The following is a 252285-nucleotide window of genomic DNA, read 5'->3' as shown; positions in this document are numbered from 1 at the left end:
ATGACCTGAGCCGAAATCAAGACTCAGACGCTCAACTGACGAAGCCACCCAGGCGCCTGAAAACTACTACTTTTTTAGATCTCTTACTCCCATCATAGCACATTACCTCACAGTGAGCGAGAACGAGGAACAAAAAGCAGCAACTTTTTGTTGCCCACTAAATTCACTGCACACTCAGTTCAGGCTTAGCCACAGCTTGAGCAAAATGACAAACTGTTACTACATGCCATAGACTAATGAATGGGGTGGGGAGAGGGATAGCTTATGAATGCCATCTGTCTATTGTAATTAAAACCTGATAGGTGAGGTAGGTAATAAGATGGAGAAGAGCTATTAAAAGGTTGCAGAATAAGGTGCCAGTGAGCTAAAGCAGTATAGTCAGAATCTTTTCCTTAGGCCGCTCTGAAGCTTTTAAAACCAGAGATAGTAAGAGCTTTAATCTTGTCTGAATCAACTTTGGAATAAAAAAAATTTCTTTATTAGCGTTTTTATTTATTTTTTGAGAGAGAGCATGAGCAGGGGAGGGGCAGAAGAGAGGGAAACACAGACTCCAAAGCAGGCTCCAGGCTCTGAGCTGTCATCACAGAGCCCAACTCGGGACTTGAAGTCATGGAAGCCACAAGATCATGACCTGAGCCGAAATCAGACGCCTAACCAGCTGAGCCACCCAGACACCCCTCAACTTTGGAATTTAATCTTAAAATTTTAAGTGTGAAACTCTTACTTCTGTCAAATTAGTTACATGGAAATTGGGATTCTAAATTAGAATAAAAGGAACTCCTAAAGCATAAAAGTGGTAGGGATGATTTTTGTTTCATCCTAGTGACAGGTGTTGATGGTTAGTAAACCATATATAAACCATGCTGTACTTAGTAAATCATGTTCCTGTCTGCTGCTTATTGTTCTTAAGACTGGGAATTTTTAGGGTTCCAAATACAAAAGATTTTTGTGTTTTTCTAAAAATAAAGACTTCTTTGCATATAATTTTAGAATTGTTGTATACTTTTTTCAGAAAACCTTGCAATACCTCCATCCTTTATTCACACTATACTTTATCATACATGTAGCAGTTTTTGCTTACTAGTTGGTTGGGGGATATAATTTATTGCAGTGTACTTTTTAAAATTTCTATCGTTTCATCATCTAGACACCAAAGCAATAAAAGATTGCATTCAACACCACTTCTAATAAAAATTTCTAGGTTTTATTACCCTTTCTGGCACAGAACGCTGTGGAAATTTTCTGCCTCTCCAAAACTGTTCCTTCTGAATTCTTGAAAAAAAAATGAGAGCCAAGTTTTTAAGATTTAAAATTTTTGTTTTAATATGATTTGGTTGTGGAAAATACCAGGCGTATTGAAGAAAATAGGACAATTTACACATACATACTAATTATGTAGTTTCAATAATTATGAACTCAAAGCTGAATATATGTATTTCCACTCGTACCTCTATTTTAAAGTAAATCTCAGCATGTCAGTTTACCCGTACATATTTCATTATGTGCTTTTTAAAAATAAGGATTATTTTCATGTAACCAATAACATCATTAATGATATCCCTTATTTAAATACAGTTCAAATTTTCTAATGTTTCATAAATGATTTTTATTTTATTATACTGTGTTTGAATCAAGGTCCAAATAAAGTCCATACCTTGTGACTGTTTTGATAGGTCTTTTTTCTTTAATGTATGTTTATTTTTGAGAGCGAGTGAGCCCAAGCGGGGGAGGAGCACAGAGATAGGGAGGGAGGGAGGGAGACAGGGAGACACACAGATTCCAAAGCAGGCTCCAGGCTCCTAGCTGTCAGCTTAGAGCCTGAAGCAGGGCTTGAACTCAGAAACTGTGAGATCATGAGCTGAAGTCAGATACTCAACCAACAGACCTACCCAGGCACCTCTAATAATTTTAAAATGGGGTTTGTACATTTCTGCATTTCTTAATTTATTAATTTGGTATTATAAAGAATAATAATCTGATGGATCGGAAATGGGGGGTGGGGGGAGGAAAGAAAAATAAAGCTGATCCCTCACATAATTTGAGAAACACTGCTGAAGTGTTCCTCACAGTTTAGATTTTGTTGATTGCAGCCTTGTAGTGCAATTTTAGTGTATTCCTCTATCCTATGATGTCCTTTGAATCTGTGGTTGAATATGGAAACATCAGAATTTCGTTCTTTTTCTTTTTGTCAAGACTGCTTCTGGTGGTGATGTGGTCTTCCTGATCAGGAGGCACAAAGTATCTGATTGTTTTCTTTGGGATTTTAGTAGCAGTTGATGCTTAAAGTTTAGATGTATATTTTATTCATTGAGGGTTGCAAAATGGTGATATTTTAATGTATATTCCTTGTATAAGCTGGAATACTCTTCTGAAAAGAGAAACTTGTCTCATCTGCTTTTTAGTTACTTAGTGGTGTAGTTTGTTTAAGAAAGGCATGATGCAGGGGGTGCCTAGGTGGCTCATTCTGGTAAGCCTCCACCTCTTGATTTCGGCTCAGGTCATAATCTCATGGTTCATAGGTTCGAGCCCTGTGTCGGCTCGGTATTCTTTCCCTCTCTGTGCCCCTCCTCTTCTATCTCTCTCTCTCTCAAAATAAGGAAAGGCATGACAGGGGTGGGTGGCTCAGTTGGTTAAGTGTCCAACTCTTGATCTCAGCTCAGGTCATGATTTCAAGCATGGTAAATACTGATGCTTTTCCTTACTCATTTTTTTAAATTGAGTTGCTGGCACCCACCAGCTATGGTAAGTTCTTTTATTTAAGTATTGAACTCCTGAATTTTAACATACTTGATGTTGCATACCTTTGCAGTAGTAGTCTTATTGATGGTCAAATGGTTGTAGTTTGGGCCTTTTTGATAGGACTCCTCATTCCTTTTAACAGGACACTACTAATTTTCAAAGATTCCTTGTTCTCCGTGTATAGATACATTGCAGGCTCACCTTGTACACTTTCTGCCCCAGACCTGAAGTTAACCATTTCTTTAAGGAATAGTGGCTCCTTAGGATGCTCATTGCTTCTGTTGTGGTTGTTGCTTTTCAGTGGACAGAGCTTGGAAATACGTGTTTTGTTTTTATGATAAAATTCATCATTATACCCTTCTGGCTCAAATACAGGACTTTCAGGTTTCTATTTATCTTTTTTTTTTTTTTTCTTTTTTGAGAGAGCACACACATAAGCAGGGGAGGGTCAGAGGGAGAGAGAATCTTAACGCAGGCTCCATGCCCAGCACAGAGCCTGATGCAGGCCTGAATGGATGTATAGCGATGGTTGGATGGATGGATGGATGGATGGATGGATGGATAATGGGAAAACTCAAAGACATCTAACACCCTGACTAACTGCAGTGATTTCTTCCCCCTATGGGAATGATAGAATGCCTTTTCTTTCTTTTTTTTTTTTTAAGTGTTAGTGAGAGAGCGAGGGAGAGGAGCATAAGGGTGGAGGGAAGGGAGAGAATCTTAAGCAGGCTCCACGCTCAGTGCAGAGCCTGATGCAGGGCTCAATCCCATAGCCTTGAGATGACCTGAACCAAAATCAAGAGTCAGATGCTCAACTGACTGAACCACCCAGGTGCCCCATCTCTTCCATCTTAAATCTAGATTTATTTGTCTTAATGTCAGGTATTGTAATTCGCAAGGACCTCCAATTGATGGAATTAAACTATCAAAATTGCTTATCTGTATCATACATCAGAAAAACAATACTGAGACCACAACCAACAATGTGATTATTAAAAATACTTTTTCAGTTTTGTTTTTGTCCTTAGGGTATATCCTAAGAAGAATATATATTTAAATTGCGGAGCTTTCTAGTCACCTGGATAGTTCTTTAGTAGCTCTGCTACCTTGTAGATTACCATTGAGGTTCATTTCTTTATTTTATTTTTTATATTTAGGGGTTACATTTTAAAATTTAATTTTATGTTACATGAAGCATTTCATGGTTCTGAAGTCACAATTTTTTTTAATGGAGAATGAGCAAGAGAGGGAAGAACCCCAGAACAGAGCCTGCTGCAGGGCTTGATCCCACAAACCTTGAGATCATGACCTGAACTGAAGAGTTGGGCACTCAACCAGTTAAACCACCCAAGTGCCCCTAAAACCAAACTTCTAAAACAAGGTATAGTCAAAGAATTGTAGCTTCTCTCATTCTTATTGCCTTCCTCCCTAATATAAATAACTTCCTTGCTGTTCATTTTGCAATATGTTTTTTATATATGTAAGCAGATTCATATCTATGGGATAATCAGTTTTTAATAGCTATGTCTTTATATTGATTGTTAATCTATAAGGGGAACCAATGAAAACAACAACAATAGAGGTTGAAGGGAGAGGAGAGCTAGGAAATATCTGAATCCTCTATAAACCTAGGAGAAGGAAATTTGCCAGATCCTGAACTATAGGTCACAAAACGAGATAAATTACAGTAAGTTCCATGAGCTAAGGGAAATTCACCTTCTGATAAAACTTTAGGATTTTTTTTTTATAAGGGGTAGTTTTTATAAGAAGACCTAAAAATTTAAAAAGAAAGGTGGGGAAAAGGGTAACTTCTTCTTTGCCACAGAGTTCATAAAAAAAGAGGATTAAGGTGCTATGATGGACTCCCTACTACTTTATTCTACTCTGACATCTATAAACCATCAGCAAAACATTACAGGCTTATGAGGTAGGTGGTGAACTTAAGTGTATATGTAGTGCATGTATGTATATAAACCATGTTCTTGTTCAAGGCTTACATGAGAACATGAACATAGAAAGTAACTTGACAACATTACCTGTGCTAAATACTCACTGAGTGGTATAGATCTCAAGAGTTAACATATGGAGAAGTAAAAGAAATGGTAACAATTAAAAGAGGGGATTAGAGACTGAGATGGAATTATACTGTTACAAGTTGACATTATTTCTAAAGTGGTATAATAAGATAGACTGTAATTAGTCAAGGATCTCTACCATTTAAAAATGCAAATTGAGGGGTGCCTGACTGGCTTAGTCGGTGGAACATGCAACTCTCGATCTCAGGGTGGTGAGTTCAGGCCCCACACTGGGTGTGGAGCCTACTTAAAATTAAAAAAAAATTTCAATGCAAATTGACATGGTTAAAAAGTCAAGAGAGGAGCTGAAATGGATTACTAAGAAATAGTCTAACCCAAAAAAGACAGGAAAGGGAGAATAAAGGATTGAAGAGACAAATAGGAAACTTACAGAAAAATGGTAGACTTATGCCCAACCATATCAGTAAATTTATTAAATGTCAGTAGACTATACATTCCAATTAAATTGAAGTGTTAGGCATGAACTGGAATTAATTGGTTAGCACATCCTCTCTCTGCCAGCATCTTTGCATTCACTTGGGCCCTAAACCTTGGAGATGAAGGATTTGCTTTTGTTAAACTGAAGTTTCTTACCTAATCTGTGAGGAAACAACTCCAGTTACTGTAGATATGTAAAAAATTTGTGTGAAGTAAAGAATTTTCACTTATGTAAGGTGAGCTCATTTCTCAAACTAGACATTGGAACTGGAGTCAGGGTTGAAAAAAAGTACACAGTACAGTGTGTGCTGGTAGCTTTTTCTCATAACCTAGGAGTAGGTGAAAATATGAATCCTATTCATGTGCTGGACAGTGTCCTTCATGATTTTGTAGCATTCTCACTTAATCCTCAAAATAATTCTAGGAAATAGATGCTGTGGTAATTTGCATTTTATTTATGAGGAAGCAAGCTCAAAGAGATGGTCACTTGGTCAGGACCACACAGCTAGTAAGTGATAGAACTGGGACTGGAAACCAGTGAATCTTACTCCAGACCCATGTTCATTCTACCTCCCCCACCACCCAATCCCCACCCCCAGCATTCTGGTCATCATGTCAGGCCTCTTGGGGTCGCAGGGAAGAGAAGTTCATAAAGAAACAGCAATGTAGCTGAATTGGCAGGACTTGGGGATCAGAGAGGGAGGAAAGATGGTTTTCCTTGAATGAGTGTGGAATACTTCGTTTCAGTTATCTGCAAAAGCATTAATGGATAAGGTAAGAAAACCCTGGTAGCTCACTGGTAGAAGTGGTCTCCAGTCTCCAGTAGGGTGGGATATTTTATCACTAATACTGTTTAGAATTGCCGGTAGCAAATGGCAATGATAAAAAGATGTAGTCAGTTCTGCTATTTTTAAGTTCTCTACAGACTGTATCCTTTATTTGCTTTTATGGAATAGACTGTATCCATTGATCTGCCTTTAGTACAGCACTATAGAGCAGCTGGAACCTTCTGAGCCTATCCTGACTTACCAGGGAAGGCTTCTGGGTGGCCAGGAAGGGCACTTGGGGTTTGCTTGTGCCTTTTTGTAAATACTGGCCAGAGGCTTGGGTGGAAATGTGACTAAGGCACTACCTCTCATAAGGCAGCGAACATGGTCCCATGGCCCTGTGGCCCCAGGTTTGTGTAAGCTCCTAAGTTGATCTTAGTCTATATTAAGGATCAGAGAAATGATGCCTAGTCTCATACAGTTATCCACAGGGACTAGCTGGAAGCTGCACTCAAGTGTTCCCTGCACTGTGATGGCCCTGGAGTCTGGGACTTCTTCATTTTCCGTCCTCCCAACTCTTTAGACCTGTTGGCTACCACCTCCTTGAGGCAACCCTTCATGTTGAGCTGCCCCGGCCAAGGAAGGATAGGATCAAGGGACTTCAGGGAGGTTGCAAAGGTGAGATTCTAACTTTGGCACTGAGGTACAGTTACAGAAATGGCCCCATATTTTGCTCTGAGCTGTTGAGTCTTGTTAAGTGATACCTAGCCAGGTTTTCCTCTCAAGAATAAGCCTAGCTACCTTGCCAGGGTGATTTTCTAGTTTGAGCCAGGAGAAATTTGCCCAGCACTCTTGAAAAAGGAGAGTCCTCCTTTGTAGAAACACAGAAGAAGCCCTATTTCTAATTTTTGGTAGCCCTAAGCACTGGCTGCCATCCTGCCACCATATGGGTCTCCAGGCTTTAGGAGAAATATATGCCATGGCCAGTGAAGCAGAGAAACAGGACATACCTGGGCCCAGGATGGCATCCTTATGTTACTAGATCAATGAACACAGAAGCCACTCCACCTTGAGATTTCCTGTCCTTAAGAGCTAATCTCTTTAGTGTTTTTAAGTCTATTTTGTCAGGGTTTGTTTCTCTTGAATTTATATGGCTTTTGGTGTTGAGTTAGGGAATTTAAACTTTAATCCATGGTCAGAAAATTTGCAGAGGTTTTTGAGATGAAATCCCCTGTTTAAGTGAAGTCCCATTTATACATGCCATCTACTTCAGTGCTGATGGAACAGAACCGTTCAATTTCCATTTTTTGTATAATGTGATACTGCTGCTTTTCTTACTCATTTGTGGCCAGTGGCCAGTAGGCTCGTGCCCTTGTTCATCTTTCCACCGTGCCCCAAACATCCTCACACAGTGCCTCTGTCGTGCCCCAGGGACAGCCCTAATCTGTTTCCTCTGCACTCCCATCTGATTTCTTAGGACTTCCACACTAACTAGGGTTTTTAGTCTACTTTGTTGTGGCTTTCTCAGCAGCAGAAGCTTGATGCTGAGGGGAACTTCAGAGGTTCCCAAGGCCAGTCCTTAAATGTTTGTAGTTTCTTCATGACATTCCCACCACTGGCTATCCACTGAAGGAGTATTTCCAGGTTCTGGGTGCTTCCACTATGGCCAGTTCCATTTTTAGATGATTTTAGTTACTATAGTTCTCTCCCTAAAATTTAGATCTTAAAAACCTAGAGGTGTAATCCAAGAGAAAAGTTAATCAGCTCAGAGTCCTTTAGGTTAGAAACTGTTAGATATTTTGTTTGCCAAACCAGATTCACTCTCCACTCTTTTCCATCCTGCTCTCTGCCCCAAGAGGCTAACCCGTGTGGACCCCATGCTCCTCACTTCTAACTGGATTTGAACAAGTGAGCAGAGCAGGAGATTCAACAGAGGAAGTGAGGTCAAGGTATTTCTCCTGGTTCCCTGAAGGATCACCTCATTCTGGCTTTGTTCTTCAACCGAAGATTAATGTTTACATCCAGGTCACATTCTTTATAGGACTCTCCGTCTGGCTCTAGTAACTAATAACTGGTGTTTCTAGTCCTTGTGTGCTGAAGTACCAGTTGTGGTTCTCCTGCAGCTTGTCCATACCTTTATAAATAGTCCTTTATTAAATGTCCCTCAGGTTACCTATCAGTGTGCCATCTGTTTCTTATTGGGACCATGTTAGAATAATTGATACCTTTAAAACTGAGCTAACATTAATTTAAAAAAAAAAAAAAGGACTGACTATATTAATATCAGGTAAATTAGACTTCAAAGCAAAATGTATTACTAGAGACAATAAGGAACAATACATGATGATAAAAGGATCAATCCACCAAGAAGATACAGCAATTTTAAATGTATATGCATCAAACCACAAAGATTCAAAATACATGAAGCAAAAACTGATAGAGCTAAAAGGAGAAATAGACAAATTCAGTTATAATTGGGAGCTTCTAACTCCCAGTTGTCTAACAGACAACTTCTGTCACCAACTGATAGAGCTGCCAGAGGAAAACAGCAAGGATATAGAAGAACAAAACACTATTGAATCAACAGGATCAAGCTGACATTTATAGAATATCGAGCAATAGTAGAATGCACATTCTTTTCAAGTACACACTGGAACATACATGAACATAGGCTATAATCTGAGCTATAAAATATTGACATTTAAAAGAATTTCAATCATACAGAATACATTCTATGACGATAATGGAATCGAGCTGGAAATCAATAATAGAATAACGAGAAAATCACAAAACACTTGGAAAGTAAACACATTTATAAATAATCCACGAGTAAAAGAAGTCTCAAAAAATGTGCAGAAATGAATGAAAATGAAAACATTAAAATTTTTAGAATACAGTTAATAAATTCCTGGGGAAATTTATAGCAGTGAGTGCTTACATTCTAAAGAAAGATCAAAATAAGTTCATAGCTCAAGAAACAGAGCAAAATAAACCCAAAGCAATCAATGAAATAACAGAAATCAATGAAGTTGAAAAGAGGAAAATGAGGGGAAAATTATACATAATTAGTTTCTCAAAAACAAAATATTGATAAAACTCTAACAAGATTAACAAAAATAAGACAAACTACTAATACCAGGAATGAATATCACCACAGATCCTGCAACCATTAAAAGAATACTATGAACAACAGTGCTCAAATTCAACAGCTTTGATAAATGGACAAATTTCTTGAAAATCACAAACCATTTAAACTAAGCCAAGATGAAGTGGAGTATCTGAATAATTCTAAAATTGAATTTGTAACAAAAACACAATCTCTTCCAGAAAATTGAAGAGTGAATATTTCCCAACTCATTTTCTGAATGATTATTCCAGATATGCAAGGCTGGTTCAGTATTGGAAAATTAATCAGTGTCATCCACCATATCAACAGGCTAAAGAAGGAAAAAACTATGATATCAATTGATTCAACACCTAATCATGGTAAATGTGTGTACATTAAAATAGAGGGCAACTTCCTCAGTCTCATAACAAGGATTTACAAAAAACAAAACAAAAAACTATAGCTAGCATCATGCTTAATGTTGAAAGGCCAAATGCTTTCCCCTCTGAGGATGTCCATTCTCACCACTGCTGTTCAACACAGTACTGCAAATTCTTTCCAGCCTCCGAGAGAAAAAGAAGGCACACAGATTGGAAAGGAGAAATAAAACTGTTCTGTGGAGTTGACATGATTGTCTACTTAGAAAACTCTAAGAAATCTATAACAAAAAGGCTCCTAGAACTAACAAATGAGTTTAAGATCTAAGATCAACATAAGAGTTAATTATATTTTGGGGCACCTGGGTGGCTCAGCCGATTAAGCATCTGACTTCGGCTCAGGTTATGATCTCGCTGTTCCCAAGTTTGAGCCCCTTGTGGGGGCTCTGTACTGACAGCTCAGAGCCTGGAGCCTGCTTCAGATTCTGTGTCTTCCTCTCTCTCTGTCCCTCCCCTACTCGCATTCTGTCTCTCTCTCAAAAATAAATAAACATTAAAAACAAATTTTAAGTTAGTTATGTTTTCTATATACTGACAACGAATAATCAAAAGCCAAACAATTTTTAAATGCAATACCGTTTACAATTGCTGCAAAGAATATTACTTAGGTATTAATGTGCCAAAACATGTATAGGATTTGGGTAATGAAAATTATAAAATGATGAAAGAAATTAAGGGAGACCTAAATAAGTGGATTTATTATGTTCATAGATTGAAAAATTCAACATAGTAAAGATATTAATTCTCTGGGTTGCCTAGGTGGCTCAGTCGGTTAACGTCCAACTCTTGATTTCCAACACACCAGTCATGAGATCCAGCCCTGCATAGGGCTCTGGGCTCTGCACTGGGCATGGAGCCTGCTTAAGATTTCTCTCTTCCTCTCCCTCTGCCCCTCCCCCACTCACACTCACTCTTTCTCTCAAAAAATTTAATTAAAAAAAGATACTAATTCTCCACTAATTTGTTCTATAGATTTTATGCAGTCCTGTCAAAATTTCAGCAATGTTTTTGTAGACCTAGACAAGCTTTTCCTAAAGTTTACATTGGATAGGAAAAGCCCTAGAATAGCCAAAACAACTTTGTAAAAGAAGAATGAAGTGAGAAGAATCAGTTTCCAATGTTAGGACTGAGTTAATAACATGTAGTGATCAAGAAAGTATGGTACTAGCAGGGAGGAAGACACAGAGATGAATGGAACAAACCTGGAAATAGATCCACACAAATACACCCAATTAATTGTTTACAAAGAAGCAAAGGCAATTCAATGCAGGAGGAGTAGCCTTTTCAGAGCACCATCAACACATTCATAAGCAGAAAAAATGACCCTCAATGTAAACTTCACACCTTATATTAAAAATTCGAAAGGGATTGTGGATTTAAATGTAAAACTTACATAAAATGTAAAATAAAAGTTTTAGAAAGGAGCATAAGGAAGGAACAATCTAAAATCTAGCACTTGGCAGAAGTTCTTGGGCTTGACACAAAGTGGAATCCACAAGAGGAAAAAAATGGATAAAATGCATTTTATCAAAGTGAAAACTTGTTCTGCCAAAGTTTAAAAGGATGGGATTCTAGACTAGCAGAAAATATTTACAAATCACATATCCAAAAAAGGCCTAATACTTAGAATATATAAAGAAGTCTCAAAAACCTTAAAAATCCAGTTAGAAAAGCAGAAGACAAAACTTTATACTAAAGAGGACATCTAGATTACAAACACATGAAAAGATGATTAACATCATTAGCTGCTGGAGAGATGTAAATTAAAATCACAATGAGATATTTATTATTACACAACTATCAGAATGGCTAAAATGAAAAATAGTGATAATACCAAATGCAAGGGTTCAAAGAAACTGAAATATTCATGGGAATGTAAAATGACACAGCAACTCTGGAAAACTGACAGATTCTTTCAAAACTAAAAATGGATTTACCATATGACACAGCACTTGCACTCTTGGGCATTTATCCCAGAGACACGAAGACTTATTTTTACACAAGAACTTGTACATGAATATTCACAACAACTTTATAATAGTCCCAAACTGGAAACTACCCAAATTTCCTTCAATGGGTGAATGGTGAAACAAACTGTGGTATATCCATACTATGAAATACCATTCAACAATAAACTATTGATACACGCAATAACTTGCATGAACCTTGAAGAAATTATGCTAAATGAAAAAAGCCAATCTCAAGATAATGTATATCACATGGTTCCATTTATGTAACATTCATTAAATAAAAATTACAAAGATGGAGAACAGATTAGTTATTGACAGATTGAGAATAGGAGAGACTATAAAGGGGTTATTAACAGGAAGGAATCTTGTGATAGCACGACTGAGTGTTGCAATCATGGTGTTTATGCAAGGCTACACATAACAAAACTGCATAGTGCATATACATATATAAATGCAGTTATAACTGGTGAAACTTTAAAAGCTTTATGGGTTGTACCAATGCCATTTGTTGATTTTGTTACAGTTCTATAGTTGTTTATTAACATGGGAGAATTAGGGGAAAGGTACACAGGACTTCCCTGTACATTTCTTTGCAACTTCCTGTGGATCTATAACTATTTCAAAATTAATAGTTTTAAAAAATTGGATTCTGGGGTTGCATTGATCATATATTCAAGGAGTATATGGGTAACCTTTTTGCCATGGGTGAATAGGACACAGTGATCTATGGTGTGCACTGTCACCACAGTTATTCAAATTATCACCAGTGGCATCAGGGAAAGTACAAAGTGCAGGTAGAGGGCAGGCATTGGAAGACCAAGTATCTGTGGCACTTAAGTGACAACAATAGTGATTTATTAAGACTGTAGAATCATTTGGTTCTTATGGCCCCAGTGAACATATTTAGGGAAAAAGAAAGTTATGAACGTATGATTAGAACCAGAAAGCCTCTAAGACAGCTTTGAAGGAGTTCCTCATCTGGTATCACAGGGCAGGTAAGGGTGAGAAGTCCCTGACATGACACATTCCCCTTGGGTACCTGCTAACCATTTGGTAGCTGATTGACTATATTCAACTCCTCCCATCATGGAGGGAACAGTGCTTTGTCCTCACTAGGAATATACATATGTTTCAGGTATGGATTTGTCTTCCCTAAACTCAGGGGTTCTAGTAGTACCACTGTTTGTGGACTTATGGGTAGACTTTATCATCATGGAATAACATCCAACATAACTTTGACAAGGAGATACACTTTTTCGTAAATGAACATATGGACCATGGGCTCATGCCTACACACTTTACAAGTTTTACCATGTGCTCTACCACCCAGAAGCAGCTGGCTTGATAGCTGGAATGACCTAAAGACTAGTTATGACACAAGTTGGAGATAACACCTTGGGAAGTGTGGGTGTTGTCCTACAAATGCTTTATATACCTTAGACAGAAGCCAGTATGTAGAACCATCTCACCCATGGTTGAAATGTATGGGTTTGGGAACTAAGGAGTAGAAGTGGGAGTGTTGCCCCTCACTATTAAACCAACTAATCCACTTGAAGGATTTCTACCTACCAGTAAAATCCAGGATTGTTATTTCTCCATGACCTTGGCCTCAATCTTTTTGGAAGTCCAAGTATCCAAAAAAAGAATGCATACACAAGACATAGGGCATGATTCTAATGAATTGGAAGCTGAGGCCACCCTTTCACCTTTTGAGTTTACTCATGCCACTAGACCACGGGAAGGAAAAGAATTTATTGTACCTGATAGAATGATTGGTCTTGTTTACCAGAGGGAAATTGAGTTGCTACTACACAGTGAGAGCAAGAAGGACTTTGGAACCTAGCAGATCCATGGGTGTGCCCCCTTATGACTCTGGCCCAATAGTCCTGCTCAAAGGAAAACTGCAGCAATCTGGTAATGACAAGACCAGGAAGGACTCAAATTTGACCAGCCTTCATGCTGGCAGAGGTTAAGAGGAAAATTGAATGAGTAGTGGAAACGTTCAACTGTAATGATCAACATAGGTCTTGTTATCAAATACAAAGGTGGAGACTATAGCAACCATGTTATATGATAATTTTTTTTCCCAAATCTTTTCCCCCACCATTATCTTATATGCTGGGTGTAACAAACTAAGGATGCTCTGACAAATACCCAAAATCACTAAGAGGCTTGAATATGAGTAGAGATTGACCTCAGAGCCTAGGCTTGATGGGGATCATCCTGGAGTTGATAGTGTTCTCAGATGTTAGGGGTGTCAATAGTATCTGATTTCTGGACCAGTCACTGGACAATGGGCAGGAGAGAAGAGCAACTATGAAGTATTGTGATTGGGTAGGAAATACCGTAGCATGCTTTGTCCTGTTGTCTCCCAGGACCTTTGGCTCAGTCCTGTTTTTCTCAAGCCAAATATGTGAAAAACCTCAAGAGGTCTTCCTCAGCTCTTGCTTACCAAGAAAGCTCTTGGTAATGGTGACTATTCGCCAGAGTCAAAGAATTAAGTGAGTGCCCTGGGTTTGGGGGAGCTTGATTAATACAGCATGTTGTAGAAAGGCAGAGCCCTACAGAATTGACAGGGTTTGGGCCTTGAAAACCGGCCATCGCCCTGGTCAGCCTCAATCCCCAAGCATACCTTCTGCATCTGCTTCTCCAATCAGTTCTTTTCTTGTTGGTCAGGATTAGGTTTCTTTTTTTTTTTTTTTTTTTTTTTTTTTTTATTTAAAAAAAATTTTTTTTTTTTAATTTATTTTTGGGACAGAGAGAGACATAGCATGAACGGGGGAGGGGCAGAGAGAGAGGGAGACACAGAATCGGAAACAGGCTCCAGGCTCCGAGCCATCAGCCCAGAGCCTGACGCGGGGCTCGAACTCACGGACCGCGAGATCGTGACCTGGCTGAAGTCGGACGCTTAACCGACTGCGCCACCCAGGCGCCCCAGGATTAGGCTTCTTGTAGCAGGTCCCTTCTTTCTCAGTTCATCTGAGAGATGGAATTGTCCCTAAGAGAAGTTAGAACATTACCAGATACATATCTTTGAGTTAGTGTAACTTCCCTAAATGTTCAGAGTGGAGATCTCTCCTTACCACCTCAGCTTGTCCCTAAACAAGAGTCATCATCTCCATTAATCTCCCCTTTCCTTTACTTCCATCTAGAGCCTTTCTTGCTTGTGTCTTGCTGAGGATTTCCATGCAGGGGGTGTGTCTTCTTGATCTGCAGGACTCTCTCACCTGGTATTTATGCTTCTTTGAACAAAGAGTATCTTATATCACTCTGTTGGGTTTATGTACATACCTCTACTGTTACAACTTCAACTCTTTCTGCTATGGTCTGAATGTTTGTGTTCCCCCAAATTCGTATGTTGAAATCCTAACCCCTAAAGGTAATAGGGATTAGTAGGTGGGAACTTTTGGGAGGTAGTTAAATCATGGGTGTGAAACCCTTGTGAATGGGATTAGTGCCTAAAAAAGAGGCCCCAGGGAGATTCCTAGCCCTCTTCCTCCACATGAAGATATACAATGAGAAGTCTGCAACCTGAAAGAGAGTACTCTGCTCTGCCCTCATCTCTACTTCCAACCTCCAGGGCTGTGAGAAATAAATTTCTGTTGTTTTATAAGCCATCCAGTTTATAGTATTTTGTTATAGCAGCCTGAATGGACTAGGGCAGCTTACAACATTTTTATAGATATCAGAGATCATAAATATTGTGGCTTCATATCTAAAGTTTTGTTATATTTTTTAAAAAGTTTATGTAATCTCTACACCCAATGCAGTGTTCAAATTTATAACCCTGAGATTAAGAGTCATGTGCTCTACTGACTGAGTTAGCCAGGTGCCCCACATTTCTGAAGTTTTAATCCTATGTTGGGCATTGAGGAGGCACTTGCTGGGATGAGCACTGGGTGTTGTATGTAAACCAATTTGGCAATAGATTATATTAAAAAAAAAGTTTTAATCCTATGAAATACTAGTTATACATTCCAATAATAATAACAACTAATATTTATTGAATGCTCACTATGCACCAGGCACATATAATATATGCAAAGCACTGTATTAGAATTCTCCAGAGAAAGAGCCAATATTAATATATAAAGAGATTTATTATGAGGAATTGGCTCTTGTGATTATGGAGGCTGAGAAGTCCCATCATCTACTGTCTGTAAGCTGGAGGCTCGCTCAGAAAAGCCAATGGTGTAGTAACTGTCCCAACCCAAAGGCCTGAGAACTAAAGGAGTCAATAGTGTAAGTCCCAGACCAAGTCCAAAGGCCAGAGAACCAGGAGGGCGATGCCTGAGGACAGGAGAAGATGAATGTCTCGTGCAAATTGCTTTGCCTTTTTTTGGTCTGTTCAGTCTATTCAGGCCCTCAATGGATTGGATGATGTCCCCCCAAGATGGTGGGGATGACCTTTACTCAGTCTACTGATTCAAATGCTAAATACTACTACTACTACTACTACTACTACTACTACTAATAGTTTTACCAGCTATCTGGGCATCCCCCAGCCCAGTCAAACTGACACATAAAGTTAACCATCACAAGCATTTATCCAATGAGGCAGATATTCTTATAGATAAGGAAACTAAGCCTCAGGAAGTAAGGTAACTTGCTGAAGACCCATCAACTAGTACCTAAAGAGAGCTAAGATTTGAATCCAGGTAGTCTGACTCCAGAGTCATCCTTTTACACTGCTGCCATTGTTCTTTTCCTGTCCTACTGGTTTTACAGTTTTTAGCTGAATATTATCTCCCTCACCTTCTCCCTCTTCTTCCCAGTGCTCTCTTTTTTCCACTTAAAGCCAGTCTCCAAACATAATCTTTTCAGTGCTTGTGAAACGTACTCCATCTGGATTCAAGAAGCATTCATCTGGTATATTAGGTTGTGATCCAAAGAGCCAAAGCCTTTTCTTTGATACTACCCAGGTCAGTGGTTCCTGGTCTTTGGTCTGCAAAAGAATAACTGGGGAGCTTTTAAAAGTCAGAATCCTGGGCCATTTGCAGAGATTTTGACTCAATAGATGTAGGAGTGCAGAGGGACCCAGGTATCTCCACTTTTTACAAGAAGATTCTGATACAGGGGACCTTCAGATTGACCACACTTGAAACATTGACATGTCAGATACTCACTTCTCATGGTATCCTTTCTTTCTCTAAAGTCCTACCCTTCAGCCAAGGAGGAAACGCTGAAAATGCTACCAGTTTGTTGCCCTCTTAACTCCTGGAAATGTTCTTTAGGCCTTGTGGTGATATCTTCCCATGATTCAACAGGAATTTTAGGGTATGGAGCGTCAGAAAGCTCCCTGGCCAATCTCTTCCCCCAGACACACAGCAGGGACCCTCTCACACTTGCTCCCCCTCATCTGCATCAGCTCTGCTGGTGCCCTTATTCTGCATCTTAGCAGGGAACCATTCATCACCAAGACCTGAGTCTCCCCCCTGCTGGGGCCTGCAGTAGGTTTCTTCACATTTGCTAATATTGGTACGTACTGGGATGTTGTAGCCTCTTTTACAAGGTGAGATTACCTCACTTCACAAAAAGTTTAGGGGCGCCTGGGTGGCTCAGTCAGTTAAGCTCATGCTATCAGTGTGGGATTCTCTCTCTGTCCCTCTCTCTCTGCCCTTACCCCACTTGCTCTCTCTCAATAAATAAATCAACTTTAAAAATTTAATAACAACTAAAACCTTTTAAAAAAAGTTTAATTCCTAGTCTGTCCCATACCCCATCTTTTTCCTCAGAAACTCTGTCTCTGTCTCTGTCTCCCTTACTCCTTCCCTCCCTCTCTCCATGTGTGTGTGTGTGTGTGTGTGTGTGTGTGTGTGTGTGTGTAGGCTTTCCTTCATCCAATCTAGAGACTCCTCACCCTCTGAAATAAAGTTAAAAGGAGGGCTGTGCACACCAGTGGACCCACTTACATGGGCCCAGAGCTGTGTTCTATGCACTTCAGCAGACAAGCTGCTCTCCACTCCCTGCTTAAAGGGAGGGCTTTCAGGGAGGAATTTCAGACCAGAGGAATCTGACCATCCATTCTGAACACTCCTTTCCCTTGTACCAGCAGCCATTCCTGAACGGATAATAATAGTTTCTATTTATCAAGTGTTTACTAAGTATTTATTATGGTAGATTCTCAGAAAGGCCCCTTTCATGGGAAATTGAAGCCCTCTGAAACTACCATGAGTTTTTCTTCTCAGGGGAAACATAAGATGACTGAAGTGTGACCAGGTTTGTGGTTCTCAGGAAGCTTTGCCAAGATATGTATGGCAGAGAACATAGAAATCATGTACGTTTTCCAAATTACCTCTTTCGCTAAAAATCTGCTGCTTTTTTTCTTTCTTTTTTCTACTGGGAAATAATGTAAAACTTGCTCCTTGATTTCGCAGTGAGGTTGGAGAGTTGACCTTCCTTTTCTGCCCCAAAACAGTAAGCAGTAAAAAACGTTCTGAATGCCTGCTCTTTTCAACAATGGTCTGATTGCATTGTCAGAGGCTTGGTGTATTAGTTTCCTGTGGCTGCTCTTAATCAATTGTCACAACTGTGGTAGTTACAACAACAAATTTATTTTTTCACAATTCTGGAGGCCAGAAGTCCAAGATCAAGGTGTCTCTTTTTTTTTTTTCTCCAAATTTCTCCACTTTTCCATGCATGTGGTTCCTCTGAGCCTCCAGTTTTATTCAGTTCAGCTCCAGCCACACATAGAGGCTAGCATCCCTCAGTCTCAATTCCAAATTCTTGGAAAGAGAGCAGCAGATTGGTTCAGTGTTGAATCTTGAATTGGGTCTCTTTCCCTTTGCCAGGGGGTGGTCTCAAAGAATGTAGTTCTTTGAAATACAGAAGACACCCCAAACATATCCTACACATTGAGGAATAAAGTTGAGGTGCATTCTTACTAACCATTTATTTCTGTACAGAATGTCCTGTGGATAACAGGTTTGAAGAGAGTGGAGGCTGGCTGGCTTGGTCAGTAGAGCATGCAACTCTTGATCTCTGGGTCATGAGCGTGAGCTCCATGTTGTGGGGAGAGTTTACTTAAAAAGTTTGAAGAGAACCTGCTGCATGAATAAATAACGTAGAGAAGTTGCAAGGGGATGGGTGTTTAACCGATAAAGAAAACTGGTTCTGGTCAAATCACTTTAGTCATACCACATTTGCAAGCAGCTAGGTGCTTCTGAGATCCAATTTTAGTTCTGCCTTAGAGCAGGTTCGTGTTACTTTATACATCTGAATAGAGCCAAACTGTACTTCTTTAAAAATAGATCTTAATTTGGGCTTTCCTTGTACCAACAGGGCCTCTTGCCTTCTTCCCAATGAAATTAAAGTTTACCCCCTACTTGGTACCCTTCTCTAAAACTTGAATCTGGCCAATTCCTGCCACATACAGGCACCCTATAAATGTTGGCTAAGTGAATGAATGAATGAGTCAATTACTTCATCCAAGCCAAAGTTTTTTTGTCCAGCAACATATAATGGCCAAGGTTAGCAGCAAGAAACCTGATCTACTCATACGCTTGCTCTGCAGAACGTCCCTCCCACTTCCTCCCAGCTTTGCTCTACTTCCTTCCAACCCACTCTCAGTACCTTGGGTCACCATCCCTCTGCTGGAGCTTCTAACTGATCTCTTTGCCTTCAGTCTGGCGCCTTGCACTTCATTCTTCAAAAAGCAACCAGAGGGAGCATTTGAAAAGCAAATTAGATCCTGTCATTCCTCTGGACTACCTCAGGTCCTGTGTGGTTCTCTCAGCCTCACCTCCTCCACACCTCCACACCCCCTATGCCCAGCCTGCTCTCCAGTCACAGTGGTCTTTCCCAGGCTCTCCCCAGAGCCTTGACCCAGAGCATTCTCTTACTGCTCTCTAGAACACCCTTTTTCTCTGCCGCAACCTCAGTCTTGCCCAATGAACTCCTAACTGGCCTTCACATCTCATCTCAGATACCTCTCATTGTTCCTAGGATACACGAGGGCCGCCATTTTCTGTCCTTTTTTGCTTTTACAGATTTGCACTGGTATATGATTGGCTTGATTATTTCATTAAGTGTCAGTTTCCTCCACTGAAGTGTATACTTCTTGAAATCAGAGACTATATTAGTTTCCTCAAACTACTATAACAATATACAGCAGACTGGGTGACTTAATAGCAATGTATTTTCTCACAGTTCTGGGAGCTAGAAATCCAAAATCCAGTTATTGGTTGGCAAATTTGATTCCTTCTGAAACATTTTTCCTTGGCTTTGAGAGCCACCTTCTCACTGTATCCTCACATGGTCTTTCCTCTGTGTGCATGCATCCCTGGTGTCGCCATTCCAAATTTCCTCTTATAAGAACACTTGTTGGGGGCGCCTGGGTGGCTCAGTCAGTTAAGCGTCTGATTTCGGCTAAGGTCATGATCTCGTGGTTCGTGAGTTGGAGCCCCACGTTGGGCTCTGCTGACAGCTCAGCCTGCTTCATATTCTGGGTCTCCTTCTCTCTCTGCCCCTCTCCTGCTCATGCTCTCTCTCACTCTCTCAAAAATAAACATTAAAAAAAAAAAAAAAAAGAACACTTGTTGGATTGGATTAGAGCACACAGACTTGTTTTAACTTAATCACCTCTGTAAAGGCCCTATCTCTAAACACAGTCACATTCCTAACTGGGGGGTTAGGGCATATGGATTAACATACAGATTTTCAACTTATGGATTTGGCAGGGAGGGGGGGCGGGGAGGACAATTCAGCCCATAACAGGCACCATGCCACTTCTGCTCATCATTGTGTCCCCATCACCCAGGACAGTCCTGGCATGTTGTAAGACTTGATACACGCCTGTTAAATGAATGATTGAATTTCAACCCCCATTTCCCCCTCCTCCCCAACCACATAGTGTGCTAGAGGCAAAGAAAAGAAGAGACACAGGTTGCTGCAGGAAATGTTTGCTGTCCTGATCCTAAAATTACAGACCTTTCAGGGAGGGTTGCTCCCACTCTTACCACCCGTGGGGCAAAAAGCCCCAGCAATCTGCTCCTGCCCTGGGTGTGTGTGCTACCCCCATGGGTTGCTGGGAGAGAAGTTTTGCTGACAGGTGCACATCCATCAGAGTGGCCCTCTTTAGAAGGTGAGTCACCCAACTGCTGGGAAAGTGGATCTACACAGCTCCCAGAAAGCAGTTTAGCAATAGGTACTAGGACCTAAAAAAAAAAAGGATGTCCTGCAACCTTATCATTCCAAAGCTGAAAATCCAATCTAAGGAACTAGCACAAGGGGCTCAAGATGGGGTTATATCCTAGTTTTTATAAAAAAAAAAAAGTATTTCTCACTGTTATGATAGTGATGTATAACAATGGGAAAGTTTTGTAAATCTAGTCCATTCATATGATACAAAAGTATGTAGCTATTGAAAAAATTGTCTATGAAAAATGAATAATGATGCAAGAAAATGTTACCTGAAAAAGCAGTGCACAGAACTGCATATACATTGATCTCAGAAATATAATAAATGCTCTAATTTACACACACACACACACACACACACACTCTCTCTCTCTCTCTCTCTCTCTCTCTCTCTCAAGAGGGAAAAGCCTGGATTGGTAAATCTCCAAATGTTAATACTATTTTTTTCAGACTCAGAGATTTCTTTCTTTTATGCTTTTGTGTTAAAGGTACCAGATGTTGCTTTTATAGCCAGAAAGTGGGGGGGAGGGGGCGGTAAGCAAGAGTTTTTAAGGCAGCTAGACCAGGTCGGTCAATGAAATTCCTCAGCTCCTGGCTTCTCGGGAAAGCGCAGTCCCTGCGCCTGCTCCCCAACTGGTCCTCAGAGCGGCCCGCTGACTGCGGCCGACCGGGAGTGCTCAAATCCCCGCGTCGGGAGGAGGCGACAGACTTGGCGAGGAGTGAGGCCGGGGGTGGAAGGTCGGGGGAGGGGCAGAGCCTTTCTCCCATTTGGAGCGAGATCTGGACTGCGCTGGGCGTCCTGAGCCCTGGGCCAGCCCTCCGCCATCGCGGCCGCCGCCCAGTCCGCTCTTCCCCAGCCAGGTGCAAAATGCCTTGTCATTGGGAGAGTCTGCGGCCGGAGCATTGAATTACAGCTCGGCCGAGCCGGGTAGGGCGGCGGGGGTGGAAGATGAGCAGAAGCCCCAGTTCTCAGAGCGCCTGCTGACAAGCTGGTAAGCGCAGAGGGTGCGAGGACCGCGTGTAGCCCACTGGAGCAGCCCGGGGCTGGCCTGTTCCTCTTTAAGAACAGAAGATCTGAGCCGGCAGCCAGCGATCCCAAACGGCCTCCCTCCTCCAGCCTTCTCCAGTGAGGAGACCCACGAGCTGCGCCTAGATCCTCCACGACCTTCTCAAGCCCTCTCCGCGCCCTGGGCGCACGGGGCCCTTTCTCGCGCCAGTCATGCTGAGAGTCTTCATCCTCTACGCCGAGAACGTCCACACCCCAGACACCGATATCAGCGATGCCTACTGCTCAGCGGTGTTTGCAGGTAGGAGGGGCCTGCATCCCCGCCGGGCGGAGGGAAGGGGGGGGGGTGGTCAGAGAGGGGACACCTCAGACCTCCACCCAGAGGGCACGGGGATGGGAGAGAAGAGACTCCACGCCCCAGCCAGACTGATTTTGAGTGTTGGAAAGACACACATCCTCAGAAAGGGGCGACCCAGAGGGAAACTGAGGCAATGAGTGAGGTGATTGAGCAGCGCTTCTCTGGATCCTGGAAGCTGAACCCAGGTTGGGGCTAAAGTGGGCCTGGAAGTTGGGGCCAGCACCTCTCCTCTCACTCTTCTGGGTCTCTTAGCAGAGGTCTTCCCGCACTGTACTGCGGGGATCTCCTCCTCTCCACCGAAGGCTGGGTCCCAGGCCTATTTATAGCCCTGCTGTCTTCCCCGGGCCTGGGCCTGGCTGCTCTCCGAGGCCTCAGCTCTCTATCACAGGCTGGGCTGGCAGGCAGGAGGCCACTGGGGGCAGAGGCACCGCTCTCCTGTCCAGGGATCCTACTCTGGCTTTCCGCACAGGATGGGAGAAATTTAGCAGCTGGCAGGGCTGACACCAGCACCAGCCTCTAGGAACTTTCTCCTTTCTCCCCTCCCCTCCCACCGGACTGGAGCTTGTTGGGGAGTGGTATCTGGGGAGTGGTATCTTCATCATCCTTGAACAGAGGAGCCTACTCCCCTATCAGATTGGGACCTCCCACAGTAAAGTCTTCCCATGGTCATGACTGAACTTTTTCTCCAGGAAGTGAGGACCAGGCCCAATCTGCTTCCTGGGACTGCCCTCACAGTCAAGCCAGAGCTGTGGTCTACCCCGCTGGGTTTTTAGGTTTAGAGCCAATGGGGGTGGGGGGAGGACTGGAGCCAAGGGTATGAGAGTCCAGCCCCCAGCCCCAACCCAGTGGGTTTGTTCTCAGTCTCTATTACTTGTCACTTCCCTTCTCTTCAGAGACCTGGCTTCATCTCAGGCCCTCAGAAATCATAACATCCAACAGACCTCCCTTTTCAGTTTCGTGAGTTCCTGGATATACCTGTTTGTTCCCAGATGCCCGATGCTTATGTACATACGTGTTCCGAGACACATGTACACCCAGGACTGCATATGACATTTGTGATGTTCCAAGGTTCAGAGAAAGAAGGCGTGTGTCCACCACAGCACACAAAGACATGTCAGAACAGGTGCATGTGCACACACACTCCTGGATGTGAAATTTGGGGCTCACTGAATGAGCCTGTGACCTGGAAAGCAGCCTGAGCCAAGAGGAGGGATAGAAGGGGAGTGGGAGGTGACACTACAGCTGTTTTTTTTGCTAACGTGTTGTTTTGACCTGTTCTCCACCAGTTTCCCACAGTTTTCTCCGGAAATGAAATTTATCCAGGTGTTTCCAGGGGAAAGACAAAGGCACAAAAGGGGGGCCTCCACACTTCCTCTGCATCCTCAGCACTGGGCACGTCAGGCCAGGCCAGCAGCCTCACGAAGGGCCCAGGGCTCCTAGTTGCTCAGCTGCAGGGAGCATCATACCCACCATGAATATCCCCCTAGCTGAGGGGAAGGAGGGTACTGTCATCTTGGAGGGAGGGGGAAACCCTGTGCTTGAATAGCTGCCTCTTGCTCCAGTGCCCTAGCCCCCATCACAGTGCCCTAGGCCAAGGGCTGAACAAGCTTTGCAAATGGCACCCTCTAGAGCTGTCCAATGCATAAAAGAACCTCAAGGGGGGCCACCATGGAGCCCTGCCTGTGTTCTCAGGGGTCTTGTCTCCTCTGGTGTCCATTCAGCCTGAACCAGATTTTCCTTCCCTGATCACAAGCTCTCCCACCCTCCCCCACCCCTAATACACACACACACACACACACACACACACACACACACACACACACACATACTTGTCTCATAATTCATGGTTCCCCTACCCATGCCAGGCCCTGAACCCTAGTAGGAGGAAGGAAAGAATGAATAATGTATGGGGAAGCACTTTCTAACCCCTGAAGTGCTTTACCCACAGGAGTACTGCTGGTGTGGCTCCTCTCCGGTCATTATTTCAACCCCAAGGGCTGTCTGTGGGGCCATCTTCCCCATCCCGCATCCGTCATCCTCCCTTGGTGTCTCTGACTCGCCCCTCCCCCCACCTGCGTGATTTCAGTCTGCAGCCTTGCCCTTTGCCTGCTGCCTGGCTCCCCTGGGTGGTCTCCCCTTCCCTGGGAGAAAGGAAGTAGGCTGTCTGCGCTGACAGTGAGTGCCCCCAGAGGGGGCTGGTGAGCCCACACTCCCAGTCACCGGGAATGCAGTCCCTCCCTCCCCCAGCCCTGGACACATTCCACCTCCTGCACTGTCCCTGCTCTTAACCCAAGTCCAAATTTGGCCTCCCTGCCGCATTCAGGCCTGTTCACCCTCCTTCTCCCAGCCAGAGCCAAGCTGGCGAATGATTACACAGAAGGCCCCAGTCTCAGGGACACACTATCACTACTCAGAGCCAAACACCCTTCTGGGGAGTAGTCCCTCACCAGTTAGCCAGACCCTTTAGGTGTTGGGCCCATAAAGCTCCTCCTTTGGCTACCTGATTATAATATCCCATAATGACACCTCCTCTGTGCACACATAAATTCATGTCATGCTCACAGCAGCTTTGTGAGGCCAAAAGGCAGGGATATTTTTCCTCTTTAGAGATGAACAAATAGGCCCAGAGAAGTGCAAGGGCCTGGCCAAGGTCATACAGGGTCATAAAGCACCTCCCATCCTCACCCCCACCCCCCTCTTCACTGCCCTCTGTTGTTCTCAGCATCCATGGCTCATGAATAAGCATACCATGTGCTGCCCACACCCAGGCACCATGAGCCTGAGCCAGCACGGGAGGGGTGGGGGGGTGCTTGGGGTACCTGGCATGGGGCTGAGTCAAAGTAGGGGGCAGTGCAAGGCTGCAGGGCACACAATATAAGACAAATGACTAATAGATGGAGGATTCTGGTTTTGAAAATGTACATTCATCACAAGGAGAGAGAATGGGCATTCATTTAAGTACAAACAATGTACCATTTTCAGCTGCTGTTTCTTTAAAACTCCATAACAATCCTTTGAAAGAGACATATTTAGGGACGCCTGGGTGGCTCAGCTTTTGACTCAGTCAAAGCATTTGACTTTGGCTCAGATCATGATCTTGGTTCTTGAGTTCAGGCCCAGCATTGGGCTCTCTGCTGTTGGCACAGAGCCCACTTCAGATCCTTTGTCTCTCTCTCTCTCCCCTGCTTGCGCTCTGTCACTCTCAAAAAAATAGTCTTTGAAAGAGACATATTTAACTGATACCGAGCTTAGTAGGTGCTAGGCACTGTTCTAAATAAAACTCATTAACCGTGAGCTACATCATGTTCCAGCTATAATTTGTACCAGGCACTTGTATGTAAACACTTAACCCTCCTAGCAACCATATATAATAGCAAATATCACCCCCATTTTACAGATGAGAAAACTGGCACAAAGAGGTTACATTATACACTGGTAAGTAGTGGAGTTGGGAATCGAGCTCATGCAATCTGGCTCCAGAGCTCCATCTTTCACCGCTTCACGATTTCCTTTGGGTCATAATTACCTTTGATTTTCAAGAGACAAGCAGTAAAAGGTGGAGGGGCAGGATTTGAACCCAGGTCTGCTCACACCCTGGAGTCCAGTCTCTTTGACATAGTCTCTTGGCACTCAATGCATACTAGCTATTATTACTAATATTATACATGATTATATATATATTTATTATAATAATTATTATAGTTAACATGCATTGTACATGTACAAGGAAATCACTTCACACATCCAAGAAGACTGTCACTATCTTTTTTGCCTGGTCATTCCTATCATTGGCTGCATCACACTGGGCACAAGGGGCTCAGTGGTGAGTGGCCATCCCCTCTGCCTCAAGGGACCCTGGTCCTATCTCCTCTGGCTGCCCACTCTGGAGCAGCCCCTTCTGAGCTGAAGGCATTTGTCCACCTGCCTGATGTCTGGCCACGGCCATCACCGTGGTGGTAGATCTTTCTTGGGACAAATATTCCTCTGGTGACCCTTCAAGCCTACAAACCTTCTCCGTGCCTCTCCCCAGGTCAAAGTCATGCTCAATCTCAGCTATCTGTATGCTAATCTCTTTCCAAATTGCTTCATTAGAATGAAATGTTAGCCAGTAGAGTGCTAACATCTACTGTAACCTACTGTGTGCCAGCCATTGTGCCGGAAGGGCTATCGTTCAGTTTGAATCCTCCCAACAGCTCTGTGAAGTATCATTCTCTCGATTTCACAGAAGTGGAAGCAGACTCTCAAAGATCAAGTCACATGCCTCGGGTCACACAGCTAGAAAAGGGTGGACTGGGATGGAGGCCCAGGACCATCTGATTGTTCCCACTACAAGATGGTTCTGCCCAGGAATTCACATGATCATGGCCATGGCCAGAGTCACTGCTGCCTGTACATTCTACACCCTTGGTGGATACACAGGTGCCCTTTCAGTCCCAGCTTTGGATTGGGCTATCAATGGAGCACGTATCCTTCAGTGAATGTGAGGGGAGAGGGCAGAAGGATGCCTTGGACCGTCCATACTCTTGGAAGTTCTTGGACCTTGACACTTGTGCCCTGAAGGAATCCTGTAAATTCATAGGCAGAGTCTTCATCTCAAGGTTGGTATTATTGAGCAGAGGGGCAAGGTGTGTTTGCTTCTTGGTCACCCCACGTCAGGCCTTGGTAAAAAGAGAGACCTGAGCCAGAAGATACCAGTCGGCCCAACTCCAGCAACAAGAAGAATCTCAGTTAGAAGTACCTCTTCTTTGACCGACAGGGAGGTAGGACCCCTAATAGGTGACAGAAGAGGTCAGGGACCAAAAACACACACTTAGGGGAGCCTGGGAGGTGGTGTAACTAAGATGAGGTCAGAAGGAAAAGCACATGCACGTTGGGTAAGTGGTGGCAAGTGGAGTGAGCTGAGAGTGCACGGCTCACTGCACAGGTGCCAGATAGGCACTGTCAGGCAGAGAATTTGGGCCCATGTGCCAGCTTCTCTGATTTTTCAAGAGAAGCTATAAATTTGGATTTGTAGGAGAAACCTCCCGATGTTTAATTAAGGTATTATTTTGTTATAAAACATTGTGTTGCTCAAAGACAATAGGTCTGTAGGCCAAATGCACCCCCAGGGGACACCAATGACAGTGTGTGAAGCACGGTGTTTCATTCAATCTTGGAGACCTTAGTCCTGGGCTCTTGGGATAACAGACAGCCAGTCTCCTCTCTCTTGGGATTATCAGTCAGCACCTATCTGTGAATACACCGATGGGGCAATGGGGCAAATCGAGGAGAACTCTAGTCCCTTCCTCCTCATCTCTATCAGCCCTGAAATGTTGTTGCAGTTAACGTGACATCTTAAGTAAAGTCCGGGCTTGCTATGCAGACTCAGCTTCAAAACAGGTCCCCTCACCGCCTTGCTACCTCTCAGTGGCTCCTAAGCTGGCCCTACCACCTTCACAGAGGTACTGGGGTAGTCTGGGGTGCTGAGGAGCTGTCCCGTACCTGAGCTTCAGGTGGGGTGCAAACCTGGCTATTAGTGAGCCCTAACTAATGGTGGTGTGAACACGATAGTCTCTCTCACTTACCTCCTAGTTGATGTTTAGGCAGTTCTGGCCAGTAAGGTTCTGACCCACAGGGCTGTCTAGCACCAGATCCTCCTGTCTTGTTGCTCTGCTATTCCTGGGGGTCCCCTTGACAACATGGTTGGTGACTTCACCATCACAACCTGTATCACAGCACAGGCAGGCGTTCCTCTTCCCTATAAGGATACAATCAGACAGTTCTGTACATTCTGCTCATACCCTGCTGGCCATCACTTGGTTTCATGGCCATATCTAGTTGTGAGGCCATATCTAGTTTCTATTTGGGTGGCCATGTGTCCAGGTAAAACTGTGCAACATTTCTGTAGAAGAAGGGGAGAACATATAGAAAGGCGACAAGTTGAAGGCCCAGCTGGCTGTCTGTGAGAACTGCATTCCTGATACAAGTCCCTTTGGGAGGAAGCCCCCTTTAGGACGAGGCTGCACTATGATGTCTCCAAAGGAACAGTCAGTTATCTCATCAGGAAGCAGCGAACAGCAGCCAGGCTGGGAAGCTGGAGGTTGGAATGGGAAAGGGGCCTCAGGAAGTGTCCGGGGCTCAGGCCACCAGCTGCTGCTTTTCTGGTTTACAGAACAGACGTGTGGAGCCCCTGTTGCTGGGACACAAGCCAAATGTTTGTATGTACGAGTTCTTTGGAATATTCCCCTGGAAATATCTGATATGCCCCCTACAGATTTCCTGTGCTACCTCTGATGGATTCAAGCAGGAGGAGGTGGCGGGGTGTGGCGAGCTGGGGGAAAGGAACACAGCCTGGAATCCCTGGGACAGTAAAAAATATCCCAAATCATCATATCCAAAACTCCACCAGGGGGCAGTACTGCCCTCTTTGAGAACCACTGGCTTAATCTCCTCATGCGGGGAAAGGACACTGGGGAACCAAGTCCACTGGCCACTACGCCAACCGCAGGCCGGCCCTTACTGTGCACTGGGAATACCTGGCCGATTGAGATGTCCTTGGTCTCTCCCCTCCTTGACCCCACCATCCAGCTAGACCTCGAGCAGATAATTACACAGTTATTCCTTATAATTGCAATGAATGCCAAGAATAAAAGTGCGGCTGTCCAGTTGTTTGCCAGAGGGACCCATCCTAGGCCAGGATGTCAGAGACGGCTTCCCCAGGGACGCAATATGTAAGCTGAGGCCTGAGGATGCATGGGGGTTGCCCTGTAAAGAGAGAGGGGAAGGCGTTCACAAGCAGAGGAGACGGCAGGGCTCCAAGTTGGAAGAGAGCTCAGCACGTTCCCAAACCTGAGAAGCCATAGGAGCTGGGACTCAGAGAGTGAGGGGTGGAGTGGCCTTTCTCAGTGGGTGGAGGTGAGGGATCTGGGCTTCATCCCAAGAGCAAGGGAGGCCTTTGAGGCCTGATCATATCTGTCGTAAGATCACCTGGCCCCAGTGTAGATAATGGACTAGAGGTGACCAGCTGGGAGGCCCCTGCAGTGGCCCAGGCAGGAGAGGGTAGTAGAGAAAATGCCTCAGTGGAGGCATTTGGATACTGTGGGCACATAGATGCTACCAAAGTCATGGGTGTCAGCAAGGAAGATTTAAGCTTCAAGTAAGTGAGCTCTTGCCTCAAGTAGGCTTTAATAATTAACAGTCTTAGGGTGACCTTCCCTCGCAATACATGCCCCCTTGGAGGGAACTCCCATCGAGTACTAGGCCCCAGTAGGATCCAGAGACATGGTGGGTTCTGTGCATTTACAGCGTACAGCTCCAGAGTCATCTCAGACCCAGGCAGACCATTTTTCTCTCTGGTCTGCTGCCACAGGTGTCTGCTGCATCCTAGAGATGGTAGGCCAATGGGATCCTCATGCTTCCTTATTCTTAAGAATCAGGGGAGGGAGTTGGGCTTGTCCGTTTCCGGAGTAAAAGCCCATCCCTTCTGGAGAACAACTCAGGATGCATGTCTGGTGCTAAAGCAAGAGCCGTTGCCAGGAGATGGGCTCAGATAGATCAGGATCTACCTGGAGCTGGGCCTGGGGGGTCATACCTGAACAGCTGCGTTCTGCTAAGAGGGATGAAGGAGGTCTGAATGTTGGAGAGGAAGCAAGTGTCCACCTCATCATGAAGGTAGTGGGGTCACCCAGGGAGAGTGGGAGAGTCCGGAGGAAGTCCCCAGCCAGCTAGAAAAGGTGCAACCTTTAAGGTTGGGGAGAAGACAGCCTCAGACTTGTCACTGAAGGGGTGGGATCCAGTGCCCAAGTGTCCAGCCGGTCTTAGGAGTATAGATGTTTCATTCATAAAAAATGGGAGAGAAGGTTGGTGCACCTGGTGGCTCAGTCATTGAGCTTCCGACACTTGGTTTGGGCTCAGGTCATGATCTCACGGTTGGTGAGTTTGAGCTCCACATCGGGCTCTGCGCTGAGCATGGAGCCTGCTTGGGATTCTCTTTCTGTCTCCTTCTGTGCTTCTCCCCCAAGCGCTCTCTCTCTCTCTCAAAATAAATAAATAAAATGAAAAAGAATTAAAAATGGGAGAGAAGGCAAAGGATTTGGGCACAGATGCTGATGGGGGTTAGGAGCCTGGGAGCCTGGGGGAAGTTCTGTACTCAGTAAATAGGAAGCAAACAGAGTGAGGGTGGCTTGGCATGTTGTAGGTTTGGGGAGAGAGAAGTATGACAGTCCTCTCTGAAGAGACTGTGGAAAGATTGCTTGCTGGGTAGCAGTCAGGGTGCACCTGAGTCAGGAGTCACGGTTATCAAGTGGTGGGGGCAGGTTAGATCTGTGATTCTCCAACATCTTCGGTGCAGGGTGGAGTAAGCAGAGTTGGATTTTACCAGGTTATGGTTTACCCACATGAAAAATGCTGGAGCCTCTAAATAAGAGAGGGGAAAGCGAGTTGAGAGGTTTTGCGGCAGAATGATGACTAGCCACTGAATTTAGGCTAAGGACCGGTGAGGAGGTGGCGGAGGGGCAGTGTCCTGCCCCGTGCTAGGTGCTGCGGTGTAGGGGTGTAGAGATGAGAAGCCAGGGCTCCCGTGGTCGAGAAGTCCACCAGCTGCAAAGGACCTGACAAGCACTCAAGGCTCGCGCTAAACTCAATTCCTCCCCCCTGTAGGGGGTGAGGGGGGCCTGGAGGTTGCTGTCGAGGCGGTGGCAGGGGGACCGAGTGGGCAGCGTGTGGATCGGTGTGCTTCAGGGAACGCAATATAATTTAAACACCTCAGCGCACGGAGACGAGCGACCCCAGACTGCTTGGAGAAGCTGAGGGGCGGGTTCGCGAGGCTCGGGCCGGTCCGGGAGTGTTTCCAGAACGGCCGCCTGGGCACCGCGGGCGGGTAATTGGTCGGGCGGCGCGAAGCCGGGGGCTCGGGTTGGAGCGTGTCGCCCCGCCGCTCCGCACACTCGCTGCAACTGGTAGTTTTCCGCAGACTCTCGCGTTCCTGCGGCCGGATGTCCCCTCCTCCCGCCTTCGCTCGTTCCCCAGTCTCCCGGCGTCCTAGGCGTGCGGAGCCTGGCTGGGCGCAGCGGGGTGCAGAGCCGCGGCCTCCCGCGAGGTCGGCACTGGTGCGCTCCGGCCCCGGCGGGCAGAGCGCCGGGCTCGAGTCGCCGGCGCCTGGCTCAGCTGTGCGCTCCGCGTCAGCGCCGCTTCCGTTCCCGGCCCGGGGCGGGTATCCGCCGAGGGGGACCAGCGCAGCCACCGGCGCCCATCTGACCCCAGCCCCGCCCCGCCCGCCACCCGCGGGGCGGGCCTGGGCGGGGGCTAGGGCCGGGCGGGGGTGGGACGGTCCGCCCAGCGGGTGTCCTGTGTCCTCCCCGCGGCCTCGGCCGGGCGCGCGGACTTCTTCGCGGAAACGCAGCGAAGGCGACTGCTCCCCTCTGGCGCGGGTGCCGCGGTGCCGGGCTCTCGCTCGCTGGTGCCCGGGCCCCCTGCTCCCGCTCCCGTCCTGCCCGCGTGCCTCTGCGCGCCCGGGGCGGCCCAACCATGCTGTGCTGCCTGCTGGTGAGGGCCAGCAACCTCCCCAGTGTGAAGAAGGACCGGCGCAGCGACCCGGTCGCCAGCCTGACTTTCCGAGGTGAGAGCCCCTTGGCCGCGGCACCCGCGCGCCCGCGCCGTCCGACCCTCCGCGCGCGGCCGCATCTGCGGCCACGGCTCCGGCACTAACCCTAGCCCAGGGCACGGGGACAGAAATCTCAGCCCTGCAGGGAGGGCGAGGAGGATGAACCAGAGCATAATAAATACCATAGTGCTCTGCAGTTTTGGAAAACGGAAAGTGCTATAGTATGTAATAGTTGCCACTTTTCTAAGACCCGTTCCCGGAGGTATGATGTGAGAACCCTTTACCGGGCAGTGAGGCTAAGGGTGAGAAAAGAAAGATGGGTGCAGAACAGAGAGTGGAATCAGGATCGCTTACAAACTGGGCGTGTAGATGGTGTGCTTTTGAAGTTGTGTCTTTATTTCGTTCATTCATTCATTCATTCATTCGCCCGTCTTTATTGAACACTGGCCATATTGAATCCGCCATGCCTCAATTGGGAAGAAAAGGAACAAAATAGGAGCGATATGGCCTTGACGCCAGAATTTTGAGCGGTGTCAAGGATGTTTTTCAGAATTCAAAGAGCCTAAGCATCTACATGAGGTGCTTAGACAAGAGAGGGTCTCTCTCTCTCTCTCTCTCTCTCTCTCTCTCTCTCGAGCAACAAAGGACTCCTAACCCCCCTTCTCACCATTTACCCTTAACCCATCCCCTTTAAGGTAGACATTCTCAGGGGAGGAGGTGTCTCAAGAGGGGGAAAGAGAAAAGGAAGGATATGTTAAAATGAAGAGAAGGAACAATGGCTGTGAGTCAGGACCCCAGTTCTGCAAAGAAAGATAAATTTATTTTTGGTTTCTCTCTTACCAAAAGTAGAGGGAAAAGTGGCCGGTGTTTTCCTGAGATTTGAAAACAGTGAGGGCACCAGGGGGCTCTTTAGCTCTGAGCCAGGATCTCCATCCAGACTCCAAGCTCCTCAAACTAATAATGACCATAGATGGCAGACACAATTTGGCAAAGTGAGAAATACTCACATTTATTCTTTGTTATGGGACAGTTTACATTTTATCCCTCTTTTGAAAAATGTAAGTAAACGCATTTTGGAAAGCTTTGCTCTTTTCATGAGCTGGTGACATTACTGGATGCCTACTATGAAATGCAACTTCACGACAAGGTCACTAGCTCATCTGCCTAAGCCATTCCCTTATAGAAATTGTGGGTCCACCTCTGGCTGGAAAAGAAGTCCTGTAAGGGTCTTGAGACCAGGGGCCTAGAGAAGCCTAGGTCTCCTGGATGCTTTGGGATCTGTTCACAGCTCTTTCCCTCTGGTTCTGGAACAGTCTTGTGGTAACTCCCAATCTCTCCATTCTGCAGATAAGGAAATGGAAACCTGGGGAAGCCATGTGTCCAGGTCAGTGGTCATGGCAGGGAGTTCTTGGAGTGGGCAGTGCCGTTGGGTCAGGAAGGTGACCACATCTGTTGAGGCCCCTGTTGGCTGTTGCCCTGGCCCAGGTACCCCATTCAGTGGCTGTCCTCTCAGTATTCACACCCCCCCACCCTTGTGATGCTTTACTATTTATTTGCATTGATAAACTCCTAGCAAAATGGAAATATAATAGAATGTAACATCTCCAACTGTTCAAAGCCTATTGTTTTTCAAAGCTCTGCTGCAATGCCACCTTCTCCAAGAAGGCACCCAGGCTTCCGCTGGCATTCACGAGTGAGTCTCTTCTCTCTGTGTGTACAGCACCTTACTAGGTCTGCTAGAGTGCTCACCCCAGCCAGCCTGTGCCCAGCACTCAGATCCACGCTTAGAATGCTGTGACTGCTTGAGAGCAGCAGCCTGTCCTATTTATCAGGATGCCCAGTGCTGAGCACAAAGCAGTTCTCTGTAGTGTTCGTGTGCTTTCTGGCCCAGGCTCTGACCATCCTTCAGATGTGCCTGAAGCCTCATGCAGTCTGGGCCAGTGGTCCTCATACTTGCTGTGCCTGAGAATCCTCTGGATTCTGATCCAGCAAGGTCCAAGAGGTCTGAGACTCAGCGCTTAACATCTACTTGCTGCAGAACATTTTGGAACCACACTCTAAGAGAAATTGATGTGAGATGTGGTGAAATGTGAAATTAATGTCATTCCCTCCCCCACTCCCACCCCAGAGGCTATTCATACTGCAGTCCATGGCTGAGTTGACACTTAGGGAGAGAGGCCATTAGAATCAGACCCAGAATTTACAGATCATTTAGGCTGGGGTGCTCTACCCTGGCTGCACAACAGAACACGTGGAGAGCCTTAAAAAAGACCGCTACCAACCTCCTTATCCCCTCTTCGCTTGAATCTCTAGAGGAGGGGCCCAGATATAGGTGTTTCTAAAAATTCTCCAACATTTCAGATGTGCAGTTAGTGAGGTGAGAAGCCTAGAGCCTGATCCCCTCATGGCACAGAGGGCACTGTGGCCTGCTTGCAGAGAAACCAGCCTGCACTGGTTGCTTGGCTCCCACTTGCAGCCCCAAATGCATGGGCCTGGCCGGCCCCACTTTCCCCGCAGTTGTTCCCAGGGCATTCCAGGCTCGGATGTAATTTCAGGACCTACCTCCCGAAATAGACCATGAGCTCTGGGAGGCTGGACTCTGAGGCCACTTTCTGGGTCCTCTCTCATGGGTTCTCCCTCTCTCATGGGTTCAGGGTGGAGGCTATTAATGAATACTTATCATTCCTTTGTTCTGTACTAATTAACTAATTAGTTAACTAAAACTACCATGGGTACCTGGGCTGTGGCAGATAGGTTTGACAGATTATCTGCATGAATGAACGGCTTCATTTCCTATAGCATTTGATGACTGTGCCTCTCTTCTGTTCTACCCATTTTCCACTGGCTAATGTGATTATTTATGCCTCTTCATTCATGCACTTAGTTCACCGAACAAATATTTATTGAGCACCTAGTATGTGCTGGTGCTAATCAAGGTGCTGGGGACACAGCCAAAAGCAAAACCAGATCCCTCTTCCCTTGGAGCTCAGACATGTTATTTCCTTGAGGGTGTGCTCTCCTGTGACCTGGCTTGGTGAATTTCTACCCTGCTTCACCCAGGCATTACTGTTCCTTCCCTTTCTTTCATCCTGTCAGGGCTTCTCTTCCTTCCTATGTCTCTCTAGTGGGCCTCTCTCCCTTTCTCCTCCTTCCCACCCTTCTGTCTCCTGTGGGGGTGGGGGAGCACAGAGGTGGGGGCTGGGCTCTAGGCTCTGGGCAGGAGGCTGGGGGATCTTATAGAAACTTCTGAAGGTGGAAAGACTTCTTAGGGGCTGGTGTGCCTCAGCTGTATAGGGAATGTGGGCTGCAAGGCTCTCTGAATCTGGCTTTTTAAACATTATAAAGTGGCTTTAAAGCATTGAAATAACCTTCTATTTTCTTTTTGTGAACATAATGCATACTCAGTGTAAAAAAAGGATTTATTATAGGAGTGCCTGGGTGGCTTAGTCGGTTAAGTGTCTGACTCTTGATTTTGGCTCAGGTCGTGATCTCCAGGTTGGTGCAGAGCCTGCTTGGGATTCTCTCTCTCTCTCTCTCTCACTCTCTCTCTCTCTCTTTCTCCCCCTCCTCTCTCTCTGCCCCTCCCCAATTTGAGTGCGTATGCACTGTCTCTCAAAATAAAATAAATAAATAAAAATCTTAAAAAGGATATATTGCAGGAATATATGAGGCAAAAGTAATGAATGGCCCCAAATCCAGGTACTTTGAATCAACTTGTTATCAGTTATCCAAGATTCTTTTTTCCTCTTTTTCAAAAAAGCAATTTTTAGGTGTGAAATTTAACACCCATGTAAAGTACATACAATGTAAATGTATGCTTTAATGTACTGGTTCTCAGCTGGGGGTGATTTTGTTCCTCAGGACACATTTGGCAATGTCTGGAGACATTTTGGGTTGTTACCACCGAGTGGGAAAGGGCCAGAGATGCTATTAAATATCCTACAGTGTATAGGACTGGCCCACAATACCCATAAGAAAGAGTTATCCAGCCTCAAATGTTAATAGTGACAAGGTTGAGACACCCAGCTTTAATGAATAAATGGGGAAGGGACTATCCGTGTGTATTACCAGGACAAGGAACAGAACCTTGCCAGTCTCACCCCTCCATCACAATTCCCAGATCCCTTGCCTTCCTCTCTAGAGATAATCCCATCCCAGATATCTTTTTTCAAATGTTTGAATGTTTACATTTTCACTTGACAATGAACCAGGGGCATCTTTCTGTCAGTAAATAATCCTTTACATGTCTTTTTAAAATGTCTGCATAGTATTTTATTACATGGGTGCACGCTAATTCAGTTCATCAACCCCCTATTGATGTATATTTCAGTTATATCAATTTTTTTATATTTATATCCGTGTCTTAAGTTATACTGTCACTGTGAGAAATATCCTAGTGATTAAATCTTTTTTTAAATGGCTGTGCTAATGCTTCAGTGAAGCTTGATTTTATTTTATTTTGTTTCATTTAAAAAATTTTTTTAATGTTTCTTTATTGTTGAGAGAGAGAGCACAGGGAGGGGCAGAGAGAGAGAGAGAGAGAGAGAGAGAGAGAATCCAAAGCAGGCTCTGCACTGACAGCAGAGAGCCCGATGTGGGGCTTGAACCCACGAACCATGAGATCATGACCTGAGCCAAGGTCAGTCGCTTAACCAACTGAGCCACCCAGGTACCCCAGTTGATTAAATCTTTATTAACATATTTAATTATTCCCTTTGGGTAAACACTGGAAGTGGCGTTGCTGTTGTCTGTGTCAGAGGTTAGAGAGATGCGTGTAAGGCTTTGCTGCATTTCCCAAATTGCTTTCCTGAACATCTATACCAAAGTTACACTCTCATTAGCTGAGTATGAAACTTTTTTCCCTATAATCCTGCTAACACAAAACATTATCATGCTTTAACAATCATCTTTAACCATTTCTTAGGTTCAAATAGTATTTGTGATATTTCAATGTTATTACCTATTACTTACTTGCATTTATGTCTTACTGAATTGCTTTTTTAAGAAGTTTAAGTTTATTTTTGAGAGAGAGAGGGAGAGAGAGGGAGGGATGGTGGGAGGGACAGAGAGAGAGGGAAAGAAGGAAGAGAGAGAGGGAGAGAGAGAGAGTCTCACAGGCTCTGTGATGTCAGCACAGAGCCAGATTCAGGGCTCAATCCCACGAACTTATGAGATCATGACCTGAGCTGAAATCAAGAATCAGACACTTAACTGACTGAGCCACCCAGGTGCCCCTCTTACTGAATTGCTTTTTAATTTGCCCAGTTTTTTGTGGGGGTTGTCTTTTTCTTAATTAGTTGCAAGTGCTCTTTATATATTAAGGATGTTAACATTTTGTCATAGATATTTCAGGTATAGTCCCCAGTTCTAATTGGCCTGTTGGGTTTAAAGAGTACCCCTCTCAGAGTACATTCTATCACAGCCGGTATATCTACCTACCCTCCTTTTTGTAAGAGGGTATCTGTGCTGACAAGTAAAGCAGATCTTCCTTCAGCGGAAGCCAGGGCTATCTTTTCTCCTTTCAGTTGCCATTGCCTTCTGGTTTTGTCCTGATACTTTGAATCTTTATCATGCTCTTTGTACGATGGATAGTCTAATGAAGTGGCAACCGAGTACCCAAAACAGAACAAGTTCTCGATACATACTTGTTGAATAATCAAGGCTGCTTGCACAATCTTAAGCTGCCAGGAAGCTTCTTACAGTAAGTCTTGTCACCTGACTCATGGGCAGAGACAGCCTGTCTCTCTCTCTCTGGGAGTCCAGAACACCCCATTTCCTCTCTTCTCTGCTCTCTTTCTTTTTTAAAAATTTTTAAAGTTTATTTTTTTATTCTCAAGTTAGTTAACATACAGTGTAGTCTTGGTTTCAGGAGTAGAACCCAGTGATTCATGTCTTACATATGACACCCAGTGCTCATCCCGAAAAATGCCCTCCCTAATGTCCATCACCTATTTAATCCCTTCCTCCACTCCTATCAAACCTCAGTTCTCTGAATTTAAGAGTCTCTTATGGCTTGCCTCCCTCTCCGTTTTTATATTATTTTTCCTTTCCTTTCCCTATGTTCATCTGTTAAGTTTCTCAAATTTCACATATGAGTGAAACCATATGATATGTATCTTTCTCTGACTGACTTATTTTGCTTAGCATAATACCCTCCAGTCCTATCCATGTTGTTGCAAATGGCAAGATTTCATTCTTTTTGATCACCAAGTAATATTCCATTGTATATTTATATAACACATCTTCTTTTTTTCCCCTTTTTTAATGTTTATTTATTTTTGAGAGAGAGAGACAGAGCATGAGCAGGGGATTGAACCCATGAACTGCGAGATCATGACCTGAGCTGAAGTCAGATGCTTAACCAACTGAGCCACTCAGGTGCCCCTATACCACATCTTCTTATCCATTCATCAGTTGATGGACATTTGGGCTCTTTCCATGATTTGGCTATTGTTGTGATAACACCACTACAAACATTGGGGTGTATTTGCTCCACTACAAATCAGCATTTTTGTATCTTTTGGATAAATTCCTGGTAGTGAAATTACTGGGCCATAGGGTAGTTCTAGTTTTAATTTTTGAGGAATCTCCACACTGTTCTCCAGAGTGGCTGCACCAGTGTGCATTCCCACCAACAATGCAAAAGAGATCTCCTTTCTCCACATCCTCACCAGCATCTGTTATTTCCTGAGTTGTTAATTTTAGCCATTCTGCCCAGTGTGAGGTGGTATCTCATTGTGGTTTTGATTTGTATTTCCCTGATGTTGAGCAATGTTGAGCATTTTTTTTATGTGTCTGTTTGTCATCTGGATGTCTTCTTTGAAGAAGTGTCTATTCATGTCTTCTGCCCATTTCTTCACTGGATTATTTGTTTTTCAGGTGTTGAGTTGGGTAAATTCTTTATAGATTTTGGATACTGACTCTTTATCAGATGTGTCATTTGCAAATATCTTCTATTCCGTCAGTTGCCTTTTATTTATTTATTTGTTTATTAAAAATTTTTTAATGTTTATTTATTTTAGAGAGAGAAAGAGACAGAGCACGAGTGGGGAAGGGGCAGAAAGAGGGAGACACAGAATCTGAACCAGGCTCCAGGCTCTGAGCTGTCAGCACAGAGCCCAACGTGGGGCTCAAACCCACAAACTGCTAGATCATAACCTGAGCCAAAGTTGGCCGCCCAACTGACTGAGCCACCTAGGTGTCCCCCTGTCAGTTGCCTTTTAGTTTTGTTGATTGTTTCCTTTGCTGTGCAGAAGTTTTTATCTTGATGAGGTCCCAATAGTTCATTTTTGGTTTTATTTCCCTTGCCTCTGGAGTCATGTCAAGTAAGAAGTTGCTGCAGCTGAGGTCACAGAGGTTGCTGCCTGTTTTCTCCTCTAGGGTTTTGATGGTTTCCTGCCTCACATTTAGGTCTTTCATCCATTTTGAATTTATTTTTGTGTGTGGTGTAAGAAAGTGGTCCATGTTCATTCTTCTGCATGTCGCTGTCCAGTTCTCCCAGCATCATTTGCTAAAGAGACTGTCTTTTTTCCATTGGATACTCTTTCCTGCTTTGTTGAAGATTAGTTGGCCATACATCTGTGGGTCCATTTCTGGGTTTTTGATTCTATTCCATTGATATATGTGTCTGTTTTTGTTTTTGTTTTTAAAAATTTTAAGCTTTATTTATTTTTGAGAGACAGAGCACGAGTGGGGGAGGGGCAGAGAGAGAGGGAGACACAGAATCCTAAGCCCGCCCCAAGCTCCGAGCTGTCAGCACAGAGCCCAATGCAGAGCTTGAACTCATGGACCACGAGATCATGACCTGAGCTGAAGTCAGATGCTTAACTGACTGAGCCACTCGGGTGCCCCTATATGTGTCTGTTTTTGTGCCAATACCGGACTGTCTTGATGATTACAGCTTTGTAATATAGGTTAAAGTCTGGGGTTGTGATGCCTCCAGCTTTGGTTTTCTTTTTCAACATTACTTTGGCTACTTTGGGTCTTTTGTGGTTCCATACAAAATTCAGGATTGTTAGTTCTAGCTCCGTGAAGAATGATGGTGTTATTTTGATAGGGATTGCATTGAATGTGTAGATTGCTTTGGGTGGTATTGACATTTTAACAAATGTGTTCTTACAATCCATGAGCATGGAATGTTTTTCCATTTTTTTGTGTCTTCTTTAATTTCATTCTTAAGCTTTCTATAGTTTTCAGTGTACACATCTTTTACTTCTTTGGTTAGGTTTATTCCTAGGTATTTGATGGTTTTGGTGCAATTGTAAATGGGATTAATTCCTTGATATCTCTTTCTGTTGCTTCATTATTGGTGTATAGGAATGCAACCGATTTCTCTATGTTGATTTCATATCCCGCGGCTTTGCTGAATTCATGTGTCAGCTCTAGCAGGTTTTTGGTGGAGTCTTTTGGGTTTTCCAATGGAGTATCGTGTCATCTGTGAAGAGTGAAAGTTTGACTTCTTCCTTGCCAATTTGGATGCCTTTTATTTTGTTTTGTTTTCTGATTGCTGAGGCTAGGACTTCCAACACGATGTTAAACAACAGTGGTGACAGTGGACATCCCTGTTGTGTTCCTGATCTCAGGGGGGAAAGCTCTCATTTTTTTCTCATTGAAGATGCTATTAGCTGTCAGCTTTTCATAGATGGCTTTTATGATGTTAAAGTATGTTCCTTCCATCTCGATTTTCTTGAGGGTTTTTATTAAGAAAGGATGCTGCATTTTGTCAAATACTTTTTCTGCACCTATTGACAGGATCATAAGGTTTTTATCCTTTGTTCTATTAATGTGATGTATCACATTGATTGATTTGCGAATATTGAATAAGTCCTGCAGCCCAGGAATGAATTCCACTTGGCCATCGTGAATAATTCTTTAAATGTACCGTTGAATTTGATTTGCTAGTATCTTGTTGAGAATTTTTGCACCCAGGTTCATCAGGGATATTGGCTTGTAATTCTCCTTTTTTAGTGGGATCTTTGTCTGATTTTGGAATCAAGGTAATGCTGGCTTCATAGAATGAATCTGGAAGCTTTCCTTCTTTTTCTATTTTTTGGAACAGTTTGAGAAGAATAGGTATTAACTCTGCTTTATTTTTATTTATTTTTTGAGAGAGAGGGTGCAAGTGAGCAAGGGGCAGAGAGAGAGAGACAGAGAGAGAGACAGAGAGAATCCCAATCCCAGGCGGGGCAGAGAGAGAAAAAGAGAGAAAGAGGGAGAAAAGTGGGGCTCCAGCTCACCTGATGCGGGACTCGAACTCACAAACTGTGAACTCATGACGTGAGCTGAAGTCAGATGCTTAACTGACTGAGCCACCCAGGTGCAAAGTATTAACTTTGCTTTAAATGTCTGGTAGAATTCCCCTGGGAAGCCATCTGGCCCAGGACTCTTATTTGTTGGGAGATTTTTGATAACCGATTCCATTTCCTTGCTTGTTATGGGTCTGTTCAAATTTTCTATTTCTTCCCATTTGAGTTTTGGTAGTGTGTGGGTGTCTAGGAATTTGTCCATTTCTTCCAGGTAGTCCAGTGTGTTGGCATATCATTTTTCATAGTATCTCTAATAATTGTTTGTATTTCTGTGGTGTTGGTTGTGATCTCTCCTCTTTCATTCGTTATTTTATCTATTTGGGTCTTTTCTCTTTTTGAGAAGTTTGGTTAGGGGTTTATCAATTTTTTTTCTTCTTTCAAAAGACCAGCTCTTAGATTCATTGAACTGTTTTACTGTTTTTTGGATTCTGTACCATTTATTTCTGCTCTAATCTTTGTTATTTCCCTTCTTCTGCTGGCTTTGGGCTTTCTTTGCTGCTGTTTCTCTAGCTCTTTTAGGTGTAAGGTTAGGTTGTGTATTTGGGACCTTTTTTGCTTCTTGAGATGGGCCTGAATTGCGGTATATTTTCCTGTTAGGACTGCCTTTGCTACATCCCAAAGGGTTTGGACTTGTGTTTTCATTTTCATTTGCTTCCATGTATTTTTAAATTTCTTCTTTAAGTTTCTGGTTGACCCATTCATTCTTTAATACGATGTTCTTTAACCTCCATGTATTTGGGGGCTTTCCAATTTTTTTCTTGTGGTTGATTTCAAGCTTCATAGCATTGTGATCTGAAAATATGAATGGTAAGATCTCAACCCTTTTGTACTTGTTGAGGGCTGTTTTGTGACCTAGTATGTGATCTCTTTTGAAGAATGTTCCATGTGCACTTGAGAAGAATGTGTATTCTGCTGCTTTTGGATGAAAAGTTCTGAATATATCTGTTAAATCCATCTGGCCCAATGTGTCAGTCAGAGTCATTGTTTCCTTATTTTTTTAAGTTTATTTATTTATTTTGAGAGAGAGAGAGAGAGAGAGAGTGTGCGTGTGTGTGTGTGTGTGAGACAGAGAGAGAGAGAGAGAGAGAGCGCACACAATTGGGGGAGGAACCGAGAGAGAGAGAGAGAGGGAGAGAGAGAGAATTCCAAGCAGGCTCTGCACTGTCAGCGGCAGAACCTGATATGGGGCTTGAACCCATGAACCGGGAGATGGTGACCTGAGCTGACATTAAGAGCCAGATGCTTAACTGACTAAGCCACCCAGGCACCCCCGTTGTTTCCTTATTGATTTTCTGCCTAGATGATCTGTCCTTTGCTGAAAGTGGAATATTAAAGTCACCTACAATTATGGTATTATTATCAATAAGTTTGTTTATGTTTGTGATTAATTGATTTATATATTTGGGTTCCTCCCTGTTGGGGCATAAATATTTACAATTGTTAGCTCTTCTTGGTGGATAGACCCCTTAATTATGATATAATGCCCTTCTTCACTTCTTGTTACAGTCTTTGTTTTAAACTAGTTTGTCTGATATAAGTATGGCTACTCTGGCTTTCTTTTGATGTCCAGTATCATGATAGGTGGTTTTCCATCCCCTCACTTCTATTTATTTATTTTTTAAAAGGTTTTATTTTTTATTTATTTTGAGAAAGAGAGATGTGGGAGGGGCAGGGAGAGAGAGAGAGAGAGAGAGAGAGAGAGAGAGAATCCCAAGCAGGCTCTGCACCATCAGCATAGAGCCCAATGTGGGGCTCAAACCCACAAACCGTGAGATCATGACCCGAGCTGAAACCAAAAGTTGGATGCCTAACCAACTGAGCCATCCAGGAACCCCTCCATCCACTCACTTTTAATCTGCAGGTGTCCTCAGGTCTAAAATGAGTGTCTTGTAGGCAGCATATAGATGGATCGTGTTTTTTTTTTTTTTTTTTTTTTTAATCCATTCTGATACCCTATGTCTTTTGATTGGGACATTTAGTCCATTTACATTCAGAGTGATTATTGAAAGATACAGATTTAGTGTCATTGTGTTATCTGTAGGTTTCATGCTTGTGGCGATGTCGCTGGTCCTTTGTTGTCTCTGCTACTTTGTACTCACAGAGTCCCCCTTCGGATCTCTTGCAGGGTTGGTTTAGTGGTCATGAACTTCTTTAGTTTTTGTTTGGGAAAGCCTTTATCTCTCCTATTCTGAATGACAGCCTTGCTGGATAAAGGATTCTTGGCTGCATGGTTTTCCTATTCAGCACATGGAATATTTCCTGCCACTCCTTTCTGGCCTGCCCAGTTTCAGTGGATAGGTCTGCTACTACCCTTTTATGCCTCCCTTTTAGGTTAAGGCCCATTTGTCCCTAGCTGCTTTCAGAATTCTCTATCTTTGTATTTTGCCAGTTTCACTATGATATGTCATGGTGTTGACCTGTTTTTGTTGATTTTGAAGGGAGTTCTCTGTGCCTCTAGGACTTGGATGTCTGTTTCCTTCTCCAGATTAAGGAAGTTCTCAGCTATAATTTGTTCAAATAAACCTTCTGCCCTTTTTCTCCCTCTTCTTCTGGAACTGCTATGATATGGGTATTGTTGCATTTCATGGAATCACTTAGCTCTCTAATTGTCCCCTCATGATCTAGTAATTTCCTTTCCCTATTTTTTTCAGCTTCATCATTTTCCATAATTTTATCTTCTTTTTTTTTTTTAACGTTTATTTATTTTTGAGACAGAGAGAGACAGAGCATGAAGGGGGAGGGGCAGAGAGAGAGGGAGACACAGAATCTGAAACAGGCTGCAGGCTCTGAGCGGTCAGCACAGAGCCCGATGCAGGGCTCGAACTCATGGGCCGTGAGATCATGACCTGAGCCGAAGTCGGACGCTTAACCGACCAAGCCACCCAGGCGCCCCCATAATTTTATCTTCTATTTCACCTATTCTCTCCTCTGCTTCTTCCATCCTAGCTGTCACCATATCTAGTTTATTTTGCAACTCATTTTAGAATTTCTTAATTCATCATGACTAGTTCTTAGGTCTTTGATTCCTGTAGCTATAGATTCTCTGTTGTCTTTTATGCTTTTTTCAAGCCCCACTGTTAGCTTTATGATTGTTATTCTAGGTTCTTGTTTAGATATATTGTTTAAAACTGTTTTGAGCAATTCTCTGGCTGTGATTTCTTCCTAAATTTTCTTTTGGGGAGAATTCTTCTGTTTTGTCATTTTGGCTAATTTCTGTCCTTTGCATATTTTAATAGCTTGCTATGTGTCCTGTACCTGCGAGTACTATTATATTAAAAAGGGGTCATACACTGTCCAGGGCTGCGACTTCAGGAAGTGTTTTTGGTGTATGTTGCATGCACTCTGTTGTTGCCTTTTGGCTGCTCTATTCCACTGGTCTGTCCTCTGCAAAGCTCTTCCTTGCTTGTAGTGGTGGATTGTTTGGACCTTCCACCAGGTGTGCTGTGATTTGTTTGTTGAACTAACCCTGGAAAAAAAGGAAAAAGCAAGGCGGGACCCTGATCCCATAAAGAGAGAAAAATGAAAGGGGAGAAAAGAAGACCAAACAGAGAATCAAAAAACTATAAGGCTATGGGGCACCTGGGTGGCTCAGTTTGTTGAGTGCCCAACTTTGGCTCAGGTCATGATCTTGTGGTTTGTGAGTCTGAGCCCCACGTTGGGCTCACTGCTATCAGTGCAGAGTCTGCTTCAGATCCTCTGTCCCCCTCTCTTCCCCTCCCCTGCTTGTGCTCTCTCTCAAAAAATAAACATTAAAAAAAACTATAAGGTTAAATCCAGAGAAAGAGAAAGGAAAATAAAGAAGAGAAAGAAAATGTGTGAAAAGAATAGAGTAAAAATGCCTGATCAAACAACACACACACACACACACACACACACACACACACACACACACATACACACACATACACACACAGTAAGAATTGACCAAAAACAAATCAGAAACTATGAATCCGATTCCAAAAGAAAAAGAGGATAGAGAGAAAAAGAAAAGAGAAGAAAAGAAAAACAGACAAACAAAAACAACAACAACAAACAAACAAAAACCAATTGTCTGTTGGTTCCTGGGACCAGTGGCTCTTCTGGTCTGGAGGGGAGGCTGGCTGGGTGGGTCAGTGTCAGTCCCGCCCTGGTAGAGAAGCAATTAGCATGCATGGAGGGGCGGGGATTGGTGTAAGCAGATCCTGCTTCCACTGGGGGCTGCTGTGCTGCTCCCTGAAGCCCCACCGTGTTGGTGTTGGGGAGAAAAATGGTGACACCCCAGTCTCTCTACCCCGGACTGGGTGTCTCAAACCACGTTGCTCAGGGGCAGTAGGCTTGCCCTGCTCCACAGTCTCCTGTGCCTCCTAGGGGCTCAGCTGGGATTCAAAACCTGATGTGTTAAAGGACCCCCCCCCCCCCCCGCCCCCGCCCCGCCCCTGTTCTGGCGTAGGCCACTCAGCCCTGCTGATAAAAGGCCTTTGGCTGGCACCTGCAGAGCCTTTCGTCCTTGAGGAGGCAATAAACCCTCTTCCCAAAGTACTCGAGGAAGGGGACTGTTCTCTCCTAGTGTACCCCTGAGATGGCTACAGCTCCCCCAGGGTGGGCTCCTTCTGGCCCAGGAGTGCGCACACACGGCTCCCGGCTCCACTCCGGAGAAAGTCGCTCACTTTAGGAACCTCTGAGTTTCAGCTCCTAAGTCTGTTTGCAAAACAGAAACTGGTACTCTCTGGAATTCTCTTTTCCCAGTGCATGGTCTGGAGAGGTTTTCCTCTTGGGCAAACTCGCCCTCTCTCTTTCTCTCTCTTTTGTCTCTGCACAGAAGGGGTTCCCTCCCCTCCGGGCCTTTGCTGTTTTCTCTCCCCCAATTCACATACATGCACCCCAGTCCTGCCAAGCTGTCTCCCTCCAACTGTGGAGATCCTTCTGCCACTCCGCAGATTGATTTTCCGGGTGTTCCCAGGGACCTGATGTCAACCCAGCTGTGTTTGAGGGGCGAGGAAAATCCTGGTCCCCCTACTTCTCCGCCGTCTTAACTCCACCCCTCTCTCTGCTCCCTCTCTAAGTGAATGGCACCACCAGCCACCCATGCATCCTTGTCAGAACCTGAGACATGTTCTGCTCTCCCCGCTTCTCTCTTCCCCACCTAGTTGCTGGTCAGTGTGCCCGAGACCCATAGCCTTTGTGTCCTCACTGTCTCACACCTGGACTTTTTGAAAAGATACGGCAAAATACACATAGCATAAAAGTTATCATCTTAATCATCTTTCAGTGTGCACTTCAGTGCTATTAAGTACTTTTATATTGTTGTGCAACCATCTCCTCCATCCATCCCCAGAACTCTGTAATGGTCCTCAACCCATTAAATAAGAACTCCTCACGTCCCTGGTAACTGGCTGTTTTCACTTGGTATAATGTCCTTGTGGTTCATCCAAGTGGTAGTGTTGTCAGAATTTCCCTCCTTTTTTTAAAAAATTTAAATCTAAGTTAGTTAACATATAGTGTAATAATGATTTCAGGAATAGAATTTAGTGATTCATCACTTATATATAACACCCAGGGCTCATCCCAACAAGTGTCCTCCTTAATGCCCCTTGCCCATTTAGCCCATCACCCCATCCAACACCCCACCAGCAACCCTCAGTTTGTTCTATTTAAGAGTCTCTTATGGTTTGCCTCCCTCTTTGTTTTTTTATTATTTTTGCTTCCCTTCCCTACGTTCATCGGTTTTGTATCTCAAATTCCACATATGAGTGAAATTATATGATATTTGTGTTTCCCTGATGACTTGTTTTGCTTAGCATAATACACTCTAGTTTCATCTACAGTGTTGCAAATGGCAAGATTTCATTCTTTTTTTTATTGCTGGGTAATATTCCATTGTATTTCTTAAATTTTTTTTAAAGTTTATTTATTTTGAGAGACAGAGGGAGCAGAGGAGGGGCAGAGAGAGAGGGAGAGAGAGAAACCCAGGAAGGCTCTGTGCTGTGAGTGCAGAGCCTGATGCGGGGCTCGAACCCATGAACCTGAGCCGAAACCAAGAGTCAGACGCTTAACTGGCTGAGCCCTCCAGGTGCCCCCCCATTGTATTCTTTATCCATTCATCAATTGATGGACATTTGGGCTCTTTCCATACTTTGGCTCTTGTCGATAGCGCTGCTATAAACATTGGGGTATATGTGCCCCTTCAAATCAGGACTCCTGTATCCTTTGGATAAATACCTAGTAGTTCAATTTCTGGGTTGTAGGGTAGTTCTATTTTTAATTTTTTGAGGAACCTCCATACTGTTTCCCAGAGTGGCTGCACTAATTTGCATTCCCACCAGCAGTGCAAAAGGGTTCCTCAGAATTTCCTTCCTTTTTAAATAAATTTTTAAAAAATGTTTATTTATTTTTGAAGGAGAGAGAGACAGAGTGTGAGGGGGGGAGGAGGAGAGAGAGAAGGAGGCACAAAATCCTAAGTAGACTCCAGGCTCCAAGCTGCCAGCACAGAGCCCGATGCGGGGCTCTAACTCATGAACCGTGAGATCATGACCTGAGCCGAAGTTGGATGCTCAACTGACTGAGCCACCTAGATGCCCCAGAATTTCCTTACTTTTAAAGGCTGAATCATATTCCATTGTTTGTATATCCCACATTTTGTTAATCCATTCATCTGTCAATGGACATGTGGGCCTTGATGTCTTTGAGATGCGTTGGGAAATGGGTCAGTATCTCTTAGCTTTTCTTTAAACCCTCCTTCAATAGTCATAAAAAGCTCCCAAATTACAGACTGAGTGTACCCTCAGTGAAAACCCCTGCTTTAGAGTTTGTCTTCTGTATGATCCCAATAGCCCTAAAGATTCCATTGTCATCAGTGTCACGAAAACAAGCATTCTGTCTGCTTCCCAAATGTGCCATGACCTTACAGTCGTGTTGTGGGGAGGTGGGACTACTGGGAGATTGCCACCTGATTCTGCCAGATGTCAGGGAGCACCCCGTAACCCCTGTGGGTGTCCAAGGCCCTGGAGCTAACAAGCATCCTGATCACTGAAAGGAGCCTGTCCCCACAAGATGGGCCTACAGATATGAGTGAGACCTGGAGCCCAGACTGCTGGAGAGACAGCTCCCTGGCCACTGACAGGTAGACCTCACCAGGTGGTGAGCAGAAGGGTAGTGATGTGGCTTCTCATGTGAGGCCATGGATATGCCTGATGCTTGGCTGTCAGGAGATGTTGGAGGCTCCCACCAAGGGAGATTGCTTAGCCAGGTGGCCCCAGGTACTGGATGGGGCAAGATAGGCGGTCTTCTTACCTCTGCTCTGCTTCTGTCTCTGAGACTCCTCAGCTTCCCTCCCACAGCCATGGTCTTTACCAGAGTTAACCCAGGACCAGGATGGTGTCCTACCTCATTCCTGTCACACACCTTGGCTCTCGGCACTCGAGACCCAAGATGGTGATTTCTTTGTTCTTCAGTTCTCCTCTGACAACCTTCATTTAAGGCATTATTTTCAAAATTTTTGGATTGTGATCCACAACAACAATTATATTTTATATCAAGACAGGGGTGTGTACGTGGCTCAGTTGGTTAAGGGTCCAACTTCAACTCAGGTCATGATCTCATGGTTTGTGGGTTTGAGCCCCTTGTCGGGCTCTGTGCTGACAGCTCAGAGCCTGGAGCCTGCTTTGGATTCTGTGTCTTCCTCTCTCTCTACCACCTCCCCACCCCGTCCCTCTGTCTCAAAAATAAATAAACATTTTAAAAAGGCATAATACACACATATAAATATGTACGTGAATACATAACCCAGTGAAAGATGTACTCTGATATTTTCTTTTCTAGTCTATTCTGTCATTAAAAAGACATACTGGCCAACTCACTCAGTTGATCTCATGGCCTACTAATGGGTCCCAATGAGCAGTTTGAAAACTCTATCCTATGGCAATGGGAGGCTCTTGTTTGGGTAAAAGTTGGGGTAGGTAGGCCTGGGGAAACAAGTGAAGATTTTTCATGGGGAACAGAAGAGTCCTCCCATTGTACATTTATTCCTTCTCGCTGAGTCATTCGGTCTGGAGGAATACCCTGGAGCTACAACATGATTCTTATGGAGGCCTGCTGGCCTCCAATTCTGCAGAGCAATCCAGGGAGAGGACGTGGTCCCCTGTCCCCAACCTCAACGTGACCTGTGGGCTCTCCTGTATCTTTAACTATTGAATCTGTTACATTACGCATGTAGAGCCACATCTCTCAAGGCCAAAATTAATTATCAAGGACAGGACAGGTCTAAATCTATGATAAGGAAGGAACTGTTTTCTTAACTGTTTCCTAATTAGCAGCATGCCTTCCCTTTCCTTGCCATCTATAAGTCATGTGATTGTACTGGCTTAAGGTTTCTTCTTTCCTGCACCTCTTAGGGGCTGTAGTGCCCTTCAGTGACCTTCCCTTAATGTCACTCAGAGAGTCTTAGCATTGGTCCTTCTAACCATACTTAGTGAAATTTCACTGAGCCTTTGTTCGCCTCATCTTTAGGGAAGGCAGGAAGTGGGAAATGCTTGAAATACACTTTGCACAGGGCTTGGCACATGGACACTGTTCAATTAATACCAGGAGCACCAGGAGCACCAGGAAATGTTTCCAAGTGGATGACTCAAGAGTGGCTGCAGATGGGATTTTTCCATGTTACTCTTGCAGGTCATGGGGAGTTGATAGGGGAAGGGAAATAGACACTTAGATAGAATCTCCTATCTCCTCAAAACTCTATGAAGTGAGCATTCTTATTCTTCTTCTTTTTTTAAAAAAAAAATTATTTATTTTGAGAGACAGAGAGAAAGCACAAGCAAGTGAGGGGCAGAGAGAAGGAGAGACAGAATGACAACAGGCTCTGATGATGGGACTCAAACCCACAAACTGTGAGATCATGACCTGAGTCTAGATCAAGAGTCAGATGCTTAATCCTCTGAGCCACCCAGGTACCCCTGAAGTGAACATTCTTCTTATTATCAATTTACCACCAAGGGAGCTAAGGCCTAGAGAGGTCATAAGTTCTAGCTAAGGTCACGCAGCAGTAGCTATTATTTGAATGACTCCAAAGCTGTGTCTCACTGATGGAGACATACCAACATGGCCCTCAAGAATGGTTCAGCCAGGGCAGGTTTGAGAAGATAACTCTTGCCCCTCCCAGATCTCCTCCTTCTCATTGTGACTCCTCTCATCCCCTTTGTCCACTGACATACTCTCCTACTCTTAATGCAGTCTTATGGCATTCCTTGAGAACAGTAGTTCTATCCCCTGGTGATGAAGTTAACTTGGAGCCAAATTGGGAAAGAAAAGACCCATTTATTCAGCACTTCATTACTCCATTACCTTGCTATACACTAGGGTTACTACATGAGTAAGGCATGGTGTCCCCTCTGAAGCTCACAGTCCAGTTGAGGAGAGACATAGAAACGCATATATGTGTTCTGATATGTGATCACAGCTTGCAACCATCTCTGTCTGGGAGAGACAAGGGAGATTGACAACTGAGCTGGGTATTGAAGAATCAGTAGGAGTTCACTCGATGAATCTGAGTGGGGCATGGGGGAAGAGGAAGTGAAATGAACCTCGTATGTAATGAGTATGCTGTGTGCCAGGAGCCTCACTCATACTATCTTGTTTAGTTTTCACAAAACCCCATGAAGAGGTATTATTATGACCTTATAGATGAGGAAACAGAGGCTGAAATGTTCAATGAATTTCCTAAGAGTTTCTTCAAGTGTGTTACAGGGACTCCTGGAGGAATACCCACGATTCTTTGAGCAGGTCAGCAAGGTTAAAACTATTTTCAGAATAACCCAAAGATGATATGTGCCTTTTAAACTGTGTTTATATTTGCACTAATGGTACAACGGAAGGTAAAACTGCTGGTGCCTTAATACTAGTGAAGGCCTTGGTGCCACATTGTACTTAGCATTGTATTCCTCACCCTTATGTATTTGCAGTTAAAAATAAAGCCAGTTTTGTTGAAGAATGTCCTTGATAGGGCAGTACAATTATTAATTTTATTAAACTAGATCCCTAAGGACATGTGTTTGTAATATTTTGGGTGTTGAAACAGAAGTATGCATAGAACACATCTGCTACATGCTGAAAAATAGTTGTTACAAGAAAAAGCACATGTATGGCTGCTTAAGTTGTAAGCTGAATTAGCCAGTTTCTTTTTCTTAACGTAATACTGTTTTTTACTTGAAAGAATGACTGGCAAACTGATTTTTCAGACTTGGGCACTTGATAGACATTTTCTTTCTTCTTCTTCTTTTTCTTAATTTTTAAACGTTTATTTATTATTGAGAGACAGAGAGAGACAGAGCATGAGCATGGGAGGGGCAGAGAGAGGGGGAGACACAGAATCTGAAGGAGGCTCCAGGCTCTGAGCTGTTAGCACAGAGCCCGATGCGGAGCTTGAAGTCACAAACCCAGCGAGATCATGACCTGAGCTGAAGTCAGATGCTTAACTGACTGAACCACCCGGGCGCCCCGACAGACATTTTCTTAAAAATGAGTGAGTGAGGGGCTCCTGGGTGGCTCAGTCGGTTAAGCGTCCAACTTTGGCTCAGGTCATGATTTCACGGCTCTTGAGTTTGAGCCCCGTGTCGGCCTCTGTGCTGACAGCTCAGAGCCTGGAGCCTGCTTCCAATTCTGTATCTCCCTCTCTCTCTGCCCCTCCCCCGCTCATGCTCGGTCTCTCAAAAATAAATAAACGTTTAAAAAATTAAAAAAAAAAAAGAAAATGAATGAGCAAACTTTCCACCTCAAGCAGACATTTATTATTTGTTGCCAATCATAAAATGTGAGCTTTCAAACCAGAATTGGAATCTTAGAAAACCTGTATCTTTCAGCTTCTTGATGAGATGGATGGTAATATTAATGAATGTGATTTTTCTGGTATTATATACTAAAATGTGTCAATATTTGGAAGGTCTACATAACTCAGTGAGCAGAAACTTCCAAATAACCAAGGCAAGATATTACAGAATCACGCATGGGTAAGATATTCATTCAAAGTACAAGACAGAACAATGGATTTCAATGTAATAGACTACAAAATGTTCATCTACCTTGTTTCAAGAAATACTACTTGTTGAATTTTTGGTGTAGTGTCAAAGAAGGATATCCATAATGATCTGAAAATTTATTAAAATACACTTTCTTTTACAACTATATATCTGGTTGGATTTTCTTCCTAGATGTCAACCAAAACAAGACATCTCAACAGAGTCAATGTATAAGGAGACATGATATCCAGCCAGGCATTAAAAAGATTTGTCTCTCCACTGTCCCTTTGTGTCTCTCATAGGGGTGAAGAAGAGAACCAAAGTCATCAAGAACAGTGTGAACCCCGTATGGAATGAGGTATATAAGGTTTCCATTCTCCCTCTTTTTTGCTCTACTGTCACCATCTCTGCAGTGACAATCTAGGGACTTGTGCAGGAGGTGACTTTCTCAGTGGTATTGTCAAGGAGGGGAGGGGCTGCTGGTCCAGTGTGTCAACTAAATCTGCTTGCCCCCTGGGAGGAGGGTTGGTGGCATGGCCCGCCAGGGAGATAGAACCATCTCCACTGATGTGGCTGTGGCATGGGGAGGAGTGCGATGTCTTTTGTTTCTATTCCTCTCAGCTCTAGCCATCCACACAGAACTACCAGCCAGATAGTTTAGGGGCTCTCTGGCCTGCCTCGTCTCCCCTAACGCCAGCTGTTCTTCCTGCCCAAAGCCTACCTCCTCCCCACAGTCCTCCCTGATAAACCAGGACCTCTACCATCTCCCTGCACACGGCCCCCTGGTGGTCCTTTGGAAGCTCTGGATGCCTTCTGTGGATGGGGTTGGGATGCACAGGGGTACCTTTGCTCTGAAGAGAGTCCCAGGTCCTCTGGATGGGCGTTCTCCGTGTGGTACTAATTCATGTTGCCCATGAGGGGCCCGGTTTCCACATGAGCACATTGATCTTGGTCTCTGAGGACCCTGCAGGGTCACTTGATTTTCCCCAGCTGTGCTTCTGGCTTGACTTCCTAGTGATTGGTGGAATTGAGTTGGGGGAAAGGGGCCATGGGAGCCTGACCTCCTTCTCTCTTCTGCTGCCTGTGGCTTTCACTGCCTCTTCTGAAGCTCTGGAACCCTGCTGTTCGTGTATTCATTCATTTACTAATTCATCTACCCACCCACCAGCATTTTTCATGGATGGCTGCTCAGTGTCGTGGGGGGGACCAGGGTGAACCAGACACAGTCTCTTCTCCTAGGGGGCCACCAGTTAAGATGTTTTTGTCCTCTTTTTCTTCCAGGGCTTTGAGTGGGACCTCAAGGGCATCCCTTTGGACCAGAGCTCTGAACTTCATGTGGTGGTCAAAGACCATGAGACAATGGGAAGGAACAGGTGAGGTGGGCAAGGGTGACTCTGTGCCCTGAAGGCACAGGTAGGTTTGTTGTGGACATAGACTCTAGAATCTGCAGCTAGTGTTTCCATTTAGCGTTTATTGAAGACCTGCCTTTTGTGGGCTTGGGCCAATGGTAGCTGTCGGGAGGGGCCTGCTTGTTGTCTCAAGAACTCAGCCAGGGGTAAATCTGAAAGCTGAGCAGGCTCCAGGGAAGGGAGATGGGCTCGAATCAGATGTGTACATGTTTGTGAAGACAGCCTGTGCCCCAGGGAGCAGAGAGGAAAAGGCTCCCAGTGTCCTGCTCTAGCCCAGGGGTGCCTGGGTGCGGCCACCTCTCCCCGCCCAGTCCAGGCTGGTGAGGGCACTGGCACACACCCCAGCAGACGGACTGGCAAAGTGAAGCTGCAGCTAGCAGGGAGTTCTCAAGGAAGGCTTCACGGAAGAGAAGGGATGTGAGGTGAGCTTTGTGGTTTAGACGCCAAAAGATAGTAAAGGTTTGTAGTGACTGCAATACCTCCCTTTGGCAGGCTTTTCTCTTGTTTCATGTATGTGGTGTGGAGGGTTTCCAGGCAGGGGCAGTAGAGGAGCAAAGTTGTGGAGGCAAAAGCAGGCTCTTTACAGGCGGGCAGTGGGTCCTTTCTCCTGTTATTGAGCTCCAGGCCTTATATATGCTGGTGGTAGTGTAGGGGGGCGGGCAAGACCAACTGAGCATGCAGACTGATGGCTCTGCTCACTGCGGGGTCAGGTGGTCTGAGAGATGCAGCCTGTGAGGCCCCTTAGCCTTGACTGTGAAGGTAGGGTTCAACATCCCTGCCGGGCATGGCAGGGTACAGCTGTGTTAGGTGCTGACAGCAGTGGGTTCCTGCTCTTGGTGCCATTTACTGAAGCATCGGCTTGCTGTTTTGTGATCTGCTCACAGGGGTGCCTTTGTCTGGGAACTGGGTCAGCCAGTGTCTAAGGCCTGGGAGGCCTGGTTGTGTTACCCTGGGGTGGGAGAGGAGAGAGAGGGAAGGAGGGAGGATTGAGAGGCCTAGGGAAGGCCAACGAGGGTCTCAGGCTGCAAAACACCTGGGACGTTTGAAATCTTAAGAAGCTTGGAAGAAAACCCAACTGCCACAGTCTCTCTGTGGCTCAGCTGGTCATGGGTGCAGGGCATGGTATGTGCGCGGAGGGTGGGTGCACTTTCATTGGGACCTCTACCCCATCTGCATGGGGGGCAGGGGCTGGAATCAGTTCATGCTAATGTACCCCAACACAGACATTCTGTGGAGAAAATGCAGCCTCTAATAAGTGTGAATGGTGGATCTGCAGGTGCGGGAGGGAGTAACGCTGAGCACAGGACAGTCCTGGAAAGCTTTCTGGAAGAGGGCCTCACAGACTGACTCTAAGGCTTTGGGGGGTGAAGAAGGGAGGGCATTCCGGCATTTGGGTATGGCAGACAGTCAGGCTAAAGCCTCACAGGTGGGACTCAGTCACATGACACATGCAGTCCAGTGAGGAGGGAGCCGCGGGACCCGATTGGGAGGAATTCTCAGATACTAGGCTGAGGATAATAATAGCAAAAGCACAACAGCTGATGTTTACCAAGGGCTGAGCTGAGTGTCTGGCCCTGTGCTGAGTCTTTATAATACAAGATCTTTTTTTAATCAGTTGGTTACTACTGTTACAATGATAGTCATTACAGGGGGAGACTGTGGCTTTGAGAGATGGGGTGCTTTTCTTAGAGGCTGGTGATGGCAGAACTATTCTTTTTTTAAATTAAAAAAAATGTTTATTTTTGAGAGAGAGAGCACACACAATCGGGGGAGAGAAAGGGGGACAGAGGATCTGAAGCGGGCTCCATGTTGACAGCATGAGCCTGACGTGGGGCTCAAACTCCCAAACTGTGAGATTACAGTCTGATGATCACAGTCTGAAGTTGGACACTCAACTGACTGAGCCACCCAGGCGCCCCTGGCAGAGCTATTCTTGAAGGCAGGTCTGCAGCATGCTCGTAGTCACTGAGTCAGAGGCTCCTAGAAGGCCCCGGCCAGTGCTGGACCCTTCTGGAGAGTTCCATTCCCTCATCATGCTGGAGTTGAGAGAGCTTAGTGAGGCAAAGGTGGGACGGTCTGGTTACTGCAAGACACGCAGGAGGAAATGCATGTTTCATTTTTGTGATCATATTCAGCATTTTACAGGCCCTGTAGGGAGATTTTTGAGATCATGAAGGAGACCTGAGAGCAGGGGATGTGAAGATATTTTTTATCAATTCAAGGGCCAGGTTGGGTGACACGAGGCCAGTGCTCCACATGGCGGCCCAGCTCTACAGCACCCTGGGGGCTTCTCGTTGGCCCCTCTGTGTGTCCTCTAGCTCCTAGGGGGAAGCCGGCTCCCTGAACCAGTTTACTGCAGGGCCAGGGCTAGAAATCAGTTCCTCAAATATCAATTTGCAGAATTGCTAATTCTCAAAACTTCCCAATTTGCTAGAAACTTCTTATACTTGCATGTAGGTTTTGAGTTTTCCAAACGTGTCTTAATTTTGTAGTTGTAGCAATTAAAAATTAAATTTGAATTAAATTAAATTTAAATTTAAACTTATATTCGTACACATCTGAAGAATTTCAGAGATTGCCCAAACCACATGGTTATGTGTGGAAATAGTGGAATTCTGGCTTCCTTATAGCAGCCAGTGGGGTATGCAGCCTCCATAGCAGTTCGCCGGACTGTGAGGTGCTTAAGGGTGAAGCTGTTGGAGGGGCATTTGGTACTGCTGTGTTTCCCCTCATGACTGTTGGCAGTTTGGGGTGGCCTTGACTGGTCTGCTGGCCTGGAGTGGGAGCTCAGGGAGCCTCCATGCCTCAGGACAGGAATGGAGGCTGGGAGCCTCTTGGCTACTCAACACCCACCCACCTTGAGCCCGAGGGACCCCAGAGCCAACTACGGGGCCGGGCCAACTTTGTGTTAATAAAACCGGGTTTGAAATGCAGAGAAAGGGAAACTCCACTCCTATGGATAGGAGACGCTCTTGAAAGCCCAGCTGGAGGTCCTGGACTCCTGTCTCAGGCTGCACTGAACAACTTCTTGTTTGCTCTGGGCTTCTCAGAGGGACGCTGCAGAGGTGTTGACCCTGATACCTGACTGGCTGCTCTGACCACTGGGATGTTCAGCCGAGAGGTTCCTAATCCGAGCAACACAATAGCATCACCTACAGCTTTTATCTATATCCGTGCCTTGTGGGTGTCGTTACAAAGTCCCAGGTATTAGGTATTTCTACTGTGCAGCCCAGGGTGAGAGCCATTCATCTCAGTCCAGACCAGTGCTGCCTGACAGAACTTTCTGGGATGATGGAAATGTTCTGTGTTGGCTGGTATAACCGAGGAACTGAACCTTAAATTTTATTTACTTTTAACTATTTAAATTTAATGTTTATTTTAAAAAGTTTTTTTTTTAACGTTTATTCATTTTTGAGAGGCAGAGACACAGAGCACAAATGGGGGACGGGCAGAGAGAGAGGGAGACACAAAATCCAAAGCAGGCTCCAGGCTCTGAGCTATCAGCACAGAGCCTGATGCGAGGCTTGAACCCACAAACTGTGAGATCATGACCTGAGCCAAAGTCGGATGCTCAACTGACTGAGCCACCCAGGTGCCTCTGTTTATTTATTTCTTAGAGAGAGAGAGAGAGAGAGAGAGAGAGAGAGAGAGAGAGTCTGTGTGTGTGTGTGTGTGTGTGTGTGTGTGTGTGTGAGTGGGGGAGGGGCAGAGAGAGAGGGAGACACAGAATCCAAAGTAGGTTCCAGGCTCTGAGCTGTCAGCACAGAGCCCGACGTGGGGCTCGAACCCATGAGCCGTGAGACCATGACCTGAGCCAAAGTCGGATGCCTAACTGATTGAGCTACCCAGGTGCCCCTAAGGTACTCTCAATTTTTTCATGGATTAGCTAGGAAAGAAATATAAACTGTCGCTCTTGTAATAGTGTATGTGTGTAATTATTGGTGGAAATAGTCACCACAAAAGACTTATGGCTAAAACCGCACATGGGTAGAATCGCGAAGGGAATGTAAAAGGGAATGAAGAATCCTGTTGGTAACTGTAAACACTGACCTGGGAAAATGGGCCATAATAGAAGTAATTCTGTAAGAGAAAGTCAAAATAGAAAGGAGCTATATTCGATAGAGCTTGATGTGAACCAAAGAATTGAAAAAAAAAAAGTCTTTGAGCCAAATCTGAGTTTGGGAAATTTAAACAGAAAATAGTTGTTACCATTGGCACTAATTTCAGTCAAATAGAAATAAAGATTGAAGGAAAAGGAAATAGTTAATTGCACCGTATAGAAAGTACATCAACAAATTCAATGGACTTAATTTAATTTGTTCCAGAGAATGTCTTTTCAGTGGAAATGAATTAATGTAGGTATATCTTTGATTTAAATATTTGGTAAACATGCACATGGAAGCAGAAGTCTCCATGGGGTCAGAACACCTGCCTGTCAAAAAAAATACCAGGGTCAAAACGTTCTCCACTTTGACCACAGTAGCTCATTGTCTTTAGGCCTAGCCAGCCCTGGGGTAGGGTGGCCGGATTCAACAAAGAAACATTCGGGACACCCAGTTAAGTTTGTCCCAAATATCGCATGGGATTTATTTATTTATTTATTTATTTATTTATTTATTTATTTGAGAGAGAGACAGAGAGAGAGAGAAGGAGCATGTGAGTGGGGGAGGGGGAGAGGGAGGGAGAGAGAACATCCTAAGCTGGCTCCATGCTCAGCACCAAGCCCGATGTGGGACTCGATCCCACAACCGTGAGATCATGACCTGAGCTGAAATCAAGAGTTAGACGCTTAACTGGCTGAGCCATCTAGGCGCCCTGCATGGGATCTACTTATAATAAAAAATTGTTCACTGTTTATCTGAAATGTCAGCTTAACAGGGAATCCTGTATTTGGTCTGGTAACTCTTTCTCAGGGTGACTATGCACCCTGCCTCCCTTTAATCAAGCAGCATAGAAGGACCCCTAACTCTACACCAACGACTAGTCAGAGGCACTTAACTGCATATGAAAAAGCCTTCGTTTAGTGTTTAGGATAGCATTTTCTATGCAATAGTGTGGTCAACTTGGTACCTCTTAGGGACCCGGTGACTCCATAAAGTGGGGCATTGAGCCCCACTCAGCCTCACCCAGAGCCTTGCCTTCCCTCCCCTGCCTGTGATCTGGGTCATCAGTCATGGTGTCCATATCTGGCTGGGGGCCCACGAGGCAATTTGGGAACCTTCTTGAATGCCTGCTCCTTCTCCTCCTTCCTCTTTTGGTTGGTCCTCTTCCCACCCTTACACAGGGTTTGACATTGTGGTCCAGCAGAAGAACAGGGGTCTAGTCTCAGCGAAGCTCCCTGAGCCTCTCTGTTTCTTCCTCTTCGAGGGGTGTCAAATCAAACGCACAAGCTCATCTGAGGGAAGTGCTATGAAGAGGCTGCTCCATACATGGCAGTTCCTTTTGGCACATCCTCTTTTCCGTGTCTTTCTTGTGCTGCTCTCCTGCTGCCCCAGTTCCTTCCGTTCTCACTGGCTCAACCCTTTCCCATCAAAGCCTGCTCTCAGCCAGTGATGATTTGAAAAAAGACTAATTCATACTAAAGTGTTGGTGGCAGCCCATGGCTTAATGTTTTGCTCCTCTTAGGAGCCTGGGGAATGGTGCTGTCTATGCCAGACTCTGTTTAAAAAAAGTTTTTTTTAATGTTTATTTATTTTTGAGAGAGAAAGAGAGACAGAGCCCAAGCAGGGGAGGGGCAGAGAGAGAGGGCGACACAGAATCTGAAGCAGGCTCCAGGCTCTGAGCTGTCAGCACAGAGCCCGACGTGGGCTTGAACTCGTGAACTGAGAGATCACACCCTGAGCTGAAGTCGCAGGCTTAACTGCCTGAGCCACCCAGGCACCCCTGCCCGACTCTGTAGACCAGCAAAAGAATGTTAATGGTGAGCAGCAGGTGCCACTATAGGCTTTGAGGAGATATTTTGGGAATAGTGGTCTACCTGACCTCTGTGACTATCGCTTTCAGGGCAGCCTCTGAGCCCAGAGTAGGCCTTGGTGCCCTCAGGGTTTGTGTGTGTGTGTGTGTGGGGGGGTGTCCTGGGCCTCCTGGGACAATGGGCTAATGTATTGGGGAATGTGGGCATTTCCGGGGAGGAGCTGAACAAAAGTCTTAGTCCTTAACAAGAGGAGCCCAGCACAAGAATGCACAGGGGATGGTCGTGGCTGCTGGGGGAGGGGGTCTGGCCGGATGGTGCCTGTGGCCCCTACAGGGAGCGTGTTGATGTGGTGGAGGGATTTCTTCCCTGAGGGAGCAGGGGGTCTCAGGTACCCAGCTGTGTCCACAGAGCCGAGCAGGGGAGGGGTGGTGGCATGACAATGAGGCTCAAAGCCTTCTCTCAGGGACCCCCTGTCAGTAGTGAGCCTCATCCTGACACTGTCTGCGACCTGGATTTCTCTGAACCTGCTTCCTCATCAGGATAATGGCCACAATAGTACCTACACTGCATGGTTGTCACGAAGCTTGAATGAGATAGTGTGTGGGTGTCAGATGCCCTACCGCGTGCTTGGCACATTGGAAGGTGTGTAGTGTGAGGGGATTGTTGGGTCCGTACAAACACACGTACACAGACCACACCGACTGAACATACCACCCACACGCTCCACATGGACACAGAGTGTGCACCAACATGCCTCACACACACGTGCACACACATTCCTTAATTTATGAAAACTCACAAGAATATAAAAAATTCAAGTGCTTTTTTATAAGCAAAAGTAACCTCCATTCTTAAAAAGCTATAAAGGAAGAGGTGCAAGTTTTCCCAGCCTTCCCCCCATCTGCTGCTTCCCTTCCCTCCAGTGTGTCTGTTGTTGACAATTTGGCGCATGTCTTCCTCGGCTTTTCCTAAGCCTGTGCAAACATCCGTTTACATACGTGTGTATTCATGTTCTTAAACAAAAATGAAATCATGTCATACATACTGGTCTACACCCTGCTTTTTGTCAATTCATCATGGACCCTTTCCCAGGTCAGTATGTATTGACCAGCCCCATTTTAAATGGTTGTGTGGTATTTCACAGGGTGGGCACCCCATAATTTATCCCACCGTATCCTTACTGGCTGGGGTTCGGTTTCTTTCTCATTTCTTTCCTACCCCTTCAGTGGATATCTTTATCCAAATTGCTTTATGTCCTTAGACTATTTTTTTCTTTAAACTAGATCCTTAAAAGTGGGATTACTGGATCAAAGGATATGAATATATAACATTTTCATAAATTCTGCCAAATGACTTTTCAAAAACGTGTTCTAATTATGTCTACCAACAGTGTAAAAAAAGGTGCCTGTCAATTTTTATTTTTGCTTAGTGCCATGGTAGGGGGAGAAAAGTATCTTATAAACTGTGTGTGTGTGTGTGTGTGTGTGTGTGTGTGTGTGTGTGTGTGTGTGTTTAAGATTTTATTTTTAAATAATCTCTATACCCATTGGGGGAGTCGAACTCACAAGCCCTATATCAAGATCAAGAGTCACATGCTTTCTACTGACTGAACCAGCCAGGTGCCCCTAAACTATTTTCTTGACTACTTGTGAAGTTGGGCATCTTTTCATGTATTTTATTGTCCATTTGTACTTCTTCTTCTGTCAATTTCCTATCGTTATATTTTGAATTGCTTGCTTTTTTCTTACTAATTCATAGCAGTTTGTGTGTTTGGGGTCCTATCGGGAATATTAACTCTCCATCTGTTTTATGTGTGGAGGGTATTTTCTCCCTGCTGACACATGTCATTCCCACCCAGGAATAGACACTCACCCAGATGTGTGTGTGTGCACTAAGACATTTAAAGAGGCAGAGTGGCGGTTTGCTGTTGCTAGAAGTTGGGGAAAGTAAGCCTAAGTTCAGCCTCTGGGTTTCAGCAGGCTGGTTTGCAGGCCCCCCTTTCTGGAATATTTATTTGGGAGGCAGGAATATTTACAGTTCACCACCTCATTGTTTTCAGCATACTCGGAAGTGTTGACCGTTCCCTTATATTCCAAGGATTTTTATAACTATAGACTCCAGAGCATCCCTGAGTTTCAGAATAGTTTTTCTTTTTGTTTTTTTTTGTTTTTTTGTTTTTTTCTGGATTGAAGTGGAAAACTATTTAGTCACCTTTGGGCAGTCCCTGGGGAATCAGATACCGGGGGGAAGGCTGCCAGAGGCCAGGGGTGGGAATGTCCGGCTGTCCCTCATTTCCTGCTCCTCACTGCCAGGCACGAATGGCTGAGGGCTGGAGGGGGCACAGATCACAGCTGTCTCCTCACAGGGATCTTAAATCTCCCCGGAGTGTGTTCGTGTGTGCGTGTTTGTGTGCATCCTGCCAGAACAGGGAGTCTGACTTTCCTGTCACGCCTGATTCATTGAATCTGGTGAGAGGAAGGTGCAGCTGAGTCAGTGATGAACGGATTTGAGTTGTCATGTATGTATTTTTAGTTGACATGTCCTTTTCTTAGTTTAAAAGATAAAAAACGAGAAACCGACACATGGAAACACTTCTGGAATTTTTTTAAGAAACAATTTTGAACTTACAAAAAAGTTGCAAAAATAGAACAAAGAAGGGGGCCTGGGTGGCTCAGTTAAGTGTCCCACTCTTAATTTCGGCTTAGGTCATGATCTCACCGTTCATGGGATTGAGCCCCGTATCAGGCTCTGGGCTGACATCGAGGAGCCTGCTTTGGAGTCTCTCTCTCCCTCTCTCTCTGCCCCTCCCCTGCTTGTGCACACACACTCTCTCTCAAAATAAATAAACTTAAAAAAAATATCAATATCACTGATTAACATTCTACTCCATTTGCTTTATAATATTCTCTCTCCTCTCCCTCCTTCTCGTTTTCTTCCTTCCTTTTTCTCTGTCTCTCATTTGAGGGTAAGTTACATTCATCATGGTCCTCTATCCCTAAACACTTCAGGGTATATTTCCTAAGAAATGTGTAAAATATATTTTTAAGAATTTAAAAATAGGGATTAAGAATAGGGATATTCTTTTACATAATCACACTGTAGTTACCAATTTCAGTAAACTTAACACGGCTGCCATACTTCATCTAATTCACCGTTCATCTTCTGTCCTATCAATTGACCAAATAATGCCTTTTATAGCAAGTCCTCCTCCCCCTCTTTCTCAGTATGGGATCCAGTCTAGACTCTCATATTGAATTTAGTTGTTGTATTTCACCAGCCTTCTTTTTTTTTTTTAATGTATTTTATTTATTTATTTTTATTTTTAAAATTTTTTAAAGATTTTATTTTATTATATTATATATTTTTTATTTTATTTATTTATTTTTCAATATATGAAGTTTATTGTCAAATTGGTTTCCATACAACACCCAGTGCTCATCCCAAAAGGTGCCCTCCTCAATACCCATCACCCACCCTCCCCTCCCTCCCACCCCCCATCAACCCTCAGTTTGTTCTCAGTTTTTAAGAGTCTCTTATGCTTTGGCTCTCTTCCACTCTAACCTCTTTTTTTTTTTTTTTTTCCTTCCCCTCCCCCATGGGTTTCTGTTAAGTTTCTCAGGATCCACATAAGAGTGAAACCATATGGTATCTGTCTTTCTCTGTATGGCTTATTTCACTTAGCATCACACTCTCCAGTTCCATCCACGTTGCTACAAAAGGCCATATTTCATTCTTTCTCATTGCCACGTAGTACTCCATTGTGTATATAAACCACAATTTCTTTATCCATTTATCAGTTGATGGACATTTAGGTTCTTTCCATAATTTGGCTATTGTTGAGAGTGCTGCTATAAACATTGGGGCACAAGTGCCCCTATGCATCAGTACTCCTGTATCCCTTGGGTAAATTCCTAGCAGTGCTATTGCTGGGTCATAGGGTAGGTCTATTTTTAATTTTTTGAGGAACCTCCACACTGTTTTCCAGAGTGGCTGCACCAGTTTGCATTCCCACCAACAGTGCAAGAGGGTTCCCGTTTCTCCACATCCTCGCCAGCATCTATAGTCTCCTGATTTCTTCATTTTGGCCACTCTGACTGGCGTGAGGTGATATCTGAGTGTGGTTTTGATTTGTATTTCCCTGATGAGGGGCGACGTTGAGCATCTTTTCATGTGCCTGTTGGCCATCCGGATGTCTTCTTTAGAGAAGTGTCTATTCATGTTTCCTGCCCATTTCTTCACTGGATTATTTGTTTTTTGTGTGTGGAGTTTGGTGAGCTCTTTATAGATTTTGGATACTAGCCCTTTGTCCGATATGTCATTTGCAAATATCTTTTCCCATTCCGTCAGTTGCCTTTTAGTTTTGTTGATTGTTTCCTTTGTAGTGCAGAAGCTTTTTATCTTCGTGAGGTCCCAAAAGTTCATTTTTGCTTTTAATTCCCTTGCCTTTGGGGATGTGTCAAGTAAGAAATTGCTACGGCTGAGGTCAGAGAGGTCTTTTCCTGCTTTCTCCTCTAGGGTCACCAGCCTTCTTTAATCTGGAACATTTCCCACAGCCTTCGTCTTTTACAACAACTTACATTTTTGAATAATATAGTACACCAGTTTTTTGTTAATTGAATGTTCTTCATTTGAAGTTTGTCTCATGTTTTTCTCATGCTTAGATTTGTTACTAACTTCTGGCCAGAGTACTTTGTGGGTGTGTTGATTTGTCTCAGGTTCTGGAAGCACAAGATGTCCCTCATTGGAGATGTTCATTTTGATCACTTGTCAAGGTGGTGTCTGATTTTTCCGTTGCATATTTATTGCTCTTTTCCCCCCTTTGAAGTCTCATTTTTTTAAATATATTTTTTCTTTATTTTATTTTAATTTTTTTTAACGTTTATTTATTTTTGAGACAAAGAGAGACAGAGCATGAACAAGGGAGGGTCAGAGAGAGGGAGACACAGAATCTGAAACAGGCTCCAGGCTCCGAGCTGTCAGCACAGAGCCCGACGTGGGGCTCGAGCCCACGGACCACAAAATCATGACCCGAGCCGAAGTCGGCTGCCCAACCGACTGAGCCACCCAGGCGCCCCTCTTTATTTTATTTTAGAGAGAGTGAGCAAGCGAGCAGGGGAGAGGGACAGAGGGAGAGAGAGAGAATCTCAAGCAGGTCCACGCTTAGCATGGAGCCCAATGTGGATCTTGATCCCACAATGCTGTCTCAAAGAGTCAGATATTCAACTGACTAATCCACCCAGGTGCCACCCTCCTCCTGAAGTCTTTTAAGAGACACGTTAAGACCCTGCAAATATCCTGTGCCTCATCAAAATGTGCCCCTAAATTTAGCATCCACAGAAAAAGGCCTGAGGTTTTTAAATGAAATTATTTAGATTTCTCTGTGTTTCATTAAAATAAACTCACTTGGCCACTTTAATTTATAGCCTCCCACTTAGGGCTCAGATTTGGAGGCCATTACCCTGTAGTTCTTCTCCCATCTCTGATAGGATAGTAGCCTCGCTGGGTGATGAGTCTGGGAACTAGTTCCTTTTCCTTGGAGGAAAAATGTGTGCCCTGTCAATGTGTAAACTGCCTGGACCTCTCCCTCCTCCCCCGTGCCAATTCCTGACTTCTCTTTCAGTCTGTGGGATGGCAGCAGTGATTTCAGCCCTCGCATTTCTCCTGCCCCCACATTCCAATGGCTCCAGAACATAGCACTGCCAAGAGGGATGGCCAGGTCAGGGGAGGAAAACAGAGACCTGTTTCTATTAGTAGGCTGCAGGGGGCGGGGGGCGGGGGGAGATGGGGACGTGGTGGGGGGTATTCCTTCCCATCTGCCAGTTTCTGCACACACTCAGAGCTGGCTCTCAGGCAGCTGGTGCAGGACCCCCAGGCCCCTCCTTGCCTCATATGACCCCTGCTGAATCCTGTCTGCCACAAGTGGCCACCGGTTGGTATCAGTGCCAGTGCCAGTGCTCCTGAGCACCTGGCATCGCTGGTTTCGTGTAGGCCTCTGGGCCCTAGAGTCTGTGCCTCAGTCTTGATCTCTGGATGTGGTGGGTCTCCCTGAGGGTCTGGGCCTTCCTTCCCTAGGCCTCCTGAATAAAGCCACCTCTCCTCCAACTCTATGGAAGAATGAATGAAGAGTGGCCATAAGGGTTTCCTATGATCAAGCCTGAGACCCAGCGTACCTCCCCAGGAAGTCCGACCTCCCCAGGCTGGCCTCCCAGAGCAGTTCTGTGCTGCCCACTCTGGGGTAGCCTGCTCCTTAGGGGTGGGGACAGGCAGCCGGCTGTGCTGCCTCCAGCCTCTCCTCCTAGAGGAGTGGGGGTTTGTGAAGCCACCCAGCTCCTCCAAAGGACTGGTTCCAAGGCCTATGACAGGGGTGGGAGGTGGGGGCATTTCAAGGTCCAGAAAGATATTAAGGGAGGAAATAACAAGCAGTCCCTCCTGGCCCAGGTCTCCCTGCCTCCGGAGGTGCCTGGGCTGGCAGGGGTGGGGCCGGCACTTCCCTCTGCATTTCCTCCCATTGTTCCTGCCCCACTTCCGGGAATTCTCCGTGGGGCGGAGGGTTGGCTGGCCTGGTGCCAGAGAGGGAGGCCTTGGAGGCCAGGCCTTGTCCTTGCAGAGGCTCCAGGGCTCCCTTCCAGCAGTATGTCTGCACCACCAAGCCTGCCATCCCCTCCGCTCCCACTGTCCACTCTGCCTTTCCCTTCCCCAGGTGACCCCTCAGGGATGTGGGGACCTGAGTTCTAGGGCAGGCTCTGCCATCCACCTGCTGAAGCCAGTCTGTCTGCTCTGCTGCCCGGAGGGAAGTGTGACTCTGATGCCATGGATTCACAGGTCTTTTACACCGACTGTCTTGTCTTTTTTTAATTTTTTTTTTTTTTTCAACGTTTATTTATTTTTGGGACAGAGAGAGACAGAGCATGAACGGGGGAGGGACAGAGAGAGAGGGAGACACAGAATCGGAAACAGGCTCCAGGCTCTGAGCCATCAGCCCAGAGCCTGACGCGGGGCTCGAACTCACGAACCGTGAGATCGTGACCTGGCTGAAGTCGGACGCTTAACCGACTGCGCCACCCAGGCGCCCCGTGTCTTGTCTTTTTTGACATTGCCTGCATCCAGATGTAACCCAACTAACTAACATGAGTTTGCTCCTCAGTGAGTCACATATAGAAATTGCAGCTGGTAGAGTTGTTGCACAAAGGAAACTTTCTTTGCAGCAAATAAAGATCATGGGGAATAACTTCCAAAGCCATGACTTCCCTAGCAAGAGGTGAATGGGTTCCTTCTATTTAAAATCTTTAGACAGGGCATGAGGACAGTCATGCACCTTAAGGAAATATGCCTGTACTTACGTTGTATGTTATGTAAATGAGGCTTGTGCTCCTCCTCGGGCAGAGATTTTAGTATTATAATGAGGCAAAGGTAACTGTTAGTCATTCCATGGCTCACTCCATGGTTCATCCGCGCATACACATCCGTGTAAGTGGAGAGTTAAACTCGACCTGGTCTGGGTAGTCTGGGCTACTGGAACTCGACATCAGGGCGGTCATTATTGTTTGAGGGGTAGTTTTGGTTTCCATCATGGGATGCTATGCCAGTGGGGTCTTTTTCCTGAGTTAAGAGACAAGCTGGAAAGAAGAGCTTATAGAAAAATGTGGGACAAAGGTCATAGGGTACAAGCAGGCGAGCAGTAAAGATCAGGTCTTGGGTTCTACCTGGTGACACTGAGGACACTTCAGTCAACACACTGGTGACAAGTGCCTTCCCCATGCTGGCCCTATAGGATGGAGACACTCCAGGAGCCCCTGCTTACGCTGTGGTACAAGCCTGCTCCGTGCTGCAAAAGAATATAACACACACCAGTCCAAATTCTAGAAAATGTGACTCCTGGCATCACGAGGAATGAATAGTAGTGAATGTCTCTCTCTTTAGCCCTTTCTTTAAAGAAATGCCAGAAAAATGTTACAAAATTCCGCACAAATCAGGCTATTGGCTTGCTGGCGAAGGAACCTGTAAGGTGACCAACAGTCCACTGGTCCCAAGAATAATGGAGCTCAAGTGATTTTATTGTCTAGAAACTTATGTAAGTGGCAATTAATTAATTAGTAACTAATTACTTTTATCGTGGTAAAATATATGTAACAAAACTTACCATTTTAACTATTTTAAGTGCACAGCTCAGTGGCATTAAGCACATTCACACTGTTGTGCGACCATCACCACCATCTGTGTCCAGAACTTTTTCATCACCCCAAACTGAAGCTGTACCCACTAAATAATAACTCCCCATTCCCTCTACCCTCCTGGTAACCTCTATTTTATTTTCTTTCTTCACAAACTTGCTTATTCTAGGAACTTCATGTAAATGGAATCATACCGTATATATCTTTTTGTATCTGGCTTATTTCACTTAGTATCATGTCTCCAAGGTTCATCCATGTTGTCGCAGGTGTCAGAATTTCTTTCCTTTTTTGTTTTTAATTTTTTTAATGTTTATGTATTTTTGAGAGAGACAGACACAGAGTGGGAGTGGGGGAGGGTCAGAGAGAGAGGAAGACACAGAATCCAAAGCAGGCTCCAGGCTCTGAGCTGAGAGCCCGATGTGGGGCTCGAATTCGCGAATGGTGAGATCAGACCTGAGCCGAAGTTGGACACTTAACCGACTGAGCCACCCAGGCGCCCCCAGAATTCCTTTCCTTTTTTAAGGCTTAATAATATTTCATTGTATGCATGCTTTTAATTAATTAATTTCATTTTAATTTTTATTGCATTTTATTTATTCATTCATCTGTTTATTCATCTGTTGATAGATACTTGGGTTGCTTTCATTTTTTGGCGATTGTGAATAATGCTGTTATGAACATGGGTATACAAATATCTCTTTGACTTCCTGATTTCAATTCTTTGAATAGATAACCCAGAAATGGACTTGCTGGATTCTGTGGTTTGATCCATTTTTCCTTTCCCTTTTTTTCATTCCCACCAACAAGGCACAAGGATTCCAGTTTCTCCGCATCCTCACCTACCTTTGTTGTTTGCTTTTTTTTTTCGACAGTGGCCATCCTAATGAATGTGAGGTAGTATCTCATTGTGAGCAGTTTTTTGTCTTTTTATGAATATTTTATTTTGTAAATTTAAATTTTAGTTAATATACAGTGGAATATTGGTTTCAGCAGTAGAACTCAGCGATTCGTCACTTACATACAACACCCAGTGCTCATCACAAGTGCCCTTCTTAGTACCCATCACCCATCTAGCCCATCTCTCACCCACGTCCCTCCATCACCCCTCAATTTGTTCTCTATCGTTAAGAGTCTCTAGTGGTTTGTTTCCCTCTCTTTTCTTTCCCATAGCCCCCTTTCCCATATGTGCATCTGCTTTGTTTCTTAAATTCCACATATGAGTGAAATCATATGGTATTTGTTTTCTCTGATTGACTTTATTTTGCTTAGCATAACACATTCTAGCTCCTTTTGTCATTGCAAATGGCAAAATTTCATGATTTTTGATGGCTGAGTAATATTCCATTGTATATATGTATATATATGTATGTGTGCATATATATAATATATTATATATATAGTATATGTATGTGATGTATATAATATATATTATGTAATATATATATCACATCTTCTTTATCCATTCAACAGTGGATGGACATTTGGGCTCTCTCCATAGTTTGGCTATTGTTGATAATGCTGCTATAAATGTTGGGGCATAGGTACCTCTTTGAATCTGTATTTTTGGGTAAATCTGTATTATGGGTAGATATCTAATAGTGCAATTACTGGATCATAGGGTAGTTCTACTGGATCATAGGAGCCTCCATACTGTTCTCTAGAGTGGCTGCACCGGTTTGCATTCCCACCAGCAGTGCAAGAGGGTTCCCCTTTCTCTGCGTCTTTGCCAACATTTGATGTTTCTTGTGTTGTTAATTTTAGCCATTCTGACAGGTGTGAGGTGGCATCTCATCGTGGTTTTGATTTGTGTTTCCCTGATGCTGAGTGATGCTGAGCATCTTTTCATGTGTCTGTTAGCCATCTGGATGTCTTCTTTGGGAAAATGTTTATTCATATCTTCTGCCCATTTCCTAACTGGGTTATTTGTATCTTGGGTGTTGAGTTTGGTAAGTTCTTTATAGATTTTGGATACTAACCCTTTATCAGATGTGTTGTTTGCAAATATCTTCTCTCATTCCATAGGCTGCCTTTTAGTTTTGTTGATTATTTCCCTTGCTGTGCAGAAGCTTTTTATCTTGAAGTCCCAATAGTTCATGTTTGCTCTTGTTTCCCTTGCCTTTGGAGACGTGTCTAGTAAGAAGTTGCTGTGGCAAAAGTCAAAGAGGTTGCTGCCTGTGTTCTCCTTTAGGATTTTGATGGCTTCCTGTGTGAGCAACCAGTTTTAAAAATCAGCTATTTAGGTCAAGATAGAAATTTTATTTCAATAAAGCTTCATAAAACCTGTATTCATAAAAACCTATATTCTAATCAGTTGTTACAGACACTAGAAAAGAAGGAAGGCCCCAAATAATAGGTGTGCTGTTTATTCATCAGGGAAAAAAAAATTAAGAAGCAAATGATGAGAGCACTCCTGTGGCTTTTCGTTGTTCACACCCTGACAGCAATATGCAGGAAGCACACAGAAGTCTGATGCGACATCAGGCGACAGTTCTGATAGACATGGGCCACTTGCTGTTCCTGATTTCCGGCTACCGCTACAGAGATGCAGAATGCAGTTTGCCCATTTCTTAGCTTAGGGAACACACACAGTTTCCTTGGTATTCTTTGAAGGATCCCTTAACTGATTGTCACTCAATCATCTACTCTTTCCAAGAGCCCATACATTTATGGGACTCCCACCCCTCAGTCAGAGGTGCTGCCTTAGGTGTATGTGGTGTGACAGTCCTGGGCCTCTCTTGGGAGTGGGACATGTCCACCCTGCCCCAATTTGCTTTTCTCCCTGTCTCTGAAGACAGGAAAGACTGTTTTTCATTTATGATCATTGCTGGCCGAGGCCTGGGAAAGCGATATAGATGGCCAGTGTAGATGGAGGTTAAAGGGGCTACTGCACCTTCAGAGCAACGCAGGTGTGATGGCTTTCAGGAGACACGGGTCTGGTGGATTGTTGAGGTGTGATGGGCAAGACAGCCTTTATATGGGAGTGTCCAGGCAGACAGGGGTGATGCGGCGAGGCCTCTGGGGAGAGGCAGAAAGGGGTCAAAGTTGACCTTGGGAGAAGGTGTCTCTCATCTGTGTGCAGGGAGAGGGGCCTGGCCCTCCTCGGATGGTACATGGGGTGGCTGGGGGCAGGGTGCTAGGGAGCATTAAGGGGTCCTAAGGAACTGTGTTGTTCTAGGCAGATCAGCTTTGCCTGCAGGGTGTTTGTTTATGGGGTAAGGTGGTAGGGTCAGGGGTGGGGGTGGGGGTGGGGGTGGTCTGTTGGGAGAAGAGTCAGGCACATTAGGCTAATTCTTTACATTCTACTTTTCTCTCCGTTTAGGTTCTTGGGGGAAGCCAACATCCCACTCCGGGAGGTCCTTGCCACCCCCAGTCTGTCTGCGAGCTTCAATGCTCCCCTGCTGGACACCAAGAAGCAGCCCACGGGGGTAAGTGCGCACTGGGTCTTTGCATCAGGCTAGTGTCTGGTCTGAGGACTTGCCTTTCTGAGCCAAGTGGTGTTTCATAGTCCAGCTACCAGCAACCAGGCCAGGCCCTCCCTAGCTAGAGCTTAGGGTGCTGGGGAAAGGAACTGGCATGGAAGAGGTGGGAAGGGGACGGGAGGGAATCCTGGCCCCACCTGCTGGGCTCAAGTCAGCCTTGTCTCACACCAGCTTTGCCTGTTCCCTGGGTCCCCTCCTGCTCTGGAGGGAGGCACAGTCACCTCTTGGGACTGGTTTTCCACTAGAAACCTAATGTCTCCCCAAGCTTCCTGGGCAGCCTTGGTTATGGCTCCCCCAATCTCCTTGGCAGCCCTCCCTCACCACCCAGCCCCCATTTCTGGATCTGGAATATCTGAGTCATCTGGGTCACAGATCACAAGGGAAGGGGGACAGACATTTCCCTCCCCTGCCCACCGGGACCTGTCAGACCCTCTTCCTTTCCTCCATTGTCCTTCCTGCCACTCCCCCAGCCTTTCCAGTGCTTTCCCAGTCCTAGCAGACAATTTCCAGCTCTCATCTCTGGCTTCCCGTTATTTTTAGGGAGCTAAATATATGCTGCAGGGTTCTTTCTTCCTGGTCAGTAGAATTCCTGACCTTCCCTCTGGGTCAGCTCCACCTCCCAGGATGCACTGGGGGACTATCCGTTTGGAAATACTTCCTCCCAGTGAGGCCCTGGGGATTCTGGGCTGAGTTCTCTTAGACACAGTGGGGCTACCTTGTGTGTGTGTGTGAAGAGGGGAGGCTCTTGGCTGGCTTGGTGAGTCAGGAAGTGGCCAATCTGGGCAGAACTCTGATTGGAACTACTACTGGGTACTGAGAGCTGGGGAAAGAGAGTGACTGACTGAAGTCACATCGTGAATCCATGTCCAAATAGGGACAAATTACAGGGTGGCACATATTTTAAACTCTCAGGAGTAGAAGAGACTTGAATGGATTCCTGGTCCACTGCGCTTCTGATGCTGGAATTTCTTCCCGAGGCATCTTACTTAGGCCAATGTTGGCTGGATGCTTCCCTGATGAGAGATGTTACTTCCCAGGAGAATCCATCCCTTTCTCAGATAGTGCTTATGGGCAGAACGTTTGGGTTTAGTGCAGTGATCACTCGTAGTTTTGTAACCTCTTTAAGAGCTTTCCAGGTGAAATCTGAAACCAGCTCCCTTTCAAGGAAGGCAGGGAGAGAGCAAAGAAAGAGGCAGGGCACTCCAGACTTGTAGGCAGCCGGTTTAGTAAGCAGGGAACTTACCTATGAGGCTTGTCTGGGGCAACAGCAAGATAAGTAGATACCTGCACCCATCCACCAAATCTCAAAAGTTTGTATAGAGATCTTAACTGGGTTCAGTCATAGATACCATCCAGATAGTCTCAATGCCATGTCACTAGCTCAAGACTATGCCTGCAGCAGTCTTTGGGAGCAAGGACGGCAAGCAGAACTTACATTCCAAGGATGGTAGAGGGGGTGAGGAGCCTCTAATTGTCTAGGTTTAGCTCATGCGTCAACTGGTGGGCGTGTCCTCTGATAATCTTCAATATCACTGAGCCTGTCTCCATCACCTCTTGATCCCCCTTGTCCTCCATCTGAATTCTCCAGCCTAGTCGTGCAATCTAAGTGTTCTAGCACCAATTTCCAATGTGTGTATGTGGGTTTTCCCCCCATACCACCAAGCAATTCTCTGACACCAGCTGGGTGTCCTACAATTCAGCTCAGTTCTGACACTGTCTATCCAGAGACAGCACTGGGTTAAGGGCTTAGTCCTGCAAGACCTTCCCTTCCCCTTCCGATGCCAATCTCAAGTCCAGTCTCTAGGTGGAATGTTTTTATGACCCCCTCCTTGGGTTTGATTAATTTGGTAGAGTGGCTTACAGAACTCAGAGAAATATTTTATTTACTAGATTACTGGTTATTATCCAACCTGGAAGCTCTCCAATCCCTGTCCTTTGGGTTTTTATGGAGACTTCATTGGCAACTGAACTCATTCACCAGCCGTGGAGGTGGTGGGGCTGAAAGTTCTACAACCTTCTAATTGCAAGGTTGGCTCCAATAGCAACCAGATCCAATCCTTAGGTGATTTCCATTAGCACAACAAAAGACACATTTATGGTTCTTATCACTTAGGAAATGCCAAGGAGTTCCCAAAAGGACCTTTGTGCCAGAATCAGGGACAATGACCAAATATACATATATACACACATATATTTGTAATGAGAAATCACAGTATCACATCCACATAGACAAGAAGGACTCCAAGCACTTCTGGATTCTGAAGAGGACCACGGCTTTCTCTACAGGTGTAGAGCACTAATGGATGAACTGTACGTAGCTGGTGAAGGAGATACTTTGAGTCAAAGATCTGCTTGGAGCTTCTCCAACAAACCTCAGGGCTGGGCTGCACTTTGTTGTGTATTGAGCCCCTCTTTTAGAGTTCCTCTAAAAGTTCTTTTAGACCCAATCTCAACAGGGGGTGCCCCCCCCCCAACATCAACTCAATTCTGATACCATCTACCCAGAGACAGTATCAGATTCCACAAATTAAGGATTCAGTCCTACAAGTGTGCCTCCACCTTCTACTTTAGATGCCAGTCACAAGCCCCAGGCTGTCTCCTGTGCTTCTGACCAACAAGCTACAGATTGGAAGTTCCAGTGACCTTCTCCTTAGGTTTGATTAATTTGCTAGAGCAGCTTACAGAACTCAGAAAAACACTTACTAACATTTACCAGTTTATTAAAAGATTTGATAAAGGATATGAATCAATAGCTAGATAAAGAGATCCACAGGGCGAGGTCCTGAACAAAGGAACTTTCTGTCCTTGTGGAGCATGGGGCCCTGTTCAGTGGCATATGGAACCATTCTGGTTCCCTAAACATAGGATCTCTCTGAAAAAAGAGACCAAAAAACTTGATTTTTTAATGGAGGCTTCGTTGTTATCATGATTGACTAAGTCATTGGCCATTGACTGATTCAACTGCCAACTCCTCTTCCCTTCCCAGAGGTTGGGAGGGATGGGACTGAAAGTTCCAACTCTCTAATCACATGGTTGGTCCTCCTGGCAACCAGCTCCCACCCATGAGTGGGGTCCAAAAATCACCTTCATTAATAAGACACCTATTTTATCTTTATGGCTCTGAAGTGTTTTCAGGAACTGTGGATGAAGACCAAATATATCTGAGAAGTATATTTTGGTCACCTGAATGACCAAATATGTATTTCTTTTAAATCATTAAATCACAGCCCCTGGTACCTCCAACCAGGGTTTTTAGCTTGGATGTGCTGCTAAAACACCTCTCCACTCTTGCTCTCTGTGCATCCATGACTGGTGTTTCCTGAAAGTTCTCCTGTACTTGTGCCTCTCCAGGCTCAGAGGCCCATCCAGCCCCTGAGACACAGCTTTTCATACCTGGACCCTGTCCGTGGGGCTGAGCCAGGTTGGCGACCATCCCTGGATGTCTCACCTCTTCTCCTCTGGTTCTTTGTTTCCGCACTCTGTTTGTGCTTCATGCTCACCAGCTGGGAACCTGCTGCCTTCTCCTTTCTGGGTTGGGACTCCTGTCTGACTGCAGAGATTGCCAATTCTTCATAGACCATGTCTTCAAGAGCGGGGTGTGAAAGCCAGAAGGTGATGGATGGGAGAGGAGGTCTAAGCCCTGCATGGTTTAGCCCCACTTGAGCACAGGCTAGGGGAGGTGGGGCCAGGAGGCAGCTCTGGCCAGTGGAGACTATCCGAGTCCATTTTCTAGTGCCTGTGATAGTGCTAAGTCACAGAGCAGCCCAGGCAGGGGCCCCAGGCCCCAAGACCATCTGAGCTGGGGCTTCCCACTTTGGGACCTGGGGATGGTTGCAAATGGAGCGGGAGGCACAAAGAACTGAGGTTGTACTCAGAAGGGACAGGGAGCCCTGTCAGAAGCTCAGGATTCTACTAGCTATTTACTGAGGCAGATTTCTGGGCTGGGCCTAATGGGCAGAGCATGTCAGGCGTACCCAATTGAGTTTAGCTCAGATTGTCAAAGCAACCTGCTGAGGGAGTCATAGGAGTGAAGACAGGGTGCGGGATCCTTGGAAAACCTTGGAAAGACTGAGAGGAGGAGGAAGGCTGGGACAGGTTGTGAAATCCTGCTGCAGCTGGCCTATAGACTACATTTACCCAAATCCCTTCAGATGTGGCACACTGCACTGTGTGCCATGAGAAGATACCAAATCTGTCCTCAGACAGGTTCTAGACTGAAGGGGAAAACACTATTCCTGTCCTGGGGGAGCCTCCAGGCCTATGGTAGTTCTGGACACACAGGGAAGAAAGAAGCAACATACTCACAAATTTCCTTTGAGAGCAACTTGCTAATGAGCGTGTGGACACAGCATGAAAACCATCGGTATTACCTCAGTCTTTTTTTTTTTTTTAAGTTTATGTATTTATTTTGAGAGAGAGGGAGAGAGAGAGAGAGAACGAGGGGCAGAGAGAGAGAGGGAGAGAGACAGAATCCCAAGCAGGCTCCACACCATCAGCACAGAGCCTGATGTGGGGCTTGAACTCACGAACCACGAGATCATGACCTGAGCGAAACCAAGAGTCTGATGCTTAACCGACTGAGCCTTCCAGGCTTCGGTCTTCACAACCAGAGGCAGATCCGAAAATGAAACCTGCTGGGTGACAAGGAAACATGAACCCCAGTGGTGTGGTGGGTTGGGAGCCAGGAGGGCACTGTGTGTGTTGGGAGCAGGAACTGGTGGCGAGTGGATGCACAGCTCTGGTGGGTCCCTGAGTTTCTTTTAAGCAGTTTGAAGATGCTGCCAACCATTCCTGCCTCAGTCACGGCCACATCTTGCCCCCCCCACCCCCCCAGCTTCTTAGGTGTTTTCTCAGGGAAAGGTAATAAATAAGACCGTGACACATATGGGGATTTCCTATCCACTCATGCAGTGTGTGTCGGGGGAGGTGGGAGTGGGCTGGTCTAGGGTTTGGTCGCGCTAATCAGTGTGAAGAGAGCCAGGGCTTAGGAAGCAGGCGGTAAGCAATGGACTGAGCATGGTGGGGTGGGCGAAGGACCCCAGAGCTGGACTGCATAACCTGGAGGAGGATCCGATGAGGTTGTCCTCTGCCTTTGTCTTTGGTTTCCTAGGCTCTCCTAGCCTGGTGACCAGACAGGACCCTCTAGAGTTCTGTGATATTATTGACCGTGGACCCCAAGATGGCAGACATGGGTGACTGAGGTTACCTGCTCCTCCAGGGCAGCGTGTTCTGGTGGACACATGACTGGCTGATAATGGTCTTGTGACGGGATGACGGTCTTGCGACGGTCCAGGGCCGGAGGCTTGAACAGGGCTATCAGGTGGGGTACCTTGATGTGGACAGCCCCGGAAGGACTCTAGGCCAAGGTCATTTGGTTTTCGAGAGTGCAGAGCTCACATACATCCTACAGGAGGAAAATCTCAGCTCTGGTTACATCTGCAGAAGGGGACAGGCAATGAGGTATGACATCATGGTGAAGGTGGGAGGTCCTGACCATGGGTGGAATCCATAGACATGCCCCTGTGGATCCCCAGTAGAGCTAAAGGCCTCCAGTATTAATCACCTGTGGTCCTGCAGCTGTGGTTCCCCAGAGTCTGTTCTAGGTCCTGGGCTCCAGGTCATCTGAAGCTCCCAGGGATGCCCCTGTAGTTCCTTGATGGGTAAATAAAAGATGGAGCTGGTTCTGTGCTGGAAGTCTCATTCAAGTGCCTGAATGAGTGACTGAAGTCTCATTCATCCACCAGGACGTTGCCACTTCTTCCGGAGGTTGGTGTGGGGCTCTCAATGTGGAGGTGCCTGATGCTGCCTGGATGGTCTTCAAATTTCGGGGCTGCTGCTCCTTCCTGCTTCTCCTGCAGGGCTGCCCCCTTGCTAAGGTGTTGGCACCCAGGTCATGGAGAGCAGCAGCTATGCTCCTGTGGGTCCACCTCCTCTCTGACCTAGAGATGGTGTGCAAAGTCTCCAAGGGTGCAGGGAGGGCCTGGTAAGGGGGGCAGGGTTTGAGATGTAAGAAGGGGTGTTCTCCAAGGGGGGCAGGGTCTGAGATGTAATAAGGGGTGTTCTCCAAGGGGATCTGCTCCTAGGGCCGGGGGACCCGAGTCACCAAGTATTAGTAGAGCTGGGGCTGAAAGGCAGCCAAGCTGTGCCCCTTCCAAGGTTTTGCTCCTCTCTCTTCACCACAGCGGGGTAGATTTAATACTGAGACCTGCAGCTCCTCCTGCTCCCCCAATCCTGCTCGCTCTGGTTTCCTTTTCTTTCCAACATACTTTATAATTTACACATCTATTTCACTGACTATGTAATGTCTGTCTCCTCTGCCAAGATGTCAGCTCCATCCACGGAGGCAAGAGCCTTTGCTTTGTTCGTGGAAGTAGTCTAGTATCTTGACGTGCTTGGCCCTTAGCGGGTGCTCCCTATATATTTATGCAGGGGATGATTAAGCAGAGTAATGAATGAATGGGTCAGGCCAGATACGTCAGGTAGGATGCCCTCCACCTTTCAGAAAACTGCCCAACGCAGGCTGAGCCAAGCCATCACCCCACACCGGGCCAGCCTCATGAGCAGTTAGGCCCTGCACTTGCTTTAAATCTCTGCTGTTGCCATCTTGAAATTCCTAATAAATTTTTAACAAGGGACCATACTTGGGGTGCCTGGGTGGCTCAATCGGTTAAGCATCCGACTCTTGATTTCGGCTTGGGTCATGATCTTATGGTCTGTAAGTTTGAGCCCTGTGTCAGGCTCTGTGCTGATGGTGTTGAGCCTGCTTGAGATGCTCTCCCTTTCTCTCTGCCCCTCCCCTGCTCTCTCTCTCTCTCTCAAAAAATAAATAAATACAATAAAAAACAAAAAACAAGGGACCATATTTTTATTTTCCACTTGGCCCGTGGCTGGTCCTAAAGTGGGAAACAGCATGAATGAGTAGGGGGCTTATTTGTCTCTCTGAATGAGATTCCTATGGTTACAGCGGAAGCACGTTTCTCAGGTTTTCAACCTTTTGTTTTAGTTTACTATTTCTTTAAAAAGTTCTTATTTTTTATTTTGAGAGACAGAGAGAGCGCACGAGGGGCCAGGCACCCCTAACCTTTTATTTTAAAATAATTTAAGTTTTAGAGAAAGGTTGCAAGAATAATACAAAGAGTATATTATTCTAAACCTTTGAGACTAAGTCTCCAACCTCCTGGCCTGTCACCCTGAATTTAGTGTGTATTTTCTCTGATTAAGGACTTTTCCTACAGAACCCACAGCCTGCAGAAACTGAAGAAATTAATGTTGATAACAGCATTGCCACAGACCCGCATTCGAGTTCATGTGTTTTCAACAGTGCTTTGTAACGAAAAGATCCACTTAAGGATTATATGTTGTGTTAGTTGTTTTGTCTTTATTCTTCTTCCATTTGGGAGAATTCTTCAGTCTTTCTTCGACTTCTACAACCTGTGACCTTGACGCTTTTAGGAATACAGGTCGGTTATCCTGTACAATGTCTCCCAGTGTGGGTCTGTCTGATGTTTTCTCGTGATTAGATTTAGGTTGAGCGTCTGAGCGTCTTTGGCAGGAAGAGAATACTATGATGCTCTGCCGCCCTCATTGTATCCCCATTACTGTGCTTTTAACTTTGATCATTTGATTAACATCACATTTACTGGCTTTCTCCATTAATCACCAATCCATTCCCTTTTCTCATAGGTAGGAATTGTGGGGCGGGGGGGGGGGAATGGGTACCTTGTGACTCTAAATACTCTGATCCTTATCCGATTTTTACCCGGCAGTTTTCACATCCATTGTTATTTCCTTGGTTGGATTAATTATTGCTTGGATGGTTGCCAAATGGTGATATGCTAAATCAATTATTTTTGTCTGCATACATCGGTTTGTATTTCACTGTAAGGAAAAGCTTTCTTCTGTCTATTTCTGTGTAGATTAACCTATTCCTATTTTATTCAATGGTTTAATCTGTTACTATATTTATTTTCATATTTAAATTGTCCCAGATTTGGCCAGTGGGAGTCCATGAAACTAGAGTTCTGTGTCCTTTTGACATGTTTCTATCATTCTTTGAGTATTTCCTTGTTTTCTGGCACAAAAAGTTTCCAGGGTCATCTACTTTCCCTGGCCTACTACTAGAATTAGTTACTTTTCCAAAAAGCCCAACTTGCCTTTTGATGAAGTGGGGGAAAGCCCCAGGTTGTTAAAAATACAGATGCCCAGGTCCACCCCTGAGATGCTGACTGAAATCTCCAAGAGTTCTGGGGTGGCTGTGAGTGGGTCTGGGCACCGAGGTGGGGCTCCAGAAGCTCTTCTTTCCTCTGGGTTGCCGGAGCTTAGGGCACACGGCTCGCTACCTGCTCAAGTGGCGACACCTGGTGGTGTTTCACAAGCCTGGACTGCCGTGAGGGCAGTCCCTTGGTTTCAGCACATGAAGGGTCTCATTGCCTTCCCTGGCCTTGCCCTGGGTCTCCTGGGATGCTGGGCTACGCTGGCTTCCTTCCTTGGTGTTCAGAGCCCCACCCTTCCACTGGTCCTGCCCTCCCTCAGCCTGGCTGCCCCTGCCAAGGCCCCAGTCTGGGAGATTCAAGCCCCAGACCTGGAGAAATGAAGGACCTTCAGCCCTTTCTGTCTCAGGACCAGGATTCCCCCGCCAGGAGTTTCTGGAATCAGTAAAGATGTCTAGTGAATTATGCTGAGCTGTTCAGAGGATATGATGCATTATTAACAATTATGTTTATAGCGGATTTGTCAAGGGGCACCTGGGTGGCTCAGTCGATTAAGCGTCTGACTTCGGCTCAGGTCACGATCTCACGGTTTGTGAGTTTGAGCCCCACATCAGGCTCTGTGCTGACATCTCAGAGCCTGGAGCCTGCTTTGAATTCTGTGTCTCCCTCTCTCTCTGTCCCTTTCCCGCTCATGCTCTGTCTCTCCCTCTCTCTCAAAAATAAACATAAAAAAAAAAGGGGTTTGTCAAAACCTGGGAAATGCTTACTGTCTAACATAATAAAAGAAAAGCGTTTAAATTTTTTTATTAAAAATTTTTTAATGTTTATTTATTTTTGAGAGACACAGACACAGACAAAGTGTGAGTGGGGAGGGCAGAGAGAAAAGGAGACACAGAATCTGAAGCAGGCTCCAGGCTCTGAGCTGTCAGCACAGAGCCTGACAGGGGGCCCAAACCCACAAACTTCGGGATCATGACCTGAACTGAAGTCGGACGCTCAACTGACTGAGCCACCCAGGAGCCCCTAAAATTTTTTTTTTTATTTGAGAGAGAGAGAGAGAGAGTGAGCAAGCAGAGGAGAGGGGCAGAGGCAGAGAGAGAGAGAAAGAGAGAGAGAGAAAGAATCTTAAGCAGGCTCCACGCTCAGCATGGAACCTGACTCAGGGCTCGATCCCATGATGCTGGGATCATAGCCTGAGCTGAAATCGAGCCGAAAAAAAGAGTTGGACACTTAACCAACTGAGCCACCCAGGCATCCCCAAAGCATTTTTTTTTCCCAAAGCATTTTTATTTTTTTTTTTTTCAACGTTTATTTATTTTTGGGACAGAGAGAGACAGAGCATGAACGGGGGAGGGACAGAGAGAGAGGGAGACACAGAATCAGAAACAGGCTCCAGGCTCTGAGCCATCAGCCCAGAGCCTGACGCGGGGCTCGAACTCACAGACCGTGAGATCGTGACCTGGCTGAAGTCGGACGCTTAACCGACTGCGCCACCCAGGCGCCCCCCAAAGCATTTTTATATACAACAGGGCTATACACTATTTGTTTAAAAAGATGGAAGAGAATTGTATCAAAATGTGAATAAAGGTGGACTTAACGGCAATTTGTTTTCCCTTGCATTATATTTTTTTTCTTTAAGGCTTTTGTATTCCCTAAACTTTCTTAAATAGAGCATTTATTATTTTGATCAATAAAAAGGCTGCCCCAGGAGGCTTGCTGAACCTATGGTACCAGGGAAGGCTGGGCCAGGCCCCCACTGGCCTAGGAGCTGTAAGGCTGGAGAGTCTACTGAGGCTGTACCTTTTTTCAGGTTCTGGGGCTGTTTGAATAGTGCGAGGTCTTGGGGAGTTGTTCCATGGGGTGAAAAACAGGGCAGGCTTTCCTGGTCCATGAGAGTGTGGTGAGTAGTCCCTCTCCTCTTGGCTGGTCAGAGCTGGAATAGCTGGGGTTGAGGTGGGGGACAGGGGTGCACCTGGGAGGAAAGAGGGCTCAGAAAGATGAGCAGCACCCCAAGACCCTCTCAGAGTTAGCTGCTGCCTGAGCCGCCTGTGGAGAAACAGTGGGGGTGGGGGGGGAGGCTCAGCTAAGCAGAGTGGCCAAGGGGGCTTTTTCCTGAAGATAGCCTTAGGCTGAGAGATAAAAAATCCTGCAGGAGGGGTGGCTGGGTGGCTCAGTGCGTTAAGTGTCTGACTCTTGATTTCAGCTCAGGTCATGATTTCACAGTTCATGGGATTGAGCCCTGCTTCGGACTCTGTGCTGACAGCCCATAGCCTGCTTGGGATTCTCTCTCTCCCTCTCTCTCGGCCCCTCCCCTGCTTGCGTGCACACGGCCTCTCTTTCTCTCTCAAAATAAAAACATAAACATTAAAAGAAAAAAGAAAGACAAATCCTGCAGGAGAGGTTGAATTGTGGATTCGTTTATAGAAGCTTATGATGTGCTTTATCGGCTAACTTAATCCCCACATGACCCTACAAGGAAGGTAGTATTGCTGTTAGTACTATCATTTTACAGATGAGGAAGGTGAGGCATGGTGAGGTTACAGATCTTGACCAAGTCCGCACAGCTTCTGAGTGGTAGGACCTGATTCCAGATTCTGTGCTTTTGACCACTTGACCATGCTGATGGGCCCCTGGGGGAGGCTTTGCCACAGCCTCCTGCAAACCTGACCCTTGTTAGAGCCTTTTTCCTAGGTGGAGGGGTAAAAGGAATAGGAAGGATGCTGGAGGTGGTGGTCCAAGGCCAATGTACTGACCTGCTGCCCTTCCACTCCCGTCTCTTCCAGGCCTCGCTGGTCTTGCAGGTGTCCTACACGCCACTCCCTGGAGCTGTGCCCCTGTTCCCACCGTCTGCGTCTCTGGAACCCTCCCCGACTCTGCCAGACCTGGATATGCTGGCTGGTGAGGAGCCCACCCTGGCAGGGCCCCTGGGAAGAAGCCCAGTAGCAGTGCTTAAGCCTGGGGGTGGGGGGCATAGTGAGGCTTCAGGCAGCCTCTGCCGCCTTCCCCAGGTTGGAGGCTGCTCAGTCCAGAGGCGAGAAGACACCAGTGGGTGGGGAGTGAGAGCTGCCCTCCGCCGTGCAGAAAAAGTGCCACTAGGATTAGCGTGAGGGAGCCCTCTTGGGGAGGGGCCATGTCTGGGCTGGTGCTCTGTACTGTTCAGCTCTCGGGTGGGTGGGGGCTTCAGAAGGCATGCCTGTGCTAGGATGGGGTCAGTCCCAGATGATACCAGAGGCCCCGCCCGCTCCCCAGCAGTGAATGCTGCCTGGGTCTGGCACTTAATATGCCTTTGGTGATGGCATGTGACAAAAGAGCTGGGTTTTCCTTGAAAGAGCCCTGGGCCAAATTCAGGGTACATGAGTTCCTTTCTTGCCTTTGGCGCCAAGTAGCTGTGTGACTTTGGGCTGGCCACTCTCCCTCTCTGGGCCTACAGTTTATCACTTGCGAAATGAACAGACTGAGTTAGCAAGTTGCAGGGTTGCCTCAGTTCTCTTCACCTGCTTCTGCTGGCTCGGTCAAGGGAGGATTCAGCCCAGGGTGGTTGGCTTGCCGGTGTGGGGCTGGTAAGGCCTCCATGTGGCCCAGCCTGCTTGAATGTGCAGGAAGCTCCACAGAAGTTCCAGGTGGGGACATGGTCATGGGAAAGAGCCTACAATTTCTCTCATGGTGCAGGGAGCTAGAGAGAGGCACCACATTAAAACCTGAGCGGCGCCTGGTGGGGGTGTGCCCTAGCCTGTCCTGCCCAGCCACAGTGTTGGAGCTTGGGGATAGGGAGGTCAATCTGGACTGGGGCATAGGCTGCCAGGGAGGGTAGGCGGTGGGCAGAAAGAAGGGGTGCTCTGGGGCACAGAGAGTAGGGAGAGTGAAGGGTCCCGAGTGTTCTGGGACCGCCTTGGAGATGGATCTGACAGAGTTAGGTTCGGGCCACTCAGGGAAAACTCCCAAAGGTGACATATTCCTAGTCCTGCCTGGAAGGTAGTGAGAAGGGACAGTCCCCAACAGGCATGGGAACTGTTTCTGAGCTATTGTGCCAGGCTCAGGCAGGCAGGGAGAACAGGTTTGGATGGGGGTGCCCTAGGTTGGCTGTCCTCACCCAGCTCCCTCCTCCCCTCCTGGGGCTGTGCCCTGCCCGCGTGCCAGGTGGGGGACAGAGCCGGGCTGAGACTTGGTCCCTGCTCAGTGACAGCACCGTGGACACAAGATACTCTGGAAAGAAGTGGCTGGCCCCCACGGGTGAGACACGGGCCAGGCTATCCTGATCCTGATCCTACCACCCATAACTGTCTCATTGCCGCCATCTGTCAGCTCTGGAGAGTGGGACGAGCTGGCCAGAGGGGCTGATCCTGCAGGACATGGTGGGGAGGGCTAGGGCCATTCTGTTTCCTCCCTGTTGACTAACTGGACTGACTGCCCTCAAGTTTCAGCTATTGGAAGGTCCTCTTCTTTCTCCCTCATCCATCCTGGCTCACTGATGGGGAGGGGAGGTGGGTGGTGGGTCTCAGCGCCCATGCCCTTTGGCTCCTCCATTGGCCAGGGGGCGTCCCAAGCCCAGGGCCAGAGGGACCAGCCCTTATTATCACCCTCTCCTCCCAGACACAGGAGGAGAGGAGGACACTGAAGACCAGGGGCTCACAGGAGATGAGGCAGAGCCATTAGTGGATCAGAGTGGGGCCCCAGGCCCTGGGGCTCCCGCCACCCCGAGGAAGCCGCCTTCCCATCCACCCCCCTACCACCCCGGGATCAAAAGGAAGAGAAGTGCTCCCACGTCCAGAAAGCTGCTGTCAGACAAACCACAGGACTTCCAGGTAATGGGCTGACTGTCTGACCACAGCCTCCTCTGTCCAGGCTGGGCAGGGTCCTAAGGGCTCTCCTAGGCGGGAGTCTGTGGTTCCCCGGGCCCCTGAGAGACGCTGAATGAGCAGTTCATGTGCTGGAGCTTCAGAACACAGCCCTGGTTTTGCTCTTTAAAAAAATGAGGCAGGAGTGTCACTGCAGAGATGTAGCGTATCTTTACATTTGTTCTGTGATTTCCAACTACCTAGCTTTTGCTACTCAGGGTATGGTCCTTGGACCAGCAGCACGAGCAACACCTGGGAGCTGGTTAGAAATGCAGACCCCCGCCCCCTGCCCAGCCCTGCTGAATCAGAATCTGCATTTTAACAAGATCCCCAAACCTAGGAAGCTCTGTCTAGCTCTCTTCTTTTCTCTCTCGATCCATTCCCTTCCTTAGAGCCATGGATTCTTCAGAAAAGTCATGTGGAATCTGAATTTGTTCAAGCTCTTCACACAGTAAAACTGTTAATATTAATCCTTTGACATATTTTAATCCCCAAGTTTATCCCATTTTATTTGCATTTTAATTTTGGTCCTTTGCTTATGCTTTTTCTTTTCTACAAATGTTTCCATTTTGATATAGTGACATTTAGTGACATTGAACTAAGTCTTAGAATTACTTTTCAAATTAAAAACAGGAAACTTAGCTCTTTACTAAGTGCAACAAATTGTAATAATATATTAGTTCTAAATCGTGGTAATTTAGGTGAAAGTCCTGGCTGTAACCACTCTCTATGCCTGAGAGACAAAATTCTAACATTATTATTATTCCCAAGACATGTACCTATTGCTATTTTTTTCTTTTTAGAAAATTGATGTATGTTTTTTTTTGTAGAAAATTTAGAAAATACAGGAAAATGAAGAGAATAAAAATCATGGTTCTACGTTTCCACTGTTATTAATAATATATTCTTCTATAGTATGGCTTTTTAACTTTTTTTAAATGTTTATTTATTTTTGAGAGAGAGAGAGGGAGAGAGAGAGAGAGTGAGCAGGGGAGGGGCAGAGAGAGAGGGGAAGACACAGAATCTGAAGTAGGCTCCAGGCTCCAAGCTGTCAGCACAGAGCCCAATGTGGGGCTCGAACGCAGCAACTTGAGATCATGATCTGAGCCGAAGTCAGACGCTTAATGGACTAATCCACCCAGGCACCCCTATAGTATGGCTTTTAAAAAGAAAGTATTGATTGATCTGTCAATAAGTAACTGCTGCCTAAAACTTAAAACCAGTAAACATCTTATTTTTCCTTGAAAATTGTTCTAATATTTTAAAAGTTCATGTTTTAAAATATCTTGCCTAAATGTGGAAGCACAGATATTCCTGAAACCTTATATTACTCAAAGTTCAGTGGAGAAAACTCTTAATTTATTTCTCAGAACGTGAGAAAGCATTGCATCCTATAAAGGATACAGTGGGGTTACTCCACTATGTAAGCTTGGCCTCTGAGGGAATTGTCAGTGAAGAATGTTCAAACCACTCGGATGTGCTGGTGTCGAGGTGTCTGCGGGAGGGCTTGTGCCAATGGCGGCATGAAATGATCTGGGGTCTGGGTCCTGGGCCCAGCCCTGGAATTTAATTCTGGGAGGTTCCCTGGGGCATCCTGGCAGCTCGTGTGTGGAACTATAGGATTTGATAGATACAAGGGACCTTGGTAGGAAAATACGATTGTTCTTACAATGCTCTTCCTAATTCTTATTTATTTATTTATTTATTTATTTATTTATTTATTTATTAAAGTTTATTTCTTTATTTTGAGTGAGAGAGGAGACAGACAGGGAGAGAGAGAGAGAGAGAGAGAGAGAGAGAGAGGGAGAGATTGTGAGTGGGGGAGGGGCAGAAAGAGAGGGAGAGAGAATATCCCAAGCAGGCTTTGCACTGGCTAATCCCACCAGCCACAAGACCGTGACCTGAGCTCAAAGCAAGAGCCAGACGCTGAACCGACCAAGTCACCCAGGTTCCCCCTAATTCCTTCTTCACACCCCTCTGAGAAGCCAGCAGTGATTTCTGACTCCCTTGGGGCCTGCCTGCTTTCCCCCTTCCTGATGCCCATACTTTCTCCTGGCTTTCAGATCAGGGTGCAAGTGATCGAGGGGCGCCAGCTGCCAGGGGTGAACATCAAGCCTGTGGTCAAGGTCACTGCTGCCGGGCAGACCAAGAGGACACGGATCCAAAAGGGAAACAGCCCACTCTTCAACGAGGTGGGAGGTGCTGGTTATCAGGGCTAGGACCTTGGTGGCCCTTCTGAACTGGGAGCGCACAGCAGATACCTGGCAACCACTTGTTTTTGTATATGGCGCTAACTTTGTGTGGAGAGATGTGCTGGGTTCTGAGTAGGTTATCTGTGGACCTGGAGGGAGGGTTGTAGCTCTTATTCCTGCACTGGGCTCTCGATGCTCCACATCTCTGTCATGCTGTAGGGCTAGCCACCCACCCTGTCCCTGAGATGACAGCCTCCGTGAGGTCAGGGGTGGAATACCCCAGAACTTGTCAATCCCCAGAGCTCGTTGCTGGGATGAGCTCAGTCCACACTTCTGTATGGACCAGACATCAAGGCTGTGCGTGGTGGTCCAAGGGGTGGTGGAGAACCCCTCTCTGTCTAGCCCTGTGGTCAGCAGCTACTCATTTGTTTCCCTTTCGCCCTGGACCACAGACTCTTTTCTTCAATGTGTTTGACTCTCCCTCGGAGCTGTTTGACGAGCCCATCTTCATCACGGTATGTCTCAGGCAACAGTGTTCTCTGTTACATGTACACTCACATACATGTCCCTGTGCAGGTGTGCACATGTGCGTTTCAGCGTGCGTGGACGTGTATGCCTGTCAGCATGAGTGTCAGCATTTGCGAGAAAGAAGCCATGAAGCCCAGGGGATGGGTGATGTTCAAGACCATCAAGTTCTGCCGGTCACAGAAATGCCTTCGGTAGCTCAGGTGGAGGCAGCAGTGGGGTGGGGAACCCCCACTGCTCAGGAACCCCCCCAGATGCTGTAGGTCAGGGCCCTGAAATCATTCCTGCAGTGGACACTTATTTTCATTTTATTTTGTTTGTCCATGTGCCTGCTTCTGGCCAGGATTTTCTTTTTTGGGCTTTAGCTTTTTTTTTTTTTTTTTTGGTCTTTCTTCTGGAAGGCAGTGTAGTTTAGTTGCTGAACGTGTGGGCTCGGGAGCCAAACTGTCTGTATTCTGGTTCTGCCTGTGTGTTTCGGGGTTGTGTGCTTCTGTACAAGTCCTATAATGTCTCCGTGCCTCTGTTTTTTCGTTTGTCAAAAGGGGGCAATAATACTCCCTACTCATGGGGTTCATGTGAGTGTTAAACATCTCTCAGAACAATTTCTGGAACGGAGCAAGTGTTACCTAAGTGTTGGCTGTTAACTGCTTGGGAGGGAAGAGATGTTGTGTTGGTCCTTCCTGGGCCAACATTTACTTGTAAGTGAGAGTTTTAATTTATCTTTCCCCCCAGGTGGTAGACTCCCGTTCTCTCAGGACAGATGCTCTCATTGGGGAATTCCGGGTAATTATTTATTTTCCTTGAAATTGGTTAGTTCTTGCTAATTCATGTTAGTAGAAACTCTGTACATAATGTGCAGAGGCTTGTGCTTTAGGGGTCCTGTTCCTATTGGTCTGTGTTGGAGAAATATAGTTAACATTTTTAAAAAAATATTTATTTATTTTTGAAGAAGAGAGAGACAGAGCATGAGCCGGGGAGAGGCAGAGAGAGAGGGAGACACAGAATCTGAAGCAGGCTCTAGGCTCTGAGCCGTCAGCACAGAGCCCGATGCGGGGCTCGAACTCATGAGCTGCGAGATCATGACCTGAGCCAAAGTCGGGTACTTTACTGACTGAGCCACCCAGGTTGCCCCAATATAGTTAAAAAAACAAAACAAAACGATGTTCTAATGTCCTGACAAAAAGGGAAGAGAGGGAAATCTCTTCCCTTACGTCCAACAGGGGGAATTCAGCTTCTTCTGATTCATATTGGTCCTTACATCTGGGAAGACAGCATGGAATTGGCTGTTAGGTGGCCCTCCTAATTCTGACCAGGCCCTTGCTCTGGGTTTGGAGTTGGGTCCAGATGTGGAGTCCAGGGGATCAGGGTGCGACACGGGAGAGCGGGGAGCCTGCCCCTCCGTTTGCTCCAGATCACGCAGAAGCCAAGAGTGCACTGCAGAGAACCAAGAACTGACAGTATGATTCAGCTCGCAGGAAGGCATCAGCAGGTCTCATAAAGCAAAAGCAACTAGCAATGGAGACCTTCGCGAATGGCGTTTTGATGGGTCCTTACTGATTTTCGCAGTTTTGAATCTTCAGGCATTTATCAAATGGAAGGAAGGGGTACAGGCTTATTTTAACCTCTCCATGCTATCCAAGTAAAATATGGCCCCTTCTCTGGGAAGTAATCACAAGATAGAAAACTAAGTCAGTTATCCTGGAGAGGCAGTTTTAAAAGACTGGGATCTATCCTGAGTCCTTCTGTAATAAATGGGGTTTTATGTATTGAGTCTCTAATCTTTGAAGTATATTCTTGTTCTGAGAACCCAGAGGTTAAAGTAAAAAAATTATTTTCTTTTTTCTAATTATAAAAGTAATCCATGATAAAAAAAATTTTTTTAGGGCAGTTTTAGGTTCATAGCAAAATTGAGTGGAAAGGACAGAGTTCTCATACCTCTGGCTGCCCCCAGGCATAGCCTCCCCCAGCCATCAGTGTCCTTCTGATCTATGAACTTTTAAAAAAAAAATTATAAAATATAAGAAAGACAAAATAAAAAAGTAAAATCAATCTACCACCTGAAGCTACCACTCAGAGAGCACAGTTACCATTTTGCTGTGTTTCTTTTGCTCTTTCTTCCTATGCATAGATACGCTTTACCAAGCTTTGATCAAAATGTATTCTGCTTTTTTTCCCCATGTAATGTCAGCTTACGAACATTTCCCCATGTCGCCGATTTTCAAAGCATGATTTTTAATGTGACGGCATAATGCACCATACTTCATTTAACGCTCCAGAGGCAAGAGTTTGATTTGTGTTTCTTGGTTTGATTTCAGATGGATGTGGGTACCATCTACAGAGAGCCCCGTGAGTCATATCCTCATCACCTTGGCCATATCCTTGTATTTTGGTTTTGGAGGCTGTTGGGGACAGCCAGTTGGGACAATCACTTTTCTTCCTTCGGGGTTTTAGAATCTAGATGTAGACTCTGATCCTGAAGATGACAGCTGCAGGAATGGAGAGAAGTCAGGCTTCCATCATCCAAGTAAAACAGGCCCTCAGGGAGATACAAGCCCCCATGTGGGTCTCCGTTGGCCCAGTCAGGGATGCTAAATCTGGAAGCCCCCAAGCAAGGGTTGCTGGTGTCACCTTCGACAGGGGTGGGCCATTTTGATAACAAGTCTAGTATTTCTCCACATCCTGCTTTCTGTTCTGGTCTGGTCACTTCCTGAGAGGGAGGCAAATGGCCGGGGGTCTGGCTTTGGTAGCCTCTTACAGTTGTTTCTGTTGACATTTCTGACTTGGACCCACATGAACGTTCGACGTGTGGCCCCTAGGTCTGCGTGAATAAATCCCTCCTCTCCCCCAAATGTAGTCGGCCCCGGGCTCCCAGATGTGGTTGCAGACTTGGACCCTTCTAATTCTGCCGTCACCAACAGACGTCATCTCTCTTAGGACACGCCTATCTCAGGAAGTGGCTGCTACTCTCGGACCCTGATGATTTCTCTGCTGGGGCCAGAGGTTACCTGAAAGCCAGCCTTTGTGTGCTGGGCCCCGGAGATGAAGCGCCGGTGAGTACGTTGCCTGGGTTGTCCTCACAGCCCCTCATCTGGCAGGAGAGGCACCAAACAAACAAACAGAAACACAACTTGATGTTTCTGATTTATTTATTTACTTTATTAAAGTTTATTTCTTTTGAGAGAGAAAGAGAGTGTGTGTGTGCAACTAGAGAAGGGATGAGAGAGAGAGAGAGAAAGAGAGCACAAGTGGGGAAGGGGCGGAGAGAGAGGGGGAGTGGGAGAGAATCCCAGTGCAGAGCCCGATGCAAGACTCAAACTCGTGAACCTCAAGATCATGACCTGAGTGGAGGTCGGACGCTTCACCGACTGAGCCACCCAGGTGCCCGGTTTTTCTGATTTAAAAGAATGCATGGTAATTATGAGAACTGTAGAACATGTGGAGAAGTATAAGTAAAAAATGAATCACTCATAATTCTACGCCTCAGAGACAGCTGTGATTCACATCTTGTTGCATATCCTTCCAGAAGGATCTACATGTGTATTTTTCTATTTTTTTATTACTTTAAAAAATTGAGGTATTGACATAACATTGTATTTGTTTCAGGCATATGACATAAAAATTTATTATTTGTATACATTGTGAACTGATTATCATGATAAGTAAGTTAACACCCATCACCTTACATAGTTACAAAAATATTTTTTCTTGTGATGAGAAATTTTAAGATCTATTCTCTCAGTAACTTTCAAATATACAATAGAGTATTATTGACTAGAGTCTCCATGCTGTGCATTACATCCTTGTGACTTACTTATCTTGATAAATGCAAGGTTGTACCATTTGACACGCTTCGTCCAGTTCCCCGCCCCCCTGGCAACCACCCATCTGTTGTATAGTTTTCTTTTTTTGCAAAAGTGAGATCATTCTCTCTATCTACTCCACCTTGAATTTTATCGGCTGAGCATATACCATTATCCTCTTTACACGCCAGTAAGTCAAGTTACAGGTTGAGAGTGGGAAGAACAAGAGAGGCATGCGGAATTGGGGAGGTAACAGCATCTTTGCATGTTTGGCCAGAAGAGAGAAAGTTTGCAGTAGTTTTGGGAGAGGAATGAGGGGTTAATTCCAGGTAAACAGAAGGGTTTCTGAGCAGACACAAGAGCGCCCACTCTGGGTTGGCAGCTTTGTGGTGGGGTCCCATAATAGTCAGTGGCCTGGAAGCAGGAGGGAGGAAGGTAGATGGCGTGGGCAAGGCAGGAGCAGTGGAAGCACTGGGCTGAGGGAGCCAGGGCATCGGGACATGGCTGGTGGTGCCGGGCAGGGAGGATGCAGGGGTGCAAGGCTTAGAGCTGATGAGGGGGGCGGGCAGAGAGAAGGGAACGCACAATTTTTGAGCACCTGCAGTGTGCCAGGCTGCATTGGTTGCCTCACACTGTGACTGAGAGTTTGGAGGAGGCAGACGGGTTGAAAGCTGTCTTCAGAGAAAGGTTTCAGTGGCCACAGTTTTGCTAGAAGAAGGGCCCTGAGTGGCTGGAAGTTGAGATATGGCCATGCCTCCAGCAGCTGAAGGGGAGGGGAGATTAAGGTGCTGCTGGTGGAGGAAGGGAGCTGTGCTGGTGACTGACTTGTCCACATGGGTGTTGGTTATCTGCTGGGAGAATTGGAAGGCATATAGGCAAGCGATGAGGCAGGGACTAGAGTCATCAAGGAAAGGTGACCACGCGTCCTCAGCTTGGTGGCCGGTACCGTGGGAACCAGGGGAGAGAGTGGCACATGCGGTGGTGTGGACTTGCAGATAAAAGAGAAGGTGGAGTGATGGTGGGTGCACGTGCAAGGTGTGGACTTCTCTTCCCAGCCTGTGACAGCCAGGAGAGGGAGAGGCGAGAGTGGGGAAAGCGGATCTCTAGGTACAAGAGCGGTGGGAGGTGGAGTCGCCCAGGGAAAGCCACTAATCATGGAGGCGGAGGGCAGGTTCCACGAGGACGTCAGGAATAGGGGTTGGCTGATGACAGAGGCTCAGGAAACCACAGTGGGGAGGGTTAGGGGATGGAGAACCCAGGGTTCTGTGCCGTGCAGGGGGCTGATGGTGCTCAGGTGGACAAGCTCCGCCCTCCCAAAGGCACCTGTCCCTTCTTCTCACCCCACAGTCCAGCCCTGTCTTTCTGTAGCACCTCTCTCCAGACATTGTACAATCTTGCTCTTCTCGTGGCATCTCTGAGCCTGTTACCCTTTTCTAAAACATTTCTTCCTCCTCTTCCTATTAATTGTAACCTTGCTCTTTCCTGATGAAGCCACTTCTTTTGAAACTCAGACAGAAGCCCCCACTTTCTGCTCCGACTCTCCATGGGTTCTGGAATGTCAGGAACAGCCACCTTTCACTTCCCACTGCAGCCTCCCGGCCAGCAGCTTTCCCAACTTCGGTGCTGCCTCCTCCTTCAAACGCTGCCTCGATGATTGATTCCCCCTCTTCTGGGCTGTTACTCACCCCTGGCACAGACAGAGCTGGTCCAGGGACATCTCTGCTTGCGGATTCTCATCTTTGCCGTTGTCCCGAGATGTGACGTGTCCTCGCTGATGAGCCACCAATATCTGATTTTATTTCCTTTAAGACCCTGAGCTCCGAAATCCCTCTCTCCGCTGCTCTCTTTCTGCCTTTTTCCTCCCTCACCCCTGCTGAATGACAGTCCTTCCTCCCTGGCATTACAGCCCCCCCTGACTCCTCTCGGATTTCCCAGTCCATCAGTGTCCTCCTGCCATGCTTTCCCCTCCTCCAGGCTGGACGGACCCCACCCACCTCCATCACAGTTCTCACCATGTGCTTACTGGCCCCACAATAGGGGGTTCTGCCACACCTCATGACTCCACCATCCCCTATTGTCTGTACCACTCCTTGGTCAGTTTGGGTGACAGAGGTCACCTGGAGGTGCTGGCTAGATGAACCTGGGGGCTACCAGCCTCTTCTTTTACTTGGGTGTTCTTTACTTATTCCATTCTCCACAGTGGCTGTTTCCAAACTTTGCTGTCTTTCCTAAGCCCCAACCTCCGCCTCCTTGGAGAGGCAGGGTTGCACAGCGGTGAAGGATGTGAGCTCCTGGAAGCTCCCTGGTTCCTCATTCCTGACTTCATTTGTCTTCCCTCCCTTCCCCATCTTCCCGCCTCCTTTGCCATGTGCTCGAGTCCTCCGCCATCTTGTTCTACGTGCTCCTCCTGGTGTCTCCTCTTCTGCCCTTTGGTCTGTACCAGGCCCAAGATGTCCCTACCTTCGAACACCCTCACTTTCACTCATTGCTCCCCATCCCTCTTCTCCAAACTGCTTGCAGCTCGCTTCCAGGAATTGCCAACTTCTTCAGGGAGTACGCTGTGTTGTTGTTCTCTACTCCTCTCCTAACTGCTCATTCCTCCTCCTCATCACTAGGATTCCTGCCACCTTCTTTCCCTGAAACCATGTGCTGGAGGGTCACTGTTGCCAACCTCCAGGGGCTCTTCTCTGCTATTAATCCTCTCTGTTCCTCCACAGAGTTTGATTCTAGAGCCCATAGCTTATTTCAAACTCTCTTCTCCTTTAGCACTGGTGATTCTCCTGATGCTTCCCCCCCCCACCCCCCCGCTTTAAAAATATGGATCTTTGGGGCGCCTGAGTAGCTCGGTCAGTTAAATGTCTGGCTTCGGCTCAGGTCATGATTCCATGGTTCCTGGTTTCGAGCCCTATGTGGGGCTCTGTGCTGACATTTCAGAGCCCAGAGCCTGCTTCCGATTCTGTGTCTCCCTCTCTTTCTGCCCCTCCCCTGCTTGCGCTCTCTCTCTCGAAAATAAACATTAAAAAAGTTTATAAAAATATGGATCCTTCAAATTCAGTGGCTCAGTAAAATTCCTTTGCCTGCCTCTTCGCTGTCTCTTTGACTCTCACTTTCCAGGAGCCCATCTCTTTCCACCTGAGACTCTTAAGTTGCTCATCTCCAGCTTGGATCTTCCGAACTTCAGACACTCGGTTTCAGTTGCTTTTTTTTTTTTTTTTTAAGTTTATTTGTTTATTTTGAGAGAGGGCGAGAGTGAGCACGAGCAGGGGAGGAGCAGAGAGAGGGAGAGAGAGAATCCCAAGCACTGACAGTGCAGAGCCCAACGCAGGGCTCTTTCTCATGAACCGTGAGATCATGACCTGAGCCAAAATCAAGAGTCAGATGCTTAACCGACTGAGCCACCCAGGCACCCCAGTTTCAGTTGCTTTGTAAGAAAGCCGCATTAACATGTCCCTGAGGCCCCTCTAACTTAACATATAAAAACCCAGGATTATCTGCTGCACGCTCCTCACAACTGCTCCCATCCTGTGTGAGGTGACATCTTAGGAAATGGCTGCCATCCACTCAGTTCCCCCAAAAGCCAGAGGCCTGATTTCATTTCTCATCCCTCAGTCAATCCACATGCAAGGGGTTGGTCAGTTTTGTTGGCGTGACAACCTCAGTGCATGCTTCTCTTTCCCATCCCAAGACCAGAGTGACCAAGGTCATACGCCCCTCATGTCTCCCCTGGGCCCCTGTGTGAATTAAGATATAGGTTCAGCTGCTGTAACAAAGACACCCTAAATAATAGGTGTTAAGGAGGATAGAAGTGAATTTCTTTCTGTCATAAATGCCTGGGTAGGCGGTCCAGAATTGGCTTGGTGCTTCCACAGTGACCAGAGACCCAGGTTCCTGGTCTTTGCCCCGCTGTCTTCATCATGAAGCTTCCATCTCATGGTTCAAGAGGGTTGCTCCAGTTCCCGTCATCATGTCTGTATTCCAGTCAGTGGAATGGAAGAGCAGGATCTTGCTTAAAGGTGCTCTTTCCCTGTGAGATGGTGAGCTCCATGGAGGCGGGACCTCTGACTACCTTGTTCACTGCTGCATCCCTCCCCCTTCAGCGCAACCTAGTAGCCACTCACTGAATACTTGTTGACTGAACGAATGGAGCTTAGACCTGTCACGTCTGCACTCTTGTTAATGGGTGGAGTGAGAAGGAGACTGAGGTTCTTGAATACCCGCCGTGTGCCGCATGCATTTACACGTTACTGAAGTTGATTTTCCCAGCAGTCTGCAAGGTCGGTGTTACTGTTTCCACGGTCCAGGTGAGGAAGCAGAGTCTCAAGGGAGGAACCTGCCTGAGATCACATGTTAGTAAGCAGCAGGGCCAGATCTACCTTTGTTCAAATCGCACCATTTAAGGGGTGTTGGTTGAAGTAGAGAAAATACTGGGCTCAAGTGCGTATTTGGTTATATTGTAGCTGGAGAGAAGGGACCCCTCTGAAGACAAGGAGGACATCGAAAACAATCTGCTCAGGCCAACTGGCGTGGCCCTTCGAGGAGCCCACTTCTGCCTGAAGGTCTTCAGAGCTGAGGACTTACCACAGAGTGAGTCTGGTGTCCTCCCTGGGTTGGGAGATTGTAAGTGGGGGACCCTGGGCTGGGGAAGCAGTCTTTGAGATGTTGGAAGGGCTCAGTGTCTCCACAGATGAAAAGCATCCATCCACTTGGTGACCCATCATGCCCTTTGCGTGGGACTGTCCTGGTTTCGGCACGGAGAGTCCCACAGCCTGGGGAACCCCTCAGTCCCTGGCCAACTGGGGAAGTGTCCTCATCTTTCCAAGAAAGAGTGACAGGGTGGCCACTGCCTGGTTGCTCACAGTGACTGGCCCTGCACTGGGCCCACTCTGTGTGCTCAGGAACTGCTGGAGGAATTATGCTGAATATTTCAGAGCCATAGGTTTCAATCCAGGCTGCACGTTAGAGTCTCCTGGGACCTTTAAAGGTGTACAGACACCGGGGCCCCACCTCCAGTGTTTTGTATTGATTAGGTTTGGAGTAGGGCTCACACACGGGTTGTTTTCAAAGTGGTTCACTGTTTTAAAGCATGTGTTAGCATAATCAAGCCAATTTCTGTCCATAGAAGAGTCACTGAGAGCGTTTGCAACTTAGATCCCTGTTTATAAGTTTTGCATAAAGCTAATTATTTGAAGTTTTGCTTAAACTTTGACTAATGACTTAAAAAGAGAAATGCACTCTTTCTGTACAAACTGAATTGTACCAGAATCAAGGAGAAAGCCTTTGAGTAAGTAATGGGTTTTAAATGGGCATTAAAATGCATGCTTCAAAACATTCTGCATTTATTGGTTGAAACTAGGCAGAAGTGAGATTGGTGAGCTCCCGCAGGGGGCTGGGGAAATAGAAATGTTGGCTTTGTTCAAGGTGAATGTGCTTTATATTTAATTCTCTGCAGTCTTGTTTAAATATAAATAAAACAAAGTAAGTGGGTACATAGGACATGAGTATTTGCTAATTGTTATCTGTTGTATTCATGTAGACAGCAGCTGGTATGTAATCTGTACCTGCCTTTCCCCTCATTCATATACACACTAACATCTATACATGCCATAAGTATACATGTGCACATATCTATTTATCTGTGTATACATTTGCAAATAATATAAGTAACTCAGTAAAATATTGATTTGGAGTAGCATAGACTAAAAATTGTTTTCTTAAAAAAGCAGAAGTGACTTATTGGTTAAGGTCAGGTAAATCACTGTGCTAAGAGACATAAAGGAAAATGTGGAAACAGGCCACCAGTTATGGGATATTATTATAACAACTTCCAGTCTTTTTCTGGATTGTTAATTGCCCTTAGTGATGTGGATTGCTAATCAATCAATCAGTCAGTCCTCACTCCGTTATCTTTTGGGTCTATACAGAAAGCCCTTGAGAGCAGGGGCCAGTGAACAAGCTGTTTGGGCAGGATAAAGAAGCAGTGTGTGCCCTCAGGAGCTGCTGCTCCGGGAGTCCCCGGGCTGAGGGGGTGCCACTCCCTCAGGGAGTCCCAAGACTGTCTGGAGACAGTAAGGTGGAATGCTGGGGTTTTGGTGGTCGGACAGCAGGCGGGCAGTGACCAGAGTGTTCTCCCCAGTGGATGATGCCGTGATGGACAATGTGAAGCAGATCTTTGGCTTTGACAGTAACAAGAAGAACTTGGTGGATCCCTTCATGGAAGTCAGCTTTGCAGGGAAAATGGTAAGAAGCAAGGAAGCAGGAGGATTCTCTCCGGAGGGTGACGGCTGGGTGTGTCTGCGGATGGGTGCTGAGCAGAGTAAAGGACAAGGTGAGGGGGCACACTGCCCTTGGTGCTGCCCATAGAAGGCGTGCACGGGGCGACTGATTGGAGGGTGCACGGTGAGGCACTCATCACGGCCTGGCTCTCTGGGGCTGCCCGGCACACACACGTGGGCGGGTCTGCTTGGGGTATCCGAGATGGATACATAGGTGATAGACACGGTGAGGACAGACAGGCAGTGGGTAGATAGAAGAGTATTTGGGAGAAAATGAAGCAATAGAATGGAAACCAGATGTGAAGTCATAAAGGTAGGGAAACTTAAAAAGCAATAAAAACATAGTGATTATTTTTAAAAAGTCATGGCAGGAGTTGAGTGGAGAAAGTCCACTTTGGTAGGGGCCCTAGGGGTGACTGGCACCTTTCTTCCTCGCAGCCCACCTTCCTGCCCAGCGGCAGGGCTGTTGCTGCGGGCTCCCTCCCTCCAGCCCACCCCAGGCAGGCGGGCACTCTTGCGGCCTCCTCTGCCCATCCTGCGGGCTCTCCCTGGCAGCTGGGCCACTCCCAGGCTTCAGCCTCACCCCTCCACAGAGGACTCCCACAGCTCTGTTTAACTCTGACCCCCACTTCAGCCCCAGACCTCCACAGGCCTCTGCACAGCTCTATCTGCTGCCCCTTGGGCCCTGGAGAAGAGTCCTCTTCTGCCCAATATGCCCTCTATCAGGAGCCTCCCTCCTAAGCAGGTACCGACGTCAAAGGGAGAAGACATGGGCCTTGATTCTTCCTTCGTTTTAAACCTCCTTATGCCAAACATGCCACCCTAGCTTTTGATTTCAAACATGTCCCAAGGCCCTTCCTTCCCCTGTGCCCACTGTCGTCTCTTCCCAGAACCACACAACAGCTTTGGGTTTCATTCTCTTCTCTGGGTTCTCCCCAGAGAAAGCCGCCAGAATAATTAGTCTAAAACAGCCCTGTTTGTGCAATGAAGTTCAAACGTATAATCCGGCTGATAAGGTGCTGTGCATCTGAACTTTCTCACCTGGTCTCCATGGCTTAAGTCAGCTGCTATGGTATCTGTGCAAGTGGGAGAATGGCGCCCCCTGCCGGGAACATGCAGCTCTGCAGCCCCTGCTGGAGCGTGGCCTCGTGCAGGGTTTCAGCCCCAGGGGCTCCCTTCCTGCATCCTCCTGTGCATACAAACTACATTGCTCACACAGCGGCCTTGTGTTCTCTCATCTGTCCTGCCTCTTCCTTCCCTTCAGGGTCACACTTCTAGGCTTTGCACATGGCTGTGCCCTTCCTTCACTCCCCGCCCCAAGTCCAGCATCTTTTAATGTTCAGCTTCCCTAAGGTCCCAGGCCTGATGTGCTAAGTCATCGGGGCTCTACGGTGCCCTGGGCCCTCTTTTAGCAGGTTTTCCATCTCATTACAGTAGTTGTTAGCATCCGTTTCTCCCACTTGTGGGTAAGAGCCTGATCCCAATCATATTTAGTCCATAACCTCAAAGCAGAGACTGTGGTGGAAATGGTGGGAAAATGACATATCAGGTGGGTGTAGACTGCCCCCGTTCTCAGAAGCCCTGGCAGGGAGCCTCTGTGTCCCAACCACAAGGGTTTGGCAAGGGTGGGGTCATGGCCTTCTGAGGTTGTGCCAACCTTGTGGATAGTGCCACCTGCCGTAGAACCAGGGTTGGGAGAGTTGAGTCACATGGCTTGGATGTTAGCGGGAAAATTGGAACAAGGCAGAGAAGAAGGGCTGAGAGTCTGAGCTGGGTGGCAGGAGGGTGGGTGCGAGGCAGTGGGCTTACCCTTCCCTCCCTAGGCAGAGGTGGGGAGTGGGGGAGACAACCCATGGGTGTCACAGGACAATTGCAGAGAAGTTTTAAAAAATAATACACACCAAAAGGTGAGGGTGGTGTGGGTTCCCATTCACACAGCACTTTGCCATTTTCCTTTCTCGTAATCTCTTCTTAGATTCATTTTGAAAAGGAGCAGGGTCTGCCAGCCCATCCCACGGACAAAAGGAGGCCCTGGGATGGGGGTGGGGTGGAGGGAGAGGGAGGTGTCCTATCATCTGATGCCCAGATCCACTCCCCACCTTTTATTTCTTTTCTCTTTTTATTACTGACGTACATGTTTACTAATGCATTTTGAAAATTACAGAAAAAAGTAAATAAAATGACCCATAATGCACCACACAAAGTTCATCTTTGGTGCCCATCTTTCCCGTGATTTTCCTGTGTGTAGGTGATAGACATTTTTCTGATTCTTTACTTTGAATATTTTAAAACATCAAGTTAGAAGAGTTAACACCCATGCACTGGTATGACTTCCACTTAGGTGAAGCACTTGCTAACATTTTGTCACATTTACTTTCTGTATATAGATACTTTTTTTCCCCCTGGGCAATCATTTGAAACCTAGTTGCAGGCTGTACTCCTAAAGGCTTCAGCATGCATCTCTTGAGAAAAAGAAAATTCTTTGTAACAAAATTCTTTGTAGCTACAGTAATATTATCAGACCTATGAGGTCAACAATCATTCCCTAATATTATCCCATACTGGCTCATATAAATTTACTCTGATCATCCCCCCAAATTTCCTTTAGAGCTGGCTTAGTGTGCTGATTGAAGACCTAACTGTAATTCACGCTCTGCATTTGGTCCTTGGGCCTCTTTATTTTAGTCTCTTCTGTAACAGCCCCTCCTGCCTCCCTTCCCCTAACCATCCCCCCGCCCCCACCCCGACAAACATAGTTTTTCTTACCCCATGATATTGACTTTTTTGAAGAGTCCAGGCCGTTTGTCCGTGTTCTGGATCTGTCTGATTGTTTCCTTCTGGTGTTGTTTAACTTGTTCCTCTGGCCCTGTATTTCCTACAAACTGGAAATTAGGTGTTGAAGCCAGACTAGATTCAGATTCAGTATTTCGGCAAGAATGTGTCACACATGATGTTGTGTACATCGTACTGCATCATAACAGGAAGAGAGGTGAGGTTGTCCAACCACTGGTGATGATTGTCTGATCATTTGCTTGAGATAGTGTCTCCAGAACACCCTCTTGTCAAACGACATGCTCCCTTTTGTACTTTGCAAGTAAGTGTGGGCGATGTCTTGGCACTGTGTATCTTGTTTCCCAGCAGCTTCTTACCTAATGGTCCATGCAGCCATTGACCTCCTTGCCGGAATAAGTCATTTACTTGGGGTTGCAAAGTGGTGATTTTCTCATTATCATTCCTTCTCTCTTTACAAGCTAGTGTTTTGCTGGAAAGAAGAGCTTTCCTCCTCCTTGGCCCTTTTGAGCATTACTTATAGACCTCAATACTTTTTATTAATTCAGTGTGTTAAAATCCGTCATGACTGTGTTGGATGTATGAACTGTCCTCAAGTTGGCCATTGGGGGCCCCTTCAAGCTGGCTCCTCCATCCTGAGCCTAACTCAGGGTCTCAATGAAAATGTATGTGGGAGAGGTAACTCCGATTTTAAACTCTCTCACGCAGAGGTGTAAATGCTCACTGTGGGTCCTCACCCAAGTGCTGTGTTAGTGTGGGTTTGGGATCGGGGTCTGATGCCCTGTACTTGGCCACAGGAAGGACTGTAACAGAATAAATGAAAGCAAGAAGGAAGGGGAAAGGTGTGGCTGGATAGGCCTGTGGGACACTTCTTCCAAAGACTGGGATTAATTTCCGAATTTGACAGATGAGGAAGGTCACATCTCAAGATTGTTTTTATTCCACTTTCCTCCAAATGGTAGGGTGCTTTGATGGTGGTGAGAACCGAGACTGACCTCCCTTCAAATTTAATGGCTTTTTTTGGATCTGAGTTTCAGAGTTCTGGGGCTCCTGGCTACTCCTGGGTCCACACAGGCACCTTGACCTCCCAAGGTCTTTTGTTCTGAGATGCCCTTGGCTGGCCCTGGGGGTTTTTCTAGGTAGGTGCACATGTTCGTGGGATGTGATGGAGGTAGGGGACCTGGCCAAAGCAAGGGGCTATATATAAAGCTGATTGGTGACTGGGCTTCTGCAAGAAGCCCCCAGAAGGAAGAGGCTTATTGTGGCGGAGGCAGTTGAGACCTTCCCTTTTGAAAGCTTCAGCCTGTTGGACACCCCTGGCAGTCCCCAGGCCTCTATCTCACCCTCTCTCTCCTCCAGCTATCTGAACTGCCTGTCTCATTCTTTCTGTCCCTCTCTCTTAGCCTGCCAGTATGTCACTTTTTCTCACTACATCCTAATCTGGAGTCCTGGAGTTTTGCCCTCTGTGTGCCCACTCACCCCAGTCTGGGTCTCATTGCACTTCCACTTATGGACACTTGGCGGCACTATTATTCAAGATGTGAACCATACCTGATTTTACACACACACACACACACACACACACACACACACACACACACACACACATTCTTGGTAGTATGTGAGAAGGAAAGGAAAGGTACTTGGGGGGTAGGGTGGGAGATTTTCAAGGAATTTTTTTCTGAACTCAAGAAAAAAACCTACCAATTATAAAAAAATTGAAAAAAAATCAGAGAAAATAAAAGAAAATGAAAAGAATTAACCATATTTCTGTACCCCACATCACTCTGGAGATAACCACTGTTAACATTTGTGGGTATTTCCTTGTAGTGTGTTTTTCTCTCTAGTGCTTTCACTCCCAAACCTCCACTCCCCCACTGGAAAAAAATTGGATTCAGAGTTGATTTTCATTATTTGTGGATATTTGCAAATTCACCTACTCGCTAAAAAATTTTTTAAAAATTTATTTATTTTGAGAGAGAGAGCAGAGGAGGGGCAGAGAGAAAGGGAGAGAGAGAATCCCAGGCAGGCTCTGACCTGTCAGCGTGGAGCCCGACGTGGGGCTCGAACTCACAAACCGTGAGATCATGACCTGAGCTGAAACCAAGAGTTGGATGTTTAACTGACTGAGCTACCCAGGTACCCCTATTTGTAATCCTAAAATTTATAGTCATGCTGCTTCATGATCATTTGTGGTCTGTGCAGTATGACTGAGGCCCACGTTGCCAGCTGATTTGGAACAATGTGACCCTGCCTTTTTGTCTCCATTCTCATCCTGTAATTAAGTGTCCTTTTCTTGGTCTGCCTGGTGTTGTGTTTTTCACATTTTTGTGCACGTTATTGGTGAGTTGACTGTTTAAAATGCTCCCCTAGCGTAGTGCTGTAGTGTAGTGTAGTGCTCAAGTGTTCCTCTGTGTAAAAAGGCTGGGTGTACCTTATAGAGTAAAGATATGTTGCATTCAGGCATGAGTTACAGTGACGCTGACTGCGAGTTCAATTTTTTTTTGTGTGAGTTCAGTGTTAATGAATCAACAGTATATATGAATTTTTTTTTTAAATGACCATTCATGCTTTTTATTGACAAATGTCAGGATGGCTTTCTGATTAAATCAAGAAACAACAACACATCTGACTGTGTAATTTTGGTGTCAGCTCACTGTTTTGTAAAATTCTTTTTTTTTTAAATGTTGATTATGGAGAGACAGACAGAGCATGAGCATGGGAGGGGCAGAGAGACGGGGAGACACAGGATCCGAAGCAGGCTCCAGGCTCTGTGCACAGAGCCTGATGCGGGGCTCGAACTCACAAACCACGAGATCATGACCTGAGCTGAAGTCGGATGCCCAACCGACTGAGCCACCCAGGTGCCCCTATTTTGTAAAATTCTTTGGTAGACCACCCATAAATTATTAGGTGATATTTTTCTTTTTTTAGTGTTTATTAGATATTTGCTTCATATTATATATCACCAGCAATTTTATTGCTATGTTCTTATCTAATTCCTATATAAAAGCTGTATAATATCAGAGAAACTATTAAACAATTTTAGGTTATAATAAGTTACAAATGTTCTTTTCAACTTTTTTTTTTTTAATTTTTTTTTAACGTTTATTTTTGAGACAGAGAGAGACAGAGCATGAATGGGGGAGGGGCAGAGAGAGAGGGAGACACAGAATCGGAAGCAGGATCCAGGCTCTGAGCCATTAGCCCAGAGCTGGACGCGGGGCTTGAACTCACGGACCGTGAGATCGTGACCTGAGCTGAAGTCGGATGCTTAACCAACTGAGCCACCCAGGCACCCCATCAACTTCTCTTTTTTAAAAAAAATTTTTAAAATTTACATCCAAATTAGTTAGTATATAGTGAAACAATGATTTCAAGAGTAGATTCCTTAATGGCCCTTACCCATTTAGCCCATCCCCCCTCCCACAACCCCTCCAGTAACTCAGTTTGTTCTCCATATTTATGAGTCTCTTCTGTTTTGTCCCCCTCCCTGTTTTTATATTATTTTTGTTTCCCTTTCCTTATGTTCATCTGCTTTGTCTCTTAAAGTCCTCATGTGAGTGAAGTCATATGACATGTCTTTCTCTGACTGACTAATTTCACTTAGCATGATACCCTCCAGTTTCATCCACGTAGTTGCAAATGGCAAGATTTCATTCTTTTTGATTGCTGAGTAATACTTCATTGTGTGTATGTGTGTGTGTATATATATATATATATATATATATATATATATATATATATACCACATCTTCTTTATCCATTCATCCATTGATGGACCTTTGGGCTCTTTCCATACTTTGGCTATTGTTGATAGTGCTGCTGTAAACATGGGGATGCATGTGTCCCTTCAAAACAGCACACCTGTATCCCGTGGATAAATACCTAGTAGTGCAATTGCTGGGTCGTAGGGTAGTTCTATTTTTAGTTTTTTGAGGAACCTCCATACTGTTTTCCAGAGTGGCTGCACCAGTTTGCATTCCCATATATGAATTTTTTTAACTTTTATTTATTTTTGAGAGAGAGAGACAGAGAGAGCGGGAGACACAGTCTGAAGCAGGCTCTAGGCTCTGAGCTGTCAGCATAGAGCCTGACTAAGCACACGAACCCATGGACTGCGAGATCATGACCTGAGCCAAAGTTCGACACTTAACCAATTGGGCCACCCAGGTGCCCCACAACAGTATATATTAAATAAGAATCCTTAAACAGAAACACACATAACACAAGGTTATGTATTGATTAGTTGAGAAAACTGTTGTGACAGAGGCTGATAGGAGCCTAACCCTGTATTTCCCCCAGAACAGTGGCTTAATATTCACAAATTCAATGTTCTTGGTGATTTATAGAATATGTAACTACCATCAACAACAAGAATCAATTCTATCTACTCAGCTTGGTAAACTATTTTTATAGTCTAGTATTTTCTTAGGCTATTAAACAGCCTTTGAAATAAATTTTTGAAGACTGTATAATATTCCATTAGATGATTATGACATAACATTTAACCTATTTTGGGATAACTTTTTTGTTGTAGTTGCTAGTTTCATCTTTTATGAACATCTCTGTGCCAAATCAGTGTGCAGGAATCTTTCTTCATACTCAGATTGTTTTTTCTATAGAGAAGTTTCTAGAACAGGGCAGAGGGCATGCTTATTTTTCAGTATTTGATACAGATGGCCAAATAGCCCTCCAGAACAGTCATATGAATTACACTCTATCAGGAAGTGAAGGAGGGTAAAACAGAAAAAAGGCTTAGAGACAAAGGAGGAGGAAGAGGAAGAGGGGAAGAAAGAGGGGGAGGAAGCTTGGTGCTGGCTCGGCTGAGTGTGTGGGGAGTGGAGCAGAGTGTGGGAAGGCTGTTGGGGTCTTCCAGGGCCAGAGGCAGTGCCGGCCTGGGTGTGGCGGGGAGACCTGCTATGTTCAGGCTCCCAGACCCACAGCCCAGGGTGGCCAGGTGGAAACACCTGCTGTGCAGGGTGTCTTCAGCAACTTGGGGCCAAAGCTGAAGCAGGCCCTGAGGGCATTCCTCCTGGGAGTGTGGGGAGCACACACATCGCTCCTGCGCCTTCTTGTACCAGGGAGCTGAGGCACGGTATCGGCAGGATCTCTCTGCTGTGTCCGGTTAGAGTCCTTTCTTTTCCTTTTATTTAAAAATTTTGGTCATCAAATATTTGGGTTAGGTAATATATTTATTGTGGAGACCCTATCTATCTATCTATCTATCTATCTATCTATCTATCTATCATCTATCATCCTCTACGTAGCAGCCATCATGAAATCTCTTCCTCTTGCCCCACACCCATCCACCCATCACTCTCTCCCTGGCAGAGGGAAGCATTGCAGTTAGATGCTTTTGCATCATTCTGGTTTCGTTATGCGTGTGCAAACAAATCAGACTACAAATCCTTACGTGCTATTCTCTTAACACAGATGGTTGTATATTATACTCACTGCTCTGCACTTTGCTTTTTAATTTTTCTCCCCCTCCAACTTTTACTAAGATATTGACATACAGCACGGTATAAATTTAAAATGTACAGCATGATGACTTGAGTTACAAACTGCAAAGTGATTATCCTAAGTTTAGTTAACATCCATCTCTCATATAGATACAAAATACAAAAAAAAAAAGACAGAAAAAATGTTTTTTCCTTGTGATGAGAACTCTTAGGAGCTACTGTCATAACAACTTCCAAACATACCATACGGCCATGTTTTCTATAGTCATCATGTAGTGCGTTACATCCTCAGTACTTACCTTTTCTCAGTTAATAATATAACTTGGAAATTGTTTCGTATCACAGAGCAGTCCTCATTCTTCAGAGCTGCATAGCAGCCCGTTGTGTGGAAATTGTTTCGTATCACAGAGCAGTCCTTATTCTTTAGAGCTGCATAGCAGCCCGTTGTGTGGATGGACTGCTGTTTATGTAACCCGCCCTCTGTTGGTGGACACGTGGGTTGTTCCGTACCCTTGATACTTCAAGCTGAGTGCAGTGAATCACTTCATTACATATGTCATTCTGCACGTATGCAAGTATTTCTGTACGATGAATGTCTAGAGGTAGAACTGGTAGGTTAAAGGGTTTTTACACTTGCAATTTGGATGGATAGTGGCCAGTTGCCCTCTAGAGGGTTGAGATATTTTTTTCTTCCGCCAGCACAATATGAGAAAGGAGTCTCCCCATAGCCTTGCCACCAGAGGGCTGTCGGATTTTAGAGTTTTATGAATCTGATGGGTGACAAATGGTGTCTTGGTTTTATTTGTGTTTCTTTTCTTATGAGGGAGGTTGAGTATCTTTCCATGTGTTTAACCCTTTGAACTTTCATTCACCCTCTGCCCGTGAAATTGTCGGTCTCTTTTCTTTCCTTACTCCTTTCTTTGCTGACACAAGGGGCAAATCCTGGCACCCATCCTTGCCTCCAAGCTTTGCCTGGGCTATGCTCACAGGGAGGCGGGGAGGGTGGGGACAGGGGCTGACTTTGGGTGGATCAGGGGTGGAGACAAAGTACTGACCTTCATGGAAGCTGTACTCTCATTTAATGGAAGAATGGAAGCCCCTGATCAGATGTTCATTAAGTGAGATAATGCACATAAATGCTTGGCACAGTGCAGGGCCCACAGTAAACGCTCTGAGAAAGGCTGTAGGACATGCAAACCTACCAGGATCTATGTATCTGAAATAGATTACCTGCTGTCCCTGTGCAGGGACGTGATTCCCCGGAGCTGGCTATGGGGTGTGGCACCTCCCAGGGCATTCTTAGCACATGTAGAGCACACAAGTCACTGGTTTGGATCTGGATTCCACCTCTGCCAGTTTTCTTGATTGTGGAAAGCCCAGTCTTAAGAGCAGGGCTGATCTGAGGCAGACTGTGGCTTATGGGGTTTTTGTGTTCGCTGCATTCTTCTCTCATTCTCAGATGCTAGTGCCTGGCCCTCAAGCCCTGGCCCTCTAGCTCCCCTTTCCCCTTCTCCTCCACTTCCTTCCCCCATCTTCAATCTCTTAGGGCTCATGGTGTTCCAAAGGGGCAGGTGGTCTGGGCTGACTGGTAGAGGTTAGTGTGTTTAGCTGTAGGACCCCTGGGAAAGCCAGTCTAGACTCAGGGCCCCCACACTAAGGTCATGGACATATGGGAGTTGGGGCAGGAGGATTTCCAGTCAAAGGTGGGAGATAAGGGTAGAAGGGCCATGGAATTCAGGCAATCTGTCACCCCACCCCCACCCCATCCGCGCACTCTCTTGCTACCCCACCCCATACTCTCCAGCTCTGGATCTGATTTACCATTGAGCTTTGTCTCTGCAAATTCCTTGTGTCTGAGCCTTTAAGGTCCCTAGGATCTTCTGCCCAGCCTGAAGGGTGGCCAACATGGTAGAGAGCAGCCCTGGCTGGTGAGGTGGCCTCCCAAGGAGATCACAGTTCCCTTGGAGCTCCATCCACCTGTCCTCTTTGTCTTCTAGCTCTGCAGCAAGATCCTGGAGAAGACAGCCAACCCTCAGTGGAACCAGAGCATCACCCTGCCTGCCATGGTAAGCCTTGCCTCCTCGGGCCCATCCCAGCAGACCCTGGGCTCCTGGCCTCCCCAGCATCCTGCTTATATCCTGGACTTCTCCTTCTCCTCCACTTCCTCCTCCTCCTCCTTCTTCTTCTTCTTCTTCTTCTTCTTCTTCTTCTTCTTCTTCTTCTCCTTCTTCTTCGTCGTCTGCTTCTGCTGCTGCTTCTACTTCTTCTATTTCTTCTTCTTCTGCTTCCCCTCCTCCTCCTCCTTCTTCTTATATGTTTATTTATTTATTTTTGAGAGACAGAGAGAGAGTGAAGGCAGGGGAGGGGCAGAAGGAGAGGGAGAGTGAGAATCCCAAGCAGGTTCCATGCCCAGCGCAGAGCCCTACGCGGGGCTTGATCTCACAACTGTGAGATCATGACCTGAGTGGAAATCAAGAGTCAGATGCTTAACTGACTGAGCCACCCAGATGCCCACCCCCTTTTATAAAAAATATTTTATTTTTAAGTAATCTCTATACCCAACATGGGGCTTGAACTCACAACCCCGAGATCAAGAGTTGCATGCTCTACTGACTGAACTAGCCAGGCTCCCCTGGACTTCCCCTTCTTTAAAAGGATCCCACTCCACCATGTCTCTCTTCCCTCCTCAGTTTCCCTCTATGTGTGAAAAAATGAGGATTCGCGTCATAGACTGGTGAGTGCTGAGTCTTGGAGTCTTTGGGGTGACTATTGTCAGGGTTCACTGGGTCCTTCAGTTTTCCTCAGTTGAGAACACATAGTGGGAGAGTCTTTTTCAGGTAAGGGAGTTTCCTCTGCTGGGAGGCCAGAGAAGGAGAGGTCGTGGGCTGTTCTTGGGAAGCTTACTCACAGCCCTACTCCAAGGTACAGAGGGCAGCCAGGTAGAGCAGAGAGATCTCCAGAAGCCTGAGATCCCCTAGGGCAGGGGGTTATCAGGAAGACTTCCTGGAGGAGGTAGGATTTTGATAAGTCCAGGGTGAAGGCATTCCAGTGCAAAGAGGATAATAAGCAAAGGCAAGGAAGCTGGAAAGAGTAGGGTTTCTGGGAGGATGGGCTGTGACCCGGCTCCCCCCCCCCCCCCCCCCCCCCGCCCACCCCATGCCCACTGTGGGCTGTTAATGTGGAATGAGCACTTACTGTGTGCCAGGTCCTGTGCCCAGCAAGTATTTTACATGCGTGACATCATGTGATCCTCAGCTCGATTCCTGGTTACTTTATAGATGAGGGGGTGATCTATCTAAAGTGACAGCTGGGAAGCAGCTGAGGCTGGGATCGAACCCAAACCTGCTGTTCCCAAAGCCTGTGTTCTTAACCACTGGGCTCTCTGCTTCCCACTGTGTTAAGGTGATCTCTGTCACACCTGGAGGGCTATTAGGGGTCCACATGCATGAGCTCTGGGACCTTCCAGACATGAGGCTTTCCAAAAAGAGAGTTGTCCTCTTTCTGCCCCCAAAAAGTCTTGGCCGTGCGGTTCCCAGCGTGTTCTCCTTTGGTCTCAGGCCATGGTACCCCCAGCCAGGAGGGTAATGAGAGACCAGGGAAAACCCCCAGGCCACAGAACCATTAAAGTGTGCGCCAGTTCCCTAGGCCTAGAGAAAACAGCTTGTGGGAATTAGAGAGGAAAGCAGCAGCCAGGAGGACCAGGAGGGAGAGGCCTCTAGGGCCCTGACCGCAGGTATGTTCCGTGGGCAAGCGGTCTTGGGGAGAGATGTGCTTCATGTCCCCAGAACCACCTCTGTATCTCTGCTCACAATGTGTGTGCGCACCTGAGTGTGTTGTGGTGACAGGGGCTGTTTGGCTGTACGTGTCTGTGTGTGTCTGTGCCTGTGGACTCTTGTGTGCATGTGCGCATGGGTGTGGTTGTGTTGTGTGTGGTGGGTGGGCCTTGCCGGGGTCCGTGTGAGCTGTGTCGGAGGCATCAGCATACTGTACAATCCAAACACATTACGGAATCCGGTGGTTGCATCTCTGGTTTGGGTTGAAGTGGCATTTTTATTGTGAGTCTATTTTCAGACTTGCTGTATTTTCCAAAAGCAACCCCAAGCCCCAAAACCCAACTCTTGGCCAGAAAGTGTTCTGCTGCTGCAAGTTCCTGTCCAGAAAAGTGCTTTCTTCCCAGAAAACTCAGATAAACTTTTGTTATCACCTGAGCCCTGGAAATATGATATGGTCCACATGGCCTTTTCCTTGTAACTTAATCTTCTGTTCAATCCTTTCATGTTTTCTTTTTTGTTAAAGAACAAAAATTCAAGAAGTTCCTTCTACCCCATAAAAACGGAATCTGTCTCCATTCTCACACAGTTCAGATAAGACCAGAGGTCAGAAATTTCATTCTCCTCTCTAAGTGCTGGTCTTTTCCAGGGGCCAGTCATGAAGGCAGTTGCCAGTTATCTGCTGTTGATGATCTCACTGTAAGATGTGTCAGGAAGTTCTTACTTCCCAGGGCTTATCACCATCCTTCATCAGGAAAAATGATGAAGATCTCTGCTGACAATCCATTCTTGTTGGTTAGTCCCCACCCGGGTGGAAAACTTTAAAATCAAAGCTTAATCACCAATCTGGGAAGTGCAAAGAGGAAGGAAAGGAGCAGTAGAGATCAGGTATCTGATGGGTATAGCATTGAAAAGAGAAATAGAATAATAGCCTTGCCCAAGCGTGTCTTTCACAGTGGGGCTTGGGTGTGTCATTTTCTGAAGCTGCCTATGGCCTAGGTACCCATAGGAGGGAGAGAGAGACTACAGGGCTCCAAGGAACATGGATCCCGGGAAATTTCAGGAAGGAGATAGGTCTTGCCCAGTCCAGCATTTCTCAACTTAGCACTATGGCGTTTTGGGCCAAAAAATTCCTTACTGGACAAGACTGTCCTATGCATTGTAAGGTGTTTGGTGGCAACCATGGCATCTCTCTCTTGCTCCCTGTCCCCATTCAAAACTATCTCCAGACCTTGCTAAATGTCCCTGGGGGTCGAAATCACTGGATTGAGGACTCTTGGTCTAGCCTGACAAGGATTGCAGTGGGTGACTGCAATCAAAGCTCTGCTTCCCATGTCAGGTGTATCTGGCTCAAATCCTAGTTTTGCCATGTTGGCAACCTCAGTTTCCTCATTGAGATCCTCATGAGTACTTGCCTCATGGGACTGAGTGAGGGTTCGAGCTAATTCATATGACGATGTTAGCACAATGTTTGACTTTCAGTAGGTGCTTGATAAATGCCAGCTATTCTCTATGTTATTGTCAAGGGGGCAGGGGTGGGACCCAGAGGGAGGGTCTGCATGGGATGTTGTTGGCTAATGGACTCGTTATAGTCAGTCTGCTCAAACTCCTACCTGTAGTCCCCCATGCTGGTTAGGGAAGGGAGAAGCCTTCCTCCGAGGAAGCAGGACAGGGACAGGCTCCCGTGCATGTACCATGGCAGGAGCACTGGATCAGGAGTCAGGACACCAGGGTTTCAGTTCTGGCTCTGCCCCTCCCTCCCAGGCTGACCTTGGGCAAGGACCTTCCACCTCTGAGCCTCAATTTTCTCATCTGTGCAATGGAGAGGATAATAAACGTACTAGTTCTTCAAGGCTGTTGAGAGGATCCTTTGAGATAAAGGAGGTTGAAAGTGCCTCGTCACATATAAAGTCAGATACAAAAAGTAATCCTGCATGAGCTAATATAAGCTAATTTAATATAAGCTAATATAAACTAATTTAAGACTGTGGCCTTGGAGATAGCTTCTTCTTGGGATGTCCCATTTTCTCCTGGCCTGGATATTTCCTGAGCTTCTAGAACCTTGCTCAACCTGGGTCTGGGGGTCTGGTTCCCAGAGCAGCCTCCTGCTCTCCTGCCCTCCCTCCTGCCTCTGGCCTCTTTCCTTTCAACCTGCAGATGTCTCCCCAGACATCCAGGCTGGCAGCCCAGTGTTGGTTGGCTGATGGGATGCTGGTGGTTGGCCAGATGGACTAGTTCCCTCAGAGGAGTCTTGAGCAACACTTCCTTTCCAGTCTCTTCTTCCCTAGGATTACCAGGCCTCAGTAACATACCCAGTATGAAGACTGAGACCCATAAAGATGTATATAACCCTCTCCTTCTTGGGTGGGCTGTGGCGTGCAGTCCCCCTCCTGTGTTCAGGCCCTCTCTGCCCTCTTATTCTAGGGACCGCCTCACCCACAATGACATCGTGGCCACCACCTACCTGAGTATGTCGAAAATCTCTGCCCCTGGAGGAGAAATAGAAGGTAAGTTTCCCTCCCTTGTTCTGTCCTCTGGTCCTCCACACTCTCCCCTGATCTACCCCTACCTGTCTTATACCTGTAGTTTTGAGAGTGCAGAAAAGGGAATATTAATTATAAGGCCTTTGCAGCCCATTTGTCATGAAGAAGGGCTGTGGCCAATGAGAAAGATGGCTTTACAGACACTTAGGATTCTCTACACCTCGGCGGGTGGGATACACCACTGAATGGTATAGAGAGGATAATTCCCTCCTGCCGATAACATGGGTGGCTGTGGCCATTCTGTGCATCAGGTTCTGTGTTGGCCAACTGTGTTCTAGGAGTTTCTATTTCGAAATAGCTTTCATTGGTCAGTGAAAAAGTAGGCCATGATCATTTTGTAAAATTTAAAAAATAATTAATGAAGAAGAATATAAAATTTGCCCATAAAATTACCCATATGCTTACCCCCCAGATAAGAGCTAATTATTAATATTCTGGGAGTTTTTTTTGTGTGTGTATGCATATGTACATGAATGTGTCTGTATGTATACCCAGGTGTGTGTGCATTAAAAACTGTTTTGAAACAACTATTTTGAAAACTGCTTTTTGTCACTTGGCAATATAACATAGATGTTTATTCATGTTATTAAATATTATACAATAGCATTTTAAATGAATACCCATTTTCCACTGTGTGAATGTATCTTAATTCACATTAACTAGTTAATGATGAATATTCAGGTTTTCTAATTTTTCTACATTATAAAAAACTAATTTTATATTGAATATTTTTGTAGATGAATCTTTTATACAATTCATGATTTTTTTTGGATGAATACCTAGAAGTGGAATTGCTGTATCAAAGGATTTGTAAATTTTTTGAAAAGCTTATTTATTTATTATTTGAGAGAGAGAGTGTGTGTGTGTGAGCAGGGGAGGGATAGAGAGAGAGGGAGGGAGACAGAGAGAGAGAGAAAGAGAGAAAGAGAGAGAGAAAGAGAGAGAGAGAGAGAGAGAGAGAGAGAATCCCAAGCAGGCTCCATGCTGTCAGCACAGAGCCCGACACGGGGCTCAATCACACGAACTGTGAGATCATGACCTGAGCCAAAATCAAGAGTTGGACCCTTAACCAGCTGAGCCACCCAGGTGTCCCAGGATTTGTACATTTTAAAGCTATTTGTATATATCAAAATTGCCCTTCAAAAGACTGAACTAATGTACCCTCTAATCACTCACATAAGCTTATTTTGCTCTACTTTCGCCAACACAGGATAAAATAATGTTAAAAAAGAACTTTGTTAATTGATGGCTGAATTTCATTGTTGTCTTAATCTTCATTTCATCAATAGATGGTTAAGTTGATGAATGCAAGTTTAGAAATATTTTAATAGTTGTTTTATATTTACATATTACTTATGTATTTATTATGTATTTTATTCTATTATAAATTGCCTATTCATTGTCTTGGTTCATATTTCTGATAGTATGTTTGTTTTTTTCTCACTGTTTTGTAAGAGTTCTGTATATATATGGATGTTAACTTTTCCCCTGTTGTATATGTGGTAAATAATTCTTGTCTGTTTTATTTTACCATGTAATAGAATTTGATGTGTAGATATTTAAAATTCTTATGTAGCTAAATCTGTTAACCTTTTCCTTAGCAAATAAGGCAAGGATCTAACATTACTTATTTCACAGTTGTTCTTTGGTAATACCAACACTGTATATTAAATAATTTTTTCTCTATATTTTGAAATGCCACCTTTATCCACTACCAAATTCTTAAATGTGTTCTTGGGCCTGTTTCTTGATTTTCTATTATCTTTAATTGGTATGTCTGCTTGTTATTTCTTAGGTTTTGGTATCTGGGTTATGCTGGCTCTATAAAATTAATTGGAAAGATTTAAAGTCTTTTCTAACATCTGGAGAAGTTTATATAACATAAGAATATAGTCTTTTGAGGGTTTGAAAGAATTCACCCATAAAACCAGATGGGCTAGGTGCCCTTTTTGAGTGGGTATAGTACTAGCTCTTTAAAAACTTTTCAGTTTCTCCTGTGACCATTGTTATTTTTAGCTTGTTACTTTTACTATAGTCAATTTTGATAATTTTTTTCCATAGAAAAGTGTTCACTATGTCGAACTCTTCTAATTTATTTACATAGTGTTGTATAGAGCAATCTTTTATAATTTAAACAATTCTCTCTACCTATGGTGTTTTCCCTTTTCTTATTTCTAATGTTATGTGTTTGAGTTTTCTTTCTTTTTTTCTTGGTTAGCTTTGTTACAAGTCCCCTACCCCCGAACTTTGTTTCAAAGAATCAACTTTTGGATTTATTTATCAATTCTAATGTTTTTTTCTTAATTTTCTAATTTTTTCTTTTTAAATTTTGTCTTCTCTCATCTTTTTACTCTTTAACTCTCTTCAGCTTATTTTGTTGTTTCCTTTTAAAACTTTCTAATTAACTTCTTGTGCTTATTTTCAAAATCTCTTATCTACATAATGATATGGTTTTTGTCCCATATGTCATGCTTAGGAAGGCCTTCAGCAAACCCCAAGGTTATATTTAACTCTATTTCTAATTTTTTTTTACATTTAAATATTTAGTCTATTTTGCATTTATTCAGGTGCACTTTCTGAGAGCAGCCTGATTTGATTTTTCTAACTAGATGCTGCTTGTAGGAACACATCTTTTTTTCTTACAGTTAAGTTACTTTGATCTAGCCAAGTGCAGGACTCTTTTCAGTGAATTTTATCTGAGTCGTGGTGAATTCTTAAATCTGAGTTGAAGAGGAATTTATTCTAACATTGGAACAGGAGCAGCTGAAAGCAGGGTGGGGTAGGGAATAAGAGCAGGAACTCTGGAACCAGGCAGCTTGGGTCCCAATTCTGCTTCTTTGTAGCTGAGTGAGTCCCTCCTCCCCTCTCGCCAGGCCGGGCCTCATAAGGCTGTTGTAAAGATCCAGTGAGATTATAAATGTAACATTCTTAGAGTGTCTGGTACGCATGAAAACCTAAAGTAAAGTAACTTTGCTGTGTAGTATCATTATTATTGGCTTTCTGCATCACTAATCTGATCTTTCTCCCCTGTACCAGCTCTCCTTACTGCTTTCCATGTAGTTTAAAATTGGCCATCGCATTTTGAGTTTTCTTGTCCCGCCTCCGTTCCCCTCTGTCATTCCTTTTATATTTTTCATTTTCTTTTTGGTCGGTTCTCTCCCAAAAGTTTTGTTTTGCTTCACAACACCTATGTCTTCTTGCACTCTGTTGAGAATTCCAAATCATTTCTGGAGACCTTCAGGTGAATGCTGTCTGGAAACTTACAGATGCTGCTTCTCTACCTTGGTCAGCACTCTGTGATTCTTCCTTTCTCCTTTATTCACTCTCTGGCAAGACCTGGTCAGTGCTGGTGCCTTTCTACAGACAGGGTGCATTGTTCTCTGTCCATTCACCTTGACAAATCTTTACCTGGAGCACAGGTTAATGTGTCCAGTTTCTGGAAGATTCCATCTGGTACTCTTAAAGTTGAGCAATCCCTTTCTTCTACATTCTCTGAAATATTAAAAAAAATCACCTTTTAATTATAGAAAATTCAAACACACATGAAACTAAAGAATTGTGCAGTGAAATTCCAGGTGTCCTCAGGTAGCTTTAATATCCAATTGCTCTCTGCCATTCTGATTTCATCATTGGTACTTTTAATCGGTGGAACACATAAAAACTGCCATCCATAAGACACTGCTGTGAGGGCCCTTCCCGCTCCAGCCCCCTACCCCCACTGACTGTGGAAACAATCATCCCACTTCTCTGATGCTCTTCAGATAATTTTTGAGAATGGCTATTTTGGATGTGCAGGTAGAAAGATTTGAGGGTCAGTGCATCATGAGGGTGGGGTGGAAGGGAGGGCATTCTGGACCCCTTGCAGATCGAAACTCCTGGTATGGAAGGAATCTTCTCCAGTTTTCTGATTGGTGCTGTCTCTGGCTTTAGAATCCAGGGGCAGACCCTCGTAGAAGCACAAAATGACCTTCTGACTGTTTCCTGATGGCTACTATTTCATGAGGCTACACCTGTGCCTGCTATTAGCTGCCCGAGGGAGAGTTTAGATCCCTCTCCGCCCAATCAGTCTTCATTTCTGTTGGTGATGTTGGCCTTGATCTTTTTCAGGGTCACTATGAAGGTTTTAAAGGGAATGTGAGAAAGAGGTTTACTTGGCCACTAGATGGCGCTCAGGTCATGGGCAACCCTGCATGGGTCAGGGAGGCATTCCAAGGTGGGTTCAATCCTCTCCCGCAGATTGTTTTGGGAGTAAATGAGACTCTTCTTGCAACTAGCTAACCAGTTTTAAATGCGTTATTAAATAGCTTGATCTCTGAAACAATACAAGAGTTTAACTTACTGCTCAAAATAGAGCTGTTCTTCACAACTGCTCCAATGTCCCTTCTGGCAGAGGTACGTCGCTGAGACCCTGAAAGTTCATATTTGCCTTGCTCCCCGCCCAGCTTCTCCCATTTGTCCTGAGGCCATCTCAGAACGTGTCACTCCAGTTTTCCTTTCAGTTGCTTGTGTTCTTTCTTCCCTTTAGGGGGTTCTATCACATCTGGGCGGTGCTCCACGCTGTTTTCTCACTGCTCTCAATACCCCCACGAAACCAAACTGTAAAAACGCGTTGTTTCTCCATATTCCTCTGCCCTCGTGGTTCACCAGATTATCTGGCACAACCAGGAGTTTTTGTTTTCATGTTTTTGTTTTTATTTCCAGTGAGGACAGGACCTAACACTAGCCTCTTAAGCACTGCTGCCCACAAGTTTGCCTGGGCACACTTAAGTATTCCTTGGACCCTGTGCTCCAAAGCATTTAGTAAAAATTTTGTTTTCTAAAAAGGAGTGATTTCCTTAGAAGCTGCAGTTCTTCTTCTTCTTCTTTTTTTTTTAAGAAGCTGCAGCTCTTTCGAAAGGTAACGGGCACATGAGGCCCGTGAAACCGACACAGACTCTTTTATAATTTTAAACGTATGAAAATCATCCTACATCGATGGCACTTGGGTCCTACAGTTTTTTCCACAGCTAAGAAATCCATAGAGCTTTTTGTTTTTGTTTTTGTTTTTTTCCTTTGGTCTCTGGAGCACAGATGATGATTTCCCAGCAGTTCTCGGCTTCTCCTCCTGTCTGGCACGGGCTGGTGTCAGGCAGCCAAACCGTGGGCGTGGGAGATTGCTGAGAGAAGGAGCTGGCGGGGCTGGTGGCAGGTAATGGCCTCGGCTTCTCCAGAAGAAGACGTGGGTGTCCCAGGGCACAGCTGTGCTGTGTGGCTCACCAGGCCGGGAGGGCTTGTCCTTGGTCTTCCCCCAGGTGAGGGAGTTGGGCTGCGTGGCTCAGGCCGCCAAACTGGGAGTGTTTGGGGCTTCTACAGCCACGGTTCCCTGGGCTCAGGGAAAACACGGCAAAACCCTTGGATTTTGGCAGAAGGGTGATGAGGACTAAATAGAAGCCTTGTCTTAGGTAGCTTCGCTGGTCACTCTGCCCTTGACTTTATGAGTTGCCTGCAGACGCAGAGGAGAGAACCTGGGATAGGTCTCTTTGGCACCTGGAGACCTAGGATTCTGCCCCCAAATTAAGAATTGTTAGTCTAAATTGTCAGCAGGGCCATGTCTTACTAGGTGCCCAGCACTGTGCCTGATGAGGTTTGTTGAATGAACGAACGAACGAATGAAGAGATGAAGGAATTAATGAAAGGTGCCATTGGGAAATAGGCTTCTCGGCAGCCACCGCTTGGTCCTCTTGGACACCAGAGGCATGTGTTGGTCAGATGGCTGGTGGGGATAGGGGGACCTCGGTGTCTAGGTGGGGCACCGGTTTACAGCCAGGATTCAGAGTCAGTCTGTGGATGTGAAGTGGAGTTTGCCCCTGCAAGAAGCACATGGCAGTCAGAACCATGACCTCGGCCCTCATTAGCCTGAGATAACTGGCCGGGTCTGTTTGTAATCATTTGAAAAGAGCTTAAAATGGAATCTGTTTCCTTCCGGTGGGTCCTGGCCGCGGCTCTCCTCGGGGCTGCAGCTGTACCCATGTGGGTCCTCTCCCTGTTGCTAAAAGCTCCCCTAAGACCAGAGGCCTGGCTCCTCCATGGAGGAAGACCTCTTCCTGTGGATATGGAAATGGCTGTGAATGATGGTTTCTGCAGCCCTCACTTCTGCCAGCCGGCATTCCTAGCTGAGGCCCGGCTGTAGAGAGCTGCGGGGCTGGGTCCCAGGGGCTCACCCTCCTGCTGCCTTCTGCACCAGTGGCTCAGCCTTGTCCTCGTATCTGGACTTCCATGCTCCCCTTCTCTCTTGTCTTCGCTCTTTCTCTGCTTCTATTCAGTCTTGCTTCATGATATTTTGCTCAACTCTTGGCTCTTAACTATAGCCACGAAGCTGTGGGAAAATAGGCATAGATATATATTTTAGGAGGAGACAAGTAGGCAAAGATGACCAACAAATGAAAATAATCAAAGATTTTACCACCATATCACAGGCTTGGTCATGCCCCCAGACCTGGTTATGCTTAGCTAGTTGGAGGAGGAAACAAGGAGGGTCAGAGGGCAGGAAGAGGCTAAAATCAGAGAGGACCATGGAAGGAGACTGAAGGGCGCCCACTCCCTTGGGGGTGTCTTATATCTACCTCAGAAGTGAGGGACAGATTCTAAGAGCCCAGAAGGGTGCTAGAACATCTCCTTCCTTGCTTCTCTCATTTCTGGAGACCCCTTACCAGAATACAGGGGCATGTCCCAGGGTGTAGAACCTTCAGCTGATGGGCAGGGCCTGGCACTGTGCTTCACTTGGAGTGGTGGGTGCCGGAAGCAAGATGCCAGTGCCTGCAGTTGTGAAAATGCAACATGGTGCTCTTGCTGGCAATACTGAAAATGGCCACTAGATGGAGATGTCGTACCTTGAAATGCCATTGCTCAGAGACCTTGCTCCCAATTGTTAACCTGCCTGTTAGGTGGAGTGCTGGGTATGCCTCACTGCCTTTCATGTTCCCCCCACCTTTCTTTGTGTCTGTGCTTTCTTTCTCTCACTTATTTGGCTATAATACAGGGGGGAAAAAAGCACAATTTCTTTTCTGTGTTGTTACTTGAACGTATTGAGTCAAGTTTCAGGTCCCATTTTCAACTGGCAAACAGAACACTCAGACATAGGTAGGCAGACACCGGTGGGGAGGGACCTGGAGGCTCATCTTGCTGCTGGGGGCTGTGTCTGGCTGGGGGTGGTGGTGCAGTAATGACTTAATTTGTGATAAATTCACAGGTGGGAGGGGGTTGGGGCCTTGGGCCACATCTATTTCCCACACAGGAGCCGTCTTTCCATCTGTCTGTCTGCCAGCTCTCCATCCACATGCCTGTTCATGTAACCAATCCTCCCAGTCATGTCCATCTTAACCCCTTTTCCATTTCTTTACGCTTCAGAGGAGCCTGCAGGTGTGGTCAAGCCTTCTCCAGCCATGGACCGTATGTGCTTTCCTGGGGATGGCAAGGGGGTGGGCTGCGGGTTTTTAGCTGGAGGCCAGAGGGTGCTGGTTGCTGGGGATTATTTGATTTGCTTGAGATGGGACTGAGGTACACCACCACGGTCCCTGAGCTTACCTTTGGCTGTTACTTCTGTACCGCGGTTGAATATGAAAATCGCTTGGAATGCTTTAAAGACAATTCCCCATGCAACCCCTTCCTGAATCTGCTAGGCTCCAGCTCAGGCTCAAATGAGTCCACTCTTGCAGGCAGGGAGGGGGTGGGGCAGGGCCCTGGGCAAGGCATCTTGGGGACCAGGAGGAGGCCAGGGTAAGTGGAAAACTCTTGAAGTTGGAGTTTACAGGGTAAATCATAATGGAGATGATTAGTACAAATAATTAGTAAAGCTCATGTTAGTTTCCTTAGCCTGGGCCTCCACCTCTGTCCCAAATGCCAGAGCCCTGTCTGTGCTGGGGACTGGAGGGAGAATGGTGACAGGCGCACGGCAGCTGGCTCTGTGGGGAGGCATGCTCCTGCACTCAAGCTTTGTCCCTGCCCACCCCACTTTACCCCAGGGTCTTGGCACTCAGTGGGACTTGGGCTTCACAGCTCCTGTCCTTAGGTCTGGCTCAAGCATTTTCTTGCTGAGGCCATTTATTTTGTACCTTCCTTGCCCCATCCTTGCTCATAAGGATTGGGTCATCCCAGATGACTCCTGCTCGCAGGCCCACTTCCCATTGTTGGCATTCTGGAAACAGCCTCTCCCCCCTTCTTCTGGAAGAGACACCTTGGCTTTTCCGGGTTCTCAGAATATTGTCCAGTGACGTTCTGTCCTGGGAAACTTGACCGTTGACTGGAAAATCATGCCATAACAACAGAGAGCCTCTGAGGAGACAGTGATGTAGAGAAAAGGTTTCCCTCATCACTGGTGGGATTCTCCTTTGCACTGTCCTCCAACCTGTTCCACTGAAAGGTGGTTCTTTGTACAATGTGGGGAGGGAGACAGAATGCTGGAGTGAGTCAGAACTGTTGGGTGATCTGTCTCGACTTCATAATGACGTGGTGGGTATGGGGGACACATGCCAGAGGAGTGCCCTGTGGATTGGGACATCTAGCCAGGTTCCCCCCCACCTCCGGCTTCCTGGGTGATGGCTTCTCTGGTCACTAGACTCTTGGGCCTCCTTTATGTGTCCCCACGCTCCTGTGAAAGAGGGAGTGGGGATGCAGGCTGGGGTGTGGCCTGAGAGGGGCAGGACAGCGGAGGGCCCTGGGCCCCAGCTTTGCGTGCTGGCTTTGGGGTTAGACCAAAGTGCATGGGATTTGAGATTAGACCATTCTGGGCTGTGCCACTTTGTAGTGATGTGTTCCTTTGCATCTCTGAGCCTCAGTTTCCTCATCTGTAAAATGAGATAATAAAAGTAATAACCATCTCCACATCTCAGCATAGTGGTGAGAATTAAAGGGCCTATGGGAGACAATGGTCAGTGTCATGATTCTTTATACACTTACGGGGGTTGCATCCTCTGCATGTTCAGGGAACTCAGGGCCAGGGATGGGCTCAGGCCTGAGGTTGGCTGGGCTGAGTACTAGAAAGCCACACCGGGCTGGCTCTTCTGATCCTCACCTATGTCTCCCAGTGGACGACCATCTGGGCTTCCTCCCCACCTTTGGGCCCTGCTATGTCAACCTCTATGGCAGCCCCAGGGAGTTCACTGGCTTCCCGGACCCCTACGCAGAACTGAACATGAGCAAGGTGAGCCAGCACCCCCACAAACCCACATCCCCAGGCCTGCATGCAGGGCTCTCCCACCCCGGGCAGCGTCTGCTCCAGTCTGGACTCCAAGAGCCCGATGGGAGCCCAGGGCCAGAGAGCGTCCCCTCAGAGAACCCTCTTTCCACCTGGCCCCCTCCTGGCTTCTACTTCCTTCTTACTCCCCTCCCTTTTGCTTTCCCTTCAGGGCCAGCCTAACAGCCTCCCCTCCCCTGCCACCTTTTTCCTGGTCCCCCTGAGGGACCCAGGCCTTATCTGTCTCAGGTTTCATCCTTCCCTGGCTGGGTTGGAGTCTGGTACTGACCATCTGGGTGGCTTGTCATGTCCCCTGAACTCTCTGGGCCACCATTTCCTTATCTGCAGAGTGATGGGGGTAGCCCAGGGCCTTCCTGGTTGTCTGGGAGAAGAGCCTGGGACAGATCAGGCCCCTTTCCTTCCTCTCCTCCCCTCCACCGCCCCCTTCTCTGCTTCTGGTGACCCAACCTCCCCTCTTAGGGGGAAGGTGTGGCCTACCGAGGTCGGGTTCTGCTCTCCCTGGAGACCAAGCTGGTGGAACACAGCGAGCAGAAGGTGGAGGACCTCCCTGCGGATGACATCCTTCGGGTGGAGGTGAGGGGTGTGGCTCTGGAAGAAGCGAAGGAGATGGCGACAAAATGGGGCTGGCTTCTATTGTCATGGTGGAGGAGGGCTCAGCTGTACCCACAGTCTGTTCCTTCACCCCTCTGGGCCTCAGTACCTAAGCAGTGAAATGGAAGTAACCCCACAGCTATCCTACCTTCCTGAGGGATATTCAGAGGCTCAAAGAAAATAAATGAAAATATTTTAAAAGTCTAGAGCTTGATGCAAAATGAGAAGTGTGTTTTATAACAATAATGTAAAGATAGCTAACGCTTATTAATCACTCACCGTATGTCAAACGCTACGCTAGTGACATTTGATGGCACTGAGTCCTCCCAGCACCTGTGAAGTGGCTGCTGTTAGTATCTCCATTTTACAGATGAGGAAACTGAGGCTTAAATGTACCAGAGCAGCAAGCGGTAGAGCTGAGCCTTGTGTCCAGGAGGCAGCTGTATGGGGTCTGTGTGGTGTTTTAAGCTTTCAGACTCTGTAGTCGGAAAGCGCTGGTTTGAATCCTTCTGTATCAGTTTCCATATCAGTGAAGTTGGGGTAGTGATTATACTTAACCTCATAAGATTGTTGGGAGAATTAAATTAATTCAAGCCTGCATGCAGTGAGCAGTCAATAAGCGTTAGCTATTATTACTATGTACTTAGTTTTTAAATTTTTAAATTTATTTTGAAGGGGAGAGAGAGAGAGAGAGTGCGAACAGGGGAGGGCAGAGAGAGAGGGAGAAAGAGAATCCCAAGCTCTGTCAGTATGGAGCCTGATGCGGGGCTCAGTCTCATGAACCCTGAGATCATGACCTGAGCCGAAATCAAGAGTCAGATGCTCAACTGACTGAGCCACCCAGGCGCCCCTCTATTTACACGATTCAAAAACCCAGTTGTGTAACCATCTTCTCTCTGCCTTCCGTGAAGGGGATTGCAAAGTCATCTTGGGATGTGTGATTGAGTGCCTGCCATGTCCTCAGCCCTGTGCCTGATGCCCAGAGGGGACATTCGTCCCAAACACATGGCAGCTCGTGTGTAATGCAGGGCTGGATGGTGTGGTGGAGACTCTGAGTGGCATGGGCTGGGAGCTCTGGGCAGAGGCATGGTGGTTTAGACCCTTTGGCCCCTTTCGAGTGGCAGATGCAGGCGACCAGGCATCCCCGTGGTGGCGAGGCCACTGCTGCCGGTTTGGATTGAGGAGCAGCATGACCTTGGAGGATCAGACCTTATTAGAGGAACGGGGCCAAATACACAGGCCTGGAATGAGTTTGCTCAGTTAGTAACCAAATCTGGGCACTGTTGCTTAGCTGGACCATTCACCGCCCATCTGTCCAGCCAGGATTTATTGGGCGCCAGTCACGGCCAGGACCTGCCAGACACGTGATGCCTCCCCACCCCAGTGTCTTCCTTCCTGCTCCTCATGACCCTTCGTCTGCCCTTTCTGTTCCCAGAAGTACCTCCGGAGGCGCAAGTATTCCCTGTTTGCTGCCTTCTACTCGGCCTCCATGCTCCAGGATGTTGATGATGCCATCCAGTTTGAGGTCAGCATCGGGAACTACGGTAACAAGTTCGACACGACCTGCCTGCCGCTGGCCTCCACCACCCAGTACAGCCGGGCGGTCTTTGACGGTGAGGCCAGAGGCTGTGCGCCCGGCTGGGACCCAGACCACAGAGCAGGGGCTGAACCCTCAATACTGTTTCTCACGGAAAGCTGCCGGAGGCCCACGCAAAGGCCCTGGCCCGTGCAAACCTATTTGGGGTGACTCCCAGCTCTGTCCCCCTGTGCTACCCCCCACTCCCCGCTCGCCTCCAGGCGGGTCCCTGTTGCCAGGACCACAGATGGGGCTCCTAAAACTGGCTGTGGTCGGCGTTGATCCTGACCTATGGCAGTAGTCAATTTCATGCTGGCTTGGTGTTGAGATTTTGGAGAGCGTGGGTTTCCCAGGGTCCTTCTAACAACCCCTTTGTTTGGATGAGCTAAAGAGCCCTAATGAGAGCAGCTGCTGTTGGTTCCGCACACGAAGGGAGCTCAGACTCCTTGTTTGAACCTTGGGGAATATGAACCACATGTGTATGTCCAAGGGAGTCCTCAGGGGGAAGGAGCAGGTGCCTGAATGTGTCCCACCCTGGGTCCCTTTCCTACCCACCCCTGTGCTCCTGGCTCAGTACCAGGCCCTTTGCATCCTTCCAGGGTGCCACTACTACTATTTGCCCTGGGGCAACGTGAAGCCCGTGGTGGTGCTGTCATCTTACTGGGAGGACATCAGCCACCGGGTCGAGGCTCAGAACCAGCTGCTCAGGATCGCTGACCGGCTGGTGAGTAGAAACTGCCTCACACCTGCACACACCCTTGTGCACACCCCCTGTCCCCGTGGGGGCCTGTGGATCAGGGAGAGGGGAGTGAGAATGATCTGAGGAGCCCAGACTGAGGTAGGAGATGATGCAGAGAAGGAGCTGAGTGGAGCCACGCTGAAGCAACAGGATGGAGCCTTGCACCCATTCATTCATTCATTCATTCACCAACTGCCTTTGACTCTGACCACATGCAGGGCTTTGTGCTGGAGGCTTGCAGCCACAAGGTAGACTTGAACAGGAATGCCTTCGGGAGTCAGTTTAGTGAAGGCAAGCGCAGGTTCACCCCACACCTCTCATACAGAGGTTCCAAACTGAAGTGCAGGTGACACTCTAGGAGAACCACGGGAATGGATGGGGGCTCAGAGGAGGGAAAGGGCCAAGGAGCATTGGGGGGCATTGCAGAGGCCACGAGGAGATGGGAGGCAGGAGCCCTGTTAGGATGCCATTGAGGTAGTCCGGGAACAGTGACGAGGTGCCAGGCAGGAGGGACCTCAGGAGCAAAGCTGCAGGACTTGGGCTAGAAGGACTTGGTGGCTGGGGACTTGGAAAGGCAGGGAGAAGCAGTGTGTATGAGGTCAGGCAGTGAGTCCTGCTTTGGATGTGACCAGGGGGTCCTCTGGGGGTTTCCCTGTGGATGCTGAGAGCTGAGAGCCTGGCATTTGGCCAGAGAGTGGAGGACATCAAAGTGGACAGAGGCGTAGAGGTCAAGGGCATGCAGCTGGTGATCCTGGTAGTGGCCCCAGGCTGTTTCTGTGCGTGCATGGAGGCTCATCCACAAGGAGGGTGGCCCATGGGAACCTCGGGGAAGCAGGTGCGGCCACACTGCTGGAGCAAGCTGTGGGGCAGCGGGGTGGAGGGAGGGGGTTGCAGAGGCTTGGGCGTGTCTGTGGGTGTGGAGGTGAGCACAGTGAGGAGGATGGGGAGCGGTGTGGGGGGGCAATTGGGGTCTTGAAGGGGCAGGGAGGGGATACAGGCCTATGTGAAGGCATGGTGGCCAGCCTTCCTGAGACTAGCAGCTCTCGGGGAAGGAGGAGACCAGCCAGCGCCCAAGTTCTTCAGGGCTTGGTGTCCATGTTCTACAGGTCCAGACACCTTGGGGGTCAGCTGTTCTCCCACAAGACGCTCCCTGAGGGCCTGGACTGGGTGTCCTTCCCAAGGCCTGTCCTCAGAATGGCATGTGCTCAGGGAGGCTGACAGGTGGGGAGGGGACCTGAGAGGACTCAGGGGTGAGCCCTTGATCTGACAGGTATTCTGTGAGAGGTCTCTGTCTCACAACTCAGGGCTGAGGCCCGTGGAGATGGCTGCAGAGGAACCCCAGGAGGAGACGGATGTGACCTGGGAGGGACTGGGCCGTGAGTTTGGAGAGGGAACTCCCTGCTATTGGAGGTTATCTGAGTGTTCCTGAAGAAAGGACGGGCAGATTGGGAAGGGATGGGCCCTTCCAGGTGGGGACTGGTGTGGACTCAGCAGGTCCCTCGGCTGTGAGTTATCAGACCAGCTTGAGGGGGCCCGGTGAGGAGCCAAATGCAGCGGAGTTCTGTGGGAGCTTGCACACGGCCTCAAGTCCCATGACCAGGCCGGCGGCTGGGGTCCCAGGCTTGGGAATTTAGATCTGTTTGGTGTGGGGAGCCCCGGAAGGTTCTCGAGGCGAGACAGACTCTGGTTTGTTGGGTCTGGGCTCCGCCTTCTCTGCTCTACCTGTTCTCTCCTTTGGTTCAGGGTGACCGACTCAGATTTCGGTGACGGGGCCTGGGGGTTGGGGGTCTGGTGCATACCTGCCACCCTGCAGTGCCGCTCCCAACCCTCGCCTGCCTGTTCCGCAGGAAGCTGGCCTGGAGCAAGTCCACTTGGCCCTGAAGGCTCAGTGCAGCCCCGAGGACGTGGACTCCCTGTTGGCTCAGCTGATGGATGAGCTCATCTCCGACTGCAGGTAGGGGGTGCCTGGCACCCATGCGCCCCCCTCCCCTCCTGGCTCAGCCAGGCCCTTTCCCTAGGAGTGTTCGTGTGTGGCAGTGAGTGGCGCGGCACGTCTCCCCAGCCACGCTTGGCCAGCAGTCCAGCCCGTGCTGAGTCCAAAGGTGGTGGAGCCAGCGCGGGGAGTTGAAAAGGTGACATTTAGAGCAGGTCATAAATCTCCCTGCAGCAGCGGCAGCTGCGGGCCTGGGGCGGCCCGGCTCACCTGAATGGGGAGCATTGTGTCTCTGATCCCCGACCTCCTATTTCCCTGATGGAATCTCCAGGAGGAGCTGGCTGGTGGGGGTGACAGTGCCCCTCCTCCCCAAGGCCATGTCGGGGACCCCGGTTTCTATTTAACCTTCTATTGACACGGCTGATCGTCAGCTTCAGGAAAAGAGGGCTCTGGGGGTGATGGAAAGTGGGGGTGCTTAGAGGCCCAGCAGAAGGGGAAGCATCTCAGCCTCCCCTCCACTGCTGGGTGATTTGGGGCTCACCACCCACCTGCTCTGAGCCTCCCTTTCCTCATCTTCAACCACATATTAAGAATAACTGCTTATGATAGCATGTAAGCAAAATGCTTGGTCTTTTAGGAAGTATTTGATAAATGGTAGCTATAATTACTATTAAGAAAAAATGTCAGAAGACCTAGCTTCTTGTCCCTTTAACCGGCATTGTGGCTTTGGGCAGCTTCATTTCTCTGGACCTCCGTTTTCTCAGCTGTTAAATGGACTTAATGATAAACAGTTGTTTTTCTACTGTCTGCGGGGTTAAGTGTAAATGTATGAAACCGTATTCTGTGCCCCTCTCAATCTTACCATTCCCCTTCTGCTGAATGTCCGAGAAGTGCCTTCGCACTCAGAAATGGGTAACCGTGGCCGCCTGACACAGGGCCTTCTCGTCCTTTGTGCCCCAGTTGGGAAGTGCATCTTTATCAAACAAAACATTACCCCAGAGAAACTCCCCTGCCCCTCAATGGTGGAATTTCAGGCAGATCATTCACCCATTCCCTGAATCTTTCTGAAGCCTGCAGCTTCAGCCCTCCTGAGGTGACAGATGCAAAAGTGAGCAAATGACATACGTTGGGGAGTTAGAGGCGTGTGCCATAGGAGCTCAGAGCAGGTACATCAAGCTCAAGTTGAATTCAGGGAAGCTTTGTGGAGTAGGGGATGCCCCCAATGTGAGTTCTGAAGGAGGAGTGGGAGCCAGCCTTTGGAGAGGGGACTGTCCAGGTAAGGGTGCGGAAGCCTGAAATGCCTGCTTCCTCCCTGGAATGGCAGGGGAAGCTGAAACCCAAATGGGACAGACCCAGGGGTCCACCAAAGTGAGCTCGGCTCTGAGAGGCTTTGGGTGGGGCCACGGGGGTCCTCGTGGTTCAGATGCTCGCCCTGGCTATAGTGTGAGCCAGGGGGTTGGTGGGGTGGCGAGCGGACATTGGACGAAGATGTTACCCAAGCCAGGGACATGGGGAGGGATGGGGACAGAGGACAGAGAGAGACACAGGGCAGTGTGGACTCCTGAGGAGGCATCATAATGACAACAGCCTCGTCATGAATGCTTTTTGTGCTAGGATTCATACCTCTAGTAAGTGGCTGGGCCTGATTAGATATGGGGGCTCAAGGAAGGTCTAGAATGATTCCCCAGCTCTGGCCAGAGCAGCTGGGTAGACATAGGGCTATTCTTAGAGGGGATCAGTGGGAGAAGAGCAGCTTTAGGGGAAGACGAGGAGCTTAGGACTGGCCGTGTTGGGTACCTGACGACAGTTGTGGTCTGGAGTTTGGAGGACAGAGTGAGGCTGGAGGGGCACATGGGGCGCAGTCAGCACAGGGAGGGGCTCGGAGCCTGAGAGCCCGGGTGTGGAGGGTGGGCCAGGGCTCTGGGCTCTACCTGCAGCACTGCTCCTGAATCATGGGTCGTGTGGACCTTGGCGGGTCTCAGGTGCCTGAAACATCGGAGACAGGTGGGACCCAAGTCCTGGGCTGCCCTCACTGGCCCTCTCAGGACTCTGTTCTCATACTTCTGCCTAAGCCTGGTCCCCTTTGAGTCCCTCTCCTGGGGATAGAAGGTGCCTGGGGGCCCCCTAGGGACACTGATCCCAGGTCAGGAGTTGGGGGGAAGGTTCCCATCTTCTTGGAATGCACAAATGGCTCTCCAGGGAGGAATACTAAGCATCAGGACCAATTCCTTCAGGCACTGCTCAAGGCCACTGATAGCCCTGGGACAGCAGCAAGAGGCCTGCCTTCACCTCTGACTCCATGCTGACAAGTGTTGGGGCCCCAAGCCAGTGCACCAGAGCCAACCCCTGGCTGCTCACCATTCCTTCAGCCAGCCCCGTCCTGCCTCCTAAATCAGTGTCCTTCGTTTCCCATCTGCCCTTTTCCCTGGTAGCCAGTCTGCCCCTGCCAGTGGTGCCCACTCTGTTCTTCCAGCCCAGCCTTCTCCTCTCGTCCTCAGACCTACGGACCCATCTGCTTGCTACACATCTCTACCTGGATGTTCTGTCGGCACATCCAGTTCACTCTCGGGAGTCTTCCTAAAACTGTCGTGCCACCTTGGCTTCAGCCCTCAGTGGCTCCCAACTGCCTTCAGGAAAAGTCCCAGCTCTCATCCTGGTGGAGGGGCCTCTCTGTCCCCACTCCCTCTCTGCCTCATGGACCCCAGAAGTCCTACCCTCCGGCCCTTTGGAGCCTCTCACCACCCCACATGTGCTCCCTCCTGCCCCTGAGCCTTCGACTTGTGCACATGCTGTTCCTTCGGCCAGAATGCCATCTGGCTCTTCTTGGCCTGACTAGTTTCCTCCAGGAAGTACTTCTGCCTCTGAGGCTGCTCAGTGGGGACCTAGCCTGTTAGCCTCTCTGTTCTGGGTGTTCCCTGTGGGCAAGCCGGGGTCTCCAAACCCAGCCCCCCCCGTCAGGACCAGCTCATGAGGAATGAAGTGAATGACCCCTGGACCAGCTCATCTTTCAGGCTGGACACTGTCCCTTCCAGATGGCTATTCTTGACAAAGACACCCATTCACTGCAGGGGACGGCGGCGACTTTGAGCGGTCCAGCTCTGTTCTCAGCCTGCACTGAGCCCTGCCCCGGGCCTGCCCACCATTTCCGAGTCAGCCGGGTTTGGCAGGGCAACAGTCCCTGTTTGAGGTTGGGGGCACAATATCATCTGACCTTCATTTTCCAGTCTCCCTGTCCTTTGGTACCTCTTGCCTTGGGCTTTCCTGGGGTGGGAAAGGTCCAGGATATCTTGCTGATGGCAGTCACGGGTCCTGGCTGTTTCTGAGGGAGTCTTGGCTGGACTGGTGGCCTCCATGAAAATCTCCCTCTGGTGGTCTGTATGGCAGTCCCTCCCAGCTCCCGACCTAGGCTGGGAGCGTAAATCAGCCTCGTTGGCTCAGCTCTCCATATCCAACTCCAGATCTGCCTGCCCCCACCCTCAGGCCCACTCAGGCCTCCTTCCCAGGCAGGCCCCAGCCAGGACTCTGGCCCAGGCCCCCCTTTACCCACCCGGCATGCCCCTCCACCCCAATCGAGTGGGCTGGGGATGGAGGCCGCCCCTCTCCTGGCCTGGGGCAGCCCCATCCGCGGCACCCTCGGGGCAGTAAATATTATATTACTACAGGGTGTGCAGTACGTGACCTGAGACAGGCCCCGGGGCTTAAGTTTCCCCGAGATGGAGTTTGCGTACCGCTCCCCCCACCCTAAAAATTCAATTAAAAAAAATAACAGGAAAAATGTAGTGCGCCGAGGGCCTGCCAGAGTGGTGTATCTGGCGGCCGCAGTGCCGCTGCGCTCCGGCGGTAATTGGTTCTGCATAGCTCGGGGAAATTGGCAGAAAAATAAATCAGCCGGGAGCCGGAGTCGAGACGCTGCGGGGAGGGGAGTGTGAGGTGGGGGGGGGGGGGGCTGCAAGTGCTGGGGGCAGGACTGGTGGAGCGGGTTTGACTGATGTCCTGCTTGGGAGTCAAGGGCTCAGTGGGGGTGGGGCAGGGGTGGAGCAGCCCCCAGACCCCCAAGCAGGGGTAATCCAGAGGGCTCCTGCCTGCTGAGGGAGAGCACAGAGACCCCCACCCCACCCTCCCTGCATGACCCTTGTGTGTGTATGGACTGACCCCAGAGGCTTAGTATGGTCGGGAAGGGCCACGTGAAGAAAGACTTCCAGGGAGCCCAGAGGGATGGGGAGGGTCAGAGTTCTTTGCCTGCAAATAGGATTGAGTTTAAACCCAACCCCCACTTGGGGCCTAGGGTTGTATTTCTGGGGCTGTATGTACCCCGCACCTCCTCTCCAAAGGCTTCTGGGAGGGGTGTCATGGGGCTGCCCCAGGTCGACACATCTGTATTGCTGGCTGCCGGCCTCCCCACAGTGTCTGCAGTGGCTTGTCAGGGGTCCATAAATTTCCTTCCTGAAGAAAGTGTGCATACAACAGAATGGATTCATTTCAGCCAAGGGCAACTTAGCACTCCGGCCTCTGCTCTAGGAAGGTGCAGGGCACCGAGGGACCTGCTGGGCCCTCTGAGGGCTTGCAGTCAGTTGGGCAGAGGGGACACACATGCAACAGAACTCACATACATACAAAAGAACTCCTAAGTTCCAAACAGGCAGCTCTGGAATAAAAGGCAGAGGGACTTCAGAACAGGAGGCACACAGACCAGTGTAGTTAGGGAAGGCTTCCTGGAGGAGGTGACGATGGAGCCGGTCACATGGAGATGACTGTGCATGTGGGTCAGGCTGGAGAAGGCACTTGGGGCACACGGAGTACCCAACAGGCAGGCGGAGGGTGTGGGGCCTATTTTGGCAGTGGGGGGGGGGGTGGTGTTCCGTGTGCATGTGTGTGTACAGCATGTGTACCTGGGCCTGGACGACTGCCGGGTTCATCTCATCTGTCTGTCCCTCACAGCCAGCCCCTAGGCGACGTCCAAGAGATACCCTCTGCCACCCACCTGGACCAGTACCTGTACAGGCTGCGTACCCGTCACCTAGGCCAGATCACTGAGGCGGCCCTGGCACTGAAACTTGGCCGCAGTGAGCTCCCTGCTGCCCTGGAGCAGGCGGAAGACTGGCTGCTGCGTGTCCGGGCCCTGGCAGATGAGGTAGTCAACCCCTGGAAGGTGTCTTTCTTCCTCCCTGAGAGCATCAGAACCGGGAGGGATGTGGGCACTTGTCTGGACTGTGATCCAGCTCTGGCTCCATTTCTGGGTGGGCTTGGTCAGGTGACTCAATTTTTCTGATCCTCAATGTCCCCAGCAGGAGGAGAGAGGTTGCAATTGGATCCTGGGTGTTACGGGGCCTAGCTCAGAGCCTGTTGTGCGGTAGTGTTCGCACGGTGCCCCCAATGTGCTCAATAAATGTCACCAAAGTGTGCCAGAGACAGAGCTTGGACTGGAACCCAGGACGCCTGGCTCCAGGTTCAGTGCTGGGGCCTGCTTCCCCGGGGACCTGACTCCTCCCTGCCAACTAGTACCTTTCTGCACCTGGCCTTGAACCAGCCTCTCTGGTGCCCCTGCATTTCCTGTTCTCCCAAATGCCTCCGAGCCCCAGGCCTGAGGAGGCTGCATTTATAGTAACTCTGAACTTTGTTATATTGAATCAGAGAGTGGTGGCTGCAGTTTGTCCCCACCTACATAGCACCCCCTTCCCCGCCCCAGGTCAGATGTACCCACCCAGTTCCTAGGGCAAGCAAGCATTCTACAGATTTGTTCAGAATGAGGACAAAGTTCTGCTCAGATGTTATGGGTAGACTAGCTGTTGCCCATTCCGACCAGAGAGGTGTGTGGTCCCCCTATGGAGGGGGTGGGGGTGATGAGGAGGGACCTCCCCAGAAGGAATGTAAGAAAGGGCGGGGCCTGAGAGGGGCTTCTGGAGAGGTGAGTTGTGGAAGGGGAGAGGGGGTCCAGGAGGTAGGGGGCTGCGCAGAAAGCAGCCCAGAGAGTTGGTCCCTGAGAGTGAGCCTTGGACTCGTCCCTGAGCAAGGCCTTGGGCATGTGGCCAGCTACCTGGGCAAACACTGTATTGCCCAGCCACAGGCTGTCCCCATGCAGTGGCCACAGACCAATCTTTGGGCTGGACAAAGGCTGCCTTCCATAATCTTGGCCCAGATTGACCCTGGAACTCTCAGCACAGATTGTGATATGGCTGGGAGGGGTTAAGGTCAAGTGTATTGAGTGCAAGGGAACCCAGAGAGAGTCTTTCTCAGGTTTGAGTGTGCATCAGAATCCTCTGAAGGGCTTGTTAAAACAGGTTGTAAACCCTGTCTGATCCTGCATGTCTGGGGTGGAGCCTGAGAATTTGCATTTCTAGCAAGTTCCCAGGAGCACTGCAGCTGCCGCTGTGCTGGCACCACGCTGGGAGAGTGGTTAGGAACCATTATTTGGAGTCAGAGGAACCTGGTTGGCTCCTACCCTCTTTGAGCTTGAATTTCCTCACCTGGCAAGTGGGGCTGCCTATCTCTGCTGCAGGGAGGGAGTGCAGCTGGGAAATGCCCAGTGAGGCTCTAGGAGCATCAGCTGTCAGCCGTGGCCCTGGTTAGAGGCCCAGCGCCACCTCACTGAGCACACTTTGCTCACCAACCTTGGAAGCAGATGGGCTGTGCCCAGTGGTTCTCACTCATAGTTAGTGGCTCCGAGGGGCTCAGGGCCTTGCAGTTTTGTTCCGGGCTAGTCGCCATTTTCAGAGCCTAATGTCACTAAGCCCAGAAAAGGACCAGACCCCACAAGTCCCTGCTATTAGAGAGAGGAGGGTGGGAGTGTCCTCGGGGAAGGGGCACATCTATGGATTTGCTGCTATTCTCGGGGGTGAGGAAGAAGGGTAGCATCTTAAGTATGATGTCATTTCTTGAGTCAAATCAAATCCTCCAATCTCTGCCCCCGCCAAGAAGCATCTATCTACCCAGGGGAGGGAGATCTAAGAACATAAGCTCTCGGCTCCAGGCAGGAGTGTCTCTTCCCGGAAAATGTGGACTCAGCTCAGTGAATTTTTGGCAGGCTCCTGATGTGAGCGGACGCAGCCTCATGCCCTGTCCCTGGGGGCTCATAGCTGCTGAAGACAGAGGTGCCCAGCTGGCCCTGGGAGGTCAAGGGGTGGGCCACTCTTGAGGGTGGGTGGTGGGAGAGCTGGAAGCTGGGAGGAGAGGCTTGGGTGTCTCAGGGTGGACTGTGGGGCGTGGGTCTTCCCCACCCTGACTGCCGTCCTCTCTCCAGCCCCAGAACAGCCTGCCCGACATCATCATCTGGATGCTGCAGGGAGACAAGCGAGTGGCGTACCAGCGGGTGCCCGCCCACGAGATCCTCTTCTCCCGGCGGGGTCCCAACTACTGTGGCAAGAATTGTGGGAAGCTGCAGACGATATTTCTGAAAGTGGGTTCTTTTTTCTCAAGTCGTGACCGTATTTTCTCCCAGGTTGTCCCCTTCCTGTTCCATGTCCCCTCCTGTTCTCCATCTAACTGAGTCTTTAGGCTTGAGTCTCAGAAGGGGCCGAGGGCTTTGTGTAAAACCATTTTCTGTTGTCTCTCCCCTACCAAGTCCCTAGACCCCACACACCTGGTCTAGAAAGTTGGCAGGTGGGAGCTGGAATCGGAGGTGCTAGGAATGAGTGAGACAGGGTCTGTGCCCCTCTGCCCCCTGGCTGTCTGGGAGGGGCTGACTCCCAAGGCTGTTCTCGATCTCCCCAGCCAGACCTCTGGGAGAGGGGTTCAGCTCTCAGCCCCCACCCCAACCTGTAAGAGCCTTGGTAGAGACCTCAATGCTCTGCCCGAGTGCTTTGACTCCAGCTGGGATCATGCTCAGATTCAAGTTCTTCCCTGTGGGAAGGCTGGTGTTTGGGCATCGAGTGTGCCTAAGGCTCTGGCCCCTCAGGGAGCTGGGGGTGAGTAATCCAGTACCCTTCATGTTGTCCTGCCTGCACCTCTCCTCCCCTTCCTCCTCCTCCAACCCCCATCCTTGCACCCTGTCCGTCTTCTTGACTGGCCAGCCTTGGGCTGAGTGACAGGGATGTGAGCAGGTGCCTGAGGACCCCCATCCTCCTCTCTAGGTTAATGTGGGAACAGAGAGCCGAGGCTGCGTTGGTTGGGATATACTGTGGCCTGGTGGCCAGGACACAATTCAGGGAAATCCCTTCCTGTGCCATGACTGCCCGGGTCTGAGGGGAGAGTCCCTGTTAGAAGGGCTGTCACTGAGGCTGTCCTGCCAGAGGAAGAGTAGCCCTGGAAGGCAGGCCTGCCCCTTGCCACTCACTGCTCACTCCAGATGGTTCTGTTGGAATTATAAGCCATCTGGCCTTCTTCCCAGCCTGGCCCATCTGCCCCAGCCCCTTGCTCTCAGCCTTCTCTCCCCCGCCCCTCCTTCTATCCACACTAGGACCGGCACCTGCCTCGCCTCTTCCAGCCACTCATTGTTGGTTAGCCTTAGCCTCAAACCTCTCAGTGGCTGTTGGTCAACCCATTCACGTATTGGCTAGTCATTCCTGTCACCCCCTGGGGTCGGTAGAGAGGACAGGCTTCAACGGCACAGTGTGTGTGGACAGGTCACGGGGTTGGCTGGAATACTGTGTTGCCTAACCTCCCTGAACTGCTGGCGGTCTTCTGACCTGTAAAATGAGCAGGAGGCTGCCCACTTCACAGGTTTTCAGGATTCAGTTAGGTGACGCAGGCCATGGATCTTGCTGGAACGAGGTGTGATCCATGAATGTCCGTTTCTCTCCGCTCTTCTCCCCTTTCTCCCCCGTGGAGCTCCCTTGCTCCCTGGGGAGAGGAGGCTCCACCAGCACGACTGGAGGCCGACATAAAGGCAGAGATGAGTAGATACCTGGACTTGGGGTCACTGGGGAGGCCAGCTTTGCCTAGAGAGAGAGTGGGCAGGTGTCAGGCAGTGGGCTGCCCCCTCTCACCTGCATACGTGCCACCTGGGGCATGTTCCCTGTGCTGTCCTAACCTCCTAGCATCCTGCTTTGCATCCCTCCTAAGCCAGCTTCTCGCCTAGCAGGGCAGAAGGGAAAGGAAGTGAAGGAGCTGCCGCATCGGAGCGGGGCTAACCAGGAAAGGTTGTCTGGCTAGAGTGCAGGTGGGGATGTACTTGAACAGATGAGCTTCAGGCTCTGACCTCTCGGCCCTGTGTCTTTGGGGAAACACAAACTGAACATTTTTCCCTGATTCCAAGCAAAAAAAAAAAAAAAAAAAAAAAAAAAGAAAGGAAGGAAAAAAAAAGATATAGAATTGTTTCTCGAAGTCTTCCCCACTGAGTTTATGAGCCCCGCCAGTAGCTCCTGAGCAAGCTCTACAAAAATGTTGGCAGCAAGCAGAGACCAAGAAAACATTGGTGTTTCTTAACTTAAACCAAAGTTGGAAAAAATGAGCACCAGTAGAGAGGGAGAGGAGCCCCAAACTAGACATTTCTTTATTTGCTGTTGCTATTTTGGGTCCGGCAGGCTGGCCCCGTCTAGGGGAGGGCAGGGGAGAGACTGGGGTTGGAAGGGGGAAGGGAGGGTCAGGCATTCCTGCCATCTCCCTGGGGCTCGTGGTTTGGAGGGAAAAAGGCCACTAACCACCCCAGGGAGGGGACAGCTGAAGCCAACAGTCATGGGAGGTTTCCAGGGGGTGACATGTGGGGTCAGGCCCTCCTCCAGGCTTTACCACGGATGAACCAAAAGCAGAGAGACCGGGTGAAGGGTGAGACCATCATTGTCGTGGCATGCCCTGCACCCCTTTCTGATCCCTTTCCATGGCCTGGGCTCTCCTTCCTGGGGTGTAGGCCTCCTCTACCTGTTGCGGACCTCTTACCTCGGCCCCCCCTTTCCTCTTCTGAACCCATCAAAACTCCCTTCTCCTCTCATTCAGCCCCCACCCCATTGCGGAGGAGGAGATACCCCTCCAGGCTCATGCTCACGAAACCTAGGTACTTAATGTGCTACTTCCTATAAGAGACAGGGTGTTGTTCTAAGAGTGAGAACTTCTGTTCCTCAGGCCATATCTGACCGTTGATTTCAATCAAACAGGGAAGTAGTTGTGGAGAATAAATGTTTTATGCTGGGTTGTTGTGGTTATTCCATTTTGGCAGGGCTTCTGAAAGTTTCAGGATAATAAGCAATTGAGGACCAGTGCCTAGTGGTTAACATGCTGATAAGCGCTTGAAAGGATAGGGCTATCAGATGATACACTGACATCGAGCCAAGACAAAAATAACAAAAACACAACCCCCCATCCCAAACAAACTGAAAATTAAGGAGGAAGCTTTAACCTCCTCCCCTTCCAGACCTGGATCGTTGTTATCTCCTTTAGAGATACATAGTAGAACTGCACTTTCCAATATGGTGGCCATAAGGTGCTATTTACATTTAAATTAATTAAAATGAAATAAAACTAAAAATTTGGTTCCTCGGTCACAGCAGCTACATTTCAAGTGTTCAGTCACCAGCCACAAGGGGCTAGTGCTACCAGACTAGACCATGTGGGTATAAACCATTTTCATTGTGACGGAAATGTTATATGTTCCATTGGGCAGTGTTACTCTAGAAGAAACAGAAATGGGATGTGGGGGGAGAGGGGAGAATGGGGGACCCTGGTCTATCTAGGCATGGCTAATTTTAGCAAAGATCGCCTAGGTGCGGATGATAGTCCTCTTTGGTGGGGAGGAATCTTGGCAGGTGGGGAGAGGCCTTCTTAATTATACATTCCTGGGGCACCTGGTGGCTCAGTCGGTTGAGGGTCCGACTTCGGCTCAGGTCATGATTTTGCGGTCTGTGGGTTTGAGCCCCGCGTCGGGCTGTGTGCTGACAGCTCAGAGCCTGGAGCCTGCTTTGGGGTCTGTGTCTCCCTCTCTCTCTGCCCCTCCCCTGACTCGTGCTTTGTCTGTCTCTCTCAAAAATAAATAAACATTAAGAATTTTCAAAAAAAATTTATATCTTCTCTTTCTGTGGAATTCTGGTAATTCCTCCAACAGGACATATGTCTAGTGGGTGTCAGGCCAATATGTCCAGTCCTGGAGGACCCCCCCGCCTTCCCCCCCCAACCCCTGTCTCAGTTGGGACATCCTGATCCTAAAGGGAATCATGGGTTTCTGTCCTTCTCTGGTACCTAGTATCCAATGGAGGGCGTTCCTGGAGCCCGGATGCCAGTGCAGATACGGGTGAAGCTCTGGTTTGGGCTTTCTGTGGATGAGAAGGAGTTCAACCAGTTTGCTGAGGGAAAGCTGTCCGTCTTTGCTGAAACGGTGAGTGCTGCTGGCCTGCCCTGCCTGCCCTCCGTGCCCCAAGCTGTGCTGGACCCCCTCACTTCTCTTTATTGCTTGCTCTCCAGTATGAGAACCAGACCAAACTGGCCCTGGTTGGGAACTGGGGCACAACAGGCCTCACCTACCCCAAGTTTTCTGATGTCACGGGAAAGATTAAGCTACCCAAAGATAGCTTCCGCCCCTCGGCCGGCTGGACCTGGGCTGGAGACTGGTTCGTGTGTCCAGAGAAGACGTGAGTCACGGGCAGGGAGGCTGGGGGACCCCTCTGCTCTGGTCCTTTCTCCGAAAGGCTACAGTGCTATTAATTGCTCTACCACCCCTATGCTGGCAGTGGGGACTTCCACTTGAACTCTTCCAGGGCCAGGGGCTGGCGAGGCGCCGTTCTTTTCTGGAAGGGCTCTAACAATTGGAAAGTCCTTTATTGTTTATTATTATTATTATTTTTTAATGTGTATTTGCTTTTGAGAGAGAGAGAGAGAGTGAGAGAGAAAGAGAGAGCTGGGGGGAGGGCAGAGAGAGAGGGAGACACAGAATATGAAGCAGGCTCCAGGCTCTGAGCTGTCAGCATGGAACCCGATGTGGGGCTCAAACCTACGGACCGCAAAATCATGACCTGAGCCAAAGTCAGACGCTTACCCGACTGAGCCACCCAGGCGACCCAAGAAAGTCCTTTATTATTAAACTAAAGTTGGCCTCCATTTGAATTTGCCTCCATTGGTTGCAACCTTCTTCTCCAAGAGGTCACAGCCTGTTTCTTCCTCTCTGTGTCAACCCTTCCCATGCCTGAGGTCCCTCCTCTCTCTTTTAAGTGCCTCTCAGAACAAGGCGGTCTCTCTGTATCACTGTCCTTTCTCTCTTTCTCCTTTCTCTTTTCCTGTTTGACGTTCAACAACTGGATTTCTTTCTTTCTTTCTTTTTGTTTTTTTTTTACTTTTTTTAAAAAAATTGAAGTGTAATATATATTATCTCAAGCATGCAATTCTTAAGCATACAGCTTGATGACATTTTCCATTTCAACAACTATCTATCTATTGAGCTTCAACACCCACCAGGCTTTTGGTGTCTTCAGCCCTCTCTCTCTTTTTGATGTCTTTTTCTTTATCTTGGGTGGTGGTATATTCTTTTGTCTATGAGTGTCTCTAGGTATCCCTGCGTCCCCTTTTGCTCTCTCCCCTTGACCCTCTGCCCCTCCTTTCCCTCTTCTCTTTACCCTGTTGTTGGTGGGGTGAAGCTGATGCGGGAAGCTTGGCCAAGGCCTTGGGGTACTCTGCTGGAGGTGGGGATAGGTGGGGAGGTTCTGACCCTTCCCCACCTCCAGCCTGCTCCATGACATTGATGCGGGCCACCTGAGTTTTGTGGAGGAGGTGTTTGAGAACCAGACCCGGCTCCCTGGAGGCCAGTGGATCTACATGAGTGACAACTACACGGATGTGGTAAGTGGGTGCTCCAGGGGCAGGTGGCATTTGCTTTCCTGGGGTCCTGGATATTTGGGCTCAGGAGGGTCCTGTGGCTCAGAGGAGATGGGACATTTTCTCTCCTGTTCCCAAGTCCCCAGCTTCATGCTCTGGTTTCCAGAGAAACAGTGTGAGAACCAGTGTGGGTAGGATGCTGATCTGGAGTGGCACCTGGGGCTTCAGGGATGTATGTTGTCAAGTTGCATCTTTTCTGCTTCCCTGCTGATACCTGTCTCTTCTCACACTTGCCTGTCCTAGAATGGGGAGAAGGTGCTTCCCAAGGATGACATTGAGTGCCCCCTGGGCTGGAAGTGGGAAGATGAAGAGTGGTCCACGGACCTCAATCGGGCCGTTGATGAGCAAGGTGGGCAGCACATGGGGCCCAATGGGACCCACCCCAGCAAGATCAAGAGGTGTGCTGGTGGGACAGCTGAGTGCAGGGCCTTTTGCCCCGGGGCACTGGCCTTCAATGGGCTGCTTCATCCAGGGGACTTCTTAGATCAGCCCATACTTGTAGCTATAAATTAAGAGTCGGTGGTCAGTCATGAGCCTGTGAGTGTGCCCCAGAGGGAGAGAGAGCCTCTGGAGAGATGGGGAATGGCCGGGCAATGACTGACAGGTGCCCTTCCCCCAGGTTGGGAGTACAGTATCCCCATCCCCCCGGATCGGAAGCCAAAGCACTGGGTTCCTGCTGAGAAGATGTACTACACGCACCGTCGACGGCGCTGGGTCCGCCTGCGCAGGAGGGACCTCAGCCAGATGGAGGCACTGAAGAGGGTGAGCCCACTAGGTGGTGGGTGGGATGAAGCCCTGGCTGGGGGAGGCCAGCTGGGCACATGTGTGCACAGACACACGCGTGTGTGCTCAGGACACGTATAAGGCACATGAGCTCCCTCGAGATGCTCACAGATCACACCCAGCAGGTGCACAGTGCACACGCAGATCTTCCCATGCTTGTCCAGATGCTCACAGCCAGATGCCCATGACTACGCAAGGAGATGCACTTGGAATTGCACAAGACCTGGAGGTACAAAGGCATAGCCAGACTCTGGCTGTGGCTGCGTGTCCTAGAGGCAGGGTCTGAGCACAGGTTTGGCTGCAGGTAGTTTACGGAAGCAGTGCTCTCAGGAGTGCTGGGAGCAAAGATGTGGTCTTAGGCCAAGTCAGTTTTGGTCTGAGCTGTGGCTTGGGGAGGGGTGCCCCTTGGAGCAGCAGAAAATCATTCTCACCTGGAGGCAAGGGGGCTGGGGTTTGTAGCCTCTTAGCTGTGTCATCGGCTGGGGTTGCTGGGGCTGGGCTGAGGGACGCACCCTCCCCATGGGGCTTGCTTCCTTCAGCATGGGCAGTTCCCTGGAGAAGGGGGCCGCTGGAGCTGGTAGGTGAGGACGTATGTATGCATCGTGTGAGTGTGCCAGCTGGGAGAGTGGCCTTGGTGGGCTCCCTCAGCATTTACCAGGGGATGTGTACACAGTGCAAGTACACATGCCCACAGGCATGCCTGTATACCCACAACACAGAGGCGTAGAGTGGACACATGAGTGCACACAGCACATGCACCTGCTCCTAGAGTCCTGCAGATGCCCAGGTGCTGCATAGCCTCAGTGCCTGCCTTCCCTGGGGCCTCTTGCTCTGTGTTCTTCCTTCCCAAGCATGCAGTTGAATTTTGGTCCAAGAACCAGGCCTCCCCCAGTCCAAAAGTAGCCTTTGGCATCACCCAAATTTCTTCCTTTCTCTTTGGGCACAGAGAATCTAGACAAGTATGTCACTGGGTCCAGGGAGAAGCAAAGTTTTGAGGCAACAAACCATTTTTGGTGCCATGAACCAGACAGACTCAGCTCTCCCTGTAGGAGCACCCAGGGGACAGAGGTGAACCGTGTCAGGCAGCGTGGCTCGCCCAGTCCAGCTGCCCTCTAGGACAGGCACTTACTGCTTAGTTCATAGCCTGAGCCTGAGGCGTACCAGAGGGCAGTCTCTCAGGTCACCAGCTGAATAGGAAGGGACTTCCAAGTCTCTCTCCAGGTCTGGGAAAGGGTCCCCTCGAGGAAATGTGGGGGCGGGGTACCTCCACAGCTGACCTAGGTCTAGCCTAAGGAAAAAGAGCCTGGAGTCGGGAAACAGAATCTTCATTTACCCGCTTCTATTTTTATAAGCTGGGAGGTGAAGAAGAAAAAGGAAATGACAAGAAAACCTTGGATCCATGAAATCCATTCTTAATCTGAGTAAACAAACAAACCCAAAGCCGAGTGTTTTCAGCACTACTTTAGTCGACCTTCCCTTTCTGGTTCCTTGGGTCCCCACAACCCGGGGAGCCTCTTCCCCTCCTGATTTTCGGACTCAGGCTCTTGTCATTGCAGAAGCTGCTAAGAGCCCCCCTCCTCCAGGTAGCCCTCCCAGGTTTTCCCACCTGGAGGGTGCTGGTGTGGAGCGGGTGGGGACTCCTGGAGGGCAAGCCAGAGAGGCACAGCAGGAGTCCAGCCCAAGAACTCCTTGCAAGCCTCCAAGCAGTGCCTGAGCCTGCCCTGTTCTCTCCCATGCAGCACAGGCAGGCAGAGGCAGCGGGCGAGGGCTGGGAGTACGCCTCGCTCTTTGGCTGGAAGTTCCACCTGGAGTACCGCAAGACGGATGCCTTCCGCCGCCGCCGCTGGCGCCGCCGCATGGAGCCCCTGGAGAAGACAGGGCCTGCGGCCGTATTTGCCCTCGAGGGGGCTCTGGTACGTTGTCCCTGGCCTGTGGTGGGTCAGCGGGGTGCAACTTGCTTTCCAGGGCTGTTCAGGGCTGAAGTAGGAGCCCCCGGGATAGCACTTCAGATGGAACAGTGGCTGGTCACCTTGGCTACACAGTTCCTTTAGGGTTGCCTGTGGGGAAAGTAGATGGCAGTCTGGGTGTGCTCCTAAAATAAAATGGCTCCCTTCTTGGCACTGGGAGATCCACTGCTGCTTTGTGTAGTCAAGTTGGGAGCAGGCAGAGAGGGTCTCGGTCTGACCTATGGCTAGAGCCGAGGGACCTGGCTCTTCTTGAAGAGGCTGGCTGCTGCAGGGTGGGTCTGGGAGGCTTTGGCCTCACCCCAGGGAGTAGCCAGAGAGGTCTAATAACCCCTGAATGTCCTTGGTTGGACACGAGTGCTCCTTGGCTGGACAGAAGCCGTGTCATGGCATCCCTGGGAATTCTGGGGGAGAGATGTACCTCAGAAACTGAGTCCTCAGGCTGGCTTTCTGCCTTAGAGCACACTTTCTGGAGCAGGTCACATTGGGGCAGCTCAAGGTTACCTAGGGTCTGGCTGATGTGTTCCCCCAAAAGATGAGCAGACCCTTCCTGGCTAGTCTGAGTAGGGCCATTCTCTGCTCTGTTTTGGCCTGGGGATTTCTGGAGGTGGGAGGAGATACAGAGTCAGAGACCCTTCTTCTGAAATCTAGCCAGGACTGCCCACCCCCCTGGGGCTTTGGGCTGTGACTCAGGGAGCAGGTCCCACCAGCTTCTATAGCTGACATGTGCACCAGTTGTGTGTGTGTGCATGTGTGTGTGTGTGTGTGTGTGTGTGTGTGTGTGTACATGTGCACATATACATGAGGATTTGGTCTGAGTGAGGAGCAGTGGGTCTTTGCCTTGAACCAGGGAGTACAGAGGACAGGCCCAGGATCTGATGGGATGGAATCAGGGAGAGGAGGTGAAGTTGGCAGTGTCCCGAGAGGGGTTACAGCCCTCTCGGGCCTTGATGGTGGGCCAGGTGGCAGTATGGGAGAGGACACCCTCTGGGAGCCAGATAATGCTGGATGTCTGATGATGTCTTGGGGCCAAGTTGCGGGGAGGCTGAAAGGAGACGGCAGAGCTCTGGGCTGCTGGGCTCGTGCTCAGCCGGGCTCGTGCTCAGCCTGGGTGGGAGGAAACTGCTGCCCCAGCTGGAGCAGCCACAGCTGGAGGGCTTGTAGGGCAGGGCTGGTGTCCATTGACTCTCTTTGTCCTGTCAGAGAGGGCCTGGTTTGGGCGCAAGGCAGGGCCTGGGGGTGGTCTTGTGGCTCCAGCTGAGGGGTGGGAGGATAAAGGCCTCTGTGGCAGAACTGAGTCAGGGCCATGTCTGAGAAGGCTGGGCGGGCACCCCAACGTGAACAGAAACTCAATGAAATGGGTTAAAGAGAGAAAAGGAGTTCAAGGGCTCAGACTGATGGGAGAGCCCAAGAAGCCAAACAGGCATTAAGCCTGGCAGTACTCTGTTTCTGACATCTGCCTCTGTCTTGGCCTCATTCTCACACTGCCTCACTCTGTGTGGTAACAAAGATGGTGCCCACAAAAAAGACTGACACCAACTTTATAGCCGGCAAAGTCCTGGTAGGTAAAATAGCACAGCCCACCCGGCATCCTCTGTTTTCCTCACAGCTGGAGGCCCCAGAGAGGAGAGTGCTGTTTTCACCCTGATGCTGTGACAGTCTCGTGTGTGACTAACTAGCTGTCTTGGTCATGTGCCCCTGCCAGCCTGAAGGTGAAGAATGGAATGTTCTGATTGGCCACTTCAGTCATGCCCCTTTTCTGTAGTCGACAGCACCACCAGGATGGGGAGAAGAGCACCTGGAAAGGAAAAAAAAAAAACCCAAGCAGTGCTGGGCAAAGAGCTTTTGATGATGGCCACAGGACTCTGTTCAATGAGCAGTAGGGAACCAGTGTGGATTGTTGAGCGGAGGAGTGCTCTGGTCAGAGCTGGGCTTCAGGGCCATTAATCAAGTAGTCATGGAGGATGATTGGGGGTGGAAGAGTAGAGACCATCAGGAACCTTGATTAGTGATCTGGGATGAGGCGACCATCTGGGGTGGGAGCTAGGGGAGACAGTAGAGGGCAGTATAGTGGCAGAGTTTGGAGAGGGTCAGATGGGCCCAGAGTCTCTGCTGGGTGCGTGGTAGGGCCTCTCCCATTGCTGGGCCATGGGGCGGGCGTGGTGGGCCTGGGGCTGCGATGAGTTCATGGCTGGCCCTGGCAAGTCTGACACACATGGTTAAGTGCTGTGTGAAGAAGGCGGACCTGGCAGCCGCTGGCCGGGCCGCTTAGGGCAGGGAGGCCAGGGCCGTGGGAGAGAGAACGCAAGGCCAGAGGTAGCCAGAGACACATGGACGGAAGTGTGGATGGGTTCCGGGCTGGCCAGGATCTGGGGGAAGAAGAGGAACAAGGCTGGGGACCCACTGCCAAGCTTTCATGGCTCAGTGACTGGGAGAATGAAGGGGGGTACTTCCCAGACATGGAGAAACCAATCCGTTTATTCTTTATGTGGGAGAAAATGTCGTGAGGGAGCATTGAAATCAAATGTCAAGGCAACAGACATGAGGAGGTGGTTGATTGTGAAGCAGATGTGACCTGCCTGTGATATGCAGAAGAAACCAACATAGTGAAGCCCTCTGAGTCCTGGGGGAACTTGGCTGACATAGAGAACCAGAGGCAGACAGTGGTTGGAGAGGCTGGATCCCACAGACCTGGAGTTGGAGGACACAGTTTTGGAAAGTCTTTAGGTGTGGCCAGCATTTGGACAGGGCCACAGGCCCATTTGATGGTAACTATCTAGACTACTCTACTTTAGTGAATCGAACCTCCATCAGCACACAACACACACACTCACACACACTCACATATGCACACACACACATGCGCACACATACTCATACATGCACACAAACACTCTCTCTCTCTCTCTCTCTCTCTCTCACACACACACACATACACACACACACACACACACACACACACTCCTCCATGGCCACTTTAATGTGCTCCTGCCCTGAACCTGCTGTCTTTCGTCCTGGGACATACTGATGCTCCAGCAAGGCATGGGGGCTAAAGTCCACCCTGCATCATGGGAGCAGATGGTAGGGATCTCTGGGTGCCAGGACCCAGCTACTGTCCTGGGTGCTGCCCTTACCCGCTGGTTACTTTTGTCTGCTGATTTGCCTGGTGAGAGCATGGTGGGATAGGTGAGGCTTCTCAGGGGAGCAGGTTTGGTTTGGATTCTGCCTTCTCTGCTTCCTAGCTGTGGACAGGTTACTTATCCCTTCAGCGACTCTGTTACCTCACCTGGGAAAGTCACTGCATCCTAGAGTCATTGTAAGGAAAAACCACATGGCACATCTTTAGTGCTTCTCAGCCTTAGTCAACGTAGGAGCAATATGGCGGCTTTGTTGCACACTCTTGATTACAAGTCTGGGTGAACCTAGAGTCTACATTTCTAAGAGGACTCTGGGTGATGCCAGTGCTGCTGGTCCAAGGACCATCTCTGAGTAGTGAAGATGTGAAGTACATTGTGCCTGAGGAAGGTGAGGGGCGTGGTCACATCGCCCTCCTTCCCTACTTGGATGCCTTTTTTTTTCCTTCATGTTTTTTAAAAATTTATTTATTTTGAGAGAGAGAGAGAGAGAGAGAGCGCGCAGGGGAGGGGCAGAGAAAGAGAGGGAGAGAGAGACTCTCAGGCAGGCTCTGCAATGGTAGTGGGGTGGACACAGGACTCCACGTGGGGCTCCAATTCACGAATAGTGAGATCATGACCTGAGCCAAAATCAAGAGTCAGATGCTTAGCCGACTGAGCTACCCAGGCGCCCCTTTAGATGCCTTTCAGAGAGAGGCGGAGTGTATCCATTATTTGGGGAAGGTGTGTGGCCAGGGTCCTAGAGAGGGAGACAGGGTATGATGACATGTTCTCCTTGCTCCTTGGTGGGAGAAAAGTGATTTTTACTTCTAATGATCCCCTGATCTGATGGTGGAGGCCTGGCCTACGGGGAACTCTCGTCTGATTAGGAAGACAGGCATTCACATGTGAGTACAAATAAACCCCATAGGATCTGCATCTTTGACGTGCTGGAGGGCAGAATGAGAGTCATTCCAGAATGATGGTGTCTAGTGAGGGAGGCTTCTTAGGGAAGGACATTGGGAGGCAGACCTTGAAGGAGTCCAGGGAAGAGCTGTGGGTGGTGGCCGGGTGGACTCCCTGGTAATCTGACATTTCTGGCTGTCTGGGCCCGAGCACCAGGCCTGTGGCGCCCCCTTGCCTCCTACCATCCTTCTCCTGGCCCACAGGTCCACCAGAAGGCCGAGCCTTGCCTGCCAGTTTCCCTCCTGAAGACATCTTGCTGGAAGGCAGGCCCTGTCTGCTCATTAGCACGGGCAGCCTTTCCCTGAAACCTTCTGCTGGGGCCAAGCCTGGCTCCCTCCATGGAGCGGGAGGCCCTGGCTCCGTCTGCTAATCGTCTGCTGTCTCCATCCCGAGCATTATTTTATTTTCGTATTATTCTTTTTCCAGCTAATATCCTGGCATTCCCAAAGACACCGGTTTCATAATCTTCCTGGCGTTCCCAGGGAGCTGGGAAGCAGAGCACAAAGCTGCTATTATAACGCGTTCCATCCAGCCTCCCTCTCCTCGCCCCACACCCCTTGCTGCCGCCACCGCCGGCTCCCACCCAGGCACCCCTTCCCGACGCCACCAGCCTCTCTGGGAACTCTGGTGACGGCTGCTGGGATGAGCTCACGGAATCCATCCTGTCGCCCTTGCCCTGGGCCTGCCCTCCATGTGCAAGGATTTTTCCAGAGCCCTGCCTCTGTGCTTGGCCCCGAGGGTTAGGAAGGGTTTTCTGAAATGCCTGAGCCTGGGCAGGAGGGAAGGAGATGGGGACTCGGCAACATGTGCTCATAGCCTTGGAGATTTTTAGAGCTGGAAGGAGCTTTCATGTTCGAAAGGCACTCTCCACCTGGCTTTGGGTCCCTTTGAAATTGGATGCATGGTTGTGGGTGTGCGGATGTGATGTGTAAGCACGTGGATGATGTGTGTGCACATACAATATGTGCGCAATGTGCTTGTGTGACATGTATGTGCACGTATGCGTGTACACGTGTGTGAAGTGCATGTACGTGCACATGTGTGTCTGTGGTGTGTAAATTCTGACATAAGGTTCACGGTTTCCTCCAATTCTCAAGGGAATTTAGGACCCCAAAGAGGATAAAAATTACTAAAACCCATTTTACCGTGTGCTAAAGATCAGGCTGAGAGCTTTATATACATTGTCTCATTTTATCCTCACAGTGACCCCAGAAGACTGGATTCTATTATTATACCCATTTTCCAGTTGGGGAGACTGAGGTTCCAGAACTGCACTGTCTAATACAGTAGCCACTAGCCACATGTGAGTATTTAAATTTACATTTAAAGTAATTAAAATAAGACAATTTAGTTCCCCAGTCACACCAACCACATGTCAAGTGCTCAATAGCCCCACCTGGCTCGTGGCTACCATTTTGGACAGTGTAGCTCTAGAACAGTTTCATCGTTGCAGGAAGTTCTGTTGGACAGTAGTGCTGTTCTAGAACAACTCTGAGCCCCTCATATTACTCCAGAAGAAATAGACCTGAGAAGGGGTTTGCCTAGTGGCCCAGCGTGAGTCAGTTCTAGAACCAAGGCCAGACAATGGGCTCTTCTGTCCTCTCTCCCCAAGTTCGTATCTCCATTCCTATTAAGGCATAATGTCCTCCCCCTAGAGAGGGCTCTTGAGTGGGGTCCTAGGGAGGGTCCTGGGCTGCTGGCTAGAGCTCTTGGCTGTTGTGTAGCTATGTGGCTTAGCTTCCCTGGGGCAGTTAGAGGGGAGTTGGCAGAACTGCCGTCAGCCCTGGAAGCCTCCAGTTGGTTGTCAGAAGCCTGAGTCTTGACCTGAAGTGGAGAGGATCTACAGAGACAGGCATTCCCAGACCAAGCCTAGGGGCAGAGAAGAGCAGCTGGGACTTGGAAGTGCTGGGGGTGGGGGTGGGGGAGCTTGGGGAAAAGCTGGTGCCAGAGAGGAGCAATGTGGGATTTGAGCTGGCTGAGAAGGAGGTCAGATGTGAGTGGGGAGGGGAGGGGCCGTCTCTGCACCTGGATGAAGCCCATGCCGTACGCAGAGCATGCAGGCCCGGTTCCCAGAGCGGGCGCTTTGACCAGGGGCAGCGTCTGGGAGGTGAGAGGGGTTTGCCTCATTAAGTAATCAAAATCCCCACTGATCTGCACAGGCGGGGGAGGTGGCTGCAGGTTTCCCTGGATTCTATGTTTTGAGTATGGTAGCTGAGCACCTGTTCTCTACCTGGCTTTGTGCTAGCGGGAGCTAACGGAAGGCTGGCCGGCCGCTCAAGAGCCTTCTGCTGCCCCACACAGAAGGACCATTTGGGTAATTCCTTTAAATGGGTGGACCCTTGGATCAGTCTCACTCCAGATGTGGATGCTGAAGTCTTGAGGGTCCAATTGTATGTTTGGGTACCTGAGACAAAATGCCAGCACACAGGCATGCATGGGTGCTGAGGGGTGTGTGTGTCACAGCTGGGCAGATGTGTCTGGTGCCCCATGCATGTCACGGTCCATGCACTGGGGTCTGCATCCACAATTGCTAGGGCGACCTTATAATTTATTGCCTATACTATGTGTAATCATGCTGGGAAAGAGGCATAAGGGAGGGCCATCCCAGACAGACTGGAACCTGATTATGGCCCTGATTACGGAGGCACCTTGGCATTGGGTAAAACCCGCTTGAGCGTTCTCTGCAGCCTCCACGTTGGGAGACACGGAAAGCCTAGAGGGACGCATACGCGCACACACACACATACACGCAGATGCTTGCGCCAGCCCACACGTGGCATCGTGGATTCTCCAGGTTTCCTGATTCCATTCCCAAACTCCCCAGGGGCCGGCCAGTAGTTTTGCAAGGATTTTTGCAGCTGCTTCCAAGCCTCGGCTCCAGCTGTAAATTAAACGGGGGTGCACCCTTGCCTGCTATTCTACTTAAGGTTGCAATCAGCCCTGATTAGGAAGGGAGGTCTGTGTTCCCGAGTTCCCTCTTTTAAAGCGTTCCCCTCCTTTGGCCTGGCCTGCTAGCCTGTGTGGGGTTTCCCTGGAAGCTGAGGCTGGGCAGCCAGGGCAGTGACGTGGGCCCTGGGCTCCCCAAGGCCCTGACTTGGCGCTCAGCCCTGTCCTGTCCCTGAGCCCTGCTCTGGTGCCGAGTTCTGATGGGGAAGCAGAAACTGGGAAGAGCCCCGAGGGGCTGCCGGGAGATGCCCTGGCTCTGCCAGTTAATTTGCTGTACAATCCTAGGGAAGACCTTACCCTCTCTGGGCCCCAGCTTTTTCACTTTCTAGATGAGGGTAAGAACAACACAGCAAAAATAAGAATCTCTCCTTACAGAACAGGCGTTGGCAAACCATAGCCTACGAGCCAAGTGTGGCCTCTGCCGGCTTGTATAGATGGGGTTTACTGGCACATGGCTATGCTCATTTGTGTAGGCATGGTGTGTGGCTGCTGTCCTGCTATGATGGCAGGAGTCGTTGCCTGAGTAGTTGCAACAGAGACCATATGTCCTGCAGAGGTGTATATACTCTCTGGCCCTTTCCGAACAATGTTTACCAGCCATTCTAGAGCAGGCATTGCCTCCCCGCCCTGTTGGTGCATCATCTCCTTTAACCCTCCCAGCAGTCCTAAGAGATAGGTTTTATCATCACTCCCATTTTACGGATAGGCAAGTTGAGGTACAGCGAAGGCAAGTCATAATTGTCCTAGCGGCGTTTCCTCACATGAGTGTTACGAAAAGTTTTGTGGATAATGGTGGGGTCGTGCAGCGTTTATAGCATACTGCTCCTATGCTGCTGTTTGTTATTTGGATGTCCTAGCAAAGCCAGTAGTGGAGAAGAGATCCTGGCACTTCACCGTAGCGCGTGCTGGTCAGTGTTAAACAGCTGGCTCTCCAGAAAAAACATCCAAAAAACAAACTCAGCCTGGTTTGTAGTACTTGCTGGTTTCCGTGGTGTACATACCCCCGCTGTGGCCGATTTCAAGCTAGCAATGTGGCATCACTGAGAGTGGAGATGGGAAGAGATGAGCAGTAGCAGATGGTTAGATAGTATTTCCAGCCCACAGATACACTAGGCGCAAGTAACCTCAGGAGCAGGACAGTAGTCAAAGGTCATAAAATCATTAGGAAGTGACGAGTTTGAGTATCATCTTTGTTTCTAAAAAAATGTCTGTAGTTATAAATGCATGTGGTATAATGGTTACAAATGGCTGTGTTTAACGGCTGGCTTGCAATACACCTGAAGATTTAAGAATCTGCTCTTATGAGCTATGCAGGCCAGCTCCAGCACTTGCTGCTCTGAGGGGGGTCCCCTGATCCTGTTTACATAAGAGATAAGGGCCCCGATCATAGCAGCCTTCCCGACAGCTCTGTCCCTGTGCTCTTTGGGTCCATCAGGCATTGGAATTGGGTCCTCCTCATGAAGCCAGGAGAGCAGCTGGTCCCCGAAACCCACCTGCTTGACTCTGATGGGGTAGAGGGTACCCTTGTAGCCCCCTTGAGGTACCACCGAGGCTCCGTTGTTTACTTCCTGACTGCCATGGTGTGGCTGCGGTGGCTCCGTCCTCTGCCTGCTCAGCTCCAGAGGCCCTCTGCTCAGCCTTTCCGCTGCATCCACCGCTGCTCTTGCCCCTCTGTCCTGCCCCCGTGTTAGAGCTCCTGAGCTGGATGTCTAGGCCCTGTATGGATGAGGCATCGAACCACTGGCAAAGGGAGGAGGTGTGTGTGTGACAGACAAGCAGCAGTGCAGGAGGAATTCCAGACACACTAGCGGTCTGGCGCTTGGTCTCGTATCCAATTTAGGTGGGCTGAGGGGTCCCCTTCATAGGCTGCTTATTTTCCCAGAACCTGTCCGCCTCCTCCTGGTGTGGTGGCCGCACTAGGGTCCTAGGGCAGGAGTCCCCAGCAGGTAAAGTGGGTTTGGCCGCTGCCTTTGGCGACCCCCGGGGGCAGCCCCGCTCCATCTGAGAGGGAGAGAGCTCCTCACGGTCCTAAGCTCGGGCTCCTCCAGAGACCCGTGGCCGCCAGCCGGGCAGCAGCGGGTTGGATGCTACCCAGTCCCCTGGGCGAGCAGTAGGATCCCTTACACAGCTAGCCCCAAGATGGAGTGCGTGGCCACAGACCACAGTCTGGGAGTCGCATCGGCATGAGCTATGGAGGCAGGAATGTGGCTGTGGGAAACCCAATGCCCAGGGCCCGGCCCTGGAGGCTGGGGAAGAGCGAGTGCGTGGAGTGGGGGTGAAGGGTGGGTGGACAGAAAGCGGAGTGTCAGCCGCCACTGCAGCCTGGCTCTCTCCACCCAGGGCTCTGAGCAGGAGCAGAAGTCAGCCAGCCTTTCTCTCCTTCCTTGCCCTGCCCCAGCTTCGCCCTTTAGCTGAGGCTTCCTCTAAGCTCTGGGGTGGGGGTGGCGGGGGGCACACATCCAGCATACTGCTGCTCCCCTTGAGTCAGCACCTCTTCTCTTTCCCCTCCTCCAGGAAGCTTTCCTGAATGGGGCCTTCCAAGGGTTCACTCCATTCTGTTCCACCCCAGAGATGGCTCCGTCCCTGGGGGGGGGGGGGGGGTGAATCCCTATCATTTGCTCTTTTTGTGCTGGCATCTTACTCTGAGCCTTCCGAGGGAAGCAGGGTGCTAGCTGATGTACGCTTTCCAGACCCTTCCCCTGGAACCTAGGGCCTAAATGCTGCCCACGTGGCTTAGGGCAGGGAATGCCAGTGATTCATTTTATGTGACAAATCTTCACTGGGTGACTACTAAGTGCCTGATGCCAGGCTGGGTGCTGGGGATAAAGGAGAGTGTGTGCCTTGCCTGGACACACGGAGAGACGGATACAGGAGAGAAGTGAGGAGAGGCCGAAGACATGTCCACCACAGCAGTATCCAGGCCTCAGTGGTGACTGAGCTGAGGGAAGAGCTCAAGTTAGCCCACATGGGAGGACATTCAAGGTTGAGAGAACAGCCCGTGCAAAGGTCCTATGGCAGAGAGAAGACAATGGATTCCAAATTGAAAGAAAACAGATTAAAGCAGGAAGGTATTGTTTAGCACGAGACTGGAGAGTTGAAAGATTTAAACTGACCTCACTCGCACCATTTGCTGAGTGCTGCTTGTGTGCTAGGAACCTGCCACGGGCTGTGGATGTTCCACTGCATTCCCTTTCCACCAGTGGTTCCCAGCTGGGGGCGATTTCTACCCCCACCCCATCCCTCAGGGGACATTCGACAATGTCTGAAGATATTTTTGGTCGTCACAACTGAGGGGTCAGGAAGCTGTGTTGGTCTCATGGGTACAGGCCAGGGATGCTGCTGAACATCCAGCAATGCACAAGACAGGCAGAGGGAAGGACTGACGGGAAGGTGGTGCTTCCCAGAAGCTCCCACATCGGGTTTTCTTGAGGCTTCATTGTTTGCTTTGAGAGAAATTCGTGGAGCGTGAGCCCTGTATGCCCACGCATGAAAACCAAAAAATACTTCGGAGTGAAGGAAGTGTGACATTGGATTATCTGTTAATGTACATATAGACTGAGCCCGGGTGACAGGCCGGCCTTCTTCATAAGCTCTCTCCAGAGCTCACACTGTTGCTGTCTCCTGAGGTGTCCGCATTCATGTGTTCACTTACTCACTCGCTCTCCAGGTCTGTCTTGAGCACCTGCTGTGTGTGAGGTGTGCTGGGCGTATGACAGAATCCTCACAGAGGTCTCAGTGGGAGGAGATGGGTAGATGGGGGGTGCTAGATCCAGGGTGCCATGGAAGTACATGGGAGGGGTGCTTGATTCATCCTGGCAGGGTGACCTTGAGGATGAGGCTGGCCACCCAAGGAAAAAGAAGGAAAAGAAAGGCGCAGAAAGACTTATGTGCAAGAGGCCTGGGGACAAGGAAGGGGCCCCCAGAGGGTCTCAGCTGGTTTGAGCGTGGAAATCATCAGGGATGGGGGTGTCTGGGAGTGTCCAGACTGCCGGAGACTCAATTCAGAGGCCACGTCTGGGCTGGCTGGGGGAAAGTTGGCCTCTCTCTGCTCCCAGGGCCTGAAGAGGATGCGTGCAGAGCACCCTGGGAAGGTCAGTGGGCCAGAGGATGTAAAGACGTTGGCCAGTGGGATGGGTAGAATTCCGCCCAGGCTGGGAACCAGGGTGGCCGCAGGGCCAGTGCTCTGCTGGGAGAGACCGAACTTACTGGGTGTCCCTCAGCCTGGCTCCTCGTTCTCCCAGCTTCTTCTCAGCAATCCCTATCTGTCGTTTTGAGCTGGGGGGGAAGGGAAGGAAGAGGCAGGTCTGCACTTGGGAGGTAGGTTAAAGGGTTGGGAGGTGGCCGAGGACCCTGTGGATCCCCACTCTGGAGGCAGGACAGGTGGAGAAGCCCAGGCAGTGTGAGGGGTATGCCCCAAGGGGACACTGGTTCCTCCCTCTGAAGGACATTATTTCTCAGGGCCAGGGCCTGCTGTGGGCCAAACACTGAGCTAGGCCTGAGCTACCTGGCGCCCGCCCACGTGGAAATCCCAGGGAGGGGGACACCTTTTCTGATCACAGGAGGGCAGACTGCCCTTGGACAGAGACCCAGAAATTGCTGCCAAAGCCCCAGACAGAGGCCTCTTGGTGGGAGTGGTGCTGAGGGGAGGCTAGGGGAGCCATCTGGAGGAGGCGTGAGGTGAGTGGGGATGTGCACTGGCAGCGATCCGCGAGCACGGAGGTCCCTGTAGGTACTGAGAGGGAGTGAAGAAATTATAGGGCTGGGGGGGGGGGGTCAGAGCCAGCCTCCCTCCCTTCACTCACCTTAGCATCCTAACCGTGGGGGGCACAGTGCATTGCAGGCTGAGGTAGAGGGGCTACGGGGGTCTGGGCCTTCCACCCTGTCTCCAGCTGAACCCCCTCTCGCCCCACCAAGGTGCTCTGGGTGGCACGGACTATGGCTGTTGCACGGGGGGCTGGCCAAGCCCTGTTCTGAACTGCTTTCCTTGGCATCACGCACCTCACGCCCGGGGTGGCCTGCCGGCCCCCCCCCCCCCCCCCCCAGGTCCAGCCCTGTGTGCGGCCTTGCAGATCCTGAAACTGGGAGCCACTAGTTGCTGGACTTGGTACATGCCCTGGCGGGAGGCCAGTGTAACGTGGCCGGGCCAAATGCCTTTTCTGTTGGGAGCCCAGGATGCCTGGGGTCCACACCTGCTCAGGAGGAAAGGATTCAGGCATGGTGGCCTTTGGGTCTTTCCCTGTCTGTAGTATGACACCCCTCCCTGTTATCCTGCTCTCGTGTGTGTGTGTGTGTGTGTGTGTGTGTGTGTGTGTGTGTGTGTTGAGAGATTGATTGCTTGATTGATTGCTTTTGATTTCTACCCAGGGCTGTGGCTCCTGAAATGTCCACTTTTCCAGCTCCTGGAATAATTTTGAACAAATATGAGGTATATGAACCACCCCCGAGTATAATTGCAAACTTTATAGTTTATGACCTACCCTGCCTTTGTCCCACCTGTGCCTCATTTCTCTCATAAGATCATTAATGGCAAACATCGGTTGAGCATTTATTATGTGCCAGGAGCTGTGCTAAGAACAATATGTAATGTATTTCCTTAACAATGACAGCAGCTCTCTGAGCTAGATACTGTAGAATTATTCCAAATTTACAGAGAGACTGGTTCAGAGAGATTAAGCAAGCTGCCCAAAGTGAAACAGCCGATAAGTGACAGGACCAGAATTGGAGCTCCAGCAGTCTGGTTCTAGAGCTTGTGTTGAAGTTGTGATCACAGGAAGCAGGCCACTGTATCTCTCTGTCACTGAGGGGGAGGTCCTGCTTAGTCTCCGAGTTCCCCAAACCATTCAGGACCCCAGTGAGAGGCTGCAGGTTGGCAGAGGTGGCCCTGGATGCATCAGAGAGTGGGCATCTGGTCCAAGGAAGCTGGTGCGTGGCCCAGTGGCTAGAGCCCAGTGCTAACAAGGACAAAGTGAGGGGCTGACTGACTAACTTTATGTGCAGTAAACTGCAGACTGGCTTCTGAGTCAGCCTCCTGCTCCTGTGCCTGTCCTGGCCTCAACCTGCACTCTCTTTCACCCTCAGCTCAGGGGGAGCTGGTTGAGAGGTGGTGATGATGCGGTATAGCCTCTCCCAGAGCTAGGACCCGGTGTCCAAATATGTAGGGGGTGGACAGAGATGGTGGGCCGGGCCCTCCAGACTTTGGCTTCTCTTAACTCATCCCACTGGGAAAATCCCCACTGGATTCTCTCCCTTGGAGTCCTTCCTTCTATCAGACTCTAACCTCTTGGGTTGGAATAACTCAAAATTCCATTCTGAGTCTAGTCTCCATTGGAGAGAGAGAGAGAGAGAGAGAGAGAGAGAACAATTTTCCTGTGGACTTGACATTGGAGTCTGGGGATGCTGTAGGAGGATGTGCTACCCTAGAGTAAAATTAGAGGCTGATGGCCCAGCTCTCAGCATCCAAAGAGTGGCTAGAGGTCTCCTGACCCAGGCCAGTCTCCCTGCCACTCCCAGGCTCTGGGGTCAGAATCAGCCATGACCAGCTCTGTGTCTCCAGGGCGGCGTGGTGGACGACAAGAGTGAAGATTCCATGTCCGTGTCCACCTTGAGCTTTGGTGTGAACAGACCCACGATTTCCTGCATCTTTGATTGTAAGTGATGCTTGGGGGTGTCTACAGGGGTGATATGGATGGATGTGTAACCTTGTGCTTGTTTGTATGGGGTTATATGGTCCAGTGTATATGGGGGGCTAGGGAGAATCGAGTCTATGTGCTCTGTGGTGGGTCAGTATCTTTTGGGTGTGTGTGTGTGTGTGCAGGCATCTGTGAGCACATGCACACATCTATCTACGTGTGGCGTGTGCATCAACTCAATGCTTGGAATCAGGCATTCAAGACCCTGTGCATTGTGGCTGCCCCCATCATTTATTTGGCCTTTCCTCCTCTTTCTCCTCCATCCCCCCTCACCACTTCTCACTAGGCCCAAGAACATGGCACTTAGGTGTCTACCTTTGAGCTGTAGTCTGTTCTGATCCTGTGGGGGGCTCACTCCCACATAATGTGATGTGTGTCATTTCTATTGCTCAGACCCTTCATCTGTGGCCCCTCCTAGGGGTAGACTCTACCCTCGCCCCAGCTCCCCCTCTTAGCCACTCCTAGCCCCTCACTTGGCATCTCTGGTTTTTCCTTGGTGCAGATGGGAACCGCTACCACCTACGCTGCTACATGTACCAGGCCCGGGACCTGCCCTCGATGGACAAGGACTCTTTTTCTGGTAGGTGGGAGGGGAGCCAGGGACCAGGGATTGCAGGTTGGGAGCTGAGCCATCAGACCTTTGGACCATAGGAAACATGGCCCCGGGGCTTCGTCTATGGGTGGGGGCTTTAGCTGTGTTTGTTGGCTTTGTGGAGGTGGCTGCCAGGGTCACTATGGCTTATCTGGTTGTCAGGTGGCCTGCTTGACCCTTCTGCAGGGTTTGGCTTTACTGACCATCGTTTCCTTCTGGAAGTCTCTCTGGCCTTGACCCCCAGGGATACTTCTTTCTCCTAGGTCTTCTGCAGCCTCTTACTACTCTACCTGCTCCTTCTCAGCTTCATGGCCCTCTCAGTCTGATGGTCCTGATGGTCTGTGTCCTCTTCTCTGGGCACTGGGGTCCCCTCACCTTCCCTGGCTTCATGGACCACTCATGTCAGGGAAGCTTCTAGGCTTTTAGTTGATAGGCGCCCCTGATGTCCAGTCACATCTTAAGTATCTCCCCCTGGATGCCTCAGCGGCTCCTCAGTTCATCCTGTCCAAACTGAATTCCGTGTGCCCTCCTCCCCTGATCCAGGGGTCCCTTTGTTGCCTATCTTGGTCCTGGCATCACATCAGCATGTGTCTATTATCCATCAGTTTGGAAACCATCAGTCATCTGGTCCTGTTGATTCTGGCTTCTGAATTTCTCTTGGAGATGTTCCTGAGGACTGGCCTCGCCCCTTCTTCTCTGGACACGCTGGTCAACTCGTGGTCTCCCTGCCACTTTCCACACTGCCTCAGACAGATCTGGTCATGTCACTGCTCTGATTTCAACTCTAGACACTGAGAGAGAAATCCCCAGCGCTTAGCCTGGCAGACAGCTCCTTTGTTGACCTGACCCCTGTGGACCTTGCCTTTAACCTTTCCCTATTTTACCTTTAACCACTAGTTCTGGCCTCGCCAGCTTTTGTCAACATTTGTTGAGCTTTTCCACGTTCCTGACCTTTGTACTCAGTGTTCTCTCTGTCTAGATGTATTCCTTCTATCTTGAACACTGCAAACACCTACTCATTCTTTAAGACGCAGCCCAGATGCTCTGACTTTTCCCTGAGCTGAGCTGGTTGTTCCTTCCTCAACACTTGGCCAGCTCCCCACCAACACATCTCTCAGAGCCCTGACCACTGCATAGATCAGTTGACATCTATCTTTCTCACTATGATTGTGAACACCTCTAGGAAGGGGCTTTATCTTTGCCTTTGAACCTGCAGCATTGGTAGCTAAAGAGTGAATACTTACTGAGTGCTCACGACAAGCCTAGGCATTTTACTGGCATTATTTCATGTAACCCTTACAACTCTCCTCTGAAGTGGGTATTTCATATCTCCATTTTATAGATGAGGAAAACTGAGACTCAGATGCTTAACTAAATTGCTTGAGTGAAAATAGCTGACAAGTGACTTACCACCCTCCAAAAGCTTGCTGCTTAATTGAGTAGAACTGAGTTCTTCTATGAGAGTGACTCTCTGTTCCTAGAAAGGCACTGCAGCCTATAGCCACCTGCCTGTCCTCCTCCTCGCCCTGCTCCTCCCCCCATGGGGGCCCACTCTCATCCCTCACCCCTAGCAGCTGTGTTTCCTCGCATTTTGTCCTCTCGGTGACCTGTTTTCCAGCCCTGTGCAGCCAGGCACACGGTGGATGGGGCAATTTCTCTTCTGTGCTTTGGGCCTGGGGTCCTGAGGGTGCCCTCTGAAAAGCACATGCAAAACTAACACGCAGGGACTGGCGGGCTAGGGGCAGATACGCGATTGCCCCTTGTTGGGAACCTGCCAGGATGCTTGCTGACAATTGGAATGTAGCCCAGAGAAAAGAGGTGGACTAATCTACAGCCTTGCTTCTTCCTCCTTGAGGGAGGCATGAGAGATGGGGGTGCAGGCGGCAGGCTCGTGTGGGCATGTGGCAAGGAGGGGGAGTCCTCGTCCTCTGTGGGTTAGGCTGGCCGAGGCCCCTGCAGGGAGGGAGCCCCTCCTAAGGAACCCACTAGGAGGCAGCATGCACCCTGGGGACCACAGGCAGGTCAGCCTGGTGCTGGTCTGTGGGAGATGTCACACTTTCCATCCCAGTCCCACCCCCTCCCCCAAATAAACATCCCTTGAGCTTTGAGGGCACTGCCCAGGGCTTCCTCAGAGGCTGCTGGCTTCTGAATGAAAGGCCTGATTGACCAGCTGCTGGAAAGGAAAACAGCAGCCAACATGGGTGAACCTATAAAACCCAGAGTGTTTATTTTCACTCCCAAACCCTAAACCAAAGCAATTTCTCCCCTGGCACTGACCCTGGGGCGGCTGGCGGCCGGAGGCTGTGCGTGGCCACTGGCTGGCATTTCGTGGAGGAAACTCATGTGTGAATCCAGAATGTCTGGGGCCAGGGGAGGGTCTAGCGCAGTGTCTGTCACCGGTATCACCCTCAGCCTGCCTGCCATGTGTCTGGGGCAGAGAGGGCTCTCCTCCAGAAGTACTCCATCGACTGTGACCTGTGGTGCTCTAGGCCTTTCCTGCACTGCCGGGCTCCCATGGCCCTGAGCTGTACTCTCTGCTTGTGCCCTGAGGGGTGGGCCTTGGGGCTGCCCAAAGCGGGGGGGGGGGGGGGCTGTGTCTGCTTCCTTCTGTCTCTGGCCGAGGGGTTTGGGGGGACACACAGGAACTGCCCAGGAAATACTTGTTGAATAATATTAAACCCAGGCAGGAAAGGGAGGCTTGTGATGTTCTGCCCAGGCTGCATGAGGATTCCACCTCCGGTGGGGTTTGAATATATAGCCAGCATTGATTCTCCAGGCACTAGAAGGACGTGTGTGGCTTGTGGTTGTGAGCGTGTGTGACCTGTGTAGCAATTAGACATTAAAAAATGTAAAATGATGCTTAACTCAAGTGACTTCGCTTTGATATTGGGTTGGGATCACCCCTGCTTGGTGAGCATCTATACTGTGCACTGAATTCAGTTTGACTGGGAAAGATATGACTCTGGAGGACTTAGAAATCACATGTCCTCAACGCTGTATCTAGCGGAGAGCATCGCTTCCTTACGCTGCAGCCTGAGCGGAACTGCTCTTCAGTGTAGAATGGTGTTTCTCAAAAGAAATCAGGACAGAAGCTGTCTCATTTGCCAAAATGTTCCCCAGGAAATTCTGATTTGCTCTCTCCTCCAGCTGGGCACCTCGGCTGGGGTTTGAGTGAGCCATAAGCTCTGCTTACAGATCTCCCGCCAAGACAGACACCCCGTGGGCAGCTCTGTTGTGAGGTCACCACGTATCAGAAGATGGTCCTTACCATGGGGGAATCAGACACTCCTCTTTGAGGATCTTGCAGGTCACTGGGCTGAGGCGGCCTGACTTGGTTTTAACCAAGCAAATCAGGGAGGGTAGGTAGACCAGATGCCAAGTTATTAATTTACCAGAGTGGGGTTTCTTAAGAAAGCAGAAGGTCCTGTGCCCTCTTTGTTGGCCTCATGGCTCCTGGTAGATCAAAGATGTGTGGCAGGCAGGTGGCCCTGAGAGGTGCTCCTCCAGGGCAGGCCGCAATGAGGTCTGATGATCCATGGCTGCCCCACAGCTGAGTTCACCTCCGTGGGGACCGGTGCTTAGTTTTCACCCAGATCCAGACTCTGTCTTGGGTGGGGCCGGAGAGCTCTTGCTTTGGGGCTTACTGTGTCTGGACCCCAGTCACGGCCCACCTCCTCCTGAAGCACAGCTTTCTGTCAGGTTGGCTCCGGCTAGGGGAATTCTCCCGTTGAGCTTACGGAGCTGTTTTCCAAAGTGCATTGGAGGCTTGTGAAATGCTCCACTTAAAAAGGGTCCCTGAGCAAGGGAGACTGGGAAACACTACACACTTGAAGATTTACGATGCACAGTGGCATTGAGAGGCTCTGAAATGGCTGCAGGAAAGGAGCCTGTTTGACTTGTTTAAGCACTCATTAGCTCCCCAGGGAACTCGCATTTACGAAGAACACATTTTGGGAAACCCTGATCTACAGGATTCAGTCCAAATTGCTCAGCTTGGATCTGGGACCTTTGTGAGCTGCCTCGCTTCCTCCTCCCTCTTTTATCCCCACTGCCCTGGGCTTCCCCTCCTCAGCCAGACCAGCTCCTGTTGTTTCCCAAATGCCCATGCTCTTTGGTGTCTTTGCGTATGCCACGCTGGATGTCTAGAATGCCCCCTCTTCCTTGGTCTGCCGTGGTTACTCTTCCTTCTTGAGACTCGTGGTGGGAGACCTCCTTTGAGAAGACTGACCTGATGCCACCAGGCTACGTGGGCTGTCCCCCACCAGCAGCACCTTATACATTCCCCTATTAAGTTGCACATCACCTTGGATTCTGTTGTGTGGTCACCATTTCCAACCATAGTCATGATCCTAAGAGCCTAGATTGCATCTCATTTATGTTCGTTTTCCTAGTGCTGTGCTTACCTACCACGTGCTGGGCAGTCAGAAATTGTATATTGTATGAATGATGGATTACAAATAATGCTGGAATGAACATCTCTATACATATAGCTTTTTGGTTAATTTGGATGATTCCCAGGAATATAGGAAACAAAATATAAACAGTTTTATGTGTTTTAGGGCATAATGCCCAGTTGCTTTCCTGAATTGCTTCCAGCAGTAAAGGAGAGTACCTATTTCATCAAATATTTGCCAGCACTGGGTTTTATGATTCTGAACAATTTTTCTAACTTAATAGGGAAAATATTGCTATGCTATAGTTTTAATTTGCACTGCCTTATTTGTGGTCTACTCCCCTCTCTCTTAAGGGTTCTTCTCCTAAAAGCATGGCATGGTGGAAGGAGCACTAGACTAGGAGTCAGGGGGTCTAGCCCTCGTCACGTTTGAGCATGGGCTAGTAACCTAGTCTTCATGGGGACAAGTAGGATGATGCCACCTGCCCTGTCCCCCATTCTGGTGATCTGAGCTGGGAAGGTGGCAGGGCCTATGAGGAAAGCTTAGTGTACTGTAAAGGTTTAGGAAGGCTCTAGGAAGGTCTGAGCAGCAGAGCTCAGGTGCAAGGCTCTAGGTCCAGCAAAAGAACCACCTGCCTGGGGCCTCTCTAGGTGATGGTGCCCAGTAGAACCATGTGTGTTCATGGTTGGAGCTTCCTGGGACAGTTAGTGGTGCTTAGAGAGCTCGGATCCAGCCACTTTCCATTTCAGCTCCATGTGGGTTGGGGGGTGAGGCCTAGGGGCCAATGCCGCCCCTCTTTTATGGGAGTGGCCCTGGGGAGAGGGCTAGGCTGGGGCCGACAGAGAAGAACCAGCCCCTTATCTTCCCTTCCACCTCCCCTTGGGGATCTGCTTCTCCTTCCTCTTGGCTTTCCTGGAAGAGGGATGTGTCTGTGCGGTTGTCTGGCCTTCCCTCATCTGACCACCTTGCTTCAGCAACACCCCCGCCTGCCTTGTTTCTTTTTTTTGGAGGGGCTGGGCCCTGTGGGGGGAGAAGCCAGGCCCCAGCACACAGTAGCCCAGTGTCTGAGGCCCCAGGCCTCCAGGCCTGCTCTTTACAATGCCTTTGTTGTGTGTTTTTTCCTCCCATGGGCGGGTGGGGCGCGTGTGTGGGTCTGGGTGATTTTTGTTTGAAAGCCACCCCCTCCCTGTTCCCCCAGAGCTGAGCTCATTGCTTGCGCTGCTGGGGCTGCTGGAAGGAGTCGGCCTGCTGGGGGGGGGGCAGCGTGGGGGGTGCTGGCAACACCAACACAGCGTGCACAGCCGCTACAATGTGCAATTGTGATCTTTGTGTAAACGCGGTCGGTCTGGGGCCCTCGCGCTTATAAAAATAAAGCGTTGGGAAGCACGGGGGGTGGGAACAAAAGGGGCTTTTTCGCCGGCTCTCTAATATGGTTTTATTTATCAGAACGCGCCCTCTTTCCCTTACTGGAACCAGGGAGAGGTTCTCTGCCGAGCTTGGAACTGATGGTATCACAGCCAGACGGTTTCATTAAATGCACAGACGCCGCTGGGCCCTGCCAGGGGCAGGAGGGGAAGTGCTTGGGGCCCACCCTGCCAGGGCCGGTGCACGGAAGGGGGAGCCCCATGCCAGGGAGGCTTCCACCAGGTAGCGGTGGCAGGATGGGTGGGCATGTCTCCTCTGTCCCTTCCCCTGTCAAGGGCCTTGCATTGCCCTCTTCTACCCACAGGATCAAGTTCAAAACCAGTTTCCTTCAGGAAGCCCTCCAGCCTTGACTGCACTGTGATTTTGTGCTTAAAGTCTGGTTCCGTGTGGGTGGCTCCCTCCTGTTAGCCCAACCCAGCATTATTCAGCCAATGAGTGCCCATGGCTTCTGCCTCCTAAGTTGGATCTCCCCCACCCTTAAAACTAGCCCATCGGCCAACAACCAGAATCTTGGATCCTACTCTCTTCATCTCTTGATGGGAGCCCTCCCACTCTCCATCCCAGTCTTTCACCTCTTCTATGGTCACTCTCTGTCACCTCCTGCACAATGGCCATAGTATGCCACTTAGACTCCTTATGGCCAAGGAACCTATCCTGCTCCCCTTCCCTTTGTGAGGAAGTGCTGTCTCCCCATCTCAGCCCCAGCATTATAGCTGGACCTCCCAGCACCGGACCTCTAGTGCTGAGCGTCTCTTGAGGTCACATGGGGGTTAGAGCACCACTGGGGCTAAACTGTGAGGCTCAGAGGATGCAGGATGCTGCAGGCTGGAGCAGGTGCCAAGGGTATAAGGCATGTGTGAGAGCGTTTGGGCTCAGCCCTCCCAGACATCTAGCATCCAACTGCCAGCTTCCTGCATCTCCAGACTTTCCTGTGCAAATGCCTGGTACTCTGGGTCTTACAAAATGGCAGCAAACTGGACCCTGCACCAAGTCTGACATCCTAATTGGAGAAGTTGGAGGAGCCCCACCTCTGGGCCCTCTGCCCCTGTCCCAAGTTACATGCATTCAGTTCCGTAGGACTTTCTCCTTCACTGGTTTCCAAAGTGTGGCCCTGGAAGACCACATCAGTACTCCTGGGAACTTGTTAGAAATGCAAATTCTCAGGCCCCACCCCAGACCTGAGGAATACGTCTCTGGGGGTGGGGCCCAGCAGTCTGGGGAAGCCTTCCGGGTAATTCTGCTGTATGCTCACATTTTAGAGCCACTGCCGTAGGATCTTCTCTAGTAACACCAACTTACCTTTGGAAGCAGGCAGGGGGAATTGCCAGCACATGGGCCCCCAGCCAGCATGCCTGGGGCTGGAAGACTTCAAAATAGTCTGGGGCAGCAGGGAGCTGCAGGGATCTCAGGGCTTCGCTGAACCCCACCTACTGCTAAACAGCTTATGAGCCCATGTGCTTCCCTCTGGTGTCCTTGCCCATCTAAGCATCACTATCACCCATGCTCACACAGACCTCATAACTGATGTCCCTGCTCCCTCCAGGCTGTGTGGCCGCCAGAGGGGGCTTGCTGAAATGCAGGCCTAGGCACCCCGGTCTGATGGCACTGACATCTCTGGTCTGCTCTCCCTTTCTTGAGGAAGATAGGCCCTTCTCTCACACTGTCTCACACATGCCCCCGCACCTTATATGCACTCTTCAAAGTGCTGATCAGGATTGTGGTTTTATGGTTGCTTGCATGGATTATGTTTTTGCTTCATGTATGTATTCTCAGCCCCTAGCACCTAGTTCCTGGCCTGGCATGTAGAAGCCATTCAATAAATGCTTGCTGGATGAAGGAATGAATGCATCATCTGGGCACTTGCTTCCTCTAGCTGGGCCTGGCCTCCGGCAGCCAGCCCAGGGAGGAGTCCAGTAGGGGAGTTCTTTGGATCTCTGGCCTGCTCTCCTGGACCTTGTCTCTATTTCCCCATTGTGGCCCACGAGCTGGCCTTACAGAGACCTAGGTGAGGGTCCCTGGGGAAGTGGGCTCCCACCTGTAGGTTTTTGCTGCAGTGCGGCGGCCATGACTCTGCTCCAGCTTTGTGGTCCGCATGACTCCTGAGCGGGCGACTCTCACGGTCTCTGCTGTGTCCTGCCTCCCTTCCCTGTGCCCGGCCCACACAGATCCCTACGCCATCGTCTCCTTCCTGCACCAGAGCCAGAAGACCGTGGTGGCGAAGAACACTCTGAACCCCACCTGGGACCAGACACTCATCTTCTATGAGATTGAGATCTTTGGTGAGCCAGCCAGCATCGCCGAGCAACCGCCCAGCATTGTGGTGGAGCTGTATGACCATGACACCTACGTGAGTCTGCTTGCCTTCCTCCCTCGTCCCCTCACTGCCCACGCCCTGCAGGAGTGGGGGGGAGACACCACTGTGAGGGCTACCCAGCCAGGTGGCCTCTTCCCTGACCCCACAGCCTACAGGGAATTTAAAACTATTCTAGAGTAATTAAAATTGGATTGCTCACACATGTGCTGTGCCGGTGGCAGACACAGGGGATGGAACTGGAAAGGGTGTTTGGCTGGGGGTCAGGGTTTCTCTGCCTCTAACCTGCTTGTAAGATCCCAGGCCAGTTCCTTGTCCCCATCTGAGAGCTGCATTGACTCCACAAACGTTTATCAGGCACTTGTGTGCTAGGCTGAGTGGCTCTGCACTTGGGGTTCCCAGTCTAGGTGGGAGCCGAGAATCACCCACAGAGCAGGGAATCCTCCAGTAGCACAGGCAGGGCCCTCCAGAGCTGTCCAACAGAACCTCCTGCGATGCTGGGAATGCTCTACGGCTGTCCATTCAGAATGTGAGCCCCTCGCCGCCCATGGTGATCGAGCAGTGAAAGTGGGTAGTGCAACTGAGAAACTGAATTTTAACTTTCAGTTTTAATTAATTAAACTTTAAATTTAAATAGCCACAGGTACTGAGCAGTGCAGCTCTAGAAGGTTCCCGGGAGGGAGAGACAGCCCTGGGCTGGAATGTGAGGGAAGGCCGTGGGGCAGACCTAGGCCCTGAAGGAAATGTGATTGGGGTGTTGGGGCAAGGCACAGAGGCATTGCAGCACGGTGTGGGGCAGGGGGAGACTGAGGAGAGCAGAGGGCAGGCTGGGAGGAAGGAGAAAGGAGTATGAGGCCAGGGGAGGCAGGGAGTGACGGGGCCGAGCAACATTTTAAAAAGAAGAGAAAAGGGAGAGACTGGGCTGGCTGACAGCGCACGTAGCAGAGAGGTCCGGCCTGGGTCGGTGGGGGTGGCCGCGGATAAAAGGGGAGGGGAAGGGTCCGGAAGATGTTTCCAGAAAGAGTTGCCATGGCTGGATGTCAGATGCTCTGGGAGGGTGTGGTCAGCAGGGGGTGGGGCAAGGTGATGCTGTTTAAGGTGTCCCACCAGGTGGAGGCGGCCCACTCGCAGTGGGCAACTCGGGCCTGGGCTGGGGAAGCCCACCTGCGAGCACTTCCCTTGGCTCAGTGAGGGGAATGAGCAACTGGAGGAAGAGCCTGTTTGGGACTGTTTGGGAAAGAGCACAGGGCCTGGCACCTTTGGGGCAGGGAGAGGAGGGAGGGAGGAGGACCGGGATGTGCTGGGCGGGGGGACTAGGCAGAGGAGCAGGTGCAAGTGCTAGAACAGGGCTGGCCAGGAGGCCGGCAGCACACAGACACTTTCTTCCAAGAGCATCCCACCTCCTCTTTTACAATGTTACTCTGACCCTGCCTCTCCCCTGCAGGCCAGTGCCTGGGAGGGATCTCACGGGGGGGGGAGAAGAGCCATGGCTTCTGGGTGTGGGGCTCCAGGGTCCTGGGGGAGAGCAGAGGCTGTGTGCATTGTTAACATAGTCAAATAACTCCGTACCTGTTGGTGAATACCCATTGCCTTGACCTCCTGCTGGCCTGGCTGCCCCGGATCCCCTCCCCACAACCTCTCCACGACCCAGCCACTAACGGGGCAACACCAGGGCCAGAGGGGCCTCCAGGACCACTCCCAGCATTTGGCTGCTGTTCATGCTGAGAGGTTGGTGCTGGGCTATCACCTGCTGTGTGGGCGTCCATGCAGGAGCTGGTGGCCACTCTGGTATGGCTCTTCGGGACGTCCCCAGCAGTGGTGTGACTGCAGGCAGTGGCTTCCAATTCCACTCTGGGTCTTTCCAGATGAGGGCCTTGGCAAGGCACTAGGGCTTGTGAGAGCTGCCACACCATCTGGCTGAGACCCAGGTCCTGCCACTGTCCCCTTGGGGAAGCTAATCACAAGGCCGGAATCACAGGCCAGTGAGGTCACAGAGGACCACGCCAGAGGGCCAAGCTTGGGCAGGGCTGTGGGTGACGGCTTAGAAGGGCAGAGGGTAGTACGCCTGGGGGAGATGGCCCATGTGAAGGCCAGGGGCTGAGAGGGCAGCAGAGGCCAGCAGACTGGAGTAGGGGATGTGCAGAGAGAACAAGGCAGGGCAGCAGAGGCAAGCAGGCTCCATGAGGAGCCTTCCATGCCGGGAGGAGATGTGGGCTCTATTCTCTAGGGAGTGGGAGCCATGGAAGGTGCCTGAGCAGAGGGATGATAAGATGAAAACATCATTTTAACAAGACTCATTTAACTTGATGAGTGATCACAGTTTCCCCAGCTGGAAATGGGGAATTTAAAGGAGAGGCAAAAGCCCTTGGAAATGTCAAAGCCCTACTCTGCTGAGGGCATTGGAGAAATGCTAGTGCCACCCTGGTCTCTAATGGGCTCAGAGCTTGATTAAATGAAATCAAGGTGAAGGCTAGTTAGACAGACAGAGGGATATTCGACCGTGATGGGAATTCAAATCTAGCAACAGTGGCAGGAGGCCACTTGCATACTGTCCTCACATTCTTTTAAGGGGGGCAGAGCTCACCATTCTGCACCAGGGGCTGCCCTGACTCTTGAGTCCCTTTCTAGTTCAGGAGGCCAGATGTAGGTCTGGTGATTGCTCTGAGGCCACCCAGAGCCCTGGACTGGGAGATGCTGACTCTTCTTTCTCCATGCCGGGTCTAGGGTGCAGACGAGTTCATGGGACGCTGCATCTGTCAGCCGAGTCTGGAACGGATGCCCCGGCTGGCCTGGTTCCCGTTGATTAGGGGCAGCCAGCCAGCGGGTGAGCTGCTGGCCTCTTTTGAGCTCATCCAGAGAGAGAAGGTGAGGCTGGTTCATGTCTGGATCCAGGAGGCCCAGGCAGGGAGTACCTAGTGGGGGAATGTTGGGGGGCACAGGGAGAGGATGCCCCAGTGGAGGGGAGGGGGCTGCAATACATCCTTCTTCCCCGACCAGGGGCCTGAACTCAGTGGGGAACACCCAACAGCCACCTGCTGTCAGGCCACCTGCTGAGGATGGGTTTTGCCCATCTTTTCTAAACCCCAAAGCATGACATGATCTAACTATTGGGGAGAATGTTGGAACCTGGACTGTGTTCGAATGTTTGAATCTTCTGGCCATTGGATATATTTTTCCCTGGGTCATAAGTCGATGTGGTTTCTGGGAGTAGGACCTCTGTGATCTGGTTTGGGGGAGCTTAATTGTGATGGGGGCATCTCCATGGAAGGGTCCGGGCAGGACTTCTGTTCTAGTGCTGCCTCGTCCAGGGCCTCGCCGTGTGACCCAGGGCCGGCCACTTCCCTGCTGTGAAATAGGGCATTTGGTTTAGAGCCATATCTCTAAACTTGCTCTGACTGCAATGTGAACCTCCCTGTGTCAGCCAGAGAGAAATCGGGCTGCTCTGGGTGAGGCGTCTGGCTTCCCCGTGCAGTCGCCCACCACTTCCAGTTTCCTCTGAGGAGTCCCTAGTCCTCCAAATAAGTCTACAAACCCCTGCGCTGCCTTATCACTGACCTATTCCATGAGTGTCATTTTGCAGTTGGAAATGCGTCTGCCTGGCCAGGGCAGAAAGGAGGGGGTGATGGGGCCTTGGGTGAAAGGCACCTGACTAAAAGCTCTTTTTCTGCACCCTAGCCGGCCATCCACCATATTCCTGGTTTTGAGGTAAGTCTTGCTTTTACCCTTTGTTCTTCTTCTTCTTTTTTATTTTATTTTTTAATTTTTTTGAATGCTTATTTATTTTTGAGAGAGAGAGAGAGTGAACATGAGCAGGAGAGGGGCAGAGAGACAGGGAGACAGAATCCAGAGCAGGCTCCAGGCTCCAACTGTCAGCACAGAGCCCAATGCGGGGCTTGAACCCACAGAACGCGAGATCATGACCTGAGCCGAAATCGGATGCTTAACCGACTGAGCCACCCAGATGCTCCTTACCTTTTCTTCTTTAACTGACTGCCAGCCTCCTGGTTTGCAGCCCCTGCTGGGTCAGGAAGTGCTATCAGGCGTACACGATTATGGTCCTGCCTTCAAGCAGGGGAAGGCCCTGGTGGGACCACAGGGGCAAGGTGGGCAGGGGGTGGGGTCCCTGCCCAGCTCTGGCCTTTCTTGCCCTTCTTCCCTGAGAAGTCCAAGAATCACAGACTCTCTGAATGAAATGACCTCACGGTCACCCAGCCCAGTGGCTCTCAGCAGTAGGCATATTAGGATCCCTTGGGCAGCTTTAGATATGGTGCCTGGGTGGCCCAGTCAGTTAAGCATCCAAATTTGGCTCAGGTCAATATCTCACGGTTTGTGAGTTTGAGCCCTGCATCGAGCCCTGCATCAGGCGGTACACTGACATTGGCATACAGCCTGCTTCAGATCCTTTGTCTCCCTCCCTCTCTGCCCTCCACCACTTGAGCACGTGCTCTCTCTCTCTCAAAAATAAACATCTTCGTTAGTAGAGTGTTGAGTATCCCTGTCTATCACGTGGGAGACCAGGGTTCGATTTCCTGATGGGGAAGCAAAACCCCCTTCTGGGGGGTGTGGGTGGCTCAGTTGGTTGAGCATCTGACTCCTGATTTCAGCTTGTGTCATGATCTAGCAGTTCCTGGGTTTAAATCCTGCGTCAGGCTCTGTGCTGACAGCACGGAGCCTGCTTGGGATTCTCTCTTCCTCTCTCCCTCTGCCCCTCCCCCACTCGTGCTCATTCTGTCTCTCAAAATAAATAAACATTAAACAAACAAACAAAAAAGAATCCCTTGGGCAGCTTTAGAAATCAGCAATGCTCAGGCTGCACCCCAGACCAAACAGAATACAATCTTTTGGGGGAGTGGCCCAGGCACCGGTATCCTTCCATGCTGTCCAGGGGATTTTAATGTGCAGCCAGGGCTGAAAACTGTCGGCTCAGCCCAGTGGTGTTCAGTGCAGTCTCACCTGGGATAATGTAAGAAATGCCGATTCTTGGGTCCCACTTCAAACCTACTAAAGGGAACCCTGAGGGTGCAGCGCAGGAACCTGTGTGTGAATAAGCCCCCAAGGGATTCCGACGCACGCTTGAGTTCCTGAAGCTGTGATTTAGACTCTCTTCCCCAACTCCTCATTTCCACCATGATGCACTTTTCCTCCCTCTGCTAGTGGTGAGGAGTTCACTCCTGCTCCCCCTTCTTCTTCCGGGGGTCGTGGTAGAAAATGCAGACCCTTTACTGGTACCCCTGCTTATGCGATTCAGGAAGTACTATTCTCCGCCAGGCTCAGCTGGGGCTTTGAGAAGCAGGCTCCGTTTGGATGCCTCTCTGCTTATGAGGTAGCCTGTGCGATTTGCAGACAGTTCTTACCCTGCAGGCTGTCCTTTGCCCCCTGCCCCCAACTCTACCCTCTGCTTCTGCCCCCCACCCCTCTAGTCTTTTTCCTTTTCCCTCTCCTGTCCAGCCCAAGCTCCCGCCCTCAGGCCTGCCAGTCCCTGGGGATCTGGGCTGTTTCTTCTTGCCTCTCCAAGTCCACATGCTCCAGTAGAAACAGCAGCTCCAGGGTGTCCAGCCTGTCTGCTTCCTGGGGCTGCTGCACAGGGTCTGGGACCCTTCCCACCATCTGTTATTTTCCTTTCTCCTGTCCCTTCTAGAGATGCCTGAGCTGGAGGTTTATGCTTTGGCCTCTCGCACCAGTCTCTGCATCGACACCCATCACCCCTTCTTTCTCAGGGACCATGTGGAGGGCATGGCTGGAAGCATATCACCCTTACCCTTGATGGGAAGCGGGTTCTGTTGGTTTCTCTTAGGACGACATCTGGTTTGTGGATCTCTGCCCCAGGCTAGTGCTTCTCATCACTAACGGTAAACTTTTACCCTCCCTCCTCTCTTCCCCCCCCACCAATCTTCTGGATGCGGACTATCCCATGGTGTGGCCCAGGTGCAGGATACATCAGGAATCCTGGAAGAGGTGAGCTGAACCCTCACAGCTGTGGCCTGTAGCTGGGAGTAGGTGGGCAGGGACAGAGGGAAGGAGAAGGACTGCCCCTGGACAAGTACCCCAGAGCCTTCTGGGTTCCTGGTGCCCCAGTGGGCGTCTGCCATTCAGAGATCTGACTGGGTTTCCTTCCCCACACTCTGTGGATCCACAGCTGCGTGGGTTGTGTCCTGGTATGATTTTGGTCCCAGAAGGCTTGCTGCCCTGTTGGAGGCTGGATTCACCCAGACCTCCTGGCAGAAATACAGAGTCTCATCTGGCTGAGTACCAGATGGCGTGTTTTCAAGAATAAAATGTTCATAAGGGGCCAGAGTCGTCAAGGAAGCCTTTCTGGTGAAGGTAGCATTAGCCAGACATTGTTGCAGGAAGACAGGAAACGTGCCTTTGGCCCAAAGGGCCAAGCACCAGTTTAGGACCTGGCTGCTTTAGGGGCTGGTGGGGTTGGGGATTCCTAGGTTCTGGAAGAAGATGGAGGTTTGCCTCCAGAGGAAGCAAGGCTCTATCCTTTGCCATGAGGGATGAGGAGCACGTTCCCTTACAGCCTCCTACACATCTGTGAGCGGGTCCTAGGGGTGAGTAGGGGCAGAGGCCTGGGCAGGAAGACAGGAAGGAGAGCCCTGGTCAGACGGACTGGGTAAAGGGCAGCCACTTCCTGCCATCAGGGAATCCCCAGGCTGGGAGCGGACACCATTTGACATTTTCAGTGCAATTTGGACTTGAAGTGCAGGGTCAGGATGTGGGATCCGCAGGCCCCGCGCCCCTTACCTCACTTCCTTTTGCTCCCAGACCGAGGTGGGGTCCGCCAAGTGAGCTGGCCGTAATTAGGCCTGACAGGCAGCCTCCTGCTTCTGGCTGCAGTTGCGAAAGACTGCCGATTTGGAAAGGGGAGCAGAGTCCTGTCCAGGGAAGCAGCACGGAGCCCTTTCTCTTGATTGAGAGCACTTTGTGGCCAAAACCCACAGCCTGCTCTGAAGAAGACCCAGCCCAGGGATGAGTTATTAAAAAAAAGTTAAAGTCCTTAATAACTGGATTTGTAATATGTAACAGTGAAGGCTCAGATTCCGAGAGCAGGGATCTGGCTGTGGTCTCACTGTCAGGAAGCAAATCAAAATTTGCCGCTTTTGGGCCAGACCCCGAAGAGAGCCAAGTGTCCTGCTGCAGAGCCAGCCAGGCCACAGACTGAGGTGGGGTGTGGGTCAGCAGGGCCAGAGGAGAGCAAATCTTGGGGGTCTGCTCGGCACAGGACTGGGCTGAGTCGGCAGGTTCAAAGGGTCTGAGGCCCAGTAGGATGACTAGAGTATCAGCTGGTCCAGGGAACAATTCCCGAAGATGATCTCGTGGACCCCCTCATTCTCAGGGGCCCCTACCCCAACCCTGGGGGCTCCATAGCTCAGCCCCTTTGCCTGCACTTACAGGCTAAGCCTCATGCCAAGGTCTTGGGTCCTATTTAGTTTTAAGGGTCCCCAGGGATGGGGTAGCCAGGTGAGTTCGGCTGCTGCTGCTGTCCTACAGGAAGCCTGACGCTTTAGCAGGCTTTTCGTCTTTGCTGTGGCCGAGCTTCTGCCTGTATCCCCCTATTCAGCACCCTCCAGGCTCCCGGCCTGACCCCTGTGAAGAGTGTTCCTGCTTTCCCTGAGGGTTGTGAAAAGGCCCGCTGGCAGCTTAGATTCTGGGCCAGTGGCCACGGGAGCCCTCGAAAGCTTTTGTGACTCTGAAGGATGGTTTAAGGATGGCCTTTCTGGTGGGAGTGCCTCTGGCCAGTGCATCCCATGCCTGTGTGGGAGTGTCTGGGAACGACGTGTCTGTGCTATGCCGATGGCTCCCAGAGCAGATGGAGGACAGTGGGGATGGCTTCCTGGAGGAGGTGATGCTGAGCTAGCATCAGAAGCAAGGATTGGCAGAAGGGGTTGGGGAAGGGGGCTAGGTGGCAGTGTCTTGGACTGAGGGCCTGGCCCTGCCTGGGGCCAGTTTGTTGGCTGACATGATTTCCCCTCCCCCAGGCTTTATGCCCATCTGGAGCAGCCCTCTCTGGGGGGCTCTGGTGGGGAAGTGGGTCTCTTGTCTTGTGTCTTTGAGGCTGTGGTGACGTCTGGGAGACCTGGGTCCTTGCAGAGAGCTTGGGTGAGGGGAGGACTTCCTTCCCCAGCTCCCCTGTCTGTCTCTCTGCCAGAGTAGAGTAAGAATCCTCCCTCTTCCTGAGCCTTGCCCGCTTTCCCCTCTTCCTGCTCTCCCTTCCTGTTTCCCTCTTCCTCTGTTTGCTCCTTGGCCTCTGGCTCCCTGTCTCCCTCCTTCTCCCCGCCTCTTCTGAGCCCTCTGTCTCGTTTCTTTTCCTTTTCGTCTGGAGAACAAAGGCGGTCTGTGCTGCCAAGGGGAATGAGTTCAAAGAAACTGCAATTTTAGATTTCCTGAGAACTGGAGAGCGTGCACATGCACGTGTGAGTGTGTACGAGTGTGTACACGCGCAAGAATACACACGTGCACGCACGGGCAGCAGAAGAGGTGGCGGTTTCCTTAGCAACCAGGGGCCTCAAGGATGTGTAGCATGTGCAGAGAGAGAGAGAGAGATTCCACCTGGGGTGAGCTGGGGCTTGCAGACTTGACCATAGGGGGCGTGGTTCAGAACGCTTGGTTCTGCTTCTTCTGTCCCGCTCTGTGGCAGGGGATGCCCTGGGAGAAGGGACTGCATGCTCCGTGGATGTTTTCACTGAAGGCTCAGGGGACCAACCAGATGTCACCGTATCCCCTTCCAAATCCCGGGTATGGCTTTTAATCTGAGATGTATATGAGGTACTCTCCCGCACCCCCAAATCCACTAGAAGGAAAATTTTGGTGTTTTGCAATCAGGAAAATAAACCCAGTGGTCCCCATCCCCCTTTCCCTCCCCCAAGGCCTTAATTTAAAACACTGTTTTTCCTGGGAAGTGTAATTAGAGCAACATGTTGTTCCTAACGAGCTGGGTGGGGCAGGCAGACAATGGAGCCCTCCCAGCCTGCCTGACTGCCCCCGCCTGGGGCTCCCCTCCTCGAGGAACCACCGGGATCTGAATGTCCAGAGGGTCCTCTGACTGTACCCTGCTGGGTCAGGTAGGGGGGGCGGTCTATGGGCTACTGGTAACAGGACAACCTAGGTGGCTGGGGGAGCTCAACCCCTCCCTCAACCCCACCCTGGAAATGAATGTCTGTCTAGTGTGGTGGCCCTAGGACCTGGGAGAGGAAGTCCCCCTCATGGCTTGTCCTCAGCTCTCTATACTGAGCTGGCCTGCTGGACAGATAGACTGAAGGGGGCTTAAGGGTAGATTTTGCTCTGATGGGGGAGTGAGCCTCACCTATCCTTGGGTCCTTGTCCTCTGGATCTGAGGCAGCTCGGTAAACACCCTCCCTGCACACCCATCCGTGGGGAAGTCCTGGGGCTGCCCTGCATTCAGGGTGGGTGGGGAGGGTAAGCAAGGAAGGGATTGGTCAGATGTGGCTTCATCTAATTAGGCTTTGAATGGCTGCCCTTGAGGTCTGTGGTCCTCAGAGTCCCTGTCTCACCTAGGACAGTGAATTAGGATGTCCTGGTGACACTTTAAGTCTACATCTATCCCTGCCTGGCAGTGCTGATATGCTTCCCCAGATGTGGTAAGGATCACTGAAGCCCAGCCACATTGAGAATCACTTTCCTGGAAGGAGGTGTCGAACCCCTCTAGTCAGCCGGACCAGGAGAAGGTTGGGAAACGTAGGCTCAGGAGTTGACCGTCTGGCCAGGGCCATAGGACTCTCTCACAGCGAGGTGTCAGAGACCAGCCAGGGCCTTGGGAAACCGGACCACACTGTCATTTAGAGGTAAAAGAAGTCAGAGAGTAGGGTGGTAAGAAGTTTCCGGAGTGGTTGGGAGATTTTCTGGAGGACGGAGAACTTGAATGAGGCCCTGAAAGATGTGTTAGATTCAGGAAGGTGGGTGGTATGGGAAGCCATTCAGAGGGAGCCACACGCAGGCACTGGGGAGGGGGTTGGTGAGGACCCATGAAGCAGGCTGGTGCAGATAGGAGTGCTGGGAAGGAGGGGAGAGTATGCCAGAGTCCTTTCTTTATCCACCCACCCACCCTCCCACCCACCCATTCACCCCTCTGCCCGCCCTCCCTCCTCTTAATTACCCATTCATAGTCCTGCAGTTATGGGATGGAGACTTCAGCTGTGGTCCCTGTGTGTAGAATTGCTGGTTTAACACAGAGATGGCACAGGGTGGTGGTCTTTCAATGGGAGTGAGTCACGTTGCTGTGGAAGTTTACCCTGAGCTCAAGACCCCAGGGAAGATTTAAATGGAGATCTGAAGTCTGAGTAGGATGTAGCCACATGAAGTGGGCAGAAGAGCATTTCAGACAGAGGGACCAGCAACTCCAAGCCTCAAAGGTAAAGAGAGCGTGCTGCCTCCTGCAACCTGCTAGTGTTCAGAAGGGCCGGATTGAGCATGTACGGGGAAGTGGCTCGTCACTGTTCGGGACCCCGGAAGGGAAGGTTATCTAGTGGGAGGCAAGACCAAGGAAGTCAGAAGGAACTAGAAGATGAGGGTCTTGGAGGCCATGCCGAGGAGTATGGGCTTCATCCCGAGTGGCTGGTGAATGTTGGACGGGTTTTAAACAGAATGACATTCTTAGAAAGTTCCCGCTGGCTGCAGAGTACAGCATGCATTGGCTCTTGGGAAGGGATTTGCAAAACCAGACGCAAGGAGACCACTTAGGGGGATGCTAGTGAATCCAGGCAAGAGAGGGTGGGGGTGCAAACCAAGGGAAGGAGACGGATGGATGAGTATGCGAGAAGTTTGGGAGACAGAATCCCCAAGGCCCCAGGCGGTCAATTGGGCACCGTGATGTGGGGGAAGAGAGCCAAGGTGGCATGGGGCTTTTTGGTTGGTTGTCAAAGCGGATGGTGGGACTGGTTTCTGAGAGAGCAGGTTTTGAGGGCAAAGTTAGAGAATCCAGTTTGTGACCAGTTCAGCGTTAGGGGCCAGTAGGGTGCACAGGTGAACTGAGCTCTAAGAGGTTGGGGATGTGGGTCCGGGGCTTAGGGGAGATGCCCGGGGGCAGAAAGCCCAGGAGAGGGCTGGGCACAGGAGGAGACTCAGCCAGCAGAGGGTGAGGGTGGAGAAGGTGGAGGGGCAGTGTAAAAGCACCAGAGGGATGGCGTCAGGAAGAAGGCTGAGGTCAGCTGGCAGGATGCTGCTGAGGGAGTGGGAAGGACAGGAGCCTGCCAGTGGCCTTTGGGCTGAGCTACAAGCAGGTTGTTGTTGACTTTGGACAGAGAATTTTCTAAGGCAGGGGTGCAGGGGGCAGAGGTGAGTGCACTGGGCAGAGGGCCTCGTGGAATCGAACTTGAGAGGGACTGGATGGAGGCAGAACTTTCCAGAGAGAGAGAGGAGAGGGAGGGAAGCTGCCTGAAGATGCAGAGAGCTGCTGGGGAAGGATCTGGGAGACCATCGTTAAATGGGGAAGGGAAGGATCCAGCAGATAGTGTGAAGAATTGGGGGGGACAGGATGGGACAGGGTCGGGGAACAAGAGAGCCTTTAGGTGTAGATGTACAGGGATAACTCCACAGGGCGGGGATGGGCAGTGAAGTGTGCACAGTGCAGAGGGGGCAGAAGACTGTGGTGGCGGCGTGCAGGCCGGGCGGGGGGTGGAGGATGGGCTGTAGAGGCAGGGATCCTGGTGACAAATGGCAGGGAGCAAAGATGTCCCTGGACCCCCGGGGACAGTGAGGTGGACGGGGATAGCATTGGGGTGAGAACGGTGGCCTCACGCCATGCCGAAGGAGCTGCCCGCGGACATACCTCTAACCACTGTCTCTGCTTGTTTCTCCCTCCTGCTTCCGCCGGGCCTGGCGCTCCACAGCTGTGTGCACCTGCCTTCTTCCTCCAGGGCCTCCTCCAAACGGTACTGGAGCCTAGCCTTCTGGAGGTTCTTGTTTCCTGTCCTCCTCGTAAACAGGTTCCTGAAAATGGGGATCCTGGTCTCAGCCTGTAGAGAGGAGCATCACCACAGAGCTCAACAGAGCCGGGAGGAAAGAGGGCATATGGAAATGAAGGATAAACAGGAATCGGAGGGACACTGCCCAGAGTTTGGGAGCCTGGAGAGGAATGCTCTGGGCAGGGAAATATATTAATGAGTTTTCCTGGTGATTCAGGAGAATGTTATAAGCACGTGAGAAAGGTTTGATCTTTCTGCCTCCCTGATCCCTTCTTTTTGCTCCTTTTGTCCTTGGGTTTTTACCCCTGGGCGCCCCCCTCCCACATTGGAGTGGGCATCAGCCTTCAGCAGGCCACGAACAGACCATGAGCAGGCCTTCAGGAAAAACCCTTCTTTTAAAGGGCCCTGCCTCCAGGGTGAAGCACACATCACCCCTCCTCCTGACAGCATTCGTCTCTCAGCCAGTCTACAAATGTAGGTGCTTCCTACGTCATGCCACCTGCACTGAAGGTTTGGAGCAAGACTGTGAATTCCTTCACTTTATGCCCCATGACATAGGGATACATAGGAAGCCAGTGTCGTTCTGAGAGATGCTTCTGGTGGCTTGGTTCTCCTCGAGTCACCCTGGGAGATCGAGAACACTAATGGTAAACACAATGGTACCGACAACAATAATGTAATCCTTACAGGCACTGCAGTTTACTGAGCAGCTCCTGGGTGCCAGACACTTTACGTTTGTTCTCTTATTGAATTGTTGGAGCAAGCTCGTAAGGGTATTGTTATCCCAGATCTTCATATGAGGGTAATGAGTCACAGACGTTGAGTAATTTGCCCAAGGTCAAACAGCTAGAAAGCAGCAGGGCTGGAACCAGAACTGAGGTCTGTCTGATTCTAGAAATGAACTTCTTACTGCTGCAGGTCAGGGAAGTGTAGTGTCATCAGTGTGTCACCAGGCAAGAGTGACAGCTGGGGTTGGTTGTGGCAGGAGGAAGCCAATGTGTTTCAGTGCTCCAGCTGCTCCCACCATCTACGTTAGGGCATTTGTACGTGGATGCACCATCCTTTGAGAAGGAGCCCAAAGCAAGAGTCTTAGAGGATTAATCTAGTGATTCTATTGTTTGTTAAATGAGATTACACAAGGCAAGCTCTAAAGTATCCGGCATAGTCCTTTTATTTATGGTTAACATCTCCTGAGTGTCAAGGCCTTCTTGTATGGACGTGTAGGTTGTGCACTGCACAAGGGCCCTGTGTCTAAAGAGATACAGTTTCCAGGGCAGATACCATATATTTGTATCTATTATAACAATTTTCCAGTAGGTGGCAGTAAAGTGTCTTGTTCTAATAAACCAGTAAAATATGACGATTTTCTGACATGGAAGTAAAGAGTCTTAAGAAAGGGACATCTTTCTTTAATTGTCACAAAGGGGCCATGTGGGCTGGTAGACCTGTTGAGGGTTCGCCTGAACCCATTCTTCTAAGGGTTGTGTTAACTTCTTCAGGCCTCACACTAATCTTTAGAGGTTGGCAACTTTAATAACCATTTTATAGATGAAAAAATTGAGCCACGGAGAGAGATGAAATAACTTAGCTAGCTCGGTAGTTGGTGGAGTAGAACCTGTGTTCCTAACCATTGTGAGACTTGCTAGTTGTTTAATCCACAGCGGTATGTGCGTGCCTGCCTGGCCCCAGCTGCTTCCTCGTGTATTTCTTCGTGATCACTGAGGATTCTTGCCCAAGTCTCTCTGGCAAACCCTTATAGGCAGAGTTGACACATGCTGTTCTCATCTCTGGTCTATAGTGGTGAAGGAGCCTCCCCAGCAGCTCCCTTCGGTGCCTGTGGATGATGGCCACTTCTGTCCCCTTCTCCTGTTTGTGAATTGTCTTTCTGGCTCACAGAGCAAGTGTTCTGTCCTGATGGTGGCTGGAGGCGAGAGGTGGGGGTGTGGGGCTGGCAGGTGTCTGGAGGGTGTGGTGTGGGGGATGGAGACAGAGATGGGACACCAGGGTGGATGGTATGTCGGGAGGGTCTGAGCCTGGAGGCAAGACAACCAGGCTAGCAGGAGGATACGTGGTCCTCTCTGGGATTAAGAGGGGCTGGCGTGGACGTGCCAGGATGAAAGTGGGCAGTGTGTGTGTGTGTGTGTGTGTGTGCGCGTGCGCGCGTGTGTGTGCATGCATGGTTGTGTATGTCAGGGATGGGGAGACCCTGAGCAGCTCACTGATGCATCAGAGCCTGCGTTATGGAGGAGGGGTGGCCTGGGGTTCATTTGAAACAAGGTCACCTGAATCCTGGGCCAGGCTGCTCAAATTGTGACCCTGGAGAATATGGCATCTGGCAAAAACTGACTCAGTTTTCTCATTTTTGCCTGCCCGTTTGCCTACTTGTGTGCCTTTGCCTCTCTGTTTCTGTCTGTCCGTGCATGTCCTTCTTTCGGCCCCGACTGTCCTTCCTTTTTTTTATCTCTCTGCCCTGGCCTTCCTCCTACTGTTGTCTCTGTTCTACCTGCCGTCCCCTGCAGTCGGAGGACACAGACCTGCCGTACCCACCGCCTCAGAGGGAGGCCAACATCTACATGGTTCCCCAGAACATCAAGCCAGTGCTCCAGCGTACCGCCATAGAGGTGAGCCTGTCTCTGGGGTGGGGGGTGGGGAGGCAGCCTGGCCCTTTCCCTTCCTGCCCCCAGCCTCTCCTGGGCCTTTTCCAGCTGCTCTCCTCACTCTGTGTCCCCAGATCCTGGCATGGGGCCTGCGGAACATGAAGAGTTACCAGCTGGCCAGTATCTCCTCTCCCAGCCTTGTGGTGGAGTGTGGAGGCCAGACAGTGCAGTCCTGTGTCATCAAGAACCTCCGGAAGAACCCCAACTTTGACATCTGTACCCTCTTCATGGAAGTGGTAAGCCTGACCTCCCTATTATCTCCTTCCTGAGTCCCGATGCCTAGACTTTTCCTCAGGGCCCTGGGCAGCTCGGGTGTCTGCTCTGACTCCCTGTGGGATCCTGGGTAGGTCATGGCATCTTTCCCACCTCATTCGCCTGTGAAAATGGGGAAGCGGAGCTCACACTCTCCTCACTGGAAGAGTGGAAGCCTCTGAGCAGCACAGATGGGGTCAGCTCGCTCCTTCCTGCCCAGATCCCGAGTGCACAGAAGGGACCCACTGTTCCCTCTCAGGGCAGGTCTCAGCCCGCTGGAGCTCCCCCCAGGGGCCTGCCAGGACTGACCTTCCATGGTTCCTCCAAACCCTCCCTGACTGGGTCCTCCCCCAGCCGTGCTGTGGGCTCACCCCCATGGCCCTCAGGCCCCCAGTCCTCTGCAGCTCCCCGGGCTGCCTGGGCCTAGTGGCCGGAGTAAGGCAAGCCTGAGGAAAGGAAAATGGTTTGCAAGATGAAAGCACTGTAGAAATTCCAGGCCCAGTGGCTGTCAACAGGAGCCTCCTCTTGGCTGAGCCAAAGCCGCCACCGAAGGAGAGCATATAAATTATTTCAAGTTGTGTTCAAAGTGCTTTTGGGGCTGGGGTTGGGAGGGGGAAGAATCTGGGTCTGTAAGCCAACTCTTGAGTATCCACTTGGGGGGGACTGTCTGCAAGAAATGTTGAGTCCTGGGCCAACTTCTCCCCTCTTCCCCTCCCCAGCCAGTGAAGGTTCAGGGAAAGTAGACTTGTTGTAACTTTGGGCTGAGCTAGATGTGTTTGGAAGGTAAGGCTGTGGGGGAAAGTCAGCCTCTGCATACAGCATTCAGGAGCAGACAGAAAAGGTGTGTGGCTTCTGGTCCCCTGGCCAGCTCCTGGGCTTGGCCAACCACCACTTTGGATTTATGGCTGTTGGGGGTTATGAGTGGGTTTATGGTCATTCTCTGCTCTTTGAGCTTGTCCTGTGAAGGAGAGCCCCCCTCCTCCGAAACCTCCCAGAGGTGGGTTCAGGCCATTGTCCAGTGCTTCCCTCCTGCTCTGCCCAGATGCTGCCCAGGGAGGAGCTCTACTGTCCCCCCATCGTGATCAAGGTCATTGATAACCGCCAGTTTGGCCGCCGGCCTGTGGTGGGCCAGTGTACCGTCCGCTCCCTGGAGAGCTTCATGTGTGACCAGTACTCTGAAGAGAGTCCGTCCCCGCAGGGCGGCCCAGGTAGGGGTGAGGCTGTTGATGGAGAGGGCAGGGCAGAGGAGCTGGGGCAGGTGGGGCTTCCCAGGTGAGATGTGTCCGAGGCCCTCCTCTTAGCAGGATGTGAGTGAGAAGTCATTTCTGCTCAGCTGACCAGAAGGGTGGACATCTTGCTTTCCTTGGGGCATCTCCTAGGTCTGGGCTACTGAGAGGCCAGTGCTGCAAAGGGAGGAGGTAGGGGAAGAGTTGAGGGAGAGAGAAAGGCATGGATTCCATGGGATGATGAGGGAGAGAGAGAACTGGGAAGACAGAGAATGTGAGGGAAGGTGGGAGAGACAGAGACAGGAGAGGGAAGAATTGGGTGGGAGGAGGAGAAAGACACAGATTGAGAAGTGTGGAAGACTGAGGGCCTTTTGGCTCAGTATCCTGGCTGAGTCTTGTGGCTGGAGAGGGGCTGGCCACAGAGAGAGCCAGCCCCTTCCAGGCCTGGACACTGATCTTCCCTACAGATGACGTGAGTTTACTCAGTCCTGGGGAAGACGTGCTCATTGACATTGATGATAAGGAGCCCCTCATCCCCATCCAGGTAAGATGGGAACTGGGCCCCCTGGGAGAGATGCTAGCTCCATTGGCCTTGGCTGCCCTTCCCCCTCCCTTCCTTATCACATAGCCTCTATCGAACATCTCTCTCCCTGGTGGCTAGACACTGTATAGGTGGAGGAACCCAGATGCGAACTTTTCATTCTGGTCAGGAGCGGGGTGGAGGGGTTGGGGAAGTCTGTGTGTGTGATCTCCTGGGTAAGACCCAATCATTTTCCTCAAAGCATGAAAAAAAATGGTCCCTCTACCTAGAGGGCTGTGTTGAGGGCTCTCCCTGCAGATTACTCAGGAAATCATGGTGGGGGCAGCAAATAAGAGAGAAGGAAGACAGGGGAGGGAGTGACCAGGCAGTTTTAGGGGTGCTCCAGCCCCATTGTCTTACCCCAGCCACAACCCTCCTTATGGGTAGATTCACCTATGGGCTCATGCTTGGTGGCACCTTGGAGGCAGCTGAAGAAGAAGGGTCTGTGTTCAAGCCAATAGTCCCTCTTGCCCCATCCCCCTCCTCCCAACTCTAGGAAAAGAGAGAGAAAGGGGCAGGAGGGGAATCTTATTCCAAGGGAATCCAACCCTGTGGGCAGGTAAGAGGCATCCTTTTGCCAGGTACTCAGCAACTTAGGGGCCAGCTGGTGACCCAGACTCCAGTGCCAAACAGAATGGCAGGAGGTCTGTGGCATCTCTTACTGAGCAAGAGGCCTTCTCCCCACCTTGGGCCCTGGGCTGCTCTAGTTCCTGTAGGGCCAAGGTCACCCAGTCCTTCCCACAGTGGAGGTGAAGAAAGACCTCACCGTGAGCACCAGCCTTGACCTGCATCTGTTCCAGGTTGTCACCCCTCTCCCGGCTTTGCATGATGCTGGTCACTCCCCTGGCATCTGGGGCTGGCTTCCCAGAGCTTCCCAGCTGCCCAGAGGCAGAGCCTCCAGCCTGTGTAGACAGTACTTGTGTCCTCGGGCTCTTGGCCTGTTTATTCACCCAGAGATGGCATCCCTTTTTGGGAGGGTCTCATTTCTTTAAACCACCAAACAAATACTGGCCTTGGGAGCAAGAGAACACACTGGGTGGGGTGCTAAGGTGGGCTCAGGATCCTCCAAGCTGCCCTGTCACCGGTCTTCCCTCTGACATGCGGGGCTGATTTCTGCTTCTTTTTCACTCGTGCACCTTTTACCTTTGCCACTTCCACGGGAACATCTCTGCTGTGAGCCTGGGCCTAGCTGCTGCTGAGCTGAGACGAGGTCTTGCTCTATGGTTTCTCTGATGCTAAGAATCCTCACCGGTACCGTGATCTCTGTTTCTCCCACCTCTGTGACTCTCTAGGGTTCTTCCTACCCATCCTCTCCACCGGGGACACCTTCTGTTCTTCTCCTGGTCATCCTTTAAGACTCAGCTTAGGTGTGGTCACTTCCTTCCAGGATTCATCCCTGGCTCCCTCCCCACCGCCTCTTCCTGCAAGTCTTGTCTGCATCTTGGTTCCGGCCTTTTCTTTAGGTCCTGATTGTCTCTGGAAGTGTCAGCACCTTCCCCAGACCAGGTTCAGGGCAGTCACTGGGGCGCATTTCTTGTGCGACATCAATGCCCAGCACAGGACTGGCTTAAAGGAGGTGTTCCGTGAAGGCTACCTGGATGGGTGGATGTGTGGGTGGATGTGTGGGTGGATGGATGGATGGATGGCCTGCCTACTCTCTGAATGGGTCTAAGAAGGAGCTTCTCTAGACTGGGAAAACCCAAGTGGAAATTTTGGATGGCCCTACCCAAGATTCAACTACGTTTAATACTAGTGCCTTCTGGCCTGGGTGGGTGTTTGTAGCTGAATTAGGCAGATAATTAGCCCCAAACTCCAGGCTACCCAATCCTGGCTCCTGTTTTCCGCCCCCTCAGTGGCCTGTCTGAGTCTGTGCAGGGAAGTGCAGGGCTTGCCCAGCAGGATTTCCGTTCTGTGTGTGCTGCCCTCAAAATGTCTACAGACTCAGATGGGGAGGGACTATTTTGAGTCCTGCTGGCTACGAGCACAGCCAGAGGCAGACGGTGAGGAGGCCCAGTCTGGACGTCCTCCCGGCGTTGACACGAGTGAACCGGGGCTGGGGTCTGAGCCAGTGCAGGGTCTGCGCTCTTTGTGGGAGCACGTGGCCACTCTGGCTAGAGCTGCTGGACAGGCAAAGGGTGGGAAACTGGAATCTGGGCTCCTGGAGGCGTGTCCACACGAGGAGGGCCTGGGCTCTCAGGGCCTCAGAGGTGGGCCGGGAGAAGGAAGAAGTGAGACCTGCTTGCTCTGATGGAGGAGGCTTGGACCTTGCCCTCATTGAGCTCCCTGTCTGATCGAGAAGACATTGTCCTACTCTCAAGGACCTTGAGGCCAGCAGGGAGACCAGTCCTGGTCTCCAGGAAGCCCGGGTCTGATGGTGTCTGATGGGGGACTTGGGGAAAACCAATTTTGTATTGTGTTTTTCTCTGAGATCCATTGATCATATTTGGTTGATCAGGAAATCTTTTGCTCCCTCCGTCCTTCCTGCATAGCCCTTGGCACTTGAGAGGACAAGGCATGCTGAGGCATATCCAGGAGGCAATGGATACGAGTTCCAAATGGTGTGCCAGATAATTCTGGCTGGGCTCACATCCCTTCTCCCCTCCCCCAGATGAGTAGAAGTCTCTGCCCTCTGGGGGCTGGAGGGACAAGAAGTCTGGCAGAATTTGGATTTTTCCTGGCTCCTCTTTATCCAACCCATGTTTCTCAGCAGACTGTTTCGTGCTCATGGTGACATGGTCCCCACTGCGGAGCTCACTAGGTCCTGACTTTGGACCCAGCTGAGGCCTCCTCCCCAGTTTCAAATCCGCTCTTGCGAAATCCGGCTTCTGTCTTGGTCCCTTCCATCCCCTTCCTTAGTTGTACATGATGAACCTGCTTACCATCATCGGCTCATTTCCTGGTATGAGTCTGTCACACATTAGACATGTCATCTCACACTCGTTCTGATGTTGTCATTGGGCTGAAACTCACGGCAGAGAGTTTTTCAGGGTTCTAGAAATGTTTGGTTTCTGTCAGGAGTGGCCAATTCTAGAGATGGTCCAAAATGTATACATAAGCAGGTCTGTCCACTCGGCCTCGTAGGGCTCCTGGGTCAGCACCCATCTCGGGGTGAGGAGGGTCCCATGTGAGCACGTGCCTGGCCTCTTGAACTCCTCTCTGGTGATCCAGGTGAGGAGGAGATAGGCTCCAGTGAATTAGTTCCACGGTTTATTCTTGGTTTGTGTGCCTATCCTTTGTGTAGGTTTTAGATCCATAGCCTGGGGATGGGGTAGTGCGTGTGCACGTGTGTGTGGTGTATACGCATGAGTGTGTGTGAGAGGTGGGGAAGGCTGGGAGCAGCTGTGTGTGCAAGCTTCTGAGAGTGTGTCTAGACTCAGGAGTGGTTTTGCAGGAATCATGGCCGTGACTTTTAACATTCTGAGGGCAGGGCTGGGTATATCCTCAAAGAGGGGGCACAGAGGTTATTTCATTCCATTTAGTGCTCTGCTTTTATATATTGGGGCAGTTGGGTGGCTCAGTCAGTTAAGCCTCCGACTTTGGCTCAGGTCGTGATCTCACAGTTTGTGAGTTCGAGCCCCACGTCGGGCTCTGTGCTGACAGCTCGGAGCCTGGAGCCTGCTTCCGATTCTGTCTCCAGCACTCTCTGCCCCTCCCCCACTCGCACTCTGTCTCTCAAAAATAAAATGTTAAAAAAAAATTAAAAAGGATCCCTTAATTTTCTCTGGTTACAAATACATGTTAATTACATAAAATTTGGAAAATATAGGATAATTATGAGCAAACAGGCATGATCTCCAGCCAAAGCACAGTCTGAATGAACGGCTACCAACATATCCTTCCCATCCTTTCCTTTCCCCCTGGGCTTCTCTTTTTGTCTCTGATTCTGAATCAGATCCCATTTCTCTCCTGAAAACAAAATTGGGGTCTCTGTTTGCTAACCTGCTTTCTCATGAAGCTGGTTCTTGGGGTTCTGATTAAGAAGAGGGGGTGAGAAAGGCTGTGTGGGACACACCCAGAGCACCCCCCCCCCATCACCTACAGAGGGTCTTGAAGCTCAGAGTAGAGGTGGAGCCCCTGCCTACCCCACACATCACCCACCTTGCAGGCACTGAGATGCCCCTGGAGTCGCCCGGTCAGGGGTGACTCTTGCCCATCATTCTGAGAGCCCACCCTGGGTAGGGGGGCTCCTCTGTGTCTCCAGAGAAGGAGAATTTCCGGGCGTGGGTGTGGGGACTACGCGCAGGTTGAAGAGGCATAAAGAAAGAACACCTTGAAACTTTCACGCTAGTTGGGAGAGATGAGACGTGTGTAGCTGGTCTCCAGTGAGATGCTTTATCAGCAAGGGAGGAAGATTGTGGACTCTCTTGGCCCTGTGGGTTGGCATGGGCTAAGTGATCAGGAAAGCTTCTGGGGAGGGGGTGGCCAGATGAGAGAAAGGCTGTGAAGGCTGGTGGAGTTACAACAGCAGAGGGGAGAGGAGGACTTTCCTGGTGGGCAGAGGAGTGGGAGCAGAGGCTTGGCAGTGGCACTGCATGTGTGTGAGTGTGTGTGTGTGTGAGGTGGGCAGGTATTGGAGGCTGGTGTGGAGAAGGCATCAGAAGGTTTGAAGACCTGCTCCCCATGCTGTGGGGTGGGGTGCTGAGGCTGACCGCTCCCTGGCTTCCTAGCTTGGGCTCATTTTGAGCCTGCCGCTCCAGTTATAGTCTCTGGGATGCTGTGAAGGTGGCAACGTGCTCCCAGAACTGGAGCGGCAAATTATGCCCACGTCCCAAAGGAGAACGTGTAATTTCGGAAGCTGGACCAGATCTTTGGAGCACTATGTTTAGCTTTATTTTTTCTCCCTCTTGCTCTGGTGAACTGCCGGTTTCCCTCTCACCTTTCTAAAAACAAACTGTATTAAAAATAACAATAAGGCTTCTGTGAGGCTCAGGATGAGAGCAGGAGGGGCAGAGGCGGCCGGCGGGGGCGGGTTGTGTGGAGTTCATCCAGTCTATGCCAGGGGTCACACCGCATCCACTAACATGTGGCCAGCACCCCAGCACCATCCAGCGACCTGGCCTGGTGCCCACCGGCCATTCTGCCCTCCTGCCTGTGCTTCTGGCTCTGAACAGCCATGAGACTAGTTTAGGGGAGGCTAGGGTCCCCCTTGGTGATGCCTTCTTCACAAAGCAGGGACGGGTCTGTGGTTCCAAGACTCCCCTCCAGGTCTCAGCCGTCTTCATCCTGTCCTTCCTGAGCCCTTTCTGACCCCCCAGGTGAATGTGTCTCCCAGGCTTTTTCTGCCAAGGAGGGGAGGGCTGCCTGGAGCTCAGCCTCCTGTGGCGTCTCTCAGAGCCCCCTATTCAGGGCTCAAAGGCAGAGAGGGCTTAACCGTGGGTGTCTGCGTCCTTGCTGGTCTCCTGAGCCCCTCAGCCTTATTTGCCCACTGCCCAGTGCCTGCCTTCCAAAGCTGAGCCATTTGCTTTCTTGAATGTGCTGTATTTTATTCATTTATCCCTTTGCACTTAAAAAAATTTATTTATTTATTTATTTATTTTGAGATAGATAGATAGAGAGAGCTAGTGCAAGTGGGGATAGGGCAGAGAGAGAGGTAAAGAGAGAATCCCAAGCAGGCTCTGCGTTATCAGTGCAGAGTCCAATGCAGGGCTCGAACTCATGAACTGAGAGATCATGACCTAAGCCGGAATCAAGAGTCAGATGCTTAACCAACTGAGCCACCCAGGCGCCCCTGCTCCTTTGCACTTGTTATCCTCTCTGCCTGAAGCATCTCCTATCTTTGTCTACCTAGACTAATACTCATCTACCCAGAGCCCCATCACCTTCTCTGGGACCATTGTAGTGGTCACTTGTCTCCAGTCCTGACCCCTGAGGCCCTCTGGACCCTGTAACCCATGGATTCACACAACAAAGTATTGAGTCACAGTACCAGAAGATTCCAGACAAGGATCCAAAGCCAGAAGAGGATGCAGAAAGTTTTCTCTAATATAGCAGTGGCATGTTGGACTATAAGACTCGTAAAGCCCCCCCTTATATAGGCTTCGGGGAAGCCGTATGATGCCCTGGTTGTTGTCCTTGAATAGAAAAGACTCAGAAACAGGTACTAGCTTAGGAACCATGACCAAGCAGGGGTTGGTGTAGTTCAGCTGTTAGAAGAAACCACCAGGGATGATGGGGAGCTTGGAGTACGTATGAGATGGGGAAGTTTGAAAGGCAGGGAAGGCATTGAGTCAGTGGTGCCAAGGGTAGTGAGAATGTGGGCAAGAGACAGGCATTGGCTGAGCCCCTTCCGCGTGCCTCACCTGTGCTGGGTGTGTGCGGCCTGTATCTCCTCCATACTTGTTGCTGCCCTATGAGCTGGGCTTTGTGCCCATTCTCTGGATGGGGATGCCGACTCAGAGAGGTCAGGGGGCTTGACCAGGGTCATGCAGCAGATAAAGCAATGGGGCCAGGACTTGGACCCAGTCTTATCCAACTCCAAAACACATGTTCCTTCCACAACTTTTGCAGCCTCCCTGGTTGGAGAGCTCTACGTCCTTGGGGGCTGTCCAGTCTTCCCTGAAGTGGTTTCTCTAACCCTGTTGCTAACCAGAGTGTTTAATTTGTAGCTTGCAGACGGTCTGTCGGGCTCTGCCCCCACTAACATGGCATCCTCTCCATCCAGTCCTCATGTATGTATTGTTTACCTATTTGTGGGCTCTTTGATTTCCCTGGGGGGCTGGGGGCGGGGGTAGGGAGTTAAGGAAAGGAACAAAAGGAGAGTGGGAAGGGAAGAAAGGAAGTACATTTGACCCTTGCACAATGTGGGGGTTAGAGACACCAGCCCCCACACGGTAGAAAATTCGGTAACTTTTAACCCCTCAAAAACCTGAACTAATAGCCTACTGTTGACCAGAAGCCTTACCGATAACATAGTCATAACATAACATATTTTGTATGTTAAACGTATTATATACTGTATATTTTTGTACATATATCTTACAATAAACTAAGCTAGAGAAAAGAAAATGATGTTAGAAAAATCGTAAGGGAGAGAAAATACATTTACAGTACTGTATGTACTGTATTCATTGAAAAAAATCTGTGTGTTGGTGGACCCATATAGTTCAAGCCCATGTTGGTCAAGTGTCGACTGTATTTCCTGAGACCCAGCAGAAAACAGTTACCTGCCTTGTGTAGTGGTGGAGGGTGGGGGGCAAGCTCAGGGAAGGTTCTCAGAAACAGACATCCCTGAGTTATCTCTTAGTGCATCTTGGGATTTACCTTAATCCTGTTTACCTGCATGAGGGCTAGAGGGTTGGTTGGGATCACATGGGCCAGTGGAAACAGGGAAGTCTCTAAATTAGATCCTGACCTCCGGAAAACAGGACATGAGAAGCTTCTGTGGGCAATGGCAGGTTGATTTTCTCTGCCCCTCCCAGAGGCATGAAAGTGTGACTGAGGAACCCTGGTTGTCTTGAGCAGATTCTAAGAAGTATGCTGGCGCCCACAGTCTACAGCTGGGCTGATTTCCTTGGTGTCATCTTGGGGGGTCATGGGGCCCTCCAGGAAGATGACTTGGGCGTTTAGCCTTCACCATGCACTCATGAAGTCCCACGCTGAGGGCCAGAGCAGCTCCTGAGCTGCTGGGGGAGCCCTAAGAGATGGAACCCGCCCATCGTTAAATTCTGTTCATGCTGTCAGGGGGAGGGATTCCTGTAGTAGGCATCTTATGGATTTCTAGGAAGAGGCAATATATTTTTTTAAATTTTTTCTGATGTACCCATTGTAGAAAAACAAAAGAGTGCAAAGCAGAAAGTGAAAACCACCTGTATTCCTACCAGTTGGAGATAATCACAATTAAGATTTTGATGTGCTCATGGGGCACCTGGGTAGCTCAGTTGGTTAAGCATCCAATTCTTGGTTTTGGCTCAGGTCATAATCTCACGGTTCGGGAGTTCGAGCCCCTCATGGGGCTTCACGCTGATGGTGTGGAACCTGCTGGAATTCTCTCTCTCTGCCCCCCACTCTCTTTCTCTGTCTCTCAAAATAAATAAATAAACTTCAAAAAAATTACAAAAAAAGATTTTGATGTGCTCACGTTTTTAGATATCTTTTATACATTTGTGCATACTTTTGTCTAAAAACAAATTTGGAATCATATTTTAATCTGCACTTTCTTTTACTTAAAAGTATATCATGAATGTTTTTCCATATCTTTATATTCTTTAAAAACATGGCTACATGTAATCCCATTATATAGCCATCCATAAAGTTTTTACCACTCCCATATCATTGGACATTTAATTTTTTTTAATTAAAATTTTTTTTTAACATTTATTTATTTTTAAGAGAGAGAGAGCAAGAGAGAGAGAGCAGGGGAGGGGCAGAGGGAGAGGGAGACACAGAATCCAAAGCAGGCTCCAGACTCTGAGCTGTCAGCACAGAGCCCCACGAGGGGCTTGAACCCACGAAGTGAGAGATCATGACGAACCAAAGTTCGATGCTCAACTGACTGAGCCACCCAGTCACCCCCATTTAATTTTAGTTTTAATTTCCACTTGTGTATTATATTTTGTTTCTTAGAGGAGTTATTTTTGTTTACTTTAGATAGTTTTAGCCCATTTTGTGTTACATTTAATCCTTGGCATTTTATAGCCTTTGTTTATTCCCTACAGGGAATATCTTTTTAAAAAAATGATTGGGTCTAGCTATTTATTATTAGAATATAGGGAAACAATATTTTGTATGTATACTTTGAAACATGCTCTTTAGTGAGCTCCTTTATCAATCCTGAGAGTTGTTCATTGATTCTGTTGGATTTTCCAGGCAGGTAAGATTGTTTTCTTCAAACAGCAATAAATATGTCACTATCTCTCTAATAAGTATACCTTCTTCCTGTTTCCAGAATAACATTTGATAATTGCGATGCTAGTGAGCAAACATATTTAGTTACTGATTCTAATGAAAAGCTTCTACCATTTTTCCATTAGTTATGATAATGATTGGTAATTTAAGATAGATATTCTTGATTTTGCCAAGGTTGTGCCCTTTACTATTAGTTTGTTAATAGTTTAAAAATTAGGTATAGGAGTTTAACTTTATCCACTGCTGTTTGGCATTTATCAAGATGATTATTTTGTTTGATATTGTTCCATTAATATGATGTATAATTTTCGTGCATTCCTGGGATAAATCTGAATCGGTCAGTTGGTCATGGTATTATAATTTCCTATAATTGAAGTTCTCTGATCCGATGCAATCACGACAGGTAGTTGGTTGGCTAATTGAAAAAGGTGATTGAATGGGACTGATTAAAATTCATGCGTACACACCATAAACATTTTATTTCTGACCCTATCTGTGTATCTTCCCATGCTAATCATTTGACATGTGCCAAGGCCTCCTTCCATCTGGATCTGCTATTAGAGTGTCGTCCTGTCATCCTCCTGGTATAAGCCACATCCAAAATGCATTATCTATGATTTTTCCTGTAGGTTTATTAAAGTTTGGTGAGATTTTAATGATACCTGCAGAAAAACCAGACTGTGGAGTCCTTCTAAAAATTTAAGATTCCTCCTTCCCATACCTTCCCTTAAAAAAGTCCCACTAATGATTCAACACTTTCATACAACATTGAGTGCTCATCACAACAGGTGCACTCCTTACCCCCCACCACCTATTTAATTAAATTCACTGATTGAATCACTGTATTGTGCACCTGAAACTAATATTTTACTGTATATTTACTAACTGGAATTTGAATAAAAACTTCAAAAAAAATCTCACTCATACTTAATTTTCATGAGTTAAAAAAATCATTAAATTCATATTCTAGAATAGATGGCTTTTCTTAAAAAAATTTTTTTTTTAAATATTTGTTTTTGAGAGAGAGAGAGAAAGAGAGAGATAGAGCGTGAGCAGGGAGGGGCAGAGAGAGAGGGAGACACAGAATCTGAAGCAGGCTCCAGGCTCTGAGCTGTCGGCACAGAGCCCAATGTGGGGTTTGAACCCACAAACCTTGAGATCATGACCTGAGCTGAAGTTGGACACTTAACTGACTGAACCACCTACGTGCCCCTTAAATTCAATTTTATATGTTTTTGTAATATTGACTTACTGATCTAATTACCCTGTTAGTACAACGGCATAAACAGGTTTGGGAACCAGCACAGTGACTCTTAAGCACGCAGCGCCCCGGTGGGTGCCGTTGTGGGCATACTAGGTTAGCTGCACGCTTTGCACCTTACACTGTTAGCAGGGGGAAAGCATAGTGTTTGTTGATCCTCGGTAAGGGCAAGTTTGAAAGAACTTCTAGACTATATTATGAGTTAGATTTGCTCTTACTTATTTAGTATTTTTGTATGTCTATTAATAAGTGTTACTTTTAATTTTTTTTTTAACGTTTATTTATTCTTGAGACAGAGAGAGACAGAGCATGAATGGGGGAGGGTCAGAGAGAAAGGGAGACACAGAATCTGAAACAGGCTCCAGGCTCTGAGCTGTTAGCACAGAGCCCGACGCGGGGCTCGAACTCACAGACCGTGAGATCATGACCTGAGCCGAAATCGGATGCTTAACCGACTGAGCCACCCAGGCGCCCCAATAAGTGTTACTTTTAAGTGGTCTTTGTTAGGTTTTGACATCAGAATTATAAGTTTCATAAATACTTTTTTGAGGTGTTCTCATTTTCTGTGCTCTTGAACAGTTTCTATGGCATGGGAATTACTGTTTCTTAAAGGTTTGAAAATACACTAAAGCCACTCTATGAATCTGAATTATGCATGTTGGCAATTTCATGATGTAAACATGTAATAGTCTTGTTTTATGTACAAAATGTCTAGTAATATGAATCAACCTAAATGTGAAAAATGACTAACAGTCATGTAATTTAAAAGGTGGCAGCCAAGCAAATTGTATTTATGGTGTAGCTGATAGGTAGGATACTTATTTTTTCTTGAAAATGGTGCTGTTATGTGAATTTTGCGTTCTAGATTTTCAGGAATGCATGCCTTATATAATTGTAAGATGCATCTACTACCCTGCACTTCTTTATAAAACTGGGCCCAGGACCTTTTTGGGAAGGGGAGTTTTTGATCACTCTCTACTTCTGTCAGTTTGGTAGTTTGATGTCCCCAGATATTGCTTATTACATTACCGTGGCTTTGTATTTATTACTACAATAAAAGAAAAACATTTCTATATCTGTCCCATTTTCATCTTCATTCCTAATTTTGTGATTTATGTTACTTATCTTTTTTACTTTTATGGTTGTTTTTCATCCAAAGAATCAGCTCTTCAAAAATTCTGCTATTCGGTTAGTTTCCTTAATTTCTAGTCATTTTTAAGCCCTCTTCCTCTGAAATTCCTGTCATTTATATTTTGGATCTCTTGGGCTATTCCTTCATCTTTCCCTTGCTCCCTCCTTCCTTCCCTCTCTGCCTTGTTTAAATTTTCTTTTCAAAAGGGGATATTAGTCTGCATTTTGTCCTCACAATTCTAAAATTCTGAAATCTTGCTTATTTCATACTTAAGTCCTTATTCCATCTGGCATTGATTTGTGTTATGTGCAAAGTGTGAAGTAGAGATTGGATTTCTTTTTATTTTTTCCCATGTAGATAACCGGTGAATTCATATCATCACAGAATGACCTATCCTTTCTTGATCTGTAATGCCAATTGTGTCATATATCAGGTTTCCAGAAAAGTGTGGGTTGGTTTGTGGCTATCTATTCTGTTCCATTGGTCTTTCCCTGCACTAATACTCCACTGTCTTATTTACTATAGCTTTATAACAAGGCTTCATACCTGGTAAAGGAAATATTCTACCTCATTCATTTTTAAGAGTGTTGTTGCTATTCTTGTCCTTTGCTTTTTCCATCTCAATTTTCTTTATTTTATTTTATTATTATTTTTTTCCATGTCAATTTTACAATCAGCTTGTCGGCTTCTGTTGTGATTTGTGATTGAGTGAATTTTTGGATCAATTTGGGGAAAGCATTTTTATAATATTGTCTTTTAAACATGGATATGATCTCTCTCCATTTATTTAGGTATTCTTTAATGTTTTTCTATAAATTTTATATTTTTTTCCCAAAAAAGTGTGGTACAACTTTTATTAGATTTTAGTTCTAGTAATTGTATGCTTTATTGTATTTTTACTTGGATTTTAAAGGTACATTATCTAATAATTTTTTGCTTGTATATAAATGAAATTTATTCTCATATGCTGACATTATATTCAGAAACTTTGCTAAATTCTCTTATTAATCCCACTGATTGGATAATTTTTCTGGGTTTTCTGTGTAGTTGGTCATATAATGTGTGATTAATCACAGTTTTAATTCTTCTGTGTACTTTCAATTTCTTTTTCTCTTTATTATTTCCTTATTGCACTGGAGAGGACATTCAATTCAATATTCTATGTAACTGATAATAGAGAGTATTATTATCTGCTCTAATTTAAAAGTGAATATTTTTATGTTACACCACTGGTGTTTCAGGTGAATGATTACCAGTTAGCTAAGAGTTTTTATCATGAATGATGTGAAACATTATTGCATGTTCTTTATGTATCTGTTGAGGTGTTTATATAATTTGTTTGATCTGTAAATGTGGTGTTCCTTTAATCTATTAATGTGGTGAATTACATTAATAGGATTTTTTTTTTTTTAATTGCTGAAACAACTTTGCATTTCTGAAACAATCTATCCTGGTCACAATACATTATTATTATTATCATTATCATTAGCGTTATTATTTTGTTTGTGCATTGCTGGTTCAGTTTGCAAATATTTAATTTAGGAAATTTTCTTGCATCAATTATTGTGAGTGATAATGGCTTGAAGTTTCTTTTTCTGATACTGTTTTTTTCAGGTTTTCGTAGCTACATAATACTAATCTTCAAAAATGACTTGGGGGCATACATGCTCTTTTTCTAGTCTCTTGACAAAGACTGACATTATCTGTTGCCTAAATGTTTGGTAGATGCATTTCTAAAGCTGTCTAGACTAAGTATTTTTCCTGGGGATATTTTAAATTGCTGATAGAATGTGAAGAAATGTTTATAGGACCTTTGAGGTTTTCTTTTTCTATGTGAGTCACTTTTGGTGATTTATATTTTATAGGAATTTATCCATTTCCTCCTAAAAGTTATCGACATACCATTTCTCACAATAACCTTTTACTTTTTCAATTTTTTCCTTCTTTTATTTATGTTCCTTTTAATTCCTAAGGTTTTATTTTATTATTCTTGCCAGAATTTGTCAGATTTTTAAAAAATCTTTTCAAAGAACCAATTTTTAGCTCTGTTGATATTCTATTGTTTCCTTGTTTTCTAGTTTATTAATTTCTTTATCATTTCCTTCCTTTTATTTTTGGGAGAGGGTTATTTTATTCTTAACCTCTTAAGTGCTATGTCTAGTTCATCGATTTTTAAACTTTCTTCTTTTCTAATATAAACATTTGGGACTATAAAATTCCCTCTAAGTACTGTTTTATGCATCCCACAGGTTTTGATGACTGGTTTTTTTTTTGTTGTTGTTGTTATTTTCTAGTTTTCCAGTTCAGTGTTTACTGATTTTCGCTATGTTTATTTTTGAAACCTGTATTGCTTAAAAGTAGAAGTTCCTAGCTTATGTTTTAAGTTATCTCTTTGTTGCTGGTTTCAGCTTACCTGTGCTATGGTTCAGAGAATGGGGTCTGTATGTTATGTTTCTTGATACTTACTTTGTGGTCTATTACAAGATCATTTTTTGGTAATTGTCCTGTGTGTGCGTGGAAAGAATGTCTAGTCTATAAATGTGTTTTACACATAACATGTCCATTTGGATCAGACTTGTTAATTGTGTTGGTTTTTGTTTTTTAAGTTTATTTATTTATTTGAGGGAGACAGAGACAGTGTGAGTTGGGGAGGGACAGAGAGAGAGGGAGAGAGAGAGAATCACAAGCAAGCTCCATGTTGCCAGCGCAGAGCCCTACGTGGGGCCCAAACTCATGAAACCATGAGATCATTACCAGAGCTGAAACCGAGTCAGACGCTTAACCGACTGAGTCACCCAGGCACCATTGTTAATTGTGTTATTTAAATCTATTTTTATTCTGAGTTTTATATGTGTCATTCATTAATTTCTGAGAGAGGTATAATTGAACATCCTGCTTTGATTTGATATTTCTCATTTTCTCCTTATGATCCTGCCTACTTTTCCTTTATATATTTAATGCTGTGTTATTAGCCACGAACAGGTAGAATTCTTATATCTTACTAGAAAATTGAATCTTAAAAAAATTTTTTTTTTTTTTACATTTATTTATTTTTGAGAGACAGAGAAACAGAGCACACGTGGGGAGGGGCAGAGAGAGAAGGAGACAGAATCCAAAGCAGGCTCCCAGCTCTGAGCTGTCAGCACAGAGCCCGATGCAGGGCTCAAACTCACAAACAGTGAGATCATGACCTGAGCCGAAGTCGGACGCTTAACCAACTGAGCCACCCAGGCACCCCAAATTGAATCTTTTAAGGATACCTAGTGAACCTCTGGCCCTTTGCCTTTTAAAATATCTCCTAATGAGAGTGGTTTTTTTTTCATGTTAATATAGGCCACACCAGCTTCCTTTTGGCCAGTATTTTCCTAGTATACCTTTTTCTATTGTTTTACTTTCAACTTTTCTGTGACATTATGTTTTAGCTGTCTCTTTGGTAAACAGGAAATAGGTGGATTCTGTTTTTTCTTTCGTGTGTTCTGGCAATATGTTTTCTTAACTGGTGAGTTGAGTCCAATTATTAATTGTGTTTATTGATATATTTGGATTTATTTCTGCCATCTTATTTTTTGTCTTTATTCATCCTGCCCATTTTTCCCCTCATTTTTTTTTTCTTTTTTGGATTGAAAGATTACTTCCCCACCCCACATTCTTTCTTCCCTTTTCAGTTTCAAAACTATACACTGTTTCTATTCCTTTAGTGATTAGTATAGAAACTTTATCATGCAGAGTCAATGTAGCAAATTCTATGTCTAATTAATATTTACAGCTTCCGTCAGAATATGCTTTAATTCCAGTCACATACAAATTTACAAACTTCTGTTCAATATTTTAGTTTTAACTGTAAATGACATTTTAAAAATAATACCATTTTTATTTTTATTTATTTTATTATTTTTAAAAATATTTATTTTTGAGAGAGAGAGTGCGTGAGCAGGGGAGGGGCAGAGAGAGATTGGGAGACACAGAATTCGAAGCAGGTTCCAGGCTCTTAGCTGTCAGCATAGACGGGGCTCGAACTCACAAACCGCGAGATCATGACCTGAGCTGATGTCGGATGCTTAACTGACTGAGCCACCCAGGTGCCCCAAAACAATATCAGTTTTAAAAGTAACCTATTTCATTTTAGTTATACCCATATTTACTGCTTTGTTTTGTAGGTCAGTCTTCTTCCTTCTGGGATCATCTTCTTTCTACCTGAAGTAGAGCTTATAGAAATTCTTATAATTAGGATTAGTTCATTGTAAATGTTCTCACTTTTAAATTATTGCTTGAAAATATTTTTATTTCATCCTTATTTTGGAAATACTGGTTTTACTGACACTTATTTTATGTCAGCACTTTGAAGATACTATTATCTTTTTGCTTCCATTTTTCTGTTTTCTTCCTAAATCTAAATCTGAGAACTGTTTTTTGTTTTGTTTTGTTTTAATTAGTTCTGTATAGTTTTCAATCACTATCTCTTTAAATGTTACGTATTTCCCATTTTCTCTATCATTTCCTTCTGGAACTCTGATTAGATCTACAATGGACCTTCTCTGTTCTCCATGTTAGTTCAACTTTCTTTCATATCACTTTTTTCTTGTGTTGCCCTCTGGCTAATTTCTGAAGATAGATCTTCAAGTTCACTAAGTCTTTAGCTGCTTTTAAAGGCTCATGTTTAGGGGCACCTGGGTGGCTCAGTTGGTTAAGTGTCTTGACTTCAGCTCAGGTCATGATCTCACCATTCCTGAGTTCGAGCCCAGCATTGGGCTCTGTGCTGACAGCTCAGAGCCTGGAGCCTGTTTCAGATTCTGTGTCTCTGTCTCTGCCCCTCCCACGCTCATGCTCTGTCTGTCTCTCAAGAATACCTAACATTAAAAAAAATTTTTAAAGGCTTATTTTAACCGTATCTATTGAGTTTCTAATTTTAAGTATTATATTTTTATCTCCAGAAGTTCTTCCCCCTGCCATCCCCTGCAACTGGCTTGTTTATTTTTGAGTCTCTTATTCTTTTGCCACAATTTTTAATGTCTTTTGTTTTTGTAAACAGTGTTTTTTTTTTTTTTTAAAGTCCTATTTCTGACAATTCTGTTTTCTGTATCTGTAACATTAGGTCTGATATGCAGTTGGTGTTTCTAGCTGACTCTTGCTCATGGTGCCTTATTCTTTACATGTTGCACTATTTTTGATTGTGAACTCATGTTCCTTGGAACTTTATCTGAGAGTTCTTTGAGGCCTGGATGAAAGTTAACATTCTTTTGCAGAGGGTATGCATTTGCTTTACCAGATGCCTGAAAATGTGACAAACCCAGAGTCACTAAAACTAAATGTTCAGCTTGGGCTTTTTGAGCCCCACAGTTAGTTTGCATTTTGGCTCCTTATTTCTCTGCAGTTTTGCTTCCTCATTTGCCCCCGTGGATTTTCTTTACATTCCCATCAGCTCTAGCATGCATTTAAAAAGGATTTTAAAGATATCTTATCTGTTAATTTAGGTGTTCTTGCTTAGTGAGTTTCTCTGGCCTTCTTGTTTGTCATTTTGCTAGAAATCAATGTCTTTATTATAGTTTTATTTTTGACAGTCCTATTTGTCTCCATGCAGGTTATATTTCCTTCAGGACCACAGGCTCTAACTTCTTGTATCCTCTTGAGACTTTCTATGAACATAAGGTAGTCATTGGTTTCCTTGTCTTTTACTCAATTCATTAAGATAACCCTTGTCTTAGTCCTCATGTTGCTCCCCTTCCTTTGAACCTTATTCTCTTCTTTCTATCTGTCCTTACAGAGAGAAGTCCTTGCTTCACGTACTGGGAGCTCAGATGGTTCTGTCCATTAGTGCATGGGCCCCTTTCTAATTTCCAACTTTTATAAAAGGGAGAAGAGAACAGTCTAAGGTTGCTGTATCTTTACCTTGCCAGTTAGGAATCCAGCAGGATAGGAGAAGCAAGAAGGAAAGCAGGATCAGAGGCTTTTCCATGGGACCGAAGGGCTTGTTTTCTATGTTTGTTGTGGCAGCGAGGTGTTAACTAGCTAGGTCAGGGCCAAGGTCCTTGCCTGTCGGCTCCTACCTCCTACCGTAAGGAGTTTCTGAAGTAAAGGAGATCTGACCCTCTCCTGCCAGGCCCACAAGACAGGGGTGTTCTTTAGGGAGGTGTCAACAGTCTTGTGAGTGGATCCTCAACCTTGTGGTTCAGACACCTGATGAGCCCATTTTCTTTGGGCTGGATACTTATTATTTAAGCCTCAAACTGAGGTTGCCAGTTTATGAGTTTATAGTGAGAAATACTTCTGCCCATGGGACATGACCTTGGATTGTGGTCCAGCCTGTGGTATCTTATAGGTTCAGCAGTTGGGAAGCCAAATTGTGATTGGAGATGAGTAAAGAATTAGAATGAGGAGAGATGGGTTCTGTGACTTGCAATTTAGCAGCAGCTGACCAAGATGGACAGATCCATCTATCTCCAAAGGTCGGGACCATCCCCTGAGGGTGCTGATGTGAACAACTGTCAACAGCCAACCCTTCATTCTCTTGTACTTCCAGGCCTGGCCAATTCCTTGTTTTCACTTTCTTTCTCGGGTTGTATTAATACAGCCTACCCATTTAGGGTTAAGGCTTAGTGTAAGAGCCACTCTTCTGCTTTGAGGTGATTTTGCCTGTCCTTGCTCTGAACCACTATGCATTGATTTCACGGTCTAATTCTCCGAGGGCAGCCCTATTTCCCTTAATTCCAAGTTTTGGGGGAATGCCTCATTGCAGCTCATGAATACTGACAACAATTTATCCAAAGACTTTGAAGCAAAGGTTTTCTGAGCAAAGGAATCAATTACAGGGTGTGGCTCCCAAGTGAGGAAGCATTTCCAGAAGGCATCCGAGGCAGTTTGTCTCAGAACCTCACGGTTGCACCTTTGAACTTGAGAGTTCGAGGGGGAGTATTTTAACTTTAATAACATGAATGGTTTTACCTATACTTTGGTATCTAGCAGATGTGCTAATTAGGAAGATACTTCTCCTCTCTTTAAAGTAGGTTTCCTGAGGACATGTATTTGGCAATATTGGTTTAGCAAGAATTACTGTATGTGCTCGAAAGTACAAAACTGTACTTCTTTAAAAATATCTCCGGTTCAGATGTGTTGCCAGTGCAGCCTGGCCTCCCCCCACTCCCATTAGTTCTGATGAGGGAGGTTTGATGCCTGTCACTGCGTGTAATCTGGACCTTCCTTTGTGAGTCATTCCTTCTCTCATTTTCTCAGAGCAAATACAAATCGCCCATCAAATGACAAGTGAAGGCACAGGGGAGGCAAGGGGAGGGAAATCAGAGCCGAAATCTGTTAGCTATTTGGAGTAATTGGTTATTTGCTGTGTTTGCTGGTTGGGAAGCAGAGCACATACTTTACGGTCTCTCCTGTTACGGGGGCTGGAGTCACCCGCCGATATTGGATCCTCGTTGCCGGAGCCCTTGGCTCCGGGCGCCTTTCCCCTGCTTGGCATTCCTGTGGTCTCCTCGGGGGTGCGCCCCTCCTCCCTCGATGCACACTGCAGGGGGGACAGCCCGGGGTGAAACTTGTCTGGCAAACTCCAGGGCCTCATCAGGCAGGAGGAGGCCCCAGCCCCTTCAACCAGCCCTCCTTGTCTCTGCCTCCACCCCACCATGATCCTCTTTTCCCAAAAGGTCTTTCCCCTGGTCCGTGGGGGACCTGTTTTCCCGTCCAGAGAAAAGGGGTTCATCGCTTCTCAGAGAAAAAATGCTCAGCTTTCTGTGGAAATCTGCAGGACAAGAAGTTCTCTCTGAGGTCTAATTATATGCTTTCTTACCCCTGACTGTCCTGTCCCTGTCCCCTCCTGCCCCCTAGTCTGGGTCAGGACAGCGCTTAGAACTTGGTACAGTGCTCATGGCTGAGTAAAAATCCCCAAGTATACTCACTGAAGCTTATTAACCAACCCAGGGTCTTTAACACCTCTCTTACATTGACTGAGGGCTGGGGAAACCACACTGAAGTAGCAGCAAGTTCAAAATAGGAAATATTTGAAAAGTAATGTGATTTTGTGTATGAAAATGCACACAGTAACTAGAAAGTAGGTTGACTTTGGCACATAGTAGGCTCCCCCAAAATACTTTTAAAATTGAATTTAAGATAGCTAAGATTAGTGTCTGTAGTTTGATGAATGCTTCAGCAGTCCTGGGAAAGCCTTCAAAAATAGTTTTTCTCTTAAGTAGATTGTTGGAACTCTTGCTAAGCAAAACCATCTACATAAGCAGAATGAAGAAGATAGGGAAAGCTTTTGCCCAGGCCCTATTGGAATCATCACAAATCCTGAATTAGTGATGTCTCATTGCTTTCTTCAGAGGTTAGAGGACTCTGATGGGACCTTCTTTTATTCACCCTGCTGGATAGATCCCCATTCCTCTAGGCTTCCTGCATGGGTATATGTGGTCATACTGTCCCTGGAGGACCAAATCATGAGCTCATGTATCTTATCTACCATAGACTCCAGGGTCGGGAGAGGGCTAGTAAGCTAGAATTCCCCAGAGGTTTTCCATTCCACTTAGGTCTCCCATCTGGAACAGGCCAATAGTCAAATTATCAGGCCCTGACCCTTCTCTGCTCACCATCTGCTTGACTTTGCTAGATTTCGGGCACACTTACTCACTGGGCCTTTTGGAAACAATTCAGCATTTTGGTTAAAGGTCTTCCCTTCCCTCCCACCTCTGCTGGTCCAGCTTGAAGTGAGAATAAGTGGAATAATGATCTCTACGACAGACACAGAAGCAGGACTACAGGGAGTGTGAACAAGAGGTTGAAAGCCTAGTGTTCCACTTGTGGAAATAATTAAGTGATTTTGTGATGAGTATGTAGAGTTCTGCTGAATCAACATGGTAGCTGGCTGTGGGCATATGTTTGTGTGGTTTGGGGGGGCACGAGAGGTTCAGTATGTATGGGGTGTGGCAGGTTTGAAATCAGGGTGCTTGCATGTCTGGGGGTTTGTCTGTCTATATGTACATAAGTGGTTGTGTGTTACGTCTGTGTTTGTATTTGTGTGTGCATGAGAAAATAGTCTCTGTTGCTCAAAACTTAGGACATTAATTAAAGAATTAGAGGCATCATATCATTATTCTAGCGATGCAGATGTTGCGTTTTGCGGCAGTGGTATTGGGGATGTTGGCCGTATCAACAAGGATATTTTTCATGGTAAACTTTATAGGTCATAAAGTCTCTTTGCAGACTTTGACTCACAGCCTCGCAGTAATCCCAGTGTTGGGTTCCATTATTACCATCTTGATGATAATGATTTTTGCTAAGAGAGAAATCACTTTCAACCCAGTCTAGGGGTCAACCATAGGCAATGAAGGCCTGCTTAAAACTACTAAAAAAAATAGACTTCTGTTTTAGAGGTGGGTATGGGTAGTTCCATCTAGTGACCCAAGCAAAGTTTAACATTACAACTTTGGTGATAAATGGATTTGACCAGGAATTTTTCTGTTTGACTCAACTGGCCATCCTGGGAGAGAACACCAGTGAGACCTCCCCCTCCCCCTTTCAGTTTTCCTCACTTCACAGAAAGGCAGGCTTAGAATTATTGTTGTCAATTTTGCTGTCTATATTCATGAAATGTGTTCGGCCCACTGAATGAAAATGGGAGGTTAAATGTTCAGAATGTGCTGTGCTGATTTGGGTCTTCAGAGGGATTAGGGTACCCATTACACTGGATCAAGCCCAGAGAAGCATGTCTTTGTTACAAAGCTCTGGTTGCTCAGGAACTGAATGCTGGCTATTAGCTGAAATTGGAGAGACTGCCAGTCCGTGCCTTGATCAGACTTACTTGCTTGGCTGGCTGAATGATGAGGGGCCTTGAACCTTGGGCATGGGGATATAAAGTTTTAATGGCCAGACTGCTTGCAAAAGCCTGAGATGACACTTAGCAATCAAGCCTTTTGCATTTGTTTCTCCTGTTTGCCATGTTCCAAGACGGGATGCTTAGCTGTTGCAAAATGAGGTCAAGAGCACACTTGGAATCTGAGAACATATGGCGGTTACTCTTTGGGAGTTTTGGATTATGGGATTCCACTGACATCAGAGGGTTGGTTGGCTTTGACACATCAGGGTTAAGACTGGAAGAGAAGGAAGAAGTGGACTTGAAATAACTCTATCAGAAGACAAATTAGTGAAATAGAAGGAATGGTATTTTCAAGTCACGTCTGTGAGTGTGTTTAAAAACATAACTTTGTTTTTCTGTAATTCAACGTAATCTCCTTTTTAAGCCCATATTTTTCCTGATGGCAGAAAAACCCTGGTGTCCTTCAATAGTTCAGGTTTAAGCTGAGTCAGTTTTGGGTTTTTCCTCCTTGTCCTTACCCTTGGGAGGCAGCTACATTCTGGGTTGAGCTTCCATAATGTCATGGCCTCCATAGACAGGGTCCCCTGGTCACCAGTATGTGTCTGCCCTGTATCTATAGGCCCACTGATTTCTGGGTGCATGGACCACACAGACAATAGCTTATTATCTTGGGCACAAGACCCTTTCAGATCCCCTGGCTCTCTCTCTCGGCCAATTTTCAAGCCCTTCTGGGGGACACGTTACAATTTGGCAGCTGTTTCGTGACACTCTGGGGTCTACAGGAAATGCTGAGGGCTCTGTGCCTCTTTCTCCCATGATGCCCATGCAGCCATCTCTGCCAAGTGCCTCATGTCCCAATGCTTCTGGAAGCTTCTGGGCCTCCCTTTACCAGATCCCTGAAGTTAAGGAGGGGTCTCTTCCATATAAACTTCAGAGCTAACCTGGGGTCCAGGTGTGGGGATGCCTTATCGAAACTATCACAAATCTCTAGTTCTTTCTTCCACTCCTCCTCTACACTTTCATCTCCTCTGCAGAGTATGGGAAAACTGGCTGGACAAAACATCCTCTTAAACCTATTTTTTTTTTTTTAATAGCAATGTTATCTTCCTTTGGAAATGTAAAAGCCAAAGATCCTCCTTCATTCCCGCTGTTCAGGCATTCACATATTCGTCAAATATTTACTGAACTCAAAATATGTGCCAGGCAGTGTTCTAAGTACTGGGGATATAGTGTTAAAAAAGCTAAAGATCTCTGCCCTCATGGGGAAGGAGACACAACAAACTAATACCTAAGTAAAATATATGTAATGTCAGATGGTGATGGTTGCTGGGGAGAAAAAGCAAGGAACAGGGGATAAGATTTGCTGGGGGAAGAGGTGGTCATTTAAAATATGGTGGTGGTGGATAAAGCCGATTGCATTTGAGTCAAGACTTGAAGGGGGTGAAGAAGTGACCCATGGATCTACAGGAGGAATAGAGCTCCTGGCAAGAGCATGAAGGTGTTGGAAGTGCTCAAGGACCAAGCAGGCCACTGTGGCTGGACGAGCATGAATGAGGAGGAAAGACAAAGGGCATGAGGTCAGGGAGGTGAGGGGACTGCATCACAGGAGGCTTAGCTTTGTCCTGAGTTGAGTTGGTGAATCACTGAAGGGATTGCACTGAGGGCTGATGCGTTCTGGCATGGGGTGGGGGGGGGGGGCGCTATTGTGTTGAGGATAGATTTGAGGGCAAGGGTGAAAGCAGGGAGGCCAGTTGGGAGACTGGTGTAATATTCCAGATAACGGAGAACAGGGTGGTAGTTATTTGGGAGAAGCGTCTGATTCTGAATATGTACTGAAGGTGGCACCAACGGGTTTGCTGTTAGACTGAACATGCGACATGAAGAAAGGACTCAAAAGGTGATTGCAGGGATTTTGGCTTGAGCATCTGGAAGGAAGGTGTGTCATTGACTTATCCGAGGAGGACTAGAAGGAGCAGGTGGGTGGAGGATGGTCAGGAATTGGATTCTGGATGTGGTGCATTTGAGACACTTATTAGATGTCAGTGGGACAGGTGAAACGGGGGGGCTGGAGTTCAGAGAAGTCATCCAGGCTGCAGAGAGCTCCGCGTGGGATTCATTAGCATCTTTGCCATTTAAAGATGTAAGTCTCAAGGGGAACCCCGGGGAGTGAGAGTGGATGGAGAGAAGAAGAGTTCTGAGCACAGAGCCCCGGGGCACTCAGATGACCAAAGGGTGAGTGACCAGGAAGAATCAGCAGAGATTGAGAAGGCTTGGCCAGTGACAGGGGAGGACACCACCCTGGTCCTCTGCCAGGCAAGGGGGATGTTCCAAGGACAGAGGAGTGGCTGCCTGTATCAAATACTGCTGCTGGATTGATCACTGAAGCCACTGGTGACCTTGACAAGTTTTGGTTGAGCAGAGACAATAGAGAAACAGGAACTAGACACAAGTGTAGATTACTCTTTCTGTAAGTTTTTCTGTAAAAGGGAGAAAGAAATGAGCTGGGAGCCAAAGGAGAAAGTCAGAGAGTTTTCTTTGAATGACAGGGAACTAGTGTCACATGTTTAAATGCTGATGGAATGGCCCAGTAGAGATGTGAGTGGGATGGCCTGGGCGAGGGTGAGGAGGATCATGGAGTGGTGTCCTTGAGCAGGCAGAGGGCACAGGACCCAGGGCATGAGTGCAGGAGTTGGCCTTGTGCTGGGGTGCAAACAGAGCATGTGTGGTGACAGGATGGAAGGCAGAATATGGTACAGATGCTGGTGAGGGCTCGTGGCAGTTCTTTTCTGACTGCTTCTGCTTTCCAAGGGAAGGAGGGTCACTGGCCAAGAGTGAGCAGAGGGAGGAGGTGCCCGAGGTCTGAGGACAAAGCAGAAAGTACCGGATGGTGGTGTTAGGGGACAGGAGAGTTCCAGGAGTGGGAAACTGAGGTGGGCGGATGGACAGCCCTGAGACCCACTTGAAGCAGTGACATGAACTCGGAGCCTCTGGTTTGCTCTTTCCCTCAGCCACGTTGGGTTGTGCGGGGCAGATGCGCAGCAGGGTTAACGGCAGGTTGGGCTGGCTGGAAGTATGACAGTGCCCCAGAGAGGGGCAAGGGAGTAGACACAGGGAAGATCAAAGGGGCAAACAGAGGATTGTAGAGGCAAAAAATAAACAAGTTAATACACAAATTGTGATTCTGCTGCACACACAATTTCTGCCAAGGGGGTAGAGTTAGAAGAGGTTAGCCTGTGGGATGCAGGAGGAAAAGGGGAGACAAGAGCCACTGAGCGGCAGGACAGCTGGTGCAACCGGGAGTTAGGAAGGCGCCCTGGGCTGTGCTCCTCACCAGCCATGGGTCTGCTGGGGAGACCCAGCCACTGGACACTGCCTGGAACTTTGAGGGATGACGAAATTGCAGCTGAGAGAGCTTCTCGAGAAAAAAGTGGGTGTGCGAAGATTTAGGTCTTTTTTTGGTGATCGTTTGATTGTTCTTCTGAAAAAAAATTGAACTCTTATCTCCTTAGAGTACATGCTTGAGATTGCCGCTTTTGCTGTCATTTTAAAGGTTATAAGCTCGTATTTGGTCATTTGTTCTTTTTTATTTGAATGGTTTTATTGAGATAATCCACGTAATAAAAGTTCCTAGTTAGTGTACAATTCAATGTTTTTTAGTATATTCACGGAGTTGTGCAGCCATCACCATAATCAATTTTAGAACTTTTTTTTTTTATCTCTCCAAAGAGACCCTGTACCCAAGAGCAGTCATCTGCCATTTCCTCCCAACCACTTGCAGCCCCAGGCAACAACTCATCTACTTTTTGCCTCAGATTTGCCTATTCTGGACGTTTCATGTAAATAGAATCATACAATGTATGGTCTTTTTGTTTAACTTCTTTCACTCAGCATCATGTTTTCGAGGTTTATCCATGCTGTGCATCAATTCGTCACTGCTTTTTATTGTCAAATAATATGCCGTTGTATGGCTATATCTCATTTTCTTTATCTGTTCATCAGTTGATGGGCATCTGGATTCTGCTGTTTGCCTGTTACGAATAACGCTGCCACAGACATTCCTGTACAAGTTTTGGTGGGGATGTAAGTTTTCCTTTCTGTTAGATATATAACTAGAGGTCCAACTGCTGGGTCGTAGGATAGCTCTCTGTTTAACCTTTTGAAGAACTGCCGGATTGTTTTCCAAAGTGACTGTACCATTTTATGTTCTCGTCAGCAGTGTTCCAATTTATCCACATCTTCACCAACACTTGTTCTATCAGACTCTTATGATTGCCATCCTAGTGGGTGTGAAGTGTTTTCTCATGGGGGTTTTGATTTGCATTTCCCTTTTGGCTAATGATGAACACCTTTTCCCGTGCTTATTAGCTGCTTATCAACTTTGGAGGAATGTCTGTTTAAATGCACGGCTCCTTTTTTATTGGCTTATTTGTCTTTTTATTATTGAATTGTGCGAGTTCTCTATGTATTTTGGTGACACATCTCTTATCAGATAGATAATTGGTAAATATTTCCCCCTGTTCTGTGAATTATATTTTCATTTTCTTGGTGATTTTTTTTAAAGCATCCTGCTATTGCTCTTTACTTTAAAAATATTTAATTTTTAAAGTTGTGTAAGGAATACATGCACACAGTGAAGAATTAGAAAATTCTGAATGATACACAAAAATAAAAGGAATAAACAAAATATCCATAATGTTATCATTCAGATATGCTATGAACTGCTATGAACATTTAGGCTCTGGTCCTTTTATTAAAATGAAATCATGTTATTCATTTTTTAACCTTGTATCAATCTCATCAGTTGTGAATAGCTTTCCATATCAATAAAGCTATTTCAACAGCATAATTTTTTATGTCGTATAACATCTAATCATGTGGATGTTCAGTTTACCCAAACAGTTCCTTATTGATCGATGCTTAAGTTGTTTCCAATTTTTCACTATTATAAATGAAGTTAAATCTTTATGCCTATGATTCCTTTCTTTGTTCTTTTTTTTAAAGTTTATTGTTTATTTATTTATTTTGTTTAATATGAAATTTTTTGTCAAATTGGTTTCCATACAACACCCAGTGCTCATTCCAACAGGTGCCCTCCTCAATACCCATCACCCATCCTCCCCTCCCTCCCACCCCCCATCAACCCTCAGTTTGTTCTCAGTTTTTAGGAGTCTCTTATGGTTTGGCTCCCTCCCTAACTTTTTTTTTTCCTTCCCCTCCCCCATGGTCTTCTGTTAAGTTTCTCAGGATCCACATAAGAGTGAAAACATATGGTATCTGTCTTCTTCTTATGACTTATTTGACTTAGCATAACACTCTCCAGTTCCATCCATGTTGCTACAAAAGGCCATATTTCATTCTTTCTCATTGCCACATAGTATTCCATTGTGTATATAGATTTCTAGAACAGCTTGTTGGGTCAAAGCGTATGCACACTTTTAAGGCTGTAGAGACATGCAGCCAAATTGCCTTCTGGAAAGACTGTGGCTAGCTATGTGCCTGCTGGCAGTTTGTGAGATAGCCATCCTTGGCCAAGAAGCTAACCCGGTCTGCACCAAAGAAACAACAATACCATGATCAGCGATAGCAATAAGCACAGACATTGTACTTACGTGCTAGGCACTGTTCTAAGGTCCTTATACCAATTGACTCATTTATTCCTTGCCATAACTCTACCAAATTGGTACTATTATTTGTTCATTTTATAGATTATTAAGGAACAAAGAGGTTAAGTAGTTATCCAAGGTCACACAGGGGTGGCAGGATTTGAACTCTGCTAGTCTGGCTCCCAAGTTCCTGGTTCCCAAACCACCCTGATTTTCAACTTTTTAAAAAAATTTTTAAATGTTTTATTTATCTTTGAGAGAGAGCGAGAGACAGAGACAGAGAGAAGGAGGGAGGGAGAGAAGCACAAGCAGGGGAAGGAGAGAGAGAGGGGGTAGACACAGAATCTGAAGCAGGCTCTAAGCTCCAAGCTGTCAGTGCAGAGCCCAACGTGGGGCTTGAACTCATGAATTGCAAGATCACTACCTGAACTGAAGTCGGACACTTAACTGACTGAGCCGCCCAGGTGCCCCTCAAGTGATTTTTTTTACCCACATCAATGGGAATTATCGGCAGAGGCAGCCCTATTTACAGAAGCCCAGAAGGGAGAATTTCTGGTACTATTATTGGCCATTGCTTTAAGATAGAAAGCTTACCTTTCTTCTTAATTGAATGAAAACGAGTGAATGAGGGTGAATGAACTGAGAGTTTCCTTTAGGAATAACTGAAAAGTTTTCTCATTCCTTTCTCCCCATTTCATATTTGCACGTTATAGATCAGGGATTGGCAAACTTTTTCCTAAAGACCCATTCAGTAAATATTTTAGGTTTAGGGGACTTAAGGTCTCTGTCTCAACTACTCAACTCAGCTGTTGTAACTAAAAAGCGACCACAGACAGTATTTAAATTACAAAAGCAGGTGGCTGGTGAGTGGGCAATAGTTTGCGAATTTCTGTTATAGATGATCCTGTGGGTTTTCTCTCCTTCTTATTCAGTGACATTGAACCACTCCTGTATCCTGGAATAATCCAGCTTGACCATGGCAGATCTACTGCTGTGATCTATTATTATCTTGAGAGCTTGTTTGGAGGTTCTAGCAGGGGAGCACAGCAACTCGTATACCCTTGATCGAAGAACGGTCCTCCTCTATCAGGGAAGGTTGTCATCTTCGACCGAGCGGAGCACACAGCTTCAGGAGGGACGCACACAGAGCAGTGAGGGAGGAAGGGGACACCCGCCTAACCAGCCAGATCAGCCAAATCAACCCTGGTGATCGGTGGGGTGACAGATGTTGCAGCCAGATCGCCCTCACATCCTGTAATCTATTAATATCTTAATGACTCTGTTCAGGAACGGGATTAATGTGTGTGTGTGTGTGTGTGTGTGTGTGTGTGTGTGTGTGTAAACCATGATTTATTCTTTGTTTAAAAAACATTTTTTTAATGTTTATTTATTTTTGAGAGAGAGAGATAGATAGAGTGCAGGGTGGGGGGAGGGGCAGAGAAAGAGGGAGACACAGAATCCGAAGCAGGCTCCAGGCTCTGAGCTGTCAGCACAGAGCCTCACGTGGGGCCCAAACTTATGAACCTTGAGATCATGACCTGAGCCGAAGTCTGACACTTAACTGACTTGAGCCACCCAGGTGTCCCTGATTTATTCTTTGGAAGACTGATAGAACTTTATCCCAAAGGAACCAACTTGACCTGATATCTCTTTTAGGGTAGTTCTTTGAGAGCTTTTAGAGTTACTGATCTCTTCATGTATTCTATTACTTTTGAATCAATTTCAGGAATTTATATTCTTCTAGAAGATTTTCTGCTTCATCTGCATTTTTCATTTTGTCACTGGTTATGGTATATCTTTTAATATTTTCATTCTCCCCATAATATCATTTTATTTGATCTTTCTCATTCCTAATGGTGTACCTACTTCTAAACATTAGATTTGATAAGTGTTTATTTTATTGGCCTTTTGAAAGTTTGCTCTGAGATTTAATTATAAATTATAATATTGTCCTTTTTTAATATATTAATTTCTACTTATCATTTTTAAATTTTGGTCTTCCTATTTTTCATTTTCTAATTTCTTGAGCTATCAGATGATCTATTTTCATTCTCTTTGTATAAATGCAAGAGCATTTGAGACTGAATTTGAGACAGACTTAGCTATAATCCACAAATTTGGGGGCATAACCCTCTCACTATTGGTATTTTCTAAGTATCTATGATTTTAGGTTTGGTTTTCTCTTTGACCCAGGAAGGTTGTAAGAGTGTGGCTCTAAATTTTTAAAAGGTTCAGATTGTTAATTCTTAAATTTCTCATTAGTTTTCAGTTTTATGCATTATGGTCAAAGAGACTTTATTGAGCTTTGCTTGTGGCTTTTAATTTTTTCTAAGTGCTCCAGTGGTGCCGGAAAAGAAGGTATATTTTCTATTTTTAGATCCCATAATGTTGTCTTCTTAATTGACATTGTTAATGGTATTATTCAGATTCTCTGTCTCCAGACTCTTTTTTTTTTTTTTTTTTTAATTTACTTGGTTTTTCAAGACCGCGGGAAGTGTAACAACTTTCCCACAACTACTGTCTTTCTGTTAGTGCTTCTGTTATTTCATTGTACAGAACACACTGGTCGTTTGCCTATTTGTGCCTGACTCTGAGCCTGAATCGTAAACTCAAATCTTTAAGTATCTGTGCTGGGGAAGAAAATAAAGACTTAGGAGGAATCAGACAGCTAAACTGACTTCCAGTCTAATTCTTTCTACCTGTATGCACATATATATGCCTGTGTGTTAGTGTGTGTATTTTTGTGGGGGTGTATGTTCATTGCAGTATATACATGTCTCTTGGGCATGTCTGTATAAATATATTTTTCTGTGTTATGAGCTTGATATATATGTCTGCATATGTTTATTCACCCATGGCATATTTTTCTTTAAATTGAACTTAAAATATCAGGGCTAGGGTTGGCCTTGTTCTATGCTGGCTTTTTCTAGAGTGGTTACAAGCCAGAAAGCTCTGCTACACTGTACCTTAACCCATCTGAATGGCTTTTCCTCTCTCCTGGCTGCAGAAGCCCCTCCTGGTAAGTGGGTCTAACAGTGACTCTGTAGACTCAGCCTTGCTCTGATACCTACTCTCTGTGCTGTGTGTCTGGGGATCACATTTTGGCCACTCAGTGGTATTAGGACCACACTGTCAGGACGGGTGGAGACTTTGAGAACTTCATCCTATCCTCTCCCCATGGTGCCTGTTCAGGTACCCTTGGCCTGGTTCCAGCCTGTTCTCACCCTTAATAAGCCAGAACTCAAGGGACTGAGCATTAAAGGGAGCCACTGCCATTTCCAGAAACTCAGTGATAGACGTTCAGTTGACTTTATAGAATCAGAGCAGACTTTTGGGAGATTTAGCATATTCCCTCATGCAGAGGAGGAAAAGCAAGTTCCAGATAGGCTCTCCTAACACCTCATCCTTGGCCCTGCCCACTGAACTAGGTGAGTTTTAATGGTATTGACGGGCACAGACTGAATGCCCAGCTCCAGGCAGGGTTTGGAGGGAGACCTGAGGAAGAGTGACCATCCCAGCTTCAGGAAGCTTGCTGACTCCCTGGGTGACAGGACACACAGGTAGGACACGGCTGGAGGAGCACTCTAGACACAGAGCTGAGAGGACCTGTAGACCCACCATGTGCAGGTGAGGAGACCAGTGTGTGCCACAACAGACCTGTCCATCTTTTCCTACAAATATGAGTAAGCAGAGAAGGACAGGGCAGAGAGTGGGTTGTCACAAACCTCTTTTCTTTTAGATGGTGTGCCATTTGAATAATGGGTGCTTAGTAAGCATTTGTTGGCTTTTAGGGACTCTGTCTTGATTTGATCTTGGGAGGGCTAAGTTCTGATTTCCGATGCTTTTTCTTTTTCTGGGGTTGGGGAGGCAGGACAACTCTTTGAGGTCTGAGTTTTCCCTGGGTCTACCGCATTTTATTCATAAATGCCACATTGTTGACATTTTCCTCCAAAGGGTTACTGTATGTACCTTCTGATTTCAGCCTCGGTCTGTCCCTGGAATGGAGGGGGCACCGTGATGATAACGTCCACGTCACAGAGAGGAGAAGGGAGGCCGGGGAGCTTAACAGAATTACACAATGAATGGGGGGCAGAGCAGGGCTGGAGCCTCTGCCTCTCAATGCCGCGCAGGTGCTGTGGTCTGATCTGTGCAGCCTGTCCCCGGAGAGGTGGGGAGTTGCGGCTCTCTGCTCCCCTGAACTCAACCCAGCAGGAGAGCTTGGAAGTGCACACCAGCCCGTCAGCCTTGCTAGGTGTCTGGTCCAGAAGGACCTTGCTTGGCAAGTTCTGTGTCTGAAGTGATCTCTTTCTTTCTCCCCACTCAGGAGGAGGAGTTCATCGACTGGTGGAGCAAATTCTTTGCCTCCACAGGGGAGAGGGAAAAGTGTGGCCAGTACTTGGAGAAGGGCTTTGACACTCTAAAGGTGAGGCCTTTCCACAGTGTGCTCTTCAGTCTAACAGCCCCTGGGCATACGCAGTGGAGCGGGGGAGGGGCACAGGAAGACAATACATACGCATGTGTGTCACCTCCTTTGAACACATGTATCCAAAGGATCTCCTCATTTGGTGCCCTGAAGGCTAATGAATCCTGATGAGCTAATTGAGGTGAGAGAGGTCACCCCTGATTTAGAGCAAGAAGTCAGTGTGGGCTGGAACAATGACGAAAGTACTTTTGGAAGAATGTTGAAAAATACTGAAGTATTTATGGATGAAATCATGCCTGGCCTGGGATTTGTTTTATTTTTTTTTTAAATCTTTTTTTTAACGTTTATTTATTTTTGAGACAGAGAGAGACAGAGCATGAACGGGGGAGGGTCAGAGAGAGGGAGACACAGAATCTGAAACAGGCTCCAGGCTCTGAGCTGTCAGCACAGAGCCCGACGCGAGGCTCGAACTCACGGACCGTGAGATCATGACCTGAGCCGAAGTCGGCCGCTTAACCGACTGAGCCACCCAGGCGCCCCTGGGATTTGTTTTACAATGCTAAAGAAAAAAAAAAAAAAGAAAAGAAAGGAAGGAAGGAAAGGAAAGGAAAAGAAAGGGGAAGATAGATAGATGATGTGAGTGGCCCTCTGGTAGATTTTCAAAATATTAAAAATTGTTGAAATTGCAAAATATTTAAAATTGTTAAAACTTGAGGATGGATACCTAGGGATTTGTTATACTATTCTGTTTTTTAAAATTATTTGAACATTTCTATAATAAAAAAATTGTATTAAAATAAGAGGAAAGTCAGCTTGAGAATGGAGCTCTGATTCCTTCACCCCTACAATTGGAACAGAAATTGCTTAGCAAATATAAAAATATGGTAAACTTCATTTCTGTGAAAAAAAAAAAAAGCAAAGAAAAGCCCCCAAAACAATCCAACCAAACAAAAACAGCCAGGGATGAGTCAGCCAAATTCTGGTACTTTGAGGAAATTCCACAAATACAATTATGCTTTTTAAAAGTAGACTGCTTTAAAAAAAGATAACCAGAGGTGACTCAAAGTTACACCCCAAAGGAATCGTAGAGGGTCCTGGAGAGGGTTGCCAAATAAATTCAGGATGCTCAGTTACACTTGAATTGCAGAAAAATAATGAATAATAATTTATTGTAAGTATCTTGTATAATGGTTAGATAAATATGTCTTATGCCTCAAATATTACATGAGACATACTTATCTAACAAAATTATTTGTTATTTATTTGAAATTCAAATTTGAGTGGGTGTTCTGTATTTTGCTATGCTCTGTCTGGCAAGCCTCCTTAGAGAAGGTATGCAAGGACTGTTAGATGCAGGGAGGTGCCCTGAGGAGCACCCGGAAGGGGACCAGATGAACAGGATTTGAGGCCAGTTCGAGTGGTGGGTGGTCTGGGCTTCCAGGTAGTTCTGCTGGCTAAAAGCCTTTGGTGGCCACTCTGGAGGATGATTCCACAAGGTGGCAAGAATTGTCTCTGATAGATTGGGGGCCTCTGAGTGAATGGTGCCGGGAAGCCTGGATGTGCAGAGATGAAGCCTCAAGCAGTGGCAGTGGCTCTGAAGACATAGTCTTCCTGAGGCAGCAAATTCTTCGTTGACTTGCAGTTGGGTGTGTGAGGTTGGGCAAAGAGACTGAACTATTTGTGTACCAGGAAGAAGGTCTGACACATTGGGTCTGGCATGTGGTACTGTGGCCTTGCCAGAAAATGAGAGAAACCAAGAATGAGGACTCCTGCCAGTGTGGCCCATGGCCCTGGCCCCTTTGCTGCTCCCTCAGATGCTGGACATAGAATTGGTACCCAGCCCTCCAGCCTGACCTCTCCGAGGAGATCTCTGACAGTGTCCAAGTGAATATGGACCGTCCAAAACAATATGCATTCAACCTGTTTCGGGTGGGGTGGGGGGGATGGTTAGAACCAGACCTGGAAGGAAAACTTGTCCTTTAAGGATAAGTAAATAGAAAAAACCACCACCACTACCACCACCACCACCACCACCACCACCACCATGAGTTTTTGAAAAATAGCCTGTAGCATTATGGAGAGAATGGAGAACATAATGGGTAGAGAAAAAAAAAAAACCCATATTTTAGAAATTACTAGCATGGGGGAAAATACAACCCATAATCTCAGTAGCAAAAGATAGCAAACAAAAGATACAAACAAGAAAGCACAAAAACCAGAAATCGTAGAAAAACACAACAGAAAAAGAATAAAACATATTTGTTTTCCTAATAAATGAAAATGGATTAAACTCCTCTATTAAGTGATAAGGACTCTCAGACTATATCAAATTCAAAACTCATTAGACTGTCCTTAGGAGGTATGTCTAAAACAGTACAACTTAGATTGGCTAAAAAATAAATGTTATGGCAAACAAAATAAGGTAAGTGCAGATAAAAGAGAAACAGAATTTAAAGTAAAAAGCAAAGGAAACAAAATGGGTGTTTTATATAAATAAAAAATACACATCTTTGTGAGAAAACACCCAAACATTTATGTACAGGACAGTAGAGCTTAGACATATTTAAAGCAAAACTGGTAGGAATATGTATATGAAATGAGAGAAATTAAAGTTGCAGTGGGAATTTTAATGCATGTCTCTCCCAGGCAGATGAAGCAACAAGTAAATAAATAAGTAAATAAGAGGTCTGAATAACAAGGTAAAATATTTTTTAAGCTACATAAAAACTAGCTTTAAAATAGGGAATGAAAAATAATAAAAAAATAGAGAATACGTTTTTTCCTAATGTTCAGAGAATATTTACAAAACCTGATCACATATTAGTTTAACAATAAATTACCAAAAGCAGAAATCATACAAGACAGATTAAAATGCAATAAAATGAGAAGTTAATAACAAAAGTTTAAGCAAAAAGACCAACCACTTGGAAATTTAAAAAGTATTTTATTGAGACTTCCAGTATGAACATGGCTGCATAAGTCAGCATTTTCCCCCTTTTCTTCTGGAAATCATTCAAACCCACAAACTCCATTTTCAGTAAAAGTTGGAAACAAATAAAACCCGCAGACTCCAAAATACATGTAAGGGCTGTCCAAAGGCAACCAAGATTGGGTAGAAGCCAGTAGGCAGTAGATGAAGAGAAAACGATGAAAGGTCATAGTCGTAGCAGGTCTCAGAAAGCCCCATCCTTCCCAATAAAAGAATGTTGAGAATTAATTAAGACAGGTTATAGGCACATGGGTGCTTATTATCTGTTATCTTTACTTTTGTGTGTCCTTAAAAACTTTCATAATAAGTAGTTAAAAAATATAGTTCCTGAAGCAGAGATTTCACTATAGAATATAAAAGTTATCCCCCTTTGTTCGCAGTAATGGATATGGGAACTTTGGAGTAAGGTTCAGGCTGAAGATAAATGCTCCTTAGACCTGGTCTGGTTCAGAGAAGCAGAGAAGGTGGAGCAACCCAAGAATCACACAGATGAGCCATATTTGCGGGAAGCAGTCTGCCTCTTTGAGAGGAGCAAAAGAAATAATCAGGCTAGAAAAATCCAACACCTTTCATGATGAGTAATAATAAAAGAACTCTCAGGGCATTAATTAAAAAATACTATGAAAAAAAGAAAATACAAATCAAAACTTAGAGAAGAGGATATATACCCACCAGGCAAATTTTTCCAGGGAGCAGATGAAATGAAATATTTCGCTGTGAACTTTTCAGAAGTAGGACAGTCAGAATGCAAAGGAGAGATGAAAGAACTCAAGGGATGGTGCGAGGAGGAGACCTGATATGTGAACTGGTATGATTCAGGAAAGGAGAACACAGCAGTTTGGAAGGGGCATAGGCACACAGGAAGGGGCAGAGGACAGAAATGATGGAAGTCAGCAAAAGGATATGGAAATAAAAAACAGAAGTATGAAACAATAAAGAGAAAATAACAGATATAGAAGTCAGGGAAAAGAGATCCAACACTTGCATAATTGGAGTCTCTGAGAAAGACAACCAAAACAGTGAACTAAAACAAAAGACACTTAAGAGTGTATAGAATGTCACTGGAGTGAAGGAATACCTGAATATACATACTCTTAAGGTCCACTGTGTGTCAGGAAAAATCAACCCAGATCAGTCAACCCTGAGATGTATCCTGGTATATGTTATTGGACTTTGGAGATAAAGAATTTTTGTGGTAGTCATACATTTTTCTCTTCTTTTCTCTCTTTAAATGACTTTAAATTAAATCATTTAAAGTAGGAAATAAATCAAGGTGGCTTCAGTTTCTCCACAACAGCATTTAATACTCAATGACAGTAAAACACCATGTGTAAAATCATCAAGGAAAGAAAGGGTGGCCCAGGATTTACATTCAGCCAAGCTGCACTTCAGGCACAACAGCTACAGACACCCAAGTGGCATATTCAGAAACTGGGGATATGGGTCTCATGCCCCCATCTTGAGGAAGTTCTAGGGAATGAACTCTGTTGGGAGATAATGGGGAAAGCCAGAACGAAGGGACAGGTTGTGATCATATTTTACCTTTGACCTATACTGAAAATAAATGGCAGGATTAGGGTAACAGGACAGAATATAAATATGTATGGTGAAGTTATGGAAGTGACAAAACTGACAAAACTTAGGCACAGAAGGAGGAGAGATGATGGCATACAGAGTAAGGACATGGATTGTCATGTTGTAGAATAAATAGAGTTAACAGATTGTATTTAAAACTGGCAAATAAAATAACAGGAGCATAAGCAAATTATAAGCAAATAGTACAGAGTAAATACTAAGGAAGACAATACTGCCTGAATCTGAGTGAGGGAGAGGGAGGGGGAGGGGGAGGGAGATAAAATTCCATTATTTTACTATTGCTATAGTAGGGAACTCATAAATACTGCCCCTAAAGACATAGAAGACTTAGAGAATTTCTAGTATATGTAAATCTATAATAATATTAGAATATAAATGCAGCCCATCCTAGATATCAGAAACACACACACACACACACACACACACACACACACACTAGACCATGCAGGCAAAGATTTTAAAAAAATTGATGAAATTGGGAAATGTAACATAAACATATTATATGACTACATAAATATAAATATAAACTCAGATCAAACATATCTATCATATCAGTGCATATCATATCAATCATTCATTAATTACAAAATTTAAATCCAATCTCAAGAGATTCATGAAGGTTGAAAATAAAAGATTGTGAAAATGTGTGCCTGGAAAATGCAAATGAAAAAAAAGCAGAAGTCACAGTCTTACTATTAGATGAGAGCAGATTCAGGTCCCCCAAATGAATGAGACAAAGAATTACATTAAATGGTGCCATTCCAAGAGGTGACAGCTACAAAAATACCTATGTGCTAAATAACACAATATCAATATTTACAAAACAGAAGTTACAGGAGACAAAGGAAGAAATAGTAGGTAGGGAGAGATTTATTTTTCTCTCCTCTTGGTTCACGTCAGGTCAAGGGGGCGCAAACATAAGAGGATATAGAGAACTGGCCTAGTCGTTCACCTGATTGAACCCTGTAGCCTGAAAATAGAGACTACGCCTTTGGCACAGTTACAAAGATTGACCACGTAACAGGCCGTGAAGAAAACTTTAATAAAGTTCAAAAGGTGGCATACCACTGACAATGTTTTTGATTATAATGCCACAAAATGAGAACTTATTTTTTTAAGTTTATGTATTTATTTTGAGGGAGTTGAGGGAGAGACAGAGAGAACAAGCGGGGGAGGGGCAGAGAGAGAGAGAGAGAGAGAGAGACAGAGAGAGAGAGAGAGAGACAGAGAGAATCCATGCAGGCTCTGTGCTGTCAGTGCAGAGCCCAATGTGGGGTTCAAACTCATGAGCCGTGAGATCATGACCTGAGCCAAAACCAAGAGTTGGACACCTCACTGAGCCACCAAGGTGCCCCAAATGAGAACTTATAATAACAAAATCAAAAGCCCAAAAGTTCTCTTCTATCTAGACAATTAAAACACACACACACACACACACACCTCTGTTTTAACAGTTCTTGGTAGAAGAGAAAATATAAACCCACCCTGGCAGATTATCTAGGAAATGATGATAAAATGCTACCTGTTAGAACTTGCTGATTATAGCTAAAGCAGCATTCAGAGGAAATTTATAGCCTTAAAAGCTTAATTAAAACAAAAGAATGAAAAAAAACATCTAGCTCTTGGATCAAATAATGAAAACTGTAATTATGGCATGCCAAGAAAATGAATATGATAATGTTATAATCAAAATAAATGGGTAAATGCCAAGGCAGTAGTGAGCAGAGGCAATTTCATAGCATTAAGCATTTTCCTTATCAGGACAGAGGGAGCCAAGTAAAGAAAGCTTCAACTGATCAAGTTACAAAGAACAGAAAGAAAAAGAAACACCCTGAGAAGAGTAGGAAGAACAAAATAATAAAAATAAAAGCAGAAATAAGGAACTGGAACAGAGGATATGGTAGAATTGACAAATTAAAGAACTGTCCTTTGAAAGATATAAACTATGTAAATGGGTCAAGAGCACACTCAAAATGACACATGTCAAGTATTAACCAAATAACTGGTTGTTATTTTTGAGAATCAAAATGTAAGGTGATAATAATATTTACTTTATATTTACTCATACGGCTAATTTTTAACAATGAATCCGCCTCCACTTGCATCATTAAAGATTTCTTGGAAGGAACAGAACTCGGTCCAGGCCTAAATGAGAAATAATACTCAGCAATATGAGAAAGGAATTTACCTGAAGTGTCTTGTCTATCAGTTTCAGGTATAACCAACTTAGCATGTATGTTAAGGTCTTCTGTTTTGAATATTTGTATATTTATTTTGAGAGCGAGCAGGGGAGGGGCAGAGAGAGAGAAAGGGAGAGCGAGAATCCCAAGCAGGCTCTGCATTCAGCACGGAGTCCTGCACGTGGCTTGATCTCAATGACTGCAAGATCATGACCTGAGCTGAAATCAAGAGTCGGATGCTTAATCGCTTAAGCCACCCAGGCACCCCTGTATATTAAGTTTTTAATAGCATTAACTGTTAGGTACATTTAATCATCTATAATAGGAAACTCTTGCTTCATTTAAACCTAAGCAATTCCGAAACACTAGCATGTAAAAGTTAGTGGGAATTCAAGGGGAATGAAATCGATAAATCAGGGTCACAAATTTAAAGTAGTGTTCAAAAGTCATCGTTGACCAGGTATCTGGTACCACTGCCATCCGGGCATCCTGGACAGTGAGCATTTGTGGCTTAAAATGCAGACCTGTAAACTTTCTAGAGTTCTGTTGCGATCTTCAGATAACATTCAAGTTAGCTTTTCATTTATTTGTTTGATTTTGTTCTCTTAAAAAAATACACCACCCTATGTACATGATGACTCCTAGATACCTAGAACATTGGATTAAACAGAAAACTGTTCCCTAGTGGTGCTGAACAGAGCCTTCCCCTCTTCCTCCCTTCTCCTGTCACTTCTGTCCCTCACCTTTCTCTCTCTTTACTCTCCACTATTTGCATTCTTTAACCTCTGCCTTTGTGCTTTCCTTCCCTGCCCTCTGTTCTTGGCCTCTGACCTTCACCTCTCCTGCCTGCCTTTGCTTCTTGAATTTGCAAATGGCCTTTTCCCTTCATTTTCTTCTCCGTGCCTTCTCATTCTTCTTCACTTGAATACTGTCATGTTTCCTCTTTCTTTGCTGACCCTCTTTTTTCTCTCTTTCCTTTGTCTCCTCCTCTTGTCCCCACATGTGGCAGGTCTATGACACACAACTGGAGAATGTGGAAGCCTTCGAGGGCCTGTCTGACTTTTGTAACACCTTCAAGCTCTACCGGGGCAAGACTCAGGAGGAGACCGAAGACCCATCTGTTATTGGGGAGTTCAAGGTAAGTCCTTGAGGACTTGTCCCAAACTGGGAGGCCTAAGACTGTGAAGTAAGTGAAGGGGGCAGGAGCAGCAATACCGTAGTAACTACAGTAATGACCGTGGTGTTGATGTTGGTGACCGTGTGGGTGACGGAGGTGGTCACAGTGAGGGTGATGCTGTTGATGCTGTTGACACGGTTGATGCTGTTGATGCATCCCTTTAGGGATGGCGGTGGGCTTGGTGGTCCCTGGTGAGACGACTCTGACAGAGATGAGGGTAATTAATGGTCATGATGGTGTTTATGTTGGTGACAGTGATGATGAATGAGTTGGCCCCTCATTCTTTTCAGGGCCTCTTCAAAATCTATCCCCTCCCAGAGGACCCTGCCATTCCCATGCCCCCAAGACAGTTCCACCAGCTGGCTGCCCAGGGGCCTCAGGAGTGCCTGGTCCGCATCTACATCATCCGAGCATTCGGCCTGCAGCCCAAGGACCCCAATGGGAAGGTAACATTCCTGGGACTCTCACCTCTTCCTGAACGGCAGGCTGGGGTACAAATGGACTGTGGAATCTTGAAACAACTCTGTCCTGGGGAGTTCACAGTAAGCTGTGGAAACCAGCCGAGCACACACAGCACTGAGAGGTGACGGGATGCAGTTCTCTCGAGGGCCAAGTGCTCCAGGAGGTCCGAAAAGGCCAGGCAGCATAAGACTTGGGAATAATGAGGAAGGCTTCACGGAAGGAATAGGATTCTTAAGGATCAATGGGGTTTTGATAGGCTGGGAGGAAGAAGAAAGTAGTATTTTAGCACGGGCCAAAAAACTCGGCAAGAGTTTGTTAGAAGAATGCTTAGTGTCTGTTCAGCACGAGGCTGAGGCACAGGAGGAGGCCACGTGGAAGGTGTGGCTGGGATTGGAGTCTGTTTGGCTTCAGGTGGTGGGAGTGTGGGGAGGAGAGAAAGGGCTCAGTAACTGTGCAGTGCCTAGCCAGGGTGGAGCCTGAGGCAAAAGGAAAAATCAGTAATACCGATCCTGTCTTTATTTAAAATTTAGTGTTTTGTTCATCAGGGCCTGTTGGCATTGATTTTAGCTTTTTGAATATTGCATCAAAATGTGTTTATCTTGATTACTGAGTGTTTTTGGCACTCACTCAAATGTTGCGTCTGAGGCAAGTATCTCATCCCCTCACTCTGCTCCTGGCCCTGAGGGCGGTCAGGAAGGAGTCTGGAGCTCTGGGGAGGTGGTGGGGGAGGGGTAGAGAAAACTTGGGAAGAGAGAAAGAGGAAAGAAGTGGAGCAGGCAGGGATGATTGGAGTTCAGAGGTGCTCTCTCATCCCCTTAGATGGGTGCAGGCCTAGCATATGTCCTTGAGGCTGTGGGTGGAGGTCTGGTGTCCTATTCCTGGAGCCCTGCCTTTCAAGGTGAGAAGTCACAGCTGCCCTTGCCCTACTGGGAAGTCAAAGCACAGACGGATTAGAGCCATCTCCAGCCCAGGCACCACCAGCGGCCTCCAAGATGTGACTGTGGCCAGTGTTCAGTTCATACACTTCAAGCTTTCTTTATGCCACCTCTGACCCTGGGCATTCTGTGGCCGCAGCTGCTCCCGGGAGCTAGTGTTTGCAGGAGGCATGGGGAAGGCCAGGCTGGCTGGGCTGGGCTGATAAAGTCTGGCCATCTCTTTCCCTTCGATCTGTTGAAGCAGAGGTCACAGAGAGGACCCCAGCTAGCTCAGTCACATGTGTAATACCAGCCGTTGTGTTTCTGAGGATATGAGCCTTGCCCTCACCCACTGTCTCCCAATGGGGCAGTGGTTTGGGAGTGTGGAGGACTCAGGTACCCCATTGCCACTGCCGGTCCGTGACTGGAAGTCCATGTCAGGGCCAACCGGTGTGGCGGCGCGCAGGACGGGGCCCTTGGCCTGGCATGATGGCAGGATGGCAGCTTCTTGATGGCTGGCCTCCTAACCCCATCGGGAGGCAGAGGACTGAAGAAGCCTTAGAGATGTGCTGGGAAAGTGAATTCACTGAAGTCTTTCTGTCTCTTCCTTCAGTGTGATCCTTACATCAAGATCTCCATAGGGAAGAAATCAGTGAGTGACCAGGATAACTACATTCCTTGTACTCTGGAGCCTGTGTTTGGAAAGTAAGTTGGGGGCAGCTTGGGTGCTGGGGTGGAGGTACCAATCTGGATAACGCCACCACCCCTGCCCCGCCACCCCTTCTCCCTGCCCCCCTTCCCGCCTCTCCCCTCCCCGCCTCCCCTCTCCGCCTCAGCGTGGAGATGTGGCCGCCTCTGGGAAGTCCCCAGGTCCCGCAGCAAAGCTGTGCTCTGATGATCTTGCGTGTCTATAGGGATGTAACCTCAGCTAGCTTTTCACTATGTGCTGAAGACACGAGTCCTGGCAGAAGCTCCTAGTTGATCACATAAACAGTTACCTCAAAGATCAGAAATCTGAATGGAAACTCAGAGCGCACTGGCTAATTATTCTTTTTCTTAGATTAGTTTTTACTTTCGAGTAAGTTTAGATTTACAGAAAAGTTGCAAAGATAGTACAATTTTTGCATACCCTTTATACTCAATTTCCCTCACCATTATCATCTTAACCTAACCCTGCCTTATTTGTCAAAACTTTAAAATAAATCGATAGTGGTGCATTCCTGTTTACTAAACTCTAGACTTTATTAAGATTTGGCCAGTTTTCCCATAATGTCTTTTTATTGTTCTAGGATCTAATCCAGGATCCCATGTTGCATTTACTAATTATTCTCTTCTCTGTTGCATGTTCGTCTCTAGCGGATAGATAGAGCAAGGTAGTAAAATGCTTCTTGAAATCTAAGAACAGGGAAAGGAAGGATGCGCGCCCACTGCATGGGAGTAGCTCCCAGGCATCCTGAATTTCTTGCTGTTTGGATGTGAGCTTGTTTAGGCTGGAGAAAGAGTTACAGAGGGAAGTTGGTGGCTAGTTCTCTGGCATCGGTAGGAGAAGATGTGTTGTTTTGATGTTGTCAAATGACGCATTGAATTCATAAACCCGTATCTATAGATTTAGCTATGGTCACTGAGCTCTGCAGCGAGGGCCTAGTCAGCCTGGAGAATTGCTGGTTTTGAAGGTGAATCGGTCCTGCCAGTCATGAGCCAGCAGCAAGCTGGACTGGGAGGGAGGGGCTACAGGGAAGGAGGTGGGAGGAGCTCTATTTGGTGAGGTCCAGTGGCCTGCGTGAACCACAGGCTAATGGTGACCAGGCAGAAGATCTGGCCGGTTCCACAAGTGGGGCGGGGGTGAGTGTCAGGGCCCAGGGCGAGGTGGGAGAGTGAGTGCAGAAACTCTTTGTATAACTCACGTGCTGAACAAGCACAACTCACGAATTGAATGAAAACACAACTTTGTTTTTGTCTACCAATATCCTGTAAACATTTATTCATGGGGGTTACCTTCCTCATTTCCTGAGCGGAAACGGGGCAGGCAGGTGACTTTCCTGCTTACTTGTTCACAGTCGCTTTGTCCTAAACCCACAGTGTGAAGGTGGTAACCAGAATGCCCCTCCATGTGCCATCAGGAACCTGACTGGCTCTAGGGTAGTTGTCCCCTCTCCCAGCTGGGTATAGCTGTACTACTTTGGGTACAGATGCATGCAGCATGTAGGTGTGTGTGTGAAGGGAAGGAGGGGGCTTTGCCTCTCGCCCTGTCCTGTCTAACGTCTCCTGCCAATCCCAGACTAGCTGCCGAGGTTCTGGTTCGTGCAGGGCCAGGATTAGGGGAGCCCCTGTGAGAGGAGAGCCCCATGTGCTCATTGCCCCTGTTTTCTGGGCACTCTCTGGGTGGCAGATGTTAAAGCTGATTTATTTTCTTGTGAGTGCTTTCCAGAAGTCTCTGAGCCCACCCACTGAAGCTCCCACGATGTGGCAGATGCTATGTCCTTTTACTGGTGGCCCTTTTCAGATGGGCCTGGAGTCTCACTGCTGGAGCTCCAGGTCCCGTGGGGTAGGATTCAGGGTGGCTCCGTTTGGGCATCATGGTGGCCCAGCCAGGATGGGGGCAGTGTATAGCCTTGCTCTCCTCCTCCTCTCAGCTGCCAGCTGCTTTTCTTCCTTGAGTGGGAGTCGGGTGCCAGGCTTCTGCCTCCTGCCTGCAGGGAACTATTTCAGGGGGAAAGGGGCTTTACATCTATATTTGACCAGGATGGGGGATGGGGATCTCAGAGCACAGCAGGAACTCTCTCCCAAGAAGTCTCTTCACAGATCCTCCTTCTTCCCACCCTGCAAGCAGGTGTGAAGCCCTAAGTGTCCCCAAAGTGGATTCTGGGCCATCCTTTTGGTAAATTCCAGAGCACTGGCACTTTTACATCTCTTGCTTCCGGTTGTCCTGGTAGAAGCTTCAGTTTTAACTTTCTATTCCAATTCATTGGTTCATTTTGTGGTTTATCAGGCAGGTACATACCATATGCTCAGCGCAGATGATTTGGGAGCATCTGATACACGTGTGCATGTGCATACACACACACACACACTCTCTCTCTCTCTCTCTCTCCCTGAAAAGCCCAGCATCAGTAGAGCATTGGGGGTAATAATTTAAGATATATAGGAGACCCAGGAGGGTAGACCCCAGGACCACTCTTGGGAGGGGAGGAAGGGGCCAAGGAAGGCTTTCAAGCCCCTGCTCTTGTCCTGCTCTCCCTCCCTTGAGTACCCACTGTGTCCAACAATATCAGGGAGCCTACAGCATTCTGACATCTGTCCTGGGCTCCCTGCAGGATGTTCGAGCTGACCTGCACTCTGCCTCTGGAGAAGGACCTGAAGATCACTCTCTATGACTATGACCTCCTCTCCAAAGATGAAAAGATTGGGGAGACAGTCATCGACCTGGAGAATAGGCTGCTGTCCAAGTTTGGAGCTCGCTGTGGACTCCCACAGACCTACTGTGTGTAGGTGTACGGGGGCTGGTTGCTTCTCTGCCAACAGTCCTGCCCCCCAAATGTGGAGCACTTACTGTGTGCCAGCCCTGTGCTTAGCACTTTATAGGCGTTCTCTTGCTCAATCCAATTAGGGTCTTATCTCTATTGTACAGATAAGGAAACTGAGGCCCAGAAATATTATGGCTTGCAAATGGTGGGGTTAGGATTTGAACCTGTTTGTCCGACTCTAAGAATCTGGCTCTTCATCATATTGTTGTAATCCACTTCTCCTTAAGACACTACTGAGCCTTGTAGAGGGAAGAATCAAGAAGGGAAAGGCAGGGGCACATGGGTGGCTTAGTCGGTTAAATGTCTGGTTTTGGCTCAGGTTGTGATCTCACAGTTCATGGGTTCAAGCCCTGCATCAGGCTGTGTGCTGAAAGCTCAGAGCCTGGAGCCTGCTTTGAATTCTGTTTCTTCCTCTCTCTCTCTGCCCCCCCCCCTCCCCCACTCATGTTGTGTCTCTCTCAAAAATAAATAAACATGAAAAAAACTTTAAAAAAAAGAAGTAGAAGAAGAAGAAGAGAAAGGTGAAGGGAGACAGACAGTGGGACACATGGGTGCCAGTTGAGCCTGAGGGGGTTAATGTCAGGTGAACTCATGTATGGACAGCCCCTGTCCACTTCTTGCCAATTTGGGTCTCGTTGGGGTCTGATTCTCTAAATCTGGAAATGAGAAACATTTAGATTCCAACTCAGTATTTATTTTTTAAAGCTTATTTAATTATTTTGAGAGAGAGAGAGAAGGGGAAGGGCAGAGAGAGAGAGAGAGAGAGAGAGAAAGAATCCCAAGCAGGCTCTGTGCTGTCAGTGTGGAGCCTGACATGGGGCTCAAACCCAAAAACCGTGAAATCATGCCTTGAGCTGAAACCAAGAGTTGGATGCTTACCCGACTGAGCCACCCATGCGCCGCCCCCCGCCCCCAACTCAGTAAGTATTTAAGCAAGTCCCGTCGTCTCTGGACCTCGGTTTCTCTGTGTGTAAAGTGGGCGCCCCAGACACAGCGAGTGAGGGCACCCATGTCAAAGTGAAGGGTGGGTGATGCTGTGCATGTGGTACGCAGGGTAGTGCACATCACTCTGCCCTTGGCGGTGCCCTGGAGTGTCTCTTCTTTGCCTTGTGTTTGGGCCTCAGCTCTGGACCCAACCAGTGGAGGGACCAGCTCCGCCCCTCCCAGCTCCTCCACCTCTTCTGCCAGCAGCGCAGAGTCAAGGCTCCTGTGTACCACACAGACCGCGTGATGTTTCAGGATAAAGAATACGCCATTGAGGAAATAGGTGAGCTGCCACGTGACCCCAGAACCACAGTGGGCTCTCCCTCTACGTCAGGATCAGGGCGGGGCCAGGGGCCAGGTCGTGGTTAGGATTCGTTTGCTTCTGGCTCTGGCTTCTCAGACTGTAATTGGAGTTTGGGGTGCAGACTACTTCTGCGAAACAGTTTTCTACGTGAATTGCACTAGGTTGCCAGCTTGGCCTTCGTGGTATCTTCTGAGCCCCGCCCCACCCATCCCTCCTTCCATCCCCAACACTCATAGCAGGCAAAGGGCGGCCAGAGAGCCTGAAGCCTCCACCCTCGCCCCTGGATCTGCCCGGTGCTCACACCTGAGAACTCCACCGCATGCTCCCTGTGTGTCTGGGATGTCCACAGGCCTACGCTGCCCACCAGGAGCAGCTCAGATTCCCCGGAGGTGTTTACAGGCCCAGGGGGTTCCCTCACTTCCTGCTGGTTTCAGGGACATTTGATGTCAGAGCTGGTGCTGAGGTTATAAAAGGGGAAAGGCGGCTTTGATTCCTTCATCCCCAACCCCCTCCTCCTTCTCGTTCTGTTTTTCTGACTCTTTTAGGTCGTGGCTGAGCCAGCTCCTCTCCATTAGCCCTTAACCCAACCCCCATTCTCCTTTCCCATAGAATGTGCATCTGTTTTCGGGGTGGTCTCATTTCCTTCTGCTAGTCTGTGAGCAACTTTAGCACAGGGACCAGGGCTCATGGTCATAAACTCATAAGAAAGGAAAGCCAGAAAGCTCTTGATGGTGTGGTCGGACATCTGCCTATTTTTGCAGATGAGGCCACTGAGCCCAAGAATGGTTAACGACCTGCCCAAAGTCACCCAGACGGTTAGGGGCAGAACCGGATTCCTGGCCCAGTGTTCCTTCTGCAGTGCTGTGCCGCTTCCTTTGTGGCATCTATTGAAGTGGGCAGAGCAGGCTTGATAGGTGTGTGTGCGTGTGTGTGTGTGTGTGTGTGTGTGTGTGTGTGTGTGTTTGGTGTGTGCATGAGAATCTGTGCTGGTGAACATGGGCACACCATGGTGCACACACCTGTGTGTGTACATGTGTGTTTGGACAAATGTGGATCCACCTACCTCCAGTCAAAACTTCTGTCGTGGGGGCTCCAAGTTCATGTTGCTGGCTGGTTGGCCAGGCTTGTCTGGGTCAGAACCACCCCTGTGTCCTCATCTCATCCACAGGACCAGCGCTCAACCCACTCCCTGGCAGGGAGGAGCTGTACCTGGGAAGCACGAGGGGATAGGGAAGGGTGTTCACATCCAGTCATGCACCTTCCTAAATGAGGGTGTCATCTCAGCTGTCCTGCTGACCAGCTGTGTAACTGCTCTGTGTTTCATTTCTGTCATCTGTAAAATGTGCCTAATAGCATTTACCTTATAGGGTTATTGTAAGGATAGAACTCGATATCTATGAAGAACAGTGCCTGATTCCTGTTCTAGTTCACTATTACTGCAATTATTTTAGCTACTGCTGGTAATAGAACAGATTGTGTGAACTAGAGAATGGTAGTACTAAAAGGACTTAGGTGCCCAATCTGGGAGTATAGGTTGCTGAGGCTCAGAATTTGGAGCAGTCGGGGACGGCTTCCTGGAAGGGGTGAGCTTTGGTGGGCAGGGAGGGTTTGTATTGGTGGAAAAGAGGAAGAGCTTTACAGAAGAAGCTTGGTAGAAATGATGGCAATGAGGAATCTGGATTTTAAGCCTGGAGCCAGTGGACAGCAAAGGCTTCCCTTACAGAGAGTGAGACCTGTGGATCAGAAGTATGTCTTGGCTGGAGGGGAGGGGGAAGGGGATGGTCAGGGGCTTCCCGAGGCCTCCAGGCAGCCCCACCATCCCTTGCTCACTCAGCTCCGGCAACTTTTTTGTCTTCTCTCTGGAGCAGAGGCTGGCAAGGTCCCGAACCCACACCTGGGCCCAGTGGAAGAGCGTCTGGCCTTGTATGTCCTCCAGCAGCAGGGCCTGGTCCCTGAGCATGTGGAGTCCCGGCCCCTCTACAGCCCCCTACAGCCAGACATTGAGCAGGTAGGACAGTGAACCTTGGTCCCCTGAGCCTTGCCCCCCAGCCAGCCCTGCCCCAAGGACAGCATGGATATGCCAGAGGCACCAGTGGGGAGCTCAAGATTTGGCCAGTTCCTCCTTGACATGTTTTTCCACAGTCTGGGTGGTGACTGCTGTTAGCCCATGAGGGGAGCTCTTAGACCTGCCCCCGCCTGCCCCCAGATATCTACAGCCCTCAGGACCTGGGGAAGAACCCGAGTCACCTCCTCTATCCCCATGGATAGACCTCTGACTTCCCATGAGGCATTCAAAAGCCTCGCTGTTTCAGCCTGGCCCCAGGATGTGCTCCCCTACCATTGGTCAGTGACATCCAGGTGGCTGGCCTTGGGTTGGGCCGCAGTGGGGAATTCAGACAGGGATACTGGCACCCTATGACAGAATGGCAGAGCTGTCACTGAGAGCAGTCACCAGGAGGGCCAAGGGCATCCTCCGTGCAGAGGGAGGGTGAGCAGAGGGGCAGCAGGCCCAGGGCTGAGACTGGGAGGCTTCCTGGAGGAAGTGAGGTCGGGGCTAGGTTTTGGAGGAGGAGGAGGAGAGAAAAGATTATGGGCAGAGACAAGCCAAGGTAGCAATGAAGGTGCCTTCGTACACATGCAGGGGACATCATCTCTGCTGTTTGGAACTGAGCTCTCTTCCTTGGTACGGGGCTGCCGACACCCCAGAATGGCACAGCAGGTGTTGAAATGTGAGCTTTCATTCTCTAGCTATGTACCCTGGAGAAGTTACTTCAATCCTTCTCTTTCTCTATGAGATGGGGACAGAAGTAATACCCAGCTTGCAGAGAGGACAGGAGCCAAGGGGTGGCAGGTAGCGTGGTTTCCTGTAGCGGAAATCCTCTGAACCCCCTATGACTAAACTGTGATCTCTGACCCTCCATGACTTCGTGTGTGTCATTCTCTCAGCTGGAAATGCCCCTCACCCCTTTTCCGTCTGGCATGCTGAGACTCAACTCAAACATCATCGTCTCTGAGAAGCCTGCCCTGACCCCCAATCCCCAAGGCGCAGGTCCACGTCATCAGCCTGTGCGGCAGGGGGCTCACTGCTGCAGTCGGCCTTGTAGTCCCATGTAGGGCACCTCCTCTTTGGGGTTCTGGTGAGCCTCTCCGTGGCAGGGCCTGGATGTTCTCTGTTCTGTGCCCCGCCTATCTGGCACAGAGCAGGTGGTTGGTAGGTTTGGTGGAGTGAAAAAGGTGGGGAGAGAACAGAGTTATGTCTCCGTAGGGGAAGCTGCAGATGTGGATCGACCTATTTCCAAAGGCCCTGGGGAGGCCTGGACCTCCCTTCAACATCACCCCACGGAGAGCCAGAAGGTGATTTACCCCAGCCATCGGCTTGGAGCTGAGCAGAGTGGCAGAATGGTTGCAGCCAGCTGTGGGTGGGACCTGGAGGTCACTCTTAGGCCGGGTGGGGGGCCACTTGGGCCACGGGGTACCGCTCTTGTGTGTGTTTGGCCAAGTGCCCAGGTGGAGGCAAGCATCGGGGTCTTGTTGGGTGAGCTGGCTTCTTGGCTTCTCAGTCAAGGACTGCACACCCTTTGGTGGGAACCCCGTGTGGACTTGAGCCATTCTTCTCCACAGGTTTTTCCTGCGCTGTATTATCTGGAACACAAAGGACGTGATCCTGGATGACCTCAGCATCACGGGGGAGAAGATGAGCGATATTTACGTGAAAGGGTGGGGAGTCATGCCCCTTCCTGCCTGTCCCTGGCCCCATGGTGCTACCCTGCTCCCTCTGGGGTGGTGGAAAGAGGGTGGTCTCTGCCCTTGCAGAATTGTTTTCCTACCATATTTCTTCTTTTGCAAAAATCTCTGTGTTGAACGTATAAAGTTTGAGGATGTCCCTCAAGAGAGAAGTTGGAAGGCCTTAAAATTTATGGCACATTTGGTACTTCATGGAGATTTCTTGGGAATTATTTCTGCTTTATCCTTTACCAAGTTCATTTACCTTCTTAACTGCCTAAGTTGAGGATGCAGAGTGTGGTGGAAGCCTTAATTAGAAATGTTCTCTAAAACATTGTCTAGTTGGATGGTTGGCTTTGAAGAACACAAGCAAAAGACGGATGTGCATTATCGCTCCCTGGGAGGTGAAGGCAACTTTAACTGGAGGTTCATTTTCCCCTTTGACTACCTGCCAGCTGAGCAAGTCTGCACTGTCTCTAAGAAGGTGAGCATCCTTCCCATCCGCCGTGGTGCTAGTCCCAGGGCTTTCTGTGATCGGTGTGACTGCCCTGCCATCATCACCCCTCACCACTGCCCCCAGTGTTGGAATCCCCCTGGCCATCACCACGTGATGACTACCGCCATAGCCCCGTCGCTCGTCGCCCCACCCCCACTTCTTCCACCTCTACCGCCGTTGCCCTCATTAGCATTGCTACCACCCCACAACCATGCCCACACCAGTGCCACAACCATCCTATGTAGGTCAGTCCAGATCCCGAAACTACTGTCTTCCTCCCTACCCCAGACAAACCAAGCAGTGAAGGGTCACAAGTCAGAATGGGAAGAACACTTGTAGGAAAGCCCAGCATGGCTAGTGAAGGGGCGGTGGGGCAGACCCCAGGGGGAGAGCTTCCCTGGAGCCTCGCCTATGGATTGGGTTCTCCATAGGACTGGGGATTGCTTAGATAAGTCCTTCCTGCTGCCTTGTTCCCCACCTTTCTGTGTCTGGTGCCTGTGATCACTGTCCAACCTGGAAAGTTACTGGGAGCAGCTGTGGTCTTCTAGGCCGGAAGCCGTTGCCCTCCTCCCTGACCTCACTGCAGGCTGAAGGCACCTGGCGGACCTGGTGCATCAGCCAGAGGGCAGAGGTGGGTTCTGGGACCTCAAGTTCTGTGTCTCAGCACCTCTCCATTTAGGTCTTATCTGGGCAACAAATTCATTTTTCCTAAAGTAGGCAGATCCCGAGGCACACAGCCTCTTTTCTGGTGGCACTGCACTTGCCCTTGGGGAGCGTCCACAGAGCACGGGCTGAGTGGAGGCAGGGGGCATCCCTGTTGGGGCTTCTGACCACCTGCATCCCACCTAGAACCAATCCATCTTGAGGTGTTCTCTATTCAACTAAATGAATGCCGCTTTGGTGTTGAGGTTCCACTGGTCCGATTTCCTTCCTGAGGTGGCTTAAGTCTTCAAGCCACAAAGCTTCTGTGATGCCAATTTCTCTCCTGAATGCTTGAGTGACTTAAAGGAGGGAAATACAGAATGTACTTCTTACGTGCTGCTTAGGTCTTTTTAGCTCTGTTCATTTCAACCTTTCCGCATGACCCCTTCCTAGCCTGACTCACGGGATCATCTGCATTTTAGAGAAACCAAAACGGTCCACGGAACATTCTGAAACCATCGCAGAAAAGCAAAGGGGGTTAAACAAGGTTAAATGAATGCTTTCACCCAGGGATTGCTGCATAGTGCCTGCCAGCAGGCAGAATTTAGCAACAGCCTTGGGTTCTGTGCCGTCAAGGAAAGCCTAGCCTGTTTGTAGGTTTAATCTCGTTTGCCTTTGCTCAGTGTGTTTGTCTAGCACAAGTTGTTTCCATAACAAAGCAAATGCTGCATTTGTTGGGGAAGAGCTCCAAATCAAACACACGCTGCCTCTCTTTGCTGTGGGCAGAGGGAGAGTGGGGGCCAGGAAAGGGGAAGGGAGGGCTCAGGCATCCTGCATGCCATCTTCAGTGCTCAGCATGGCATACAAGGGGCCAGGTGTGGATGGGAAACTGAGGCTGAGAGATGCAGAGTGGCCTGTTTAAATGGGAGGTGGGACCACCCCCTTCATTGTGACAGGTGGAGATATGGGCAAGGAGTCACAGGAAGCAGAGGTTCTATTTTTGCTACAAAGTAGGAGGAGAGATAATCTCCTGGCACTGAGGCAGGTGACATGAGACAGGTGAAAAAGGCTTGAAGTAGCCATTGTGCCGAGAGAGGGAGGGAGCAGAGGGAGAGAGAGGGAGAGAGGGAGAGACAGGGAGAGGGAGATGGAGAGAGAGCTCATTGTGATGCTGAGATAGTTACCTGGAAGTTCTGAGGGCCCAGCTGGGGTTGCTGGTTACGAACCTGAGGTGGTTCCATTCTGGCAATGATGGAGTTTCATCTCGGTATTACAGGCACTGGCGAGGAAGAAGAAGAGAATTGGGCTGACCCACCATGGCACAACCCATAGGCTTGGGCTAGCCCTGGAAGAACGAGAAGGCCACCAGGGCTGCTGGGGTAGAGAGAAGGAAGAGGGGTCAGGGAGTCCAGGAGAGGCCCCCAGGGTGGCAAGAGGAATGGAATTCTGGGGGGTACCATACTCCAAGAGAGGGTAGCTGGAGGTAGGGGTGGAGGAGGTCAGAAGAGGAGGTTGAGAAACAGACTCCAGGGGGCTCTGAAGTCAACCAGGAGAGTGAGGGAGGAACTGGCTTGACCCAGGAAGAGCTAGCTGGTCCCTTTGTGGGAGAAGGGGCCCAGGAGGCAGGTGGAGCTGTGCCCATATCAAGGCACCAATGAGCTGGCCTGGGCCGAAGGACTGAGTCTGGGGGTGGGACGGTGTGGAGGTACTGCACAGCCTCTGGGCTCCCCAGTTCTGCTGCAGAGCCAGCCCTCTGCCAAGGGGTTCGGGGCCTCTGGCTGGCAGGCCCTCCGGGGACCCCATTAACCAGACGAGACTGTCGTAAAGCACAAGGTCTCCTTTCATCCGGCTGCTTTGAACCACCGCTGGTTGCCCCGGCCTGGCTCCCCACCTGGAGCCCAGCACACCCACTGGGGCCTGCCTGCGCGTCAGGCACCCACCCTGCAAATAAACAGCTAGTAAAAGGGCCCAGACCGGGAGCGTAATGAGCGCCTGGGACCTGGGGGGCCATTCCCCAGGCTGGAGCCCCAGCCCAGCTGCTCCCACCAGGGGCCGTTTGAACCTCTGGCTCATTACTGAGCCCATAAACCAGGCCGGCCGGAGGAATGGAGGATGCTGGCGGCCTGTGCAGGCGGGCCTGCGGAGCTGGCCATAAAAGCCCCGCCAGAGAAGGGAGGCACCTGCAGGAGGGCTGGGGCCCGGAAGAGGGGAGGCACCAGACAGGGGCCAGCTGGGGGCCTGAGCCCCTCGCCAAATCAGGCAGCAGTCCAAGCTGCAGTCGTGTGCTTTGCAAGGTGACCATTCCTCACAGGGCATGGATTTTGGTTCAGGAGCCCCATGGGTCTACGTGACCTGGGGTGGCCACACAGCAGGCAGAGCCCTGGCTGGTGCAAGCCTGTGTGTACAGGGCACCCGGGGGCAGGCAAAGCCTCTGTATCAGCAAGTGCTCCCCGACTCCCCATAGTCTGTCCCCCAGGACTCTGTCCAGGCCCCTACTGTGACCCGGCACTCAGGATGTCTGAAGATCCTATGTCCATTGCCTGTAGGATCGTCACAATGTTTCCTGTCCTTGCCACTCACTCAGCAGAAGCTCCAGCAAGAGGACAGAGGACAAGCGGGAGCAGGAAAGCCCCAGTGACAGTCCTTTGGGTTAAGCGTGGCTGGATTCAGGGGTGAACCCAAGCCTCAGCATGCCCGTCCTTACCCCTCAGCTGCTCTGCAAGGCCTCTGTGGGACGAAACCCAGGATAACACTGGTCCAGGCTGAGTGGTCTGAGGGAGGTGGAGTAGGAAGAGCAGGAAGGTGGTGAACTTGCCAGCACCTGGGGCTTTTGATTTGCTCCAGGGCAAGCTCTTGGAGGTAAAGATGGGGTGGGTGGCCATGCTGAGGGAGGAGCTGGGGTTACCGTCCCCTGGTGTCAGCTCCTTCCACCAGTGTGTCAGGGGGATCCTTCTGGTGACAGCAAGGGTTGGGTGGGGGGCCCCAGGTTCCCAGCCAGCCAACCCTGTCCCTAAGAGCACATGGGCAAAGCAGGATTTAGAGGCGAGAGCAGGACTGGAACCTGACCGCCTGGGTTTGAATCCCAGCTCAATGCTTAGCGGTGTGACTCAGGCAAGCTACTTGCTCTGGTTTTGACAGCTATAAGGCCAGCAGCATGTCCCGTATAGCTCGTTGGAAGGATAAATGAGCTCATAGTGGTAAAAGGCTGGCACATAGGAAGTGCAGATTAATATTATTATTATTAGCTGTCAGACCTTGGGCAAATTCTTAACTTCTCCAAGTCTGTGCTTCATCATCTGTAAAATGGGAGCAAAGCCTCTGCCCGTGGACTTGGGAGACTTAAAGGAGCCACCTCATGTGAAGTCAGCCTGCATGGGTCCTTCCTGGGTCCTTGAATACTGTCGGCTGGGATCTTAGCAATCTTCCCACCAAGACCTGGTTCTGGCAAATCCTTAAGAGATGTCCCATTCACTGCCTCCTCCAGGAAGCCTTCCAGGCTGGAAGGGACCACTGTTTCTCTCTAATCTTGCTTCCCTGCTTCCTCCTCTGGGCCAGGATGCTTTCTGGAGGCTGGACAAGACTGAGAGCAAAATCCCAGCACGAGTCATATTTCAGATCTGGGACAATGACAAGTTCTCCTTTGACGACTTTCTAGGTGAGCACCGTCTCTGGTCAGCACCATCCTGCACATTGGGAGTTGACCCAGAACCCCCATTGTGTGTGTGTGTGTGTGTGTGTGTGTGTGTGTGTGTGTGTGTTTGTTTGTGCTTGCCACTCTTGGGAGGCTGGCAGGAGTGGTCTTACTTCCTGTCCTCAGGTTGCTCAGGGTCACTGCTCCCTGGTGCTGAGTAAAGTCTGCGACACAGAGCAGTGCCTGAATGGTCAGAACTGCCTGTCCGCAGAGGTGGCTTTGAACTCTGGGCTACATTGGATGGTATGAGTCAGGTAGGTAAGGAAGAGAGGAAAAGCACAGGTTTGAAGGCAGCGCAAGCATGAGCTGGCTGTCGCTGGCTGTCTGGCCTCACACTTGACAGGATGCCCCCACCTCAACCCCTGTCTAGACTGGGCAGACTGGGCCCAAGTAGTGGGGGGCTCAAGTCAGTCTTCACCCTTGTGCCTGAGTGATGAGTGAATGAGCCACCGCGGCTCCATCCTCCAAGCCCCCAGGCAGGATTCCGGTGGGGGAGAAGAGTGCAGAAACCTGAGCTGGGCTGAAGGATGTGGTAAAGACAGGGTGAGATGTGGGGTGAGGAGGATGGCTGTACCGGGCCAGCAGGTGGGACTGTGAGTAACAGCCCTGTCACAACCGTAAGAGTTACCCGGAAAGTGTGGTCTGGCCATACAATTGGATATTATTCAGCCATAGAAAGAAATGAAATACGGATCTATGCTATAACACGGATGAACCCTGAAAACATGCTAAGCAAAGGAAGCCAGTCACAAAAGGACTAATATTGTATGATTGCATTTATATGAATCGTCTGCAGTAGACGAATCCAGAGACAGCAAGTAGCCTCGTGCTTGCCAGGGATTGGGAGGAGGGGATTGAGGTGACTGCTGATGGGGATGGGGTTTCTTTTGGGAGTGATGACAATGTTCTGGAATTAGATAGCGCTGGTGGCAGTACAACTCTGAATATCCTAAAGCCACCGAGTTTTACACATAAAAATGGTTAAAATGGTACATTTGATGTTATGTGAGTTTTAACTCAATTAAAAAAAGTGAGGGGCGCCTGGGTGGCTCAGTCAGTTAAGCGGCTGACTTCGGCTCAGGTCATGATCTCGCGGTCCGTCAGTTCAAGCCCCCCGTCAGGCTCTGTGCTGACAGCTCAGAGCCTGGAGCCTGTTTCGGATTCTGTGTCTCCCCCTCTCTCTGACCCTCCCCCGTTCATGCTCTGTCTCTCTCTGTCTCAAAAATAAATAAACGTTAAAAAAAAAAAAAAAAGAAGTGAGCCTTGTGAGAAAGGCAGTCCTGGGTTCCTGTTCCACTCTGCCACTTGGGAACAGGGCAGCTTTGGATGGATCACTGGAGCCCTTCTTGGGTGGCCCTTGATTGCAGGAAGGTGAGTTGGTCTTTGCTGAACCCTTGGGCCCCTGCAGGGACGTTCTGAGGAGCAGCCCCAGCAGGGGTGAGGAGGAGGGCTGCTTTCTCCACTCCCCACCCCACCCCTGTCACTCCTGGCCTGGTCACCTGCCCTCAGAGGATGGGGGGACTTTTGCAAAACTTCACTGTAAAAGAGTCAGCCTGTCAAAATCAGGGCATCGATGGGACTTCCGTTATTTTATTGATTCTCCTGCCATACATAATTCCTGTAGAAAAAACAGAAAATGTAGATCAACAATGTCTCCCTTTACTTATGTATTACAATTTCTCTACCCAGAGATAACCTCCACTAATATTTTGGCATATATTATTTCATATATAAGCAAACACATATATATTATATGTGTATTTATACATACATATGTGTAATCATACATGGCATATAGAGAGACCAAAATGAGTTTTTATCACACATATGCTTTATATCCTGGTTTTTTGGGGAAAACTTAATATTTCAATAACATCCTTTCTGTTGGCAGTTTTCTGCCTACATTTGTATCTGCATCATCGTGCTTAATTCCTGCCTGTTGGTGGACCCTCTTCTGCCTATTTTCTCTTGGTGGGTACTCAGCTCATCTTTAGATCTAACAGTGTGAGTGACACCCTCCGGCACACATCTCTGAAGGCTTTGTACATATTTTTCCCGAACTGTAAGAAGTAGATTGTCAGGGTCTTTATACATTTTTGTGATTTTTGAAATACTTTGTTCAAATGCTCTCTAGAATATTTTTACATTTTTATGTTTACATTTTACTCCCACCTGTGCCCTTTTTGGATAAGGTTGCCATTTTCTCCAAACTTTTGCTACCAAAAAAAATTTTTTTTTAATTGCCAATCTAACACCTTGTTTTAATTTTTTACTTGCATTTCTTCATTACTTGTAAGGTAGAACTTTAAAATGTATTTATTATCCATATTACTGGTGGGATTTTATTTTTCATGGTATTGTTCAACTTGTTAACCTTTCATTTTTGATTTTCAGAGCTTTTTATATAGTAAGGACACATTCCAAATAATTTCTCCTAGTTTTTCAGCTGCTATTTAATTTTTTTATGGAGTCTTTTTTGCTTACAGACTTAAAAATTCTTTTGGCATCATTCTATCAATCTTTCCTTTATGAGATGAGGCTTTAGAGAATTAATTTTAAAAAGAAAAACAAAGCTGCATTTTTACTGAATGAGAAAATGGTGTTCAAATAAAACTAAATGGGCTCATCTTTTGTTTTTAAAAATAAAAATAAAACTATTAAAACTAGCACTTTTTTTCTCCTTCATAATGTGTTTCTAGTTACATATTTTGCTTTTTAAAAATACTATTTAAAAAAAAAGTAATAGCTAAGATCTATAATCTAGCCATCCAGAGATAATACTGTGATTCCTTAGAGTCTTATATGTGGATCATGCTGGGATAATTTCGTGTATGCATACATACACACACACACATGTATGGTTTAATATCCTGATTTTTTCTTAATATTATATTAGGACCATATTTAAAATGGGAAATAAACATTCATCTACGCTTGAAAGATGGAGAGACATGTGGGTGGGTTGATAGATATATGAACGCTGATACAGAATTGAACAAACGAATGAATAGAATAATAGCCTGATTAATGGGTAGATGTAATGCTCAACAAATGGTAGCTATAGAGGGATGGAGATAGTTAGATCAAAGCAGATGGGTGGGTGGAGGGATAAATGGATGAGTGGAAAGAAAGAAAACTAGAACAATAGATCCAATCAGTGGATACTTACAGTAACTGAACATTCCACACTGAAAAGTCCTAATCGCTTTTGCATGGTATTCAAGAATTTCTTTAATTTGGCCTCAGAAAACATTTTTTAGATTTGTCTCTCACTTAATCCCTTCAGCAATTTATGCTCCAATCCCATTGACTTCGTCCGTGTTGTTGTGATTGGATTAGGTGAAACTACATGAAATTGCTGCTTTTATAGGTCAAAGATGGTTGAATGCCATTTTCATATGGTGTAACCAAATAGATGGAGCTATACGGGGAGCTGATGGATTAAAATTGATGAGTAGATGAACAGTATAGGAAGATGGATAAAGAAGCTTGGATAAATCGGTGGGCAGGTGAAAAAACTGATGGATGAACTGCAGTGAGATACCACTTCACATCTACCAGGACGGCTATAAAAAAACAAACGAAAAGTGGAAAACAACAAGTGTTGGAGAGGATGTGGAGAAATTGGAAAGCCTCAGACATGCTGGTGTGAATGTACAATGGTGCAGCTGCTGTGGAAGACAGTTTGACAGGTCCTCAAAAAACCAAAGACAGAGATTACCATATGACCTAGCAATTCTATTCCTAGTTATATATCCCCCAAAATTTAAAACCCAGACTGAGGCACTTGTATGCCCAAGTTCAGAGCAGCTCTATTCACAACAGTCAAAGGTGGAAACAACCCAAGGGTCCCACTGACAGACGAATGGATAAACTGAGTGTGGTCCATCCACACCATGGAACACTGTTCAGCTATAAAAAGGAATGAAGTACCAGAACATACTTCGACATGGATGAACCTGGAAAGCCTGCTATGTGAAATAGGCCAGACACAAAAGGACCAATATTTTATGATCCGACTTACATGAAGTATCTAGAATAGGCAAATTCATAGAGACAAAAAGGAGATTAGAGAGTATCAGGGGCCGAGAGGAGGGGAGAATGGGGAGATATTGCTTAATGGGTACGGAGTTTCTGTTTGGGAGGACGAAAAAGTTTTAGAAATAAGTAGTGGTGATTGGTTGCATGATGTTGTGAATGTGATTAACACCATTCCGTTATACATTGAAAAATGGCTAAAGTGACAAACTTTATATATATTTTACCACAATAAAAGCAATTTAAAAGATGGATGGATGGATGGATAGAGACAATGGGTGAATGAATGGATCTGTACAACGTAAGCTGAAATGGAGCATGTGGGAAGCCCCGTAAAGGGTGAACCAGTAAGGGTGGATTAATGAGCATATGGATATGTGAGTAGTTGAATGGGAAGCTGTGTATGTGGAATGAGAGGCAACGGGTGGGGAAATGGAGAGTTTGTGGGATGCGACCCATGGCTAAGCCCATGGATCAAAGTGGAGGAGGTGGCAGTTTTTCTTGAAACTGCCCAGCCCCGGGGGGAGCCCTAGGCTGGCAGTGATTGAGAAACCGTCGGCCAAAGAACCTCTCTCTGCTTCAGGCTCCTTGCAGCTGGACCTCAACCACATGCCCAAACCTGCCAAGACAGCTGAGAAATGCTCCTTGGACCAGCTGGATGGCACCTTCCACCCAGAGTGGTTTGTGTCCCTTTTTGAACAGAAAACTGTGAAGGGCTGGTGGCCCTGCGTTGCAGAAGAGGGCGAGAAGAAGATCCTGGCGGTAAGTCAGCTCCCTCTGGCTTAGGGCAGGTGCCCAAGTAGCTTCCTCTGTAGATATCACTGGGCCCATATGTGTTGCTCTGCCTCTCTCTGTCTTTCAAGGCACTGTCCCTCTTCTCTTCCAGTTCCCAGCCTTCCTCTCCTTGAGGCTTGCATCCCAGGAAGCCTATTTAAATGGAAAGATACCCTTACCTCCTGCAGATCCTGTTTAATTTATACTCTGCTCTTTGGTGTCTGGGGATCTGTGTCCTGGGTTCCCCTGTGGCCCGGGCATCCTGTGGAGAACCGAGGGAGTGCCTCTCCCATTTGAGCAGGATTCTACCAGGGACCATCCTTGTACTACTCTCCTGGCCCAGAGGTCTGCTCAGGGCTGCTGTGACACCCTGGAGAACAGTCCTTCCTCTGGAGAGGAAGTGAATCCCTGACAGCTTACTGAGAAACCACAGGCAGCCAGCCAACCTCTAAAGTGGACCTTGAAATAAAATACTCTTGTTGAAGAAGGAATTGGAACACTTATTAAGAAATATTAGCACCTCAAAAGAAAAATGAGCAAAAAGCATGCATATGTAGATAATACACAAAAGAAGTATAAATGGCCACTAAACATTAAAAAAAAGGTTCATTTCCCCCAGTAGTTAAAGGAATAATTTTAAATGTGAAAACATTTTTTTGCCTATTAAATTAGACATTTAAAAAATCTAAATGCTCATTGCTAGTGAAGACGCAGAGACAGACCCCTCATTTATTTCTGCTGGGAGGGCTAATGGTTTTACCATTTAGGGAAGCAATTTAGTAATATATAGCCAGGGATTTAACAATATTTATGCCCTTGGACTCTGTCATCCCACTTTTAAAAATCTCTCCTAAAGAAATAAACAGACACAATTAAAAATGTAGGCTCTGGGGTGTTTTCTTGCAGCATTATTTATAACATCAAAGAGTTGGAAACAACCTAAATGAACCAAAATAAGTGGTTTACTAAATAAATTGTGGTCAACCATCCCATAGAATGTTTTTACAGCCATTAAAAAGCAAACTTTAAAGAATATATAATTATATAGTGAAACATAATATATTTCTAAGTGAAAGAAGCAAGCTCTAGAACTCTATATACACAGTGAGGTATTTCATATACTTGCAGAGGAAAATAGTTGTGATGCATAAAAATACAAACGGTGCTTATCTCCACATAGTGGAAGTATGGGTGACGTTCTCCTTTATACATTTCTGTAGTTTCTAAATGTTCTGCAAGGAGCAGTAGTGCTTTTGTGATCAGATCAACCCTATATCATTTTTCTTTCTTCCTTCCTTCCTTTCTTCTTTCTTTCTTTCTTTCTTTCTTTCTTTCTTTCTTTCTTTCTTAAAATAATACAGTGGCTCTTATGTCTGGCCGGGTTCCTCTCCAAGCCATGGGGCAGAGCCTTTGTGCCCCTGACCAGGTCCCTTCTGTCTCCTCAGGGGAAATTGGAAATGACCTTGGAGATTGTAGCAGAGAGTGAGCATGAGGAGCGGCCTGCTGGCCAGGGTCGGGATGAACCCAACATGAACCCTAAGCTCGAGGACCCAAGGTTAGTACCCACTCCTTACCCCTGATGGCCAGGGGGCTGGGAGGTGTGGTCCAGGAGACAACCACTGCATAGCCATGCAGAGGTCACAAGGCCCACATGGCTCAGACTGGGGCGTGACTTGTCTCAAGCCACACGGTAAGTTAGGAGCAGATGACAGGCATATTCAAGGGCACACCAGGCTCCTCAGCTCATTCAGGAAGCAGAGACTGTTGGGTAGCTGTTGGTTGTGTGCCGAGCATGCGGTCACATGGTATGTATATGGCGTAGAATGGAACCTTCCCTGGTGTGTTGTTACTATTCCCATCTTATAGATGAGGAAATCATGTTGACAAAGTTAAATAGCGGTCATTACACTAGGAAAGTGGTGAAGCTAAAATTCTCACACCTATTCTGATTGGCTCTGGAGCCCAATCAAGGTTTTTACCTTGACCAAGATGCCTTCTGTGGCTCACCTGTGATGTCAATGTGGCTTTCAAATGGCCTTTCAGTCTTAATTTTCTCATCTGTGAGTCCCTGCCTTCCCTACTTCTTAGGCCCCTAAGGATGTAGACCAACCCAGTGGATGTGGAAGGCTCGAAAGCGGTCATTAGGGACAGGAGGACGGCTGTGGGGGCAGTGGAGACAGCTGCATTTGCTGGGTCCCTCCCCACAGCCCAGCTCAGGTCAGACTAGACACAGATGGACCACTTGATTTCGGTGCTATCCCTAGTCCATGGGGCCGGCAGGGCTGTGGGAGGTGTCCCTGCCCTAGGATGTTGGGATCTGGGTGGAAAGCGAGAGAGACCTTGTATATCCTGTGGTGTGCACTGTGATGTTAAAACAGCCAGTATTGAGACACAGCATCCTGCATGCTCTTTAAGTTGGACGATGACCTAGGGGAAGGTGTTGAGGTTCTTGGCTGTGAGTGAGAGAAAATCAGCTTTCTGGGTTCATGTCCCACCATCCTTCCCTGACCATGGACCAGCCATGTGCATCTAGGCAGGTAGTTTGGCTTAGCTGGGGCTAACTGGGCCAGAGCTCACCTAATGCGGCAGCCCTTTGAGGCTCTGCCCGGCTCCCAAATCTCTAGTCTGTGATTAAGTTCTGGGTCAGGAAGGAGAGCTGGTGGCTGAGAACTGGGTCTCTGAGGGTGCATAGGGCTTGGTGGCACCAAGAAGAGGAGGGGAGCATGGGTGAGGCTCATGCTGTGACAAAGCCTCAGAGGGCAAGGGGAGGCACAGGAAAAGGGCTAGGGGCCCTGAGGCTGGGTGGGTTCTGAGGACCAATGGTGGAGGGCCAGGGTGATCTGGGAGCAGTGTTTGGAGAAGCCAGCCTTGGTAGGGGGATGCCCTGCTGACCTCTCGGGTCTTCCTTCCAGGCGCCCTGATACCTCCTTCCTCTGGTTCACCTCTCCGTACAAGACTATGAAGTTCATCCTATGGCGGCGCTTCCGGTGTGCCATTATTCTCTTCATCATTCTCTTCATCCTACTGCTGTTCCTGGGCATCTTCGTCTATGCCTTCCCGGTGAGTAGGCCTCAGGGGAGGGCCAGACACTGCCTTGGAGGAGCCCCTGGCCTGATGAGGGACACATAGCCCCTACTCTGGGGAGTCTTCAATCTGGTAGAGACAAAGTCCTACCCTTGGGACAAAGTCCTCCTCTTAGTCCAGTGAGAGAAACTGAGTTTTTGCCCTCAATGGGGAGATACAGCTGTCCTAAGCAAGCCCGTAGAATCTGTAGTCAATGTTGGCAGAAGGTGAGACACCTTGGGCAGGGGTGGGCAGGGGAACCTTGTTGAAGGAGTGTGTGTAAGTGGGTATGTGGATGGCAGGGCAAAGGTGAAGTCTGCTCTGTTTGTAAGAATGGCACCTGCTGAGGTCCAGAGGAAGGGAGGCCCTAGGGCCGGGAGAGGCTCTTAGTGTCCACCTGAGGACCTTGATAGAGTGTGTCCTGCCTCCTGCCGGGAGCTGGGTTTGGGAGAAGGTGTGGGCTGGCAGGAGGCTGCCCCAGGAGCTTCTCACCAGGGCAACGTTGGTGGCACTGGTAAGAAGCCAGCTGATGCCTGGCAAAGAGCTGCAGGGGCCACTCTTGTGAGGCTGATGTACCCCCAGCTTCACTGGGCCCCTTCCAGGGAGAAGTATTAGGGGCTGTGTTCCCTGTCTGTGCTCCCCAACCTCACAGCTCATCAGGGGAGCCCCAAAGATGCTCCAGCCCCCCATCCCACTGTGTCTCTGGAACGTCAGACCTTGAAGTGTTCTCAGGCTAATTCCTGATTTTTTTTTTTAATGTTTTTATTTATTTTTGAGAGAGAAAGAGACAGAGTACTGAGGGATGGGCAGAGAGAGAGAGGGAGACACAGAACCCAAAGTAGGCTCCAGGCTCTGAGCTGCCAGCACAGAGCCCGAAGTGGGGCTCGAACTCACAAACTGCGAGATCATGACCCGAGCCGAAGTAGGACACTAAACCGACTGAGCCAGCCAGGTGCCCCTAGCTAATTCCTGATTTTTAATGTTCTTTAAATTAAAAAAAAATTCTCATATGAAAATTTCAAACTGATATAAAAGTAGAGAGAATGGCATAACCAACCCCATGTCACCCTGATTCTAATGCAAAGAAACAGACAGCCAGTGAAGGGAAGGGACTGGCTCAGGTCTGCACAGCAATCTGTAGACAGCTCCGAGTCCACGGTGCCGGCCACCATGCACCTCAGTCCTGGTCAGCACCAAGCTGCCAGCCAAGGGCACTGTCCCCACAGTGGGCAGTCTGCTCTGGGAATTACTTGTCTGTGTGCTCTTTGCTTTGTGAATCCTCTAGGAGGAGAAGGAGAATGGAGAGCTCTCTCCCTCTGTGTTTGGCGGGGCCTTATATGAGCAGCACACACCTTCCTCCAGGAAGACAGTTAAAACCACAAAGCCATCTGCTTCAGTTCCTAATATCATGGACTGTGAGGAATAGCAGGGGTTTTGTCTGGTCTGGAAGTCCAGGCTCCCTCTACTCTCTGGGCCATAAGTGACAAAGAAGGGTCTAGAGCCAGAATGGCTGATGTGTCGGGCTGCAGGCCAGGCCCTCTAAGCTGGCTGTGCTCACCTGGAGCACCAGGCTGAAACGTGTTCCAGGAAGAGTCATGGCCAATTGGCTAAATATGGCCGTGGTCTAGGGGAGGGTCCAGGCTGTAGGGCCCTGAAACATGTGCAGTTTTGGGGGCCCTTTTGAAGCAAAGGAAGACAAAATCACAAAATCACAGACCATGGAAGGGCACATGCGAATGTGGTGGCCTGGCATCAGGAGTCAGGCCCAGGACTCTGCCTCAGTGTTTTCCCCCTATTTGGGCAGGCCCAGGTTGCCAAGTCAGGGAGGCATGGTTCCTCTTGCCCACCTGTCCTCAGGCTCACTTCCTTTCGTTTTGGGTATATCCGGATGCCACCCAGTTCAGGTGAAGACCTCACTAAGCACAGGGTGTGTGTCCAGGAGGTGAGGGAGTGTTGTGGGGATGAATGAGAAGGCGATGAGCTCTGTGCTGCTGGGGAGCTCTGTGGCTCTCCGGGAAACACAATGGAGCCCGTGAACGAGGGACAGGGTACTGTTCAGGTACCTCCATCCTGAGGCTCAGGCCAGGGGAGTTCAGGCAAAGGAGAGCTGGTGCAGACCCCTGCTGCTCAAGGAGGTGGTCTGAGGAGGAGCAACAGCTCCAGGGAGCTGGTTAGAAATGCAGAGGCCTGGACTGGCCCTGGGTCTGCAGAGGGGAATCTGCCCTGGACATACTGAGGTTTGTGACTCACTGCTGTGCAGGACAGAGCTCTGTGCCTAGAGTCAGATGTTGGCTAGATTTTGGCTCTGCCAGTGACTTCCTGTGTGACTTTGGCTTTGGCACGTCTCTCTTCATGAGGGGGAGGCTGGGCTAGGACTGCTCTGTCCTGCTGTGACAGCACTGTGCTTAGGGGAGCTCTTTTGCCTTCTCTGAGGGTGCTGCACGTCAATCCAGCAGGGGCGAGTCCAAAGTGTCACCACTGCCCATTGTGTGACTAGCTCCAGCTCCTGGCCAGCTGGGCCCTGTCCTGCCAGGCACTTGGGTGGCACTTCAGGGGCCTGGGGAAAGAAGGCCTACTACCTGGCCAGGAGAGGGAGAGTGTCAGTGTCAGCCTATGGTCCTTCCTCGTCTCTGGGGCAGCCTTAGCCCCAGGCCCTGTGGGCAGGAGCAGAGGAGCACTTTGGCCAGTAGCCCTGGTCAGAGCCCCTCCCCGGTCTCATCCCCCAGCTATGGCCTCACTCTCCTTGAGCTCTGCTGGAAATTGCCCTCTTTAAAATACCAACTCTGACCCTCTGTGAGGGTCAGATCCTAGGTGAGGGGTCTGGGCAGCCTAGGCCTGAGGCTGCACACTGTTTTTGTCTGTAGGTCTTTGCTACCACCTGGGTAAATCCTGCTTTCCTCCAGCCAAGTCGCTCAATCAGCTGGTGGGTCCCAGACCCTCACCTGGCCTTTAGGCCTTGGGGGCAGAGGGCCTGGTAGAGAGGGGCCCAAAGCCACCGCTGCTCTCCTCCAATTGGCCTAACTTCCCACGCTCTTGGAAATTGCCCTGGGAGGGGGACATGGAGGGCAGCCTTTCTGATTCCTACCAGCTCCACCCCCCCCACCCCCCCACCCCCCCACCAGAGCCAGCCGGGAGCAGGGCCAGCGTAGGGAGGCAGGAGGCGATCTGGCGGGGAAGGAGCGGCGGCTTTGTTTCCAGAGTTGGCTTTCCCGGGCCGGCGCTGGGGAACATACTGTCCCAATTAGGAGTCTTGTGTTGTGTTGTATGTGTTTTCATGGTTTTTTGGGGGGAGGAGTGGGGAGGGGAGATTCCTGTCAGTCCTACATCAGGCAGGGCTTAATCAGGGGTGACCCATCTCTGGTGCTGACCTGCATGGTAGATCATCCCCGTACACCCCACCCCCAACCCTCTTTCTCTGTTTTCTGGACAGAAGTGTGGTGGCCAGTGAGCCCATGTGGGTTCCCATGTCGGGGGTGTATGGGAGGGGGATGGGGAGAATCATGGCCATGCCTTCAGGCCACCTGTCTGATGGAAGAGGCCAGGGCAGGCGTGCCCTGACCAGGCCCTAGATGATCAGAATCTTTTTGACAGGTGGTTAGAACATGGGAGTGGGCCTTGGGTTGGTGGGGGAGAAGACAGCAATTTGGGTAGCTGCGGCCGCAGGTTGGAGGGTGCAAGCAGAATTTTGGAGGGGGATGGGCTTGTGTGATTGGCCAGAGGGCCAGGAGGTGGGGTGTTGAGCTGAGTGTGGCATGGGGGTGGTGAGGGTAAGGTATAGGCAGGTGGTTGAGTAGGTGAGCCTCCTTTCCCAGCTCTGGCCCCTCTGGCAGCTGTTGTCACATGTCCCTGCTTCTTCCCTCCCTCCAGAACTATGCTGCCATGAAGCTGGTGAAGCCCTTCAGCTGAGGACTCTGGCCCAGGACTGGCTGCCTTATCCACCCAGCTTAGCTGAGCTCTTCCAGAACTCTAGGCCTGGCCGGCCTGCCAGGGGACACAGACAGACAAACTGGCACATGCTGCAAGCGTTGGTGACATCGAGCCCTGGGATCACCCCCCCCTTCATCATTTCTTTCTTCCCCTCAACCCAGCCCTTTTTGGATCAGCCCATATGTATTTCAGTATAAAACAGTTTGAACCACAGGGCCATGTTGGCATGTGTGTCCCTATAGTCGCTGAATGAGGTGTGACCATGTAGAGGATGTGTCTGGGTGGGTGGGGTGTGAGTGGGGTGTGGGCCATCTCTGGCTCTGCATTCTGAGTGGAACTTTATCCTTTGACAAGACTGGTCGGGGGTGGGTGAGTTTTGAGGCTTGCTGTTCTGGTTCTCCAGGACTTTCCCCTTACCCCCTGCCCGTCCTCACTGAGGCTTCTCCTCCTCCTTTCCCAGGTTGTGCTCTGCTTAGGTGGGCCGTTACCTGTACCTTCTAGTTTCTTTGACCACGCCCTGGAAGAGGATGCACTTTATACAAGTGGGTCACCATGGAAAGGGTTGGGTCAGAAACTCTCCAGGTAGGGAGGGCTCCTGGACCTTTAGCTGTGACCTTATCTTTTACACATTTGGGATTTCTTGTGACTCCGTCCCTCTGCTTCCTTACTCTGCTTAAGAGATCGGGTCTGCACAAACACACCTTTTTCTTGTGGTCTGAAGCTGCGTGTCTGTCGTCTCCTGCAGGAATCAGGCTTAATCTATGGGGGCAGCAGAAACACACTTAGAGAAAAAGCAAAGAGCTTGAAAACATTGTGTTTCCAAAATAGAGGCCTCTGCCTCTCTCGCCTGAGGGGCTGGAACTCTGGAGCACAGAGGCTGGCCTGGCTGCCTCCCTTTCTGTTACCGAGGAGGGCTTCTCCTGTTTCCTGCTGTGAGCCTGCTCCCCTGGCCCGGGCACTGAGGCCCCAGAGTGATCCTTCCAGGGCACTTGGCTCTTCATTGCTCTTCACTCTGGGACCCAGACTGAGGCTCTGCCTTGTCCCACCTGATTGGCACAGGGCTGATGTCCTGGACCCTTCTGGGTGAACTATATGTCAAACACTGAGTGATTCTCTCTTCAGGAGAGGTTCAGGCTGGAAGTAGTCTTCAACATCCAGCTAGGGAGGCTCTGAATGTTCAGGCAGGAGTCAATCACTCATTAATTCATTCATGCCTTTCATTCATTCATTAAAGAAATGTGTGTGTGTGTGTGTGTGTGTGGCCATCTGTGCACCAGGCAAAGGGCTAGACTCTAGAAATGCAGCATTGATCAAGATAAACGTTGGTTTATAAAGGTGGTTCCTGTCCTCCCACATCTCACCATTGAGTAAGAGAAGATAAATAGGCAATTATAGTGCACTGATGGATGAGCAGGGGTTACAGGGTCAAGGGCAGAAAGTAGAAAAGACAATAGAGGGAACAGAGTGTGTGAAGACTAGCCATAGCCAGAAACTAGCTCAAAGATCTATGCGAATTTCCATGTGGGCACAGAGCAGTGGTTCTCAGCTAGGGGCAGTCTTACCCCTCCAGGCATATTTGGCAGTGCCTGGAGATGTCTTTGATTGTCACGACTGGAGAGTGGGGTGGGGTGAGGGTGCTGCCGGCATCCAGTAGCTGCTAAACATCCTTCAACATATAGAACAGCCCCCACCCCCTACCCCAAATCATTATCCAGTCCAAATCGGCCGTTTCTTTTGCTGTTGAGAAACTTTGGTGTAGAGATAGCGGATTCCAGAAATAACTGAAAATTTGACTTGATAGGCCCAGAGGATTGACTGGTTAGGACTGGGAGTGGGGTGAGGTATGATAGGAGATAAATTCCAAATGGGATAAATCTCAATTTTCTGGCTTTATGAGCGTTGGTACCACTCATGAAGTCAATTTTGGACAAGAAAGTTCAGAGGTGTTTAGGACAGAGTCACGTGTCCCTGCAGTTATGGTATCTCCTCTCCCTTCACAAAGTTCTAGAAAGCATCCTCTGCATTTGTGTCTCCCTGTCCACACCTTGCACTCCACCCGCTGTGGCCTGACTTTATGCCTGTGGCACCCTCCTCTCTTTTCCTCCTTGTTGAAAGAATCCTCATACTGTTCAGCTTTCTCCATGGCCAAGTGCTGAGAAAGGAGCCCCGCCCTAGTCCTAGCCGGAGGGGTCTTATTAGATCAAACCATCACACTGATGCTATTCCCCTAGCCGGCGATTGGCTTAGGAAGAGGCATGTGACTCATTTATGACCAGTGAGACTTGAAGGGAAGCAGTGGTGGTGGTTATGGAGGATGGGAAGCAGCTGGGAAAGTTTCTAGGAAAGTTTTATCCCCAACAACAAAGGACACACAAGGAGATACATCTTCATCTTCTGCCTTCTCATCTTGTCATGACCGGAGCTATGGCAGGCACCTTGTGATCATGAGGAGACCAGCCTGAGGAAGAAAGCCAGCACACAGGATGGCAAGGACCTGGTTCTCCACGAAGCCGTTGAGAAAGAACCGTTTCTGAAACTGCCCTAACTTCTAGTCGTCTTGTTACATGGGGTCATAAATTCCTTATTGTTTAAGCCATCTTTGACGATGTAGCGTGCTACCCACAGCTCACAGCAATCTCCCTGGCAAATATTGTGCTTTCCTGAACACCGTTTTTACTGCATCGCCAATAACTAGGGCTACCCTGCACAGGCACCACATCTGAGACATCATACATTTATTATTTATTATAACAATTTTCCTACAGATGGCAGTAAAGTGTTTTGCTCTAATAAAATCAGTGTGTTACAGTAGTTTGCCGATAGAAGTAAAGTACTTTGAGGAAGGGGCACCTTTTTCTAATTCACACTGGGGCCCCATCTAGCCCTGGCTGTTCAGTCTGTGGCCACTTACCCTTCCCGTGTCTGGGCAGCAGCCGGCAGCACCGAATATCGCTCTGCTTCGTGATACACTCTCAGTCTTTGGCTTCTGTGACATCACAGTTGTCCGATTTTTCTCCTCTCTTTCTAGGCATCCTTCTCTGTTGGTCTACAGTGTTCCCCAAGCTCTTGCCCTGGCCCCCTGTTCTTTTTACACTGTACGTCTCCTCTGCAGCCTCATATGTTCCTATGGCTTCCACTGCGCTCCAGAGGCTACTGACCCTGGAATCCCTACCTCTACCTCCGCCCCCCCCCCCCCCCCCCCCGCTCTGTGCTGGAGCCATGTTATCCAGCGTCTTACCCAAGGGGCATCTCCTCAAGGGTCATGCACAGGCTCCACAAACTCAAGACCTCCTACCCAGCACTGCATTCTGCACCCCATGAGAACCATTCCTGCCCTGTTGTTCTCTCCAGATGCTTGGTCACTGGAACTGGACAGGTGGGAGGCACCCTTGAGTCTTACTTCCTCCTAACCCCTTATCCAAGACATCACTGAACCCCAGATTCTGGTTCTCAAGTCTCTCTGAATCAAGCTATTTCTCTTCCCATTGGCACCACCTCCACTTGCAATGAGGCCGCCACTGGGCCCACATCATGGAAGTCCGAGGATCATTTCTTCAGCCCACCTCCTTTCCACTGACCCACTGTCCACAAGCAGTGGACAAACTGAACCTGGCCTGGTTCTCTACCGTCCTCAGGAGGGAGGTCAATCACAATGGCGCAGGGCTCCTCCAGAGGTGACTCTTCACTTGCCTCTCTCGTGTCATCTGTTGCTGCCTTTCCCTCTGCTCTGGTGAGCTGAGCCATTTTCAGACCTGGCCTTTGCCCATCCTTCAGGTCTCTGCTTGGCCCTTCCTCCGGGGTGTTTCCTCTGACCTGCAGGCACCGCTGCAAACGTGATTCTCTCTGCCTCCTCCCACCCTCAGTCTGTGCCTCCAGGGCTGAAATCACATCACAGACCTTAATGAGATGTCTGCTTCCTTCACTAAAAGGACTTGACTGTTTCACTGAAAGTTCTCTTTAAATAGCCAGGCTCTCAGAGCCATTTCAAAAGGGATCTTTATGTTCTAAATGAAATTCAGTTAGTTCTCAACATTTGAGACCCACTCTTGCTGCAAGGTGGAGAATAACTCTCATCTGTTAAAAAATGGTTCAGTAAAGGGGCATCTGGGTAGCTCAGTCAGTTAAGCTTCCAACTTTGGCTCAGGTCATGATCTCACGGTCTGTGAGTTCGAGCCCCACGTGGGGCTCTCTGTTGACAGCTCAGAGCCTGGAGCCTGCTTCGGATTCTATGCCTCCGTCTCTCTGTGCTCCTCCCCCGGTCTCTGTCTCTCTGTCTCTCTCTCAAAAATAAACATTACAAAAAATGGTTCAATAAAACTTGATAAGCTCTTTGTATCCAGGATACTCGGTTCCCTGCCTTTACTTTCTCTGTCAGTGCTTTAGAGAGAGATGTTCTGTGTGCACACATGCACACATATGTGTGTGCTCACACACATCATTTTCTGTTCCCTTTCTAGGGCTATGTGGACAGCCCAGGAAGGGTGACAGGGAGGTTGGACAGACAGAAAGAGCTATAAGCACAGCCCTGGCCTGCCCCTGGGCCCACACACCCCTCCCCATTTTGCCTCCACCTCCAGGGAACTCAAACTTGTCTCAATCCTCTCTCCATGTGTTTCATAAATGTAGGATTATGGGATTTCCAGAGGAGCCAGGTGGGCATCCCCTGACAGGGACACGGGGACAGCCCAGGAAATGTTTCCTGCTTGCTGAAGAGAACAGGGTAAGGGCCAGGGTTCAGCCTGATGTGCTTGTCCTTAAATGGCGGCTGAGATACTGACATGACAGGTGGGAACTTCCTCTCCCTTCTTTCCCCATTTGCTGTTGTTACTTCCTCCAGGACAACCAGCTGCAGCTCCTATTCCCTGTGGCTTGGCCCAATGTGGGTTTCATACCATTTCTCTGCCTTTGTTTTGGTCTCAGTTTTTCATGGTGTGTGTGTGTGTGTAAAAGAGAGACAACAGATGAGACAGATGTAGAGAGACACAGATTCATGGTGAGGGACAGAGACAGAGACAGACGACTGTGGCAGGCAACGGGGACAGGAAAGAGACCCGAACCTCACGCAACTGCTGGAGCATTTCCTCAGCTGGCTTGTCATTCCACCAGGGGCCAGAGCTGGCTCCCTTCTAACCACCCCTCCCCCCCCCCCCCCCACCGGCACTGGCTCCCAGACTTATTTGATTAGAAACAGAATATGGGAGGAAGAGAGAGACAAGCCCCCTGAGCTGGTCCCCCCAAATCCAGTTGGGGAAGCCTCATGTCACATTTTCCTCATAACACAGTAGTTCATGGTAGGCTCCATCGATCACCCGGCTCCATGTTTTCCCTTGGCTCTGCAGGGCTAGCTTGAGTGTGTTTGGGGGTGGGGTGGAGTTGGGGGCCATGGCTGGTTCAGCTCCTGTGCAGAGGGGCTGGATGCTGCCCCAGCTTGGCTGGTTCTCCATGTTTCCACCATCAGCCTGGGGCCAGAGCCTGGCTGCCCCTTCCTCCTGCAGACACAGGGGATCCCTGTGGGGCCCTCCAGAAGCTTACCTATGACCCTATCCCCAGTCTCCTGGGCCCACTCCATCCCTCTGCCAGCTGAGGCCTATGTAGGAAACTCTTCCCTTTACTGCTGGCTTTGGCAGAGATGTTCTGGAATCTTTTCAAAAGGAACTTGACCAAGAACAGACAAAAGACCAAAATCCACAAAGAAATCATCCTACCCACACTTATGATGGGTAATGCTGGTATATTTTACCTCTTTGTAACCTACATTTTCCTCTCCTTTTCCTGGAGCACTTTTACCATCCAGGCTCACTACCCAGAGAACAGGAAGAAGGTGTCAAGAGACCCTTCAAGACAGGGAAGGCAGAAGGATAATACTGTCTGAAACCCCGGGAGGGCACCCCTCTTGGGTCTCTCTGGATGTGGGAATGCAGAGAGGCCTGCCCTCTGAGCACTCCCACTGCGGACACCCAAACTCACCTGGAAGACACGGTCTGGGAACAGAGCTTCAAGGACCAAAAGGCTTCTTCATTCTTAGAAGGATTCCCAGCCTTTTGAAGGAATGTCAAAAGAGATGTTGCTAGAATGTGGCTTTTACTGTTATTATTTTTTTTATTTTTTAGGTTTTTACTGAAATGCCAGTTAGTTAACGTACAGTGTAATGTTAGCTTCGGGTATACGGTGTAGTGATTCCACACCTCCATACATCACCTGGTGCTCATCACCACAAGTGCCCTCCTTAATCCCCATCACCAGAGGGTAGCTTTTAGCAGCAGGCACACAGCACTTCAAGCCCTGCCTCTGCCACTTAGCTGTGTGATCACGAGTCACTTTATCCCTAGGCCTCTATTTTCTCATCTGCAACATGGAATGATGGTGGTCTTTCCCTAGCAAGGTGTTGTGGGGACTACCCAAGATGATGCAAATTGTCTGACACATAGTGAGCGCTCAATTTATTTTGAAAAGGAGCTCCGTGCTGACTTGGGTCTCAGGGAGGAGGGAGAGCACTAAAGAAGAAGACAGGGCAGGTGGGAGATGGCTCCTGTCTCTTGGGGGGGGGGGTGCCTCCAGTGTGGGGATGATGGTGACCCCATTTCTCTGTCCGGGGAGGACTGGGCTTGCTGCTCTCTGCATGAGGACAGGGGGTGGTAAAGCCATGCGGCTCCCCGGACCCCCTGGCGGTGCCCATTGTTCCATCCTGTCTCGGCCACCACGTCTGGGCTTTCCTTTCATAGCAAAGCAGCACGGCCTTGGTTACTCCACTCTGGCTTCTGGTGAGCTGCGGGAGAGTTGCCCGCAAATGACCAGAGTGGGCGTCCCTACGGATGTGCACACT

At 48.2% G+C, this 252285-nt stretch overlaps 1 protein-coding gene across 22 annotated transcripts; it reads left to right on the top strand.

Moving 5' to 3' along the window:
• The first annotated feature begins 21473 nt into the window (after positions 1–21473).
• Positions 21474–245675, top strand: DYSF (dysferlin). 22 transcript variants are annotated; one of them, XM_060657973.3, is made up of 58 exons: positions 21474–21977; positions 52210–52265; positions 53189–53280; positions 70721–70826; positions 81874–81988; positions 83228–83320; positions 83681–83892; positions 85989–86117; positions 86570–86632; positions 87375–87425; positions 88958–88988; positions 89577–89692; positions 94900–95026; positions 96576–96679; positions 106967–107035; positions 107660–107703; positions 111164–111246; positions 118669–118710; positions 120345–120460; positions 120974–121087; positions 122541–122718; positions 123281–123405; positions 125268–125374; positions 130292–130484; positions 132591–132746; positions 136461–136592; positions 136679–136845; positions 137932–138046; positions 138326–138431; positions 138702–138844; positions 140605–140778; positions 154408–154501; positions 155046–155123; positions 163120–163301; positions 165990–166130; positions 166941–166970; positions 169191–169220; positions 175115–175156; positions 177709–177810; positions 177921–178082; positions 179141–179306; positions 179792–179868; positions 186510–186572; positions 210880–210978; positions 218753–218881; positions 219211–219366; positions 220910–221001; positions 223611–223781; positions 224945–225087; positions 226977–227116; positions 228374–228462; positions 228730–228825; positions 229174–229315; positions 233525–233624; positions 238282–238460; positions 239918–240027; positions 241385–241532; positions 245403–245675. In XM_060657973.3, exons 1-58 carry the CDS (start codon positions 21890–21892, stop codon positions 245439–245441), a joined length of 6447 nt encoding a protein of 2148 aa, XP_060513956.2. In that variant the 5' UTR covers positions 21474–21889; the 3' UTR covers positions 245442–245675. The 22 variants fall into 22 exon arrangements, with proteins under 22 accessions (XP_060513956.2, XP_060514010.2, XP_060514046.2 ...); XM_060657963.3 differs by lacking the exon at positions 21474–21977 and adding an exon at positions 31336–31629; XM_060658027.3 differs by lacking the exon at positions 83228–83320 and having other exon boundaries at positions 21475–21977.
• The last annotated feature ends 6610 nt before the right edge of the window (positions 245676–252285 follow it).

The sequence above is a fragment of the Panthera onca genome, chromosome A3 (genome assembly GCF_046562875.1).
Source record: "Panthera onca isolate mPanOnc1 chromosome A3, mPanOnc1 haplotype 2, whole genome shotgun sequence".
Taxonomy (NCBI): Eukaryota; Metazoa; Chordata; class Mammalia; order Carnivora; family Felidae; genus Panthera; species Panthera onca.
Note: the sequence above shows the minus strand (reverse complement) of the source record. Positions and strands in the feature narration are given on the sequence as shown.

Bases quoted from the DNA above. Each gene is read 5' to 3' on its own strand.
- DYSF (XM_060657963.3), top strand. From the start codon at position 31,539: ATGCTGTGCTGCCTGCTGGTGAGGGCCAGCAACCTCCCCAGTGTGAAG. The intron at 83,321-83,680 runs GTGAGACACGGG...CTCTCCTCCCAG, and splicing joins GAAGTGGCTGGCCCCCACGG to ACACAGGAGGAGAGGAGGAC. The intron at 118,711-120,344 runs GTATGTGCTTTC...TATGTCTCCCAG, and splicing joins GCCTTCTCCAGCCATGGACC to TGGACGACCATCTGGGCTTC.